Raw genomic sequence first — 288358 nt, 5'->3', positions numbered from 1 at the left:
TGTGAATGACCTCAAACACTCATTTTTTGCCCTAGAACAGTGAAGAGGATCCTTGATCATCTGCAGCCACAAGCTATTTCTCCTCCTCATCCTGGAACTGCCACCCAGGACTTCGACCTGGATCTAAAAATTAGCAAAGCAACAGAGTGCTGCCTCAGTGCTAGCGAGACCCCGTAATCTCCCTCCGACTCTCTTTTTGACTGAGGGCTGAGAGCTCTGGAAGCAGCTGCTGCCACTGCTGATTCCTTGGCTCCCAAGTTTGCTGGGGCTGGGGTGGTGCTGGTGTAGACCAAGCTGGACAGTGCTCCAACTTCACCCTCAACTGATGGACCTGTCCTGCCAACCTTCTAAGTTGTCTTTGGTGTCTATGAACTGAGAGGTCTGGAAACAATACTCTTGCTGCTTATTCAGTAACTTGAAGGTCTGTTCCTGGTTTCCTGGGACTGGGGAAGTACTAGGGTGGCCTGTGCCAGACAGTGCTCCACTCTCATTCTGGTGCAACAGACTTTCCTGATGACCTTCTTTTTAAGTTGTCTTGGGTCAAGAAATTGTTTCACTCTATCTTTTTGTGAGTTCTGCCATTCTAGAATTTGTTTAGAGTTATTATTTAAAGGTATTTGATGAGAGCTTAGGCAAGTCCCTGTCTTTACTCAGATCTCTTGGCTCCACCTCCCAAACTCTTTGCTTTAGCTAATTCCCTAAGACTGTCAGTTGTAGAATGCTTAGCAATCTTCATTGGTAGAAGGAGTTTCCTTTCCCAGAATGTCCTATATCAATAAAGTCACAGATTCAAACAGAAAAAAACATTTCTAAAAAAAAGAGTGTAGGGGAGTCGAGGCAGCAATCCACTAGAATTGTCCCAACACTCCCCTCCAAATAACTAAATTCTGTTGGCAGAGAGACAACAAAAGGTTAAGTATGATATGTTCCCAGCCCAAAAATACTAAGGATGTGGCAGAGGAAGACTGTGACAAGAGGTGATTGATAGGTCAGAATAAATGGGAAGCAACACCTTGGAAATGGCTGCAATAGCAACAGCAGCTTCAAGGAGCTCTTAGTCAACTGGTCAGAAAGAGATTACAAAGTACAAGACTGAGAGTTGTTCAGCAATTTTATTGTCCGTGTGCAATTCTGGATCATGGAAATGTTGCAGTTACAGAGCAGAGAGGAGACCCTGTGGTCCTTCACAGGGGAGCAGGGATCACAGTTCAAGGGCAGAGAGGAGCAGTAGTGCTTGTGGTTGCAGGAGAGCAGAGATCCTTCCTAGCAGACAAAGAGAGTAATGAGCACACGCCTCCCAGGATAACACTGATTTGAAGGCACTAAAAACTTGCACACCCTGAGAACTAGCTATGAAAACAGCAGCATGAGAAAGCTTGAAGCTTGGGATACTACCTCCCCAATATTAGGTGAGCAGAGTGTAACATTATTTTTAATATATAGGTTATTTTCCCCCCAATTACATGTCAAAACAATTTTAAACTTTCTTTGTAGTTTTGAATTCCAAATTCTATCCTCCCTTCCTCCCTCCCCTTCCCTCTCTCTGGGATGGTAAGTAGTCAGATATAGGTTACACTAGTACAATTAAATAAAACAATTCCATTTTAATCATTTTGTATAAGAAGACTCAAATCAAAGGAAAAATGAAAGAAAGTGAAAAATAAGACTCAGCTCCTTCATCATTAGTTCTTTGAAATTGTCTTGGATCATTGTATTGCTGAGAACAGTTAAGTCATTCATAATTAGTTCTTCATGGAATAATATGGCTATTACTGAGTTCTGTTCACTTCACTAATGCATCATTTCATATAGCTTTTTCAGGTTTTCTGAAATTGTCCTGCTTGTCATTTCTTAAAGCACAATAATATTTGAATACAATCATACACCATAGTTTGTTTAGTCATTCCCCAATTAATGGGTATTCCTTTGATTTCCAATTCTTGACCACCATAAAAAGAGCTGCTATAAATATTTTTGAAGAAATAGGTTCTTTCCCCACCTTTTTTTGGATATCTTTGGGATAAAAACCTAGCATACAAAGGATATGCACAGTTTTGTAGTTCTTTGGGTATAGCTCCAAAATGCAGAGCCTCACTTTAATATAAAGTTCAAAGTAAAGAAATAAATTGGAAAAAAAGAGCAATCAAAAACAACAACAAAAGAACTTGACTGGGGCAGCTAGGTGGCACAGTGTATAGAGAGAGCACTGGTCCTGGAGTCAGGAGGACCTGAGTTCAAAGCTGTGTGGCCTTGGGCAAGCCACTTAACTCCATTTGCCTTGCAAAAAAAACTAAAAAAAAAAAAAGAACTTGACTATAAAATATCCACCACATTTGAAGGGAAAACACAAACTCAGAAGAAGACAACAAGATGAAAAGAACGAAAAGCAAAGCCTAAAGAAAAAAATTACTAGAAGTATTTAAAAAAAGGAAATAAGAATGGTAGAAAGAAAGAAAGAAAATTGGGGAAAGAAATGAGTGATACAAGAAAATTATGAAAAAAAGAATTAACTTAGTAAATGAGGCACAAAAAATATTAAAGGAAAGAACACTAAAAAACAGAAGTATTCAAATGATAAGAGGCACAAAAATTAAATGAAAAAAAGAATTCCTTAATAAGCAGAATTGGCCAAATAAGAAAAAAGGTACAAAAGCTGACTGAAGAAAAAATTAGAATTGGGCAAGAGCAACCTAATGATTCCATGAGACATTAAGAAAAAAAAACAAATAAAAAAGAATGAAAAATAGAAGAAAATGTATGATATTTCATAGGAAATAAAAACTCCCAGGAATAATATTATCAAATCCTAGAACTTCCAAAGCAAGGAGTAAATACTTCCAAAAAGCCAGAAAGAAACAGTTCAAATATTGTACACTGCCATAGTAAAGTACATGCACAATTTCACAGCATTCATATTAAAGGAGTAGAGAGCTTGGAATATGATATTCCAGAAGGTAAAGGAGATAGGGGTATAACCAAAAATAACTTACCCAGCAAAATTAATATAATCTTTCAAGGGAAAAATGGACTTTTCATGAAATGAAAAACTTTTAAGCATTCCTGATGAAAAGATCAGAGCTGAAAAAAAAATTGGTATTCAAACAGAAGACTCAAGAGAAGCATAAAAAAAGTAAATATGAGGGAGAAATCATAAAGGATCCAATAAGGTTAAGATGATACATGTAACTCCTAAGAACTTTATCAATATTACTTTGAAGGAGTTTACATAGATAGAATGCATGTTGAATCAATTCTACAGGATGATCTCAAATTAAAAGAGGAATTCACTGGAAGAAAGAGGAAGAAGGGGGAAAATTATTTCACATAAAAAATCATGTAAGGAAGAACTTCTACAGTGGAGAGGAAAATGGGGGAGGGGTCATGGGCAACATTTGAACCTCACTTTCATCATAATTGGGAAATTAGTTGGCACAGTGAATGGAATGTCAGGCTTGGAATCAGGAAAGCATATTTTTCTGAGATCAAATCTGACCTCAGACACTTACTAAATGTATGTCCCTAGGAAAGTCATTTAATCCTGTTTGCCTCAGTTTTCTTATCTGTAAACTGAGCTGGAGAAGAAAATTGCAAATTATTTTAGAATTTTTGCCAAGAAAACTTCAAACGGAGTCATAATGAGTCAGAAAAGATTGAAAAATGACTGAACAACTACAACAACTCATTGTAATTGATTGAAAGAGGGAATAATATACATATATATGTATATATGTTTAAATATAGATACTCAGTTGGGTATAGAAATCTACCTTACCTAACATGGAAGTAGGAGGGGAAAGAGATTTTCAAAAGGAAGGGAGTGACAAAAGGAAAGCTGAAAAGCTGATTAACAGAAGCAGTGGTTAGAAGTAAAATAGACTTTTGTTGAGGGATAGGGGAGGGAGAGAGAGAGAGAGAGAGAGAGAGAGAGAGAGAGAGAGAGAGAGAGAGAGAGAGAGAGAGAGAGATAAAGAGAAAATAATAGGATTAAGAAAAATATTCAGTAATTGTAACTATGAATGTGAAGGGAATGATCTTCCTCACAATATGAAAGTGGATAGAAAAGTAGATTAGAAATCAGAATCTTAACAATAGATGTTTATAAGAGACACAATTAAAGTGAAACAGAAAGATACAAACAGAGTTAAAATAAGGGGTTGGAGTAGAATCTATTATGCTTCAATTTAAGTTAAAAAAGTCAGAGATAGTAATCATAAACTCAGACAAAACAAAAGCAAAAAAGAGATCTGCTTCAAAGAGGTAAGTGGGGAAATTACATTTTGCTAAAAGATACCACAGAAAATAAGGTAATATCAAAAATTTTTATGTCAAGTTTCTCTGATAATGTCCTTATTCTCAATATACAGAGAACTAAGTTAAATTTATAAAAATACAGGTCATTCAACAGTGATAAGTGTAAAAGAATATGAACAGGCAGTTTTCAGATGAATAAATCAAAGATATCTATAGTTATATGAAAATATACTCTAAATTGCTATTGATTAGAGAAGTGCAAATTTAAGCATATTTGAGATACCACTTCACAGCTATCACCATTGACTAACATGTCAGAAAAGAATATGGCAAATGCCAGAGAGGGTGTGAAAAAATAGTTACACTAATATACTGATGGTGGAATTGTGAAGTAGTCCAATCATTCTGGAGAACGATTTAGATGTCCAAACAAATATCACTACTTGGTCTGTTTTCCAAAGAGTTCAAAGAAAAGAGCATAAACAAACTCTATAAACAAACTATTTCTCCAGCTTCCTTTTAGTAGCAAAAATAGGAAATTGAAGGGATACCCATCAATTGGGGAATGGTTGAACAAGTTATAGCATATGAATGTGATGGAATATTATTGTGGTATAAGAAATGATCAGGAAGATGGTTTTGGAAAAACAAACAGAAGCTGAATGACATACAGAACCAGGAGATCATTATGTACAGTAAGAATAATATTGCAATGATAATCAACTGTGAAAGATTTAGCAATTTTAAAAGATTCGTGATGAAAAAAATGCTATTCACCTCCAGAGAACTTGTGAACTCTGAGAGCAAATTAAAGCATATTTTTTTTCACTTTATCTTTCTTGTATTTTTTGGAGACATTTCATGTATATAACTGATATGTTGCTTGCCTTCTCAGTAGGTATCAGAGTAACTGGAGGGAGAGAGAGAGAATTTGAATAAAAAAATTTTTTTTAAATGTTAAAAATCAGTATTTAGGGGCAGCAAGGTGGCACAGTGCACTGACCCTGGAATCAGGAGGACCTGAGTTCAGATTTGACCTCAGACACTTAATAATTACCTGTGTGACCTTGGGCAAGTCACTTAATACCATTGCTTTGCAAAGATTAAAAAAAAATCAATATTTAAGAAAAGAAAACAAAAACAGATAAAGATTAATAGGTTAGAATAGATAAAGGAAAATCTTGCTACTGAAAATCTCTGGGGGGAAAAAACAAAGGATGTAAGAATCGAAGTACAAATATCATAATGACATCAAAAGACAACAAAGTAGAAAAACATTTGAAGCATTTATTATCTCATATAATTGACCCTGGAACAGAGCTTAATGATGAGATCTAAGAATTTTTGGCATAACAGAAAAAAAATAATGAACCAAAGACCATTTACGACATGTTCAGTTAAATCCTGAAAGAAAATTATGCAGAATTGGCAACAGAGTGAAATGTTGGAGAAATGATTCCAGAAGATTCTGTGTGAGAAAATCTCCAAGTTTCGTTATCCAATAAATATATTTGCCAAGTGTCAGTTTCAAGATAAAAGAGACTTGTATAATTAGCCATGAGGAAGCAATTTATATTCTGAAAAAGCAAATATTTGAATTGTAGAAGATTACTTACCAAAAAAGAAAAATTAAAAAAACAGCTAGAATAAAAGGAAAGGAAAATGTCTTGTATCCCATGAGTATAATCTGAAAGGATAAGATTACTCTTTAAGAAGAAAAGATGAAGGGTGGCTAGGTGGTGCAGTGGATAAAGCACCGGCCTTGGAGTCAGCTGTACCTGGGTTCAAATCTGGTCTCAGACACTTAATAATTACCTAGCTGTGTGGCCTTGGGCAAGCCACTTAATCCCATTTGCCTTGCAAAAACTTAAAAAAAAAAAAAGAAGAAAAGTTGAAACTTCAATAGTTTTTAAAAACTTTTATCAGTTTCTCTGAAAACAGAGATGGGCCTCTGACATGCAAATTCATCATTTTAACTATTTAACAAGAAAAGAAAACCATATTAGTCAATGTCAACAAGCATCTATTAAGTCTCTACTGGCAGCAAGAAGAATTAGGTGTGGGAGGGGATGATCACCAGCAAAAGGATGAGACCATTCTCTGGCCTGGCATACCAAAAAAATATACGTAATTTAAACAGAGCTGAGCTGCTATGAAATCTAAAATGCTGATTCATCAGATCCCCAACCGGTTTTGTGTCCCGAGTTTTAAATCTCAACCTTCCAGGAGAGTATAAAAGTAGTCATAAGTTAATGTTGCTTTTTGAAAAATATTTATTTCTAAATCTATGTTTATCATGCCTTTATGTGTGGAGGAAACAAATAGCTGTTGTTTCAGTAAATATCTTTTCTTACTATTCCTTTTTTGGAAGACTCTACAAGGAGTCAACTCTAAATTTTAAGTGATTATCCCAGGGATTACAAGGTGGGGGCAAAGTGATCCAAAGAAGGTTACCTAGAAGGTTGACCTATCCACTATTAAACACAGTCCACACAAAGGTATAGGTCCAGAACTGGAAGGGGCCCTTTGGTGCAGGAAAAAGAGGAAGGGTTTCCCAGCACCAATAGATCTAGGAGTTGTTATGCATCATCATTAATATATTGAATTTAAGATATCTGATTTCTATTTCTTGATGCCTGAAAATTGGTCTTTGTTCATACATATTTTGTTGAAAAGTTTTTACCACTAGGTCTTTTCTTGATTTTGTCTCCTATGAATTTCTGGGTATTTTAGCTGTTATTTCTCTTCCTTCTCTGTAGCTATTCCCTATGGCATCTACTTTTTGGATATACAAAAGAATTTTCTTGGTGGATACATATATATATATATATATATATATGTATACGTATACATATATATATATATGTATACGTATACATACATATATATATATATATATATATATAGAGAGAGAGAGAGAGAGAGAGAGAGAGAGAGAGAGAGAGAGAGAGAGAGAGAGAGCACAAGCTGCCTCAATACCATAAAGGAGGAGTTGCCCCGGTCAGTGTTCTCTTCTTCCTCTGACCCTCAATGGATGACCTCTTACTCCATCATTTCTAAGGTTCTATTGTCAGAGGACAAGCAACTACTTCAGCCTTAAAGCATCCAGTCCATTTCTTCAGGAAGAGATCCAAGTTTATTTTTAGTTTCAAGGGTATAGATATTCTTCTGTTCTATATGACATTCTTCTACTCTCCAATCTCCTCAAAAGTATTCATTTTCCCCTTTCCCACTTCAGATCCTGTTCCACCCCCCGCCCCCGATAACTTAATTGTATTTTTTTAATCTGGAGGCATTCCTCAAGTCCCTAAACCTCCTCTAGGAAAGAGACCAGTCCATAGTGGAATACAGATAGTATTGCAAAGATCTCTGCAGAATTGCAAAGCTATTGCTAGATATTGCAACATTTCCCTTGCTCTCCCTGATAATTGAGATTCTCAGAATTTTTTTGTCTGTTTTTTCATGTCTGTTTATGTCTCTTCTTCTAAACACTTTCTTCAAACTTGTAATTTGTAATTTTACATCCTTTTACTACCTCTTATTAACTTGACAGCCATGTCTAATTTTCTTCTCTTGCCACAACAGCAATTTCATTAATTAATTAATTAATTTTTTGGTTTTTGATATTTTTGAAGGTAATTAGGGCTAAATGATTTTCCAATTCATGTCCTCTTGACTCCAGAATCAGTGCTCTATCCATTGTATTACCCAACTGCCTCTATAGTAACTTTAGAATCACACTATTTTCATGTTGAGGTTATCACATTTTTCCTTTCTTATTTTGTCTTAATAGTTAACATCTCCTTTGCTTCTCCTTGTGCTTATCTCTTTAAGTTCTTACTTGTAGACCTTTGATGATCTTCAATTTTACTCCTTCTTTAAACTTTTCTTGCAGAAACCAGAAGTAGAATTTGGAACTGGACTTAGTTCTCCAAGTTTTCCTCCATATCTTCTAAATTTATTCACCACAAATTCATTCTCTGGGCTTCATAACAAATCCAAGGCTCACCAAATTACTTTCAGAATTTCTTCCTTTATTCAGCTCATGTTCTTCTCTGTTCCTTCTTCTGCAACTTTCTCCCATAAAAGGTAAAAGTGAAACATCAAACTTGATTTGTTTTAAAAGAAATAATATAATATCTGAAATCAGAAAAGGATAGTTTACAAGGAATGATGAGGAAACATTAAAAAAACAAATTACTATACCTAATTATGTCAGCAAAAAATTTAAAACATGAATTATATGCAAGAATGTCTACAAAAAGTTAAATACTCAAATTAATGACAAGAAATGGAGAAACTAAACAACCCAAAATCAGAAAGACAAATTAAGCAGACTCTAAATGATCTTCTAAAGAAGAAAATTCTAGGTCTTCACAAATTTTAAAATGAATTTTATTAAACAAAGGAGTGAAGATTTCCTACCAAACTTCTTTGAAAAGAATATGGTACCTAAACAAAAAAAGAAATGTTAGGGACAAGAACTACAGATGATTATAAACCAATAAGCACACACACACATACATATACATATGTATGTATGTATTTATATAAAGTAAATGATCTACACATAGATCACTTATTTGGTCCAGGCCCATAGAATCACTATTCACTACTGAATTCTGATGCAAGAATGTTTTGGACTGGACTTCGTAAGCTTTCATTGGTATAGACTAGAGCAACAGTACTAATTTTTTTTTTTATTTAAGGACCTCTTTATAGTCTTAAATTATTAAGAACTCTTGAGTTTTTGTTGATATAGATTATATCAATTGATATTTATAGTTTTGGAAATTTAATATTGTAATGAAAATATTTTTAACCTCATGGACTCCTTTCAGAGGGTCTTGGGAACCCCCTGAGACCACTGCTATAGGGAACTCCTGAGGAGACTCTATCCAATAAGCAGTTCCCTAGTGTTTCTAGGGGGAAAATCATATATATAGTTTACACATACATTACATATATACACATGTATTCATATATGTGTGTGTTTAAATATGTATATGTTTTTCTGATTGTCTATCCCATTAGATTGTAGTTCCTTGATAAAAAGAAATGTTTCATTATTTAAGTCTTTTTCTCAAGTTCCTAGACATGACGTGGAGGAATTCTACAAATATTTATTGGTTAATTAGTTTGTTGAAATAGACAAAACTGTTAGCTAATGATCTCAAAAATAAAAGAAATTAAAATTACCAAAATTAAAAAAAGGAAATTTCAGAAAATTTAGCATTTATTTTGTCTGAATCATGGAACACTACAGGCTACAAAGAAATGAAATTAAACACTAGGGCAATGGAGAGGTTCACAAACAGCATGAGCAATTGGTCAACAATTATAAAGAAGGAAAGACATAGGAAAAGTAAAGTAAAGAGTGTCATAATACCAATGTAGGATAGAGAAAGAAGATGGGTTATTCCTTTGGTGAGAGTGAGAGATATGTGCTAGATGGTTTGTGTGCTCTATTTCAAGAGAAATAGATAAAAATGACCAATAGGATGAGTGGGCCATATACGAGGCCACAGTCAACATTCCATAGTCAGAAACTATACCAGATACTGTACTAAATGCTGAGGATAGCAAGGAAGGAAGAGAAAGGAAAGAAAGAAGAAAGAAAAGATAGAAGAAAAGAAGGAAAGGAAGGAAGAAGGAAGGAAGGAAAGAAAGAAGGAAAAAGAAGGGAGGGAGGAAGGAAGGAAGGGAGGAAGGAAGGGAGGGAGGAAGGAAGGAAGGGAGGGAGGGAGGGAGGGAGGAAGGAAGGAAGGAAGGAAGGAAGGAAGGAAGGAAGGAAGGAAGGAAGGAATGAAGAAGTCCCTTCTAATCTAATTGAGGAAGGAAACCCATAAAAGAAAGTTGAAGAGGTACCCAGTGAGGACATGATAAGGAAATCCAAAAGCAATGTACCTGAGGGGAAATAGGGAGAATGATCCTAGAGGGGTCAAGGGGTGGATGGTCATGGATAGATTGAAAACTGTGTTGGAAGTATATACATATTTTGGAATTCACCCAAAATCCACTTGAGAATTCTACTCTATATCAGTGTTTAAATTTTTGACATAAAGAAATAACTGGAGAGTATGCTGAAATATGTCCTTCATTCTAGAAGAAGAGCACAACATCAGGGATGCCATGACAAGCATGTGAACTGGATTTGAGTGAGGGGTTGCTATGCTAACTCACCAGCCTCACTTTCTCCTCCAGAGCTATCTAGATCCAGAGACTAGATATGAATCAGGATGAATGGAGATGGCCCTGGATATGAGGCAGTCAGGGTAAAGTGACTTGCCCAAAGTCACACGGCTAATAAGTGATACTTTTATGAGACAATCCTAATTGCCAATTTTAAATATATGACGTACCAGAGAGCAATGTAGAGAATCTAAGGCAGTGATTTCTAACTTGGGGTCAAGTGAACTTTTTTTTCAACTGATCATTGTATTTCAATATAATTGGTTTCCTCTATAGCTTTATGAATTTTGTTTTATTCATTTAAAAATATTATTCTGAGAAAGAATCCATTGACTTCACCAGACTGCCAAAGGGGATCATGATACCAAAAAAAAAAAAAGACTAAGAACCTCTGATATAAAAGCAGGCATATATTCCCCAGACCAAAGAGAAAAAAAGCCCCAAATTTTTAAGTCATTATGGTGAGAGAAGGTAACTAGATCACCCCTCATTTTCGTCTTTCAAGAGCTGAATTGAAAACCACCATGATCTAGTCAGCCCTTCAAAATTGTCTTTGTAAAAGGAGTTAATTTGGGTAGCTAGGTGGCGCAGTGGATAGAGCACCAGCCCTGGAGTTAGGAGGATCTGAGTTCAAATTCGACCTCAGATACTTAATAATTACCTAACTATGTGACCTTGGGCAAGCCACTTAACCCCATTGCCTGGCAAAAAAACAAACAAAAAAGAAGTTAATTTAATCACACTCTGGAACTCAGAGAGGGATTCTGCTTATAAGAGAATCATATTTCATCCACAGCATACTGGCTTTCCCCCTGTTGGTCTACCCACTTCTTTCCCACATAAGTACATTCACCAGTGTCAGGGTGCTTTTCTCTAGTGCTTGATAAGTACTGGGACTGAGCACAAGAGAATCAAATAAAGAGAGGAAAAGTCCCTGTGTTCAAGAAGCTTCCATTCTAATGGGAGAGACCACACACACACATGCACACACACACACACACAGACATACATCACATATAAACTCACAGATGCACACAACACACACACATACACACACATACACACACAGGCACACACACACAACACACAGACAATACAAGCAAAATTCTATAAAGAATAGAAAGAAGGTAATAGAAAGAAAAGGCTCATATAACTGGGGAAACTTGAGAGGTCTCCTAGATAAGTTATTTTTTGAGCTAAGTCCTGAAAGAAGACAAAGCTGCCAAGAGGTGGAGGTGAGAATGGAGAGAAGAAGGCATTATTTGGATACCAGTGCAAAAGCACTGAGGCTGGAGGGTCCAATGGGAGGACCAGGAAGGGAGCCAATATCTCTCTAGCTGAAAGGCTGAGTAATACAATGGAAAGAATACCAGAAAGGGGATCTGCACACCAGTTTTTAGCACTGGTTCTGTTACAAGTAATCTGTGTATCTTTGAACAAATCACTTCATTTCTCTGGGTCTTTTTCCTCATCTGTAAATGGGGACTTTGAATCGGGTGATCTCTAAGGACCCTTATAATTCTAACATTCTAGTTTTTCATTTGTGTCCAACTCCTCATTACCCCATTTAGATTTGCCATTTCCTTTACAAATGAAGAACTGGGTCAAATAGGGTGAAGTAACTTGCCCAGGGTCATATAGCTGGTAAATGTCTGAAGCCATATCTGAACTCAGAAAAACGAGTCTTCCTGGCTGCAGGTCTTGTCCTCTATCCACATTACCACATAGGTCCTATTGAGTTCTCATGCTTTACAAGGGGTAGTATAATAGACAGAGTGCTAAATATGGAGTTTGGAAAGACCTGGATTCAAATCTTGCCTCAGGATTACTAGCTGTAGGGGCAGCTAGCTCAGACCCTTAATAATTACCTAAGTGTTTGACCTTGTGTGAGTCACTTAACGCATTGCCTTGCCAAAAAAAAAATTACTAGCCGTGTGACCTTGAATAAGTTAATTAACCTTTATGAGTCTCAATTTTTTCCACTGTAAATTAGGAGTAATAAAGGCACCTACATCCCAGAATGGTTATGAAGATAAATCAAACTATAAAGAACTATACAGACTTGAACTATCATTATTTTTTTGTTATTACTATGTTAGTTTCTTTCAACTAAATTCTTTATTTCCTAGTCAGAAACTGTTTCTTACAATAGTCACTTTTTTCTACACTCCCAGATCCATTTCTCCTGGGATTGTTTGCTTCTGTTCTGTTGTCCTCAGTTTGCAGTGCCAGAGGTAATTACTACCAGATCCAGGAATCTGAGCTAAGGCATTGGAGCTAAAATGATCAGCAAGATAGTGCAGCCAGACAGCAGATTCAAATCAAATCACTAAACATGTATTAAGTATCTTCCTCATGATAAGTACTATGCTAAACTCTGGGGGATACAAAAAAGAGACAAAAGGCAATCTCTGCCCTCCAAGAGTTTACCTTCTAAGGAGGGACAAATATATACAAAGCAAGCTAAGATAAATCTGAAATCATTAAAAGAGGGAAAGAGCTAAGATTAAGAGAGGTTAGATAAAGCTTGGTTGAGTGAATTCACCAAGGATTGTTCTAGGTGATAGGGTTGTCTAAATCATCTCTCTCTCTCTCGGCCATTACCCCAATCCTCTACCCCTACTTCGGCTTTTTTTCATCTCTCAGTTAATATCATACCTTCAACGTGAGCTCTTCTCCATCCCCTATAATGCTAGTACCTTCCCTCTGAGATTATGTATCTTGTTTGTACATAGTGTTTGCGTGTTGTTGTCCCCACTGGATTGTGAGATCATTCTTACTTTTCTTTATCTACCCACTGCTTAGCAGAATGTCTGACATAAGTAGGTTCTTAATAAATTCTTGTTGTCTTAAAACGGAGAATTTGTAAGACTCCTAATGCATCCTTAAAATATCCATTTAAGCTATTCATTAAATTGCCCCTGCCGACCAACAAAATCAATATTACACCCAGGTGGAGTCCAGGAGTTGCTTCCTTGGGACCCATTATAGAATGGAGTCTCCTCTTATCTATCCCTTGGTTGCCCCCTAATGGACATATACAGAAGAGTGTCTAAAACAAATAAAATGAACATGGTCTAGAGGTGGACCAGATAGGTCCAACATGTTGCTTGGTTTGCTTCGTTACACTAATTTTTTCTTTTAACAAAGGGAAGAAGTTTTATGGAAGGCAATGAAAGATTTTAAAAAAGAAAAGAATTCATAAAGATTTTTAAAAAATATATGGAAAATACTAGGCATAAATCAACATCTCACATCCTATAACCAAGATAAAGTTGAATTTGGGATGGAATTTAGCCACACATAAAGGATGATACCATAAGCCAATTAGGAGAACACAGAATAGTCTTTCAGAACTATGGAACTGGGAGAAAGAAGTTCATGACCAAAGAAGATTATAAATTTTAAAATGGATAATTTTGACTACATTAAATTAAAAAATTTTGCACAAACAAAATCAATGCAATAAAGATTAGAAGGAATGCAGAAAGCTGAGAAATAATTTTCACAGCTAGTGTTTCTGATAAATAAATCATTTCTAAAATATATAGAGAACTGAGTAAAATTTATATGAATAAAAGTCATTCTCCAGTTGATAAATGGTCAAAGGATATGGACAGGCAGTTTTCAGATGAAGAAATTAAACCCATCTATAATCATATGAAAAATGCTCCAAATCATTATTGATTAGAGAAATGTAAATTGAAACAACTATGAGGTATTACCTCACATCTATCAGATTGGCTAAAATGACAAAAAAAGGAAAATTATCGATGTTGGAGAAGATGGGGGGAAACTGGATACTAATGTGTTGCTGGGGGAGTTGAGAACTGACACAATTGTTCTGGAGAGCTATTTGGAATATGCCCAAAGGCTGTGCGTACCCTTTGATTCAAGAATATCACTACTAGGTTTATATCCCAAAGATCATAAAAATGTGTACAAAAATATTTGTAGCAGTTCTTTTCATAGTGGCAAAGAACTGGAAATTGAGGGAATGCCTATCAATTGGGGAATGGCTGAAAAAGTTAAGTACTATTGTTTTGTAAGAAATCATGAACAGGGGGCAGCTAGGTGGTGTAGTGGATAAAGCACCAGCCTTGGAGTCAGGAATACCTGGCTTCAAATCCGGTCTCAGACACTTAATAATTACCTAGCTGTGTGGCCTTGGGCAATCCACTTAACCCCATTTGCCTTGCAAAAATCTAAAAAAAAAAAAAAGAAAGAAAAGAAATCATGAACAAGGGTGGCTAGGTGGCACAGTGGATAGAGCAACGGCCCTGGAGTCATACCTAAGTTCAAATCTGGCCTCAGACACTTAATAATTACCTAGCTGTGTGGCCTTGGGCAAGCCACTTAACCCCACTGCCTTGCAAATACGTAAAAAAAAAGAAAAGAAAAGAAATCATGAACAACCAGACTTTAGAAAAGTCTAGAAAGACTTGCATGAATTGATGCTGAAGGAAGTGAACAGAACATTATACACATTAACAACAATGTAATGAGATGATGAAGAAAGTTCCTCTTAGTAGGGGAGCAGTGATCAAGGGCAATTCTGAGAGACCTGTTATGGAAAATTCCATCTACAATCAGAGAAAAAAAATTATAGAGTATGAATGCAGAGCATTCTATATTCACTTTGTTATTTCTTCTTCTTCTTCTTCTTCTTCTTCTTCTTCTTATTTGGTTTTTGCAAGGCAATGGGGTTAAGTGACTTGCCCAAGGTCACACAGCTAGGCAATTATTAAGTGGCTGAGGTCAAATTTGAACTCAGGTACTCTTGACTCCAGGGCCGGTGCTCTAGCCACTGCACCACCTAGCCAACCCTCTATATTCACTTTAAAAAATTATTTTATTTTTTTCTTTCTCATGGTTCTTCCCTCTTAATTTTAATTCCTCTTTCACAGTGTGACTAATATGGAAATATGTACAAAATGATTGTACATGTGCAACCTAAATCAGAATGTTCACTGCCCTGGGGAAAGGGGAGGGAAGAGAGAATGGTAGAAAAATGTGGAACTCAAAATGATGAATGTAAAAAATTACCTTTGCATATAATTGAAAAAATAATTAAAATGTTAAAAATATGGAAAACAAAAGGATGGAAATAAATAGGGCAATTTTGTTATTACTTGATTAAATTAAAAATAAGATTTGAAAAACTCCATAAATTGTATGTAACAATCTTCTTTTTTGTTCTCTTGTACTTAAAATGTTTGTTGATAATTAATTGATGAAAAAGAAATTTTAAACTTACAATCTACAGCAGTTGCTTAATAAATGCTTATTGGTTGAACAGCTAACCACTTGACTCTTCCACTAAAAGTATGGAATGAATGAACTGGACTTCCTTGATACAAGTAGTTACAGCCCTATCTATGTACATGAGATCATGGATCTGAACCTTTAAGGATTATCAGAGAGTGAGAAAGAATCCCATCTAATCCAATTCCCACATTTTACAGATGAAACTGCATGACAACTCATCTCTGAGATACTCAGATTCATCCTCCTCAAACAGTTTTCTTTAGTTCACTGGAAACAATAATTAAAATTAATGGAGATTTAAATTTTAAATTTAATTAAAATTATCTTAAAGGGACTTTATCGAGTAACTAAAGAAAAAAAGGAAAGCAAGAGAATTAAGGAAATGTAAAAAAAAAGGTCACAGAGCAAGAAAATTTTAAGATTTCAAAAATAATCTGGCACAACTATTCTAGACCAGCTATTCTGAATCCTTAACTAGAGTCTATCAGATCTTATCTCTATCGTGCCCAATTTTCCATCTGGGTCAGCTGGATGACTTTACACATGCCTGTATCTCTCAAGGCTGGCAAAAGGGGATGGCAAGCAGATACTACTGTTGGCCATGCTTCTATCCTCTTGATGCAACAACTTTTCTACCATGTTTGTGGAGTCCTGGACTCTGGGTCCTAACCTAGTCCAGTGATTATAGATGAAGGAAACACTCCAAAGAATAAGTGACCCCAGTTGACACAGTCTTCTGGGCCATCAGCAATCCATCTTTGAACCCTAGTCCCATTCAGTATTAATGTCTGAATGATTTTGTTTACTCTACTTAAATTTGTATCATTTAGTATCTGAGGTGCTAAAGTTCATTCTCAGACTATTATTTCATTTGATGACTATTACTCCTAAAATTCTTTGTCTTTGAAGTTGATATGTGTTAGAATTTCATCCTATTTATAATCTAGTAATTTGCATATTTACTGAATCCAGGTTTTCTTTTACAACTTTACAGGTTCTTGGTTGGTTGGTTCTTGTCCTTCATTTTCGAAGAAGACCAAAATGATATCACTATGTTTGAGATAAATGACATTGTGTCTGACTGTAGTTGATCAAATCAACATGAGCTTGGAATGCTCTACCTCAGGTTGGGTGCAAATAGTCCGTGTGAACACCTGGGATATTTGCTCTAAACTTGTGGATGTCATGTACCTTTGAGCTGCTTCAATTCTGCCTTCCTCATAGAGTGCAGCCCCCTCACTGATGAGGGCACACCATGCTGGGTGTGCCAGACACTGTGCCAGTGTCTCCCAAGCTGAACCGTCAATTCTAAAGTTCTTCAAGGAGATCTTCTGGAGGTCTTGGTATCGCTTCTTCTGACCCCCTTGTGAGTGCTTGCCCTGGGTGAGTTCTCCATAGAATAGTCTTTTTGGCAAGAGTATGTCTGGCATTGTAACATTTCCAGCCCATCGTAGTTGCACTCTCTGTAGTAACATTGGAACGCTTGTCAGTTTAGCCAGAGAAAGGACCTCAGTGTCTGGTATCTTTTCCTGCCAGGTGATCTCCAGAATCTTCTAAGAAAATTTAAATGGATTCAGTTTCCTGACATGGCGCTGGTAGACTATCCAAGTTTCACAGGCATATAGCAATGAAGTCATCCCAATGGATGTGTAGACCTTTAGTTTGGTGATCAGTCTAATACCTCTTCTCTCCCACATTTTCTTTCAGAGTCTCCCAAATACTGAGTTAGTTCTGGCAAAAAGACGACTACTGCTATTGCTATTTCTAACTCTATTCCTCCCAAAGATTCCCTGCCATATCTGGTAATCTGAGCCTATCCTATCATTAAAGTCACCTAGAATTATAAGCTTGTCCTCTTTTGGTACATTGTGAGATTCCCCATCTGCTGCAGTAATCAGGCCAGGTAACTAGTTGGGTAAGCAGACAATTTTAGGGCACCTTTTCTAGTTCCTTCCTCATATCAGGAGGTGAGCAGTGTGAACCTTAAAAGGACTGCTCAGTCACTCAGGGGACTGCTGAATCTCACTGCTACTTTCAGTGGGGCACTGACCCTATGGCCTGGGCTACCTGTGTGCAGTGTTGTGACTACACCTCCCAGTGTATCTGCACCTGCTGTTGCCCCAGGGCTTTAAGAATGTGTGATGTCTTTTGTTTTGTGCATAAATTGGATTTAAGTGAAGTGGAATTGCATGAAGTCATCCACCTCACTTTCTTCCGAAGTCATCATGATCCAGCTGAAAGACAAAGTCAAGACAACTGGTGATGGATCTAGATGCCCTGGATGACCTTGGCATCTTCAATGTTTAACCAAGCTCTAAGCACTCCACAGCACCTACTTCAATTGACTTCATGGTCATTGGAATGAATTATTCTCCTCCTCCCATTCCACCAATGGAAGACTTCACATGCTTCTTCAAGCCACAAGTGAGAGTTAGGTGGCTCAGGTGGACATCAAAGGTGGAAAGCAGCCCTGAAAAAGGCTTGGCATTCCTCACACCAAGGTACTAGTCTTCCTTGAACATACCCTACACTCCACAGGTTCTTATTGGAAAATAAAATAAAAATCAAGCAGTATCAATGGCATGTTTTTTATAAGCTTATAATGTAAAATGTTCAGCATAACTTATAAACAAGTCATTCTATTTTCAAAATTAAAATTTTTTTTCAACCACATTTTCCAGCAAAACACTACACCAGTACAATTTAATATTCATCAATGAGAGTATTCCCTCCAGTGGTGTATATAACTCATAGCAGAGATCAGATCAGGAGAAGTCTTGTTTTCCCATTAAACCATTGCAAGGGCATCTACTCCCTTCTTCTAGTCTTCTGGTGTCTTTTTCATTTTTCCTTTCTTTTCTTCTTTCCTTTACTTTAAAAAAAACATTCTGGAGATGGCAGTAATGCAATTACATCTTCTTACCTTGCTCTTGACCAATCCAAGATTATATCTTGGAGATTTCCCTTGGAAACATGAATGAAGGAATGGGTGAAGAAACACAATTGTCATTAGTGCTTCAGTGCACATTCATGGTAAGCATTTGCAAAAATACCAATTTGGAATCATTGACGCTTATGTACCAACAGCTTTTAAAGAGAATTGCCAGAGAGAAAAGTACTATTACTACTAGAATTTCTATAACACTTTTAGGTTTGCAAAATATTTTACAATTATTATCTGGTTTGAGCTTCACAAGAACCCTGATAAGCTGATGTTATTCTTACCCCTATTTTACTGTCAAGGAAACTAGAGCAGGTGGAATTGAAGTAAACTGCTCAGTCACACAGTTCTAAGGTCAGTTCTGAATTCAGATATTCCTGACTCTAGTCTCTAACCTTTGAACCATCTTTCTGCCCCAATAAAACCCTCCAAATGAAATCAACATAAATTTTGATATGTGGTGACTTCAACACAAGGAGAATATGTGTGGATGGTAAGAAATATATTGGAAAAATATGGAACAGAAATAAAGAATGAGACAATCCAAAGATCTGTAAACTGCATAGAACCTGTGTATATATATTATGAAGATTTCTTCTTAGGAAAAAAAAACAAGGCATTATACATGGTAAACATAAAATCCCTAGGAGCAGCTGGCAAAAACATCTCAGATCAGATTACAGAATGTGTGTGAATGTATGTGTGTATATATGATATATGTGCACATATGATATATATACACATAAACATACATAGTCACATATGTATGTATGAATATAGCAAATACAAAGTCATAATAGCACCGTTACTACAAGAGTCAGAAAAAGTCTTGTGTAGGACGTGGTACTTAACTAAGTTCTGAAGGAAGGAGGGATACTAGGAAGTAAAGGTGAGGAGAAGGTACATTACAGGTGTGGGGATCAACCTGGGCAAATGAATGATGGAAAATAAAATGTGAGATACAAGGAATAACAAGTGAGGCAGTTTGAATAGAATATAACAAACAAACTGAGGAATACTGTAACAAGCCTGAACAGGAGAGTTAAAGTCATATAAAGGATTTTTCTATGATTTAATATTTAATTTTTGCCCGATTATATATAAAAATATTTTTAACATTCCTTTTTTGTTAAATTTTGAATTTCTAGTATTAAATTCCAAATTTTCTCCTTCCCATCTCCCTTTATTGAGATGTGTAAAAAAGAATTTCAAGTTTCAAATGAAGGAGTTTGATTTTTAGGCAATTTGAAAGCTGTTGCAGTTTTTTGAGCAGGGAAATAAATACTCAGGCTTGTACTTCAGAAAGATCGCTTTGACAGCCATTTGAGGATGGACTAGAGGGGTGAAAGACTTGAGGTGAGGAGTACAATTAGAGGCCACTTCCATATTCCAGATAAGAGGTGATGATGACTTGAAGTAGCATAGGGGTTGCATATGTGGAGCGATGCGGAAGGTAGTTAAGGACCTTCTGGATGTAGAATCAATAAAACTTAATGGCTGATCAGAGGTAGGGAAGATGAATCCAAAGTTGCAAGTCTGGGTGACGAGAGAATGATGGTCCCTTTATCAGAAATGGAGAAATTAGGAAGGAAGCAGTTTTGATGCTATGGTGAAAGATAATGTCTTAAAACATGAGGCAAATATTTAAAACTTTGAGTTACACACAACTTTTCAATAACACTTCTGAAGCATAAGTGGGACACATCTGTCCTGAGAGCCTTCCTCCCCTCCCATAGCTACTCCAGACTTCTTAACACCTTACCTTAACTTGCACATTCTTATATCTTATAACCTCAACAAAAACATCCAAGCTTCTTCCTCTTACTTCCATGTAGTGGGACTAGAGAGTGGCATGGTAAACTTGATTTATTATCATTAGTAGAGATTATTAATTCTCCTGGATTATTTGTACTTGAATTGTATAGCAAGTAGATGGCAGTGTTGCATAGAAATTTCCCCCAAAGGGAACTTTTAGAATTTCACAAACTCTTGGTAGGACCATAAATCTGTTTAGAATTCAGAGGAGCCTGTTTTTTTCTCTTTAAGTTGTATTTTTTTTTTTACAATTACATGTAAAAACAATATAAACACTCCTTTTTTCATAAAATTTTGAGTTCCAAATTTTCTTCCTCCATCCTCTCTCCTTTCCCTAAGATAGTAAGCAATTTGATATGTTATATGTGCAATCATGTAAAACATATTTCCATATTAGTCATATTGTGAAAGAAGAAACTGACCAAAAGAAAAAAATACAAAAAAAATAAAGCAAAAATAGTATTCTTGGATCTGCATTTAGATTCTAGCAGTCCTTTTTTCTGGATGTGGATAGCATTTTCTATCATGAGTCTTTCTATCATGAGTCAATCATAGTTGATCATCACACAATGTTGCTGTTACTGTGAACAAATGTGCTAAATGTGCTGGTTCTGTTCACCTCACCCAGCATCAGTTCATATAAGTATTTCCAGGTTTTTCTGAAATCATCCTGCTCATCATTTCTTATAGCACAATAATATTCCATCCCAGTCTTACATCGGAACTTGTTTGGTTATTCCCCAGTTGATGGGCATCCCCTAGGAGAAACCCACAAGTTACAGAAGAACCAAGATTTAAACCCCATTTTCCCCCCAGCCTTATCTTAAAATATAGAAATTCAACCTTCAATTTAATAAATTTTAGGGAACTTCCAAATGAGGAAACTTCCTCCATTTTTACCATTTGCCATCTTCTCAGGTCTCAGGTCTCAAATATTCATCCCATTCCTATATTATTGTTGAACCAAATTAAAATTAAAATCAGGAAATATTTAACAAATTAAATGAATAGAATAATAGTACAATAGAACATTGCACATGTTCGGGGGCTTTTTTCAATGTGTCAGTCATTTGGAATTTGTCATATGAAATGGTTCTTTGGGAGGGGGAGGGGAAGAATATATGGGATACTATGGTCATGTAATGAATAGAAAATGTCAATAAAGTGTATTTTAAAAATTTAATAATTTTGATGGCAGTCTGGTAAGTTGTGTATGGTTTAGCAACCCTGCTTCTAAGTGACCTTGACACTATTGGCCTAGATTAGGGCACTGAAAGTTGTGACATGTCCAATGTTAGTCAAATATGTTTCTGAGACAAGAAATGAATTCAGATCTCACTACCTTAGAGGACAATTTTTACTGTTCACTAAAACATGAATACTCTCCTCTTAAACAAATGCATTTCAATTCTTCATCATTTTAAATACAAGGAACCTAAACCAGTTTCCTTTTATTCTTTCCCTTAATCTTTGAGTTGTATCGCATTGACATCTTTCCCATAGTTTAACTGTGTGATTAAAGCACACAGATGGTCTCATTGATTAACCTTACAAATACATATCCTTGGGCAATGAACAAATGACAATGTTGTATTGGGATTTTAACTTAACAACTGTGACATTAACAACAGTCCAGCTTTTTCTTTTACAAAATGTTTTGCTTTGATGGTGATTTAAAAAGAACAACAATAATCTGGAGTCCATTAAAAACCCAACACATATATCTACTGAATTTACATGTTTTTAGAGGGAACTTTCTATCCCTCATGGGCTTTTATGAATGTACCAGTTAATAAGGTTATTGTATCAATGAGAACATTAATGAGTGCTTATATTTTGTTCTTTTTTTTTTACTGCTTATATTCCTTCTGGATCTTTTATATCAAATTTTCCATTGAGGTTTGATCTTTTTGTTTACAAATTCCTGAAAGTCTTTCAGTTTTTCAAATTTCCATTTTTAAAAATTCAGGATCATATTCAGCTTTGTTGGGTAAGTTATTCTTGAATGCAACCCCAGATTTTTTTGCTCTTTAAAATATGGTCCTGACCTATGATCTTCTAGAGTAGAAGCTGCTAGGTCTTGTGAAAACTTGATATTTACACAGAATTTATTTTTTTTCCTTGTTGCTTGCAATATTTAATATTTTCTCCTTAACCTGGGAATTTTAAAACTTGACTGACATTCCTGTAAGTTTTCCTCTTGGGATCTCTTTCAGGTAGTAAATGATAGATTTTTTTTTCCCACTTTACCCTCTTGTTCTAGAAGTACAGGACAATTTTTCTTTCTCATGTCTTGTAATATTGTATCCAGATTCTTTTCTTGATCATAACTTTCAGGTAGTCCAACAATTCTTATATTGTTTCTTCTTGATCTGTTTCAAATGTTTCAGATTCTCTTTTTTCTAGTTTTATTATTTTTAATGTTGTTTAACATCATTTGCTTCTTCTTGTTCAGTTCTAGTTTTCAAGGAGTTATTTTCTTCCTTAAGATTTTAGGTGAAAGTTTGTGAGGTAAAAGTTCATGAGATGAAAGCTCCTGAGGCTATGAGGTAAAAGTTTGAGAGATGAAATTTCTTGACAGAGCTGCCCCAGGGCTTGTTATTCACTCAGTCCAAACCTCAGCCCCTAGAGGTCCTGTCTTTTCTGAGTTTCTCTCAAATGTCCTTAGGAGAACATTTTAATCTTTTAATTTTTTTTCTGTCCCACATTCATTTTTGTCAATTTTCTGTTTATGGAGGAAATCTGGAAAACCTAGAAATTTCTGACCTATTTTGCCATCTTCCCCAAATCCCAGATCTCTTCCTTAAGAGTTTGGATCTCAGAGCAGCTAGGTGGTACAGTGAACAGAGAACACTGGCCCTGGAGTCAGGAGTACCTGAGTTCAAATCTAGACTCAGACACTTAATAATGACCTAGCTGTGAGGCTTTGGGCAGATCACTATAAGAAATGTTGAGATCATTGATTTTTTTTTTATTTGTTTAAACAAGGCAATGGGGTTAAGTGATTTGCCCAAAGCTACATATTTAGGCACTCATTAAGTGTCTGAAGCCGAATTTGAATTCATCTTTCTGACTCCAGAACTTGTATCTATCCACAGTGGTACCTTGCTGCCCCTCTCAATGACCTTAGTAAGGCATAGAAAGACTTGCACAAAATGGTGAAGAGAGAAGTGAGCAGAACTAAGAGAACACTGTATAGAGTAACAGTAATATCATCTTTAAGATTGATTTTGTGTGAGTAAATCATTTTAATTATTATAAACACGTAAATTAAAAATAAAGGACACATGAAAAAAGATGTTATCTCCCTCCAGAGGAAGAGTTGATAAATAGATGTATAGAATAATTTTACAAACATACACTTGAAATATATACCTATTTATGTCTAATGGAAGTCATCTTTAGGGTGGGAGGAGGAAAGAAAGAAGGGGAAAGAAAAATGTACAGGACAACTTTATTTTCTATTAAAAATAATAGCAATGTGTATATAATAGATTTTCAGTTTCATGTATAATCCTCTTTTTATTATACTATTATGAAAATACATGTTTTGGGGTGGCTAGGTGGCACAGTGGATAGAGCACCAGCCCTGGAGTCAGGAGTACCTGAATTCAAATCTGCAAATCTGGCCTCACACTTAATAATTACCTTGCTGTGTGGCCTTGGGCAAGCCACTAACCCCATTGTCTTTCAAAAACTAAAAAAAAAAATGCATGATTTAATTGCATTCTTTCTTTGTACCAACTCTTGTTTCCATCTTCTATACATTTTTTTAAATAAAAATCTAAGTTTGTCAGTTAAGTCCCCAGGGGTATTCATTGTAATTTTTTAGGCAATTCTCAATTTATTTCTCAACAGAATCGCTTTCTTTTTCATCTGACTCTTTCTTTATACATACACATACATATATACATACACACATATACATATATATGTATATATATGTGTATATATATATATATATATATATATATATTCAAGCCAGCCTGGTGGTATGATACATATAATGAGGAACTTGGAGTAAAGAAGCTGCTTTCAATGGTCTCAGTTGCATACAACCAGCTCTTGGTGACCCCTTTGGGAGTTTTCTTGGTGGAGACACTGTAGTGGTTTGTTACTTCCTTCTCCAGCTCATTTTACAGATGAGGAAATGGAGGCAAACAGGGTCAAATAACTTGCCCAGGGTCATGCAGTAAGTGCCTAAGGTCATTTTTTAATTCAGGAAGGTAAGTCTTCCTGTCTCCAAACCCAGTACTCTATCTGCTGCACCACTCACCTACTAACCTGAAATAAAAAATCCAAATCCTGCTTTGTATACTAACTAGCTATATGACTCTGAGCTGGTGATTTAATCTCTCTTAGTTGGTTTCCTTATCTGTATAAATCCCTTTTAGGGTTGTGGTGAAGATCAAGTGAGATAAATTATGTAAAACCCTTTCCTACTTTAAGGTGCAGCAGAAATGTTAGCTCTTAATATTTTTGTTGTTATTAACATGCTTCCCAACCCTCCTGTGTCAATTTTCCCTAAATAATTTTGGATACTAAATAATCTGTCTCTGAACTTGTTTTTCCTTTCCTTGATTCTCTGAATTTTCTCTACAATGCTAAAGTAGCTTCCTGATTTGGAAGTTCCCTGCCCTGGGTCTTACTTAATGCTGGAAGTGTGATCTTGACCCCTGTGGACCCTTCTTTTGGTTTGCCATTCCTCCCAGGACCTCCTTTTTAAAGAAAGTGCCCCAGTCAAACAAGATTTTCACTACTTCTCCCAACCCTAAACCCTCATCCTCAACTGTCAGTTTTGCTATATGTGTTTTCTTCCCCCATTAGAATATAAGCTCTTTGAGGACTCTCATTCTACTTATATTTCTACTTATCTTTCTTACTTATCTTTCTTATCTATCTTTCTACTTATACTTAACATAGTTAATATTTACTAAATGCTAACTCACTTGAAATCTCTCCCCCAAATAGAAGTATGTGTATACTATGTTTGAATTCCCTCTTCTTCTGGGTCAAGAATTCTGGAATGGAGAAGTCACTTCCTCTCAAGGTTCCCATCATTTCTGCTTCCAAAACCAGTTCCTCTTTTTGGTCAGAATCTGGTCTGTTCCTTTTATTATTTCCTTCACATAATAGTCACCTAGTATATGTTGAATTAAATTGAATGAAATTGCCATTAAGGAAAGTAAAGGAATTATTTCCTGCTTCACTTTCATCTCAGAGAAAGTTCCAGCAAAAGTTTCAATAGTTAGCATCCACCACCACTACAATATCATGCTTTTGGGGGCAGTTAGTGAATTGTTTCCCAAATTCCTGAATAATTGTTTTCTTCCCTCCAGGTAGTCTTTGCCTACAATAGCATCATTTCTATTTCTCCCTCCCTTGATCCTTATTCAAACACTCTCCTCCGTGGTCCCCATCCCACTGACTCTATTCCTGAATTTCCCTCTAAGTATATTTTCTTGATATACAAAAATAAAAGTTAAAAATACAATGTTATTCTGCTGCCTGTATTATTTAATTGATTCCTTTTAAATAAGGCATGTCAATTATTTTCCCCATATTTACTTATTTTATTTTTAATTTGTGAAATAGAACATTTTCATAACAGTTTAATAAAAAAGATGTTTACACATGAAATTGCAAGTCTGTTATGTATAACTTGTTATTCCTTTTAAATATATAATAAAGTTATCATATAAAATTATTTTTTCTTTTCTTTCTTCACTATCACCCCCAATGGCTAGCATTAGACACAAATAGGTGTATGTGTGTGTGTGTGTGTGTGTTTAAAATTATTTTAAAGAAACTTCTATTTATTTGTTCTTTCTGTGTATGAGATAATGTAAACTGCCTATACTCTTTGACCCAGAAATACTACTCCTATTGATTGATTGTACCAATTTCCAGTTGTATCTCTGAGATTGGACTTAAGTCCTTTTATTAAGATTTCTGATTTCCCTAGGCATAGACCAACATCCTAGACCAAGATAAGGTTGAAATGGGTGCAGGATTTAGACATAAAAGGTACTATTATAAGCCAATAAGGAGAACAATGAATAATTTATCTGTCAGATCTATGGAAAGGAGAGCCATTTATGATCAAGGAAGAGATAGAGAACATTATAAAAAAGCAAACTAGACAATTTTGCTTACATTAAATTAAAAGGTTTTTACACAAACAAAACCACTGCAAACAAGATTAAAAGGAATGTAGCAAGTGGGGAAGCAATTTTTGCAACTAGAGTTTCTGACAAAGGATCTATTTCTTAAATATATAGAAAACTGAGTCCAATTTATTTTTTAAAAAAGTAATTCCCCAACTGATAAATGATCAAAGGACTTGGAAAGAAGAAATCAAAGAAATCAAAGCTATCTATAGACACATAAAAAAATGCTCTAAATTATTATTGATTAGAGAAATGTAAAGCTTTGAGGTTCCACTTCACACCTCTCAGACCCATCAATATGACTAGAACGGAAAATGATAAATTTATTAGGGGAATGTGGGAAAACTGGTACACTAATGCATTGTTGGAGGAGTTGCGAATTGATCCAGTCTTTCTGGAGAGCAATTTGAAATTATGTTTGAAGAGCAATAAAACCATGCATACCCTTCGATCCTACAATACCACTACTGGATCTGTATCCTGAAGAGATCATGAAAAAGGGTAAAAATAACACATGTACAAAAATATTCATAGCAGCTCTTTTTGTAGTGGCAAAGAATTAGAAATTGACTGTCCAAATTGTGGTATAAGAATGCGATGGAACACTATTGTTCTATTAGAAATTATGAGGAACAGCATTTCAGAAAAACCTGGCAAGACTTGATGCTGAGTGAAATGAGCAGAACCAGAAGGACATTATAAACATTAACAACAACCTGAGGTGATAATCAACCATAAAAGACTTGTTCATTCTAGTAGTTCAGTAATCAAAGACAATTTTAAAAGACTTGTGATGGAAAATCCCAATCTATATCTGTGGAATCTAAATGAAGGCCAAAACTTATTATCTTCAATTTTTAAAAATTGTCCTAAGTATTATGTCATTTTTTTCCTCTTTAATGTTTTCTTTCTTCTATTTGGATCTGATTCCTCTCTCACAACATGATTGATATGGATTTATGTTTAATATGGTTAGAAATGAAGAGCCTACATCAGATTGCTTTCTGTCAGGGGGAGGGGAAAGGGAAGAAAGGGAGGGAGAAAAATATAAAACTCAAAAACTTGCAAAAAAAATGATTGGGGGAAAACTACTGTTGCATGTAGGTGGAAAAACAAGTAAATAAAATATTTTTTTACAAAATAAAGTGGTAGAAAAGAGGAATAGAATAGGTACAAAAGAAAGAGTGGTAAATAACTATAGTAATCTACTGTTTGTTTACACAAAGACACTAGCGTCAGGGTTAAGAACAAACTATTTGACAAAAATTGCTGAGAAAACTGAAAAATAGTTTGGTAGAAACTAGACATGGATCAACATTTCACACTCTAGAACAAGATAAGACAGAAATGGTTAGGAATACAACAATCATAGGCAACTCTAAAAGACTCGTTATGGAGAATACTATCCACATCCAGAGAAGTAACTATGGAGTTTAAATGCAGACCAAAGCTTACTATTTTCAATTTTTTAAAAGTTATCTTATCTATTATGCTTTATTTTTCTCTATTTCCCTCCCCCCTTTTTTTGATTTGATTCTTCTTTCACAACATGGTTAATATGGATTTATATTTGGCATAGTTCTACATGTATAACCTATATTAGTTTGCTTTCTGTCAGGGGGAAGAGAAGGAGAAAAATGTGAAACTGAAAATCATGCAAAAATGATTGCTTAAAACTATTATTGCATGTAGTTGGAAAAACAAATATTTTTAAAAATATTGCTGATTTCCTTATTTGTTATTCTTACTTTGTGTATTTAGAATTACAGGATCAAAGATTTATAGATGGAAAGTGCCTTACAGATCATATAGCTCAGTTCTTTAATTTTACAAGATAAACTGAAGTCTTAGAAGGGTTAAGAGATTTGCAGAAGTCCTCACAAGTAATAAGAAGGAGGGACTGCATTTTACACTTCAAGTCTTATTGAGAAGATTTGGGAAGATTTTCCCATACTCATTTTTATTCATCTGTGATTATGTATTCCTCCTTCCAGAAACACTTGAGAGAGAGAGATGGGGTTTTACCCCAGGGTGCCAACAACCAAGAGAAATGCATCCTCCCAGTGGTGACCACAGTGATCCCTTATTGGCCCAAGTCAGTGCAGAAAGCTAATATCCTCATGACTGCTATCTCTAAGATTTGAACCCAGTTTCTTTATTCCATAGTCAGTCATTTTCCCCCCATGCCATGATACCTTCCTGACATTTGAATATAGACATCTGAGACAAACATTTTTATAGTTCACTTGGGTATTATCTTCTACGAATTTTTAGTATTCTTCAGTTATTTCTTAGGTTGCACTTGTTACTCTAGTGCCCATCAATGTCCCTATTGTTCCATTCATCATTCCTGTGTCTTCCTAAACCAAGACAAGAGAAACTTATGTTTTGTCCCCTTCATTAGGATATAAACTTTTTGAGGGCAGGAACTTTATCATCTTAGTATTTATATTTTTGAAATTTTGTTCAGGGCTTGGTACATGGCAAATATTTAACAAATATTTTTTAAAAAATTCATGCATACATTCATTTCCTTGTTCATAACCAGCAGGTGTTGCTTTCTGGTGAAGTTTATAGGTTTAGCAGAAAATCAAAATAAAAAGAAGTGTTAATCACTCTTCTGTGACAACCTCAATCCTTTAGGAATCTAAGTATGGTATATATCATTCCTCAATTGACAAATGGCCAAAAGGCAATTTTTTAAATTAAAGAAAAAATATATATATATGAAATCATATAAAATGCTCTAAATCATTGTTGATTAGAGAAATGTAGATTAAATCAACTTTGAGATATCATTTCCCATCTTTGTTGAGAACTGCTCGAGCAAGTTTGGGTTAAAAGTCAGTTATGACTAAAGGTCCAGGCTTTAGTGACCCTTGGGCTGAAGGCTTTCCATGGAACTCTGCTGTGATAACACAACTGTGTCATTCGTGACCTCACTTGGTGATAACCCTGTACCTGAACTTCTTGACTTAGGTTACATCCTGTGTGAGTTAGAGAAACATCACTGTTTTATCTTGTATGCTAATTTTGTGGTTTTTCTGCTTTAAAGAACTGTCTGATACTATCAATAAACAGCTCTGCTAGTTGTCCTGCTAGCATCCCCACCTGTTTCTTTTCTCTCCTGAGCCGATTCAATTCCCTTGGTGGACAGGGAGCTCAATACATCTAAGGTTGGCTAAAATGATATAAAGAGAAAATGATAGATGTTGAAGGGGAATGTGGAAAAGTTGGAACATTAATACATTGTTTATGGAACTGTGATCTGATCCAATGATTTTGAAGAGCAATATGGAATTTATGCCCAAAGAGTTATAAAATTGTGTATATCCTTTGATCCAGCATTAAGTATATTAATTCTCTATTCCAAGGGGTTCATAAAAAAGGGAATAAGACCCGCATGTACAAAACTATAGTAGCTCTTTTTGTACTGACAAAGAATAAGAAATTAAGGACTCCCTATCAATTGGGGAAAAGCCAAATTACGCTATTTGAAAGTGATGGAGGATTATTGTTCCATAAGAAAACATGAGTGATCACACTTTAGAAAAACCTAGATAAACTTGCATGAACTGACATTGAGTGAAGTGAGCTGAATCAGAAGAACATTGTACACATTAACAGCAACATTGCAAGATGATCAACTATGATGGAGTCAGCTCTTAGCAGTTAGTTCACTGATCAAAGGTAATTCTGAGAGACCTATAAAGGAAAATTCTATCCACCTCCAGATAAAAAAAAAATTATTGAATCTGAATGCAGAGCAAAGCATACTATATTCACCTTGTAAAACTTCTTTTATTTTTTCCTTTCTTTCTCATATTTTCCCCTCTTAGTTTTAATTCTTGTTTTACAACATGACTAATATGGAAATATGTTAAATACTCTTGTACATGTACAACCAGATCAGATTATTTGTTGCTGTGGGGAAGGAGGGAAAGAAGGAAGAGTAGTAAAAAAAAATAAAGAATTCAAAAGAATGAAAAAGGATGAATACTGAAAACTATTTTTTCTTGTCATTGGAAAAAATAAAAATTATAAAACAAAAGAAATGATGAGCTGGCTGATTTTAGAAAAAACATGAAAAGACTTGCATGAAATCATGAAAAGTGAAGTAAACATAATGAAGTCAATGTGGTATATACTAACAGCTATTCAAAGAATAATGTTGAAAACCCAAGTTATTCTGAGTACTTTAAACACTCAAATCAACTATAAAGTACCTAGAAAGGAAAATACTATCCACCTCTAGAGAAAGAACTGATAAATTAAAGTATACATAGTATAGTTTATATATTTATAAATCTGTGTCAAATGGTGGCCCTTTTTTAGTGTAGAATGGGAAGGAAGGGAGGAATACAGTTTGGAACTTAAAATGCAAGAGAAACTTTTTTTCCAAATATAATTTTGGTTTATTACAATAATTTTGCTATAAGAGTAAACATAAACCTCCCTCCCTACCCAAGAAGATGAGAAACCCTCAAGAAACCCTCAAGAATAATGAGAGAGAGAAAAAGATGTACTTCAGTCTATGTTCACATTCCAATGGCTCTGTCTCTGGGGTGAGTTGCCTTCTTGATCATAAGTCCACCACAGAAGTTGCTTCAATATTTTTCCCACAGTTGCTATTACTAGCTGTATTTCCCTACACTCTATTCCTCCCCACTCTCATTTATTCTATTCTCTCTCTCTCTCTCTCCTTTCATCCTGGCCCTGTCCAAAAGTGTGTTGTATATGAGTACCCTCCCCCACAATCTTCCCTCTCTTCTATCACCTATTCCCCCACTCACTCCCCACATTTCCCCTTATTCCATTCCTCTCTTCTCAGTTTTCTCTAGGGTAAGATAGATTTCTATACCCTATTAAGTGTGTATGTTATTTCCTCTCTGAGCCATTTCTGATGAGAATGAAGACTCACTCATTCCCCCTTGCCTTCCCCCATTCCACTCCATTGAAAAAGCTTTTTCTTGACTCTTATGTGAAATTTCTTAGCTCCTTCTTCCTCTCCCTTTTCTTCCTCCCAGTATTTCCCTTTATCACCCATTGACTCCATCTTTTTACTATATTATACCATTATATTCCACTCCTTCCTGTGCCCTGTCTATATATGGTCCTTCTAACAGCTCTTATAAATGAGAAAGTTCATATGAGCTATCAATATCCCCTTCCCATGCAGGAATACACACAGTTTAATATTATTAAGTTCCTCATAGTTAATCCTTCTCGTCCACCCACTCTATGGTTCACCAGAGTCCTGTACTTGAAAATAAAACTTTCTGTTCAGCTCTGGTTGTTTCAATAGAAAAGTTTGAAAACCCCCTGTTTCATTGAAAGTCCATCTTTTCCCCCGAAAGAAGATATTCAGTTTTGCTGTGTAGTTGATTCTCGGTTGTAAACCAAGATCTTTTGCCTTCTGGAATATCATCTTCCAAATCTCTACAAGCCCTTAATGTAAATGCTGACAGATCCTGTGTAATCCTGACTATGGAGCCATGGTAGTTGAATTGTTTGCTTCTGGAAGCTTTTAGAATTTTCTCTTTGACTTGGGAGTTTTGGAATTTCGTTATAATATTCCTGGAAGTTTTTCTTTTGGGATCTCTTTCAGGAGGTGACCGGTGAATTCCCTCAATTTCTATTTTACCCTCTGCTTCTAGAATCTCAGGGCAATTTTGCTGTGTTATTTCTTGAAAAATGAAGTCTAAGTTCTTTTGCTGGTCATGACTTTCAGGTAGTCCAATAATTTTAAAATTATTTCTTCTGGATCAGTTTTCAAGGTCAGTTGTTTTTCCAGTGAGATATTTCACATTTTCTTCTAATTTTTGGCTTTTTTGGAAGAGTTTTATTTCTTCCTGATTTCTTGCAAAGCCATCAGCTTCCTTTAGTTCCATTCTGCATTTGAAGGAGTTATTTTTTTTTCAGAGAGCTTTTTTATCTTTTTTTTCCAGTTGGCCAATTCTGCTTTTTAAGGTATTCTTCTCATCATTTACCTTTTGTTTTGCTTTTTTCTATTTTTCCAGACCTAAACTGGTTTTTAACATCTTATTTTCTTCACTATTTTTGTATTTCTTTCACCAAGTTGCTGACTTTGTTTTCATGATTTATCTGCTCCCTCCCAAATTTTTCTCCACCTCCCTTAATTGCTCTTCAAAGTCTTTTTTGAGCTCATCCATAGTCTGAGCCCATTTTCTATTTCTCTTGGAGGTTTTGAATATGGAAGCTTCAATTTTGTTGTCATCTGAGTATGCGTTTTGATCATCCATGGGACTAAAGTGATTTTCTATGGACAGATTCTTCTTTTTCTGTTGTTTACTCATTTCCTCAGCCCAAGATTAATTTACAGTACTTCCAAGGCTTTGGAGGTTTTTTTGGGACACCCCACTGCGACCTTTATTCCTCCAAGGTCTTATGCTCTCTTGCCTGTGCTTTGATATGTAGATGACCACAAGCATTCCCCTCTGCCCTAGAGCTGTGAGGAGGGTCTCTGCTATCTTAGTATGGAAGGTCAAATTGCAAGCTTGATCTGAGTGTGGGCAAACAGCAGAGTCCTGCCCCAGGGAGAACAGAGAGATTTCTGCCGACCCCCTTACTGTCTGTAGCCTGTGCTCTGGAGGTGCAGGATGGTTTCTCCCAATTCTCGCTGCAGGTTTTGCAGCCAGTGCTCCTCACCCCACACTCATTCTGGTGTAGCAGAGTTTTCTCACCTCCCCTTCAAGCTATTCCAGGTGATCCCTGGGCTGGGCTGGGCTGCGTTGTGGCTGGGGCTTTTTTCCAACTCCTGATCCTGATGAAACAGACCTTTCCTGCAAGGGCTTCTAAGTTATATTGGACTGGGAAAATGTATCACTTAGTCTTTCTGTGGGTTCTGCCCCTCTAAATTTTAGGTAGAGTCATAATTTGATGTCTTTTGGAGTTTTTTGGGAAGGAGTTACTGGGAAATGCTGCCTTCAAGCTGCCATCTTGGCTCTACCCCCAGAAACATTTTTAATTTAAAAAAATCTAGATAGGAGAATTCTTTTCAGACCATACCTCCTCTTCTTTCACTGGGTGGCTCAGCAGATGTGACCTCTGGATCCATGTCAGATTCTACCCTCTGTACACTTTATAAACAAAATCTTTCCTGTGATCCTAGCTACCTGAATTTGTTCCATCAGTGACTCCATTAATCTAAAGGTACAATTATCCTGAGTCACAGGGTTTATCTACCTCTACTATTTAGGATAGAAAATTATTAAAATCAATTCATTCCTTTCTCTCCATTAACCCATCCATCATGAAGCTCAATCTTATGGTCTTAATCATAATTCCCATTATGACCTACAGAATTTCAAATCCCATTAAGTATTTCTTTTTGTCTTTGAGGCACTAGGGTTATACACTCATCTTTCTTGACAAACATATGTTTGTTATTTCCTGGAGAACAGACCCAAATGGAATAATCCAAAGAGGAAAATCTACCCTAGGAGTTCTGAATAAACTCTAAAAGCCTTTAATATATTAATCTCTGATTCAGGTATCTGAGAGCTCTGGTTATTTAATCACTGAGGAGCTTAAAGCTAAATATTCTACCCACAGTTCAATCCCCAGTAATCTGACCCACTTTTATTGTTGTTGCCCTTGAATGTGGATACCCTGTCCCCAGCACTCAATCTCATTTTTCCTTCTCAACTTTTCCATACACTGTCAAAAGGTCAAGTATGCTTCTAGTATATATATATTCCAAAGAAAAGAGTAAGTATGGAAATAGAATTGTAGATTACAGATACTCAAAAGTACATTAAAAAGAAATTTATCTGGGTGCAGCTAGGTAGCACAGTGGCTAGAGTGCCAGCCATGGTCTCAGAAGGATCTGAGTTCAAATCCAGCTTCAGATACTTAATAATTACCTAGCTTGTGTGACCTTGGGCAAGTCACGTATCCCCATTGCCTTGAAAAAAGTAAAAAAAATGTATCTACTTTTAGCTAGACAGCTCTCCAGTTTATTGAATCTGACCAATTATCCAGTATTTCCCACAGATCAATGAAGGATCAATCCCTATGCCATCTGATACATGCTTGTATGGAAATGATGAGGGATATAGGAATCTAATGATATAGAGAATAAATTTGTGTGATTAATCAGATTGTCATTGGTGATAATGAAATTAATATTCATTTTCAAAGTTGGCATAATTTATATACAAGTGAATAAATTGTTTCATTAGTATCATTAGAGTGAAACAATTAGGAGTATACTGAGTTTGAAGTGATGACAGAATATTTAAGTAGAGATGATAGGTACTTGAATACTCAGATGAATAAAGGCTTATGTTGGAGACATGGTGAGTTTAGGTCCAGATCACTGCAATAAAGCAAAAACAAAAACTAAAAACAAGTTACATGGATCTTTTTGCCCTTGGATGCAAAAGTTATATTGATGCCATACTGAGTCTATTAAGTGTGCAATAGTATTGTGTCTATTAAAATTATAAAATTTTAAATAAAATTAAGATAAAAAAATTAAAAGGGGGCAGCCAGGTGCACAGTGCATAGAGCACCAGCCCTGAAGTCAGGAGGACATGAGTTCAATTCTGACTTCAGACACTTAATAATTACCTAGCTGTATGACCTTGGGCAAGATACTTAACCCCATTGCCTTAAATAATTTTTTAAAATTACAAAATAAATGTAAAATAATTAAATTAAAATTAATTAAAATTTAAACTAATCTAATTAATCAAAATATTTTATTGCTAATAATTACATGAGCCTTTAGTAAGTTGAAATCTTTTTGCTGGTGGAGGGTCTTACCTCCATGTTGATAATTGCTGATTGATCTGGGTGGTGACTGCTGAAGGCTGGATTGGCTGCGACAATTTCTTAAAATAAAACAACCATTGATTGACTCTTCCTTTCACTTGAACACTTTGAAGACATTATAAGACAATTAGTTTAAGTTAGGAAATAGGGAGGTCTAAGGAAGAAAAGAGGTCAGTGGATTAGTCAGAACATATACAACATTTATCGATTAAGTTCATTGTCTTATATAGAAGTGATTTGTGCTGCCCCAAAACAATTATAATAGTAACATCAAAGATCACTAATCACAGATCACCATAAAAGTATAGTAATAATAATAATAATAATAATGATAATAATAATAATAATAATTTGGAATTTGAGAGAATTACCAAACTGTGACATAGATGCAATGCAAGCATATGCTGTTGGATTATATTAAAACCTTCAATTTGTAAAAATGAGGTATCTACAAAGTACATAAAGTAAAGCATAATAAAATGAAGTATATCTGTATGTGATATTATCTATGTAGGAATTCCCTTTGCAGAGGAAGCATTTATCCTCTCTCTCTCTCTCTCTCTCTCTCTCTCTCTCTCTCTCTCTCTCCCACAAACACCTTCAGTCAACATTCCTAAAATCTGGGTGGGGAGACAACTTTCATGTATGATTTATCGCTGACAGATTTGCAATGGGAGAAGATGAATAAATAGTTTGCCCACCTCCAGTTACTGAACTGGCAGAGTTGATAACTCGAGGAATGTCCAGAATAGGATCAAGCTGTTTTTTTACCTTTTCTTTTCTGACTGAGAGCCTGTAGGATGTTTTGAGATCATTTGCCTCTAACACCCATTAAGCCTCCATGTGACCTTAAAAATACATCTTACCTAGACAAATTTTCTCCTGTGAACCTGGTTTCCTTGACTCTTGTTTATTTTTTCCTTATTTTAGGTGAACAAGTAGCCCATGGTAGAAGTGTTTACAATTAAAAGTGACCTTGAGAGTTCAAATTATCTGGAGTTCTCTGGACTCATCATATTATAATTTGCTGGTGCCGGGGGAAGCATCTGCTTTAAAGAGATTGGCCACTGACAAGAAGATTGGCCTAAACATAGTCATTTAACCCAAAAATTACAGAGGTGGTGCCAATTCAAGGTAAGATGTCAAATATTTATCAGTTCTTAAAATTGTTCTATGTTCTGTTATTGGGGAAAAGAAAATATTATTATTAAGAAATAAAAAAAGGAAAGAGGCCCCAACTCTTACCTTTTGGGGGTTGGATAGAAAAGTAGAGATTTGGCTGTGCTCTCCTTCTTTTCTCTCACTTTTTTTTCAGAATCTGCTAGAAAAGACAAAGTGAAAGTTTGTCCTACTGGGCCAAAAAGAGATAATATAGTACAAGTCAGTAAAAGAATTTAAATGCTACTACAGTTAAGATTGTAACACCATAAATTTAGAGCTTGGAAGGACCTTAGGTCATCTAAGATGACAGGTAGGTGGCATAGTAAAGAGACCTGGACTTGAAATCAGAAACATTCTAGCATTCCTCTTCTCTCCACCATTCACCTCACCCCTAGACTATTATGATAAATGCTGGTGGATCTGCTTACCTCAAGTCTCTCCCCATTCCAGGCTAACCTCTCCTAAGTTGTCAAAGTGATCTTCCCAAAGTAGAAATCTGACCAAATAATTCCCTCTATTTAATAAACTCCAGTGGCTTCCTATTCCCTCTAGGATCAAATATGAAATTCTCTATTTATATTTTAAAGTCCTTCCTAACCTGAACCCCTCCTACCTTTCAAGTCTTCTTATACCTTATGTACCATTATATACTCTTCAATCCAGTGGTCCAGTGGTCTCCTCACTGTTCCTTTCATAAAACACTTCATCTTCAGACTCTGGACATATTCATTGACTATATCCCATTCCTGATTTGCCCTCTTTCTCTTCATCTTCTGGCTTCCTTCAATTCCTTCAGGTCCTCAATTAAGTCCCATATTCTAAAGGAAACCTTCCACAACCCCCTTGTCTGTCCTCTGCTGATTATTTCCAATTTATTCTGTATATTGCTTGTTTGTCCAGTTGCCTCCTCCATTTGACCATGAACTCCTTGAGAGAAAGATTGTACTTTGTTTTTCTTTGTATCCCCAGAATAGCAGGCACTTAATAAACCTCTCTCAAACCGCAGTTTATTATCAAAAAGTGGCCTTAAAACTTTCATCTATTTCACAGATTCATTGTGAGGTTCAAATGAGCCTCAATGAGCATTTGCAAACTATATAAATGCCAGTTATCTATTCCATCCTCCTTATTTTCCACATGAGGAAATTCAGTCCCAGAGCAAAAAAATGACTTGCCCATGGTCACGAAGCTATAAGAGGCAGACCTAGGATTTGCTGTCTTCAATCAGGACACTTATGCCTTCATACTATGCAGTTGCATGAAGAGGAAGAGAAACCAGAAAAGAAGAAATATAGTAGAGGAAAGTAGAAGAGTAAAAGGTCCTGGAAATCACAGAACTAGAGTGTTTTAATAAAGGGGAAGTGATTAATATTTCTGAATGCTATAGAAGTCAAGAAGACTGACAAAAACTAGCTGAATTACCCAGGTATCTCTAGAGACTAAATTTAGATTTTAAAAACACAGATGCAAAAGTTGGAAGGAGGCAGGGACGTAAAGAAAGATCTCCCTACCCAGGCCTCAAGTTTTGCTGAAGCAAAACCAGCGAGGGTGGGTGGTTCACCTCTTAGAGAGCTCAGAGACAAAAGAACTGGGAGAGAGGGTAGAAGTCAAAACCCAGAAAATACACAGGCATGTACACACAGTTTTTACTGTATAGATTTTTGTTTGACAATCCTATCAAATTTACAGAGTTCAAGAATCTTAGTATGAATGATAGAACTGGAAAGGACCTCTGGGATCATCTAATCCAATTACCAATTTTAGAGATGAGAGCATATATGGATAAGTGATACAACTGAATCTTGAATCTGGGTCTTTGGCTAGAGGCAGTTAGGTGATGCAGTGTAGAAAGCCTTAGGTTTAGAGTCAGGAATAACTGAGTTCAAATCTAGCTTCAGACACTCACCAGCTATGTGAACTTGGAAAAACTGCTTAACCTCTCTGTTTACCTCAGTTTTCTCATCTGTAAAATGGGGACTGTGATTGTAACCACTGGTCCACTGGTATAAGATGCTTTCTTTTTCGGTGAATATGAATACACTGACCTGTATGAAGAATGGGTTGAAATTGGTGAAAGGAGAGAGAACTCCAACCTTCTCTAGTTTCTTTCTGGACTCTGCAAGCAATAGTCTTATTGAGGCCCTCTCCATGATTCTAAGGTCAGTTCCCCTTTGGAACTGGTTGAACTTCAAGTCACTTCAGGGGCTCCTGGCTTCCAGCCTCAAGAAAGAAGATGGAGAGACCAAGGTTGTTGAAGAAAAAGATCCCGTGAAGACATGAGAGGAGTGGGCAGTCTCTATCATGTCACTACCCCAGTTTACTATTCTAGAGACTTCAGGGAGTTTTCCCTTCGGTGAGATCTAGGACACTCTCTTGGTTGAGCTGAGTTAACTTGCTTGCAATTGAAGAATTCCTTCTTTATATATTTTCTGGTATATAGTATCCAACATATACTTTCTTTTATTTCTATTTTGCTATGAATTTGATAATTTTTTTGCTGTTACTTTTTTTAATATTTATTCTCATTTTGTACAAATAATGTTTTTTTGCATTAATAAAATATTCTTGTTTAAGAGTAAATTAAATACCCTCTCCCCCCCATAAATATAGACTTGCTTGAGTGATAAAGTAAAGGGGAGAGAAAAAATTAAAATTAAAAAAAATAATAGTAATAATTGTAGGTATGGCCAGGTGGCACAATGGATGGAGCACCAGCCCTGGAGCCATGAGCACCTGAGCCCACATCCAGCCCCACAGACCCAACAATCACCTAGCCATGTGACATGCAAGCCACCCAAACCCCACTGCCCTGCAAAAACCAAAAAAGAAAAGAAAAAAAAGACCCAAAGTAAAATAAAATAGTAATAATAGTAGGGGTGGCTGGGTGGCAGACGGAGCATTGGCCCTTGAGCCAGGAGCACCCGAGTCCAAATCCGGCTTCAGACACCCAACAATCACCCTGCTATGTGTCTCCAGGCAGGCCACCCAGCCCCATTTGCCCTGAACCCCCCCCCCCCAAATAATAATAACAAAAAATGTGCTTCAGTCTGTGTTCCAACACCATCAACTCTGTCGTGCTCTGTTGCGGGGGGATCACATTCTTTATGATAAGTCCATCGCAAAAGGTACTTCCATATTTTTCCGTCATTACCATTTGCTGATCGCAACTCCCTCCTTTCGTATTTCTCCACTACCACGTACTATATTTTCTCTCTCCTTTCACTCTGACTCTGCTGTAGAGTAGCTGAGTGGTGCAGCAGACAGATCCCTGGCTCTGGGGCCAAGAGGCCCTGAGCCCCACTAACCACCACCCAGCATCCACCTGGCCATGTGGTACCAGACAGGCCATCCAATGGCAGCCCTTGCCAGAAGTAAAAAAGAAAACGTGTTATATCTGACCACTCTCCCCCTGTGGTCCATCCTCTCCTCCATCACTCACATCCCCCCATCCCCCACTCTCCTTCTTACTCCAGATGTCTATACCCCATTGAGTATATAAGCTGTTTCCTCTCCTAGCTACCTCTGATGAGAGCAAAGATTCCCTCATTCCCCCTTGCCTCCCCCCTTCCATATCATTGCAATACCTCATTGTAATGAAGAAAACTCTTATTATATGAAATATCTTGGCCTATTCCCCCTCTCCTTTTTCTTTTTCCCATTATATTTCCCTTTTTTTCTATTGACTCCATTTTTACACCATATTTTATCTTCAAATTCAACTTTCTCCTGTGCTTCAACTATAAAAGCTCCCTCTACTTGCTCTATTAACTGAGAAGGTTCATATGAGTATTATCAGTGTCATTTTTCTATACAGGAATGCATGCAGTTCATCATTAAATCCCTCATATTTTCTCCTTCTCCTCCAATCTCTATGCTTCACCTGAGTCCTGTATTTGAAGATCAAACCTTCTGTTCAGCTCTGGCCATTCCAACAGGAACATTTGAAATTCCCCTGGTTCATTGAAAGTCCATCTTTTTCCCTGGAAGAGGACATTCAGCCTTGCTGGGTAGTTCATTCTTGGATGCATTCTAAGCTCTTTTGCCTTCCGGTATATTGTATTCCAAGCCCTACGAGCTTCCAATGTAGTTGCTGCTAAGTCCTTTGTGATCCTGACTGTAGCTCCACCATATTTGAATTGCGTCCTTCTGGCTGCTTGTAATATTTTCTCTTTGACTTGGGAGTTCTGGAACTTGGCTATAATATTCCTAGGGGTTGGTTTTTTGGGATCTCTTTCTCGGGGGGATTGGTGGATTCTCTCCATTTCTATTTTGCCCTCTGCTTCTAGAATATCAGGGCAATTTTCCTGTAGTAATTCTTTAAAAATGATGCCAAGGCTCTTCCTGATCATGAACTTTCAGGTATTCCAATAATTTTTAAATTATCTTTCCTAAGTCTGTTTTCCATATCAGTTGTTTTTTCAATGAGATAGTTCACATTTTCTTCTAAGTACTCATTTTTTTTTTGTTTTGAAGTATTGATTCCTGATTTCTGGTAAATTCATCAATCTCCCTGAATTCTATTCTTTGTCTGAAGGATTTGTTCTCCTCAGAGAGTTTTCTTATCTCTTTTTCCATCTGGCCAATTTTGCTTTTTAAAGCATTCTTCTCCTCAATAACTTTTTGAACTGTTTTATCCATTTGACCTAAGCTGTTTTTTAGCATGCTGTTTTCTTCAGCATTTTTTTTGATTTCTTTGATTAAGCTGCTGACTTCATTTTCATGTTTTTCCTGCATCTCTCTCATTTCTTTTCCCAGTTTTTCTTCTAACTGCCTCATTTGATTTTCAAAGTCTTTTTTGAGCTCTGTCATAGCCTGAGCCCAATTTCTGTTTTTCTTGGAGTCTTTAGATGCAGGAGCTTGTGCTTCCTCATCTTCAGACTGAGTGTTTTGATCCTTCTTGGGCTCATTTGCAAAATATTTCTTGATGGTGTTCCTCTTATTTCTCTGCTTGGTCATTTTCCCAGCCCAAGCCTGTTTTTGGGGTGTTTCCTGAGCTTTTGGGACACTCTCACAAGGGTCTCAGTGTGTGAGGCTCTGTCCTCCCTCCTGGTCTGTGAATGACTATAAGCGCCCCCCTCTGCCATGGGGCTGAGGTGGGGGGCCCTGTTGTTCTATGGGGGGGCCTAGACTGCAATCAGGATCTGAATGTGTTCAGAGCCCCAGAGTCCTGTTCCAGGCTCAGAGCTCGGCAATCTCTTTCTCTTCACTCCCCTCCCTAGGTTCAATGGGCACATGCCCTGGGGGCTCCTGCTTACTGGCTTTGCCTGCTTCTTTTCCTGGATCTGGGCTGCTTTCTGTGTGCCCTGAGGGCTGGGGTCCACGTGCTCGCTCTGGCAGAGGTCCCCCGCTGTTCCCCCACTTTGTGCCTGATGCTCCCCAGGGTGTAACTCAGGAGACTCCCCTGCTACTGTGAGCTGTGGCTCCCAGCACCCTGGGACTGCCTCTGGGAGGCTGAAATTCTTTCGCTCTGGTGGGCCACCCCTCTGGTGGGCCACCCCTCCAACCCCAGGGAGCAGAGCCTTTCTGCTCTTTTCCAGGTTACCTTGAGTAGGAGAACTGCCTCACTGTGTCCCTCTGTGAGTTCTGTCTCTGGAAAGTTTAGTTGGAGTTCTTAGCTTATGAGTTGTATGAGAGAGCTCCTAAGACAGGATCCGTTCTTGTCGCCATCTTGGCTCTGCCCCTTTTTGCTGTTTCTGTATGTAGTCATTGTAGAATTGGTATTAAGTAGGGGAAAGATCAAGACTTGTATTTAGAGTTCACCCCCTCCACCCTCAAATGACAAAATGATCAAAAGTTAGATAGAATTCAATTGTGGTTGAACACTATCTAATGAATAAATAAATATACTTCTAGTCTGCTACCCTTCTTTCTGAAGAGAGTAGAGTAGAGGCATCTGACCCCAGCTTCCTGTTTCCTCTACTTTTAGAAATGAAGTTCTCCCTAAGAGAAGCATAAGGGAAGAAAAGGCTAGAAATGTCTATTTTGCTTCCCTTTTAGCAGCATATGAGCCCCCCCTCTACTTAAAAGACTCTATTCTGCTATATAACAATAACATCTCTCTCCTGTGAGGATAAGATTCATTCCTGGCATTTAAAAAGTTCTGGGAAGTTAGGTGGCATGGCAGATACAGGACTGAACTGGAGTCAGGAAGACTCATCTTCCTAAGTTTAAATCTAGTCTAATACACTTCCTAGCTATGTGACCCTGGACAACTCACTTCACTCTGTTTACCTCAGTTTCCTCATCTGTAAAATGAGCTGGAGAAGAAAATGACAAAATACTTCAGTTTCTTTGCCCAAGAAAATTCCAAATGGCATCATGATGACATCACTGAAATGACTGAACAATTGTTCCTTCTTTCCTTCCAACTTAAAGTATACATGATCTTTGTATGACACTAGACCTCCTTTAATTACCCAAATTATAGCTGTGTTTGGTTCCTACAGGGGCCCCTCACTGCAGCCTAGCATAAATGCCATTTTTCATTTTTGGTATACATTAGGATAGAACTTAGCACATAGTAGGCATTTAATATATGCTTTTTGAATGACATTGAAAAACTGGCATGAATGGAGAGTAGAGAAACAAGGAGGAGGAAGGACCTGCCAGGATCCATCTCCTCCTCCCCCTTTCCTATTCCACAACCCATTTCCAATCTCCTTACTAATGACTTCTTCCCATTTTTCTCCCCTTGGCTTTCCTTCCCCAACCCCAAATCAATATGAAAAAGTCCAGAATTTCCTTCCATTTTGGTGTTTGAGAGTACTCTTTTTCTTTCCTAGTGGTGCTGGGTCTTTCTGGTATAGCCAACACTCTAAAGCGTTCTAAGAACACTGGGGTCTTTTCTATCTACACTGAAATTGAATACTCTCCTGCATGCATTGCCTTCTTCAATTAGTGTTCAGTCAATCTCCTTAAGAAGAGAGACTGTCTTCATTTTCTATTTGAATCCCCAGAATAGTGCCTTGGCATGCAGGAGGTTCTTAATAGAGGCTTTCCCATTCATTTGTTTCAAGGGGCTGGAACAGTTCTTTTGAGTTTTTTTTTTTTTTTTGGTATCATGAACCCATTGGCAGTGAAACTCAAGATGAGGTTTATAGACCCTTGTTAGGATAATGTTTTTAAGTTAAAAAAATCCCAACATTATACAGAGGATTGCCAAAGAAATTTATAATGAAGTATAGTTGTCAGATATTTAAAAAAAACAAAACAAAAACAAAACTCACTTTACAGACTTTAGATTAAGAATGCTCAATCTACAGGAATGTATCAAAGAAGATAAGAGTAGTTGTATATTTCTGAGTTTTTCCTAGTTTTTGATATCTGCCTTCTATTTGGTACTTCTGTCTCCTGTCCTATCTGGTGTGGTACAATAGATAGAATGTCAGACCTGGAGTTAGGGAGACTCATCTTTCTGAGTTCAAAACTAGTCTCAGATACTTCTGTCTGTGTGACCCTGGGCAAATGACTTAACTCTGCCTCAGTTTCTTTATCTATACAATGGACTAGAGAAAGAAATAGAAAACCACTCTAGTATCTTTGCCAAGGAAACCTCAAATAGGACATAGAGAATTACTACACATTCTCTTTTGGATTCGCTAATTCTATCTCCTTTCTCCATGTCTGGATCTCCTGTTGCTGATGCATTATTTACTTGTTGTTGTTGTATATCCTTCATTCTCAAAGAAGATCATGACTCCATGGAGGTGATGTCATGACGTGCAAGTGAATTGGATTTAAGTGAGGAAGGGCTGTACAAAGTCACCAACCTCACTTTCTCCTGGAGCCATCTGATGTTCAGTGACCAGATAAGGATCAGGACCACTGGAGAGGGACAGGGTTGCAGTGGGAGATCTTGGCCTTTTTGAGCTAAGGTCTTTAAGAGGTCTCAGTTTGTCTGAGGCAATCCCCATTCAGTAATTAAAAGCTAAGTAAGAAATGAGGTAAAAGATGGCCTAGTTTGTCTTCATAAAAGAATTAGGCTAAGAAGGGAAGATCCTTGGAGTTTTATTGCTAAAAAGAAAAGATAAACCAAATATAATACCTCAACTTTTTTAAGCCTGTCATGTGGAAATGTTATTTGCTCTTCTAATAACTCAGAAAAATAGAAGATATAAGGAAATAGAACTTAATTTTGCTCAGTAAAAGGGAAAACATAATTGAATTACAAAATTCAAAAACAAAACAGGCTGCCTTGGGACAAAAACTAGTCATCATTGATGGTAATCAAAGTCTGAATAACTATTACCTGCCAGAGGAATTGTAAGGAAGATTACTGCTTCTCCCTTTGTAATATTATCTTGCAATTGTTTTCTTCCTCCCAATTCTTACATAAATTGTTTTCCTGAATTATTGAAATAACTTCCTAACTCATCTCCTTCTGCCAAATTAATTTTCTGAAATAGTTTCTTAGCACATCTATTCAATAAACATTTATTAAGGGCTTAATTATGTACACTTCAGTATTTTAGAAGACAACTAGTTGGAGCAGTGTATAGAATACCAGACCTGGAGCCAGGAAGACTCATCTTCCTGAGTTCAAATCTAGCCTCAGACATTTACAAGCTGTGTGACCCTGGGCAAGTTACTTAACTCTGTCTGCCTCAGTTTCCTTGACTATAAAATAAGCTGGAGAAGAGTATAGCAAACCACTCCAGAATCTTTGGTAAGAAAACTACAAATGAGATTATGAAGAGTCAGACATGACTGAAGAACAACAACAAATATCTTAGATTCTGGCAAAGACAAAAGGAGTCCTAAATATCAAGGAATTTAGCTATTTAAAATCTACTAGAAGAACTTCTCTGGTCTCTAATTACCCACAATTGTCACATGCAGCTCAAACTTAATGCTTGTTTAAAGTTTATGGTACTGTTCTCTTTGTGAGTTGATTCCAAAAAATGTATGTAGGTGGTGAAGAGGATAAAGTTCTCAACCTGGAGGCAAGAATACCTGGAAAAGTCATTCAACCTCTTTCCACTTCAGTTTTCTTATCTGTAAAATGGAGATAAAGATGTTACGTATCTTCCATATAGTATTAGTGATTATTAAGTATTTACTTCTAAAATCTTAAACTTGGGGATGCAAATATCAGCCCCTACTGTCAAGAAGTTGACTGTGTTTAGATACTCTGATGGACTAGGAATCTCATTGTAGAAATTCCCACTTTCTGTACAAATTGAGAAGCTTCTGTACCTTCCTATCCTGAGCAAATTTTTGTCCATATTCCTAGATAATCCACCAATATTCTACTTAGTATCCCTTGCCTTATCTTTCACAGAAAACCATACCATAATTTAAATACTATTTTAAAAGAAAATAAAAAGGTGAAAAATAAAAAAAAAGACTGATAAATATGTGCAATGTATCACACTCATGTGCTTTTTTTTTCTTGCTTTTTGCAAGGCAATGGGGTTTAGTGACTTGCTCAGGGTCCCATGGCTATATAATTATTAAGTATTTGAGATCAAATTTGAATTCGGGTCCTCCTGACTCCACTCTAGCTGCCCATTCATGGACTTACAACCTCTGCATAACAAGTAGGATGAGGATAGCTTTCCAACTCTTCTTCTTTGGAGTTATGCTTTTTTGTTTGGTACTTTTAGTTGTGTCTGACCTTGTGACTCATTTGGGGTTTCATTGATTGGATAATGAATGCTGGAGTGATTTGCCATTTCTTTATCCAGCTCATTTTACAGATGAAGAAACTAAGGTCAATAGGATTAAGTGACTTTCCCAGGGTCACACAGCTAGTAAGTATCTGAGACCAGATTTGATGGGTCTTCTTGACTTCAGACCTGGCCCTCTGTCCACTGTACCATCTAGCTGTCCCTTGGAGCCATACTAGTTCTTTGTAATTTTGCTCATTCCATTTACATTGCTGTTGTCAGGCAGTTTTTATACTGCTGTTTTGTTTCTAATTTTCTCACTCTGCATTGGTTCATGTAAATCTTTCTAAACTTCTTATTCATTATTTCTTGGAGGTAGGTAATATTCTATTCTTGATCCACAGTTTGTTAGCCATCCTATCAAAAGACATTTATGTTTTTACTGATTTTGTTGCATCAGAAAATGTGCTGTTATATTTTGTTTCATATAAGGACTTTCTTTTTATTGGTTTCTTTGGGATAAAAACCTAAATGTGGAATCTCTGGGAAAAAGAATATCAACATTTTAATTATTTTATTTGCATAGTTTCAAATTTCTTTCTAAACACAACTCTACCCACAAAAACATTATTAATTCCATGCAAAAATACATGTCTGTCTGTCCTCTATTACTGGAGTCCTCTCCCTCTTTACAGTGATCTCCAGATAGTCCTTGATTCTCCTAATAGTTCCTTCCCTTATATATTTTATATATATTTTATTCCTCTCCACCTTCACTTTAAAATGTAAGCTCCCCTGAGGGCAGGGACTGTTTTATCTTCATGTTCATATTCAAATCACAGTGTATGACATATAAAGTGCTTATTAAATCATTTATTAAATAAATGAATGTGAAGAGAAATAACTTGAAATTAGGTTGGAAAGTTAGGTTGGAGTAATATGTGGAGGACCTCAGATGCCAAACTGAGAAATTGTTATCTTGTAGGAAATAGAAAACCTATGGATACTGAGTTTGAGAGTGACTGGGTCATTTTTTATTATTATTATTATCTGTGTAACCCTAATGCCTTACATAGAGGAAGAAGGCTATTTTTGTAGCTATGTGTAAGGGAGCATTGGAGATGAGAGAGATGAATAAAAGGGAGACTAGCTAGTAGGATATTACAATAAGATGTGAACCTGGGAGGTAGCAACAGGAGTCAGAAACACAGGGCAAACACAAGAAAGAGGATACAGAGGTAGAAAGTTTTGATGGGGAAGATTGTAGGAGAAAGAAGAGTCAGTTTACAGATCCTGTATCTACAGAAAAAAAAAAAGTTGAAATCAGCATTCAAAATCTTTCCAAATCAGTCACCTAAACCTTTTCCTAATCATGGGCACAAAAATAATCCTTAATAAAGGCTTTTTTCATTCACTCCTTTGTAATGGGGGATTAACCAATGGGTGTGCAACCCTAACTACTTGCTTTGATGGGCTTGATGACTGTTTCCAGAAATGCATTAAAGAGGGGCTTTTTCCTTCCCCCATCCAGAGCATATGCAGCTATCCTAACTATTTCCGGTCAGCTTAACACACAGTGACCAAAGCTCTTTTAATTGACTGCTGAACCAGAATTGTGCATGTGAAAGGCTTTAATAGAGGAAACATCTCTCTTTTTTTCTAAAGGCTATGGGGAGAACCTTCTGGTGGGAAGAGAGGTATAGTGGCATTGCTGCTGCCTTAACTTCCTACTCAACTACCACATGGCCATAAATGGATGGTCACCGCTGTTTCTTCTGTCACTGTGTTTTTTCTGCCTTGATCTTAAGTGAATGAATTTTAGAGTTGAACCAACTGGTTAGAAGCTTGTAAACTTGTTGGATGAGTTACTAAAGATCCAACTAATAGAGTTCATGGTAGACTCTTGCTAAGTAAACTAAGTCCAATGAAAGCCAACCCTTAACCAACTTGCTTGAATTGGGGGACAACAATGAAACAACTTGGCACCATACATTATGCCCTTTAATCAAAGGAGTGACTCCGTATTTCACCCCCAGAAGGGAACTTGATAGGTAGAATGTTGGTAGTCATCATTACAAATCCAAGCCCACTGTCTCCCTTGCAAAATCTAATCAACGTTAATTGGTCCATTTTGAGGAGAGAAGAAATTGAACAAATAGATATTGGGGGAGATGTCATATATACAGAGACAGGGACAGGTAGGTGCTATGGTAAGATGGAGCACTAGCTCTGCCGTTAGGAGGACCCAATCCAAATTTGGCCTCAGATATTTGCCACTTGCCAGCTGGATGACTATGCATCCAGGGCCATCTCCAGTTGCCTAAATTCATATCTGGCCACTCCAGATGCTCCGGAAGAGGAAGTGAGGATGGAAACTTAGCACAACACCACTTCACTCAAATCCAATTCAGGTGCATACCTCTCTGATGTCTTCTTGGAGAATGAAGGAAAAACATCATCACACACAAACAATAAACAAAAAATGATAAAGTTAATAACAGAACATGGGAAGGTTTAGATTAAAAAAATTAGCAAGATTTGAGGGATATGAGATGCTTGGATTGATAGGTTCATTTATTTATTTTAGCACTGGGGAAGAAGTGAGTTCATACATTGCCCTGTTCAAATGTTTGGTGTCATGAAGTGGAAACTCAAGGAAGAAGATGGAGGTAAAGGGAAAAAATGAAGTCAAGGTGCTCATTATGCAGTGTTGAATGATCAGGTGGCAAAATGAAAAAACAGGACAATTATGGTCTTGGATTGAAACTCCAAAGCAAGGAAACCCAAGCCATTGAAGAAAAACCGTATTACTTGTCATTCCTGAAGTTTCTTGATAGAGTGTAAAAGAACTTTTGACTTGCTCTGAGCTCAGCTTTGAGATTTATTAATTAGATGATGTCTCTGCCTTCCTTAGAACTTCAGTTACCTCTTCTGGAAAATAGTTCAGATGATAAAACCTTGTGCTTGCTTCAAAAGTCAGGGCTGATGCCACAGAGGAATCCATATACCTGTCTCTTAGTTGACCTGAAACAAATGCTTGATGATTGAATGATATACTGCTCTTATAAGGCCATGAGATTTAGTACAACTTGTTATTTCTATTTAGGTGCAGATACTTGATCTAACTGTAAAATATTGGGAATATCACTTTGATGTGTAAGCATTGCCAAACCTTCGGTAAAAAGCAAAATAATCTGACCTAGTAAATGCAGCCATACCGCTCCCATTTCGTAGCAATAAAGTTTTTGTGCAAACACCAGTTTAAATTCAACTCCGGGATTCCGATTTCCTACCGAAGTTTGTTTAAAAGACATTCTATTATTAAAAAGAAACCGAATGCTATGTAATCATAATGACCAAACTTGGCCCTGGTGAATCGCCAAGAAATAAACTTTGTTTGCTTCATTACTGAAGTCGGGGGTTGAGGGGCATGGGCGTGGTTCGTCTGCTGTCAGGTTGGGTTTGCACATAGCCCCCTTCCCCTTCTTTTTTTAAATCTTTGTTAAATGGAATAGTTTGCTAAAAATGGGAAGGGGGGAAGGGATATATTTAGAAGCTGATGTGATGTAAAGACCAAAGGTGTCAGTTTTTAAAAGTGTGCGAGTTGTGTAAGTCTGTAAAAGTGAATGTGTGCATGGGGGCCTGGGAGGGGGGCGGGAGCGAAATCTCACTTGTGAATAAGTTCCCGACCTGTGGCGCTGGCTGAGCCGGGCTGGGGTGGCCGAGCTCGCCCCGCCTCGCACTTGGCTGGCTGCATGTCAGCTCAGGCGGGGCCAGAGGAAGGAAAAGTAGGGGAGGAGGGAGCGGAGGGGAGAGGGAGGGGAAGGCACCGGACTGGCGAGTTGGTCGGGGAGGCTGGCCGGCAGGGAGGGAGGAAGGGGAGGAGAGAGGAGAAGAGAAGTCCCAGTGAAGGAGGCTAGAAGAGCGTGCCGGCGCGCGAGGGGCTGCGGGCGAGAGCCGGCTCCGCGGCGCCCCAAGTCCGTCCCGCGCTGCAGCCAGCCCAGCCGCTCCGCAACTCCGCCCGCGGGGCCCCCGCGCAGGGCCCGGCCCGGCCCGCGGCTGCCGAGGGCTGGACGGCGGCGGCCGGGCAACAGGGCGGCCCCGAGAGGGGATGGTAGCGGCCGAGGCCGGGCCCTGGCCGTCCCGGGCCTCCGCCTTGGCCGGGGCTGCTTGTTCGCGGGGTCCCGCGCGGAGGGAATGAAGCTTCGTCTCCCCGGACTGGTCCCCCGCACTTGGGCTCCGGCATCCCCAGCCCGGCCCCCCCGGCCCGAGGGGAGGCGCAGCTCGGCTCTCCGGCTCCGCCGGTGAGAGCGCCTGGGTCTGTCGGCGTGTTCGGCGCCCCCCAGCCCCGTCCTACCTGGCCCAGCCGGCCCCGGGAGCGCCCCCCACCATGTCCCGGAGCCCGCGGCCCTTCCCTGCCTGCCTCCTGGTGCTGTGCAGCCTCCTGCCCCGGGGCCCAGGTAAGCCCCGCAGCCCGGGCTGCAAGCAGAAGCGCGGAGCTCGGGTCCTGGGACTCTGGGGGCGCCGTTAGGGAGCGGACGGGCCAGAGGCAGAGGCCCGGGACCGGGGCACCCTCCTGTGGCCTCCTGTGCCAGAGCGGGCGGGAGAGGCGGACTGCTTGCCGCTCGGAGCGCAGAGCTTGGTGCTGCCAGCCCGCCGCGCAGCCCGGCCGGAGCCGAGGCGGCCCTGCGCCCCCCGCCCCCGGGGGCCTCGCCTCCCTGCCAACGCTGGGGCGCCCTCGGAGGTCGAGGGGAGGGGGGGGGAGCCAGAGGGGACCCTCGGGCACAAAAGAGGGCTCTGTGGGCAGAGCTGGGGAGGGGGGCGCGAGCCACGCGGACCGGGTCCTCGGCCCGGGGGGGAGCCTATGCCACAAGTCGGAGCTTTCCTAGTGAAGCGGAGGCGGAGCCTGCAAACTCAGGCCAGGGCTTGTCTCCCTGAGCAGCATCCAAGAATCTCTGAATGTCCGATGGGGAAGGGACCCGAGCTCCCGTCCTGACCGGCCCAGGAGCGGCCGCCGTCACGGATCGGCGGGGTGGCACCCAGGTGCCCGGGCAGGCGCCCTGCGCCCAGCCTCGCAACTTTTGTTCAGAGAAGCCTCAGATTGAAAGTAGCCACTCTCCTGCGGGCGCCCAGATACTACTCATCTTTAACGTCCTTATCGGGGGGATTGTGTGTGTGTGTGTGTGTGTGTGTGTGTGTGTGTGTGTGTGTGTGTGTGTGTGTGTGTCTGTGTCTGTGTCTGTGTGTGTGTCTTTTGGTGATTTCTTTGGTGCCAGGAACTCCCGAAAACTCCAAAGCACATATTCTTAGAACTGTTCTGCCCAACTGCGCCTTACAGTCTTAGAAAGTTCTGTCTGAAGGAGCTGAGAATTTAAGTGATTTGTTCTGGGGCTTACAGTGAAGCAAGTCACACTGTGACTTGTTCTGAGTCAGAGAAGAGACTTGAACCCAGATCCTGTTGTTTCCCTTTTTGCTACCCCCCAACACACCCAGAAGTGTTTAAGGGTTCCAACTTAATGATATTTAAACTTGGGGGAAAGGTTGGTGCTTTTCATAAGTGAGGCCCCAGAATAAGGACCTCTTAGTATTATTAATATGATGGGCAAATCATCTTTTGCCAAAGAGGAGCTCCCTCTTCCCCCTCCTCCCCTTAGGTAATGCTATGGGGAAAATAGAGAATAATAAGCATACACACACACACACACACACACACACACACACACACACACACACACACACACACACACAGACACTCAGAAACTTAGCCCATTTAATTCACTGTACATTGTTAGCAAGTTGTCACTTGTCCACCTCATCATTCTTAGAAGCCCGGAGGGATGATGATCTCCTCCCCCATTCTTTTTCACTCCAGATCTTCCCTTAAAAGAAGTAGGCATTTTTTGAAGTGGCAGGGAGGAAGGGAGGAAGGGGGGAAGGCGGGAAGGGGGGAAGAAAAGGGAGGGAGAGCAGATGAAAGAGGAAGAGGGGAAGAGGAGAAGAGGAGGGAGGAGAAACAGTGGGCTCTGGGCAAATAGGAAACGTTTATTTGTAATTCAATTTTTAATATAGTAATTTAATATATTAATATTTTTAATATAGTAACAAGTAAGTTTTATTGAAGTAAATATCCCAAAGTTAAATGACCTTTAACGTCTCTTCCAAGTCTAACATAGCAACTGTTTTCTGTTTTGGTTTTTATTGATTTTCTCTTGGGAGGGGCATTATCGATTAGACCTGCATATTGCACAATACAGAGTTTAGCTAGAAAATTCTACATGAATGGGCTCCAATTACTTTCTTGTGGTTTTCTCTTTTCTCTTTGCAGGAGCTCCCTCTTTTTTTTCTGTCATCTTTTACCATCTCCTTCAAAAAGTACTTAGCCAGCATCTAGAAGCAAGGTGTGTGATAACAGGAAGTTTGTCATTCCCCGGAATTGTTTTCTTTCTCTTATTGGACTGGAGCTTCCAGAAATTTAGACCTGAAAAGGACCTTGAAAGATGTCATTCATTTAATCCATTCACCAAATACTGAGTGACTACTCTGAATAAGTTATTGCATTAACTGCTGAGGAAGAAGTGGGATACAAAGATAATAATGAATGGGAGATTATAGGGCTGAATAATTTAGGTGAGTAGTCCAAGATAACTGAGCCAGTTAGTGACTAAAGGAGAAATCAAAACCTAAATCAGGTGTCCTAAGTTTTGTGGTCCAGTTAAGTTTAAAGAGAAAGAAGCTTTAGGTTATAATATTGGCTCTCTCTCTAACAGGCTGCACAGAATGCAATATGTAGTACCTTAGATGGAGAAAAATGATTACGAGAGCCTAGAGATGTTAACTATAATAAAAATTGGAATATATTCTACTTTGGGAAAGTAGACCATGTGTGCGAGAATTTTTTATTGCAGGTTATAGATTTTGAACTGTGATGGAACTCTGAAGTTAACCATCTCATTTTTCCAGATGAGGAAATTGATACGAAAAAAAGCCAAATGATTTACCCAAAATCACACAGGTGGTAACTGGCAGGAGGAAGAGGGGGAAGGGAACTCAGACTCCCTGATACTTGATCCTTTGCACCACTGGCTTGGGAGGACTCCAGTTTTATTTCTCCTGATTTCTAAATTATATAAAAAGTCTTTTTTTCCCCTGTGTCCTATTTTATCACTACCTCTCTCTACCCCCCCTTTTTCTTAAAGCAGCAAAAGTACTTTCAAGGCTTTAATTTGAAAGGGAAAATCTAATTGTAAGGCAGAGAGAAATAGCATTATAGGACCATGCCCCTTTTTCCCCCTAATTTTTCAATTTATATTTTATACTTTTCCCATCACAACTCGATAAGACAGATAATTCAGGGATTATTCATCTCATTTTATAGATGAAGAAAATCGGGGCCTAAAGAGGGCATATGACTTGTATGATGTCATATAACTAGTAAATATAGTGACTGAGACAGGAACTCAGGTCTCTGGGCTTCCAAGCTTAGAGAAAGTCATGCTGCTGAAACTTTCATTCCATTTCCCCCTTTTTAGTCATGGTTCTTAAATGTCCAACTCAGGACTGTGGTATTTTATTTCAGTTGAGGATTTGGATCAAATGTTTAAAACTTTTTAAAGAATTTCACCTCCAGGAATATCCCTTTTCCTTTTCCACAGCTACCTTGACACCTTGAGGATTTAACTTATCTAAGCCATTTCACAGAATGAAATTTTTTTAGAAACAGAATGGGGTGGGGGGGGTGTTGATGAAATTCTATTGTTGTGACATTTTAATATGTCTTGGTTAGACTTAGAGGCTGAATTCAAATCTAGCCTCAGACACTTCCTAGCAATGTGACCCTAGCTATGCCACCTAACCCTGTTTGACTCAGTTTCCACCCCAGTAAAATGAGTTGGAGAAGAAAATGGCAAACTACTTTAGTAGCTTTGCTAAGAAACCCCCCAGTGGGGGTCATGAAGACAACATAAGATATATAAAATGGAAAGCAGTCTCAGAGGAAAAGCACTAAAAATGAGGGCTGAGGGAGGGAAGATGTTGGAGAAAGACATCCACAAAAGACTCCACAAAGTCAGGAACAACTGAATTCAAAAATGACCTTTGACACATACAGGCTGTGTGACCCTGGACAAATCATTTAAGCTCTCAATGTCCCAGGCAACACCCTAACATCCTAAATTTTAGGAGGCTCTGATTTTTGGTGCTAGAAGGAGTTTCTTTACTGGGAATTCCTTAAGCTAATGAAATCACAGTTCTGACCCCCCCCCCCCCCCATGAATCCCTCATAAGAAAATTTATTTCAAGTACTTTGAAAACTGTAAAGTGCTTTATGATCCTCAATTATTTTATTTTTAAAAACAAAGTCAAAGGGCCCATTTTCTTAGCAAACACCCTAAGAATTAGATTTCACAGAGTCCAGGGCCTCTCTGAGACTGGATTTTTTTTGACAGCCTCCTTCCCCCTTCCACATTTTCCATTCATAAGACAGTGAGAAAGTTGGGAATTGGTGAATCTGCATTCTCTTTAGCCAGCCTAATGCCAGGCTTAAACATGACTGGACTTCTGTTTGCTCCTTAAGTTTACATTTTAACTCAGTTGTCCCTGAACTGAGGATTTCTATGAAGGATTTTGTGGCAGAAGAGGGAAGGGGCTAATTAATTCTGATTAGTATTCCTCTCTGGCTTGTCCTCCATGCTGATTTAGCTATTGAGGCAACTGAGAATAAAATATCTGCTGAATTTGGCAATGGGCCCTTTGTACTTGTTTGCCACAGGAGCTAATTTTTCTTCTTCAGACTGGTCATAGAAATATTCTCCTGAGGGCTCAAATATATTAATAACTTGGAACATTCACACAGTTCACAGACAATATAAACCCTTCAGAATGGGGCTGTGTGTATTTGGGCTAATAGAAGGGTAGATATTTTAAAGGCATTTATCTGTTGGCTGGGATTCAGTACTTTGGGAACTGGTGTCTTGGTGTAGTTTGTTCCCCCTCTCCTTCCCTCTCCCTGCCCCCTTCCACCCCCCATTAGATTAATGACTTTTATAAATATAAAGGAGTTGTTTGTTTATTGGCCCTATTTGGTTCAATCTTCTTCACTTTGGTCAAAACTCTGGTTTTTTGTTATTGTTTTTTTTCTTCAGTATGCAACCTGGGGAAAGGTCTGATGCTGTGCAGACTGTGTGTGCAGGGGTGAGGCAAACATTGGCACATGTGATTAGGAAGCTGGGGATGCTGGTCCTATTTGTCTCCATCCCTCCTTACTTGCTTGCTCATCATCATAACTACCTTATAGATAATACTGGGTGAGAGCAATGCAGCACTGATAGCAGAAATAAGAGATGTTATTTGAGCAGTAGTCCAAAATAGAGATTTTGTGACTCTCCTCAAACTCATCTAGAGGTGATAGAGGCTCATATTTAGGGAAAGTGGGGATGGGCAAAGGAAATAACCTGAGAGCAATAAAAATTCCCAGCTGTCCTCTAATTTTCTTCCAGGAGCTGGTAGAAAGAAAGTCTTCTATAACCTTGTGCTCCAGGTATAATCAAGCATTAAGTACCCACTTTGAATCAGACATTGGGGATTTATTAAAAGTGAAATTCAATTCAAAAATTCAATTCAGGAAACATTTTTAAAAATTCTTTCTTATTTTCCAGGCTCTATGTTAAGTTCTGAGGCTACAAAAGAAAGACAAAAGACCATCCCTACCCTCAATGAGTTTGCAGCCTGATGGGGAAGACAATATGGAAACAAATATATATACAATGTAAAGCTATATGTGGGATAAAGAGGAAATTATTAATAGTCCTTACCCTCAAGAAGCTTGTAATTGAATGTAAAGTGAGCTGGAGAAGGAAAAGACACTCTAAATAGGATTTGAACTCAGGACTTTATGAATCCAATATTCTTATCTTTACTCAAATTATCCCCTACACAAAACTGCCTTTCTTGATTTTTTAAAAAAGTTGACATTGTGTTTCTGTGTGAAAGATATACTTTGCTTATTTGCAAAAGGAAGGCAATAATACAGTTTTCATCATTATCATCACTCCCTTTCTGAACAAAATTTTAGGACAGCTAGGATGTTAAATCCTAGTTGCTAACTCTACCCTGTTCCTGCCCATCCAATTGGCCAGTTAGATTCCTGTTTTGGACTCTTCAGTCCTGCATGTGTTTTGGATACTCACTCCTTGAGGCTGTGGGTTCCAGATTGGTGCAAAGGTAACCCAAGAATCACTGAGCTCAAGGGAGGTAGCATGGTGTCCCCTCCTCCTGCTTTCTTGTGGCTTAACCAAGAGAGATTCAGCCAAGAAATCCATTGGGAATACTGTGGAGCTCTGCAGCTTTATAAAAATCCAAATAAACATGTTACATGTCACTATTAAGGCAGAATGATAGGTTTTAGTGAAGTTTATGAAATTCATCTAGGATAGACTCCATTATTCCCAAGGGAAGAGCAAGCTGATCTTCATAGGACTCAGTAATAACATGACCCCAAAAAGTAGAAAACTGTACTTTTTGTAACTCTCTAGAAATCTTTTCCCAGAGTCATAAGCATTTTTTAATGAAATTTCTATTTCTATTATGTTTTAATCTCTCTTTTGAGTTTTAAGCTCTTCTAAGGCTGGAACCATGTTTATCATTCCAAGATTTTTCCCACAGTAATTAATAAACTTAATAAAGTCAGGAAGGCTGAGTTCAAATGTGACCTCATACACTAGCAGGGTGACTCTGGGCAAGTCACATAGCCTTTTTTGCCTCAGTTTTCTCATTTTTAAAATGAACTAGAGAAGGACATGGCTAGCCACTTGCCACATGGCAAAAGGGATCATAAAGGGTAGATACATCTGAAATGACTGAACAATTAAAAAAAATTTCCCCTCAGTTAGGTGGGGAATTGATAGAACTTATTTTTTTCCAATTGAAGATTGGAACAATTGAACAATAAATGTTGTTGCATAGGATAGATATCTGTTCAATAAAAGGAGCTGTCTCATTTTTAAATATCTTCTCTGATGTTTATCTCAAATTTGCCCATCAGTTGACTCTGATTATCTTCTGATGGGAGAGACAAAATGTAAATAATTAGGTATATAGGACATATATGTAATCTAGGGGCAGGTAATCTGAAAGTGCTTTATATTTATATTCCCCAGCCCTTAACAGAATACAAGTACTAATAAATGCTAATTCATCCATCCATCCATCCATAATACAAGCATTAATAAATGCTTATTCATCTATCCAATCATCTATTTATAGCTTCATTCATCTCTTCATCCATCAATTCACCTATCCCTTCATCCCCTCATGTATTCATCTATCTATCCATCCCTTCATTCATCCATCCATCCTCCATCCATTCTTTTAAAGTTCAGCTTATGACACCACCCAGCATTAATTTCTTAACAAAGCAGGCAACTCTAAGACTATAATTTGCAGGTCTGGATTCCTAGAATGGTTGGTAGAACAACTTTTCATATAATCACAGATCTGTACCTCCCACCCTATGTTGTTAATGCTAAATTATTTGCAGATATTGTAAGCATTGAGTGAAAAGTGATTTGGGGTTTGAGTAGTCGGAAAAGCCTTCAGCAATCCTCTAAAAGATTGGTAGGCTTTGGATAGTTGGAGAGAAGAGGAAAAGCATGCTAGAGAAAAACCAAGCTCATGGGTTTATAAATACAGAGCTGCAAAAAATATTGTGGATTATCTAATCTAACTGAGGCCCAGAAAAGTTAACTGACTTGCCCAATGCCACACTTCAAGTAAATAGTAATGCCAGAATTTGAACCAATTTTTTTCTGATTCCAAATCAGAGTGAAGGCAAAGAAGCAGGAGTACTAAGTAAGACTATTTCATAGGGCTGGAGGATAAGTAGACTGGTCTGCCTAGAGAGCAAAGAGCACAAAAGTAATACCCACAAAAATAATTCACAAGTACGTAGTGCTTAAAATTTCCTACACACTTGAGTCTGTAGCAAATATTATTATTCTGGATGAGGAAACAAATGTTAAATGACTGTTTCATGATAAAAATAAAATAAAAACTAAACCATATTATGGTATTTTACGGATATACCAAAAAAAAAAAAGAAAGAATTCAGAATTAGATACAGTATCACTTCCTTCCAGGTTCTTTCTAATCTAATACAAATTGAATTACCATTCCCATAGTCCTTCCCTTTTACCCTCATTCTTAAGGCTTCCCTCAGTTAAAGGCAGCAACATGGTGCAGTAATTAAGAGTCAGAGTAGATCTAAATGCAAAATCCAGCCTCAGACACTTACTAGCTTTGTGATCCTGGTAAACCCTGTTTGCCTCAATTTCCTCATTTGGAAAATGAGCTGGAGAAAGAAATAGCAAACCACCCCAGTATCTCTGCCAGAAGGGGTCATAAAGAATCAGACATAGCTGAAATGACCGAACAATTAAGCAAAAAAATTCTCCCTCAGTTAGTAGGGGATTGATAGAAAATCTTTTTCCAATTGTCCTCCTCCTCTTCCTGCCTAACTATGCGGTGAATTGTGTTAGGTTTTACTGCTGTTTTAGGATCTTTGAGGTCAAAGGCCCCTAGAGTTCACAAGGGTCATCCATTTAGGTCACAGTAACACAAGCCTCTGACTTGGCTCAAGACTCCTTCTCCCTTCAAATAGCCCTTGATCCCAATTTAGCCCTCTTTTTACCACAATCAAAACTCATTTTTTCTCCTCAGTGTATGCCTTAATAGGGGTGTGTGTGTGTGTGTGTGTAGATATCTATCTATATCTCTATATATATCTATACATATACATATATATATGTATTTATACATGGGTGGAAGCCCTTTGCATGAAGTATTTACATTAATTTTTGATAGTCTGACTACTACAATAGTCTCAGGGACTATTTGAATTTTAAAAGTAAGAATATTAATACAAATAGATCTCTAATTGGCAGAGATTCTTGCAGAGTTTTGTTTTTGTTTTTATAATGGAGGATTTCAGTTCCAAAGTACCCAAGGATTTTCCAGAATTCTTAACATAGAGTTCTGAGACTTTTTAAAATAATATTTTGGTAAATTTATTTCAATGTAACTGATTTCCTTTGTAACACCATGTATTTTATTTTGTGCACTTAAAAATATACTGAAAGGGTTCCTAGGCTGCACCAGACTATCAAAAGGGTCCTCGACAAAAAAAGAGATTGGGAAGTGCTGATTTAAGGTTTGCAATTTGGCTCACTGTGGAAACAATCTGGTGGTTCAGTGGATAGTGCCCTGGGCTTGAAATCAGGAAGACTCATGTTCATGGGTTCAGATCTACCTTCACACACTTAACTAGCTGTGTGATGTTGGGCTTGGCACTTAATCCTGTTCAGCTAAACTAGTTCATCACTGAGGAAAATGGTGCCATAAAAGACCTTTTAAAATCAGGAGATTAAAAAACCCCCCATAGGATTCTAGATCTGGAGCTGAAAGAACCCTCAGATGTCACAGTCCAGCCCCTCAGTTTGTATTTGAGGAAATTGAGACCCATTGAGGTTAAGTGACTTGCCCTAGGTCACAGAGGTAGCATGCCTCAGAAGATTTGAATGCACTTTTTTTAAGTTTTTATTTTATTTTATTTTTCAAATCATTGGGATTAAATGACTTGCCCAAGGTCACACAGCTAGATAATTATCAAGTGTCTGAGACTGGATTTGAACTCAGGTCCTCCTGACTCCAGGGTCAGTGCTCTATCCACTGTGCCACCTAGCTGCCCTGAATGTACTTCTGACATCACACCAATTATCCCTCTTTCCACTCTGTCACTAAGAGGAATCAGATGCAAGTTATTGGAGTTAAGACTTTCTCAATAATTAAGTTGTGAGGTGATTAGGGATTGACACTTGGAATGGAGGTGAGAAACCTTTCAAAGCAAAATACAAGGATTTATAGGCTGGTTTAAGTTATGTTCGAGTCTTTGTGACCCTATTGGTACAGAGACTAGAGTGGTTTGCCATTTCATCCTCCAGCCCATTTTACAGATGGCAAAACCGAGGCAAGAAATAAGTGACTTATTCAAGTTCATACAGATAGTGAGTGTCTAAGGTTGAATTTGAACTCAGGAAGATGAGTCTTCTAGCCTTCAGGCCCAGTGTGCTACCCAACTGTCTGAGTTCAAATTACAGCCTAAGATACTAACTATGTGACCCTGGGCAAGTCACTTATATCTGTATATCTCAGTTTACTCATCTGTAAAATTAACTGGAGAAGGAAATGTCAAAACCACTCCAGTCTATCTGTCAAGAAAACCTCAAATGAGAAATAGAGTCAGATATGACAGAAATGACTGAACAAAATTCAGGATGTATGTAGAAAAGATAGCAGCCAATCTGAATTGGAAAGTCATTGTACAGCTGAGTGGACCAAGAAGGCCTCTTGCAGAAACTTGATTTTGAACTGAATCCTGAAGAAAAAGAAACTCAGAAGTGAAGAAACATTGATGAAGAAGTTCCAGTATAAAGGTGTGGAAGTAGGAGATGGAGTGTCCATTTTGAGTAGATTTCATGGAGAGAGTAAAGTATATAAGAAGACTGAAAAGGTAGGAAGGGACCAGTTTGTGAAGGACTTTAAAAGCCAATCAGAGGATTTTATATTGAATAATTTAATCCTTAAGGTAATAGGGAGCCTCTACAGTTCAGTGAGCAGGGAAAGGGTGGGGAATGACATGGTCAGACCAACAGGTTAGAAAAAAATCACTAACTCTTTGGGAGATCCTTTCTTGAGCTCCCTTTAAAGTCTTTTTGGCCAGGTTCCCAAAACAGTTTATATTCTCTATAGATGAAAAAGTATATTTCTGTAAATGTTTTATTGTAACAGTGATGATATTGATAGAGTTTTCCCACTCAGCTGTCCCAGAAAGATCTGGTGTCTGTATAAATTTTTATTCCTAACTTAGGAAGAGCTAGCCTAAATAACTGGCTACCTAAGTGGTAGTTCATTCAGCTCCTCAGCATCTACTAAAATCAAAATGCTATTTTTTATCACTGTTTTAATTATTCTCAGTTTCTTCTCTCATGTCATGCCTGGATTCTTTAATTTGTTCTGTTAGAAGCATCTCTTTATTTTCTCACACTCAGCTCCAAGTGACTTCATATCTCTGGACCTCAGTTTCCTAATCAATAAGATGAGAGAATGGCCAAAAAGATAACCTTCCCAGCTCCCAGTCCATGATTTCTGTGATTAATATATGTGTTTGTATATATGTATATAAATACACATACATTTACATACATGTATGTATAGAATTTCCTGCTAATAATATTAAATAAATTATATATTTATTAAGGAAACATTTATATAATATTTATTAAATACAAATTTAGAAAAAAATCCTAATTATGCATAAAATAAAGTAAATATTTTAGAATCATTAAAAGGTAAATGTTTGTCTTTATCTAAAACCTCAATTCTAAAAGTCACTATAATAATAATTTATATTATTATAAATAAAGTTTGTCCATTAGTAATCTTTCATCTTTGCTGAGTCACTTTTCAGTCATGTCTGACACTCTTCGTACTCCCATTTGGAGTTTTCTTGGCAAAGATGCTGGAGTGTTTTGCCATTTCCTTCTTTAACTCATTCCAGAGTTGAGACAAACTGGGGTAAAAAATCTAGAGTTGGGGTGGCTAGGTGGCACAGTGGATAGAGTATTGATCCTGGAGTCAGGAGTACCTGAGTTTAAATCCAGCCTCAGACACTTAATAATTACCTAGCTGTGCAGTCTTGGGCAAGCCACTTAAACCCATTGCCTTGCCAGAAAACCAAAAACAAAAAACCTAGAGTCACATAACTAATAAGTGACTGAAGCCAGATTTGAACTCTCTTGAGTTCCTGGTCCAGTGATCTATTCACTGTGCTACCTAGATCTTTCATCTTAGGGATTTCCTAACACCAATTTAGGACTACTCCCTTGAGAAAGCATCAGAAGTGTCCCCAGTGGCTCATGTGGTAACCCATGGTTTTGTACTTTTTGAAAGGAAAAGGAAGAGTGGGTGCTTGGAAACCCTGGTGTGGCCTGGCATCAAAAAAAAATTTGTCTAGTCTTGTTGGCAGAGTCAGTCTAATCATTTCCCAAGTACATTATTAAAATATCTTTAACAGAACTGGTGACAGAAGCCATTGGTAATGTTACCCTTATTAAAAAAGTTTTGAAATTGTTCTGAGAGTATTATGCAATATGCCTGTGATCACAAAATAAATTTGTGACACAGATAGGAAGGGAATGAAAGACATCAGGTTTTTCCTAAGTGTTGTTATAATCCACTTGTCTGTATTTATTTTATTAAAATTTTATTTATTTTGAATTTTACAATTTTCCCCAATCTCACTTCCCCTCCCCCACCCCCCACAGAAGGCAATTTGCCAGTCCTTACATTGTCTCCATGGTATACACTGATCCAAATTGAATGTGATGAGAGAGAAATCATATCCTTAAGGAAGAAACATAAAGTAAAAGAGATAGCAACATCAGACAATAAGATAGCAAGTTGTTTTTTTTTTCTAAATTAAAAGTAATAGGCCAAGTATTCAAACTCCACAGTTCTTTCTCTTGATACAGATGGTATTCTCCATTGCAGATAGCCCAAAATTGTCCATGATTGTTGCACTGATGGAATGAGCAAGTCCATTAAGGTTGATCATCACCCCCATGTTGCTGTTAGGGTGTACAATGTTCTTCTGGTCCTGCTCATCTCACTTAGCATCAGTTCATGCAAATCCCTCCAGGCTTCCCTGAATTCCCATCCCTCCTGGTTTCTAATAGAACAATAGTGTTCCATGACATGCGTATACCACAGTTTGCTAAGTCATTCCCCAATTGAAGGACATTTACTTGATTTCCAATTCTTTGCCACAATAAACAGGGCTGCTGTGAATATTTTTGTACAAGTGATGTTTTTACCCTTTTTCATCATCACTTCAGGGTATAGGTCCAGTAGTGGTATTGTTGGATCAAAGGGGTATGCACATTTTTTGTTGCCGTTTGGGCATAGTTCCAGACTGCTCTCCAGAAAGGTTGGATAAGTTCACAGCTCCACCAACAATGTATTCATTCCACTTGTCTATCTCAACTCCAAATAGCCTTTTAGACTATTTCTGTGGTACAGTGAACTCATCTTCCTGAGTTCAGATTCAGTCTCAGACATGAACTGTATGACTCTGGACAAATCATTTAACCTTGTCAGTTTTCTCATCTGCAAAATGAGCTGAAAAAGGAAATGGCAAACCACTCCAATATCTTTGCCAAGAAAAGCCCAAGTTGGGTCACAACGAGTTGGGCACAACTGAAACTACTAAACAACAATAGACTATCTGGGTCAGAAAGATTCCTTCATCCAAGGGCAGGCTGGAACAGGAAATCAAGCTAGTGGGGATCATAGTGATACTAGATTTCTGCAGTATGGGATGGTGGAAAGAGATTCAGAGTCAGGAGACCTGAGTTTGAATTCTGGCTTTGACACATACTACCCCTGTGACCTCACACTAAGTCACTTGACCCTTTTGGCTTTGGTTCTTTGTCTAAAAAAATTTGGACTAGTTCATGCATTCTTAATCTTTTTTTGTGTCATGGAATCCTTTGGTAAATTGGTGAAGCCTATGGACTCATTCTTTTTTTTTTTTAAGGTTTTTGCAAGGCAAATGGGGTTAAGTGGCTTGCCCAAGGCCACACAGGTAGGTAATTATTAAATGTCTGAGACCGGATTTGAACCCAGGTACTCCTGACTCCAAGGCTGGTGCTTTATCCACTACACCACCTAGCCACCCCTGGACTCATTCTTAAAAATGTTTTTAACTGCATAAAATAGCTGGATTTATAGTGAAACATACTCATCAAAAATAAAATATCTGGATTTATATTGAAAGATTCTCATCAAAGTCTTTTCAAAAATAAATTCACAGACCCAAGGTTAAGAACCTCAGGATTCTCTAAGGTCCCTTCCAACTAGTCAGTCTGTGATATTATATTCTATGATTAATTAAAGGATTTGGATAAAATTGTTTGTCCTATGTTTTCTTTTCTTTTCTTTTTCTTTTGGCAAGGCAATGGGGTTAAAGGACTTACCCAAGGTCACACAGCTAGGTAATTATTAAATATTTGAGGCTGGCTTTGAACTCAGGTACTCCTGACTCCTGGTTCCAGTGCTCTATCCACTGTGCCACCTAGCCACCCCTGTCTTATGTTTTCTAAGAGGACCAATGGCATTATGTCTTGACTTATATGTGAATTGTATTCAAGTGAGGCAGAGCTACACAGTCATCAGCCTCACTCTCTCTTCCACAGTCATAGAAGTTCATAGGTAAACAAAAGTCAGAACCACTGGTCATGGTCCCTTTGCATCTTTGATGTGTGACCAACCTCTGAATGCTTCACAGCTTCTATTTCAGCTTCCTTTATGGTCATTAGAACATCTGACTGTTCCACTGAGGAGGGAGGTGAAGAAGCAGGCAGACCCCAAATGAGCTGCTAAATGATATAATTTGGAGCTACTTATAGACAGTGAATTCATCCTTTGGGAGGTTCCCCATCCAGAAAGTCTGGTTTGGCTAAGTCCTCTTCAGTCTTGGTAATAATCAACAAACATTTTTTCAGCACCTACTCCCAGCTTTGTAACCCATGTTAACTCATTTGATCCTTGCAACAAGTCTGTTTGCTGCATTAGGTAGTAAAGGGAGACTATAGAAGACAGGATTTCTAGTCTTGGCTCTAAGCTGTCTCCCTAAACAAATCATTTCATATCTTTAGAACTTTTATGCATCTGAAATAATGTGGCGATCAGGGTTTAAACTGAATTTCAAATAGGTAAAGGAAGATGCCCTAGGTCATATGACTAATAAACCTCCATCAGGACTTTTGATTGCTATTTAAAATTTCAGATGAGATAAAAAGTGCAGTAGCTTGTTGGTAGTAGGCATTATATAAATACTTGTTCGTTTCTATTCCCTTTCTCTAGTCAAGTGTTTGAAAATCTTGCCTAAGCTTTCTCTGAAATCACTAATAAAGGGTTTGCCTGCTGGTTCCTGTATTAATGACCAAAATTCTTGACAATACCCAATATAAGCCTCATTTCCAGTGTCAACTTTCCTGAGGGTCAGCCTTTCTGACCAGTATATTTTAAAGAAGACCATTTAGATATATAACATTTTTATAGTATTTCAAAGTTTTCAAAAGCTTTTATATGCTTCTCTTCATTTGTGCATCATTACAATAAAGTCAGGTGCATATCAGAGGTATTATTATTTCTTATAGATGAGGAGGTTTAAGCTCAAAACATTAAGTGGTTTGTCCTTGGTCTCATAGCTTTTAATTGTCAGATAGATGCAGGCAGGATTTGAATCTGGTTTTCTTGAATCAAGATCAGAACTGTCTCTGGAATTAAACTATTATTTCCTGAGACAAGTAGTGTAAGATGACTTTTGAGATAACATTTGAAAATGAAAATAGGAATGAAACTGCTAATTTTGGAGCTGCTATTTTTGCAAATTTCAAAAGCTGATCAATTTGGGAATAGTTAGACCAATCTTGGTATATAAATGTGATGGGATTCAATTGCCTCCTCTCTGTTGATTATTTCAAACTTATCCACAAGCTTATTTGTACACAGTTATTTTAATGTCTAATCCCATTAGATTATGGGATCTTGGAGAGCAGAGGCTTTTGCCTTTCTTTGTAATTCCAGTGTTTAGCACAGTGCCTGGTGCATTTTTTTGGTGATTAATATATGTTAATTGACTGATAGATGTAAGAAAGAAGAATAGATGACTTGAAAGAGATTGGGAAGACTTGTCACAATTCATTCACAGTGAAGTAAGCAGAACCAAAAGAATAATTTCTACTATAATTATAGTATTATGAAATTGAACAATTTTAATGACCTTATAAATGGATGAAGAATGAAATGAGCAGAACCAGGAGAATAATTTATACAATAACAGCAACAGTATGTTAACAAATAACTTTGGAAGTTGTAGGACCAACACAATGATCATCTATGATTCCAGAGAACCAGTGAAGGAACTTGGAGGGCAAAGAATGAAATATGTTTTTTGGATATAACCCATAAGGGAATTTTTCCCCCTTGGCTATGCATATATTTTACAAGGAATTTCTTTTTTTTTTTTCTTTTTTCTATTGGAATGGAGGTGGAAGGGGTAAACAGTTTTTTCTTTATTTAAAAAAAGTAACAGTGAATGCAAATTTCAATGAGGTAAGGAAGAAGTTATTAATTTAAAAGAAGAAAAGTTTCTCATACTGTTTCTTGACAAGAAATTTGGCCACAAATGAGAGTAGCAATTTTCTTTCTTTCTCCTCAGTGTTTCTGTATTTCAAAGGTTTGGGTACCTTTTTGAAAACTGGTCAGGTGATAGAACAGTAGATAGAACACCATGCCTAAATTTAGGAAAGGTTTCTCTTTGCGAATTAGAATCCAGTCTCAGACATATTCTAATTGTGTGATCCTGGGCTAGTCATTCAACTCGGTTTCCTTCAGTTTCCTCATCTATAAAAAGAACCGGAGAAGGAAATGGAAAACCACTCTTGTATCTTTGCCAAGAAAATACAAATGAGGTCACAAAGAGTCAGACATAACTGAAATGACTAAACAGTAACAAAAAATTTATCTTGGATTGAGGGTGTGACAGGAAGATCTGATGAATGTTTTTTGAAATAGTTGTTGAATAGCAAGGGAGAAAGAAATACAGCTTTGGGCTTTTCTACTGAACAAATGGTCCCTCGATAGCATATACCCCCAACTCAAATGCTTCATTATTAAATTGAAAGCTTAGAACTTATTGACTACCTCTTTTGTTACTTTGTCTTTGAAGGTCTCAACATCTGTACAAGTGGGAGTGCTACCTCCTGTGAAGAATGTCTGCTCATCAACCCAAAATGTGCTTGGTGTTCCAAAGAGGTAGGAGGTGGGTTGAGGGTGGTTCAGAATGAACATTTATATAGTGTTATAAGTCTTACAAAGCACTTTACATATGTATCATTTGATTCTCACCACAACCCTGGGAAATCAGTGCTATTGTTAGTCTCATTTTACAGATGAAAAAACTGAGGCAGACAAAGATGAAGTGACTTATCCACAGTCACATAACTAGTAAAACTCAGTTCTCCTTGAGCCCAGGCCATCTGGTTACTTCCCCTAAAGTGTCTCAGACTACCAATTCTTCTTTATCTTCTTCTCACCTTACATCCCAATACACTGCAGGTTTTCATGCAAAACTGTAAAGTGACAGGAAAGCTAGGTGGCACAGTGAATAGAGCACTGACCCTGAAGTCAGGAGGAAGTGAGTTCAAATCCAGATTCAGGCACTTAATTACCTAGCTGTGTGACCTTGGGCAGGTCACTTAACCCCATTACCTTGTTTCACAAAAAATGTAAGTTGATAATTCTGAGGTTAGAGACAAAGGAAATTCTTCTATTTTATGAAGTCTTTTAAACATCATTTCTAGTTACTATTTAGTTGTATTGTTTCTTTGCTTTTAGCAAAAAACTTAGAGTCAAAACCCTTTGCTGAACCCCATAGACAGAGATGAGCAACTTTGAATTTGTGGGATTATGTCCTTGACACATAACATTCTAGTATCTGCATATGGAATGCTGGGGAATGTTTGTAAAAGTTACACTGACTTTTTATCAGAGTACAAATATTATACATTGGCTCTTACTATCTTTAGATTTAAAGCAGCTATTATTTCTCTAATTTCTGATAATCATTCATTAGCATATTTACATGATAGTGGTTTTAAGATGTTCAGATCCAATCAGGAAATGCATAATAAGCAAGCATAACATTTCTATCAAATTTAATTTTTCTATCAGTGACTTGGAGTCAGGAAGACTTAGAATCTTACTATTGAATGGTACTATTTGTGTGATTCTAGCAAATCACTTAACCTAATTAGATCTCATTCTCATTTGTAATATGAAGGGATTCTTTGAACAGGCAAAAGTAATGAAGAAAGAATAATAGTAGAAACTATAGAATAGGAAAATTCTTTTTCTTAATATCACAGATATTATCATATAACATAAACAGTAATCTATCATATTGTATATATATATACAGGAACATATGTAATAATATATACATATATATGTAAAAATATGGATCCAAGAGATATATCAAAGAATAGGAACAATTTTCAAAGGAATAATACAATAGCAATGTCCTTTTGAAAACATCCAACAAATCACTAACAAGAGAAGAAATTATATATATATATATATATATATATATATATATATATATATATTATCTCACATCCTGCAATTTTACAAAGATGACTGAAAAAGAAAAAGAAAAGAGTGAATGCTGAAGGAGTTGTGAGAAGACTAATATACTCTGATGGTAGAATTGTGAGTTGCTATGATTGTTCTGGATAACAGTTTAGAATCATGCATGAAAACTAGCTAAACTCTTTCTACTCTTTGACTCAACTGTTCTGGGATTTTTTATATTTCAGAGAGGTCAAAGACAGTAACAGAGTTCAGTTTATATTCAGTATATGCATATATATTATTTACAGTAAATGTTTTATGGTAGTTAAGAAATGGAAATAAGGTAGATAACTTATCCACTGTGGCATGACTAAATGAACTGTGATATATGAGGCAACAACCTGAGTTAAGAAGGTAGCATATTAGCTAGAATTGTGGTCCTGGAATTGGGAAGATTTGTGTTCCATTTCAACCTCTGAGTCTTAGTAGCAGGGTGATTCTAGGCAAGCCACTTCACTACCATGTGCCTCTGTTTCTTCCAGTTGTAAAATGTAGATAAAAGTGGCACCTACTTTGGAGGATTGTTGTTAGGTAAAGAAGTATTTTTATCAACCTTAAAGCATTATATAAATCCTAGTTTTTATTGTATAAAAAAAGTGGAATATTTTGTACAGTAAGAAATTAAGTATATTTTGTGTGTGTGCAAGTGTGTGGGGGTCCAGGGGTGCTCATTGTCTCCTTCTCTTGTTGAGTTGAACTATATTGAATCCCCTGTCCTGGGTTTTAAAGATCTACACTTGCTCTTAAGGACTGCTTTGATTGAATCTCCCAAGTTTTGGCTTCTAAGGGTGGAAAATCTAAGAAGTGTTAAACTATTGAACATACTCAATTTTTTCCCTTGATATCCATCTCTTATCATATGATTCTTTTTCTGAGCAAAGAATGGCAAGGACAGAAAGGACCAACAAGATCATTATGTCTAGTTTCTTCGAATTACATATGAGGAAATGAATTCACATAAGCTCCAAAGAGGAACTGAATATATGTCAAAAGTTTTAAAAGGAAAAGAAAATTTCATAGGAACAAGGGAAGAATTATTGAACATTTGGAGCTTGGAAACACATTTGAGGTTCACCCAGAAGACAAGAAACCTGGATACTTTAAGAAAGAATCAGTTGCGTGTTTCATAGCCATGATAATGCAGATAAACAGAGGCTGTCAGATCTTATCAGAGCTAGGTAGTAATTGCTGGTGATTCTTTGCTGTAGGAGATTCAGGCAAATATTGTTGATGTGGTAGCAGAAAAGAGAGTCTGTCTTTCCAAGGTGCCTAGATGTGGCAGCCCTTAACAAAGTGCCTGAAAAATAATAGGCATTTGATAAATTTTTATTAACTGGCAGATTGACAGAAAATCTCCTTAGATTTGTCAGAGAGATAACAACTCTGATGAATCATGAGGGATCAAATTATATTGCCAAAATAAATTGAGAAAGCATTGCTAAGATTACAGTCTTGGTTAAGAACTTGATTGTCAGTACACAGGTGCTATTTTCTTTACTGCTACCTTTTGAAGGCAATAATAACAATAATGACTAACATTTAAAGAGTACTTTAAAGTTTGAAAATCATGTTACATACACTAGAAAAGACAGATTTTAGTAATGAGTAAGAAAATCATACCTAAAAACAAAATTGATGTTTCTGAACCACCCACTTTTGACTCCAACTTTCAAAGGAACAAATTCCTAGCAAGAAATTGTCTATCACTAGTATGATCAACTTGGAAATTGCCTTACTTTTATATACACATGTATTTATTCCTGCATGTAAATATTCATATGTGAGTGTCTTTGTGTGTGTGTGTCACACACACATATTATGCATGTATACAAGTGTATATGTAGGTCAGTGAGGTGAGTCGATAGAGTACTAATTCTGGATTCTAGAAGACCTGAGTTCAAAATTGACCTCAGATACTTACTAGCTGAAAGACCATGGGCAAGTCACTTAACTCTGAATACCTTGTATCTAGAGTCATCTCCAGTCATCTTGATCCATATCTGGCCACTGGACCTAGATGGTTCTGGAAGAAAAAGTGAGACTGGTGACTTTGTACTCAAATCCAATTCATGTGATGTCACCCTCCTGATGTCATGGCCTTTTTGGAGAACAAAGGATAAACAATCACAACAACAACAACAACAAGTTATATGCATGAAAAACCCTTCTCTACCACCTTTCCCCTCCCCCCCTCCTCCTTGGAAGGAAACCAAATAACAAGCAGAACATATAGAAACCTTTGACAACATGTTTTGCTCTGTGAGTTTAGGTTGAGAGAATATAATTTAAACATTAATCAGTAATACTTTACTTACAATTTTGATATATTGACTATCTGGATGTTCCCTAATTCATAGTCCTATAGTACTGCTGGGAGAATTTCTACCTATCTTCAGTTTCATTTGCTGAATCATTGCCATTTATCTTTTACCCTCTTAACATGGACGTCTCCCAATGTCTCCCAATGCTCTGTTCTGTACGTTCTTCTCTTTTCCACCCCATATATTTATCTTTTAGTGAGATTATCCACTCCCAGTGTATCATCTCTATGCAGATGACTTTTAGGAGTACAGATTAGGAAGTGATAACTCCAGTCCATATCACAAACTGCCTGGTGGAGTTCTCCATCGAGATGTCTCAATATACAAAATGGAAATGAATATTTTCCTCTCAACAAACCCCACTTCAGAAAACTTTCCCTGTTTCTTTTGAAGGCATCTTCCTTCTCTTGGTTGTCTAGATTAGTTGTTTAGGAGTCAGCTTTGACTTCCTTCTCTTTGCTTCCTTCCCCTCCACTCCCTCTCCCCACATTGGTTGCTAAGTCTTATTTAGTTTACTTTTATATTACATAAGATCATAGAAATAGAACTGGAGAAGGGACCTTAGAGTCCATCTAGTCTAACATCTTTATTTTATAGATGGGAAATTAAGTATTCTAGAGATTAAGAGACTAACCTAAAGTCACATATTTAGAAAGTGGCAGTCAGGGTTTAAATTCAAGTCCATTGTACCATAACTGCCTACAAAAGGGATCCTAAAAAAACTTAGTACTGGTTCAAGGTCACTCAGCTTATTGTGGTAAGGTCAGGAATAGACCCCAAGGTCTCCTTAGTTTGTGCTTGCTCCAAGGTGCTTTTCCACTGAGGTACACTGTTCAGACCCTAACTAAACAAAAGTTATGCTTGAAGAACGGACGATTCAGGAAGTGTTGAGAAGGGATAAGTAGCTGGTTCAGCAACAAATGGGACAGGGCAGAACAAAGATAAGTAAATAATTATCTTTCTCAGCATCTTGTGTAAGAGGTCAGGTGCACAGATTTGAGGGTTCTCATTTTGTATTCACTCTACAATTACCCCTTTACTAACTATTCTAGTCAACTTCTGTGCTTGGGCTTGTAGGGATAAGAGAAAGCTGGGTTATTAAAACAGTAACCTGAATGTATATTATTATTGTTGGCTAAAGCTATAGGTCTTTCAGGTTTCTCTAACTTCTTATGCATCCTCTTTTTTTAAATTAAAATTCATCTACTGGAATTTATTCCAACATTTTCTCTTTTTCTTTTTGAATGTTTACGTGACATTTAGTATTTTTAGTATAGCTTTAGATCACAGAACTGATTTTCCTATATCATTCCTTTATCATTATTTCTTCTTAATAATTGTTGAAGTAACTAAATTTTCTTATAAAACTGACTCATTTTAATTCAAATGTTTTAAAAAAAAGTATAGTTGATAGTCAAGAAAAAAAAATTTTTCTCCCTAAGAATATAATAGTGGTTGTAGCTATTTATACAATGTGTCATCCCAGGAAATGTGGAAGTGCTTAGTTTTGCATTCCATATAGAACTGAGCTAGAACAACAGATGCCATGCTTTTAGAATAAATCTAAAGTGCTAGAAAAATTACATTGAGACCAACACCTTACACTGAATTCCACAATACATTCTAAATGACCTTAGTTTTCCATATCTTTATATCTATATAAAAACAAGTTAGAAAAGAAACAGATTATATAACTCTCATAGCTATGAGTAGGTGATGTATTCTTTTTTTAAGATTTTATTTATTTTGAGTTTTACAATTTTTCCCCTAATCTTACATCACTTCCCCCACCCCACCCCCAGAAAGCAATTTTTCAGTCTTTACATTGTTTCCATGGTATACATTGTTCCAAATTGAGTGTGATGAGAGAGAAATCATATCCTTAAGGAAGAAACATAAAGAATAAGAGATTGCAGGATCAGACAATAAGAGATCAGAGTACTTTTTTCTAAATTTAAGGTAATAGTCCTTGGTCTTTGTTCAAACTTCACAGTTCTTTCTCTGGATACAGGTGGTATTCTCCATTGCAGACAGCCCCAAATTGTCCATGATTATTGCACTGATGGAATGAGAGAGTCCATCAAGGTTGATCATCACCCCCATGTTGCTGGTAGGGTATACAGTGTTTCTCTGGTTCTGCTCATCTCACTCAGCATCAGTTCATGCAAATCCCTCCAGCCTTCCCTGAAATCCCATCCCTCCTGGTTTCTAATAGAACAATAGTGTTCCATGACAGACATATACCACAGTTTGCTAAGCCATTCCCCAATTGAAGGACATTTACTTAATTTCCAATTAGGTGATGTATTCTTAACCAAACAAATATGGAATAATTATAAAAGATAAAATTGATAACTGATAGCATGAAGCTGGAAAACTTCTGCTCAGAAAAAATTAATGCACCTAGAATAAGAAGGGAAATGGGAGAATGGGGTGGGGGGAATCTTTGTAGTGAACTTCTCTGATAAGGGTTGCATATTCAAAATATTTAAACAACAAATAAATGTGTATATGTGACTAATATCCAATAGATAAGTGGTCAAAAGATATGAACAAACAGTTTTCAAAAGAAGAATTACAAAGTATTCACAATCTCACGAAATAATGCCACAAATTACTAATAAAAAGAGAAATGCAAATCAAAATAAGCCTAAGGTTTCACCTCATATTCTACAGATTTTCAAGGAAGACAAAAAAGGCCATTATTCATTGTTGGAGTGTTTGTGGAATGATAAGGACAGCAATATATTGTTGATGGGGCTGGGTCTATTTTGGAAAGCAATTTGGAATTACACATAGAAAGTGACTAAAATGTCATTACTCTTTCAGAGTAAGATCCAGAGATTTCTTAATGTAATGGGATTATATACCCTAATGAAGCCACTAATAGAAAGGAAGTCCCCACATATACCAAAATATTTATAGCTGGAAAAATGCTGTTATAAAACAAATTTCAAAGAATTGGAAACAAAGGAGATACCCATCAGTTGAGATGCCTAAACAAATTTTGTGATGTGAATATAATGGAATTAACTGCACGAAAAGATAAATGTGATGAATCCAAAGAAATATGGAAAAAATCTACATGAACTGATGCACAGGGAAGTAAGCAGAACCAAGAAAACAATATGCATAATGACTAAAATGATAGAAATGAAGAGACGAGCATTACACTCCAAAAAATCATGTTATGGGATGGATCTCTGGGAGAAGTAGGAAAGGTAATTCAAGGTTACTATGAATTTTATAATTTTATAAAGAAAAAAGAAATAAAGAATATGAAGAATTCAGAGAATCATGGGGTAATCACTGTGAACTGATACAGAGTGAAATAAACAGAAATAAAAGAAATAGATATAATGATTGCAACTATGTAATTAAAAATGTCCCTGAAAGGAAGTGAAAAGCCAGTAATGGTCTTTTTGTACAGATAATGAAGCATCCTCCCTTTGTTAAAGGGAGGTTTCAATTTTGGTGGTGGTGGTAGAGGTGAAGTGTAAACCTAATAATTAGGTAATAATAATAATAATGTAAAAACAATGATTCATTAAAACCTATTTAAAAGATAAAATAATAAAGTTACAGAAAGAGGGTTAGACTTTGCAACATGAACTTCCTTAGTGTTCTTTCTTTATTCCTCAACACTTCTCAGCATCATTATTCCTTATTTCTTCCTATATGGTTAATAAATATGCATTTATTAAGTGCCATACTATAGCTAAACTGGGCATACAAAAAAAGTCAAAAGCCTGTCCTTGCTCTTAAAGAATGCACAATCTAACAGGAAAGATAACATGAAAACCACTACATACAAATTATATAAAAAACACAAATTGGAGATAATCAACAGAGAGAAGACACTAATATTAAGGGGCATCAGGAAAGGATTCTTATAGAGGGGACTTTGAGATTTAAAGGAGGCCAAGGAAACCAGGAGATGAAGAGGAAGAAGGTTATAGACATAGAAGACAGCCAGTTAGATTGCCTGAAGTCTAGAGTTGGAGTATTTAGACTAGTATGGCTGAATCACAGAGATTCTAGGAGTGTATAAGGTATAAAAAGTACTGGAGAGGTAGGAGAAGGCCTGGGTGTGAAGGAATTTGAATGCCAAATAGAAGATTTCATATTTGATCCTGGAGTTTGTTGAAAAGTAGAATGAGTGTAAGAGGGTCACAGTTTATCACAGAATTATCTGATTCCTTAGACTAATCTACTTGTACCCTTAATCTGGTTCTTTTTCTCCACCATTCTGTTTCTCTCATGTTTCTTTGGGCTCTCCCTTACCACTGATTTGCTTCTCAGCTTCCTCTAAACATTCTCAGTTCCTCCAAACCTTTTTATCAGAGTAGATATCATGACCCTTATATTCTAATTAGCCACTCTGCCATCTTTCTCCTTTCCTTCAAGATCTTTCTCCTTTCCTTCATTGCTATGCTTTTTCAGAAAGTCACCTGCATTCAATGCTTCCATTTCCTCAATATTCTCTCTGCAACCCTTTGAAGTCTGGCTTTTTTCCCCCCTACTCTACTGAAAGTGGAATTTCAAAGGTCACCCATAGCTTTCTAATCACTAAATTCTATGTTTTTTCATTTCTCCTTGAGCTCTGCAGATTTAGGCAATATTTTCCAATACCTTCTTCTTGTTCAGGGATTTAAAAGGCCATTTTTTTCTGGATTTTTCTTCTGTTTCTCCAGTCTTTCCTGTTATGTCTCTTTCACTGTTTTTCTTTCCCCTTCTGACCCTTCCATGTGGTTGGTCCCTGAGGCTCTATCCTTGGACTTTTCCTCTTTTGGTTTCTTCTCTATAAGTCTGCTTAATCCTTATGACTTCAACTACCCCTTCTAAGCAGATAACTTCAAATCTATTACTCTACTCCCATTCTTTCTTATGAACTTTAGTTTAGCACTTCTATCTAAATGTCTTGTAGGTAATTTATACCCAACTGGTCCAAAGTCAAATTTATCTTTCCCATAAACCTGTTCCTCCTGACTTCAGTATTTTAGTGTGTGACATCACCATTCATCTACTCAAGAGAACATGTGTTGTCATTTGGTACATCTTGATACTTCCTTCTTCCTCACCTTTCAGCTTCAAATTAGTTACTAATTCCTGTCTGTTTCACCTCTTTAAAGATTTCTTACATATTTCTCCTCTTTCATATACTCATTACTAATATCCTAATATAAAAGTTTCATTACCTGGGGTCAGCTTTAACTCTTTTTTATTCCTTGCCTTTCATATTCAATCAGTTGTGAATTGCTGGTAATTCTACCTCATTATTTATCACATCTGTCCCCTCTTTTCTGTAACTGTTGCTATCACCTAGGTACAGGTTCTTATTAGCACTTAAGAAAGTTTCCTTCCTGCTTCCATTCTCTTCTAATCTATCCTTCTTATTACTAGCAGAATACTCTTTCTTATGTGAACATATCAGCTCTAGCTCTTGTGTACATGTCAGAAATTTTCAGTGGCTCCTGACTGCATACCAAGGAAAATTCAAATTACTCACAGTTTTTCCCAGTTTGGTGCCATTCTATCTCTCTAGCCTTCTCATATTAGTCTCTTTTATGCATTCTATGTTCTGGCTGCATCTGGAATCTTCTCTGTTCTCCAAACAAGCCCCTGTCTTTACTCTGATTGTTTCTATGCCTGGAGGAATGTCACCTCTCTCTTTGCCTGTTGAATGCCTGTCCATCCTTTAAAGCAAAGATCAACTCTTTCCAGTTCCAGGAGCCTTTCTGAACTTGACAATTCTTAGTAACCATCTTCTGTAGGCATTTTTTAGCATTTTATTTTGCAACTCTTTTATGCATTTATTTTTTGGCTATATGTCAGAGGTATTTGTGTGGTGTTTTGGTCTGCTACTAAATTATAACATCCACCAATAGGGTCTTATCTAAACTTTATGTCTCTTTAGCATCTACTCATATGCTCTGTATAGTAATAACCATTTGCTGAAGTAATGAATGCCTATCAATTTCAACTGCAGAATTTATGAAGGGGTGTTTTGTAGCTACACTTTGAACTTACTATTTAGGGAAATGCAGGAAATGTATTATTGAAATTTTGAAAAAGGGGAACTGAATAAAATATAAGCATAAGTTAGATTAGAATGAAAAGGAATAATTTTTAAAAGTAACTTAACATATTGGAAGTCCATTAAAAATTTGTGCCAAAAGACCAATCACTACCACAGCCTCACAGTCAACCCTGGGAAGTTAGGAAATCCACTTTTATTTTCCCCATTTTTTTTTCCAGTGAGGGAGCTGAGCTGAAGTTCAATGATTTACCTAGGAGCACACAGTTAGTGAGTCACAGGGACAGAAAAAGGAATGAAAAAAGCCTCTAAGAAGGCCCAATTAAAAGGAACTGTGACTTCATTTTCCTATCTTTTTTTTTTCCTTTTAGGTAGGAACACTTTGTTTTGTTAACAGAAATTTCTGGAAAACACTTTTTCTTTTAAAACACTTTCCCCTTGGAAAGTAGAAACAGGTCCTTGAAGTCACAGTGTTTAAGAAGTGCCTCAGGAAAAGAAAAGTAGAAAGTGTGATGATGTATAATGAACTATACTTCACAGGGTACCCCCCCCCAAGCCTTTAGGTACTTGGACCTCAAGTTTAATGAAGCAAAAGAGATTAAACAAATCCAATGTGTTTTGCTTAATACCCTGCAAGAAGATGAAAGGGCTTCTTTATGTGTTAACAGTCTGGGAATGGAGTATAATATAGGGGAATAAACATTCAAGGAGCACTATTCTCTGTTGGGTATTGGGGGTCCACTCTTTCAGTCAGTGAGTGTCCTGAATTTTGCTCATCTAGACTGTGGTGAAAGTGGCCGCTCTTAGCCTGCATGAAATTTTAATAAGAAGAGAATGGAATGAATAAAAGGTAAGGGTATAAGACTTTACTAATAGGGCTAGGTACTATACTAATTACAAACCTCTCATTTGATCCTCACAACACCCTTTCTATTATTTTATAGTTGAGGAGACTGAGGCAAATAGAAGTTAAGTGATTTGCCCAAGATCACACAGCTAGTTAAGTGTCTGAGGCTGGATTTGAACTCAGGTCATCTTGACTACAGGCCCATTTCTCTAGATACTACATCATTAAGATAAAAGAAATTTGGAGCCTGGAAATAACTGTCCTGCTTCTCCTTCCTTTTACTTTATTTCTTCTAAAACATAGTTAGTGTCATTGGTTCTCTTTGAAAATGAAGGATGAATAACAGCCATAATCCTGCTCTATTTGAAATATGTATTTTCAATTTTTCACCTTGGCATTTCTTTCCCTCCACCTTTTTTAATGAGAGAATAATTTGTTAAGTTTATTAATTATCATTGGATTATTAATATTTAGCAAACATTCAATAAAATCTAATGACATTCATTCAGTGCCTAATATTTTTAAAGAGAGAGCTAGGTGTGCAGTGGATAGAGCCTTGAGTCAGGAAGACTTTTATTCCTGGGCAAGTCACTTAACTCTATTTGCTTCAGTTCATCTGTAAAATGATCTGAAGAAGGATATGATAAACCACTCTAGTATCTCTGCCAAGAAAACCAGGCAGAGTTGGACATGACTGAAATGAATGAACAACGATATTATAAACTCCACATAGAGTCAGAATGGCAGGATATAGAGAGCAAACCTTGGTGGCACTAGACTTAGGTTTAAGATATTCTTCTAATAGCTGTTGAAAGTCACTTAACTTGTCAGTGCCCTAGGCAGCTCTCTAAGAGTATATATTTCTGAGGAGCTGCTAATTTGCATTGAAGAGAGGAATTTCCACACCAGGAGTTCATTATACTGTTGAAACCCCAGAGCCAGTATCATCCCTCTCCTCTCAAAACTCTGACCAAATGTGCAGTCTCCACAGAAGTTTATTTCTGATCTTAATGGTGATGCTAGTACAGTTTTTGATTCTGGCAGAACCAACTCTTGAATGACTTTAGGGTATTGAGGACTATCTTCTTTGAATTACAAAACCAGAGAAATTGAGAATTGGAAAAGACCTCTGTGGCCATTGACTCCTACTCATTGATAATGCAGAACATTCCTATTATGATATAATTGACAAGTGGTCATCCAGCCACTGTCTGAAGACCAGCAAAGAGGTAGTCTCTGAAATTCAGTTTATAGAATGGAGATTAAAAATACCTAATCAATAGAGTTGATGTGAAAATCAGATGATATTATGTATGTCTAAGGACTTTGGAAATTGTAATATGCTTTATTAGTTTATGGTATTGGGGTTCCTGAGTTGTAACAGAAAAGAACCTAAAGCAGTAGTATCAAAATCAGATGGGGCCATTAAAGCATACATAAGATTTCCTGTGGACCTATTGACTTAGACTATTGACATATAATATCTGTGCTTCATTATAGTTTTGTCTGTTTTTTAACTATTTCCTTTTTTTTGCAAGGCAGTAGGGTTAAGTGACTTGCCTGAGGTCACACAACTAGGTAGTTATTAAATGTCTGAGGCCATATTTGAACTCAGGTCTTCCTGACTCCAGGGCCTGTGCTCTATCCACTGCATCACATAACTGCCCCCTTGTTAGCTATTTCCTGATCAAATTTTAATCTGGTGGGGCTTCATTTGGGGTTAGCTGTTTCCACACCTTTGCTAAAAAGAATTCAGTATGGATTGGGCATTGGAGCCTACATTGGACTTGGCTTCTAAACTCATGTCTGATGATGATAATAATGTTTATTCTTCATTTTCAAAGAAGACCAGGACATTTGAGAGGTGATGCAAGAGAGAGTGAGGGAGTGCTGTGTTAAATCACCAACCTCATTTTCTTCTTTGGAGTCATCCAGCTCCAGTGGCCAGAAATGGATCAGAATGACTGGAAATGACCCTGAATATGAGGTAGTCAAGGGTTAAGTGACTTATCAAGTCATACAGCTAGTATCTTGTTAGGTATCTGAAGCCAGATTTGAATTCAGGTCTTCCTGACTCTAGTACTAGTGTTCATGTCTGATATTTCTAACTGTGTGACCCTGGGCAGGTCACCTTACTTAAATTCTTTGGGTCTCAGTTTCCTCATCTGTAAAATGAAGGGTATTCCACTTAATGATTTCTAACGTCATTTCTCACTCCACTCATATTCCTGTGAACCTATCTTCAAGACAAACAGCACCTAGGGGAAAAGGGGTCTAAAGAAGATTACAAATGTTCAAAGAACTTGTATTTGTAAATCAAGGGACAGTTTTATCAGATTTATTTATTGCCATGGCTTATTAGAGTGAGTTGAAATGCCCACCTGAATCTCATTGTTTAAATCCTTGAATTTTCTAATACCTACCCAGTGTGCATAATAGATAGATGTTCAGAATGGTTCCTGATTTAGTTCAGTGAAACATTCAGCTTAGCCCTCTTAGACTTGGATTTAGACTAGAAGGGTCCTTGGAGGCCATTTTATCCGATCCCTCTCTTTTTTATAGGAAACTGAGTCTGAAATGCTAAATAATTAAGATGAGAGTGGTAATAAAAGACCAAGCCTTTCCAGATTTCAAGTCTTCTACTCTATCCATTACTTCAAGCTGTCTCTCATAAAGGATCCTAGACTTTGAAGGAATTGTAGAGATCATCTAATTGAACAATGTTATTTTACGTGTGAAGAAATCGAGGTCCTGGAAAGGTTAATCAAATTTCCCAGAATTCCACAGCTATTGTGTGACAAGCCCAGATTTCTCTTCTCCTCCCTCATCCTCAGCTTACTAAGTCTGAATATCAGTTAAATCAAGTCATATGATTAAAGTTTGTTGGGTGTAATGGTGAGGGTAAAGCAGAGGTTTCAATTTTTAACATCTGGGGGCTCCTAATGGGCCACATTAGTCCCTTCCTGATTTATTTAGCCCATAACACTAGTAGCAAGAACAAGATGTATATCTCTAGAAATATCCAATGGGATAATATTTGTAAAGTTCATTGTACCAGACATATAGTGAGTTTCTCTTGTTTATAGGTTTGAAAATGAAGCAGAACTTGAAATTCTTCAGTAAAAATCTAATGAAAGCCTGAAAGATGAGAGTTTTGCTTTCTGAAAGATTCCCCTTCCTCCTGTAAAATAGCATTTAAAAAACATCTTTTCTAGGACAAGAAATTAGGAATTTTTAACAAGGAAAACTAGAGAAAGACATGATTTTACTAATTCTTCCAGAATTTAAGTGGAATAGGATGTAAAAATTTTTGTGACAGTCTCTAAATTTTCCATTGAGAAAAATTTAAAGGATTAAAGATAGCACTATTAGTAAATTAATTTGATGATTTTCTTTTTCAAGATTTTGGTTCTCTTTTCTTTCTGTCCTTTGATTTTCTCTCCCCTCTTTCATTCTTTCCTTTATTCCCCTTTTCTCTTTCTATGTTTTGTTTAAATTTTATCTTCATTTCTTCATTTCTTCTCTTTCTTTCTCCCCTCCCTTCCTTCCATCCTTCCTTTCTTCATCCATTCTTCCTTCCTTCCCTCTTTTTTTCCTTTCTTTCTTCTCCCCTTCCTTCCATTTATCCTTCCTTCCCCTTTCTTTTCTTCCTATCTTCCTCCTCCCTCATTCCCTCCCTCTTTCCTTCTCTCTCTTCTTTCTCTCCTCTTCCTTTCTCTCTCCTTCCCTCTCTTCCTCTCTACCCTGTTCTTTCCCTCTCTTCTCTCCCTGTTCCTTCTCTCCCTCCCTCCCTCCCTTCCTTCTTCCTTTTCCCCTCCTATAAAGTGGAGCTGTTCTTTGTGATCTTGGACAAAGCACATTGTCCTTCTAGACCTCAGTTTCCTCAGTTCTAAAATGAGTTTTGTGTTAGATGTTTTCTGAAATTATTTCCAGATTGGAATCTATGAGAGTTTCCTTTATGTTAGGTTATACTTGATCATTTTCCAAATCCCATGAGTCAATAGCCTTTGGCAAAACTGTTCCTCATCATTAGTTTAAACTATTTCTCTTCCAGGGCTTAGCAGTAGTTCCAATCATCACAGATTTCCAGTTATTCAACTTCAGGTAGTTTCCATTTTCAGAGAGGCCGAGGGGAGGAGGAATAAAGACTAATAATTATTACATTTGGTAGTACAAGGAGTGATGTGCTAATAAATGCTCAACAATTGACTCTAGAAAAGAATGCATACAAGGCATACTTTTTTCTCATCACTTTCTTTAGTTTAGACAATCAAAATCAAGTTCAGATTTATAGTGTTTGTGGATTTTGGAGGTGCAAATACTCACACTGAAAATTTAACCATTTTGAAGGGATTAGGGCTTCATCTTGAGTTGAATTCAACTCTAGGGTCCTGGAAAAGAGGTTCTGACCATTTCATGTGATCCATCATTGCTTTATAAACTTCTCTGTAAGAGTTAATATGTGAACAGCTTAGGATACAGTATTCTAGGATCCTTTGTTTTTTATATATGTATATATATTCATACATATATATTACATTATATCTATCTAACTATATATATATATATATATATATACATACTCATGTGTGCACATATTTGTGTGTATGTATGTATGTATATTTATTTATTTTAGCAAGACAATTGGAGTTAAGTGAAGTGCCTAGGGTTACACAGGTAGTAAGTGTTAATTGTTTGAGGCCAGATTTAAACTCAGGGCCTCCTGACTCTGGGACCAGTACTCTATCCATCATACCACTTAGTGGCCCCCTCAGAAAATTTTAAAATCTGTGGAGCAACAGTGCCATCCTCTTTGACATCAAATTGATCTGTTGTTCAGTTGTGATTCTTCATGTGAAAATACTGGAGCGGTTTGTCATTTCCTTCTCAGATCATTTTACAGATGAGAAAACTGAGGCAAACAAAATTTAGTGACTTGCCCAGGATCCCAGATTTAAACTTAGGAAAATGAGTCTTCCTAACTCCAGGTTTGGTACTCTTAATCATTGCATGACAGGTTAAAGACCTGTGAAGACTGCATGTAATCTTATGCCTTGATGTAGAAAAAATTATTTTCTGAAAGCTCCCTAAAACAGCATGATCATGAGTCTGTTCCTACCCTTTTTTGTATATTACCCTTTTTAAAAAATCTTCTTTTCTTGATATCGTTTGTTTTTGGACCTATTTGCATAGTGCCTTCCCTGGAATATATATTTTTTATCCCTATTCATTAAATGAGGACAACCAGACTTAGAGAAGTTAATAATGTTGTTCTGACTTGTTGTTTAGCCTTTGTTCTCAAAGGGGACCCTGACCTCTGGGAGGTGATGCCAGGGCATGCAAGTGAATTGGATTTAAGTGAGGGAGGGCTGTGCAAATCATCAGCCTCACTTAAGTCATTGAGGTCCAGTGACCAGATATGGATCTGGATGCCAAGGTGGCCAATACATGTTGGTACTGACCCAGTTTCTGGGTTCTGACTCCTAAGTCTCTACACACTTTCTACCATAAGCTGGTAATTGTGCTGAGGTGGCTTCTCATGCAGACTGACTTGTCAAGCGATGAGAGTGGATGACTCTTATGAGAAATTTCTCTTTTTGGATCCTGTCGGTTCCACCTGTGTTGTGTCTCCCACCCTGCCTTGAGGTTCTTTCTAAGCCTTTAAACAAAGCTGCCTGCTTGGAGAGACTGTTAGCTTTGTAGGGATTGCCTGCATTGGGTGTTGCCTCTTAGGACAAAACTGAAAAAAGCTGACATCTTTCTGGAGGGTTGATTTTCCCAGTGAGACAAGGGTGGTATAAAGCTGGGTTCAGAGAAAAAGCAATATTCTTTTCTCTCCTTCTGTGACAGGACAGAAAAAATATGATTGATAGGACAGATCTTAACTACTCACAGAGAAATAAAATAATTCTTAAAGAGAATATTTTGTGGAATCAAGTTCAGAGTAGGCAGAAAGAAAAGAACACATGAAGACTAATCTTCCTGTCTCTAGGTTATTTGGAGCACTAAACTATGCAATAGATGGAGTAACTAATCTGGAGTCAGGAACATAGGAGTTCAAATCCTATCTCAAACAATTACTAGGTGTGTGACCTTGGGCAAAGCATTTAATTCTATTTGCCTCAGTTTCCTTATCTATAAAATGACCTGGAGAAGGAAATGGAAAACCACACTGCCATCATTGCCAATAAAACCCAAATGAGGTTATGGAGAGTCTGATGTGACTAGAAACTAAACAACAGCAACAACTCGGTTGTTTTCCCTTAAGTCCATATTCACAGCCATGAGGTTAATCTTCTGAATCATCACTTCCATCATCTTTTATTCATTATAGAAATTAATTTTTAATATGGAAAGTAATGATGTGGTGGAAAAAAATTAGCTGGAACACTTGGATTCTAGTTCCAGCTTTGTCACTAATAAGCTTTGCAATTTTGGGCAAGTCACTCACCTCTTGGGACTCAATTTATTTATTTGTATCACAAGTGTGGTATAGTGAAAAGAATGCTTTTGGAATGCTAGGATTGGGATTCATATCCCAGCACTGGCATGTATAATAACAATTGGAAACTTGCTAAACCTCTCCCAGCCTCAGTTTCCACATTTTTTAAAAAGGGATTGATCCTTCTCAGCTCTAAATCTATAATCCTAAGGTATCAATCTACCTAAACTTCCAACCTCCTTTCAGCTCTACTGAAAATAGAAAGGATAAAGTCTAAGATTCTCACTCTGTCATTTGAGGCTCTTTTCTCACCTATATTGTTCCCATGTATTCTTCCCTAGTGAGACCGCATTTGGAGTATTTTTTTTGGTTCATTTCTAGATACTAGTCATTTAATCAATTAATAACAAGGATGAATCCAGGGTCATCTCCCATTGTCCTGATCCATATCTGGCTGCTGGACTCAAGTGACTTAGATGGGGAAAGTAATGCTGGTGACTGCACAGTTCTCCCTCACTTAAATCCAATTCACTTACATGACATGGTGACACCTCCCTGATGTCATGGTCCTCTTTAAGAAGGAAACAGTCCCTGTTCTCAGGGAACTAATAAATTGCAATTGTATTTGGGCAATTATAAATAAACAATTCACATGGAAGTTTCGTTGGCTATAATCCAGAGACGGAAGGCTCTAATTTCAAGGGGGAGCAGGAAATGTAGAAAGTGGGATTTTAGGTGGGACTTGAGGGAAGCAAGAAAATCTGGAAGATTCTGAGGAGGAGGGAGAGATTCCAACCAGGTGTAACAGTCAGTGAAAGAAAATGCCTGGAGTTGGGAGATGAACTTCAAGGAGATCAGTGTCTTTGGATTACAGAGTGTAGGGAAGGGGGGAAAATGGAAGAAGGCTAGAAAGATAGAAAGGGGTTAGGATCTGAGGAGCTTGCATTTTATAAAGGATATCAATACACTAGAAAAGATCCCAGAGAAGGGAAAAGCGGAATGTTGGAGGGTCTGGTGTCCATGTTACATGAAGATCAGTTGATAGAATGGGGAACATTTCACTTGGAAAAGAAAGGGCCAGAGAAGAGCAGTGCTGTGATTCCATCTACTTCCCAGTCCCTCTCAGCATTCTTAGCTTTTCTGCTTCATCCAGAATTACAGATCTGTGGGTTCCTTCAAAGGTGTTGATTGACTGTGGCTTTTATGCTACAAACTCAGGCTGCTACCATCCAGCAGGGGCTGAAAATAAACATTTCATTCCTGGAGTTGGAATCTATTTGGTCTTTCTGCTTGATACACATGTTAAAGTGTCTGACCTTTTAGATGCTAGATCCTTGCCTTGACCTCTGGAACTTTTCCTTTATCTCTAAAACTTTCAATAGATGGACTAAACCAGGTTGAGGGTAACCAATGAGCCTCAAACCTATATGTGAGTTAGGGGGATGCCTACTCTAAGTATGTGAAGCCTTCTACCCAGAGGAATTGTTGAATGAGAACAGTTTGTTCCAGTGATTATGATGGTGACTGAAACAGAAACTGTGGAACTCAGAGAACTTGGTTAGACAAATCAAAGACATCATCCAATGCATCCCAGGCCATGACCAGTTATCCTGACTTTTGCCCTGCCATTGAAATTCTATGACTCTAGAGAGACTGCTGACTTAAATCCTATTTGCTTACAATTTAAGACATCAACTATGATGTTATTGGTTCTCTTTCAAAATGAAGGACAAACAAGGTCAAGGTTATTTCTCTAGCATTGATTCCTTACATGGCAATTGCTTTCTCAAACTCCTGACAATTGCCTGGTATTTGAAATCTTTTTTGATGGTCTTATTTCAAACCTTATCTAATTTCAGGCTCCTAGTCTTGACCTCAACTAACAATCATTGTCCTATTGTTGACACTAACAAGCTGTAGCCACCATCTTGGTACTAGGGAGAGTGGTGAACTTGGGTCACAAGACCCGAGTTCAAATCCTAGCCTTGAACCTTAGTACCTTTGAGATCTTGGTCAAGACACTTAATTACTCTAAGCTTTAGTTTCCCTATCTGTAAAATAGGAGATTGGACTAGATGCCTCTAAGGTGCTTTTCAGATTCTTGCTTTATGATCCTTCAAGATCCATTGAAAAGTCTGTTTGATTCTTGAAGTCTTTTTTAATTCCCATGCTCTTCTCCCTCCTTGTTACTTCTTGGAATCCAGGCATCCTTTACGAATTGGGTCACTTCTGAGGTGATGCCTTTCCTGTTAGTGTTATCTGCATTCTTCCCCAAGCTTGTATATACAGTATATTTACTTATCTGTGTGCATGTTGCTCATTTCTACCTCTCTTAGAAGTAAACTTCTTGAAAACAGGAACTGTTTTCCATTTTGTTTTTATATCTTCAACCTCTAGCACAGTGCTTGGGTACATAGTAGATACTTATTAAAAACTGTTAAATTGAATTGAATTGACTTGAACTCTAGCCAGCATAGATCTATTTGAATCTTGATTATTGGTATCATTATTTAAAATCTTTTCAAGAACAAAAAATTTTACTGTCCCTCCTTTCCCCCCTACAAACATTAAAAAAGAAAAATGCAGTCAAGCAAGCATATCCCTAAATTGGATCTATATAATTTTATATCATAAAATGTGATATTTGTGATATATTATGATTATATATGTAAAACATGAGTTCATATCTGGGTTTCTGTATATATATATATATATATATATATATATATATATATATATATATATATATATATATGTGTGTGTGTGTGTGTGTATCTGTGTATGAGGTAAATAATACATATATATATATATCCATTTTTATATAATATAAAACTCTCTCTTTTCTGTCCCTGTGTGTGTGTCTCTCTCTCTCATCTGAGTCCATGAGCTTATCTTTCAGAAGATGGATAACATGCTTATCTCATCATTGGTTCCTTGATCAGAGTCCTTACATTTTTCAAAATTGTTTGCCTTTATAGTATTAAGGTGGGGGAGGGGAGGAGCAATTAGGTGGTACAGTGGATAGAGTGCTGAACTTGGAGTCAGACTCATTTTCCTGAGTTCACATCTGGCTTTAGATACTTACTAGCTGTGTGTCCTTGGGTATGTCACTTTAACCCTGTTTATTTTCATTCCCTTATCAGTGAAATGAGCTAGAGAAGGAAATGGGAAAACACTCTAGTATCTTTGTCAAGAAAACCCCAAAAGATTGCACAAAGAGTTGGCCACAAGTGAAATAACCAAATCACAGCAATCAAGCTGTGCCACACTGTTGTGTGTATTTTGTGTGGAATAAAAAAGTTCCGTATCCTTCGGTGTGCGCTGTAGTTAGTTCATCACTTTACACGATATAGTTAAATCTTATCTATGCAGAATGGAAATGAAATGATTCTTCTTATAATAGTGGAAATAGCTCACTATTATTGTTGAATACTTTAAATTCTAGAATTGTAAAGCAACAAGGTAGGATCCTAGAAGGGGGCCATTTCCCTCAGTTGGGGCATGAAGAAGGTTAAATAATTTTCTATCTGATGTGTTTAGGAAAATGGGAGGGACTGATAGTCTTAAGCTGTTGTAAAGGTATGTTTTTTTTTTTTAAAAAAGCTTTTAATGTAGTTTATTTTCTGCTCTGGTGAAAAAATTCTGCCTTCCTCGATAAAAATCACATTAGGACCTTAGTCGTCCTTGCCAGCACCAACATGTGCCTGTACAGCACCCTGACTTACTTCATTCCATTCTTGCATTCTTTTCCACAGTTTTTTTGATTCTTATGCCTTGCAAGTCTGTGCTTTGGATATTTTTTTCTTTTCATAGAAAAGGAAGCATAAATTATGCCCAAAGATATTCTTTTACCACTATCAGAATAGTTTCCCACCCAGCTGTACTTACTCATCTGGACTTTTCCATCATGCAAAAATCTTTTTATCCTGTCAGTCATCAGCCCTTGCTATTTGTCTCATCAGTACCCCCTCTCTCCAGTCCCTTCTGACTGGAGAGTAGAGAGTTTCTCCTCAGAACCTCCATTTAAGGAAGGGCTCAGGACAATCATTTCTTCACATCTCACTCAATCTCACTTCTCTGGATTTTTCCATTATTTCCTCATGGATAACTTCCTTCTACCAGTGTCCTACTCTTTCCATTCTTTTGAATGTTGTCTATCCTAAGCTCCTTGAGAACAAGGATTATGTTCTCCCCTTCTCCCTGTCCCCCATTGCTGTATTTGTATTCCTATCACTTAATACAATACTTGGTCATAGTAGGCACTTAATAAATGCTTTTTAAAAATGTGGCAAGATTTCTATGACCTGAGACAAAGGGAAGTGAGAATAACTGAGAGATCACTGAGTTCAGTATCAACAATGCTGTAATGATGGTCAACTATGAAAGACTTGGCTACTCTGATCAATAGAATGGTTCAAGACAGTTCCAAAGGACTCATGATGAAAAAAATACTCTCCAACTCCAGAAAGAGAACTGATGAACTCTGAGTGATAATTAAAATATAATTTTCTCACTTTATTTTTCTTTCTTTTTTTGAGGGAATATGCCTAATATAGAAATTCATTTCACATGATTTCGCATGTAGAATTGATATCATATTGCTTGCCATTTCAGTGACTGGGGGAGGGAAAGGATGTGGAACTTAAAATTTAAAAAGAAAAGAATGTTATATTAATCGATTAAAATTGTTAAGGTTTGGTGATTGATTGAACCAAAGATAAAAATGACATCATCTCAATTTCCCCTCAAATTTTAAGCATAAGCTGTATGACTTTCCAAGAAAAAGGGAGACTATACTTATTTTCCTTTGTTGAAGAAGTCTGTTTGTCATGACCTTTTTAGTTCTGATGGGCATGTTATTATTGTTCATGGAGGTCATGATCTTCTCAAGCAACAGAAGAGGAAAAGGGAATTTTAATTGATTTCTTAAGCAATTTCTAATTCTTAACTCATTTCTTCCTGATTAAAATGAGTGCTCCTTGAGAACAGGGACAACTTAATTTTTGTAATTGTGTTCCAGGGCCTAGTACCTCCCCACTCACCTCCTCCCCACACCATGCCCTTCTTTCCAAAACTACCTTGTTTCATTTTGAAGACATGCTATTTACAGTTATATATATGTACTTGCCACCTCCCTTATTATAGAATGGAAGTGTCTTGAGGTCAGGATTATTTAATTTTTGTCTTTGTAGCCCCAATGTTCTCCTGGTTCTGCTCTCTTCATTCAGTGTCAGTTCATGCATCTCTTTCCAGGCTTTTCTAATGATTGGCTGCTTGTGATTTCTTAAAAAGCAATAGTACTACATAATAATCATATATAGTAATTTAGGCAATAGCTCCTTGTCAACTGAAGTTCTTGATGGGGATCATGATTTAGTCTTTCTTTAGTGAAATGTTCCAGAGATCCAAAGATCCAACATTCTTATTACTGATTTACAGGAAGGCTGATATACCATGCCTATTACCTTTGCAGATGCCACAAATCTAGGAGGAAGAGTTAACATGTGAGGTAACAGAAATAGGACTCAAAATGACTTAGACTAAATCTAATAGGATGAAATTCAATAGAGATAAATGTAAAGTGCTGCTTTGGGGTTCAAAAAATTGACTTCTCCAAGAGCAGGAGGGGATAGGTATGACAGGATAACTATTCTTGTGATAAAAGTTATAGAATGTTTAGTGGACTTTGATCTTCATATAACTTGACAGGATGACTGTGAGCCAATAAACCTAAAGTGATTTTAGGCTGTATTAAGAGAAGGTCAATGTCTAGAATGTAAGAGGTCATAATAAAGTGACGGGATGGTAAATGCTTAACAAATGTCTCTCTGAAGAATGACACACTTTTAAGTTTAATTTGTGTTATTAATATTTTTCTATCACCTTCTTAAGTCTAGATAATCAGCAAAACAATAAATCAAGTCTCAATTTGTAGCATTTGCCAGTTTCTAAGGTGTCAGTGCAATGTAAATAAAAATTTAATAATCTGTTTGGGAGCCAGATGGCCCCAGCACACCCCTGTAGAATTGTCAGACCACATCTGATCTATTGTAATTTGTTCACTTCTGAGCACCTCAGGTGGGCATTGGAATATGTACAGAATAGTATTATGATGATTGCAAGGGTATTAATACAAAAAATTATTTGAAGGAAAAGGGGTTGCTTAGCTTAGAGGATATTAGGTAGAACTATGGTTAGAGTTCTGGGTCAGGAGTCAGGAAGACTGAAATTCAGATTTGGCCTTAGACACTTATTAACTATAGGATTTGGGCAAATCATTTAACTTTTGTCAGTCTAGTTTTCCTCATTGGGAACACTAATTGCACCCTCCTCTCAGGGCTGTTGGGGCAGCTAAGTAAAGTAGAGTATCTGGGTCTGGAGTCAGGAAGACTCATTTTCCTGAGTTCAAATCTGATCTCAGATACTTCTATAGTCCTATCTCTAGGCACAAAATCAAATTCTCCTTTTGATACATCACATCCACCTTATAAAGAGGCTGGTTTTAGAAGATATGTTCTGAGGGGCTCTGCTGACCTTGAAGCAAAATTGTTCATTTTAGAAAACCTGTTTACTTTTTCCTATGGATGATCAGTTCTATTTCTCCTGAATACATAGTCTGATTATTCACTGAGTGTGTGTGGCTAGGACCCTGCACCTGGATTCAGGAAGACCTGAGTTCAAATTTGACTTCGGACATTTATTAGCTGTGTGATCCTGGGCCAGTCACTGCTTCAGTTTTTCTCACTTGTAAAAATGGAGCTAATAATATTAACTATCTTACAGGGTTGTGGTAGGGATCAAATTAGGTATTTTTAAAGTGGTTTGAAAACCTCCAAGTGCTACATAAACATTAGTATTACTAGTATTTGGAATTCAGCATCCTCATTAGGTAGGGAGTATAAATATCACTATTAATATTTTACAGAAGGTGAAACCAAAGTTTGGAGTGGTTAAATGACTTAGCCAATATGACAGCTATCAAGTGTCAAGGTCTAGAAAAATGGTATTATGTGTAAGAGTGGTCTGATTTCTTATCCTTATCTCTCCTTCCTTCTTAGGACTTTGGCAATCTGAGGTCAGTTACCTCCAGGTGTGATCTGAAGGCAAATCTCCTTCAAAATGGTTGTGGAGGGGAACTCGAGAGTCCAGAGAGCAGCATCATTATCCTGAAGAACCTTCCTCTGAGTATCAAGGGCTCTAGCCCCTCTCATGCAGATGTCATTCAAATGACACCCCAGAAAATTGCCATGAATCTTCGACCTGGTGAGTTGCCCTGATCCAAAAGGACGTGAAAGAATTAGTTGATTGGTGGTGTGGGCAGGAAGTCAGGGAGTGATAAAAGCAAAAGTGATTTTTCTTGATTTTCATATGATCTTTTCACTATCAAGTCAATGAAATGGCTTTTAGAGGGAAATGATACTCTACAGAAACAAAGATTGTAGTTACACGCATCAGCACATTCCATTCTGAGTTAGCAACATTGTAAAGGGGGCACATTCTTGTGCTCAGAGACTGGTATTTCAATACTTGTGTCTGGAGACATGTTTTTTAATTTGCTATTCCCCTCGATGGTATGTTTGATCTTTGAAATCAAGGACAGATTTTCATTGTCTTTCCATCCCTTGTACTTAGTAGGCACTTGATTCATCTTTGTTGAATTCTACTATTGGATAGGACCCTCTAATCCTAATTTGATGGAATTCTGGGGAGCCTAACATGATATTCTAATAATAATTGTTAATACTTATATAAAATGTTATCTCCATCGCTTGGCACTTGACTCATCTTTGTTGGATTCTACTGAATAGGATCCTCTTATTCTAATTTAATAAAGTCTTAGGCAGTCTAGCATAATAGTCTAATAATTATTGTTCATGCTTATAAAAAATGTTTGCAATTTGCAAGGTATTTTGAGGTAGACTCTTATTTTATAATCAAGTCAGCAAGTATTTATCAAACACATACTATGTGGGAGATACTGTGTTAAGCTTTGGGGAGACAAAGAAAAAGTGACAACAGTCTCTCCCTTCAAGGATCTCACAATATAAATTGGGGAGACAACATGCAAACAACTATTTACACACCTAGTTATTGAAAATAATCACCAGTATTATGGGGAACAGGATAGGCTCATTGGAGGCACCAAATGGTTCAGTGTTTCATGAAAACTTGAGTTCAAATTCAGCTTCAGACACTTATTAGTTATGTGACCCTGGGCAAGTCACTTAACCTGTATTTATCTTGGTTATTTCAACTGTATAATGGAGAAAATAGCATCTACTTCAAGTGTTTGTTGTGAGGGTAAAATGAGGTAATATTTGAAAAGCACTTGGCCTGTACCTAGAACATAATGGGAGTTATATAAGTGTTTATTCCCTTCTCTTCCCCAGAGGGTAGAGCTTTATTTAAGACCTGAGGGAAGCCAGGAGGTCAAATGAGGAAACTGAGGCTTGGAGAGTTTAAATAACTTACTTAGGACACAGAGCTGTCAAATATCAATGTTTGGGGAACTTCTTAGAGGAGCATGTGGTATGAGAGACTGAGTATCACAAGATCAAGAAAATTTTTCTTGCCTGAAAATCTTAGGATTATGTGCTTACTTTCTACCCTACCCTTGCCTATGCCCCCAGTACATCATTTTTAAAACTGCCTCAAATTCCTTATCTTGTAAAGATAGAAGAGTTGCACTGTTGCCTTTTAGATCCCATGAAATTCTCCTACATTCCACATTAAGGCTAATCCAAACTGCAACTTCCTTCTTGAAACCTTTGATACAATCCTCCCTTCCTTTTCTTTCCCATATACTTTCCCACTTCCCATCCATATTTCCTGTCAACACCTTTTCCACTTTACTTATTCTTCATCTTAAATCCTGTACCCTAAAGAGTATATTCCTCTCGAGAAATTCACTTTCTCCTTTATTAAGCAAAGAAACTATTTTATTAAGAAAAGGGACTATCTATTTTGAATTCTTCTCTCCTCTCAGACCTCAGAACCCCTTGGAATCAACCACCATTCTCTCTTTTTTCCTTTCTTGTCCAGAGGGACTTTGCTTCCTGGGGCTCACCCCTATACTTGATTATTTCATTCCATAATATCTCACCCCTATACTTGAGTCTTTGATTCCATAATATCTCATTTACTTTGTCATTTGCTCCCATCACTTATGCCCATTTTGTCTAATATTTTATAGCCCTAATATACTCATTTCTCTGAAAGATTCTTGTGTACTCAGATCTTATCCATTATGAAAAACCTTTACATGACCTTATTATTCCTTCAAAAACACATCTCTTTGCCCTATTGCAGCTCTCTGGGAGAACTGGGTTCTCTACATGTTTCCCCACCCTCTCATTCAACATATTAGACTAATTCTTTTCCTGAAAGCCAAGAAAGATGTCCTGAAGTCTTGATTGAGCCTAACTGTTTTTATAGCTTCTGGTGACCTCTGGCCTTTTTGGTTACTTAAGGGCAAAAGAAGGCCAACCTGTGTGGAGTTACCACCCTTCAGAATATTCATTTTTGAATGAAGTCTCAAGGCCTTCTTAGTCACTCCACCTCACCCTACTCTATCTGCTGTATCTTTGAGTATCCTTTCTAAGCAATGGCTATGTAAACCTCCTTTTGATAGCAGTGGAACAACCTATGAATGTCTCATTTTGTTCCAATATTGAATCTTAACTATTAAGGGAGTCAGGCCCAGCCCAACAGTCAAACTCCTAAAAAAAGTCATCCCCACCAAAAGTTAATTGTCTCTATTTCTTCTCCCACATTTTCCAACTCTTTGAGTCTTGGCTTCAGTCCCTTACCATTCAAATGAAATTTCTTTCTACAGTATTATCAATTTAACTCTTAATTGCTAAATCCAATGATCTGTTTTTAGACTTGATCCTTTTGATCTCTGCTGTATTTGACATTATTGACCAGTTTCTTCCTCCTGAATGTTCTTTCCTCCTTAGGTTTTCTGACACTTCCCTCATTTGCTTTTCATGCCTGTGTGGCAGCTCCTTGTTCACTTTGCTTATTCGCAGTCTATTCTTCATCCCCTAAAAATTCAATTCCTCCTAAGACTGATCTGGGTCTTTTTCTCTGTCTGTAATCTGTCTTTTTTGTGATTTAATCAGCTCTTTTGAGTTTAGCCATAATTTTATTATGTTCATATGAAAGGAAAGCTAGTGAATAGTGCTCTAGACCTGAAGTCAGGAAGACCTGAGTTCAAATTCATCTCAGATTCGACCCTAGGACATAGTTGGATAAATTTACAATTCCAACAAAAGTGAATTAGCATGTCTAATTTTCCACATTCACTACAACATTTGTCACTTTTTCCTTCAGTCAATGCCTATTTATTGGTTATTGGATTGGTTTGGAAAATACCCTGTTATTTTCCTATATCAGAGTGGGAAATTAAGGCACTGGAAGGCTAATTGATTTGTACAGAATCAGCTGGGAAATATCAGAATCAGAAATGCTAAAAACTTCGGTCTTTGAAATCCCAGTGCTGTCTTCATTCTACTTTGTATGGTCTTTCTTGGGAAATAATAACAATAATAATGACTAATATTTATATAAAGCTTAATATGTGCCCTGTATAGAAGCTTTAAATAACAATACAACTATTAGTAACTGACACTTAGAAGTGAGGTTTGCAAAGTTGAAGCAAATATCCCTGAAGAGTTTTCTGGTGATGTGTTTTTCCTGGACCGGGAAAATGAAGATTATGATTGAGTTGAAACTGAGATGAAACCAAGCAGAACAAATAGATTGTGGCAAATGAAATATTTTAACATGGAACATGAATATTTTAATACAAAGGACTGAAGTTTTAAAAATGTATATTAAATTTAATATGAAAATAACAAAATGTTCTTCTTGTCAATGTCCCCTGATGAAATTCATTCTGTTCTATCCTGTGAACTAAAAAAATCTTTTCTTGATGCTTTTACTTCTTATATTTTTTAACATGAGTTCATTTAACAATAATCCTTTTTCTTGTTTTTCATTTTTTTTTGCAAAGCAATGGCGTTAAGTGACTTGCCCAAGATCACACAGCTAGGCAATTATTATTAAGGTCTGAGGATTTGAACTCAGGACCTACTACTGACTCCAGGGTCAGTGCTCTATCCACTTCACCACCCGGCTGCTCCTTAAACAGTAATACTTGTCAGGAAAATTTCTCCCCCATAGAGGAAGGAACCTGCCTTTGTAAGGATTCTGTCAGATGTGCACAGATGTACTAGATTCATTCTCAGTTTTGTTTTGGTTTTCCCAAGGTTTAGCAAAAGTAATTACTGAAGAAACTGAACTGAGGCCCAGTTAGAAAATCTGGGAATCAGACTAAGCAACTCACTGTCAACAGCCTTTGAGAAAGGCTTCTTTAAAAAAAATTAAAGAACAAGCAAACAAACATTAAGTTAAGGTTGTCTTGGAGTGAACCTAGAAGGAAAAAGATCTTTTCCCAAACGTTAAACAGGAAGACAAAGTTTTGACAGACCTTGAGAAATAACATTTTAAAATTTACATTTACATTTTAAAAAACCTTTAAAAATCCATAAGTACCTCTAGAAAACAATTTAGAAAGTACTTTTTAAATAAAAACGATAGTTTTGAGGTCTCTAGTTTCTAATTAGGTAGAAAAGAATGGAAGGGCTGAGGTTGAAAATCAGAGACTATTAGGGAGAAAGAATGGAGTGGATCTTGAGTAATGGTGAAAAAAATATAAATATCAGAGCACCTCCTAAGCTTTTAGCTGATTTTACATAATGAAGTTCATATAATTTGACCCTGTGGGAAATCTTAGAGACCTTCATTTTGTATAGAAGGCAATTGAGGTTGAAAAATGGACTGCTAGGATAAAATGCCAGGCCTGGAGTCAGGAAGATGAGTCTTCTTGATTTCAGATATAGCCATAGCCTCAGACACTTACTGTGTGTGACCTGGGAAAGTCATTTAACCCTATTTGTTTCAGTTTATAGATCTGTAAATACAAGGATAAATGTCTGCAGTATTTTTGCCATGAACATCCGAAATGGGTCAAAGAGTTGACATGATTTAAAAAAAAAAAGACCAGAACAACAGGGCTGGAAAGGGATAAATGATTTGCTTGGTTACACAGGTGGTAAGAGGTCAAATGATTGGAAGATTAAAGCTAGAAAGCACCTTAGAGATCTTCAGATCCAAAGCCATTCTTTTTAAAATGAAGTTGAATTTGGGGCTGAAAGGGGATCTGCAGCTAGTAAGTATAAAGCAGGACTCATTTTCAGTTGTTCTTCCTCTACATCCAGGTTGAGCTTCTTAGCTGTGTAACCCTTCCTCCAGCATTAAGGGTAGAATCCTAACAAGTTATTCACTTTTTTTCCCTTTACGTATAATGATGTGTCTCCTTTTGCATAAATTTTCACTTTACTGTGTCAATTCATATCTAGGATTCTCTGAAATTTTTTCTTGTATCATATCACAGTAGGATTCTATTACATTCATATGGAGCAGATTTTTGAGCCTCAGGAGACAGAATTCTGAATGGAATTTATAGGACCCGAGCTAAGCTTGAGTCCACTCAGTACCCAGACCCTGAAGTGGAATGGTCGGGAGAGTGGGCCCTGAGCTATGGGTGGAAAAGGTGTGTATGTTTTTATCTTGCTATGTCTTCCAAATAAATAGTCCTTTGAAAAACTTAATTCATGCTAAGTGATTAAATGGAACTATGCCACTAGTAACTGGTGGTTAACAGTGGGAGAACATAGCTGGTGAGAGCTTTTAGGCAATAGCATTAGAGAAGAAACAAGTTTCCCAAATTTCTCAGAATCCTGAAAAGCAGAAGCCAGACTCTGGAACAGTAGGGCAGAACATACCCACTACTGGGGTTTTATAGATGAAGTTTCTGTAAAATGGGACTAATACTTGTAATAACTACAAGTTGTGAGGGAAGCATTTTGTAAACTACAAAGGTCTACATAAATGTGAGTTCTTATTAGTAAAGGAAAATAGGAATGTATGTCCATGAATATTTTGCTACTCTTTGAGTCAGAGGAAAAACCATGACTTCCCATAACCTGCCTCAGAGATGATTTTTTGAAAATGTTGAACTTAAAAATCCCTAAAAATTGCATTCCACGTACACAGCATAAATTGTAAAATAAAATTGTATGTGAATCCAAGAATCTCTACTTCATATCATTTGCCATTTTTTAGAGTATATAATAAATTATACTTCTTACTTTTTGTTTGTGATTTTTCCTGAACATCTTTCTTATTTCTGTTCATTAAGAAAGTTTCAAGGGTCTGTTTTCTTTTTTTGTTTGTTTGTTTTGAGGTAATCAGGGTTAAGTGACTTTCCCAGGTAAATGGTAAATGTCTGAGTTCTGATTTGAACTCAGTCCTCTAGAGTCCAGGGCTTCCTTTTTTTTTATGATATCACCATTGCTAGTTACCTTTTTCAAAATCTCCCCCCATTAAATACTGAAAGGGGGGACCCTTGAAATTTATTTGTAATAAACAAGTATAAGTAAGGAAAACTAATCCAAGAGGTGACCATGTCAAAAAATGTATGCCTGCACCTTGCAATTATCACCACTCCACTCTGTGAGATAATAGGTGTCGTTTTTCATAAGTAGATATGCTAAACTGTAAAAAAAAGTGGTTGTTCAGAGTTCAAAGTTGGTTTCCTTTTGCTATTCTTTTATAAAACTGTTCCCTTGATTCTGATCACTTTTTTGGTGTGTCTGAAATCATTTCATCATTTCTTAAAGGGTTGTAATATTTCCTATACCACATCCATATCCCACAGTTTGTTCATTCTTTAGGAACAGAATTCTAAATAGACCATTTATCTGACTATTAAATGGAATTCTTTTGTTCTATGTCAGTTTTGAAATCCTGAATAACATCAGCTTTCTTTATGGTGGGTGGACATACTAGATTGCACTAGACTGGAATCTAAACTTGGATGAGGTTGGGAGGATAACTACTCTTGGAATTTCCAGTTTCTTTCCTGCAACTCCTTTTGCAGGAGGTAGTTTGTAGTTTTCCCTTTTCTTCCTCCTCCACATTCTCCAGCTGCTCATGATTTTCCATTCAAGGTCATCTAGCCTGCAAACTTCATTTTATAGGTAAGGACCATGAAGTGAAGTGATTTATCCAAGATCAAACAGCTATTAAATGGTATGGCTGGAAGACTAATTTAGGACCTTTGAGTCCAGATTCGTTGTCTTTTCCACTGTGCCATACTGTTGTTCCCCCGCACCCAGCTATATAACTAGGGCTTGATGGTGAGTTGTTTTTTTTTAAGGTTTTATTGCTGTCTTCTGTTTCTTACATTAGCATAGTTTCCCCAGCATCTCTTCATCTCCCTATCCCAGAGGGGTATTCCATTTAATAGTACTTTCTTTTCCCTTTTGGGGGGGGGGGAAGTGATCAGGGTTAGGTGACTTGCCCAGGGACATTTAGCTAATAAATTTTCAGGATAAATTTGAACTCAGATCTTCCTGATTCCAGGGCCAGTGCTCTAAGCACTGAGGTGCTTTGCCCCTTAATAGATCCTTTTAAAGATGAAAAAAGAAGGGGGGGGGGGGAAATCAGCCCAACCAATCAAAACATTAAAAAAATCTAAAAATATGAAATGTGGTATATTGATGATTTTTTTTGATAATCAGAAATCCCATTTAATCTGTCTACCTCAGTTTCTTCAAATGTAAAATGGGGATAATATTAGCATCTATCTCCCAAGGTTGTAGTTGTGAAGCCTTTAGTGTGGTACCTGACTCATGGAAGTGCTTACTAAGTGCTAGTTTCTCCCCTTTCTCCATTATAGCTCTAGTTATGCTATTTGTAGGAGTACTCACATCTCTTCAGGGATGTTTTGTTCCTAGATTTGATCCTAGAAATTGAAGTCTATAGCTAAAAGAATTTATCTAGAGATGAAAAGTCTTTTATCTGCTGAGGTATTTTTTTGTGTGTGATACTTTGGGAAAAACTGGCCTTCTTTGGGAACAAGATTTCTCCATCATGGATTTTTCCAAACAAAGATTCTCCAACCACAACATCATTTTCTTCTTGAAATTTAAAATTGTTTTATTGGTATTTTGTTTTTATATCACTTTCATTTCCCAATATATCTCTCCCCAGTCCTGCTGCCCAGAGAACCACAAACCACAAAGAACAACAAAATAGAAAAAAAAAGGAGTTCAGTAAAACTAACCAGCAAATGTTCAATAACAATAGCAGCTAGCATTTATATTTGGTGGCTACTATTTGATAAGTGTTTTATAAATATTATCTCATTTGATTCTCACAACAACCCTGGGAAGTTAATACTATTATCTTCCCTATTTTACAGTTCAGAAAACTGGTAGACAGAGCTTATACTTGCTTTAGGTCACACTGAAAGTTTCTGAGAGGGGATTTGAAATCAGGTCTTTCTAATATTGAACTCTATCCCACTGTGCCACCTTGCAGCCAACAGTTTATTTGCTCCCCCTCTCCATAAAGAAGGGAAGTAAATGTTTAACAGCTAACTCTCTGAATAGAACACATTTTAAGTTTAATTTGCATTGTTAATATTTTCTGTACTACTTTTTTATGTCTACACAATCAGCAAAACAATGATTCAAACCCTGATTTGTAGTTTGACATTTCCCAGTTGTAATTGTTCACATTGAAAATTTTACAATCAGCCATTGTTTTGAACTAACTCCAGCACAAATGATCTTGCTCATTATAATTACACAGCATTTGGTTTTAATGATTCTGTGTTTTCTGCTTACATTATTGTAGCTCCTTATATATATTTCTTATTTCTACTTTCTTCACTGCCTCTGTCCATAAAAGTTTTCCACGTATCTCCTTGGCCTCCAAGCACTTAGCCCAATGCCCACACATACTAGTCACTTAATAAATCCTTGTCAATTGATTATTTGGCTTTCTGTATTTTTCACATTTTGTTTCTTAAGATGCATTAATATTTCATTACATTCTTGTAGCACAATTTGTTTAGCCATTTTTCTGTCAGTGGGATACGTGGGATATTTTTCTGTCAATGGGATATTTTGTTTCCAATTCTTTGTTACTAAAAAAAAAGAACAATTATAATTGTTATAGTGTGCTTCTTTAATTAAGGGGAAAGACTGGAAAAAGGGGGACTTTGAGAAATTTCTTAAAACAACATTGTGTTACTGTGTATACAGTGTTCTTTTGCTTCTACTCATTTTGCTCTTCACCATTTTGTGCAAATATTTCCATGCCTTTCTAAGATAATTGAACTCACCATTTCTTAACGTACAGAAGTATTCTATCACAATTATATACCATAGCTTTTTCAGCCATTCTCCAATTGATAGGGATCCCTGAAATTTCCAGTTCTTTGCCACCACAAGAGAGCTGCTATAAACATCCTATTAACATTCCAAGTTATAATTAACAACTTGTGAATATCTCTCCATCTCACTTTTACTGTCTTTTTCTTAGTCTCTTTCTACCCTGTCTCTGTTACCTTATTTTCTTTCCCCATTTCTCCACTCCCCCATCCCTTCTACTCCTCCAAGAGTCCCCTCCCATCCTCAATACAGATATACTCACACACACACACACACACACACACACACACACACACACCCACACACACATCCCTATACACATACATACATGCATATATATATATATATATATACATATATATATATATATATATATATATATATATTTGATGATGGGAAAACATACCATTTTAGACCTGCAGTGTTTAGAATTCTATACAAAAGTTCAGATGTAGGAGGTTTTTGAAATAGAGCAAAATCTATAAAGCTCCCTGAAGCCTCTGATCTGCTGCTAAGTGAATTTACTTCAATTTGGTTTTTTGACTATCCCCTGCTCCTGAGGCTAGGATTACCTTAAAAGATTAGAGAGGAGGGATGCAGTTTGAATCTTGGCAGCAGAAGCCTAGAAAATTATAGAGACACAGGAGTTGAGAAAGTAGAAAGAAAAATGAAGACATGTCTGTACAAAACGTGAGCGAGCAATGAAGAACTAGATGACAGAAGAGAGGCAGACCCTGAAAACAAAGATGGGGAACACCAGCTGAGAGCCCAGCAGGCACTCAACAAATACCTGATGATGGATTGAACACAGTGGAGTTTATATAAGATGTAGAACACTTCTTGGGAATCTCCCTGGTAGAAATAACACCAGAATGGTTGGTTTAAATTTTAAAAAATCTGCTAAGATTAGAGAAAGCTGCTTTTGATGAGGCATCAATATATCACTTGTTTAATGAGTTTACCTTCTACACTAAATAATTTCTTACTAAAACTCTTCCTCTGTCAAAGTTTGCTAACAGCAATCTTCCCACTGTTCTCTGAAGAATATGGGACTTCTTCTAGGCAGCAGTAATAGTGTCTTCTGAAGAACTGAGACAAAACAAACACAGTAGAAAGGTTCAAATTCTAGCCCTGTGACTCATATAGCTCCTCATAGCATATTCTCCACTTATCTTCCCAAACTCTATTGGCTCCTGTGATGCCTACTAACGTGCTTCTATCATCCTTATTCTTCATTAGATTTTGTCATGTCCTTAAGGTATTGTCTTGTAACTCAATCAAAGACCTAGGAAAAATGGCGGGCTTATACTAGATTTCTGGGGCAGCTAGGTGGCACTCTGGATAGAGTATTGTTCTGAAGTCAGGAAGACTCTGGGCAAGTCAATTCACTTTGTTTGTCTCAGCTTCCTCATCTATAAAATGAGTTGAAGAAGGAAATGGCAAACCACTCTAAGAAAACCCCAAATGGGATCAAGAAGAGTTGTATACAACTGAAAACAACTGAACTGAAAGAACTGGAATTCCTATACTATCCTATACTCTATGCCTTCACTTCCTTTTCTCTCACTTTTCTCAGCCTTTTGCAATTTGACTTTTTTGTTCTCTCCAAAGAAACCATTGATCTTGATTGCCAAATCTGTTGATCATCTCCAATCATCAACCTTCTTGATCTCTCTGAAGTATTTATTTAACACAGTGGATTACCTTCTCTGGGTTTTTATGCTGCTTTAGTCTTTCTTGGCTCTTGTTATATTTCTGTGGGCTAGTTGCTCAGGATGTGTTAGGTTCCTGCCAGCTAGTTTATCCTTATCCAGGCAAACCTCGAAAGGGCCGGAGACAAGGATAGAAAGTTCTCCAAGATCTCCATTTATTTACCAGAGTACAAGTGCTTAAACATCCTCCCTAGTCCCTGGTCCACTCCCACCCCAGTGGCACTCTACAATCAACCAGTAAAATATGGCTCTGGTGCTAGAGGACACCAAGTGATGAAAGTTTACAGTACTCACAACACACAACAGTCCCTTACAGGCTCTTCTATCTTTCTGACTGCTCTATCTTTGTTGGATATAATGTGCTTAGGTAGGAATATATATCTCCCACATTAGAATGAAAGCTACTTGAGGCAAGGATTGTTTCAATTTTGACTTTATATCTTTATCACCCAGCACCATGCTTAGCACATGGTAGAGTTGCTGATTGATAGGTTAATGTTCCTTAATCAAAAGATTAAGTTTCAGTTTCCATGAAGGCAACATAAAGGATTTTATAGGTTCCTTCCAGTGATCTTACATGTCTCTTAGAAGGTTTTTTTTTAGATTTTTTTTTTCTTTTTTTCTTTTTTAGATTTTTCAAGGCAATGGGGTTAAGTGGCTTGCCCAAGGTCATCTGGCTAGGTAATTATCAAGTGTCTTAGGTCAGATTTGAACCCAAGTACTCCTGACTCCAAGGTTGGTACTCTATCCACTGTACCACCTAGCCACCCCAGGCAGAATCTTTTGATGAATCTAGAAGCAGTATGTGAAAGTTAGATCTTATGTAAGGGGTTGACCACTAAGTAATTTGCATGATAAGGAAACTGGGAGAACTACAAACACTTTTTCCTTACTTTCCCTAAATCATTTCTAAAGTACATATTCTATTCTTATATAATAACTTCCTTAAGGAAGAATCATAGAGGGACCTTTCCAATCATTGCATGTCATTTCTCAGATTATGACATGGAGTGGTCATGTTGATGTTTTATATGTTTAGGTTACATATTTAGATGTTATGAGTATGATTAACTTACCCATCAAAACCTCATTCTACAATTAAAATATGCTGACACTTTGTGACAAAATAATTATTATGATTATTATGATATATAGATCAGTTATCATCTGATCTACTGGCTTTATGGATAATGAAGAAAGATGTTTGTGTTTTCTCATTGATTCCATTTTTTTAACCAAAAGACAAATGTTTCTAAAAATAGATGGAATTTTTAAAAAAAATTCTCAGATTTATATGGTATAAACAATAAGCTTTTAAAGAAATAAAATTTAAGACATAATTTCAATATTGCTTAGCTGTTTTTAAATCCATAGTTGAGAACATATTCTAGTAAAGCTCCAAACTTAGCTAGGAAGTATCCTTCTAAATAACCTTAGTTATATAGCAACTCTAGTGCTTGTCTTAGAATCAGATTTCTTCAAAGCTAGCCTATGCCTCTTGAACTTTGAAATACCCTGGTGCAAAACCACTCCCATCTTATGCCTGCTGGGCTAAATTCTCTACCTTACTTTTGAATAATCTATTCATCTGATTGCTGTTATTTAGTCTTTTTTTTCAACTCTTCATGAATCTATTTGGAGATTTCTTGGGAAAGATACTAAAGTCGTTTACCATTTCCTTCTCCACTTCTGAGAGGTTGCAGCATCAGTCTAAGGTATTACATCTAGCATGTGTCTGAAGTTGAATTTGAATTTGAGAAGTCTTTCTGATTCCAAGTCGAGTGTTTTGCCCACTATCCTGCCTTGCTGCCCCTAAGTAAAAGGGTTGCTAGAGTTCATTTTTCTGATTTCTTTATCTACTATTTATTTCTCCTATTCCATATCACAACATATTTTTTCCTCCCTAGCCAGTGGAAGCAGGGAGAAATTATACTCATTTAATTATGTCTTTGTCTCAAAAATCAAGAGAATTAAAAGACTATTTCCATTCCCCCTCCCCAAATTGTATGAGGCAATTTATTATTATTTTAAAGAAAAGAAAAATCTTTCCTAATCTGACATAAATCTAAAACTAGATACATTCTGGCATAGATGTAAACTGAAATTTCAGTACAATGACCCCTCTCTGTAGCTGCTGAGTGTTGATTGGGACTTTGGTTGCCCCTGAAGATGGGTAGCTTTTACAGACTGCTTTTTTATGCCAAGTGCTTTAGTAAGTCTACAGAGCTAATTATTAAAATCCTAAAATCAAACATTTTCAACACTATTTAAGAGACAAATAATTCACTTTTCTTCTTTTGATCTAAGACATACCATTTGGTGATGGGGCATATTTAGGTTTTGAAATTTCATTGATTTTTTTCTGGGAAAGTGTCTTAGTTTTAAGCAATAATTTCAAGAGGCAAGGCTGTGTGTTCTGTGTCTTGTTTTGAACAAGAATCTCTGATGTCTTTTTTTTTTGGCAAGGCAATGGGGTTAAGTGACTTATTCAAGGTCACACAGCTAGGTAATTAAGTGTCTGAGGCTAGATTTGTACTTGGGTCCTCCTGACTCCAGGGCCCGTGCTCTATCCACTGCTTTACCTAGCTGTCCCTGATGTCTTTCTTAAAGAAATGAATTGGTATTTCTACTCTCTTTGGAGGTGAGAGATTAAATTGACTAAACTGATGTTCTTAAACTTCCTGACTTCGTCCTGGGAATTAGAAGTATGTTAATAGACGTGTCTTGGTTGGCAGTGTTCTTGACTAAATCCGGTGGGTGGAGAAGTAAATGCAGGGCCAAGTATTTATAATAATGTTATTGTTGTTGTTGTTGTTGGATTGTTTCAGTCACATCTGATCCTTTAAACCCATTTCAGGTTTTTGTGGCAGAGATAATGGAGTAGTTTACCAGTTCCTTTTTCAGTTCATTTTACAGATGAAGAAACTGAAGCAAACATAGTGAAATGACTTGTCTGGAGTCACACAACTAGTAAAAGTCTAAGCCCATATTTGAACTCAGGTCCAATTGGACTCCAGGACTGGGGCCCTATCCACTGTACTACCTCACTGTCCTATTTATAATAATATTAATAGTTAGTAATATTTACAGGGGGATGTAATGTTTGCAAAGCACTTTATATAAATATTTTATTCTCACAATAACCCTGTGACATAGGGTTTTTACCTATTTGACTCTTGAAGAAATTGAGAAAATCCAGTGACTTATTTAGGTTCCTTTAGTTAATATGTGTAGCTCAGGTCTGTCAGACTCTACTTGGCACAGGTTTATTATCTAGGTGGAAATAGAAGAGAATGTTTCTTTCCAGATGTGATGTTGAAATACATATATATATATATATATATGCTGGGAAGGGTACTATGACTTCCTGGGAGGAGTCATGTATAGAATTAAGACTCATGATCTTGTTAGCAATATAAACACAGACATTCTTCTATTTGAGTAAGAATCTCGCTGCTTTAAGAAAAACAACATTGAATTTACTGAGTAAAAATATGGTAGATTAGAAAGGGATAAAATGTAGAATTTGGAGGTAGGAAGAACAGCATTTGAATACCTTCCCTGGGACACATTAGCTGGGTATCACCATGGGTAGATCATTTAATCTCTAAATCTTAATTTTCTCATTTGTAAAAAGAGAATAATAATAGTTATCACTTAATTAACACAGTAGGATTTCATGTTATCTAATGCATGTTATCTATTCATGTTATCTAATAATCTGGGAGGTATTTACTTTATTGTCCCTATTTTATAGATGCAGAAACCAAGGTTCATGGAGGCTAAGTGACGTACTTAGAGTCAGACAGGTAGTAAATAAATGTTTATTGACCAAATGACTGGGGCAGAATTTGTACTATCTTCCTGCCTTTTAGTCTAGAGTTCTAGTACAGATTTCAAGTAGGATAATATATATAAAATGTTATCTATGAGCCAGCTTTTATTATTTAACATAAGAGGGCCTGGGTTTGAATTTCAGTACTTCCACTTATTATTTATGTGACCTTGGGCAAATAATGTCTCCTCTCTTGAGGACTAGCACCTCTGAGGTAAGGACTTGCTAAGCCTTTTTCTGGGTACTCTCCACTTTTGGTGCCCACCTGGCTCTCAACTCTCACCTGTGGCTCCAAGTAGCTGTAGCATGGGCAGTGGTCTCACTCTGTAAACCAGGGGCACAAAACCTCCAGCCTGTGAACCAAAAAAGACATGTGAAATCATTTTGTCTGGTGCTGGTAAGATGACCATAGGTGGGACTCAAAATTCAATAAATCTAGGAGCTTTTTAGGGTTAGGATTTTTAAACTGATAATTGTGTATGACCCATGAGTGCTGTTATAAATATCCAAATGAAAAGATTCCCTACCCTGTTGTAAACTATGGACAAATAGGCTAAACCAAGTTCAAAATACCCATAGGGTCTCATATTCTTGAATGAGTTTGAGGGGTGTCTAATCCAAGCATGTGAAGACTTTCTTTGGAAGAATGGGCAGAAGGGAACAGTTTGTTCCAGTGACTATGAAGGAGGCTGAAGTGGGCACTGTAGCATGCTTAGACCTTGCCCCTTCTCTTAGGACTCAGTTTCTAGTATGAAAAATGAAATGATTGGATTAAATTATCTTAAAAAGTACTTTCTAACTCCAAACTAGATGCTGCTATCATTATTATTTTATAATGCACATGAAGAAGGTAGCTGTATACATTTTTTAAGAACTAACATATTTTATCCTACCAAAGAACAAAGGATCTTAGCCTTTCTCCATAAAACATAGGGAGTCACTCTATATCTTGAAAGAGTTAGTAAATCCTTGTCTGTTCTGGAAGGAAAGAAAGGAAAGCTGTGATTGTCAGCTGGAGGTGAAAGGATGTACTGTTAACCTGCTGTGGTCATTTTGTCCTTGGACATTTAAGGAAAACCTTCTCATTTAAAATCTGATGGGGGAATGAATAGAAAACTGCATAATTCTCAAATCCAAATGATTTTTTTCTAGAGCCATAAAAAGGTTTTATGTTAATTTTCCAGGCCATAGGTTGTCCTAATTTGGAATTCTGAGGCAAAGGTCATAAAATAAAATGCAGCCAGTTTCTTTTCTTGGTTTTCTTTTTTCCCTTTGGCTAATTTCCTTTCTGTTTGGCCTTTGGCCAGCAGGTGCTAAAGCCAGCTATGTTTTTGGTTTTGGAGTCCAAAGGACAGCCTCAGATTCAGGGTTATCCAGTAGATTTGTTGGAAGGGCTAAAGTCATGTGTTGGGTTATGATTGTAAACTTCTTTGTATTGAGTACTGCTATTTTTTTATCTTTGTATACCAGATTTGTAGAGAAGTACCTAGGAACTATTAAGTGTTTACTGACTATTAATTGAATTAAATATACCTCATTTGTCCTGATTTTCCAGACCTGGAACTGGACTCAATAGGTATAGAATGGAAAGGCATTTATTTGTAAATAGTGTGAATTGGGAGATTTAGATTGCCCTATATCCCCCATTCTGGCTATTCTGAGAATGTCTGCTCTTCCTCATGCTATTCTAATTACACTTTATGCATGCTATAGAGAAAACATGGAGCTCTGTAGGGGTTTGTGGTCTAGGGACCAGTGTTGGGTAAGAATTAACCAATCAACTAACATCAATGACTTCACTGGGTGTTAGGGCGAAATTATAGATGGTCTGAGCATGAAGGGACCCCAATATCATCACATCCAATCCCTAATTGTACAGATAGGACAGTTGAGGTCAAAAGGTCACATTAAGTAGGTGGTATAGACACTAAGCTGGGTGGCACAGTGGAAAGAGTACTGGGCCTGGAGTCCAGAAGACTCTTCTTTGTATTGTGGTGATGTTTGTCCTTCATTCTCTTTGTTTAATATTTTTTTATTTTGCAAGGCAATGGAGTTAAGTGACTTGCCTAAGGTCACACAGCTAGGGTAATTATTTAAGCATCTGAGGTCACATTTGAACTCAGGTCCTCCTAACTCCAGGGCCGGTTCTCTATCCACTGCCTCCACCTAACTGCCCCAAGATTCTTCTTGAGTTCAAATCTGCTCTCCCACACAATTGTGACCCTGGGCAAGTCACTTAACCCTGTCTGCCTCAGTTTCTTTATTTGTAAATGAGCTGGAGTAGGTAGGAAATGGCAAACTACTCCAGTATCTCTGCTAAGGAAACCTAAAATAGATTTCTGAAGGGTCAGGCATGACTGAACAACAGCAATAACAAACTTAAATTTATATCTTCTGGAACACTTGTCTCTCTGACTCCTCTGTCCTAGTTGAGCTTCAAACTGCATTCTGAAAACCTTCTTCTATTCTCTGCCCTCTCCCAGCATCTTTCACAAATGCTTTGATTAACACACTCAATGAGGAAAATTTGAGGTTAATCAAGTTTGATGGAAACTACGTTTTTCTTCTGCTTATCTTCTCTTTTTGAGGCTCTCCATCTTTCTTTTGGTACAGGTGAAAAGACGCCCTTCCGAGTCCAGGTACGACAGGTAGAAGATTACCCTGTGGACCTATACTATTTGATGGACCTTTCCCTATCCATGAAGGATGATTTGGACACAATCCGAAATCTGGGCACCAAGCTGGCTGAGGAAATGAGGAAACTCACCAGCAATTTCCGTTTGGGATTTGGATCTTTTGTTGACAAAAATATCTCCCCCTTTTCCTACACTGCACCAAGATACCAAACGAATCCATGCATTGGGTAAGTAATCAATTTTTCTTGGGTTGGGCTTGCAAAGCCTAGGATTAGGGTGGAGATGGGTTTGGATGGCAAGGAATGAGGCAGCAGGGCTCTTTCACCTTCAGTGAAGCTTTGGAAGAAAAAATATGAAGGATATCAGTGATCTGACTCTCAAGACCCTGACTTCTGATTTGATTAACAATAACTTAGTTCCATCTTCCCATGAGACTGGGTGAAGATCTCCCAGTTTTTTCTAAGGAGCAATGGCTAGAGATGGAGAGGACTCTTCTTTGAACCTCATTATCTCCCTGCCCATGCCCAACCCCTCCTCAGAGTGATATTTACTGGAAAGAGTTTGAGGGCTTGAAAGATGTCCCTAGGATGCTTTTTATTTGCTCCTAATATTTAGTATTTTTACCTTTAGTTTGAGTTATGATTGGCATGTGCCTCAGTGGGATAATATGGGGTGGGGAAAGTGAAGTGAATTATGGCTTAGATTTTCCTAAACTTAAATATGTTGCTTTTTCTGACACCATCTTTCCTTGAAGTCAATTAAAAATTTTAGGTGAGATCATAGGATTATAGATGTAGGCCTGGAGAGGACTTTAAAATCTTCTAATCTAGCCCTTTCATTTTATAGATGAGGAAACTGAGTCCCAGAAAAGTTGTGACTTGCCCAAGGTCACACTGTAAGAAGTAGAACTGATATTTGAAGTCAAAGATCATTATCCTAACTTCAGCAAAAGTTCCCTATAAACTCTGCTATATCACAATACCTTCTGCAGAAAACAGCTTTGAAGTACAAGTTAAATAAAATAATTCTTCACATAGTAAATTTCCAATTGAAAACAAATTTTAGTCTGTAACTTATTGGTTGTGCGCTTGGCCCAGTCTCTGTTGTGGCAATAGTTCCTGTGGTTTCTTGATGGGCAGTAGCCTGACTGTGAAGTCCTGACCAGTCATACTAGTAGTGAAGGACCTGTTGCATGGGGCTGTAATCCATAACTCTGCACATGGCTCTCTTTTTTCACCCTTTGGGAAAGCTTCCAATAAATACGAGATGCTTGTGTTGTGGAAATAGATGTGGGCTGTCTGAAATTGGCAGAGGATGAAGGGCCAGGCCAGAGCATGAACTATTTAAACTGTTCAAGTGATTATGTGTCATTGAGTTAAGGACTGTTTCTCTTAGCTGCCTGCCCTTCCACTTTTATAGGTACCAGGAGGCAGGGAGCCTTCAGCCAATGTAAGACATTTGATTCCTGGTTCTCTGAGCATAAAAGAAACCAGAAGGGAATGGAATTGTTTTTAAGGGGACATTCAAGAGATGTTATGTGATTCTTTCTGTTCAAAAGTGATGGTATTCAAGCTGAGAGAGCTGGGATCTTAAAAATAATAATAAAAAAATTAAAAAATATAAGATTTTAAAGTTTACAACAATAATATTAGTAACACATTTAAACATGCTATATTACTTAGTCCGTACAATAACTTTGTAAAGAAGGTACTAGTATTATACTAATTTTACAGATTAGGAAACTGAGGCACAGACTTTTCTTCCCCCCCCCCCAAATGACTTGGTCAGAGTCACACATTTAATAAAGTGACTGAAGTGGTATTTTGAACCTAGGTTTTTCTGACTCCAAATCTAGCATTTAGTACACTAAGCTAGAGGTATCAAACTGGTCGTAAGCAGACACTTCTGCTGTTGTTGAGTCATTTCAGCTTGACTCTTCAAGATTTGGGATTTGGGATTTCTTTTCTTTTGTTTTTGTCAAGGCAATTGAGTTAATTTTTTTTTTTAGTTTTTTGGCAAGGCAATGGGGTTAAGTGGCTTGCCCAAGGCCACACAGCTAGGTAATTATTATGTGTCTGAAGTCAGATTTGAACTCAGGTACTCCTGACTCCAGGGCCGGTGCTCTGTTCACTGCACCACCTAGCCACCCCGAGTTCATTTTTCTTTGACAGAGTTACTAGAATAGTTTGCCATTTCCTTCTCCAGCTTGTCTTACAGATAAAGAAACTGAAGCATACTAGGTTAAATGATTTGCCCCAGGGTCCCATAGCTAGGAAGTGTCTGAGACCAGATTTGAACTCAAGAAGATGAGTCTTCCTGATTCTAAGCCCAGTACACTAGCTGCCTAGATACTCCTAGGTATGTCCAATTAACAAAATAAAAAATATAATAGAACATAGATTATATCAATATGTTGTCTTTTAAGTCAATATGCAGTTTAGTGGCTCCTCTTTCTGTTTGAGCTTGACATACCTGCATATACCATTCTTCATTTTTGGAAGAAGAATTGAATTGTTTTAATAGATTGTATACAATAAAATGCCCCATTGAAATTTGTTAGTACAATAGAAAATAAATTTAGTGAGGTTTCCTGTTATCAAGCTAGTTATTCAGCTCTCATCCCTCCAATAGTATATTGTCTTCATTCCAGGTCTTCTTATCTGATCCAAGTCCCACATAAATCTAGCATAGAGAGTCTACCCAATGAATTGGGAAGATAATTCTCTACATGACATATGATTACTGGCAGAGACCATGTGCTATCCATTGATTATCCTCTGCTTTCTCTCCATGATTGACCTACCTCCTTTTCCTATCTAACACTACTCTGATGTGTTTTTCCTTTAGCAATTCTTCATTATTAAGAAAATGTAAAGTACTGTCTCCTACCATACATCTTTCCATTGTCCTTTGAGTCACTCATGATTTAAATTGTTTAGAGTGTGTGGTATTTCATAAATCCTACTCCTAAGGCATCACTGGAAAAATATAGATGTGAAATAGATGGGCTTTTCTACTTTCAAGAGAGGGAGTAGGTCATTAAAAACACCCTGTAATTTCCCAAACTCAATCCAACCTACTTTTCTCCCTCCTTTTCATTTCTGGGCTTGGCTCATTGTCCATCTATAATGTTTGTTCAAATTATATGTATTAATGGACTAGCTCTGTTGGTTGTACATCCAACTGGTTATCATAGTTTGGATAAAAAGCATTCTTCATCCACTTGACTTCTCTGTTGTGGGAAATCTCTTAGAATCCCTTGTTTCCTGCAAGATTCTGTACAAGTGCTACCTTCATGAAGCTTTTCTTGGTGTCTCCCACCCTCTTTACCTGAATTTATCTTATATTTATTTTCTATCTTTTTTTACATTTTACATATATTTACACTGTCTCTTCTGACAATGCAAACTCCTTCATTTTTGGCTTTGCATCTCAGAGGCATACTCCCTCACATAGAGTAGCCCTTAATAGTTGCTTTTTGATGTACTAATTGGATAGAATAAATTATTTTGAGTATCTTTATTTTTTTCTAAATTTTTATTGATTTAAGGAAAATCCTAGCCAGAAAACTCCCTCAATCAGTACAACATTTATCTTGGCACTGCGTAGCTTGATTAGGAGACTATAGTATCCAATTATGTACAGAAATCTATCTAGGGGAAAAATAGAAGAAAGGAATGAGAGAAAGGGGACAGGAGGAAGTGATAGAAGAGAGGGAAGATTGTGGGAGAGGGTAGTCAGATGAAACATACTTTTGAGGAGGGACAGGGTGAAAGGAGAGAGAGAAAGGAATAAATGGGGGTAGGTGGGGATAGGATTCAATAGCAACTGTGGTGGGAAAAAATGTTGAAGCAATTTCTCTGATGGAATTTTTATAAAGAATGTTATTCAGGGCAGCTAGGTGGTGCAGTGGATAGAACATCAGCCCTGGAGTCAGGAGTACCTGAGTTCAAATCCGTCCTCAAACACTAAATAATTACCTAGCTGTGTGGCCTTGGGCAAGTCACTTAACCCCATTGCCTAGCCAAAAAAAAAAAGAATGCTATCCAGCCCAAAGACAGAGTTGATCATGTCTGAATATAGACAGAAGCATACCTTTTTTCCTTCACTTTATTTTTCTTGAGGTTTCTCTTTCTTTGTCATGGGGTGGGGTGGGAGTGGTAGTTATGTTTACTTTTACAATATGACTATTGTAGTAATGTTTTTCATGACTACACATATTTAACCTACACCAAGTAACTTGCTTTCACAATGAAGGGGAGTAGGGTGGGGAGTAGGGTGGAAGGGAGAGAATTTGAAACTCAAGGTTTTTGGAAGTAAATATTGAAACTTGCTTTTGCATGTAATGGGGGGGGGGATTTAAAAATAAAATTAATTAATTAATTTTTTAAAAAGGACAGACTATAGTATCCTGGGTCCTTCTGCAATTAGCTCAGTGTCCTCTGCAAAAAGAAGACTCTAAAAAGAATTTCACTGACTATAAGAGGAATTTTGACTCTATTAAACTTTATCTATGGTAGTTGCAAATAATTCTGGAGAACATATAGTGAATATCAATAATCAGAGAGTGGTAGAACACTTACCCCTGCTGTTTCATCTTTCAAGGAATCTCATTTGGTTTTGACACATATGGGAGATGCCTTTTTGAAGGAGAGCCTTTGCTTTATCATATCAAATACATTTTTAATGGTAAGCAGTTAGCTAGTAGAGGTAGTTATTCCCCTCTTTTTTGTGTCTTCCTTCTTAGAGATCAAAAGTTGTTTAGTAATATGATCTAATTATAATACAGAGATTACATGTTTCATCATTATTACTCAGCAAATTTGAGGTCTGGTGATTTGAGTGGTTAGTGAGGATTAAATAATGCTTAAGAGATTCATTAAATATGGCCGTGTCCATTAACTAATTTTCTACAAGTGAAAGGTTGCAAGAAGGAAATAAATATTCCAAGTAATTTTCCCCTAACTGAATGAATGTTTGTGCAGTGATTGGTCTCTTGAAGTATGTGATAGTCAAAGTTATTTAAAAACTATAAGGCATCAGAGTAGGACTTTAGTATTAATAGGTAGTATTATATTCATTTCTGGAGAGTCAATGTAGTGGTGTAGGTAAGAGATAGCTAATCTTGAAGTCAGGAAGATGGTTCAAGCATCACCTTTGACATGTATTGGGTTATATAATCCTTAACAAGACACCTAAATCCTCAGGGGCTAGGATAACTAAGATTCTAAGACTCAAAGACAATATTTGGTAGAGCAGGCATGGAAATGCATTGATTGAGGGTACTACTTTAAACAAAAGAAATCTAGTAGTTCCCTAAATCTATGAAAGGCAGATCTAGAGTTATAATAAGATATTTATTAGGGAGCTTGGACTTTATAAAGTAGTTAGCACACTAGCATTTGAAGACTACTGCTATAAAAAGATGGCTTTTCCTTTTTTTGGCTACAGTGAAAGGTTTGGGATCACTGAAAATACTTAACAATTTCCTAGATATAGACAGCTTAGTTGCTTCCTCTTATTTAATTTTGGGTCCAGGTCAACATTGTTCATAGGCATCCCTATCCAAGATATTTATACTACTAACTTGATTTTTTTTTGGGTTATCTATCCAATCTTATGTAATAATCTAGGTAATACTTCTCTAATGAATATAGTATTATTTCAACTGAATGTGTATTTTATTTATAGTTCTAGATAAAATAAGTACAGTGTCACAAATAAGTAGAAACATTTGGAGAATCTGACAAATGATAAGGAATCCCTCCTTCTATTTGGATTCCACACAGAGCTTGCTTCATTTGAAACTCAGAGTATTTATCTCCCTCTTTTGACATACCTTACTGAACAAAGTTATTTCTGAGGGCACATCTGATCTAGAACTTTATATAATATTTACTTATATGTTTGAGGAGAACCTTTAAGGCTACTTTTTCTTCTATCCAGTCAGATACTTAAAAAAAGAAAAGTAAATAAGGGTCAGTAGAGAGTCATATTGTTTTAAAACTCTATTTTAGAGAAATTAATCTAACAAAGAGATCAGTATTTTTTCCTTATTCCTTCAGCTCCTTATTATTCTTGTTATATTTAGTGACTAGAGAAAATAGGCATAGTGTTCAGTAGTGGTTGATGCCAATTTACTTTATCTCTTTTAACATGTCCCATGGGTAAGCCAAAGAATAATGTTTTGACAATTTGGTTACAATAAACAATATGCAGCAAGTTTAGTCTTTTTGAAATATAGATGCACTAGACATTTGATGGAATCTCTCATCTGCTACTAGCAGAACACATTGGGATGGGCTAGATTAGATCAGTAATCTTTTATTTATATATCTATTCATCCAACCATTTATTCATTCATTTGTTCTTTTCTTGTGGGCAAGGGTTTGAGGGAAGTACCTTATGTGACCATGTCCCTTACTCTGAAATATTGCCCCTTTTTAAATCTTGAAAATTGATGTGAATGTCTTTTTTGTTTCATTTAAATATTTGTTATAAGAAATGAATCTAGTATAATTTTGGTCCTCTCCGAGAAATCTTTGCATCTACTCAAAGAGGACCTGTTGCAATAGAATGCTTGACTTGGAACCAGCAAAAGTGTGCTTGAGTCCTGATTCTGATACTTAGTAGCAGAATAAACTTTGACAAATTCCTTTAACTTTGAACTTTAACTTATCTCATCTGTATAAAGTAGATGATACTACTTTCTGGGGAAGTGATAGAATCTCTCAGAACCTCAGGTGACTTAGTCAAAACATAAACTCATGGAATTCATTATTGCAAAGAAAGTGTTTTGTAAACTAATGTAATAAAACTACTTTGGAAATTCTTATTTTTAATCTGTATATGAATTGCACTATATATATGTGTGTGTGTGTGTGTGTGTGTGTGTGTCTGTGTGCTACAGATTGAGTGAGACAGGCATTAGCGAGAATCTTGAGAAAGGTCCAGCCTGAGGAAAAACCAATAAGATGTAGGACCATGGATTTTAAACCTAGTTTTAGAGTTTTGAGTTAATCCCATGAAACAATTTACTTTATTTCTTATAATACACCTTCAAAAACAACCCACTTATAACAATCCCATGGGTAGGCCATAGAGAGATGTTTTGTCAATCTCGTAACAATAAACTATCTACAGCAAATCTGGACACTGTTGAAATATAGATGTATTAGACATTTGACAGAATCTCTTATTGATAGAATGCATTGGGATACATTAGATCAGTGGTTCTCAAAGTATGGGTCATGGATCCCTAAGATCCTGCTAAGAGGACTATAAAGTCAAAACTATAATCTTTATTTTAAAATATCTATTTTTCCCCAATTACATAACATTAATTTTAACATTTGTTTTTTTAAAGTTCTGAATTCCAAATTCTATACCTCTCTTCCTAAGAAGGTAAACAATCTGCTATATACTATATATATGTAATCATGTAAAACTTTCCACACAGAAGAACAAAAAAGAAAGTGAAAAATAGCATGCTTCTAATAGTCTCTATTCAGATGCCATAAGTTCTTTCTCTGGAGGGGATAGCATTTTTCATTGTTAGGTCTTAAGAATTATATGATCATTGTATTGTTGAGAATAGCTAAGTCATTCACAGTTGAACATCCTTCAATATTGTTGTTATTGTGTAAAATGTTTTCCTGTTTCTGTTCAGTTCACTGTGCATCAATTCATGTAAGTCCAACTTTTTCTGAAAGCATCCTACTTTGTCATTTCTTACAGTACAATAATATTCCCTTACAATAATACCACAACCTCTTCAGCCATTCACCAATTAATGGGTATTCCCTCAATTTCAAATTCTTTGCCACCACAAAAGAGCTGCTATAAATATACAAAAGTACACAAAAGGCTGATGTTAACTGGATTTCATTTTCTAAAAGGAAGTCACAGAGCTTAATAATATCCTATGCTATATTAACAGGGATGATAGTATCTGTGGCCAATGAGGTATACTGTGTAGAGGTGACCTAGAAGCTAGGAAGACTTGGTTTCAATTCTTACCTCTGGGACATACTAACTGTGAGTTCCTAAACAAGTCACTGAAATTCTTGGTGCTTTATTTAAGCCAGTGATATTAAGCTCAAATAAAAATGAGGGTCATTAATTCCAACATAAGGATCCCTTGACTTAGTTTTAAAATGTAACATTTTCTATGTTTGATTGTATTTTTACTTAATTAATAAATATTTCACAATTACATTTTAGTCTAGTTTGAGCTGCAGTCAGTGCACGTTTGACACTTCTGCCTTGTTGTTTGTTCTTTGTTTTTCAAAAAGGACCAGTGACATCATAAGGTGGTTTCTGCCTTAAGCAAATATGTAAGTAGCAGAAAAAGTGAACTGCATTGGTGAAACAAGGGAATTTCTTGATCAGGGATTATGGATGAAAGCAGTTGCCATCATTAGTGTTTAGATTAGGACAAGAGAGGCAGTAATAAGATCTTCTCTACTCTGATTCCATCTGAAGTTCTGGGCATATATTTTAGCAAAGATATAGACTGATTATGTCCAAAAGAAAGCCCTAGGAATATTGGAAGGATTGCTCAAAGGAACAAAGGTATTTAGCCTGGTGAAGTTAAGACATGGAGGGAGAAAGGAATGAAGATGATTGTCTTTGAAGTATCTAGAACAATTTCATGTGGGTATCATTTGGCTTCCGTTTAACCATAGAGAGTAGAATTAGGAGTCACTGGTGGAAGCTGTAAAGAGGCAGATTAAGATTCAATATAGGGGGTGGCTAGGTGGTGCACTGGATAAAGCACTGGCCCTGGAGTCAGGAGTACCTGAGTTCAAATCCGGTCTCAGACACTTAATAATTACCTAGCTGTGTGGCCTTGGGCAAGCCACTTAACCCCATTCGCCTTGCAAAAAAAAAAAACAGCTAAAAAAAGATTCAATATAAGCCATTATTGATCACAAGTGGAATGGGCTACTTGGGGGGCAGTGAATTCACTAGGATTAGAGATCTTCAGGCATAGGCTGGGTGACCATTCCCTGGAGAAGTGTTAGAAGAGATTCTGTTAAAGTATGAACTGGACTAGATCAGCAGTTCTCAAACTTGAGGACACATACCCTAAGGGGGTGCCAGAAACTTATCAAGAATGTACATGGAATATCTGGGAAATAACTCTTGCCCTATTGCTGTTAATTACTCACTCTTTTAATGTAAATGTGCATAGTAAAACATAAAATTATTTATTTTTATATTGAAAGGAAGATTTAAGTTTTACTAAAGTGAAAGAATATGGGATCCAAAAAAAGTTTGGGATCTCCTGGGTGATATGGCCTCTGGAATCCCTCCTGATGCTTGAATTGTTTTGTTTTTTGCTTTTGTGGGGCAATGGATTAAGTGACTTGCCCAAGGTCACAGGGCTAGTTAGTATCAAGTGTCTGAGATCAAATTTAAACTCAGATTCTCCTGACTTCAGGGCCAGTGCTCTATCCACTGCACCACCTAGCTGCCTTCCTGCTGCTTAAATTTTGAACAAACTATAATGAAACACGTTTTTCTTCTAGGTTTTTAGGCTTTTTTGACCATGTAACACTAACTCTACATATTGAGAAAGTATTCATTGCTTACCTGTATGAGGAAAAAATTGGAGATGTCATCAATTATAGTTGAGTGTCTTAAAACATCCTCTCCCACATAGAAAAAAACCCAATTAAGATCCTGGATTGATGAGAAGTACAAAAAATAAGTATATTGTTATTATGATAATTATAATGTATAATATAAGCAAAAATTCAAGAGCACAGAATAATCAACAAAGCAAACTCAAGAACTCTTGAATTGTCTCTGGATTGACGATACTTGTTTCCCTTTGTCAATTCAGTTTAGATCATGGACATCCGCTGTTTCTCTTTCAACTGCTGTCAGCTATGTACAGGCAGTATGGTAGAGTGGAACACCTGGATTTAGAGTTCAGAGACAAGGGTTTGATCCCTGTCTCTGCCATTTAGGCAGAGTCTCATGCCATTTGGGCATGTCAGCTAATCTCTCTCTGGACCTTGATTTCCTCTTCTAAAAATGAAGTGGTTGACTTTGATAAATTCTAAGGTCACTTCTAGCTCTAAGTCCTGTGATCCTTGGATTTCTGTTGTTGTTTGGTCATTTCTGATTCTCTGTGATCCTATTTGGGATTTAGTGGCAAAGATAGAGGAGTGATTTCTATTTCTATACTGTCTTTAAAAAAAGAAAGAAAAGAAATCCATGACAGTGAAAGATTTGTTTACTCATTGAGATGGATTCTCGCTTATAAATATATTCACATTTTGTACAGATAAGAATCTGTAGGGGTGATGGGGTGGTAGGGATGGGGGAGAGTGGAAAAAATGAGAAGAAATGGAGGGGGGAGACTTGATGGGGATAATTTATATCTCCTGACTTTCTAATCCTCCTCTGAACTATTTGACTCCAGACAGAATGAGGACTGAGAGAGTAACAACTTTTATTTTGAAATTATGGCAGCATAACACAATAAGATGTTATATTTTTTCTCAACTAGAAGTCATGATCAGAATTTATACTAGACTTTTCAAATGTTATATCTTGTTTTTTACTTTTAACTAAACACAAAAGGTGGCTCATTAGATAAAGTGCTGGACCTGGAGTCACAGACTCATACTTTCTAGCTATGTGACCCTGAGGAAGTCATTTAACTTGCTGTTTGCCTTATTCTATTGAATAAGGGAATACCAAACCACTCCAGTATTTTTTGCCAAGAAAACTCCATGGATAATATAGTCCTAGGGGTCATTAAAAGTCAGACACAATTGAATGTCTGAACAACAAATTCACTTTCATAGTAAATTGAGTTTACTTGGCTAACAACCAAAGTAGATGATTGCTTCTTTACCCCATTCTCCCCCAAATTACTCTCTTCTCTTAATCCACCCCAAATCAAAAAAGCCAGAGCCCATTCTCATATGACCCAAGAGATGAATTCTTTCAACTTTGCAGTAGCAGAATCTGCTACTAAAATCTTGCAGTCTGCATAAAGGAATTCCTACATTGATCTGATCCTGAATCCTTGAATTTCCAAAAATGTTTCATGGGGCACTGGCCTGGCCCTGTGATTTCATTGAAACTCCTATATAAGTAAACTCTACTAATCCAAATTGTCACCTTCACTGCAACTTAAAATCCTAGACATTTACCTAAAATATTGAGGTTGTTACCTTTTCAGGGGACACATAGTATCTCAGAAAGTGGGGTCTTCCTAGTTCCAAGACTAGTTCTCTATCCACTGCCTCTCATATTGCATTATCTCATATTACCTTCAAACACAATATAGCAGAAGAAAGAACAGTGTATTTATCTTCAGATATATGGAATCAGAAAGATATTCCCTCCTCAAATCCTTTAGTGGTTATTTGTTACAGTGTATTCAGAGCATTTGCTTTTTGTAAACAAATTTTTAAAAATTAAAGCCAACACCCATTGTAGCAAGAGTGTCCAAACCACAGCCTTTGCCAGTGGATATTTTATTTTGTTACTATTCTCATTGGTAATATGGGTTATATTGTAGTCATAAATAAATATTAAATTTACATGTGGAACTTGACAAGTTTTTGTTGAATGGTACAGTTCAGGAGAGCTAAAAGATTGGACACCCATGCTTTGTAGGCTTTAAATTTTTGTTTTCAAAGCTATAACTTTTTTCTGTATGATAAAATGTTTCATTTTTATTACCCTTTCCAACTCATTTAAACAGGACTCTGCCTAAGGTAGGTAGCATTTACTCCAATAGAGTTTGATGGGAATAATTTTGACAATGATAGGAAGAAAAGTGTTTGGAGTTCCCAAAGAACTGATTGCTAACCCTTATTGGAAGCCTGAAAATTGCCTCATATAAGGTGTACCTGTCTAGGCTTGCACTAGTGGCCAGGATGGATTCCCCTACATTTTAATTAAGACTTCATTTCTTCCTTAAGGGTGAAGGTACCTCTTAGCATCCTGTGCCAAACATTTTGCTGGGTTTTACAAACACACTTGACTTTGTTCTTGATGTTTTCTCATCTTTAATTACCGATCATTGCATTAACTACAGAGTGTTAGCTCCTTGGGGACAGATACCAGGTGTCTTTGCTTATCTTTGTAACTTGAGCTCCTAGCACAGTAGGTATCTGTTAGGAATCTGATGAAAAAGGTGAATTCCAATCAATTCACCTGGGAGACAGTCTTGTCTTTGGATGAGCATTTATTAAGCAGAGTTAGGTGCCAGATCATGTTCAGCAAGTAATTATTAAGGACCTACTCTATGCATTGTCAATATGTTGAGTTCTAAGGGTATGTAGACAAAAAAAGAAAAATGGGCTTGACTGTCCTGTTGCAGTAATAAGGTCAGATAACTGAGAGTGGGTGTGAAATGTGTTCTAGCATCCCATTGTGGGGGATTATTCAATAGATTTACATTTCTCCACAGCAAGAGTGAGAGACAGCCTGGTGTAAGGGAAATAGTGCTAGACATGGAATCAGGGTAGACGTGGATTCACATCTGCCTCTGACCATTATTTTAATTTTTTTACTTTAGGAGAGGCACATTTTTTGAGCCTCAGATTTTTTGTCTATAAAATGAAGCTAACAAATACCTGTTGTCCTTTCACAGTGTTACCATAAGGTACAAATGAGATAATACTGATAAAGGTAAATGTGTAATGTGGTTCTTTTCCCTCTTCTAGTCTATGTATCTGCTTTTTCCTTATGTCTTCCTCTAAGGTCCTTAATCCTTTGCTCTGTCAGAGGCTTATACAATCTTTCACAGACTATCTCAAGTCTGAACTCCTTCATAAAATTTTTCCCATTCAGTATGTTTCACAGAGACAGCCAGGTAGTAGGCACAGTGGATAGAGTGATGAGTCTGGAGTTAGGAAGACCTGAATTCAAAGCCTGCCTCAGATACCTACTAGCTGTATGACCTTAGGCAATTCATTTAATCCCTCACTCAGTTTCCTCTTCTGTAAAATGGGGATAATACTAGCATCCACCTCCCAGAATTCTTGTGTGAGGATCAACGAGATATTTGCAAGGTACCTGGAACATAGTAGATGTTTAGTAATGTCTTCTTTGATATTCCCATATGTTCCAGTTATGTGGTACATAATATATCTCTCCTATCTCAGCTGAACTCCATGAGGACATATACCTCCCAGAGTATGTCATGTTGCACACGTCATAATAACTTCTGAATGTCTCAGTGTTTCTCTACCCTAGCCTCTCCCAGAGAATGCACTGAACATATTTCTGCTTATGACAAGGGAATATGGGTAAAAAAAAAGTGGCTCTGAGACTATTATTTCTCCCCAGTTACAAGTTGTTTCCACACTGCGTCCCATCCTTTGGCTTCCGTCATCTGCTGTCTTTAACGGATAAAGTCGATAGCTTCAATGAAGAAGTTAAAAAACAGAGGGTGTCCAGAAACAGAGATGCTCCTGAAGGGGGCTTTGATGCAATTCTCCAGGCAGCTGTATGCAAGGTAAGTTTCTTTCAATATGTGTGAATAAAATTAAACTCTGTGTGTGTGTGTGTGTGTGTGTGTGAGCATATGCACACTGTGGGGTGTCGCTTTGTATAGGCAGTGTTTTCACACAAATTCCCATGAACTCCTGCCCATGGCTTCCTTCCACTGTTTACATCAGAGGGTGTGCCTTAGCAAGAATCTTGAGTAGGTCTATGGCAGTGTATGTCCGTAGGGTGATGGATTTGTGCTTCTGTCCCTGGGTGGGGCCATGAGATACTTTTTGGCCAGAAAAGTGCTGCTCTGTAAATATGCATGAACAGTTTGTTTATTGGCTTTCTTTTTTTATGTTTATTGACTTTCAAGGGAAAAGAATTGACTCCATTTATGCTCAGGGAGTTTTCTGGAATGATTTTTGAAATACCATGTTGTGCCTGCAACTTCCTTGGAAATCTTCATCTGGAAGAAAAGGAAATAAACGTCAAGTTTCCTTAATTTTTTTTAGGGTTTTTTTTTTTGCAAGGCAAATGGGGTTAAGTGGTTTGCCCAAGGCCACACAGCTAGGTAATTGTTAAGTGTCTGAGACTGGATTTGAACCCAGGTACTCCTGACTCCAGGACCGGTGCTTTATCCACTATGCCACCTAGTTGCCCCAAGTTTCCTTATTTTTTTATTACCAGTTTGTCTCCTATTACTCTATAAAATGAAGAGCTAATATGAGGTCATTGGGAGAGATGGAAAACCCTAGGTAGGAAGTGAATGATGGTGTATTTTGAGGCAATGTAATGTATAAATGGTATTTATTGATCATGGATTGTTGATTGCCTCAGGAAGATTGTATAAGAATTATCTAAGATAATTATCTAAGATAATAATAAACCTTTACACATTTTTTAACTTAAATATATTTTGCTAACTCATACAGGATAGAATTATACTATTAGTTTTCAATGACTCAGAAAATACATAACAAAAAGTTAATAGGAATTTAGTAAAGCATTGAAATAAATTTGTATATTATTAATCATAATAGCATCTATGTACATTTGAAATATAGTTGTATGATTTTGTACGACATTAAGTCTACCAAAAGTCTGCTTAATTATGAATTTTCTTTTCTCTTACACTCTTTTCTTCTCCTTTCCCTCCCCAAATCCCTTGTCTGTGACCCATGAATTTGAAATCACTGATCTAAGAAATAGCCATACCTGTATAGAATAAGTGGAGGAGGCCATATATGGTCAGGGATGCTGAATATTTATTGCTCTTCTTACATGTTTATGAACTTTTAAACAAAGCCACCTATCCTCAATTTATAGAGTTTGGCAGCTTACTAGCTGGGCTAGCAGATTTTTCATGCCTTGTGCCAAAAAAATGCCCTCTTTTCTTCTCTTATGGATTCCTGACAAGGTGATATGGCATCCATTGTTGTATTTATTTAAATTAAAAACACAATAAAAATAATAGGATGACTTTGTGTATATTGGGAGAGGAGGATCGTGATTGTAATAGAAGAAATCTGCAGGAGCAGCTAGGTGACACAGTGGATAGAGCACTGGCTCTTGGAGTCAGGAGAATCTGAGTTCAAATCTAATAATTTCTGAGCTGTGTGACCTTGGGCAAGTCTCTGAACCCCACTACCTTACAAAGATGAAGGAGGAGGGGGAGGAGGAGGAGGAGGAGGAGGAGGAGGAGGAGGAGGAGGAGGAGGAAGAGGAGGAAGAGGAGAAGTCTGCAGAGACATTATCCTGTGGTTTTTCATTGTCCCAAGGAGATCCTGTTGTCTTGGCTTTTTTTGGTACCAGTCCTTGTGGCTAGATGATAGATTCCTTTCTTTGTGAGGAACAGCACACACAGATTGTCATAGACAGACACAGACACCGAGACAGACAAATACTCTCTCTCTCTCTCTCTCTCTCTCTCTCTCTCTCTCTCTCTCTCTCTCTCTCTCTCTCTCACACACACACACATTCATACACTGGTGCTTCAGTTAAAGATGCTAACTGTGATCTTTTCCACATAATGACTCAAGGCTGAGTCAAACTTTTAAGGTTTTATGATCCTAAGCAAACTCAAAGAAACCAAGGGGTGGGTACAAAGAGGATATAAACATAGGCAACTAACTTAAAGGGTTTTGGAAAACAGTGCAAGAAAGAGTTTTAAGTACCCACTAAGGGTAAGGCTGTTCCAGACACTAGGAAATGATCATTCTTTCCAACATGTTGAGATTATGATGCCTATTATTTACCTAATTCAAAAAGGAAGAACCAAGTCTTCAAACTCAACAAACCAGTTGGGAAATCTGTTTTATGTACATATACAATATATGTTAAGTGCATAACAGTGTTAAGTGCAAACTACTATGTGACATATATGGGTGGGTTGGTAAAAGGTCATTAGATTTTTACAACTAAAGAAAATTAAGAACAGTTTCCTGAAGGAAATGCCATCTGAGCTGGGTTTTAAAGGATGGGTTCATCTTGGAAAGAGATTGCAATATTTTTGACTAGTAATCCAGTGTTGGATAGCATTTGAAATATCTGGTTTATTTTAGAGTTTTATTTTCAAGGATGCTCTTTCCTCAGTGCAATTCCATGCTCTGGTAGGGAACATATAGTTCAGGAAGGACGTGGTACTTAAATGGATTCTTTGTTCATTGTTGAAGGTTAAATGCTAGGACCAAACAATGGCTTGTTCTCTTAATTAAAACTGTTAATTCCTAGCCCTAGAAATATCTTTTTGGTTGAATCTGTTATAAGGCCTTCAAGACTGTGTCCAATCGGTTCCATATAGGTGAGCATATTTCTTGTCTTCAAAGGTCACCAGAGAAAAAGATGCTATAGATTTCTGGATAAGCAATTATGTCTTAGTGTCAGTGACTACAACACCGATTGAGAAGGTGTTATATATTTATATGTCCCTCTAAAAACTGTTAAAATTAAATTTTGTCTCCTTCATGGATGTTATAGAATTAGATACTTCAAAAGTCATTAGAAAAAAATGTACTTTATCTCTGTCTCCTGGGCAGATGTGGATGAATATGGAACAGATTGGGTTGATAAAGTGATGTAAAAACAAAAGCTATCAATCTTTTAAAAATTAGCAATTACAAAAAACCTTAAATAAAATAATAATAAAAACAGGAGAATGGCTAGGTGGCCCAGTAGATAAAGCACCAGCCCTGGAGTCAGGAGTACCTGAGTTCAAATCCTGTCTCAGACACTTAATACTTACCTAGCTGTGTGGCCTTGGGCAAGCTACTTAACCCCACTGCCTTGCCAAAAAAACCCAACCCTAAAATAAAATAAGAATAAAAATTAGCAATTATTCAGAGTGGGGGCCAGCCACAGTCAAGGAGTTTCTCATTTTTTTGACTTTTATTTCAAATGAGATAATGTATGTAAAAGCATTTTGTAGAGCTTCAAACCCTATATAAATGCTAGCTATTATTATTGTTCTTAATATTGCTGCCACTTGTTTTTGAGAGCCTATATATGAGTAAATGATTTCCTTTCCTGTACTTATCCCCAGATCCTTATTTTAGAAGCTATTGAAAACTTGTTGAACAGAATTTTTCAATCTTCTGATTTGTCCAGAATAAAGTACCCTCCATTTCTCATTCATTTGGCTAAACTGAACACTCCCAGGTGATAAGTGCCTACCAGACCCCACCCCTATGGGACCATGACAAGGCCTGCAGTGTGTGTAGGCAGGCAGTCTCCCCCTCACAATGCACAATGTTTCATTAGAACCATATGCCCTTGAGATGGAAATGATAAGTATTCAATCTCCCACTGCCACAGCAAGCTCTTTGTTTGAGTTCTATACTGATACTGGTTTAACCAGGAGAGATTTTTAGCTACCAGGGCTTTAAGGATGATAAATGTTCATGTTTGGAGACTTAAATCCAATCTGATTGATGGAGAAGGCATTGATAAAGAAGGAAGAATATCTGTTTTTAGGGGATTTCCTAGAAGAAATGTTTTAATTTTTGTTTTGAAGGAAGTTGAATGATTTTCCTTTCCTCCGCCCCCCCCACCTCGCCAGCCCAGGCAACCACTTTGCTGGGTAAGGCATCATAATAAGTGTCCCAAGCTAGGGATTCCTTTCTAACCAGTGTAGGTATTTGCCCTGATGGATTTGGACTATGCTGGGTTGGGAATAGCTAGTATGTATCAGATTCAGACCTTAAATCCTAGACTTGCTAGCTCTAAAACCAGCTTCCTGAGGTAAACTCAGGTAGAGAAATATCACTTGTTCTGATGAGCATTGCAAATAGATATGGAGCCAAGATCAAGATTGACTAGGTGAAGAAAATTGGGCTATTGCTCAGTGATCTCCAACTGGTAGTGCAAGAGATGGAGCACCAGCCCTGGAATCAGGAGGACCTGAGTTCCAATCCAACCTCAAACCCTAGTCACTTTCTAGCTGTGTGACCTTGGGCAAATCACTCAACCCTGATTTCGTCACATTCAGGGTCATTTCCAATCATCCTGATTCATATCTGGTCATTGGATCCAGATGGCTCTGGGGGAGAAAGTGAGACTAGTGACTTAGCACAGTCATTCAAATCCAGTTCATTCGCCTGTCATGGCATCACCTCCCTGATATCACAGTCTTTGAGTATGAAGGACTAATGACAACAGTAACAGCAGAATCAACCATTACAAAAGCTAATTCCTTTTATATCAAATCACTGCTCCTCCAGTGATGCAGAGTGACTGCCAGTCTCTCAGTAGAATTCAGTTATGCCAAAGAGCAACAGAAAGATCCACAGTGGACATAAGCAGGCTACAACTTGTTACCATTGATGACTTGAGTGTAAAAGTATTTTTAAATATATTGTCTGGGCAGCTAGGTGGAGTCAGGATAACCTGAGTTCAAATGTGGCCTCAGACACTTAATAATTACCCAGCATGGGCAAGTCACTTAACCCCATTGCCTTGCAAAAACCAATCAATCAATGACAGGTATGCCTAGATTAGTGAAATGTTTGTTTTATCCCATAAATTAAAAACTAAATAAATAAGAAATTTCAGTATGAGGACTTGTCATATAATGAGAATAAGAGTTTTCCTAAAACTTGAGTACTTTGCTAGTACTGCTGAAATATTAATAGGATAACAGATTTAGAAAGGGAAGGGACCTTAGGAGCTATCTGATTATGCTCATTTGACAGACAAGGAAACTAAGGCCCAGAGAGTTTAGGTAACCTGCTCAGAGTAATACAGGTAGTAAGTACCCTAGGTGATTTTTGAATCCAGGTGTTGTGGTTTAGTCATTTTCAGTCATGTGTGAGTCTTTGAGACCCCTTGTGGGGCTTTCTTGGCAAAGATACTGCTTTGCCATTTCCTTCTCTAGCTCATTTGACAGATGAGAGATTGAGGCAAACAGGGATAAATGACTTGCCCAGGGTCACCCAGCAAATATCTGAACATGTATTTGAACTCAGGAAGATGAGTCTTTCCAACTTCAGGTCTGGCATGCTACATTATGGTGCCCCCTAGCTATCCTAAAATAACATTGTAGATGTTGACTTTTTCAGCAGTCCACTCCTATTTGTTACCTGAGGGTCAGCTTAGTTTAATTTGGGTTTTTAGATTTTTGGGGGTTTTTTTGCAAGGCAAATGAGGCACTGAAGATTGAGACAAAAAATGAAATTGTTCCTGACCAACTTAGAGCCTTACTTTGAGTTCTTAGATGGTTTCATTTGTTCTTTCAGTCCTAGCTCTAGAATTGGAGGGGGTGGTTCAGTTCAACCCCTTCACTGTACAGATGAGGATGCCACAGTCCAGTGAAGTCCAAGTGACTTCTCCAAGGTCACATGGATCCTAAGAATCAGAAGTAGGATTTGAACCCAAATGATAATATTCATAATAATAATAATAACAATAATCATGGTTAACACTTAAGTAACACTATGCCACTGTGCCAAGTGCTTTACAATTATTTTCTCATCATATCCTAGGTCAACTCTCAGAGGGAGGTGCTGTTATTATTCCCATTTTGTTCTTGCTGTTGTTTAGCCATTCCATCTAGACAGATATAGATATATAGATATGGAAAGAGAGCGTCTGAGTTTGCTTTGTATAATTTTGTTTGTATGTTGTCTTCCCCACTAGACTGTAAGTAAGATCCTTGAGGGTAAGGAATATCTTTTGTCTCTTTTTGTGTCCCCAACATTTAATACAATACCTAGCATGTAATAAATGTTTATTGTTTTATTGAATTAGATTTTAAAACATGATTAGAAATTCAGTAAGAGGATATAAAGTAAACCCTCATAAATCCTCAATATTTCTATATATGACTAGCAAGATATAACAAAAAGAGCTAGAAAGAAAAATCCCATTCAAAGTAACCTCAGACAATATAAAATACTTGGAAGTCTATCTGCCAAGGCAGACTCAAAAACTTTTTGAAAACAATTACAAAACACTTCTCACACAAATAAAATCAGATTTAAATGACTAGACAAACATCAACTACTCATGGATAGGCCGAGCTAATATAATAAATATAATATATATATATAATAAAATATAATAAAAATATAATAAAATGACAACTCTACCAAAACTAAATTACTTCTTTAGTGCCCTACCAATCAAAATTCCAATAAATTACTTTAATGAGTTAGAAAAAGTTGGAAGCAAATTCATTTGGAGAAATAAAAAGTCAAGAATTTCCAGGGATTCAATGAAAAAAAATGCAAAAGAAGGCAGCTTAGCCTTACCAGATCTAAAATTATATTATAAAGCATCAGTCATCAAAACTATCTGGTATTGGCTAAGAAATAGAGTGGTGGATCAGTAGACTAGACTAGGTGCAATAGCAGGAAATGATTCTAGTAATCTGCTGTTTGATAAACCCAAAGAGTCCAACTATTGGGATAAAAACTGTCTCTTCAATAAAAATTGTTGGGAAAATTGGAAGTTAGTATGGAAGAAACCTAGATTAGGCCAACACCTCATACCCTATAATGCCAAGATAAGATCAAAATGGATACAGGATTTAGACATAAAAAAATATTATAAACACACTAGAAGATCAAGGAGTAGTTTACCTGTCAGATATATGGAAAGAGAAGCAGTTTATGACCAAGGAAGAGATGGAGAACATTAAAAACAAAGTAGATAATTTTGATTACACTAAATTAAAAAGCTTTTGCACAGACAAAACCACTGTAACCATGAGCAAAAGAATTGTAGTAAATTAGGAAACAATTTTTACAATTAGTATTTCTGACAAAGGACTCATTTCAAAAATATACATAGAACTGAGTCAAATTTTCAAAAAAGCCATTCCCTAATTGACAAATGGTTAAAGGATATGCAAAGGCAATTTACAACTTAGGAAATCAAAGTGATCCACAGTCATATGAAAAATTGCTCTAAGTCATTACTTATTAGAGAAATGCAAATTAAAGCATCTCTGAGATACCACCTCACACCTCTCAGACTGACCAATATGACCAGACAGGGCAATGATTAATGTTGGAAGGGATGTGGAAAATTTGGGACACTAATACATTGTTGGTAGAGCTGTGAACTTATCCAGCCTTTCTGGAGAGCAATTGGGAGTTAGGCCCAAAGGGCAACAAAAATGTGTTTGATCCAGTAATACCACTACTGGGTCTATACCCTGAAGAGATGATGAAAAAGGGTAAAAACATCTCTTGTACAAAAATATTCATAGCAACCCTGTTTGTAGTGGAAAAGAACTGAAAATTAAGTGAATGTCCTTCATTTGGGGAAATGGCTTAACAAGCTGTGGTATATGTATGTCATGGAACACTATTGTTCTATTAGAAACCAGGAGGGATGGGAATTCAGGGAAGTCTGGAAGGATTTGCATGAGCTGATGCTGAGTGAGATGAGCAGAACCAGAGAAACGTTATACACCCCACAGTGATGAGGCGGTGATGATCAACCTTGATGGACTTGCTCATTCCACCAGTGTAATAATCAGGCACAATTTGGGGGTATCTGCGATGGAGAATACCATCTGTATCCAGAGAAAGAATTGTGGACTTTGAACAAAGACCAAAGACTATTACCTTTAATTTAGGGGAAAAAACCCATTATCTTATCATATAGGGGAAAAAACCCATTATCTTATCATATAACTTTGCTATCTCTTATACTTTATTTTTCTTCCTTAAGAACATGATTTCTCTCTCATCACATTTAACTTAGATCAATATATACCTTGGAAACAATGTAAAGACTAACAGACTGCCTTCTGTGGGGGTGGGGGGAGGGAAGCAAGATTAGGGGAAAATTTTTAAAATAAATATAATCTCTAAAAAAAAAGAAAAAAAGAAATTCAGTAAGAGGTAGAGGGAGAGAGGGCATTGTACAAACATCAGTAATAGCATCAGCAAATGTACTGAGGCAGGAAAGCCTCAGTAGATTGCTCAGAAACAAAAAGTTACCAGTTGGTCTTAAGCTTAGGTAAGCCACTCAACATTTAGGGAGCAACTGAAAAAATTTTGATCTGGGGAATAAAGTGGCCAGACTTCTTGCACATTACAGGGATTGTTGAGAAAGGAAAATGGAGCATGGATTTACATGTAACGAAGAGAGAATAGAGGAAGCCATAGTGATCTGTAGGCAGGGGATAATAAGGCTTATTCCTGGGTGGTAGGATGAATGCCAGAAGCATTGTAGAGGTTGCAAATGAACAGTGAAAGAATCAGGAAGAATTGAATAACTGTATGACACCTAGTATTGATCCTTAGCAAGATGAACATTCTAAAGGGTTAACTGTTCTATTGTGATTATGAAGAGATGCTGGGAGGTTGTACCAGATGCCCCAAAAAGTCTTAGTACAGTTTGAATGCTTACAACTTTTGGGACACCTGGAATTTATCAGTCAAGTAGCCTCATTTTTTTTTCTTCATCCAAAATTGGGAGCTACCTCTTTAAAAAAAAACAACTTTTATTTGATCAAATAAAGGATGGGGAGAAAAGAAGGATAAAGTTTTACATCGGTTTTATTTTCCCTCTTGACTTTATGCTGATTTGATAAAGGAAAGTCTTATTGATTCCAACCCTGATAATTCAAAATTTTAAAAATTTGACTGGGCTGATATTATGCAATCTAGTGGAAAGAAGCAAAAAGGAGTCTAGTTTGGCTTAAGCATAGGTAAGATTGGAAAGATAGACTAGATCCAGGCTACAGAAAATTAACTGGAGAAGTAAATGACAAACCACTTGAGTATATAGTCATAAAGAGTCAGATACAACTAAAATGACTCTATAACAATGGAAAGAACTCAGGACTGAGAATCAGAAGTCTTGGGTTGTAGCTTTGGTACCAATTCATTGTATAACTATGAGCAAATCTCTTAACATTTCTGGGAATTATTTCTCTTACATGTTAAAGCCAGGGGGAGTGTATTAAATTGGGAAGGCAGTTCCCATCTTGAAAATTCTATAATTCTAAGTTAGCCTTTGGAGCAGATACATCTAACCCATGGCCTGAGATCACATAAGGCCCTTGAAAGCCCATTTATGTGGTTTAGTATCTGTTATCCATTAGTAATATGGGTTACATTGTAGTCATAGATCAATATTAAATTCTGCATGTGACCTTTGATAAGTTTTTGCTGGATGATGTGGCCCAGGAGGAGTTAAAAGGTTGGACACATGCTTTTAGAGTATTTTACTATGGTTTGGGGAGTGGGAAATGGTTTTGTCAAGCAAATTAGTAAATAATTGAGGTTTGGAGGCTTCAAAAAAGGTGGTGATTAATGCATTTAAAAAACCAAAATATTTAATATTCTGGCAACAAATTCTCTATAATAAAAATCCCCCTTCTGAGACTTTGGGCTCAGGATTGGTAAGATTTTCACCTTGTCTTGCCCAGGATTCAGTCCCTCCAAGTCACTTCCTAGCCATATTCTACTCAACTCTCTCTTTTCCCCCTTCTTCCTTTTTTAACTCTTGGCTCTGAAATTATTTTTCAATAAAAACCACTATTTCTGGGAAGGGCATACCAGTCAGTTATCTGATTGTTTCAAACCTACCATTCCCTGATCAGGACTTATTTATATGTGTAACTTGTCCCTATTAGAATGTAATCTCCTTGATGGCAGGTACTGTCTCTAGTTTTATCATTATATCTCTTAATAAATGCTAATGCTTTGTATTCATTGGAAATAATTCTTGTATGATTATTAAGTAGAAAAAATAGTCCTGAATCTTGAAGTATTTGTGTTTATATCTCCCTTCACTTCCCAGGAATCTCCCCCCCCAACTCCCCATCCTATGGCTCTTGACTTATCTATAATTTGGAGCCTTAAGAAGTTTCCTGGGAGCAGTGAGAAGTTAATTGCCAATGGTCAATACAGCTAGTCTGTCTGAAGTCAGACTTGAATCCAAGTTTTTCTGACTTCAAGGTATGGGTATATTTCTTTATAATGCCGTATAGCCTCTCCTCATGCACATAGTAGATGCTTTAATATTTCTGTTGGATAAATAAATCAAAAAGCATTTATTAAGAACCAAATGAATATATATTTGCAGCTACAAAGATAAAAAGGGGAGATAGTGGCTGCCCTCAAGGAATTTAAAATCTATTAATTTACACTTTTCAATTAAATGAATATTGGGTGCTTATAATATACAGGCACTATATGAAATTAGTAAAGGAATGATAAAGCACATCTTTCTCCTGACAACTGGTTAAAATTAGTATTTATTCTGGAGAATGGGAAAAATTCATTGATTTAAATATTTTATAAAATTCAGACTGTTTGCCTTTCTTAAGGGTAATCTGCATTAGGAGATTTTCACTATCTAAATAAATATATGGTGTTCTATCTTATGGCAGAAGACTAGTTTTCAGGGTACACATCCGCCTAATTTATTTTGCCCAAGAAAATACATGCTTCATTTGTTCCATTGTTAAGAGTCCAGTCACCAAAAACATTTTTTAAGAAGCTTAAGAGTAGAGTGCAAATGGAAACAAAAACAATCAGAGACTGATGAGGACATGTTTATTGTTATAAGCAGATTTGGATATGCTTCTGTGTCAGAAAAGTAGAAACTAATCACAGAACGAATTCCAGGGATATTTAGAGCCTTGTGGTTGTTCTCCCTTGAGTGACTTGGGAATTAGTTATCTTGAATATGCGTTCAGATATCTGGAATGGGATCCTCAGCACTCTCCCCTGCTTCATCTCTTCTCTACCAATCTATCTTCTTCTCATGCCATGAATGAATGATTCATGTAGGACTTTGATTCAGTTTGGCCTCCTAAGAGCCCTTTTTGTTTATTTTGTATCAGTTCAACAGCTACTTATTGAATGCTTGTAAAAAGTTTACTTAAAATGTTTCTGAAATTTCCTAAACCTTGCTAAAACATACAAGAAGCCTTTTTCAATATCATCCTTTTTCTTCTCTGACAAAAATGAGACTTTACTCAGCATTTACTCCATGGAAGCTCTGAATGTTGGGTATCTTCTGATGCCAAAAAAATAAACAAAGGAGGAGGATACTTAACACAGGGAAAGTTCCTTCAAGAAATTGATTTTGGTCACATGTGACACCAATCAGTGTTCACTTAAAGGGTAGGATTAAAAAATCTGTCATGAATACAGCAAAATGGCTGTATTTTTCTTGTCTTCATTCTCTGAAGTAGAGAAGAGAAGGGATAGGTATAACCTGAGTGGCATCCCTTGAATATTCCAAAGTGGAAAGTGAATAAATCCTAAGGCAAGTGTAATGGTGGGCAACCCAACAGGCTAGAATCATGGACTGTTTGAGGAAGAAAGAGTCTTAGAGTTTATCTAATCTTAACTTTTCACTTTATAGATGAAAAATCTGAGGCTCAGAGAGAGAACATCTGATCACAGAATTTTGAGCTGGAAGGGGTGTTAAAGACTTCTTGTCCAACACTCTTGTTTTATAGATATGAAAGGCCTAGAGAAGTCAAGAAATTGTGCCCAAAAGTCACTCAAAATATTAAATGACAGCTGGAATTTGAACCTAAATCCTCTGACTTCAAAGCCAATACATTTTTTATGCACTACACCTTTCCTGAAGTCATTTGTCCAAGGTCTTACACTTGGAAGTTCTAGAATCCAAACTTGAATGTTTTGATTCTTGATTCAGTGGTTTTTCTACTTTAATGTATATGCTTTGTGAAAACAGTATACTAGAATGTGAGAAATTAAAAATAAGTCTTTAGACTTTGGTCCTGTCCTCAAAGTATTGAACTATTTGACATTTTCTTTCTCAAAAATGAGAATAAGAGTGTATCTATTTGATCTTGAAGAAGAAACCAGAGAAAACCAGCTTTAAAAAACAAAACTCGGCAATAGCAAATCAAGAGAGTTTAAAGGAGTGTGATATGATTTTTTTTATAGTGACACCTGGTGGTTTCCAGATATTGTTGCATATGCAATTAAAGGGCCCTCTAAATTTGGTAGAGTTGTTTTTTTTCTTTCTTTTATTTTCCATTCAATTACAAAGTTAAAAGTCATTGATCTTGTCATTTTAAATTCCTAGTGCTTCCTAAGTAGATCTGCCTCAAGTTAGTCTTTATAACTGATCTGAAGTTGCTGGTCTTAGTGTCACTGACATTTTGGGAGAAGCACAGGCATGGGGGAAGGAGTGGGACCAGGATTGGGGAGATTTCAGTAGTTATCCCCATTATGTTACTATCTACCTTTGTGATGTTAAGCAAGTCAATCTCTCTAGGCACAAGTTTTCCTTATGCATATAAAGAGAGAACTAGATTAGATTTCCCTAAACTATAAGGTTTGATTTTATGAAATAAAGCATTTTGTTTCTTATAGCAGCTAATAGTCCATCTCATTTTTTTCCCTTTTGGGTATTTCTAAGTACATTGATAATCCATCCAGCTTCACCATCACATAATTCTGTACTTATGCAATTTAAGACAAAAAAAATCTTTGTTCTTCTTAAAAGACTTAAAGAAAGTAAATGAATATTCTATACCTTCTCTTGATTTTTGCTATGGGAGCATCCAAGAGTCACAGAATCAAGTCAACTAACATTTTTACTACATGTATTTAATTAACATTTTAATTTTCTCCAATTACATGTAAAAAAATTTAACATTCATTTTTTTAAAGTTTTTGAATTCCAAATTCTCTTCCTGCCATTGAGAAGGAAAGCAATTTGATATAGTGATACCTGTGCAATCAACATACATTTTAAGTGCCTGCTGTGTTCCAGGTGGCACTGTGCTAAGAACTGGGGAAAAGGTAAGGTAAAAGACAGTTCTTGCTCCCCAGGAGCTCACAGTCTAATGGAATGGACCATATACAATCAGCTCTGTATTAACAAGATACAGACAGGATAAATTGGGATATCAGACAAAGGCAGTAGTATTAAGGTGGATTGGGAAAGAATTCTTGCAGAGGCCATTTTGTTGAACCTATACTCAAACAAGAAGATATTGTACTTTTTGCATCTTGGTTTTTGACTGAAGATCTCAAATGATAAAGGGGTCTCACTGCCTCCTAAGGAGGTCCTTTCTCCTTTTCAGATAGCTTCTTGTTTTTCTCATAGCAAGTCTAAATATGCTTCCCTATAACTTCTACTTGTTATCCTCCTTTTGCCCTTTGGGTTTCAAGCAGAATTAGTCTGATCTTTTTTCCACAGGGGAATCCTTCAGATAGTAAAGACAGCTTTATGCTCCCTCCCCTCTGCCCTCTTTCTCTTTGATCTTTTCTTCAGACTAAACATTGCCAGGATCTTTAGCTGATCCTCATATGACACTTTCTCAAGGTCCTCCATTATCCTGATCACTATCCTTCTGGTGGTCTCTAGCTTATCAACTAACATGAATATTTGTCAACTCTTCCATTCTCCCCTCCACATTCTATGTCTTTAACCTTATTCTGCATATGTAAACAATTTCACATGAAAAAAATCAGAGATGCCCCACAGCTCCAGAGGTGCCAGTAGTGTGATAGAACTTGCTGAAATGACAGCAGACGAAAATAAACAAAAACACTAAGAAAGCAATATTGAACTCCATTCTTCTTCTTCTTCTTTCTTTTTGCAAGGCAATGGGATTAAGTGGCTTGCCCAAAGGCCACACAGCTAGGTAATTATTATGTGTCTGAGCTCGGATTTGAACTCAGGTACTCCTGACTCCAGGGCCGGTACTCTATCCACTGCACCACCTAGCTGCTCCTCCATTCTTTAAATATAGTGTTTTCATCAAGGTAGTTAATTGTCCTCCTGACATCTTTCAAAGATTTCAAAGATTCAAAATCTTTGAATTAATGGGGGGAAATTCCACCTGGAATATTGTATTCATTTGTGGCCATCACTTCACATTTTAGGAGGAATATTAACAAATTGTAATGTTTTATAGAGGAGAGAAAATAGGATGGCTAACACTCTTAATAGCAGTGCAGAAAGTTGAAGGAAGCAAAATGTTTTTTGATAAGAGAAGGCTAATGGAGACATGATGATCACCTTCAAAGATAGGAAGAGTGAAGCAAGGGGTAAAGAGGATTAGTTTTTTTCCCTCCTTACTTCAAAAGTCACAATAAGGCTCAATAAATAGGAGAGGGGGGATGGGATGGAAGGGAAAGACAGAAAGAGAGACAGAGACAGAGTGACTTAGTTTAATCCAAGAAAGAACTTTTTAACAGAGCAAATTGTGAATGATCATGGAACCAAAGTTCAGCCTTCTCAAATGAAGTCACGTAGGTAGTCACATAGTAAATGACAAACCAATATTTAAACCCAGTACCTCGAGTTAACAAATTCCTCCCTCCGAGGACCAGTGTGCACCTGACTGTGATGCTGCAAAGAAGACTCCTACATTAGGCAGAAAACTGGGTTTGAGTCTGGAAGATGAGTTCAGATGCCATCTATGAAACTTACTGGTGGTACAAACAGGGCTTATTATTTCACTAAGCCTCTTAGAGTCTGAGTTTCTTCATCTGTAAAATGGGAATGATAATTCCTTCACTAAATGACTGTGAAAGCACATGGAAAGAGCTTGGCAATCCTTGCTGCATTATAGGTGGGATACCCCAGGGGGTTAGTGAAGAACAAGCACGAACTGCTTCTGGGGATCCACTTCTGATGATTTCTTCCTTTGTCATCTTAGGCAAATCATTCAACCTCCTCCCTCAGTTTTCTCATTTGTAAAATGCTGCAGTTGAGTTAAATATCATCTCCCTTCCAGCTCTACATGTATTATTCTATTCTTTTTTTTTTTAGTAAGAGATTAGACCAGATCCTGTATTAAGTCATTTTCAATTTAAGATTCTATTATTCTTTTTTTATTGAAAAAAAATTTGGCATGCTCTTTGGTTATCCTTATACCTGACATATTTTCTCTTCTTCACTCCTACTGACCTCTCTGGCTTTATGTTCCAGTAAAAATTCCATTTCCTATAGGCCTCTCCCAATCCTTCTATCAGGAGTGTCTTCCCTCTATTAATTTTTTTTTTTAGGTTTTTGCAAGGCAAACAGGGTTAAGTGGCTTGCCCAAGGCCACACAGCTAGGTAATTATTAAATGCCTGAGACCGGATTTGAACCCAGGTACTCCTGACTCCAGGGCCGGTGCTTTATCCACTGTGCTACCTAGCTGCCCCTATTAATTATTTCTTATTTATCCTGTAAATAGTTTGCTTTGTATAGGTTTATTTGAATGTTGTTTCTTCTATTAGTTTGTAAGCTTCTTGAGGGCAAGGACTGTTTTTATCTTCCTTTTGTATCTCTAGCACTTAAGGCTTGGCTCAAAGTAGGTGACTAATGAATAATTATTGAATTAAATTGAATAATATGTTGGTGCTTTTTATCTGTGAGTATGTTCCTTCTAATAGATAAATTTCAGCCAATCTGTACAAAGCCTCCCTCATATTTCAGCCCATTTTATCATAGCACTTGGGCAGGAGAGAGATGAGGAAAGCAGTCAATGGAGAATCTTGATTCTGTGACTCTGCTTCCCTAAAGTGTTGCTCAGGGATAGGCCTGAATTTTCCCTTAGGCTCTATATTGCCTTGGCCCATCTCCAGTGGGTTAGTATTTTTCTCTCTTGAGATCTGAGATGAGATTTGGAGGACCCAGCCTGATAGCATAGTTGACTATTCTCCAAGTTACCACTAAACTCTGTTTATATGTGCTCTTTCTTTATAGTTTGTTGTTCATTGGGCTTAGTTGCTGGCTCATAAAACATAGTCATCTACTCATAGCTTAAGAAAATTAAAGGGAGCTTTGGTCATGTGCATAGTCTCTGGGTTGGAAGAATTCAGGTCAGTGGCCAGGAGACAAAGTGAATCATAAGAAAGCAAAAGCTTTGTCTGCATGCCCTTAGTGTGTTTAGGAAGAAGAAAGAAAAGAAACAATGCAAAAAATGCTTAATTCACCAAGCCCAAAAGCCTTAAACTGACCTAACTATGGTATGACCCTGTCTGCTCCAGTTTCCTCAGTTGTAAAGGGAGGATTACAATAGAACCTATCTCACAGAATTGTTTTGAAGATAAAATTAGGTGATTTTATAAATGTATAAAGTGTTTCTGACACATAATAGATAATTGAAAAATACTTGTTGCTTTCCTCCCTTCTAAGGAAGATTTTATTTATGAATTCTTTTTCTGGTTGCTTCCTGTTGACTCAACCAGTTATTTGAATAAATATTTTCCTTTGCCCTTAGTAAATGAATTCTATTTAGATTTCAAAGTATCTGGATTTCTCATCAGGGAAACCAGACTTGAGCAACCACCACTTCCCATTTTAATTAAGGTAGAATCATTTTCTTAAACTGCCTTGTCAATCGAACTGTGAACAAAATCAGGACTCACAAACTGGCTGTTTCCTACTTCAGATAGGAATCATTTAACTTTAAATTAAAAAGAAATTTCAGAAGTCATTTAATGCAACCGTTGAACACTGGGTTTGGATTCAAGTGCAAAGGAAGTGCTTTTTATCATTTGAAAAAGATATGTTCCTAAAATAGGGCATAGTCATTGTATTTTGGTGAATCAAATGACATTTTAATTGCACTAAGGAAGCTAACAGTTTGAAGAAATGCTATTGTGAATCTCTTTATAAAATGAAGAATACTTGTATAAAGAAAAGAATCTTTCCCTTCCCAATTAATTTCTATTCCCCTCACTCTACCAAAACTACCTCCATAGTAAATCTAATGAATTCACCTCAATCCTAGCTCTCCTTAACTTTTGTATGGTGCATTGAATACCTTATCTGTCTTAATAAATTGACACTTTGTTTTTGTGATATTATAGAAGTTTAAAATTTTTTTATTTTCTCCTCTTGACCATGATGACACTTGAGATCAAGTTATTATAGATCCATAACTTCAAGGGACCTCTCCTATCATCTAGTCCAACCCCTTTATTTTGTGTATGGTAAAACTGAGAGCCAGATAGATCAGTTGTCATAATGAAGTTATAGTAATAGGCAGCTGAGTTAGGATTTAGAGCCCCCACTACAATCTTGATATCCTTCCTACTGGACCATAACTCTCTTCAGTCTAAGTTCTACTTTTATTTTTCTTTCTAAAGAAGAATATTTTAATAAAAACCACAATATTAAACATAAATGCAACCTATTGAAGTTTCCTAGTATTATTTGAGTAAATTAATTTTAGTATATAAAATAACTTTTTTAGTCACTCCCTCCAAATACCCATTGGAATGCTTTGTCCATTCATTCTTTCCTCATATATGGTCTTAATTAGAATGTACTCCATTGTACTAGTTCTTTTTAATTTGTGTTGTTTTATCAAGGTCTTTCCATGTTTCTTTATATTATTCATACCTGTCTTGATGACATTATAGTACTGTATTCTGTTCCTTTAACAAATTGATTTATTTGAAGGTAACTAATTTGAAGGTAATTTGTTGGATATTTATGTTAATGTGCAGGCTTTTGTGATTATATTCAGTGATCCAGTGAAAATCCTTAAACAGAAAACATTTGTTGATCTTGATAACACTTTAAAGGTGTAAAGGAATATGCTCTCCAAAATAATAATATAGTAGACTTATTGAGTCAAAGGTTGTAATTATTTTTGTAACTTTTACTCCATACTGCCATTTTGCATTTTAATCAGCTATAAAGTGTGTTTTTTTAACCACAATACTGTTTCCTTACTTTTAATCATTTTTTGACAATTGCTTTCATGTCAAATAATACCTCAAATTTTCTTTTGCTCTTTTTTGATTGCTAGTGAAATTAAGCAATTTTCCAGATGATTATTTAAAACCTGTTTTCTTCTCTGAAAATTATCTTCATTTCCTTTGTCTTCTTATGTACTGTGAACTGAGTTAGGATTGAATCTTTTTAACAGTTCCATATATTTATCAAGTTCATCTCTTATTTGATATAAATGTCAAGTTTTTAACTTTTAAGTATTATATTACCATAAATGTTTCTCTAATCACCTATTTTTCTATTTTAATTAAATTTCTTTTTTTTGTGGCATAGAAACTTGTTTTATAAAGTCAAGCATATATATCTTGTTCTTACAAAAATATTTTGTTACCTTGGAAAAAGATTCATCTTCCATTCTCTTTTATTCCATTTTCTGTCATATTTTAAAGGTCTTTTTATGTTACCATTCAGCTGCAAAATATGGAATCATATAGTAGGGGATCCAAATTCCTTTCCCAAGAAATTACTAGTTTATTTCTTAGATATATTAGTAAAAGAGAATCCTTTGTCTCTTTGTTTTCTATAGGTTTATCAGCCATTCCTATTCTGTATACTTATTGTTGGAATCCTGGAGTATTTATTATGTGCTAATAACCTTTTTCTTAATGTTCCCCAATATGTTTTTTTCTTCATTCTTTCTTTGCTTGGAGAACTTTTCCATTTTAATATTTTCATTTGTCACCTCTATCTAAAACTGTTGCTCTGGTTCTTACCTTCTTAATTACCTTCAAGTTTCCTTCAGTCTTTCATTACCATTCAACCATTATATGGTTACTTTCCAGCCTTAGAACAGAACTGTCTTTTTATCTTTTCCCATTCTCAGTGGTTGTCCTTCCCAATGTTGGAGGACTAGGTACCCTGGCTCCAATGGATTTTATGCTTTTGTACTCTCTTTTCTCTCTTCCCTCCTTTTTTTAGCACCTTGCGATATGAAACACAAAGTTCATTGCTCAAAAATATTTCTTTGAAATTTATATAAATCTGGAATTTTATATTCTGGCTTTTTTAAAAAACAAGAAATACTTACATGCAATGTTTCTTAAAAATTTAGATTAAAACCAGCTTTGACACTTGATGTGTAGAAGGAGATGCTGAGGCTGCTAGGGACTCCTGTCCACAGACAGTTTCTTTGCTCACTTGACTACATTACTTGGGTTTTTACAGGCTTAAATTAAGTGATTTGCCTTCATTCAGTCCCCATGTCCTTTTGTCCTCCGGTGACATTGAAATTAGATTTGGAAATTTGGTGGTCAAGTGACATCATGACAGAGATAGGAATCAAGGACAACTCCATAGCTTTGAACTTGGAAGGTTGATGACATCATTGAAAGAATTTGGAATTCTAAAAGGGGAGTGAATGGAAGTTTTGTAGGAAAAAGATGACTCTGGGATAGTAGATAAAGGGCTAATCTTGAAATATGAAAGTACTGGGTTAAGATTTTGCCTCTGACACTGACTCTGAGAAAGTTATTTAACTTTTATATTCCTCAAGCAGCTCCCTAGACTTGTCTACTACTAAGTCATAAACTATGTAGTTGGTGATGGTAGTTCTTATTCTCAGCTGAGTATATCACAAATTCTATTTTCACAGTTTTAATAAATAATGTGAGGAGAGAACTTGGGTCTGAAGACGCATATTGAAGAGGGTTGCTGAGTAAAATAATAGAATCATAAATTTGGAACTAGAAAGGTCATTAAAAAGTGACCCAACTAGTTTCATTTTGCAACTGAGGAAACTGAGGTCGAGAGATGAAGTTACTTGCCAAAATTCATGTAAATAAAGAGCAGAGTTTGAACTTGGTCTTGACCTCTGTTTTCAAATAGAATGCCCATTACATTACTCCACGATGTCTCATCATTATGGGAACTGTAGGAGCTTGTGAATTCTCCAAGGGAAAGAGAATTTAGAACGATAAGAGCAGGGAACTGTAGATTGAACCTTAAGGTTTGCCTTTGTCTTAATGAAGGAAGGCTTGGAATACTTACAATTCAAAATAAGGAGACGCTTAAGATGTGAAAGGCAATCAGGGAAGATGGTATAACCATATATAATCCACCAAGATGAAAGTGGAATTGGGGATGCCTTGCTGGAAGCTCAGGAGGAATGGAGTATCTTCCCAAACTGTTAAAGTTTGGTGGGTTTCATAGCATTTTTTAAAATGTTATTTTATTTCTTCCAATTACATGTAAAGATAGTTTTCAACATTCATCTTTTTGTAAACTTTTGATTTTGACATTTTTCTATCACCCTCCCCCCCACATAAGTGAGTATCTGATATAGGCTGTATAATTCTGGGGGATTTTTTGGTTTGTTTTTGCAAAACAATGGGATTAAGAGACTTGCCCAAGATCACATAGCTGGTAAATATTAAATGTCTAAAGTGGATTTGAACTCAGGTCCTCCTGACTCCAGGGCTATATCCATTCCACTCCTTACTGCCCCTAGAGTCATGTTTTAATACCATTCTTATCTGGGACTAGCAAGACCAGACCTTGACAAAAGGGATTGAAGATGCTGTACCTTGGGATTGGAAGTGGATTCCTGATAGTAAGGAGAAGGGAAGACTCCTGAGGCACTGAAAGCTAGTTTAGATTCAGATTCCTCTCTGTTGAGAAAGAGGCTTTGGGTCCTTACTGCTGGTCTTACACTGATGGTGAATTGGATTTTGGGGCATCCCTGGGACTTGTTCATTTTGTGGTTGGGAAGTCTATTACTGGGGTTATTACAGCCCTGACTAAGGGGAAAGGAGGAAGAAGATTCATGAGAAGGGTATGTCTAGGCAGAGGTTTCTGACTCACCCTATCGTGGGGAGTAGGAGAGGTAATTAAATGTTTTGGTTTAAAAGACCTTTCCTTCCAGCTCTTGTTTTGTTGCAGGCTAAATACACATACACAGTGCCAATGTCAACAAGATGCTGAAAGCCATGATTTTCTGATGTTAAGACTCAGTAGGAAGAATCTGCTCCCAGAGAATGACTGATTAGAAATTGGTAGCTACCCCAAGTCAGCCAAAAAAAAATGAAAACAGAAATACTGACAACCAGGCACTGGGCATGACTGAATCACAATCAACTGTCACATAAATTTGAAACCAAACAAAACACAACCACAAAATCCAGCTCTATAAACCTCAAGTCTTTGCTGTCATTTTGATTAACTAAAAATCTCCCCCTCAGTATCTTTCATTTTCTTCTCTATGTTCAAGTCTTGCTTTTTTTGAAAAAATATGGATAGACTTTTCATTTCACCATTTAATTATTCAAATTCAGTGGCACCATTTTAAAACTCCTTTTTGTTGTTAGTTCGGTTGTCTTAGGCTTGTCCAACCCTTCAAGACCCTCTATTGAGTTTTCTTGCCAAAGGTACTGGAGTGGTTTGCCATTTCCTTCTCCAGTTCATTTTACAGATGAGGAAACTGAGGCAGACAGAGTTAAGTCACTTGCTCAGAGTCACACAGCTATTAACTGTCTGAGGACAGATTTGAATTCAAGTCTTCCTGACTCCAGGCCCATGCTCTATCCTCTGAGTCACCTCCCTGTCCGTTTAGATGTTCTATAGGAAACATGAAATAGTAAAACCTCAGAACTAGAAAAGACTTTAGAAATCATCTAGGTCAATTCTTGCCTGAACAGAATACCCTCAATTTGTTTCTTATTCCTCTATTATGCTGTGTCCTGAATTCAGGGTACATGCCCCTTTCCCAATTCTCCTTATAGAGCCCAGCAAACAGTAGATAACAAATATTTGCTGAAAATGAAATTATTTTTTACTAGATAGCCCAGAGTTGAAACTTAGTTTCAAGGACACTAGAGTGAGGTCTCACAACGAAATAGAATTTATCAGCACATTGCTCAAAGGAACTATAGAGATCATGGAGGTGATTGTTAACTTTTTTCCTGCCCTTTGGCAGTCTGGTAAAACTGATAGGTCCCCCCCTTCTCAGAACAATATTCTCTAAATTTTTAATTAATTTTAGATATATAATTTTATATTTGTTTTTAAATTTATTTAAAATTTTTAATGGTTTTTATTTCAAAATTTTGCCATATTTAAAATTTAATTAATTTATGCTTTTAAGAATACAATACATAATTACAAAGGAAACTCATTATATTAAAATACTTATATTTAGACACATTTATTTATATATTATACATATATATTTGTTTAATTATGGATTATATTACATTTATTTATTTTATTTATATATTTGTTTAAACATATTTATTTATATATTTATCAAATTCACAGCATACTTTTTTAAAGTTTAATCTACCTTGCTATTATTTCTCTATCACTTTCTAAGCCTAACCAATCATCACAACAGTCAGACCTTGCTGATTTTCAAGTTGTAAATAATCACAAGGAAAATTTAACAATTGGTTCAGGTTGAAGCTGACTCCAGTGCACCCTGGTTTCTTCTAATTCTGACAGTCAGCAAGCATTAATTGTGCCTCCTATATGCCAGAGGTGATTTTATTATCTATGACAATGACAGTCTCTAGTGGCATGTCTGGGCAACTAGGTGGTGTAGTGGATAGAACACTGGTCCTGAAGTCAGGAGGTCCTGAGTTCAAATGTCACTTCCGATACTAGCGGTGTGACCTTGAGCAAGTCACTTACTTCACTCTGATGGCCTCATACCCTGGACCACCTCCAGTTGTCCTGATTCATATCTGACCACTGGACTAGATGGCTCTGGAGGAGAAAGTAAGGCTTCATTGAAATCCAATTCATGTGCTTGACATGATATCATGGTCTTCTTCAAAAATGAAGGACAAACATTAGTAGCCTGACTGCTATCAGAGAAATATTATCACATCTGTGATTCTGTTTCACAAATGAAGAACCCTTGAAGTCTAATCCTTCTTTTGAGGATTAGGGAATTAGTGCCCGTAGAAGTTAAGTAATTTTTGCTAGGTTCCACATTAGCATGCCTTATTCTCAAACTCAGGTCTTCTGCCTCCTAATATTAATTCTGACCTTGGGCAAAAAGTCACCTGGCTTTTTTAGTTTAAAGTTTTTTTTTTTTCATTTGTAAAATGAAAGATTTAATTTAACTAGTTAATATTCAAAGTTACAGTTTCACATTCTATAAACCTGTGGACCTTTAAATAATATATCCAAAACAAATATCTATTTGGTAGTATTAACTGGACAGAACTGACCTCTGATTTGGGGTGATCAGAACCAAATAGAGCAGGTTAGAGTCAGGAGAATCAGGAATCACACAGAAATTTAATTTCAACAAATAATTTTTATTTTTTAGGTTGTTGCAAGGCAATGGGGTTAAATGGCTTGCCCAAGGCCACACAGCTAGGTAATTATTAAATATCTGAGGCCGGATTTGAACTCAGGTACTCCTGACTCTAGGACGGGTACTCTACCACTGAGCCACCTAGCTGCCCCAAAAGTTAAATTTCAATATGAGGCAAGCAACTTGTAAGCAAGGACACTTGTGCCGGGGTCAAGGCCCTAGTGGGGGAACCCACTTTAGTGGGACCAAATCTCAATACATATGCCAATGGCAGTATAGTCAGTTACAACCCTAACAATGAAGGTTAATAGCAATAATGTGACAAGTGTGATTTGTAGCAGGGCTTCTTGATTAGAATATGGATATAGTAGGGTTTCAAGCTCAGAAAATACCCTGGTGCTGGTGAAAGCAATACAATAATTATATAAAACAATTCTGAGGTTTGTTGTGGCTGAGATCATTTAGAGGATGAGTACAAGCTTGAAGCATAGCTTGCTTGCTAGGCCTTAGTTCTGGAAAACAGAACTTAAATCTTGATAAGACATTGCAACAACCACCTTGAGAAGTGGGTGCTCTTACCATTCCCACTTTGAAATTGAATAAACTGAGGCAGATAGAGGTTAAATGATTTGCCAGTTGTCCAGGGTCATACAGCTAGTTTCTGAAGTTGGATTTGTACTCAGGTCTTCTGTCACCAGGTCTGGAGCTCTATCTGTCATGCTAATTTGCTGCCCACATCTACTCTTTACCATTCATCTTTCCTCCCCTAGGGCTTCTTTCCTCAAATATGACATATAAACCCTACAGGCTTCAATATAGACAGTCATGCAGTCCAAGCTGTCACCAGGAAAGGCTTTTTCTAATTGCAATTTGTTAATGAGCCATCACTTGTAAAATTTTCAATTTAGAAGGCCAGTCCTGGCTCTTAAGTCAGTGATGAAAAACTCATCCACAACTGCAATGTAATTGCCATAACTAGAACTTATATCTCAGCCTAAGAAAATTGAGGTAAATTATGGGGAGAGGGTATGTGACATTTTACTGAGGTTCCCATGCTTTATCTTATCACCTGCTCATCTGTAGTCTGCTTAGCTCATTCTTCGGGTTTTTCCTTTATATTTTTTTCTTTCTCCTTTTGATTCTTCATTTATAATTCCCTCAAAAGCCTCCATTTAGTTCTGGTCTATTGTAAGTATGGGTCTCTTATTATTTTTTATTTTCCTTTTCTAGAAGGGAAAATAAAAATAAACAAAAAAGATTTTGCTATGCTATTTTATTTAAATTGTTTTGTTTCATATCTGGCCCATCTATTGGCTAAAGTAAATAAGAGTTGACAGTGTGTGTTCCCCTTGTTCACTCAAGCATCCTTAGGGATGGAGAGCTTTGGTTCATGTTTATAACCCCTGAAGCTTATGTGTTCCTTCTTCCATTCAAGTAAGTAAAAAGACTTTGTCTGTCTATTAATTAGGATATTCATGTGTAGCTTGACAATTTTTTTCTATTTTAAAATTCCTTATTATAAGGGACTGACAGTGGGAAGAGGGATATGTTAGAATATATATATATATATATATATATATATATATATATATATAGTTAGATGCAAAAACTTTTAAATAGCTATGAACATTTAAAAAATAAAATATATTAATAAGTGTTTTTTCAAGGTACAATATATCAAAACATTTATCTTTTAAACTAAAAGATCAATGAACCTTCATTTTCTAAAATAGAGACATTTTGGGAAATACATATTTATTGATATATTTTATTTTTTTCATTTGCAAATTTGGTATTTTCCATTGGTATCCTTCCCTTTACTACCAGGAAACCATCCCTTATAACAAAGGATTAAAAAAAAAAGGTGGGGAGAGGGAGGGAACAGTTTAGCAAAACTTATATGCTTATATAGCATATAAGAAAATTTTTATATCTGTAGTCTTCCATATTATTTTTAGAAAACAAGGAGGGAGATGCCCATCTCTTAGTGAACCAAGGTTCCTTAGTAGTTATAATTTCACAGGAGGCAGTTTTGATTGTCTTGTGTTGTTATTCTTTCCATTTATATTGTTCAGGTCATTGTATAATGTGTTTTTTCTTCATTCTACTTCATTTTGTATCAGCTCATGAAAATCTTCCCATGTTTCTCTGTAATTAATCATGTTCTTGTTTCATTAACTTATACATCAGAACTTGTTTAGCCATTTGTCAATCATCTGAGTATCTCCTCTGTTTTAAATTCCTTGATAGTACTATAAATATTTTGATGTATATGGGGGCTTTCTTTTTTATCATTGATTTCTTTGGGTTATAAGCTCAGAGTCAAAGTATGTGGACTGTGACTTTTTTCATGTAATTCCATATGGTTTTTCATAATGCTTGAATTAAGGAATCTTAATGTCCTTGATGATTTTTAAATCTCACATAGCTTCCTTTTGGGAATATAACAGAAGTTAGAAGACTTGTCTTGTGTTCATGTAGTTGCTGTTGAGTCATTTCAGTCATGTCCAACTCTTGATGACCCAATTTGGATTTTCTTGGCAAATATATTGAAGTGATTTGTCATTTACTTCTCTAGTTCATTTTATAGATGAGGAAACTGAGGCAAAACAGATTTAAGTGACTTGTCTAGGGTCACATAGGAGTATCCGAGATCAGATTTGAATTCAGGTTTTCTGAGCCTAGTGCTCTATCTACTGTGCCAGCTTCTTGTTACTGTGTTCACGTCCCAGCTCTATCACAGGCTAATTACTTAAACAACTTTAAAAAAAAAAAACTTAAAAAATCTTTTAAGTGAGGGCAGTAGACTGTGAGATCTGTGGTATGAGGCAACTATGGTACAACAGATAAAGCAATAGAGTCCAGGAGTCAAAGGATCCAGGTTCAAATCTTGGCTCCAACATTTATGACCAGTATGACCTTGAGCAGATTACTTAAGCTCTCAAAGATTCAGTTTTCTTTTCTAGAAAATAAGAGCTGAATTAGAAAATCTTCTAAGGTCTATTCTGTTCTGCATTTGGGTCTGATAACCTGAATCTCCCTCAACTTCTAGTGAATACATGGAGACACAAAAGGATGACAAAAACTTATTGGTGCTTCAAGTTGATTATTTTTGACTGCTTTGTTGACCCTTCAGTATTCAGCACCAAAAACCCATCATGTGCTACTACTTAGGCTGCTCCTGCTTTTAAACTCCAGTGTCAGGGCTGTGAAGATTCCCTAAAGTGTATGCAGTGGTGTATCGTCTTTACACTCTAATGAGTTTGGACCATAGGTCTCTATCCTGAATTTCCTCCATGCTTTTAGAACAGAGATTCTTCATATATTTTTGTGCATTATGATCTCCTTTGATTGTATAGTGAAGCCTGTGAACCCCTTCTCTGAAATTTTAAAAATGCATAAAATAAAATATATTGGATTATAAATGAAACCAAAATTATATTTAAAAATGTATTTATTATATTTATATTATATTATAATATATATTTAATTAAATTACATTTAATTATAAATTATATTTTAAAAAAACTTAGAAGAATAGGAAAAAACTAGTAAAAAACTAGTTCCCTCAGAGAACAGATAATGAATGAAATATGCTATTCTTCTCACAACAGAGGCAGGGCACACCTGATTCAGAATTTTGTATATATTTTCATCATTGTTGAGTTACCTCTGTTGTGTCTGACTCTTCATGTCCTCATTTGGTATTTTCTTCACAAAGATACTGGAGTGGTTTCCATTTCCTTCACCAGGTCATATTACAAAAGAGGAAACTGAGGCAGACAGGGTTAAATGACTTGCTAAAGATCCTACAGGTAGTAAGTTCCTAAAGTCAGATTTGAACTCAAATCTTCCTGACTCAAGACCAGGCTCTCTATCCAATGCACCACTTAGCTGCCCAATTTGTTGTGTATGCTATTAGATAATAGAAATCTAGATCTAATATTTGAAGGACATTTTTTAGGTATCTAAGACCACTCTTTCATTTAATAGAGGAGGAAACTGAGGGCCAAGAAAGTTAAAATGACCATGGTCATTTAATTCTCATTTAATGACCATGGTCATTTAATTCATCTGCCACTCCTATTTATTATAGAAAGATGGGAGTCTCCAGCTAGATAACAAACCTTGAATATTGTGAGTAAACATGATAATTGCAGGAGATTTCTGGAACTTTTTTTCTGATTCTCTAGAGCAGGGGTTTCGAACCTGTTTTGATCCCAGTATTTCTTGGCATTCAATATATTTTTCCTTACCTTTCCCCTCCATTCAATAGGGAAGGATATTAATTCTAGAGTTTACCATGCATGTATGTCCATAAGAAATGAAATAGGATGAAGAAATTGGTTTTTAATATAGAAACTTTATTTGGTACCTAACAGCATTTTATGTATCATAAAGTTGTTCTTTCTCCATCTACATTTTTTCAATAACCCTGCTATTTCTGGAATATTTCAACTGGATAACATAATAATTTATCAAATGATATTGTACTTGATAAGCTTTGGTAGGGACAATCCCCCGTGTTGGAAGTTCCCAGTCTTGAGAATAGAATTTCATATAATGAGGCAATAAAAGAGAAAATATGCTTAATTTGCTCACTGAAATACTTTAATTTCATTATTGTTTATTGGTACCTATAAAATACACTTGTTTAGGGCTCAAGGCAGTACATTTATCCAGAGACTTGAGAAGGTAAAGCCCCTTTGGGTCCATATAGAATGTCACAGAGAAGACTAAGGTACTCAGTCCAAAGACCATAATTAGCTAGGTAATCAGTTGAATCACAAGAATCAACAATAATCAATGAAGTCATGTTGGGTAAATATAGTAAGTAATTTACAGAAAACATTTCAGGGAAGAAAGTTAGGGTCAGAAATACTTTCAGTGGTTTGAAAGATTTGTGGAATTACATAAAGACAGCATATGGACCAACCTGGACAAAACTTTAGCTGGAGACTTGTCCATGCTTCTGCAAGCTTCCCCTGCCCAGGATGTTTCTCAGCCAACACCACTTTGGAATGTTTCCCAATGTTCTTGCAGATGGACTGTGGTGACCATGCCAAATCATCCATCTTTGATTCATTTTGGAGAGCTTGAAGAACAGCTGGGGACCATAACTAATGACCCAAGAATGGGCTTGAGAAGGACCCAGGTAGGCTTAGTTTGATTGTCTTTTTGTTTTCTTGTTTTTTTTACAGGAGAAGATTGGTTGGCGGAAGGAAGCTCTGCACTTGCTGGTGTTCACCTCAGATGACGTGCCACACATTGCTCTGGATGGCAAGCTAGGAGGGCTAGTGCAACCACATGATGGACAATGCCATCTGAATGAAGCCAGTGAATATACTGCATCCAAACAGATGGTAATGGAGACACAGTAGCTGCTCTTGAGGTTTTTCTTGACCCAATGTCTTGCCTTCTTTTTTTGTGACTGACTGAACCAATGCTAGGAATAGCTCTGGGCCTCAACTTAAGTTTCCAGTTTAAACTTTCCAGTTACTTGGACTTTAATATACTCTTATCTTTTATATGCCTTCTATTTCTATTTATTAAATTAGTGTTTCTTAATTAGACCCCTGTGACAAAAGGGAATCTTACACAATCTGGTTGAATTCTCTGCCAACCAGTTATACACTATTTTATTTTTAGGTTTTTTGCAAGGCAATGGGGTTAAGTGGATTGCCCAAGGCTACACAGCTAGGTAATTATTAAGTGTCTGAGGCCAGATTTGAACTCAGGTACTCCTGACTCCAGGACTGGTGCACTATCTGTGCCACCTAACCACCCTTAGTTATACACTTTAAGCTTTAAAAAGAGATGGATTTGCTTCATTAAATAGAAAAACAATTTCCCTTACCACTTTGAGAGTTTCTGCTTTGGGTCTACTGGTAGAGTAAAGTTAGTTGCCCCTTTGAAGAGTTTTCTAGATATCTTCCTTCCTATTGATTAATCATGGGTAGTGATTGTTAAATTCTCCCTATAGAAAAGGTTTCTTCCATAGTAAGGATTAAACTACAAAGTGGATAACAGAAGTCAGAAGCCAGTTTGGTGAGTTCTGGAAAATCTCAGATCTTTCTGGGTTTTGTTGCTTAGGATTATCCATCCCTTGCTCTTCTTGGAGAGAAATTGGCAGAAAATAACATCCACCTGATATTTGCTGTGACAAAGAACCATTACATGCTATATAAGGTAAGGGGGTAAAGGGCATTAATTCTGATTTGAAGGGCAAAGAGATTAAAATTTGAAAATGGGGGGTGCATGAGTCAACAGCATTGATGAGTATTTAGTGTGGTAAGTCCTGTCTGATTGACTGGGGGAGATTGAGCGGAAGGAGGAATCCTTGTCCTTTCACTGGAACATGTGCTCTTACAGGAAATCATGATAAGGAGAATATGGTTTACCCCAGACGAGGAATCTGAGACCCAGAGAAGATCTTTGATGTAGGTCCTGTATCTAGTAACTTAAAAATACTATAGAAGTACTGTTCAGGAATGACTGAAATAGTTTGAGGAAGTCAGTTAGGGGTAGGGAAGGAATTTAAATAGAATTCAAAAAGGAATTTTCCATGTTGAGGACAGATGACTGTATTTAGCTTTGGGTGTAGTAAGTAATCCAGAGAAAGTTGTGGGTTTTTTTTTTTTGTCCATTGTCTTTCCTTATCTGAGTATGCCCTTTGGCAATGTCAGTTCCTTTGTCTCTTCCCTCTAAACTTTCTTCTTCATTTTGTACTCCTTTCTCTCTCCAGGTGAAAAGTAGAAACCTGTCATTACTTACACAGCATGTGCTCATTTAAACAAACAAAAAAATCAAGTCAGTTCTGCTGCCTTACATTCTTTAATCTGAAAGGTTATGAGAACTTCTCTAGGGAACCTGTGCTACCAGGCAACCAGAGAACAGCAACTTGTTGTCCTCTCCTTCCTCCTCTTAACCCTTTAAAATCAGTACTTCTTTCTTCTACTTGGAGACCCAGAGACTGAGAAAGTTGCCTTTTGCCTAAATATATTTTTCCACCACTTTTAATAATCTCTAGTCAAAACTGAAATAGCATGATTATCTTTGGTGAAATACCATTCAACCTTTTCCTGAGGTCATCAACTCATCCTGCTTCCCCTCTAAGAGAAGAAATATTTCTTTCCTCTACATATCTAGATTACCTCAAGTCACCGTCATGTTCTTTTTTTCCTGATTTTCCAAAAAAAGATTCTAAAATGGTGATATGGTTTAGTGATTAGAATTCTCACCTCTGAGACAGAAAAACCTAATTTCAAATCCTACCTCTGACAATTAAAAGCTAATTCTAGGTAACTCACAACCTCTTGGTGTCCTTGAGAAACTCTTTAAGATTTGATCATAGGTGTAGGCTGACCAAACATAGGTGTGGTATCCAACTAAATAGTTTTCCTTTCCTTCCCACTCCTTCATAATTTTAGTTTATATGACTGATTTAATTTCCTCTTCTTTCTGATCAATGGGTCATTAACACTAAATAGCATCTTTACCAAGCAGGGTCTTGGCAGTTTAGTCCTTCAGCACTGATTTTCCCAAAGCGATGAGGTCTTATTTTCCCTTCTGAATATCTTGAACAAAAAAAAAAGAGTTTTAAAAACCCTATTCAAAGTGGTTTTCCCATAAACTCTTTCATTTAACTGCTTCTACATTAGTCAAGGAAATGAGGAGAAAAACAATATATAGTCTGCTAAATTTTGAATGTTATTTTTTACTTTCATGCTACCTTAGACATTGATATAAAAATCAATAAAAGGAAGAAGGCTTGTTTTCAGATCCAGTCCAACATTTTATACAAAATTTTACTCAGTGGTACCCAGAGGTTTTTTGGGGAGTAAAATTTATTGATTTGTTTGAATTGCCTTTGAAAAGAGAAGCACTGGCATCTAAGGTTTTTAGAAATGTTTCCATTTGGATTTTGAACATCAGAGGAATGTGTTCTGATAAAGCTTAACTTAGACAAAGCAGGAAGATGTTAGAAGGGAAAATGGTGGTCTCTAAAGAAGTGGATTCAAAGACAGACCTTACTCAAATCATCCCAGAAATAATGTTGTCCTCCTTTATTTCCCTGAGAGACTCACAGAGGAGAAGCCACCATCTCCCTTCAGTAAGTATAGCCCCCCTCCCTTCAGTAACTCTACTCCCCTGCCCTAGTTTTTATTGTCAGAAAGTACTTGTTATCTAATGGGATTGGAAATGGTCAGAGGCAAATATTGTTGGAATTTCTTCAATTCATTGTATTTCAGTGAATATTCTTTTGTGTATAGGGAACAAAAATTGAAGGAAAAAAACTAATTATTTTTTCTCCTTTTCAAAGAATTTTACAGCATTAATACCTGGAACGACTGTGGAGATTCTACATGCTGACTCCAGAAATATCATCCAATTGATTGTTAATGCATACAATGTAAGTAGTTTATTCCCTTGCTTCTCCTTTTACTTTTTCTTTTAGTATTTTTTTATACTGAATTTAATGATTACCAAAATGGAGAGACTTTCTAGATATAAAGTAGAATAGATATAAAGGGGCTACATTTCTTTTTAAAATATATATATACATACAATCATATATATATTATATACATATATAATATATATATATATATAAAATAAATTCAAAATGTTACTTTCAGAGTTATTCTGTTGGCCCTGTATTTCTCCCTAATTTTCCTTCTTTCTGTACATTTAGAATTCTTCAATGACCCTTTCCTCCCAATAATATTATTACTAACTTTTATTTCCCCCATGATAAAAGAAAAACACATTCCTTTTTTTGCTTTTTATTGTAAATTTATTTATATTTCAATTGTATGCAAAGATAGTTTTCACCATTCATTTTTGTAAGATTTTGAGTTCTACATTTTTCTTCCTCCTTCTCTTCCCTCACTCCTCCCCTTGACAGTAAATAAGCTAATATAGGTATGTTTAGCTGTGGTAAACATATTTCCATATTAATCATGTGAAAAAAAGAATCAGAACAAAAGGGGGGAATTATGAGAGGGGGAAAAACATAAAGCATAAAACAAAATTTTTAAATGGAAAATAGTATGCTTTGGTCTACATTCAAACTCCATAGTTCTTTCTCTAGATGTGGATAGTAGTTTCTATCACAAATCTTTTGAGATTGTCTTTGATCATTGTATTGCTTAGGAGAATTAAATCTGTCAGAGTTGATCTTTACACTATATGGCTGTTAATATGAACAATGTTCTCCTGGTTCTGCTCACTTCACTCAGCATCAGTTCATGTAAGTCTTTCCAGGCTTTTCTGACATCTGCCCATTCCTGATTTCTTACAGAACAATAGTACTCCATAACATTCATATACCACAATTAAAACACATTCTTGTAACAAGAGAAACTGGTATATCATTAAGTTAGGCAACAGATTGTCCAGATGCTTTTTTTCCTATTCTACTTATTTCCACCGCCTATGAGGTAGAAAGAATAGTGCACTGGGAATCATCAGCTCTGGATTACAACTGTGGCTCTGACACTTAACTAGGTAACCCTAGGTAACCTCTTCTATAAATGGGATCTTAGAGTTCAATGAGTAGTGTAGGTCTAGAACTGGAAGGGACCTTAGAGTCCATTTAGTCTTCATTTTACAGAAGAGGACATTGAAGCCCAAGGAATTTAAACAACTTTTCCACAGTCACAAAGATAGTCATTATCATGAGATAGAATTTGAGCTTACATTCTCTGCCTTTAGAACCAATGCTCTTTCTATAGTAATTGTGAACATTTCATAAATCTAACAGTGAAATAAATGAGTTGTGCTATTCTGGTCCTTTGTAAAAATGTTTATTTTGGAGGAACTCAAATACCAGTGAATAAAGTGGAGTCAGGAAGACCTGAGTTCAAATCCAGCTTGCAACATATCTTAACTGTTTGACCCTAGGAAAGTCTCTTCAACCCTGTCTGATTCAATTTCTTCAACTGTGAAATGGAAATAATGATAACTCAGGGTTGTTGTGAGGATCAAATGAGAGAATATTTGTAAATACTTAGCACAGTGTCTGGCTATTCCTTTCTGAACTTTTATGGACAGTATTTTCTCCTGTTCTTTCTGGAATCTTGAATAGGATTTCTTTTGAAGCAGGGAGTATCCTTGGGCACTGGGTTGATTACCATGACTAAGACCAAGGAGTTTTGCCTATCAAATCCTTTATATCAGGGCTGATCCTGTCAGAGATCTCTTAGAAGAGAAGGGAGATTCTTGTGGTGACTTCTCCCTGTAATGAGAAGAGAAAAGAAACCACATGACTAGAAGTGTGTCTCCTGACACTTCTTTACCTCTTGAGTCTACAGGACAGATATACCTCACTACTCCTCTTACCAGTCAAGGAGGTTGAAATACCAATAAAGCAGCAAGTTATGCTATCCTAGCTATCCCTTTATTTATTGCTTCCCTATAAATAGTTTTTGTTTATAAATTACTAAGGCATCAACAAGATTGAAATTCTGTTTAAAGTGTTAAAACACTTTAGATTAAAAATTATTGGGACAGCTAGGTGGTGAAATGGATAGTGCACTGGCCCTGGAGTCAGGAGAAACTGAGTTCAAATATGGTCTCAGATACTTAATAATTTCCTAGCTGTGTGACCTTGGGCAAGCCACTTAACACCATTGCTTTAAATAAATAAAACTTAAAAAAAATTATCTCAACATTTATCAATTCCTCCACATCTTTATTTCTTTCTAGTCTTTCTATAACCAAATCGCTTTAGATGAGTCTTGAGGGAGACCTTTAAAATTCTATTTTTTTAGGTTTTTGCAAGGCAAATGGGGTTAAACCCCACTTAAGCCACTTAAGTGGCTTGCCCAAGGCCACACAGCTAGGTAATTATTAAGTGTCTGAGGCCGGATTTGAACTCTGGTACTCCTGACTCCAGGGTCAGTGCTCTATCCACTATGCCACCTAGCTGCCCTAAAATTCTAGTTTTGTAGAATATATTATGTGGCAGTCTGGCTTAAGTGTAACCTTTGTATAAAATTATAATACTCCAGGGAATTTAGTGTTTATCAAGCTTAATCCTCTCAATTTTCAGGTGAAGAAAGTGAGGCACAAAGGGAAGTGGCTTGCCCAAGGTTACACAGGCAATAAAAAACATGATCAGAATTCAAATCCAGAACTTTTAGTACCAAAATCAATGTGCTTTTGTCAAACTACTTGTAAAAGCAAATATTCTCTCACCTTCTATTTCATTCACACTAGTGAATGACTTAGAAAAGTAATTAGCTTTCCTGTCTTCTCAATGAAGGATGAAGGGAGGAAAAGAGGGAGAGAATATGGAATTCAAATAAAGAAAAAAATATATATATATATATAAATCGTCTTTACATGTAATTGGGGGAAAATAAAATATTACTTTAAAATTCAAAAATATTATCTTTTTTAAAAGGAGTTAACAAGTTGTTGGTCCCAAGAAGTATCTGACTCCACCTCAGGTGACATGATTTAGCAACAAATTTAAGTCTTCTGTTCCTCTCCCCTTACTCCTTTGAAAGTCTGGCAGTCTCACTGTTCAGGATACAGCAGAAAGGAATGGAATGATCAATATCTAGAATTCTGAGTTATAATTCAAATTGCATTTTCCCATAGCAACAATATCTTCCTTGGCATTTAAATGTAGATCAGGCATATTGTGGGATGAGTAGACTTTTTTAGGGGCTAGCCTGGGAAACAAATACCACATAGAATATTACTGTAGAATTAACATTGGCTGCTGGTGGTGGTGGTGGTCCTTCATTTTGAAAGAGGATGATTATGTTGGAATCAAGGTAATTGTGTTCTACTGTGGTTGTTCAGACCAATACAAATTCAGAAGACTCCACCATGGGTTAGATACACTTTTGGAATGGAGTGAAGATGTCTCTAAATTTGCCCACCATGCTGGAGGATGTTAGTGCTTTTTTTTATGTTAATTTTTTAAATTAACATTTTATTTGTTTTCCCATTATATACAATAGTAGTATCTACCTATAATTTTTGTAAGATTTTTAATTTTACAATTGCCCCTCCTCCCCCCCAGAAGGCTGTCTGATAGTCTCCACATTGCTTCCATGCTATACATTGATTGAAATTGAATGTATTATAAGAGTAAACATAAGAGTAAACAGAAATCCCCCACAAGAAGATGAGAAACCTCAACAATAGAGAGAGAGAAACCCCCAAAAATGTACTTCAGTCTGTGTTCAGATTCCAATGGCTCTATCTCTGGAGTGAGTTGCTTTCTTTATCATAAATTCACCAGAGAAGTTGCTTCGATATTTTTTTCCACAGTTGCTATTACTAGCTGTATTTCCCTCCATTCTATTCCTCTCCACTCTCATTTATTCTCTTCTCACTCTCTTTTCATTCTGGCCCTGTTCAAAAGTGTGTTGTATCTAAGTTCCCTCTCTCACAATCTTCCTTCTCTTCTACCATGTATTCCCCCCTTCCCTCCCCCCCATTCCCCCTTATCCCATCCCTTTCTTCTCATTTTTCTCCAGGGTAAAATAGATTTCCTCACCCTATTAAGTGTGTATGTTATTTCCTCTCTGAGCCATCTCTGATGAGAATGAAGGCTCACTCATTCCCCTGTGCCTTCCCCCTTTCCATTCCTTTGAAAAAGTTTTATCTTGACTGTGAAATTTCTTAGCTTTTTTCTTCATCTCCTTTCCCTTCCTCCCAGTACTTTCCTTTATCACCCATTGGCTCCATCTTTTTACTTTATTATACCATTATATTCTGCTCCTTCCTATGTTCTGTCTATATATGCTTCTTCTAACAGCTCTTACAAATGAGAAAGTTCATATGAGTTATCAATATCTTCTTCCCATGCAGGAATACAAATAGTTCAACATCATCAAGTTCCTCATAGTTAGTCCCTCTCTTCCACCCTCTCTATGGTTCACCATAGAACCCTATACCTGGAGATCAAACTTTTTGTTCAGCTATGGTTGTTTCAATAGGAAAGTTTGAAAGTTCCCTGTTTCATTGAAAGTCTATCTTTTCCCCTGAAAAAGGATGATCAGTTTTGCTGTGTAGTTGATTATCAGTTGTAAACCAAGATCTTTTGCCTTCTGGAATATCATATCCCTAGGAGCCCTTAATGTAGATGCTTCCTGATCCTGTGTAATCCTGACTATGGGGCCATGGTAGTTGAATTATTTGTTCCTGGCAGCTTTTAGAATTTTCTCTTTGGTTTGTGAGTTTTGGAATTTGGCTATAATATTCATGAAAGTTTTTCTTTTGGGATCTCTTTCAGGAGGTGACCAGTGAATTCTCCTGATTTCTATTTTACCTTCTGCTTTTGGATCTCAGGGCAATTTTGCTGTATTATTTTCTTGAAAAATGAAGTCTAGGCTCTTTTCCTGATCTTGGTTTTCAGATAGCCCAATAATTTTTAAATTATTTCTTCTGGATAGGTCAGTTGTTTTTCCAGCAAGATATTTCACATTTTCTTCTAATTTTTGGCTTTTTTGGAAGAGTTTTATTTCTTCCTGATTTCTTATAAAGCCATCAGCTTCCTTTAGTTCCATTCTGTTTTTGAAGGAGTTATTTTCTTCAGAGAGCTTTTTTATCTCCTTTACCAGCTGGTCAATTCTGCTTTTTAAGGCATTCTTCTCCTCATTTGTCTTTTTCTTTGCTTTTTCCATTAGGCCTAAACTGGTTTTTAACATATTATTTTCTTCAGTATTTTTTTGTGTGTTTTTCACCAAGCTGTTGATTTGGTTTTCATGATTTTTCTGCATCGCTCTCATTTCTCCTCCCAATTTTTCCTTCATTTCCCTTGATTTTCAAAGTCATTTTTGAGCTCATCCATAGTCTGAGCCCATTTTCTATTTCTCTTGGATATGGAAGCTTTGATTTTGTCATCAGCTGAGTATGTGTTTTGATCTTCCATGGGACTAAAGTAATTCTCTATGGTCAGATTCTTCTTTTTCTGTTGTTTACTCATTTCCTCAGCCCAAGACAGCATTTCCAAGGCTTTGGGTTTGTTTTTTTTTGGGGGGGGAGACACCCCACTGGGACCTTTATTCCTCCAAGGTCTTATGCTCTCTTGCCTGTGCTTTGATATGTAGAGGCCCCCCCCTCCAAACTTCCCTCTGCCCTGGAGCTATAAGGAGAGATCCAGTTTGGCTACTTAGTATGGAAGCCTAAACTGCAACCTGGATCTGAGTGTAGGCTAACAACAGAGTCCTACCTCGACGAAGAGTGGAGAAATCTCTGCAGACTTCCCTTACAGTCTCTGGGGGTGCAGACTGCTTTCTCCAGATTCTCACTGCAGATTCTGCAGCCGGTACTTTTCACTCCACAGTCATTCTGGTGTAGCAGAGTTCTCTCACCACCCCTTCAAGCTGTTGTTGGTGATCTCTGGGCTGGGCTGGGCTGGGCTGGGCTGGGCTGGCCTACATCCATGACTTTTTTTCCTCACCCCTGGTCCTGGTGAAACACACCTTTCCTGCAGAACTTCTAAGTTATCTTGGACTGGGAACATGTATCATTCGGTTCTTCTGTGGATTCTGCTCCTCTAAATTTTGGCTAGAGTCATCATTTGTTCATTTGTTGGCTTTTAGAGTTTTGGGGGGAAGGAGTTCCCGGGAAATGCTGCCTTCACATCGCCATCGTGGCTCCTACCCCCCCACCCTGTGCTTTTTTTTTTTTTAGATTTTTCAAGGCAATGGGGTTAAGTGGCTTGCTCAAGGCCCACATGGCTAGGTAATTACTAAGTGTCTGAGGTCGCATTTGAACTCAGGTACTCCTGACTCCAAGGCCCGTGCTCTATCCACTGCGGCACCTAGCTACCCCCACCCCTTGCTTTTTAAAAAAATACTCCCTGGCCAATGTCCTCAAATTCAGGTTCAGCCTTATACTGCTATAGATTTCATCTTCTCCTCTCTCCTTTGACATCAGAGGAAACTCCAGGGACAGAATGACTAGAACACTCTAATCTACTAAGTTAGATGGGAGTGGGATATTTGGAAAATCAATTTCTAGAAAACAGATCATCTTGTGGAATTGCAGTGAAGAGCTGTGCCAGCAAAATTCGTAAACCTGGCTTGAGTAAGACAATTTCTAGCTCAGGGAGAGACTCTGACTGCTTCATTTCCTGGTGGAGCTCTAACCCTGTTTCTTCAGGTCAGGGTCATAGATATAGGAATGGAAAGGATCTTCTATGTCATCTAGTTCAACCCCCCATTTGATAATTTTGATTTGCCTAAGGTTATTTGTGTAGTAATAACTGGGATTTGAACTCAGACCCTATAACTCTAAAATCTAAGTCTTTTTTCCATTAGATTGGAGGCTCCTTGAAGGCAGAGATAGGTTGGCTTTTCTTTGTATCCCCAGTGTTTAGCAGAGTGCCTGGCACATAGTATTAGTGCTTGATGAATAGCTCCATGCTTATTTGACTTGTCCTGCTGAGAAAGAAGACCAAAGCAATAAAAAAGCCAGGGAAAAAGTCCACAAAAGAGGATTAAACCAAGACAGGATAAGAATCCTTTGTATCATAACCAGAACTTGAACAGTAATAGGATAGGTCAAAGCAATGAAGAATGATATTGTGTCCTGGTGATTCCATCAGTTGCATAAAGGTTAGAGTTCTGAAGGGGGGGGGGGTGGAGAAAGATCGAGGATCTTTGAATTATCTGGAAATTTTAGTTCTTAGTCTGAAGTGTAGACTATAAAGATCCTTGTGAAGTTCCCTCCTAAAGAATTCCAAGGGTACTATTAGGCCTAAATCCAAAAATGATTTGTGGTTGTTGTTATTGAATTGTGTCCAAATCTTGGTGAATTAAATTGGGGTTTTCTTGGCAAAGATACTGGAATGGTTTGCCATTTCTTTCTCCAGTTCATTTAACTGATGAACAACTGATGCATGAATGTAATGGATGACCATTGTACCCCAAGTAATGACAAAAGGGATAGCTCCAGAAAAAGCTGGGAAAGACCTGTAAGTAATGATGCAGAATAAAATGTTAAAACCAGGAGAATGATTTATACAGTAACAACATTGTATTGCCAACTTTGAAAGACTTAAGAATGTTGGCCAGTACACTGATCAATGACAACTCCAAAGAATATATGATAAAGTAGGCTGCTTACCTCTTGACAGAGAGATGATAAACTTAAGATACATAATGAGATATTTATTTCTGGATATGGCTAATATGGGAATTTGTTTTGCTTTACTAGGCATATTTGGTTCAAGAGTTTTCTTTTTCTTTTTAGAATTGCCTTGGGGAATAGTAGAGAAGAACTGTGTCCTGCTATCAGGTTTCTAGTTTTCCACAGAGCTGCATGATTGATATAGTTATCATAACAGATTACTTGACATTCTTCTCCAGAGAATACACTGGATATATTCATAATTATAGTTAGCAAGGTTAGGAGAAAAACATAAAGTATTCTTTGAAGGGCCAGTAGCTCTGATTTGACATGTTCAACATGTAAAATCATGTGCAGAAAACTATTTCTTCATATGCAAAGGTGATATTTCTCAACTAACAGTAGTAGACTGTGTTTTCCATAGGATGCATCAAGTCCACGTGGCCAGTTTTTAACCAGGGACAACGAGGCACAATCTAGGGTTGGGAAGGTAACCAGACTACAATGGAATTCTAATATAGATCCTTGGTTTCATTAACATTAAGGCTTAGCCTTCTGTGTCAACCAGCCACAGGCATATTTAGTCATATAATATTTCCATTTTGAAAATATTGCTTGTTTTTTAGGATTTTTTTTACTCTTAAAGCATATTCATTTAAGACTATATCCAACTTCTTTCCTTACTCAGAAAGCTTGTCACAAAGATTTAAAATGGGATTTTAAAAAATCCCAATGTATTAGCAAAAGAAACATACTGAAAATCTGACAATATGTAAAATATTTCATGCCTTTATTTCCCCTATATTTCATACCTATATTTCTCTGGGAATAAGCTTGCAAGACTGACCTCTGATATATTAAACTTTTGAACATATCCTAGGCTTTAGTTAGGGAGTAGTTTTCTATATTGCAAAACAGAAATAGATATTTCTAATTTGCTCCTCCTACTAGCCTTTGTTCCTTGCCTATGACTCCTCTCTTTGTTGGTCTCTCTGTTTCCCACCATCTATGTATCTCCCAACTGTCTATTTGTCTCCATCTATTTCCTTCCATCTGCCTATCTCTGTTTCCATCTGTTTGTCTGCTTCTCTGGTTGTGAAGTTGCAAAAGCAGCAATTTGACTGTTTTGTGTTACAAACAATGGTCTGATGCACAGACTTGAATTTCTCAAACCAAATGGAATCTATGTGTTTTAATGCCCTTCTCTGTAGGAAGAAGGAGAATTTGCCAGAGAAGATTCTTGCCAAGAATGTTCCATTTTTCCTTGGGCTTTATTGAGCACTCAACCTGTACTTCTCCTCTACACTTTTGTATAATTTTGTATCATATTTAGTGTATTGGTTTCATAGTTTGGGGGTCACCTACTATACTCTTAGCCAGATACTGTCTTATGTTTCTACCAGTAGCTAGAATAGAGCTCTATATTAAATTAAATTGAAGATTAAAACAATAGAACCCAGTTAAAAAAAAACCCTAATTTTAAAAAGCAAACAAATCCAAAAAATAAAACTTTTAAGAGATCCTTAGAACCTCTTAAAGCAACTCCATTTATCTCATCTTCCATACCAAAGATACTAGCAACAGCTATTAGTCATAGCAACCATAAAAATGTTGCTTTCCCTGTCTTGAGAGATTGTTCTGCTTCTGCTGTGTGAAAATTGATTAGTCAATGACATACTAGCTTCAACATTGAGTGATGATCAACTATGATGGACTTAATTATTTTAGCAGTACAATAAATAAAGACAACTTTAAAAGACTTTGATAGAAAATACTATCTATATCCAGAGAAGGAATTCTGGAATTAAATTTTTTATTTAAAAATTTTCTCTACCAATTATTTATTGATTGTTTTATTTTTTCCAATTACATGCAACCGTAGTTTTTACCAATCATTTTTACAAGGTTTTGAGTTTTATATTTTTCTCCCTCTTCCTTCCCTTTGACAGAAAGCAATCTAAAATAGCCTCTATATCTATAAACATGTTAAAAATAGATACATATTAACTCTACTAGTGGGACACCTCAACCTCCTTCTCTCAGATTTAGATAAATCTAACCATAAAATAAACAAGAAGGAAGTTAAGGGGGTAAATAGATTGTTAGAAAACCTAGGCATGATAGACCTATGGAAGAAATTGAATGGGGTTAGAAAGGAATATGCTTTCTTTTCTGAAGTACATGGCACTTACACAAAAACTGACCATGTACTAGGGCATAAAATCCTAATAATCAATTGAAGAAATGCAGAAATAGTGAATACATCTTTCTCAGATGGCAATGCAATAAAAATCACAGGCAATATTGGGCCAGGGAGATATAGACCCAAAACAAATTGGAAACTAAATAACTTAATTTTAAAGAATGAGTGGATCAAACAACAAATTATAAAAAGAATTAATTATTTTGTCCTAGATAATGACAATAATGAAACAACATACCAAAACCTATGGGCTACCCTCAAGGTGGCTGTCAGGGGATATATTATATCCTCAAATGCTTACATGAATAAATTAGAAAAAGAGGAAATCAATGAACTAAATATGAAGCTAAAAAATTAAAGAACAAATTAAAAACCCCCAATTAAATACCAAATTAGAAATCTTAAAAAGTGAAGGAGAAATTAATAAAGATGAAAGCAAGAAAACTATTGAACTAATTAATTAAAAAAATAAGAGTTGGTTTTATGAAAAAAGCCAATAAAATTGATAAACCTCAATGTAATTAAAAAAAAGAAGAAGAGAGAAAACCAAATTACTATTATATAGAATTGGAACTCACCACCAGTGAGGAGGAAATTAAAGTAATAATTTGGAATTATTTTGCCCAACTCTATGCCAATAAATTTGATAATCTAAGTGAAATGTATGAATGTTTACCAAAAAAAAATGTGTTTCCCAGGTTAAATGAAGAGGAAATTAAATACCTAAATAACCCTGTGTCAGAAAAAGAAATTCAACAAGCCATTATTGAACTCCCTAAGAAAAAATCTCCAGGGTAGATGGATTCACAAGTGAATTCTATCAAACATTTAAGGAACAACTGGTTCCAACTCTATATAAACTCTTTTGAAAAATAGGTGAAGAGGGGCGGCTAGGTGGTGGAGTGGATAAAGCACTGGCCCTGGAGTCAGGAGTACCTGGATTCAAATCTGGTCTCAGACACTTAATAATTACCTAGCTGTGTGGCCTTGGGCAAGCCACTTAACTCCATTTGCCGTTCAAAAACCTAAAAAAAAATAGGTGAAGACAGAACTCTGCCTAACTTTTTCTATGACACCAATATGGTGCTGATACCTAAACCAGGAAGAGTTAAAACAGAAAAAGAAAATTATAGACCTATCTCCCTGATGAATATAGATGCAAAAATCTTAAATAAAATCTCAGCAAAATGACTACTAACCCTAATCATATGATTATATGAACTCATCTAACCTTTCTAGAGAGCAATTTGGAATTATACCCAAAGAGCAACAAAAATGTGCATACCCTTTGATCCATCAGTACCACTACTGGGTCTATACCCTAAAGAAATTATGAAAAAAAGGGTAAAAATATCACTTCTTTAAAAATATTCTTAGCAGCCCTGTTTATGGAGGCAAAGAATTGGAAATTAAATGAATGTCCTTCAATTGGGGAATGGCTTAACAAACTGTGGTATGTGTATGTCATGGAATACTATTCCATTAGAAACCAGGAGGGATGGGAATTCAGAGAAGCATGGAAGGATTTGCATGAACTGATGCTGAGAGGGATGAGCAGAACCAGAAGAGCATTATACACCCTAACAAGCAACATGGGGGTGATGGTCAACCTTAATGGACTTGCTCACTCCATAAGTGCAACAATCGGTCACAATTTTGGAGTATCTGCGATGGAGATACCATCTGTATCCAGAGAAAGAATTGTGGACTTTGAACAAAGACCAAAGACTATTACCTTTAATTTAAAAAAAAAAAAGTCCACATTATCTTATTGTGTAATTTTGCTATCTCTTATACTTTGTGTTTCTTTCTTAAGGATATGATTTTTCTCTCATCATATTCAACTTAGATCAATATATACCATGGAAACAATGTAAAGACTAACAGACTGCCTTCTCTGGGGGGTGGGGGGAGGAAAGCAAGATTGGGGGAAAATTGTAAAATTCAAAATAAATAAATTATTTAAAACAAAATAGATCCAGGGGCGGCTAGGTGGCGCAGTGGATAAAGCACCAGTCCTGGAGTCAGGAGTACCTGGGTTCAAATCATGTCTAAGACACTTAATAATTACCTAGCTGTGTGGCCTTGGGCAAGCCACTTAACCCCATTTGCCTTGCAAAAAAAAAAACAAACTAAAAAAAATAGATCCATATTGATCATGTTGTGAGAGAAGGATCAAATCCAAATGGAAGAAAATATTAGAGAAAGAAAAATGACATGATAAATAAGACAACTTTTAAAAATTGAAGATTCAAAGCTTTGGTTTTCATTTAAATCCCACAGTTCCTTCTCTGAATATGGCTGTTATTTTTCTATCACAAGTCTTTCAAAATTGACTTTGATTATTGTAATGAAATGAAAAAAAATCTATTGTAGTTGATAATCATCCCGTGTTGTTATTAGTGTGTATATGTACTTCTGATTCTACTCATTTCACTCCACATCAATTCATGCATGTCTTTTCAGGTTTTTCTGAAACCTTGTCCCTTATGGGACAATAATGTTCCATCACATACACATATCACAGTTTGTTCAGTCATTCCTCAATTAATGAACATTTCCTCAATTTCCAATTCTTTGCCTCTACAAAAAGAAATGCTATGAATATTTTTGTATATGTGGATTTGTATCCCTTTTCATAATTTCTTCAGGATACAGATCCAGCAGTAGTTTTGCTAAATCAGAGGGTATGCACAGTTTTATTGCCCTTTGAGCATAGGAATTACAGAGTTTAAATACAGACAAAGCTTACCATCTTCAATTTTTAAAAGTTTTCTTATGAATTATGTTTTTTCTCTCTAATGTTTTCCCCATTTCAATTTGATTCTTCTTTCACAACATGATTGATATGGATTCATGTTTAACATAGTTATACTGTATTAGATATTTTCTCTGAGGAGGAGGGGAAGAAAAGGGAGGGGATCAGAAAAACATAGAACTCAAAACCTTGCAAAAAATGATTGTTGAAATCATTACCTGTTGTTGGAAAAATAAATAAATATTTAAAAATCTTTAGCTTTTTTTATGACTAATGTTAAATAGAATTTTTCAGACATTTTTCTGACTCCCCAGAGCTAGTGCTCTGATGCTCCTCATGTTATATTTACTTATTATGTGAAGATTGTATTCCTCAGAGGAATGTAAGCTTGTAGGTGGTGGGCATTATATTGTGTTTTTTTTTTTGGCAAGGCAATGGGGTTAAGTGACTTGCCGAAGGTCACACAGCTAGGTAATTAAGTGTCTGAGACTGGATTTGAACTCAGGTCCTTCTGACTTCAGGGCCCATGCTCTGTCCACTTTGCCACCTAGCTGCCCCAGCACTATACTGTTTTGTATTTTTGTATTTGTATTCCTACAGGCTGGTACAGTGTCTTGCATATAATAGGTATTTGCTTAATATGTGCTATTGAATTAAATCTCTCATTTTTACAGGTGAGGAAATTAAACCTGATAGAGATTAAGTGACTTTCTTATAGTTACATATCTAGTAAGTGTCTGAGGTACTTTAATTTTACTGTTTCCAAGCCCAGAATTGTATCCATTATACTATCTTACTGCTTTCCTTTTTGGAATTAGCAATGTATTCATCCATTGAAAAATGAGAGAATGGGGGGAGGTAGCTAGGGGGCTAAGTGGATAGAGTACTGGCCCTGGAGTCAGGAGTACCTGGGTTCAAATCCAGTCTCAGACACTTAATAATTACCTAGCTGTGTGGCCTTGGGCAAGCCACTTAACCCCATTGCCTTGCAAAAATCTAAAAAAAAAAATGAGAGTATAGTATTAGATTTAATAGTACTATAGTCCAGCTGCATTGTGGGTTGAGTGAGCTTCCATGGGCCAGCTGGCATCTGAGCTACCACTTTATTTCTGTGGGAAGTTGAGTTCCAAACAACTGACTTACAAATGAACTCATTTATGCAGCTCAGTCATAATTTGAGGATGGCTCTCAATTATCAGTTAACAGTGGCTTGGTGTACTGTAGGAATCTATTGTCAGTTTTGATGAATGATATTAAATGCATAAAATGAAGCTGCAAAATGCTTGGACTGAAGTTTTGTATGTATCTGTGTATTGGTATATAAATGTTTATACTTACCATGTGTAGATTTATAGCTGGAAGGGTCTTCTTGTCCAATACCCTTATTTTAAAAATGAAAATAAAATTCATAGATGCTAAGAGATTTATTTAAACTTACATCAGTAACAAGTAAAACAACTAGGATTTAAAACCAGATTCTGAATCCAAATTCTGTACTTTTACCCTTAAGATAGACTGCTTCAGCAGACCTGTCTTTTTTTTGTTCTTGATCTCCATAAATGGAAATCCTGATGCTGAATGTAACCTTGGACTTTTTTCCAGGTGGTATAGCTTTTTTACATATATATATATATATATATATATATATATATATATATATATATATATATATATATATATGTATGTATATATATATGTGTGTGTGTGTGTGTGTGTATAGTATGTATGTTTATATGTGCACATGTATATTGTTTGTGTATGTATGAATATATTCTAAGCTTTAACTGTTTTCAGAGGTGTATAGTACTTAGGAAGTGACCATGTGATATAGTGGAAAGAACATTGACCTAGAGTGAGTAGACCTTAGACCAGATTTGGTTCTTCTACTTAATAGTTGTGGACCTTGGGTCTAATCTTAACTCCTTTCTTCCCCTGTAAAATGAGACATTGAGCTAGAAAACCTTTAAAATTCCTCCTATCTTTTAACATTTCTGTTATTCTTCTCTTTTATGACTCTTTTGCTAGTTGTTCTTTTCTACCCTTAGTTTCTGTTGTTGTATTCTGAGCTGAACTGTTTATATTTGTGTGTTACTTTAATGCCTAAGAAGCTTTGTGATGTATTTTGTAGTGATTTAAACATGCATGAGTAAGTATGGGTGTAGTCTCTTACCTCTGCTCAGTTGCCGAAAAGTGATTTATTGGGATATTTTAAAAACATTTTTGTTGGAGTAAATGTAATGGAGAAAATGGCTGTGGCCTTTGGCTGGGTTGTGGAGAGAGGGAAAAGGATGTATTTGGAATTTGTTTTGGCAGACTCCAAGTCTCCTCCTCTTTCATGAAGGGCAAAATCCTTAATTCAGTGCTTTGATTTACATATATAATTTTTCTTACAGTGTGACCAATCCCTTAAACTCAGAAAGTGCCAAGTAATGACTGAAGGATTGTGAAACTCTTTAGCATATTTACTAGTGACAACAATGACCATCTTTTCTCTGGATCTAAGCTACAGGACATGTGAATACCAGGCAGACAGACATAACTACAGCTATGTAAGGCAATGAATGGAATTCAGAAAAGGAAGTCATTGTTTAATGAAACATCATTGTGGTTTTTTCCCCCTTAAGACTGGAGAATTAGACAAGTGGTTGAATATTGAGGATAATGTTGAAGACCATGTTATATTTTTGTCCAAGTGAATTTTTTTGTCCTTTTGTTATTACCATGAAGTCTGTTTCCACCCACCCCCAGGGTTGGTCTGGCTTTAGACAACTACAGATGTGTCCTAACCTGACCCTTTAGCAACCTTTAAACCTAAGAAATCTTGACCATCATTTCCTCCAAGCCCCGTGATGAATGAGCCCTCTTATATGGGCATTTCTTTTAGAGATTAGCCTGGTAGAATTCACTTAAATAGGAAACTAGAGTTTGTCCTTGGAGTTAATAATGATGTGGATGCCAAACAGTTTCAAGATTACTCTAACTGGGAGGTTTGGGGGGAAAGCAGCTGTTATGAATTGTATGTTTAGTTTCTGCCATTGGAATATCTCTTCCAGTAAGAAATACAGGAATCTCTAATGCAGATTATGTTTTCTGGAAGTGAGTTGAGGAGATACAGGAAGAACCTGCTGATTTCTGTTTCTCTACCTCTCTTCATCAGGTTAGTGATGTAATTCAGAGCTATACCAAGGTCTGTTCAGAAGCTCCATTTTTGACCTCTATAGGTTTGATAGGTAATGTAAATGTAGATAGAGGGCTGGCCTTGAAGTTAGGAAGACCTGGGTTCAAGTCTTGTCTTTGACATATACTGACTAGGCAACTCTGGGTCATTCACCTAACCTCTCAGTGCTCTGTGCAATTCTCTTAAGAGTAAAAATTGCATGAAAGATGTTACTCTGCATTGGAAGCTGCCCATACCATTGAAAGCACAGCTTTAGTTTTCCTCAAAACTTTGGTCCTTTGGATTAGATAGTGTCTGAATACCCCACCTTTTCCTCCAAGCCTCAAGTTAAATTTAATGATAAATATCTTATTTCCACTGAAATTTGAAGATATTGGACCCACTAAGCTCTTTACCTTTGGTTCTCTCTGACTCTGATGTCCTATGGTGCTAAGAAGCATATTCTTGATTAGAAAGGACTGTTAAAAGTTTGAGAAGAATCCTTTTGTCTTCAAGTTTCCTCATGCTGTAGTATGTATGTCACTTAATCCTGTTTGCCTCAATTTCTTCATCTGTAAAATGAGCTGGAGAAGGAAATGGTAAACCACTCTAGTATCTCTGCCAAGAAAACTCTAAATGGGGTCATGAAGAGTCAGACATGACTGAAAATGACTGCACAATCAAGAAGTATACATATGCTCCTACTAGTCTCCCATTACAGAATGATGTTTGCAACTGAGATTGTAATGTATCTGAAAGGAAATGATGGAAAAAGGGCTATTAAAATGAGGAGCAGCTCCTGCTGTGAAGGCGTATGCTTCTTCCTTATGTCATCTTCTAACCTGTCATCTTGTAATCCACAGGACCCCAGCCTTCATGTGGCTCTTTCCTTGCCTGACCTCTTTTTTCCCCCAATATAGCCTCAATATCCCTTTTCCTTTTATGTCAATGTCAGGTATCCTTAATTGAGATGGCTCTAGCAGCTAAACAAATTGATAAGGATCACCTGAAGTGGAATTTGTGTGTCTACATCTGGAAGTCTGGCTACATATAGCTACCTCATGTTATCACATCACTGATCATGATGTCATTCACTATATAGTAGACAATGTATATTTTTTATCTTACCTTAAAAAAAAGATTTTCTAGCTCTCCAACTCCCAACCCACAGGAGTTCTAGTATCATAGAATTGTTCAGTTAATTTACCCTGCTCCAACCTCTGGACAGTTATAGTTGATGTCTTTGAGACAAAAGGTTATTTTTGTTGGTAAGTCATATCTGATTTTTCATAACCACATCTGGGTGGTGGTGTTTTTTTTGGCAAAGATATTGGAGTGATTTACCGTTTTCTTCTCTAGCTCATTTTATATTTGAGAATTTGAGGCAAACAGAATTAAATGACTTGCCCAGATCACACAGCTCATAAGTATCTGAGACTAGATTTGAACTCAGGAAGATGAGTCTTCCTCACTCCAAGGTCAGCTTTTTTTTGTATCACAATTTTATTTTTTTAAATTTATTTTTATTAAAGATATTATTTGAGTTTTAAAATTTCTCCACAATCTTACTTCCCTCCCCCTGCCACGGAAAGCAATCTGTCAGTCCTTACTTTGTTTCCATTGTTGTACATTGATCCAAATTGAGTGTGATGAAAGAGAAATCATATCCTCAAGGTCAGCATTCTTATTCACTGCTGCAGTAGAATTTAACCTTCTCAAAATGCTGGGAAAAGACATAACAGGAATAGGGAATGTGAAAATGACATAAATGAAGTTATGCCATTATCTTTTCTGCTAACCTGATTGTATTTCATTTTCTTTCTTCTTTTTCAGAGCATCAGGTCCAAAGTGGAGCTCTCTGTCTGGGATAATCCTGAGGATCTTGGTCTCACCTTCACAGCTACTTGCCAAGATGGTTTGTCCTATCCAGGTCAGAGGAAATGTGGAGATCTAAAAATTGGTGACACAGTAAGTTCCCATTTCCTGATCTATTAGAGCACTTTTAACCATTGATTACCACTGTACAAACTTCTGCTCTCTTTTCTAATTTGTTTAAGTCCTTTTATGAATTTTTATCCTGTCCTTCATTTTGGAATCTTCTGTGAATTTCCCAAACACTGTCTATTCTATCACCCTTGGTATTGTAGTAAGATGTTAAAGAGTGCCAGGCTTTAGACTGATATACCCTGTGCGTCTCTAGGTAAGTGTCCTTCAGACTGGCATTTTCCTTTAAGTTTTAACCCTAAAACCTAAGTATCAAAGCTTAATAAATGTTAGTTGAAATTAATTGACGTATGGAATTGCTCAGGAGAAAGTCATTAAACAATGTCTCTTGATTTCAACAGCCATATGCAAAACTACTTTCTCATGATGAATTTTTAATCCAAATTGTAAAACACTCACTGTTAGATGAGTCCCTAGCTGGATTGTTGTTTTGTTGCTTGGCTTAGTTTTGGGGGTTTTTTTTGGTGAATGCATATCAACTCAAAGGAAAAGGGACATGTCATTATGTCTTGGAAATCTATCTATCCCTGACCCTGTTAAATTGGTGATTTAGATGAGTACATAGATCATATGCTTATCATTTTAATGGAAGTAGTGTTGGGAGGAATAGCTATTAAAGTAGATGGAAAATCAAGCTCCAAAAATATTTCCGCAAGTTAGAAATATAGTTATTTTTAATAAGCAAAAATGTATTAGGTATAAATATAAAATCAGGAAGAATCATATGACCTCAGATATTTACTAGCTATGTGACTCTGGGCTGGTCATTTAATCCTGTTTGCCTCAGTTTTTTTCATCTATAAAAAAAATGAGCTGGAGAAGGAAATGACAAATTACTCCAGTATCTTTGCTAAGAAAATCTGAAATGGGTCATAAACAGTCAGACATAACTAAACAACTAAGCAACAATAAATGAATATAAAGCTCTGAATTAGGGTTTTAAAAAATCAGTTGGAAAAATACAGGAAGACCTGGCATAATAGCATCAGTTAGTTTGGAAAAGATCTGAAATACTTAGTTGACCACAAACTCAATAAAACAGTAATGAGTTGTGACTGCTAAAAGATAACACAGTCTCTATTTTTCTAGGATCTGTGTTTTCATCTCTTTAGGTTATTTTTTCACAGGTGGAAATCAGAGGTGTAAGACACATGGATCACAGGCTGGATACAGCCCATAACTCTCTCAAGTGCAACTAGTTAAAGGGACTAACAATCTAGATTAAAATGGAATTGGGAAATACGCAACAAAACAAAATTTTAAAATATAATAAAACATAGATAATATTAACATGTGGTTTTCTAAGTCAATTTGCAGCAGTCCTCCAGGATCCCAAGTTATAGCACAATGATCTCCATTCCTATGTGAGATTGAACCTCTCCTCATTTTATTAAACATTTTTTTAAATGATACTTGATTTGTTTTTCCAAATATGTGTAATGGTAGTTTTCAACAGTCTTTTTTTTGCAAGGTTTTGAGTTTCACGTTTTTCTCCCTTCCTTTCTTCCCTTTTCCTCCTTCAGAAAGCAATCTAATATAGGCTATTCATGTATAACCTTGCTAAAACACAAATCAGAATATATTAATCTTGTTGTGAAAGAAGAATCAAATCAAAATGAGGAAAAAACATGAGAGGAAAAAAAACAATGCATAAGACAACTTTTAAAAATTGAAGGTGGCAAACTTCAGATTGCATTTAAACTCCACAGTTCCTTCTCTGGATATGGATGGTGATTTCCATCATAAATCTTTTAAAAATGTCATTGATTATTGAACTGCTGAAATAAACTAGTCCATTATAGTTGATCCTTACCCCATGTTGCTATTAGTGTGTACATCGTTCTTCTTGTTCTGTTCGCTTCACTCAGTATCAGTTCTTGTAATTCTGTCCAGGCTTTTCTGAAGTCCCATCCCTCATGATTTCTTATAGAACATTAGTATTCCATCACATTCATAAACCACAATTTGTTTAACCATTCTCCAATTAATTGACATCTCCTTAATTTCCAATCTTTGCCACTATAAATAGAGTTGCGTTAAATACTTTTGTGCATGTATCCTTTTTAGTGTTTTCTTTGGGATACAGACCAGATTCTACTAGATGTTCTTAATGAGTTAAGAATAATTCAAAAAAGTCTTTACTTTGTAGTAGGCAATGAAGCTTTTTATACTTTGCTACTTCATTCTTTAGATCAACCAGCTAACAAGATTTCATTGTTGCAGTCATTTTTAGTTGTGTCTATGCTAAACTCTGGGGATACAAAGAAATATTAAAAAGTAATCCTTGCTTCCAAGGCTCTCACCATCAAATGGGAGAGACAACATGGAAACAACTATTTACAATCAAGATATATACAGAATAACGGGGAGATAAACTTAACTACAACTGGCAAAGCCATTTTGAAGAAGGTGGGACGTTAGCTGAGGTTTAAAGAAAGCTAGGGGTCCATGTGAGGAGGGAAGATCATTCCAAGACCTGGAGTACAGCCAGTGAAAATGCATGAAATCAGAAGATGGAATATCCTAATTATGAAACAGTAAAGAAGCAGAGAGGGATAGGAAAAGACCAGATTATAGGGAGTTTTAAAAGTCAGAGTATTTTCTATTTAATCCTGGAGGGAACAAAACACCACTGGAGTTACTGAGTTAATGGGGTGACATGATCAAAGTGACAGGACATGGAGGTGAAAGAGAGTGAGGAGTTAAAGATAGCTACAAGATTGTGAACCTTGAGGACTTTCAGAAGACAGATTAGTGTCCATCTGCTTCTTAAGCTCAGTAGGACTTGCTAGACTTTGGGCTTTCCTGGTAAAACCTTTAAAAACACAGGCCATATTGCACAATCATAGGAAAATTTAAATAAAAATCATTTTGGATTGCATTTATGGAAGTATACTCTCTATGTTGTAGTCTGTGTTGTTCAGACTAGACAGCAAGCACCTACTATGTGTCAGACACTGTGCTAATTATGGGGAATAGAAATACAGTGTCCTAAGAGCTTTGGTGCAGTTGGAAGCTTTAATAGTTATTAATAATAAATTATATAATAATAAATATTAATTAAAATAGTTTTAATAATAATTTAAGTACTTAATAACTTTTAATAATAGCTATTTAATAATTACTAAACCTTATAATTTCACCTAGGCTTTTGGGATACCAAGTATGAGTCCAAAGACAGTCCCTATCCTCAGAAGGGAGAAGGAGGAAGACAACAGTTAAGTTTTAATGACTGAAGATAAAATATAAATGAGAGCTACAAAGTTGGGGTATGAGGATCCATAGTTTTACAAGGATGGTGATTTCCATCATAAGTCTTTTAAAAAATGTCATTGAATATTGAACTGATAGTTGATCCTTACCCCATATTGCTATTAGTGTGTACATTGAGACATTGAGAAAACTGAACCCTTAGGAAAGGATGCTGTCTCAAATGAGAAAAAAGGAATAATGTTTAAAATGGCCCTTTTCTAGAATAGATGAAACTATCAAGGTTTTCAACAAAATAAACACAATAAAAAGAAGTATTTTGGGAGGGTGATTTTTTAAAAAATTAGAATCAAACCTACTTTAGAAAGTGAAACAGGATGTATTTTTTTCTGCTAGTTTTCTTATTTCCCCATAAAGAGAGGAGAAAAGAAATTCCCTTTGGAACTAGGGTAGGACATGATGCTACAGAACAACTGAGGCCAGAGACAAGCATTCCCCTTGCTACACTGTTTGTTTCTTTTCACTGTTCCAAATTTGTCTTCTTGCTGCTCACATGGCCCTTTGGCACCATTGCAACCATTTCAGGCTTTTTGTTTTCTGCAGATAAAGAGAAAATTGGCACTGAGGGACTCCTCCTCAGGCTTTCAGAGCTGTGCATTGTGCAGGTTGCCAAGGGTAGGACTAGGCCCTGAGAGACAGGCTCATTTCAGGGCTATTGAGGTGACATGAGAAATCTGTGACTTCCAAAAATCCTGTCTTCTCTGGGACTGAAGGATGGAAATTTAGCTGAAGGGCTAACTGATTAACTCAGTGTCTGGACAAAAAATTTATGTCATTTGGGTGTACCCTTTCTCCATATTAGCCACTGGGGCTGATCTATTTGTCTCCAAAATGTTTACCTCTTTCAAGACCAGATATCAACTTTATATTTGGGGGTTTTCTTCCATAACATTTGTTCCATGGGATTTCAAATCTTTAATGATACAAAATGTCCTTATTCCCCTGACTGGTTCCACATGTTTATCAGTGACTTAGAAGGCATATATACTAAATCTATGTATTGTAACCCTAAAGAAGGACAGCTAGTGCTTTGGATAAAAATTGTGTTACAGCGATCTCAACAGACTGGAATGCTTGAGCTAACGCTAAAAAGATGATTAATGATAGCTTACATTCATGAAGCCAGAGCATAACATGTTCCTTATAACAAATCTGTGAGGTCCAAATAATAGTCCAAGTATTCTAGTTCCCATTGTGGTTCGGGAAATTGAGACTCCAAATCCTATGGTTTTAAGTGGCAGAGTAGAGACTAGGTCCCTAGTCACCTGACATCGTATTTAATGCTCTTTTCTACTCTACCACATTACATAACAAAGCTCAGAGCTGCAACTAGAATGGAACAAGTGGAATGTTGTCTCAGTATATTGAGATTTAGGTTGTCCTGGTAGTACTTGTAGTACTCAGCTTGGAAACAGAGCATAATACTTACAAGGAATAATTAGTTATATTAGAAAGCTATTGGATAATACCTGATTCTTCAACTTGATGGACAGATGCAGTGGATAGAGCACCGACCCTGGAATTGAGTTCAAATATGACCTCAGACATTCAATAATTACCTAGCTGTGTGAACTTGCATAAGTCACTTAATCCCATTGCCTTTCAAAAACAAAAATTTTAAAAAAAGAGAGAATGGAGAGTGGATAAAGGAATTAAAAATATTTATTCTGGAAAAAATCTAAAAAGGTATGATTTCTGTCTTTAGATATTTGAAGAGAAGTCATAAAATAGGGAGTAATGTACCCAATTAAAACTTATCCTTGAAGTTTTAAGTAAGTCATATTTGTCAAGAAATAAGGAAAACAATTTTCTAGCAAGGGAAACCATTGGTCGAGAATGGTACTGGAAGGATTTCCGTATAGGTAGAAGGTTAGACTAGAATAGATGGTTTGCAATCCTTTCCAACACCAAGAATCTAGGATTCTGTGACTAATTTGGTTCAACTGTTCTTTTCAACAAGTGCAATGCCTGTTATGGACCACTCCTTCAAACTGGGAAGGCAGCCCAGGCAAGAAAGCTAGACTGGAAACAGGCTGGAATTAATAGACAGTATTTCTTCTAAATAAGACCTGTGAAGTCACCAAACTCCTCTGAAATTCTGTCCTTTCAGTAATTCCATTTGTAGTACTCTCTCACCTTTGGTTCTGACAATTCCCATGGGGTCCTTTGTCTTTAAGGGTGTGGGAGGATAAAACTTGACACCTATGAGTCAGGATCGTTCTATAGAGGGCTGTTATCTAAGATTGTATTACTAATGACTCACATAAAAGCCCTAGCCATGTCCCTTCCCCACAAGCTTCTCTCCTCCTTTGCTAAGCAAGTCACCTTTTACCTCTGCTGTATTCCCCAGAACTCAGTCTTATTGAGATCCGTGGACTTTGAGTCTGCAGAGCAGTGGAAAACACCTCCCAAGTGTTCTTTCTCCCCCACTAGAATGTGAGCATAGTGCCTTGTATACAGTAAATGCTTAATATTTTTTGACTTGAGACACCTCCAAAGTGGGGATTGTCTTGCTTCTCCATATTTCTAGTATTTATTTGCATGTAATAGATGTTATTATATTCATTCATCCAATCAATCAATCTTTGGGCCAGGAAGACCTTTTGGAAATGAGATTTAGCTAAGCCATCCTCTTGAGAAATCAAAAGTATTGGTAAGGTTTCAGTAACAAATCAGAGACATCAAATTTCTTTTTTTGTGACTGAGTCTTGGAGAGAAAATTTTCAAATTGATGGAATGAGGTCCCACAGAAACTGAAAAAGTAACCACTGTTCGAAAACCTCAAACATGATCCAAAGAATTACAGACAGAAAATTTTAAGCTAACAATGGGCACCAGGACACTGAGACCTGGACCACTTTTGCCTAATGAAGACCTTCTGACTTTTCTGAAGACCAATGTAGAAAGGACAACAAAATATTATTTAACCATCATGGTCTTACCATATTGTCAAAATCATTTCTGTGCAAATGATTGTTGTTATTCAGCTGTTATTCAGTCCATGACTCCATGGACTATATTGTCCATGGCATTTTCTTGGGCAAAGATACTGGAATGGCTTTCCATTTCCCTTTTGAGCTCATTTTACAGATGAAGAAACTGAGACAAACAGGGTTGAGTGACTTGCCCAGAGTCACACAACTACTAAATATCTGAAGTAAAATTTGAACTCAGGTCTTTCTGACTCCAGGTACAATGATCTATCCAGTGACCAATCTAACTGTCCCATGCAGATGATGATGAATCCAACATATCTCTCCTAGTCTCACTCCCTTATGCTCCAATCCCACATCCTGAACTACCTATTAGACATTTCAAATTGTATACCCCTTAGGCACCTTAAACTCAACATACTCCAAACAGAGCTCATTGTCATTCATTCAAAACCATCCCCTCTTCAGAACTTCTGTATTACTGTTAAGGATACTCCTATCCTTCCAGTCTCATCTGTGTCCCTCAGTTTCTTTGTCTTACTCATCAGACATGCACAGTTACCAGATTTTGTCATTTCTATTTCCATAATATATATCTCTTCTAGTTTTTGATTCTTACACCTTTTCACTCACCTAGTTAAGATCTTCGCCACTTCTGGCCAGGACAGTTGGAACAGTCCCTCTACATCTTGTATTTTCCCACTCCAACCAGCTGTATAGCTCCCAGGGTGATGTCCCTTCAATTCATGTTTGAATATGTCACTCTGTTGACCATGTCACCTAGGAGCTCCCTGTTCCTCAAGAATCAAATATGAAGTCTTCTCTTGGACATTTAAAGCCTTTCATAACCTGGCCCCTCTCTCTGTTATGAGTAGACATTATTCCCCTTGACACAACCTATGTCTTTTATATGACTCTTCAGGTAGAATGCTTTCGCTCATCTCTACCTTTTAGTATCCCTGGTCTCCATTAAGACTCTCTCAAGCATCACCTTCTCTGGAGATCTTTGCTGAACCTCTTAATTTCCAAGTACCTTAGTCTCTAAGATTACTTTGTATCTCCTTGGGGTATAGCTTTTTCCCTCAACTTTTTTTCTATAGTATTTTCCCCTAATTACATGTAATTATCATTCATTTAAAAAATTTTGAATTCCAATTCTCCCCCATTCCTACACCTATTCCCTCCCTAAGAATGTAAGCAATGATAGAGATTTTATGTATATGTAATTGTGTAAAACATATTTCCATACTAGTCATACTATGAAAAAAAATAACAGACCAAAAAAGGAAAAATTGGCATATATCTTTATGTATACCTGTATGTATACATGTTGCCTTCCCCATTCAAATGTAAGTTTCTTGAGGGCAGGGCCTGCTTTTTCTTAGTGCTTAGCATAGTATTTGTCATACAGTTAATATTTAGTTGTCGAAGTCCAGAACTAGGTATTGTCTAGCTCAGTTTCCTCATCTGTAAAATGAACTGGAGAAGGAAATAGGAAAAAACTCCAATATTATTGCCAAGAAAATCTCAAATAGGGTCATGAAGAACCAGATATATCTGAACAACAAATAAAAGTTGCAAGTCCTGAGCTAGTTGCTAGTTGCAAAGAAAAAAAAAACGGGCCAGCCCTCATGGAACTTCCTTTCTATTTGGATGGTGGGGTACAAACAGATAAATAAAAATTAGGTAATTTGAGTAGGGAGGGAACACTAACAATTGGAGTCTGGAAAGACTTCAAAGAAGAGGGGATTTCTGAATGGAGCCTTGAAGAAAGAGCTACATCCTGAGTTTATAATTCTGAGATCCTACTGTATATTGCACACTGATTGTGTGACAAACACATTGCTAAGTGCTGTGCGGTATACAAAGAGGAGTAAGATATGGTCCTTGCTGTCAAGAAGATTGAGAGAGAAGGGAGAGAGAAACTGCTGCTATTCAGTGCTCCCAGATAGGGGAATGAAAATAAGTCATTTTGTGTTTGTTTTCCTGTCAACGATGAGGTGTGACCAGCTTCTGAGTCCTAGGCTTGCACTGCCATCTGGCAAACACAACTGGAGCCTTCCTTTATTCTAGTCACCAGGACAGTCCATGAAAAGTGCCAGAGCAAGAATCCAGTTTATTATATACTGTGGAGGTGGGAAGAGCATTTTATCTGGACAGCTTCTAGCTTCAGAAGTGCTCCTCTGGAACTCTCTTAGAACCTCTCAGAGTGTAATGAACCAGGTGTTGCTATTAGTGCTTTTTCAGAAAGAAACAGAGGCACGGAGAGACTTGGGGACCTGATTGTATGAGATCTTTTATTAAATCTTCTGGCAGTATTGAAAGAATCTAGGAAAACTTGTTAATGACATGTACTTTGTTTCAAAGTGTTTTGCTGAGCTTTACTATAAAATACTGGTAATGTTATAGTAGTGGCATGAACTCTGGGATTTTTGGACCTTTCTAGCTTTGTTATTGCTGTGCTATAATTAGATTTGGGACATTTCTACTGAATATGAATATGAAGAGTACTCTTAACTATTATGTGCTTCCATAAAACTGTTTTACCAAAACATTTAGTGTATATTCCTGAAGAGTTGAGTATGGTTTAAATTATTTTCATTGGTAGCTAAGCAATTTTGTAATTGAGGCTTTAGATTTATGAAACATAATGAATATCAAAAGTGCTGATCAAAAATTTTTTTTAATCAAGGAATTTAGAGATTTCTACTTTTTCTTTAAAAAGTATAATAAATCATGGAATAGAGGTCATTAGAATTGCAAAAGGCCTTATAGAATATCTAATCATTCTCTTTTCCCCTCCCATTGTGATTTTACACATGAGTAAACAGCCCCAGAGAAAAGTAAAGTCACTTGTCCAAGATAACACAGCTTTTTAGTAGAATTAGAGAAATCTTGATTCTTGGGAATTGGTTAAACTTTGGGGTTTCTCTGTCTCTCTTTTTTCATCTCTCTCTTCCCTCGCCTTGGGCTGTCTTTAATCATTTATTTATCATTTTATCTTTTTTATCATTTATTTCTTTTGTTTCTACTCATTTGTTTATCTGCATCTTTTTTAGGGTCTCTCCTCTTCTCCCTACTTCCTTTAATTATTTTCTTATCCATTTTCCCTTTCTAGCTTCAGAAAAAGGAGTTGATATATGTATTTTTTGTTATTTCTTGTATTTGTCACACAGATCTTCGTTTACTTTTCTCAGTAAAAATAAAAGCAGGATGTAACCTTTTCTATTTCTGTTTTATAAAAATAAACCCCAAAATAAGTTTTTACTTAATGTGTCTTAGTTTCTTTTTTTTCTCATGGATCTGAAGCCCTTAATTGTAAGGGGAAAATATTCCCTCTACCTGATCTAAAGAATTCCTTTGGGGAGTGGCTAGGTGGCCCAGTGGATAGAGCACTGGCCCTGGAGTCAGGAGTACCTGAGTTCAAATCTGACCTCAGACACTTAATAATTACCTAGCTGTGTGGCCTTGGGCAAGCCACTTAACCCCATTGCCTTGCAAAAAAACCTAAAAATAAAAAAAAAGAATTCCTTTGCAATCAAATTGATGCACATAGTAGTCTTATTAGTCATTTATTCGACAAGCATTTACTATGCTCCTACTATATATGCCAAGTCAGATTATTTTCTATTCCAGTGGTTCTTACCATTTTTATTTGTTTGATTTGCAAGGCAATGGGGTTAAGTGACTTGCCCAAGGTCATATAGCTAGGGTTTTTTTTTAAGTGTCTAAGGTCAGGTCCTCCAGGGAGGGTGCTTTTTTCCACTGCACTGCCTAGTGCCCTCTCTTTGTCAGTATTTAAAAATAGACCCCTTTGGCAAGTTGGTCCATTGTAGGGACTCCTGAATAATGTTTGTGTTTTTATCCATAGTTGAACAGAATGCTAGATTTTGGCAAGAAAGTTGGGAAAATAGATTATTCAAGTTAATGGGCCTTTTGAAATCTCTTTGCAGACCCCAAGGTAAGGCCCTTGTTCTAGTCAAATAACAAAGATCATGGAGGTTTACAGAATGGAAGTATAAGGCAGGAGATATAAGTTTGATTCAGGATCAGAGACCAGATACTGGTCTTCTCTCAAAGCTCTTTAGTGTTTTTTTTGTTTTTTGTTTTTGGCTTTTAATAAAGGGAAAAACTGGTAGCCTTTTAAAACTCTCATTGGTTAGTCACCAGTAGGCAGAAGGAAGGCTGCTGTGGGTCAGAGTAAATGTCTGTAGCTGACCTAATTTGGCATGAAAAATAGGGTAAAACTTCATCTTATGTAGTCTAATTAAGAGAAATAAAGGCAGGAATCTGGGCCTGATTTTTTGCTTCCCTGCTGCTATCACTCAGTAGTTTCTTTGAAGTTTGTGCTATTCAATTGTTTTTAATTATCTTATTTCATTAAATATTTCCCGATTAATATAAAAAATTTTAATGATCATTTCTTAAAATTTTGAGTTTTAAATTCTCTCCTTCCCTCCTAATCCTCCTTCCTGAGAAGGCATGCAATTTGATCTTCATTATATGTGTGAGGTCATGCAGAACACATTTCCATATTAGCCATGTTTGTGCCATTCAGTTAAAATATTCCCCGCTCCCCCCATTTTCATCACTATCAGGGAAACTCTCCCCTTCTTCAGTGACTTTTTGGATCATGTTTATAATTTTCTTCTCTACCCTCTTCTCCAAAATATTCTTTGATGCTTTCAACATAATGTTGACAATCCTTTTTAATGCTCTGCTCTCGTTATTTTCAGACTTTATAAATTCTTAATATCTTCAATTATGACAATTTTCATGTATTCACCAACATAGTCATGCATTTCATCATCATTCTAAGCAAATAAATCTCATAGGACCTTAGAAGCCATTGGATCATCTTCCCTCCCCCGTCACTCCCCAAACTTTGCAGGGGAGGAAACTGAGACTCAGAGAGTAGACTACCCAGATAATAAGTATCTGAGGGAGAATTAAAACTTGGACCTTCCTGATTTCAAATCCAGCATTAAAACATCTAACATTTTAGGAGGCATGGGGGAGGGGAATCATTAGGAAGTTACAGTGTTGTTAAGAAAAGAACATCAATACAATATATTTTTTAAATTAAATATCCAATGTGTACTTCCTCTTTTTGCTTGCACCATCATTGTCTTAATACTTCTCCCACTTTTCTTGATGCAAAGAATCTGCTTTGTCCTTCATTGTTACTTCTAGTACCTTGAATCTATCTATTCTCCTATCCTTTACATCTTACTGGCTTCATTTGACTTTTTGCCCAGTAGAAATCCTGAGTTAATTTTAACTTTTGTGGGGAGGGGTTGGCAAGGCAGTGAGGTTAAGTGACTTGCGTTAGATCACACAGGTAGGTAATTATTAAGTATCTGAGATCATATTTGAACTCAGGTACTCCTGACTCCAGGTGCTCTATCCACTGGGCCACCTAGCAGCCTCCTAGAGATACTGAGTTAGTTTTTACAGTGATATTATTCCAAGTAGTATGAAGTATGGTCCCTGAGAAGACTCTCTGAATTAAGAGTCATACATGTAAGTTCAAATATTGACTCAGTTGCTCACTGTATGACCTTGGCAAAGTCACCATCTTCCCTGTGACTCCCCTGTAAATGAGAAGGCATCTGAATTAGATGATCTCTTGAGGGTACTTTAGTTTCAGTCCTGCAATCATGGCCAATCCTCAACACTGAATAATCCTCACCAATCATTTCACTTCTACTTCTTAGTGACAAGCATTGTTGGAAAAAATTATAAGATGATGCCTGATAACATATACAACAAATTCATGATATGGAGAATCCTCAGATGCTTCCTCACTATTAATTTACATTGTTTTAATTCATATCTCATGAATCCCTATTGAATTTTCCACACTTGTGATTGAAAAACTTTCTCTACTCTCTTTTGCCATCTCATTCTAACTTTATTTTCATAATGCCTACTTCAGTGTTGTGGGAAGACCACTGGGCTTTTGATGCAAAAAAACTGGGCTCAAATCCTGAATCTCTTGTTTACTAATTGTATATTTTGATGAACTCAGGTAACCCCTTGACTCATTTTCCTCATCTGTATAATGGAAATAAGATTACCTATCATACAGATTTATTTTGAAGAAATAACTCTAAATTTCTACATCATTTTAAGACAGTATTATTATCATGGTTATCAGAAATCAATTCTCCAAATATCAGAATGTCTTTCTATTTTTGTCTTTTCCTTTGATCTGAGTCGTGAAACTCTTTTCTTTCAAGGCTGACCCTTGATTTGTAGATTTATTTTTAAAAACCATTTGAAAATTATTATAGGCTATAAAAAATTCCTACTCATTAGACATTCTAAAGTATAATTAGCCCTTACACATTCTAAACTTTGGCAGATGTTTTACTCCAAAGGATCAGTTTTTATATAACTGTGAGCTCATTAGACTGGAGATTTTATTAGTAAAGTTAGCCCTGCCTTTTAACATGCACACAACACATTGTTGTCTTTGTTAATGTTTAACATGTGAAGGCACCGAAAGAAAAAAACAACCCAACCTTCAGACTCTATACAATGAATGTGTTTTCTAAAAGGAATGATTTTATTGTAGAAAGAAACAGAGAAATTGTTAAAAAAAAAAAAAATATATATATATATATATGTATATATATATTCTAAGAAAGAAGCCCAAATGTGCTTTCTTATTTTCTTTCCCTGAATTCTTAATTTCCTTCCTTTAGTCAATTGCTGTAGGATTTTAGAGATTGAAGGACTCTTAAAATTAGTTAAATTTTAGGACATCTTAACTTGACATCTATAAACTTTCTTTTTAAATACAACCTTTGGTTTAAAAGGCCAATTATGGCAGCTAGATGGTACAGTGGATAGAGCACTGGCTCTGGAGTCAGGAGGATCTGAGTTCAAATCCTATCTAAGATACTTAATAATTACTCAGCTCTGTGACCTTGGGCAAGTCACTTAATCCTCCATTGCCTTGCAAAACAAAAAACAAAAAAAAAGTCAAATATATGAGATTTCCTCCTCATTGGTGGAGGTTGAGTACTCAGTGCCCCCCATATGCATGAGGATTGGGGAGGATTCATTATATGCTAACCAACTATGATAATCAACTATGATGGACTTAGCTCCTTTTAGCAGTTCAGTGTCCAAGGACAATTTTAAAAGATTTGTGATGGAAAATGCCATCCACATCCAGAGAAAGAACTATGGAGTCTAAATGCAGACCAAAGCATACTCTTTTCACTTTTTAAAAGTTGTTTATTTTTTCCTTTTTTCTCATGGTTCCCCCCCCTTTAATTCTGATTGTTCTTTCACAATATGACCAATATGTTAAACATGATTATACTTATATAACTTATATAGGATTATTCTGGTATTCTGGTATTCTGGTATTCATTGAGAGGGAAGAGGAGATAGAACAATTGAAAACTGTCTTTGCATGTAACTGAAAAAATAAAATAGGTACAGTAGGGTTCAGCAAGAGTGGGAAAGGGGAGAGATCTGAGTTTCTTTTCATTTTCAGCTTCATGAAAGATGTACAATACCAAACTATCTTGCAGGTACTAAATGGAGAGATATTCTTGGAAAAAGCTGGCATGAGTAGAACTGGCAGTCTTTATAATGTCCCTATCTTCATCTTGCTTTACTAGAGATTTTCCTCTTGGATGAGATTTGGGACTCTCTGTCTTGGCTAAACTGAGATGTCTCTCTTCCAATAGGACAGCTCCTTTTTTCAGTATTGTCTGCCATATATTTTCTCATAGGTCTCATTCCCGCCCCCCATTTTTCCTCTCTTGCTCTTATTTGATGTTTTTAAATAATTTATTTGCTCTATTTTTAAATCTCTCTCTTTAGTTCTTTTAGTAGGTCTTGCCAAGTTTGTGTCTAATTTGCAGATTTCTTTTAGACTTTGCATGTAGATGTTTGCAAGTCTTTGTCTTCTGAATTTGTGTCTTGAGCTTCCCTAATTCCACAGAATCTTTTTTTATGTTTGGGCTATTTTTTGGTTGTTTGCTCATTTTCCAGTCTATTTCCTGACTTTGAACTTTGTTATAACAAAACTGCTCATCTCTGGTGAGGGGGATGGCTGGCCTGAGCTTCTTTCTATAGCTTGATCTGGGACCTCATAAGTTTCTGTGCTTCTAAGGTGGCGTGATTAAGGGAGAGTTCTGGTCACTGCCCTCCTGGCCTGTGTATTGGTCCTTATACAGGTAGGAATCCTGCTCCCTTGTGTCCACAACCTCTTCTTTTTACATTGAATTGCAATCCAGAACTGGGTAATAATAGGATGTTTAACTGCCAATGGCACCTATTCTGTTCCCAGTTCTAGTATAGGTGCCCTGAAATCTTTTGGTTCTGGTATTCAATTTCCTTATCATCCTTATTCATTGGGCAAATCCATTGCTGGCTCCTCTACATTCCCAGTGAGCCTCTACACCAGTGTCCACAAACCTCTTTGTTTTGCTAAACTGCTCTGGATTTAAAAAATAACTCACTTTGATTATTTGTTAGCTTTTCTGCTCAAAATTTGATTTGACATTTTCTGTGGTCATTTTGTAGGAGAATTTTTTGAGGGGGGATATGGCAGTTGTGACCATTCTGCATCTTGACTTCACCTTCTCTGATTTCTGTTTTGTCTTCAACATGGATAAATGAATTTATTTGCAATGTGTGTCAAATTGTGAAACTGGCATTTGGTGGGAAAGGAAACATGCCTTGGATATAAAACTTGAGGTCCTCCTTTCCCCATTAATGAATAGTAATTAGGAATTTTAGCTTGAATCTTAAAGTTACTTCACCTAGCCTCACACTATTTAAGGAAACAGATTGACAGAATTCTAGCTCCTTGAGGAAAATAGAGTGGCCAGCTTCTGATCCCAATCTACTGCTTCCCTTCCTGGTAAGAAGTAAAGTATCCCTTGGTGAAGGGAGGAGGGAAGAAGACTTTAGAGATACCTATTCATGTCTTCCCATGAACCATAGCAAGATGGACTCATTATATCAGTATTTTTATAATTTTATTTATAACTGTATTTCAATAGAATTGGTTTTCTCTGTAACCCTATTATTTTATTTTATGCATTAAAAATATAGACTCCCTAAACAGTTAATTTCTTTAGGATTTTGCCCTCAAATCTAACTTGTATCTCTATAATTTATAATATCTAGAACACCTAACATGTATAGTAGAACCAACCTAAACACACTTCTGCTAAACAGGAGTTAGGAATTAATGATGACATTTGTCAGCTGTCAATCTCATCTCAAATGAGTAATTGCTATGCTATACGTCAAATCTCTTCCTTACATTGCGAACTGTGTGTTGGCTCAACTATTTTAAAATTAGCAATGAACTGATCATAATCAGAGAAGTACTGTATTATATTTGTAAGAGATATGGGAAAATAAGCTGTTCTACCACTCCCCTCAAAACACCTCCCTGCAAAGATTTCCCCAGACTGCCAAAGGAGTCTATGGTGCAGCAAAGTTTAAGAACCTTTGGTCTAGTCCAAGGCCCTAATACGAGTAAACTAAGACCTAGCAGTGGCAAGATTACACATGTCAATCAAGAACTTCTTCCTCTTGGTCTAGTGTCCCCCTCCCATAGTTCCATGATGTTCTGTCTCCTCCATTGAGATACCTTAAGGATAACCTCAAATTCCAACTTTCAGGAGATGAAGGACAAAGATTTTTTCATTTTGTCTGTGCATCCCCACATTGTACCTTTGCATATGGTAGGTGATTAATAATGCATTTGAATGGAGGCAAACTCCTTCACATAACCTTCCCCTGACTCCTGAACATTGTTTGTTCTTCTCTTCTGCTGGCACTTTATTAGTATCTCCCTCAGGGTAGTTTTGTCATGCCTTCTTATATAGTTGTATGAGAGGTAATATAGAATAGATAGACAAATGGATAAAATATTCATTCAGCACTTATTTTGTATTAAGCAAATGTAGTAGAAAGAATTTAGGCTTTAGTAAATAGGTAAACTGTTCACAGGACTGCTGTGAATATCCAAAGTTCATTTATGTGCCAATGCTTTTTAATTTTTTTTTTGGTGATATAATGGAGCAAAGTAGATAGTCAGCCTCAGTTAGAAAAATCCAGATTTAAATCTAACCTCCCATGCATCCTGGCTATGTGCTGTGGCCAGGTCACTTCCCCATGCACTATTCCAGGTGACTATAGCTTATACAGAATGCATTGGTTTGCTTTGGAAGAATAATTTTCCTTTCTGCCATTCCCTATACCAGTGAAATAACAGAATCCTTTCGATGCCAATTTTTTTTTAAAGTTTTATTGATGGCTCTTGTTTTTGTGTCATCAAGTAGACTCCTTCTTCCCTTCCTCTAACCATGGAGTCTTTGCCTATAGAAATGATATTTAAAAAAGTAAAGTCCAAGAATTCAACAAAACCATCTTCAGACAACCTGCAGCTGACAAGGTATATATAATATTCTATATCTTTAGTTCCCCCAACACCTCCTATGACAAAGGAAGGAAGTGCATTTTCTCCTTTCCCTACCCAGGCTGATAATATTAATTCAGCATTCTTTTTTGTTTTATTATTCTTCAATTTATCTCTTTAGAATCTTTGTACAGTTTCTCTCTTCTGGCCTCCCTAGGTATCATTTGAGGTGTCTGTAGAAGCCCGAAGTTGTCCTTCCAAAGACACCGTGCACAAGTTCACCTTGAGGCCTGTGGGATTCCGAGATACCCTGGAGCTCGTGGTCACCTACAACTGCTTATGTGGCTGCACCAATAGGACTGAACAGGACAGCTCCCGGTGCAGCGGGAATGGGACCTACACCTGTGGCACTTGTGAATGCTACCCTAGCTACCTGGGCTCCAAGTGCGAATGTCAGGAGGGAGAGAACCGGGACCTTTACCAAAATTTGTGCCGGGAGACTGAGGGCAAGCCCCTGTGTAGTGGGCGGGGGGAGTGCAGCTGCAATCAATGCTCCTGCTACGAGAGTGAATTTGGGAAGATCTATGGACCCTTCTGCGAGTGTGACAACTTTTCCTGTGCCAGAAACAAGGGGGTCCTCTGTTCAGGTAGGTGTGTGACAAGGGAATTACTTCTGCTTTGCTTAAGCCTTCAAAGGTGTGAATGCGACTGCCATAATAGATATCTTACCTCCTTAACTGCTATTGGATGTTCTTGCAGAAAAGAATACTTTCTCTCTCTCTCTCTCTCTCTCTCTCTCTCTCTCTCTCTCTCTCTCTCTCTCTCTCATTTTTATTTTTTCAATTGATATTTTACTTTTCCAATAACATGTTTTGAAAGTTTTTCAACATTCATCCACATGAATATTCATAGTTGTTTTTGTTTTTTGCAAAGCAATGGAGTTAAATGACTTGCCCAAAGTCCTTCAGCTGAGTAATTTTTAAGTGTCTAAGACCAAATTTGAACTCAGGTCCTCCTGATTCCAGGACTAGTGCTATATCTACTGCACCACCTAGCTATCCCCTATATGCATATTTTTAAGTTACATAATTTCTTTCTGCCCTCCCTTTCTACCCTCCCCCTCCCCCGCCAGTGGCAAACAATCAGGTGAATATTATACATACACATTTGTGTTTAACATATTTATAGAGTAGTCATTTTTGGCATGAGGAATTAGGATTAAGGGAAAAGAAAGAAAACTACGAGATAGGAAAGAAAGGAGAAAAATTTTTAAAGTGAATGTAGTGTTCATTCAGATTCTGTAAGATTTTTGTTTTGTTTTGTTTTCCTTACTCTGAATGGGAATGGTATTGTCCATAGCTGGTCTCCTAGGGTTGTCCTAGATCTCTGAACTGTTGAGAGGTGCTGCATCTATCAAGGCTGATCAATTCACAATGTTGCTGTTGATGTGCACAATGTTCTCTTGGTTCTGCTCCCCTTGCTCAGCATCATTTCCTATAATTCATTCCATGCTTCTCTAGAGTTGCATCATTCATGGTTTCTTATAGAACAATAGTATACTAAAACATTCATATACCATAATTTATTCAGCCATTCCCCAGTTGATAGGTGTTCCTTCAATTTCCAATTCTTTGCCAATACAAAAAAGAGCTGCTATGAATATTTTGGAACATGTGGGACTTTTCCCATTTTTTATGATTTCTCCTGGATATAGGTCTAGTATCAACATTGCTGGGTTGCTCTTTGCTCTTTGAGCATAGTTCCATATTGTTCTCCAGAATGGTTGGATCAATTCACAACTCAACCAACAATACATTAAAGTCACAATTCTCCCACAACCTCTCTAACATTGTGTTCATATCCTTTGACCATTTATTAATTGTTAAATGACTTTTAATCTTATAAATTTATTGCAATTCTCTATGTATTTTAGAAATGAGACCTTTATTAGAACCCCTAGCTGTGAAAATTGTTTCCCAGCTTTCTGTTTTTCTTCTAATTTTGGCAGCATTAGTTTTATGAATGCAAAACCTTTCTAATTTAATATGGTCAAAATCATTCATTTTGCAATTTGTAATTTATTCTCTTTCTTGCTTGGTCATGAATTTCTCTCCTTTCCATAGATCTAACAGAGTATTTTTGGTCTGTTAATTGGAGTTTGGTGTTACACTTTATGTCTAAATCCTGTACCCATTTTGACCTTATTTTGGTGTGAGATGTGAGTCTATGCCTAGTTTTTTTCCATATTATTTTGTAATTTTCCCAACAATTTTTGTCAAATAGTGAGTTCTTATCCCAGAAGCTGATGTCTTAGGGTTTGTCAAATATGAGATTTCTATAGTCACTGATTCATTACGCTACTTCTTAATCAATACAAAGCAGTTTTGATGACTGCTGCTTTATTGTAGCTTTAAGTCTGGTAGAGCTAAGCCCACCCTCCTTTATATTTTTTCATCAGTTCCCTTGTTATTCTCAACATCTTGTTGCTCCAGATGAATTTTTTTATTATTTTTTCTAGCTCAGTAAAATAGCTATTTGGTAGTTTGAGTGGTATGGTACTGAATAAGTAAATTAATTTGAGTAGATTGTTGTTTTTGTTAGATTAGCTTGACTTAACCGCAAGCAATTGACATTTTTCCAGTTGCTTAGATCTGACTTTATTTGTGTGAGAAGTGCTTTGTAACTGTTCATACAGTTTGTGGGTTTGTCTTGAGAAGTAGATTCCCAAATATTTAATGTTGTCTGCAATTACTTTAAATGGAATTTCTGTTTCAATTTCTTGCTCTTGGGCTTTGTTGTTCATATATAGATATACTGATGATTTATGTGGGTTAATTTTATATCCTACTACTTTGCTGAATTTGTTAATTGTTTCAAGTAGTTTTTTAGATGATTTTCTCAGGTTCTCTAAGTAAACTATCGTATCATCTTCGGTGAGTGCAAGCTTTGCTTCTTCATTGACAGTTCTAATTCCTTCAGTTTCTTTTTCTTCTCTTATTGCTAAAGCTAACATTTCTAATACTATATTAAATAGTAATGGTGATAATGGACATCTTTGTTCCATCATTGATCTTATTGGAAATGCTCCTAAAACCCTATTATGTACAATATTGTTGATGTTTTTAGATAGATACTGCTTATTTTTTAAGGAAAACTCCATTTATTCCTATACTTTCTAGTGTTTTTAGTGGGAATGGGTATTATATTTTGTCAAAGGTTTTTTTCAGAATCTATTGAGATATTCATATGATTTCTGTTGGTTTTGTTATTGATATGTTCAATTATGTTGAGTGTTTTCCTAACATTGAACCATCCATTCCTACCTGGTATATAATTCTACCCATTCATGATGTATTAACCTAGTAATAACTTGCTATAATCTCTTTGTACTTTTATTTAAGATTTTTACTTCAATGTTCATTAAGGAGATTGGTCTGTAATTTTCTTTGACTGCTTTGGTTCTTCCTGGTTTAGGTAAAAATACCATATTGGTGTCATTAAAGGAATTTGGCAGAACTCCTCCTATTTTTTTTTTTTTTTGCTAGTCATTGGGGTTAAGTGACTTGCCTAAGTTCTCACAACTAGGTAACTATTAAATGTCTGAGGTCAAATTTTAATTCAGGTCCTCCTGATTCCAAGACAAGTACTCTATCTACTGTGTCTCTAATTTTTAAAACAGTTTATGTAGAATTGGAATTAATTGTTTCTTAAATGTGTAGTAGAATTCACTTGTAAATCCATCTGGACCCAGAGACTTTATCTTAAGGAGTTTATTGATGGTTTCTTCAATTTTTTTTCTGAAATGGGGTAATTCAAGTATTTTATTTCCTCTTCTATTAATTTGGGCAATTTGTACTTTTGTAAATATTCATCTATTTTACTCTGGTTATCAAAATTATGAATTATCTCTTTAATTTCTTCTTTATTGTGGTTAGTTTATTCTTTTCATATTTTATACTGGTAATTTGGTTTTCATTTTTTTTAACCAGTTTAACCAAAGGTTTATCTATTTTATTTGTTTTTCTTCATAAAACCAACTCTTAGTTTTATTTATTATGTCAATGGTTTTCCTATTTTCAATTTTATTAATTGTTCCCTTGATTTTCAGAATTTTTAATTTTATATTTAATTGGGAATCTTTAATTTGTTCTTTTTCTAGCTTTTTTAGTTGCATATCCAATTCATTGATCTCCTCTTTCTCTATTTTATTCATATGAACATTTAGAAATATAAAATTTCCCCCTAAAAACTGCCTTGGCTGTATCCCATAAATTTTGGTATGATGTCTCATTGTTATCACTTTCTTAGATGAAATTATCGATTCTTTCTATGATTTGTTGTTTGATTCATTCATTCATTCTTTAAAATTATGCTATTTAGGGGTGGCTAGGTGGTGCAGTGGATAAAGCACCAGCCCTGGAGTCAGGAGTACCTGGGTTCAAATCCAGTCTCAGACACTTAATAATTACCTAGCTGTGTGGCCTTGGGCAGGCCACTTAACCCCATTTGCCTTGCAAAAACATAAAAAGAAATTATGCTATTTAGTTTCCAAATAATGCTTTGTTTATCTTTTCATGATCCTTTATCACATGTAGTTTTTATTGCATCATGATCTGAAAAGTATGCATTTGTTATTTCCACCTTCCTGCATTTGATTATAAAGTTTTTATATTCTAGTACATGGTCAATTTTGGTATAGGTGCTATTTACTGCAGAGAAAAAGGTATATTCTTTTCTATCCCCATTGTTTTCTCTAGAGGTCTGTCACATAGATCTAAGTTTTCTAAGATTTTGCTCACCTTCTTAGCTTCTTTCTTTTTTATTTTATGGTTAGATTTATCTAGTTCTGAGAGAGGGAGGTTGAGGTCCCCCATTATTAAAGTTTTGCTGTCTATGTCTCCTTGTAATTCACTCAGCTTTTCCTCTAGGAATTTGGATGCTATACCACTAGGTGCATACATGTTTAATATTGATATAGCTTTATTGCCTATGGTGCCTTTTAAGAAGATGTAGTTTCCTTCCTTAACACTTTTAATGAGATCAATTTTTGCTTTTGCTTTATCTGGGAATCAGGATCACTACCCCTGATTTTTTTATTTCAATTCAAACATAATATATTTTGCTCTAGCCTTTTACCTTTATCCTGTGTTCATCTCTCTGCTTCAAATGCATCTCCTGTAAATAATATATTGTAGGATTCTGATTTTTAATCCATTCTGCTATCTGCTTCCGTTTTTATGGGAGAATTTATCCCATTCACATTTATAGTCAAGATTACTAATTCTGTTTTCCTCCTCCATGCTATCTTTCCCCATTTATATTTTTCTCTTTCCTTCCTCTTATTCCTCCTCACCAAAGTTTTACTCCCTTTCCCCTTTAACTTTTCTTTCCAATTTTAACTTTCATTTTATTTTCACTGGCCTTCTCTTTTTTCAGTCCCTTATTCCCTTTTCTTTCCCTTCCCCTCCTACCCCATTTCCCTGTAGAGCAGGATAGATTTTCAAAGCCAAGTGGGAATGTATCTTATTCCCTCTCTGGGCCAAATCTATTCAATAGGATTTACTCAGTGTTCATACCCTCCTTTCTTTACCTCTACTATAATAGATCTTTATGCCTCTTCAACTCGTGTTATTTATCTTTAAACATACTATCAGGTACTATCAAAGTGCCATCAATTAAAGGTTAATTAATTGATTTCTTGAAAAGCTCAAAGTGCTATCAAAGTATAATCACAGGTTGATTGATTGAGTGCTTTGATAAGCAGCATTGACTCATAATCGCTAACGGGCACTGTTTCTTGAACCATCCACCTTGTCTACTTCTGTTCTGGGAAGGCAGCATGATATAGTGAAAAAAGCAGTGACTATAATTGCTGGACCTGGTTCAAATCCTGCTGCAAACATTTATTATCCACCTGATCTAAACAAAACATTTAACTCCTTGGGTCTCAGTTTCCTCATCTGTAAAGTGAGGGAGTTGGACTATTTATTTTCTGAGGTTCCTTCCAGCTGCAGAAATTTAATGAATTTCCTTGTTTCAGAGTCGTAGATTGTGGCAAGGCTGATAGGAATTTCTACCATGACTGCTTTCCTCAGGGAAGACAATTAAACAGTGAACATTTAGTTGATGCCTATTGTATACAGAGCGCTGTTCTAGTCATCCAAGGGGATAATTTAGAAAAAAATAAAAAACAGAATCTTAAAATTAGAATGTAGTTTGCAAGATATAATTTAATCTATCACTCAACATAAGGATCTCATCTGTTGCTTCCCTGAAAGAAAGTTTTGGGCTCTACCAATAATAGGGAGCTCATTGTTACCAGAGTGATACTGGATGGCTCAGGTTGCTTGAAGGTTCACATACACATACACATACACATACACATACACATACACATACACATACACATACATACACTTGCACAAGAAGGAAGAGGGTAGGGAAGTGAAGAGGACTTGATTATAGACTTTTGATTAAGTCTGTTGTCATTGTTATTCAGTCATTCAATTATGTCCACGTCTTCATGACCCTTTTAAGAATTTTCTTGGCAAGGATACTAGAGTGGTTTGCCATTTCCTTCTCCAGTGGATTAAGGCAAACAAAGATTTAGTGACTTGTCCAGACTCACACATCTAGTAAGAGACTGAGACCACATTTGAACTCAGGTTTTTCTGACTCTAGACCCAGCTCTTTACCAACTGGGCCACCTAGCTCCCTTCTTTCATTCCTATAGGAGCAATGCAAAACAAATTTATTTCCCCTCTTTTATACGACAGCCCTTCACAGTTTATAAAAACAAGTACATCTCTAAGGAGAGAGGCCTTAGTTTTATGAGGAACAAAAGAAAAAATATGGTTCTGTCAAAGGTGCTGAACATTTTATAAATTAAAGTTAAATTTTACTGTTATATCACTTGTATTTCCTTTCTCTACTTCCCATAGAGATATCCCTTAAAATAAACATAAACAAAAATAGAAAAGAGGGGAGAAAACACAGGATCATAAATTTACAGCTCTATGGGACATTGGAGGCCACTGAGCTGAACTCATTCATTTTACAGCTGAGGATACAGGCACAGAGCTGTGAAGTGACTTACACAGAGTTCTACAAGCCATTTCATGTCCAATATAGGATTTGAACCCAGGTCTTTCTTCCTCTAAGTATAGAGTTCTATCCACTGTTCCACACTGCCTAAAAATAAAAAAAACCTGATGATGCAGGAGTGTGAGAGAACTTTGAATATAGAACAGAAACTGAAAAATTCTGATCATTAAGGAAGTAAGTCTAGGTCATGGTGTGTGCTGTGGTTTGGGAGAAACAGTGAAGAAATATTCCTCAGAATAGAGAGAAATTTCTCAGTACCCAAAATGTCTTGAAATTTACAACTTGGATTTGTATATGCAACTCTTGACCCAGATGTGTTAGAACCTTTTCAATTTATTTTGAGCTTGCTGATTGAGAAGTGAGGAGGAGTCAAGTCAGAAAGAAGAGACACCAACTCAAAATCTATTGGGTGATGAGTTTCTTGAGCTTTGTGCATCAGTCAGGAAACAATTTTGAAGAGTCTGCTATGGATTAGACACAGTGTTCAGTTGTCATCGTTCAGTCCTGTCCAATTCTTCATGACCCTGTTTAGGATTTTTCTTATCAAAGATACTGGTGTAGTTTGCCATTTTGCTCTCCAGATCATTTTGGAGTTGAAGAAACTGAGGCAAAAGGAGTTAAGTGGCCTGCCCAGGGTCACCTAACTAGTTAGTGTCAGAGATTAAACATCTGACATATTAGTCTTTCTGACTCCAGACCTGGTACTCTATCCACTGAACCACCTGCCCATAAGGAACTTTACTGAGGTAGACAATATGTCAAGAACAATGTAGCTATAAAATATGTGCAATGTAAGTGAAAAGTAATCCCAGAGAGAAGGCATGGCAGAGACATGGGGGATTGGGGAGGTCAGGGGGAAGAACAATCAAGAAGAAAATACCTTCTTGCAGAAAGGGTGATTTGAGCTGTTTTGAAAAACATCAGAAAAGCAATGCCATGGATATGAGGAATGGAGAACATTTCAGCCGTGGGGGACAGGCAATGCCACATGTGAAGAACAGTAAATAAGTTTTGTGGGTTTTTGGTAGATCACACAGCTAAGTAAGTATTAAGTGTCTGAAGTCACATTTGAACTCAGGTCCTCATTACTCCAGGGTCCACTATATCACCTAGCTACCCCTGTAGCTGAATCTTTCAGTGTATGTAGGAGGATTGTAAAACTTAATAAAGTCTAGAGAGATAGGAAGGGGCCAGATTGTGAGGGCTTTAAATGAACAAATGCCCCAGACCTTATAAATATCCAAAGACTAATTTAATTCAAGATCAAGCAATCCAAATATTCTTGCAGTACCACTGTTTGGTGAAAGGTAATGGCTTTGCACATTGAATCATAGACTCTTAGTATGGGAAGGAACTTAAGTGGTGTACTTATTTTCTGCTTAATTATTCCCAGTGATGGGGGAAACTCTTTTCCTGACCTATGATTTCATTGGTTTAGGACAATGGTTCTCAAATTTTTTAGTCTCAGGACCCCATACGCTCTTAAAAATTATCAAGAATACACCACAAAGAAGTTTTATTAATATTTGCCACATTAGAAATTAAAGTATCTTTGTATTATTAGAAAAATGGTTTTGACCCATGGGAGAAGTTCTTCAGAACAGAGAACTGCTATTTCAGAGAACTCCCAGTGAATGCTCTATCACTTTTATTGTTCAGCCACATCCAACTTTTCAGGACCCCATTTGGGGTTTTCTTAGCAAGGACATTGGAGTGGTTAGCCATTTCCTCCTCCAACTCATTTACAGATGAGGAAATTGAGGTTAAACAGGATTAAATGACTTTTCCAAGGTCATATAGCTTGTAAGTGTGTGAGGTCAGATTTAAATTCAAGTATACCTGACTCTGGGCAGGGCACTTTCTCCACTATGCCACCTAACTGCTCTTACAACCATCAGTGTATATCAGCATGTTCTATAACTTGGTATTAGACAGCTGCTTGGAGTCCTGAGATCCTTGCCTAGTCTATATGTATTAGGTGTGGAATTTAGCCCCCTTGGCTAAAGGGGTCTATCTGTGGTTTGGGATTCTATCTGTGGTTTCAGTGAATCATGCCATTCCTATGTCCTTGGACATATAGATAAGAAAGTTAGGCCATGACTTTTTCTGCTCCCTGAATCCAAATATGGTTGGGAGATGAGAGTAATGGGAAGATGAGAGAATCATGATAGTCTATCACATTCATTGATCAATTAACAAATCAACAAATAAACATTTATTAAGCACTTATTGTGTGCTAAGCATATGTACCATAACTTGTTCAGCCATTCCTTGAGATTCTAATTCTTTATTCCAGTGAAAAGTTTCAGTTGATTTCCTCCCCAATCAATGTAGTAAAACTAAATGACACTCCTCCATAGCATTTTAGAAGTAAAATGGGTTTTAGAGATTAATCTTACTCCTTTATGTTACAGATGAGAGAATCTAAACCTAGAGAAACTAGATGACTTGTCCAAATCACATAGATTAGTAGTCTTGCTAAGTCTCAAACTTGTGCTCCTTTCATTCTGTCATAGATAGTAGTACATCATAGCCTCACAAAGAGGACCTGGGCTACCTGGGTAGCTTTCATAAAGCAGGCTTATTTGTAAATAGAATGTCATGGGAAGAAATTCCTTTCTGAGGAGGTTGCATTGCTGCAATGGAAAGTATTCTGAGTGACCTGAGTTCAAATTCTGGCTAAATCACTTACTACATGGCCATGGGCAAGTTCTTTTACCTGAATAGACCTCAGTTTCTTAGGCAAAAAAAAAAAAAAAAAGCAAGGGAGAAGTCCTTTTGAACTCAATGATCCAATACAGCTCTAAAGTCTTGGATCCTCTGGGAATAGTTCTGGAGTATTTTCCACTCCTTTGAATTTTATTCAGTTATTTCAGTTGTGTACAGCTCTTCCAGACTTCTTTCAGGGTATACTGGGTAGATGTTTGGGGTGGTTTACCATTTCCTTCTTCAGCTCATTTTTACAGATAAGGAAACTATGGCAAACAGGGTTATGTGACTTGCCCAGGGTCACCCAGTTAGTAAGTGCCTGAAGCCAGATTTAAATTTAGGAAGATGAGTCTTCCAGACTCCAGGTCCAACACTCTATCTTCTGCACCACCTAGCTGCCCTTTGGGTAGTTGTACTTATATTTCTAGGAAGACTGGGAGCAGATATAAAGCATTAAAATGTTTCAGGAAAAGATACAGGAATATATATTCAAATTAGAATTCTTTTCTTTATAATAGTCATGATAATAACACTTTATATGTTTACAGGACATTTTTACAAAGTATGAAATATTTTTTAACATTTTAAAAATGTTTTTTAACATAGAGGTAGTTTGGAGTTTGGAGTCAGGACTAGATTTCCATTCCCCACTCTGCTACTTACTAGATGCATGTCAAGCAAGTCAGTGAACCTCTCTAGGCCTCATTTGGGGCATAGGGTAGGAGATGGCTTCTATGTTTCTTTCCTCTAAATCCTATGGTTTCCCAAGGGCCTTTTAACATTCCCTCACACAGAGTGGATAAATGCCAGGAAGAGCCCTGGCAATCCTGGGGAATGTTTCCATCTGATTTTGTGCTTGTAGCATGATACATGCCTCCCCCAAAATTCCTAGTGTCTCCCTGGTCCTTTGGCCCAGGACCACAGGAGAGATACCCGAGACACAAAGAAGGGAAAACTTTTATTTGTCCTTTTGGAATTGAGAATAGAATGAAGAAAGTCACTGCAAACCTCTCAAACTCTTGGTGCCTTTGGAGTTAGTATTTTGTTTCTCAGAATTTCATGTTTCCCCCCACCCCCCACCCCCCACACCAGCATTGGGAGCTGATGCCCTAGTTTTTATCCAGCCCTTTCTTCCTTTACTTATAAGATCCTGTGGCATTGGGAAACCCATGCTTTTCATTGTATAATGGAAGCATGTGAGGTTGGTCAGAATTCTAAGGCCCAGTGATAGATGATGCTTTAAGATTGCACTCTTGCTTATTTGTTTTCTGAGATGCATGGTCATCTAATGAATCATTAAAACAAAACACTTTGGTTCTCCTTTTCCATGGCTCTGTCTCCCCCATCTTATGATAAGGGGCAGAAAATTTTAAAAGATTTGAAAGGGGCAGTAGTTGTTCAGAACCCCCTGAGAAATCATAAATCTAAGGCCCATGGGACCCTCTCATTTTAGAGTTGAGAAACTGATGCTCAGGGACTTAAAATGACTTGGTCAATGGTACATAGGAAGCTGTCTTCAGAGGTAGGATTTGAATCCAGGTTCTCTGACTCCAAAGTCAATCTTCCCACTGAGGAGCAAGAAAGGCATTTCTAGGGATGTGAAGACCCACTGATGCTGTCTTGAGTATGAACATGGGCAAAATCTTCTTATATGGAGTGGAGAATATGTTGGCTAGCTTGGGGCTGAGCCAGGGGAGACTTTATAATCCATTGGCTACCCTAAATTCAAAGCTACTGACACTGTTTATGGTAGCTGAAGTTGCTCAGATCTTGAAAAATGCCATATAATATGCCTCTTCTTTCATAAAGTACTAAAGCCAGGGGATTTACACAAATGATTCTACCTAGAACAGGTTCATTGTAATTAATATTAATTATTAGATTAATTGATATCTATCTTTCTAGGGTCTTATATTTTGTAAAATGCTTTGCTTTTGTTATTTCACTGAGTCTCAGAAACCCTGTGAGGCAGGGACTGCAGGCTTTATTATCCTGATTTATAGATGAAGAAACAAGTTTAGAGGAGTTAATGTAATCAGCTTTAAGTAGCACAACTTTTGGGGAAGTGATGTCTTCATTGTTAAATTTTAAAAATTCTGTCATATCTGGAAGTAGGAGGTAGGTAAGGATGAGAGAGAGAGAGAGAGAGAGAGAGAGAGAGAGAGAGAGAGAGAGAGAGAGAGAGAGAGAGATTGGGGGAGAAGGGGAAGGGGATAGGGAAAGGAGAGGAAGGGAAGGGAAGGAACAAGAGGGAAGGCAGATGAAAGGAAGAAAGGAAAGGGAAAGAAGAGAGAGAGGTGTGCAGTTATGAAAAGTACCTGATCTGATTCAAAGGTCTAATTTCAACTCAGTTTTTCCCTGCTCCAAAACTAGCACTATAGATGATGACAAGTGGTTACACCTATTGTCAATTCACAAAAATTTCGTAGTGCTCCTGAATAAATGTAACATAGCTAAGGAGACTGAATCTAAAACCATTTTTGCACCTTATCCATCAACTTTTCTCTTTAAAAAAGTGGGGGGGCAACACATTAATGGACAGAGCTAGTGTTTTATCCATTGGAATTTTAAGACTTGACAGTACAAGCCCAGAGGAATTACAAAAATATTTTGTTGTTCATTCTGCTTGTTCCTGTGTTGTTCTCATAATTGTGTGAATGCAGCACTTGGCACATTGTTGATATTCAGGTGTCAGCTGTTGGCCTCTGGTATTAGGGGGCCTTTATTAAGTGGGGGTGGTAGTGGTGATGAATACCTTAGAGTTGGATGCCTTAGTTCCTTGGCGCCAGTGGTTAGCTTAGAACTCTCTGTCTGGAATTGTTTGTATCAGGTTTGAGGTCTTTAAGCTGTTGTTCTTTTTGGGGTTTTTGTGGGAGAAAAAACTTGTTTCCCAAGAGCTGGTCTGGTCTTGAGCATGCTGACTCAGGGGCTCAGACAGCTGACTTCAGCACTTTCCAGAGGTTTCCCCCCCTCCCTCCACTCCTTTCCCTTACACTGGGGCTACAGATTCAACCCAGAAGGGGAAATTCTGTTGACTTCTCTACTTTGCTGCAATCATTCTGTGTTGATGGGTTTGCAAAATCCTTGCTATCTTAGAAGGAGGATGGGTGTACTCTGGTTCAGAAGATCAGGGATCTAGAGTCAGATCTGGCACAACCTCATTAACCTGTTGTGGCTTTTCAGGCATCCACAGGTTTGATTCGAACAGACTCAACTATTAGTGAGTGGGTGACCCAAACATGGTAGTTTAGTTCCATTCAATGTCACTTTTTCCATCTGCAATATGTCTATAACCCTCCCCAGCTACATCTTTAATATAAAAGTTCAATTAAGTTGGTTTTTCAGTCTGATTCTCCATTGACCCCATCTAGGGGTTTTCTTGGCAAAGACACTGTAGTCGTTTGTCATTTCCTTCTCCAGCTCATTTTACAGATGAAGCAACTGAGACAAACAAGGTTAAGTGACTTTCCCAGTGTCACACAGCTACTAAGTGTCTGAGGTCAGGAAGATGAGATTTCCTGATTCCATGCCTGGTACTATTTCCATTACACCTCCCAATGTTCTTAGAAAAAAGAGAAGTATTGAATGTTTTTGAAAATTAGTTAACTGACTGAAATTTAGGATACTCCTTTCTCAGAGCTTGAAGTAAATCAGACTGAGAATCTGAAAGATATTTAATAACCGTCCCTTTCTTTCCATAAGCCTTTAAATGAGTTGTCTTGGAAAAATGTGCGTATAGTTTAAAGCTTGCCTGCAAGTCAGGGCAGACTCATGTCTCCATGGGAACTGGAGGGAACATTGTTATAGAAAGATGCCTCTTACTAGAGACATCTGGACGGTTGACCACACAGATGCTTTTCCTTGAGAAGCAGATGCCCAGAAGAGTCTCAGGACCCACCATGCAACATCATTTCTCTAGGATCCAAGATTGGGGGGGGGGGGCTTTATAGCAAGTACAGCTTAGATATGCAGCTCTAGATCTGATCCAACTACAGCTTTATTATTAATGGCATGCTCTCACTCCTCAACTCTGCCTCCAGCTTTCTTGGTTTTCTTCATGGGAATGGGGAATTGGGAGCAGGGAGTGATGTCAAGGGAATAAGCTTTCCTAAGACAATCTGCTATTCACAATCATAGGATTGAATTATGTCTGATGTAATAACCAAGATAAAGTTTATTGGATTATTAGCCCCTGAGAAAAGTAGGGAGTGAGATAAGAGTAGTATGTGCATAGTAGTTAAAAAGTTGTTCAGCATTTGGTCAATAATGAATTAACAAGCATTTAATTTTTAAGATTTTTTTTTTTTTGGTAAGGCAATGGGGTTAAAGTGGCTTGCCCAAGGCCACACAGCTAAGTAATTATTAAGTATCTGAGGCCGGATTTGAACTCAAGTACTCCTGACTCCAGGGCCAGTGCTCTATTCATTGTGCCACCTAGCCGCCCTAACAAGCATTTATTAAATATTTTTTTTTTTTTTGTGAGGCACTCCGCTAAGCATTGAAGGATAGAAAGACCAAAAAAAAAGTATCCTATCCTCAAGGAGTTTACATTCTAATGATCCAGCCTTATAATCAAGGCAAGAGTTAATGAACTTCTGGGGTCAAGTTGATTATATTAGGGTAGGGTGTATTTGTGACACTCTTATTTTTAGCTAGGTCAGTCCAGTGCTCAAGACTCCAGTGTTGGGTGATATGGGGAGTCAAGGTTCAGGAGGGCATGTATTATTTGACTGATGGCTGGTATGGAGTGGGAGGGATGGCAGGTACATAATAATGTTGACTGTGGCATCTTCCCAACATACTTGAGAGTGGTATATATTAGAACACATGCTTTTATGTTGTACATTTATTTCAATTGTGATCAAATCTGTCATTCCATTTGAGATTTTCTTAGCAAAGATACTAGGGTAGTTTGACATTTCCTTCTCCTGCTCATTTGGAGATGAGGCAACTAAAGCAAACAGTGTTAAGTGACTTGCCAAGGGTCATACTACTCATCAGTATCTAAGGTCCAATTGAATTCAGGAAGATGAATCTTCCTGACTTCAGTTCGGGCATTCAATCTACTGGGCCACATAGCTGACCCACTATTTATGCTTACAAAAGCTTAATCTATTTTTGACCTCAAAATTTACTTGTTACTACCAATTTTTTCTATTATTTAGTCATTTTAAATGGTTAACATCTAAATTAAAACATCTAAATAGAATGGTTGCTTACATGAAATGTTTTCAAAGATCGCAAAGCTTAACGTTATATGGTAATAGACAACTTAAATTAGATGGCAGGATCATCAACCCAGGCTGATAGTTTTACTGCTTTTTGTACACATGGGCTTTATCAGCTCTACAATTTATTCACTGTGATTAATTTTTCTTCTTTCCCAAATTTCTGATAAAATAGGTTGGTGCTTCTTTCTATAGAACAAATGTTTATTCTATACTTTTAAACTTCAACTTTAAACTTACCTCCATGTTCTGATGCCTTATTGTGACATGGTAAAGATCCTTGGTTCTCAAAAACTTTGCGGGTGGAATGGAAACTCTGGTATAACTAACTATGCTGGAAGTGTTTTATAGATCCAGTGATATAGTATTTGTTTTTGAATGAGCAGCCTGACCAACCAACTTCAGTGAAGCATATTACCAGAGGGTAAACACTTAAGAGATCTCTTTTTAAGCCATGTCAACTCATGAATGGCAAAGGGCTTTGGGATAGCTTCTCCATGGTCCATTAGAAAGGTTGCCATATTTTGAGTAACAGGACCCAGTTTGAATGTCATCTCTGAGAATTGACTTTTTTTTGTATGATGATCCTTTAAAAAAAATTTAAATTTTATTATTTATTTATTTTAATATTCTTTTCTCTCCCACACCCACTGAGAAGGAAAGCAATATGATAACAATTATACATGTGAAGTCATGCAAAAATTTCCATGTTAGCCATATTTCAAAAAAAAAAGGAAAAGGAAAGTGAGAAATTATACTTCAATTTGTATTCAGAATTCATCAGTTCTCTCTCTGGAGGTGGATTAATGTTTTTTCATCATAATTACTTTTCTGCCAATTAACTATTGATATGTTTAGACAAGTCATGTGATTTCTCTTGACTTCAGTTTCTTTATTTGTAAAATAAGTGACTCAGTGACTCCTAAGGTCCTTCTAGCTCTAAATCTTTGATCAAGACTTAGGAAGATGGGTTGCAGGACCTAGGAATGGTTAGTCTAGAGAAGAAATGACTTAGTGAAAAAGACATACTCACTGTCTTGAACTATCCAAGGAATAGTTGATGAGGGAATGGACTCATTGTGAATGACTCTAGAACCAGAAGCAATGAGGAGGAGGAGAGGGGGGAAGAGGGAGAGGAGCATGGTACAAGGAAAGGTTATTGTGATTTGGTATCACAGGACCTGAGTTGGAATTCCAGCTTCCATGTGACTTTCAGCAAATCACTTTGTATCTCTGGTAAAATTGGGAGGGGGCTAAGACTGGATGACCTTGAAGTTCCTTTACAACCCTAGATCTATGATGGTTAAGTTGTAGAAAGATTGACAGAGTTGTGATGTAGGGAAAACTTCCCAGGGTTTATAGCTGTTCTCAAATGGAATAATTGCCTCAGGGGGTAGAATGTTCTTCCTAGTTAGAGATCTTTAAGCAAAGGTTGGATGTTGTAGAGGTAATGCTTGTCAATAATAATAATAACCAGCATTTATAAAATGCTTTGAGGTTCACAAAGTGCTTTACAAATGTTTTCTCATTTTATTCTCACAACAATACTAGGAGATGGGTACTATCCTTATCCCCATTTTACAGAGGAGGAAACTGAGGCACAGAGCAGTCAATGGTCCCCTTACTGTTAGATATCTGAAGCCAGACTTGAACTTTAGACTCCAAATCCAACATCCTATCCACTGCTTAGGTAGTGCAGCTGCTACGTGACACAGATGATAGAATATCAGGCCTGAAGTCAGGAAGACCTGAGTTCAAACGTCAGCTCTGACACTTATTAGTTGGGTAGTTTGGTGAACCTGGGTAACTTATTTCATCATTTTGGCTTCAATTTCTTCATCTGTAAAATGAGCTGGAGAAGGAAATGGCAAACCACTGCAGGACCTTTACCAAGAAACAACTCAAAAACAATAACAGACAAGACAATCTCTGAAGCTCTTTCCAGTGTGATAATGATGAATAATAAATAAATGAATGGATGAATGAATGAATGAGTAAATAAATAAGTAAATAAATAAACAAATAAATAATGACAATAATAAAATCTGGGATTTTGTTGGTGAGTTCCTTTCCTTGCCAATAAAGGGAGTGTGTTAATTAATAAAATCAATATACAATTATCAATCCCTTACTATATGCCAGACATTGGTGTAAGTACTATATATTGTGAAATTGAGTGTGGTAAAGGAGTGCCAGATATGCAATTGTCTCCACTTCCTCCAAGGGACAGAAACTGAATTCAATGACTGTGTCCCACTTACCTGTTCTACTATTATTTGATGAAAGGTCTAAATCATCCTTCTGATCAGTGAATTTCATATGGAACACTGAAAACACTTGGTCCAGAATCACAGAATATTAGTCAGAAGAAATCTTAGATGTTCAAATCAGTTCAATTCAGCTGGCAGGTTTTAATCACATACTATGGATCAAGTGTTTTCATTTTTGGGTGTTTTGTGTGTGTGTGTGTGTGTGTGTGTGTGTGTGTGTGTGTGTGTGTGTGTTTAGAAAGAGAGAGACAGAAACATGGTCAACTTGTGCTTTAGGAAGATCACTTTGGGTGGAGAATAGACTGTTCAGTGGCTCCCTGTCTCTTGCAGGTTCAAATATAAAATTCTCTGTTTGGCATTCAGTGATCTCCAAAACCTCTCACCCTCTGTTTTCTTCTACTTTCCATCTTAGAGACTGTGATTAACTTGCTGATTTACTTGTTTCTTAGACATGGTAACACATCCTCCTACTCTAGGTATTTTCACCTACTGTTTGTTCCCCATGTCTGGAGGTCTCTTCCTCCTTTCTCCACTTTCTGGCTTTTTTGGATTCCTTCAAGTTCCTACTAAAATACCTCTCTCTCTCTCTCTCTCTCTCTCTCTCTCTCTCTCTCTCTCTCTCTCTCTCTCTCTCTTTCTCTGGCAAGGCAGTGGGATTAAGTGACTTGCCCTAGATAGCACATCTAGGTAATTATTAAGTGTCTGTGGCTGGATTTGAACTTGAGTTCTCCTGACTCCAAAGTCAGTGCTGTATCCATTATGCTTAATGAATTAACATATTCTATTGTTGGAAAAATAACTTCTATACAAATAAGCGAATCTCTAAAATGGGTACTAGACCTGTGAGTTCATTAGTATAGGGAACTCTCAGATGAAGTAAATCTCTTTACTGGTGCCAGGTGGACATCTCTATAACAGGTAGTCTTGGAGAGTCACCTGGAGAATGAGGAGGAAGTGACTTGCCTAGTTAGAGTCACACAGCCAGGCTGTGTCAGGACCTAGACCTAAGTTCAGATTTTTCTGGCTCTATTTACAATGCCAAACTGCCTATGTATATATTTTATGTATTGCATATAAAGTATATACCAAGTAAATACACAGTTATTTTGGGGAAGGGGGTGAAGCATTAACAACCGGGGAAACTGAGATATATAATATTACCTAAAGTTGTAGTTTTCACTATTTCTTTCTGTACAAGGTTGGCTGTAACTAAAACCATAACCTGTATTTTCCTCCATCCCAAACAAGCAAAAAACAATCTCACACTGTTCTCAAAAAGTTAACTTGGAGCCTTTGCCAGCAGGAACCCTACCCTAGGCTTTGTGGGGTACTCTTTCAGCTGATCTACCCAATGCTGTTTTTCAGCCATCCATCTCCAGGCCACAGTCTTGGCTGCCATGCTTCAAGTTTGGCCTTCAAAGATAATATTCTAAACCAAAATCTTCAGTCCACAAAGATTGCTTCATCAGTCACTGAGTTGATGCCAGTTCTGGGGTGGAACATGGCAGCTCTTTTACCATGTGCAACAATGGTATTCGGTTTTTCCAAGTTGAAAATAGCAACTCTCTCATCTGGCTGTGATGAAGGGGAAGTAAGTGGAGATGCAGTAAAGTTTCCATCTCTGTGTGGTTTAGGCATCTTTCCAAAGAGGGCTAATGAGACAGGTTGGAGCATTAGGAGCCATTCTGAGTCACAGGTGATGGGAGCCTCCCAAGTTGTTGCCTCTGCCAGTGCACCTGTGCTTACCTTGGCCTCCCTTTCATCTTCTTCAGGGCCCTGGTTCCTTGGGGGCCTAGGATGGGGATGAAGTTTTCTTCTCCAAGCTTTGTTCCCTGTCCCCTATACCCACCCCATTTCTTTGTAAATAGAAAAGGACATTACTGAAGGATTTGTTCTCTGTCCCTCTTTGGCTCTTGTCAGAATTTTGGCTGCTAGATGACAGCCTGGGGGGCGGGGAACGACAAGTCCTTTCCTTAACTCATTCCCCTCCCTAGAGCAAAAGGCCCTTGAAACAGAAAAGAGTTGGCATCTCTGGAGCATGATCATTTGGAAGTTGATTGGTGAGGCCAGTGGTAGGAAGGACTTCTCAAAAAATCTTGACATGGGTTCAACATCATAACATCATCAGTTTGTTTCACTTTTTAAAAAGGTTCTTCAATTTGTGTTCTGGCCTCAGTACTTGTCTTAGGATTTAAAGCTGAGCTTGGAGAAAGGACTCAAAACCAAACCCTCTTTCATGCTTTAACCCAGTGTTAATACACCGTTGGCATTGCTGTCTTAGCTGACCATTGTAAAACCTGATTTTGTAGACCTGTAAATGAGGTGAGAGACATGGAGGGGCAAGTAATTTTTCAACACACTGTTGAACAGTTACAAACAAATTTTTTTATGAATTAGAACACTGACAAACATTGGCAACCAAGAAGGACAAAAAAGAAGATTGCATATAAAATTATGACCAGCTTGTTTCTTTAATATATGTTAAATTTAACATGACATTTGTAGTGTTGCCCTATTTGCCTCTATTCCTTTTTAAAAAGTTGTCTTTTTAATGAACAGAAACCCATTTTCTTTCACTTCCACCCTCTATGAGGAAAATAAATAAAGGAAAAGAAAAAGAAATAGAAATGTCTTGTAATAAATACATATAGCAGAATAAAATAAATTCCCTCATTACTTGTGCTAAAAAAAATCTGTTTCATTTTACATCCTAAGTCCAATACCTGTTAGAAGGTTGATATAAAATTCTTAACTGGCTGTCTGGAATCATGGAGAATCATTGTTTTAATGGAGCATAGTTCTCCCAACTTTTAAAGTGTTTACATTGTTGGTATTATAGAAATTGTTTTTGTGGTTTTCTCATGTCATTTGTCAGTAATGTCATGTCTGAAATTGTTCTTCTGGGTCCACTTATTTTATTCTGCATCAGTTCATTTAAGTCTTTCCTTCCCTTTGTGAACTTTCTCCTCTTTAATGTGCATTTGTATAATATTTTCATTATCTCTCTCTCTTTCTCTCAGTCTCTCTCTCTCTCTCTCTCTCTCTCTCTCTCTCACACACACACACACACACACACACACACACACACACACACACACATTCTCCCCTTCCCTTCACTATTACTATATTATCCCTCTTCTAACTAAAGAAATTTATTTAATTTTTAAATTTTCAATGAATAAATCTTGGTTTTATCTCTTCCCCACTTCTTTTCCTCATTTGAAAAAGAAAGAAAAAACAAACCCTTGTAGCAAATATGCAAAGTCACCCTCCCCCCAATTCTAATCAGCAGTCCAGGCCCTATCTTAAAGTTTGAAAGTGATTGGGTGAATGATGAAAAAACATCTTACATGAAACTAAGAAGAGCTTTGTATATGGTTCCTTCCTTTGACTGCAGAACAGAGATAAATCATGCAGATCCTTGATAGATGTGCCCATGACCAGTGGCAGGATAGTTAAAACTAAGGCTTTGCAGATAACCAATGACCCCAAAATTGCAGTACTGGCAAGACATGTGGCTTCTTGGCACGTATCAGAGGAGGGCTTATGAAGTCAGTTCTCCTCATAGCAAATTCAGGTCTTTCTGCTAGGTTGTGCTTCCAGAATTGAAACTTGTCATTACGCCTTCAGCATGTATTTCCACTTCTCTCAGTATTGGATCCTATATTCAGTATACATATATATATATATATACATATATATATATATATGTATATATATATGTATATATGTGTGTGTGTATATACATATACATATATATATATATACATGTATACACTTTTTAAAATTGTAGCAGATGTTATGGCAAGAGCACTGAAATATGAGTCAGAAGGGATGAGCATTGAACCTTGAGTCTGATTCTTAATAGCTGTATGAACATGAACAAGTTGATTTAACCTCTCTGTGCCACAGTTTTCTTATTTGCAAACTTGAACTATCCATCTATCTCAGGAATATTGGGAGGGAAGCATTTTGTGAGACTTAGGGAATGCTGTAGACATTGATTATTCTCATTTTGTTAGGGATTATGGCTTATATTCTTTGGTATTCTCTGCAATAGCAAGCAGTACCCAATAAAGATACCCAGCCAAGTTGAATAGAGGCTGAAACATAGTGAGACCTGAGGACTGGATTGATTCTAGAAAGACCCGATTTTTATGTCTGGTTTTAAGAAATGGAGGGACATATATAGTTGAGAAGGAAATAAAGAGGCAAATGGGGGTAATTAAGAGTCTGATGATATGAGAGTTTTTCTTTCAATCATCCTACTCCAATGATAAAATTGAAGGTGTGATTGGGTTTAGAAAGACGATGTGGAGTTAAAAACAAAATTCCTTTGGGAGTCAGACCTCTTCTGTTTGCTTACCTTCAGTTAAGTGGCAAGGAGCCTAGGTTATCTTCCCAAGTTGGGAGTCTCTTAGAATCAATACAATATAGTTGGAAAAAAAGTCAACTTGAAGTCAGAAAATCTATGATTTGAAGCTCTTAGTTCCTCTGAACCTCAGGTTTGTCATCTTTAAATGGGGACAATAACACCAGTAGCACCCACCTACCTCATAAGACAATAGTTGTGCTCCAATAAAATATTGTATTTAGAGTGCTTCACAAACTTTTTGAGTGTCTATTGTCATCAGAGAGAGAGCTGGGAAGTATCTTGGATGCTTCTTAGGAGTCTCATGTTCTTTACTTTCTCTAATTTATGCAAGGAATGGAAAGTTAAAAGAATAAGAAAAACACATACCCAGAGGGAAGAATACTTTTGCCCTAAGAAGTCAGCAAGGAGCCAGACTAAATTGTTGCCAAGCCTGGACTTATGACATGAGGATGTGGAAAGGACAGATTGGGCAATTCTAATCTACTTGCAAAGGAAGTACCAGGAATAGCATGTCTTATTATAAGGCAGGCAACTTTTTGCCTTTGAAAGTAACAGTTCCATTATGGATAATAGAAACTTGTGCATCCAATGAGTTACAGGAGGGCCAGCACACAAGCTTGGTATGCTTATTTTTTTATTCATTCAGAAGCCTTCATGTCAGATGACTGTTACTCAATTGTTTCAGTTGTGTCTGACTTTTTGTGCCCTTATCTGGGGTTTTCTTGACAAAGAGACTAGAGTAGTTTTCCAGTTTCTTCTCCAACTTTTTTCCACAGATGAGGAACTGAGGCAAAAAAGGGTTAAATAACCTGCCTAGGATCTGAGACTAGATTTGAACTCAGGAAGAGGAGTCTTCCTGACTCTAGGCTGGTACCACCAAGCTGCTATATTGGATAGTATGGAGAGGCTGGAACTTTTGGTTATCTGGAACACTCAGAATCTCAGCTCTCCTCTGCTTTGGGTGAGACAGATTCAAGGAAGTTGACAAGGACATTAATTCTGTATGTGCTTTAGTCATAAATACTCACTTCTCACTCTAGCAGTGCCCCCAAGAACCTACAAGCTAGGGAAAAAAAATGTGAATATATTCATTTTGGTTGTGACTTGTATAAGGAACTCTTGGTGTAGAAATTCCCTCCTCTGAAGCACATCAGCAGCAGCTTGACTATATTTTTGGAAGTGGGGGTAGTGCCTTTGGGGCACTAAAAGAGTATGTGACTTACCCATAATCATACAGCTAAGTAGATTTCAGAACGTACACCTTCCTGAATTTGAGACCAGCTCTCTTTCCTTTATACCATGCTGCTTTTCAAATAACTTTAAGTAACCCTAAGTCATTTAGCTTTGGGGCAGTTAGGTGTTGCAGTGAATGGAGCACTGAACCTGGAATCAGGAGAACCTTTCAAATGTGACCTCAGATACATATTAGCTATGCAACCTTGGGCAAGTCACTTAATCCCAATTGCCTCAACAAACAAATAAAGCATTAGTGTTTTCCAAGAGTTGTATCCCAAAGTGGCCAAACAGGAACAAAAATATAACTTCTGATGATATAAAAATTACTCTCAAAGGGCCTATCACCCTAAGTTCTTCCCCCCTCCTAATTTATTCACTTTCTATTTATCTATTTTTGTTTAAATTATCTGCTTTGTCAAAGGTAGTTCGTGTCATTTAGTATATTGGGAAAGAAGAGAAAGGAAGAGAGCAATAAAATCTGGAAATTTCCTGCTTTCTGAATTTCATTCTGGTAGACTGAGAATTAAAATCTGCTTGTTGGAGGGTGTCACACTAATCTTTTCTCTGGAGATATGATCATTTCCTGCTGCCCATGGCCTGTTGATCCCCCTACACCTCATTAGCATCACCCTTTTCTTACACAGCCCCCACCAGAGGCTTTCATAGCGTGATCCCTCAAAACTAAGAACTCTACTTTTAATTACTGAATATACCAGACCAGTTAACTTTCCTTCTCCTAGAGCTGACAAACAAGCTTCTTTAAGACCATTACCAAGAAGCAGTGGGTGCTCAAACAGGTATTATTTTTACTTGCTTCTCTGGCCCTTCCCCTACATCATGTATAACAATGCCATTTTGATCCAATCTTGCTTCTTGAGTATTGCATAATACAATTAGGTAGGCATAACAAAAAGGAAGAGAAGCACTAGTGGAAAAATTTTTATTTAGCCACAGAAAAAGGATATTCAACAATGAACTTGGCTTGGGTAAATGAGCCTCTCTTTTCCTCCATCTCCATATAGAAACACCTCTGATAAACAAGCAGGGTATGGTGAAAATCCAAGCTTCCTGACTTCTTTCTTTGAGACTCAGCTCAAATCTTTCCTTTTAGAGGAGGCCTTTCCTGATGCTCCTCTTCCCCTGAGATTATCTTTCATTTACTCTGTATGTATCTAGTTATTTACATGTTATCTATCCTATTATAATGTAAGCACCCAAAGGCAGGAATAGTTTTTGTCTTTTTTCTATATCCCTATATATGACTGGCAGATTTTTTGTTGTTTAGTTTCAGTCCTGTCTGACTCTTTGTGACCTCATCTGGGGTTTTCTTAGCCAAGAGACTGGAGTGATTTTCCATTTCCTTTATGCAGGAGGAAACTAAGACAAATAGGGTTAAGTGACTTGCCTAGGGTCATATATCTGGTAAGTGTCTGAAGCTAGATTTGAACTCAAAAAGATGGTTTTTCCTGCATATTACCACAGTGCCACCTAACTGCCATATTTTGTCCATAGTTTTTATTTAATTTTCTGTATATCATTCACATGTTATTTCTTCCTAATAAAATAAAATATAAACTACTTGTGGGCAGGAAATGCTTTGTTTTTTCCCCCTTTTTTTCTGGAGTACCTGGAACTTGATAAATGCATTTTCAATGAATGAATTTAGGAGTGCTCTTAAGGGAAAGCTAGCTGACCTCTAAGGACCCTTCTAACATTCTGCTACTCTCCTTTTCAGTTTACAAACCATAGATCAGTAAAACAATTGTCTACATATAGAATACGGAGTAAGTCTAGTTTTATCCAGTCTGGAAAAAATATCTTCCTTCTGTTGTATTCTGTCCTTTATGCCCCAGATCCATTGCTTCTCTCTACTCCTTGCAAGAAATATTGTGAATTAATTCCTAACTTACCATTATCACCGATTTAGTTTAACTTTGGTAATTAGGGTAACACACATTTATTGCTATCCTGAGAAGACCACATACATATCACTATAAAGCCTGTATCATCTCAGGAAGAGTACTTTTAAAAACATTTAAAATCACATTCCTTTCTAAATATATTCCTTTACAAACTCTGACCTAGTAAGTCATCCCTTATAGCAAAAACTAAAAAATAAATAACAAGAAAAAGCAGTTCAGCCAAACTAACCAGCTTATTAACTTAGGCTGACACTGTGTAAGGTGATTTTAATAATACCCATGGTCCTCTACCTCTACAAACAAGGGAAGGAGATAGATTACTTTTTTCCCTCTCTGGGGATGTTTGATCATTAGAATTACATTGCATTCAGTTTCAGAAAGTACTCTTATAAACATCTACCCACATATAACAAAATATTCACTCCCCAACAAAAACAGTTTATATTCATTATTTACCCCCGCAGAATATATCAACTTTTATTGAGCATTTTACAGCTTTCCATGGCCAAAGAATTCATTACCAAGTGCCCTGTCTATTGGACACTCTATACTTAGCTAAACTGCTCCTTGGAAAATAGACATCTCTTGCCAGGGTCATATTCAAAGACTTTCCAGTATGGAAAGCCTTCCAGGTTTATACTCACCAGTCATACCTTCTTGAACAAATGGTTATCTTCACACCATGATGCATTAGAGTAGGAATGTGTGGTGGAATAGCTTTTATTTCCTTCAAATTCATGTCAAACAAAATGACAAAGAAGTATTAGCAAGCTGATACGGAAATTAGTAATGAGAAGGCCTTATTTTCAATTCTACCATTAGTCTGTGAGTGGGTCTGGGAGCCCCATCTTAGCTCTCCATCTCTGTTGTTTTTGTTATGGAGTCATTTTAGTTGTGTCCAACTCTCCATTATCCCATTTGGGGTTTTCTTGGCAAAGATACTGGAGTGCTTTGATATTTGTTTCTCCAGTTCGCTTTACAGATGGAGAACCCAAGTCAAGCAGGGTGAAGTGACTTGCCCAGGCTCACACAGCTAGTAAGTGTCTGAAGTTGGATTTGAATAAAGGTCCTCATGCCTCCAGGGTCAGTGTTCTGCCCAATGGGACAATAATATTTTTGCTTCCTATCCCATCTACTTTTGGAAGAGAAAAATGCTTTCTAAATGATGTGATAATAAATATGAGTTGCTTTTGTGTGCTGGTTCAGTCACTGATTATGGAAATAAGCAGAGTCTTGTTTTGCAAAGTCTCTCTTTTACCACTGTGGTGAATTTAGTATGATTAGGAGATAGTGGCTCTTCCCTCATTGGAAATCTATAAATGGAAGCTGGATAGTCAAATATATTCCTTTTCATCTATGAATTTGGAGCAGATGATCACTGAAATCCTTTTCAACTGAAATTTTAGGATTTCATAATACGCAAATCATTTACCTTTTAATATAAATATATGTATATGGGTGTATGTTTCCAGTAGTAATGTATGGCTAGGAGAGTTGGACTATTTAAGGAAATCCAAGCCCCAGTGAATTGACTTTTTTTTAAATTATTGATATTGGAGAATTATTTAAAATTATTTAAAGAAATTAATTCAGATGATTCTTTGGAAGGACAAATGCTAAAACTGAAGCTTAAATCTTTTGGCCATATAATGAGAAGAAAGACTCATTGGAAAAGACCCTAATTTGGGAAAGATTTAAGGCAGAGGGAGAAGGGGAGGGCAGAGGATGAGATGGAGTGATAGTGTTATGGCAACAACAAACATGAGTTTGGATAGACTTTGGGAGACAGCAGAGAATAGAAGACTGGTGTACTGTGGTTCAGGGGGTCACAAAGAGATGGACACAACTGAGCAACTGAACAACGATAAATATGCATACTTTACATCATCTACACTTTTCTGTGTCTATTTTAATTGGAGATGATTAGATATACAAAAGCATGTGATATTCTTCAAACTGATTAAAATTGAAGTTCTTATGGAATATGAGAGCTTAGAGGAAGTAGAATAAAGTAATGTTAAGAAATAGAGTTTGAAGAACTGGATTCAAATCCTGTCTCTCAACCTTTTGGGACCTCCATTTCCTCATATGTAAAATGAGGGAGTTTCAGGAGACAGTGCCTGAGGCTCCCTCTATCTCTAGATCTATAATCTATAGAAGGCATGCTCCACTTTGCACTGAGACCTGATAGAGGTAATGGTTTTTGGCATTGAGAAGAAAATAATGGAGAGAGGAAGAGCCTTCAAGATGAACCTTTTCCAGAATTTACAACTTTATGTGTGACTTGGTTGTTGTTATTGGGCTACACGACCTAGATATATGTTATAGGGCTCAAACATTGCACCAGCATCCTAGCAGTTAAATGAGCATTCTGTGACTTTCCAGAGTGTTCACCATATGCTCCAGTGTTGATTTCTAAATTGCCTTGATCACAGTACAGCTGAAATATAATTTATTGTAAATCTTGAAGGGAAAAGGAGGGCAAGGCTGGAAATGGGGGGAGGCAAATAGGGAGGCTTTAGTGATGGCTTTGAAGTCTGGCCACCCTTTAGGTCACCCTTCTTCATGTCCTGTGCCAGATAGCATCACCCTGCTGATTCTTTTCCGTGATGCCAAGGCCACAGGGGAGTCCTATTCAGAGGCTCTGTTTGGACTCACACTCACTTGGTGGCTGACTGCTTAGCACATGCTGGCACATTCTTGCCAAAACAGAGCCTTGATTTTGGCTCAGAAGTGAGATTGGCACATCCCCAAACCCACCTTCCGCTCCTCAGATCTCCTCCGGTGCTGGCACACTCAAGGAATGAAAACTGATTTTTATTAAAATTAACTTTAACTAGGGGACCAGCTATGTGGTGCAATAGATAGAGCACCAGACCGTGAATCAGGAAGATCTGAGTTCAAATCCCACCTCAGACATTTGATACTTACTGACTGTGTGAGCTTGAGCAAATCACTTAACCCTATTGCCCCACAAAAACAAACAAAAAAATTAACTTTAAACAAACTTACAGAAAATCTGCTGCTTAAAAAAAATGTAACAAGCACCAAGCAAAGATCCATCTGTCCATATTTAAATAATGTACCTTTTGTGCTGATATTTGGCACCTCATTTTTATTTCATCAGAGCTGTAATTTCAGTGGTGTGGCAATCTCTTCATTTATACCTATTGGGGCCCTCCACACCTTAGGAACTGATTTAAAGAGCAGCTGTGGAAAAACTGACAAACTAAATATCTCACTTGCTGATGACTAGCCTTTTTGGTGAGAAGCCTATTTATGCATACAGAGGCTCTTCCTCAGATGACAGATCCAGTCTTGGATAGGAAGTGTTCTCAGTCTGGTACTCACAGACCTTTTCAATTGTCTAAATAATCTCTGTCCCTCTGATTAGATGGCTGGAGCAAAGAACTCTTCTCAGAGTCCCCTTTTAGCTCAGAAGCCCAGGCAGTTCTTTTTCTGCCACCACCTGCAACCCTTGAATTTGATTCTTTCTCTCCTCTCCTCTCCTCCATCCCCACTTTTTTTTTAGCTTCTTTTTGTATACTGTCTTCCTTCATTAGATTGGAAACTTCTTGAGGGTAGGGACTGCTTTATTTTCTATTTGCACTCCAATGAGTGTCTGACTCAGTTGATGCTTAATGAATGTTTATTGAATTGTTTTATATTGGTAGGCTGTGCTAGAGCTTCCCTCCCCTTGTTATGCTCACAGGTCATAATAAGGTACTGAAGGTCTCTAGCCGGATTGCCTCCATTAATGTGTTTCTTTATCAAAGCTGTTGATCACTCTTGGTTGTAATTAGAAACTTCCCCATGGGTGATCTGTTACTTCTCCCCCCATCCAATTTGTGCACACACAAAAAGGTTTATCTTCTTGTCTGTGGTCATACAAGCTCTGTTTGAACCCTTCCAGTGACAAGGAGCTCACTATATCATGAAATTAGCCCATTTCATTTCTAGTTAGCTCTGATTGTGAAATGTGCCTTTAGCTTAAAACAGTCCTTCATCTAAAGATCCATGTCCTAAGTCAATGATAACCCTAGGTGATGACCCTTGGCAAATACCAAGATACTAAAGGTTTTACTTTCCATGGGGACAACCATGATTGAGCTCACCTAGATTTCTAGGCCTGGGTATTGCATGTACTGGGTAAACTTTTGTCCTCATTGCTCCAATATCTTTCTTTGGGCATTTTCAGGTCCTATGGGGATTTGGGAGCCAAAACGGAGTGAGCTCAATGCCTCATTCGAGCTGAGAGAGGCCCAAAGGAGTCACTAAATGGTCCATAGGATCATTGATCATTCCAGCCATAGTTGAATTATTATGGAAGTTGGAAGTTGAAATTGGAAAAGGTTTTAGTGATGACTCTGACCTAATGCATTTTAAAAAAATAAATGTTTATGGACTTACCTTGCATCACTTAATCTGACTCCCTTATTTTATAGATTGGGGAATTGAGAATCAGGGATTTGGGATTCCTTGTGGGACTTAGCCATTCTTTGGAATACCTTGAATGGGTCACCTGTGCTGCTGTGTTTCCCAGTCCTGCTTCCCTACATATGCACCCTGATGTCCCCTCTATGTTGGTTTTAGGTCATGGGGAATGCCACTGTGGGGAGTGCAAGTGCCACGCTGGCTTCATCGGGGACAACTGCAACTGCTCTACAGAGACTGAGACGTGCCTCTCCAATGATGGCCAGATCTGCAGTGGTCGAGGGCACTGCTCGTGTGGGCGGTGCCAATGCACAAAGCCTGGGGCCTTTGGGGAGACATGTGAGAAGTGTCCAACGTGCCCAGATGCCTGCAGTACCAAGAGGTAATCCCCAATACCCCCCTCTTCTTGACTTCCTCCTTTCTTGGCCATTGGGGCATCCCTGGCCTTCCACACAAGATGTGTGGCACTAGATATTCATGCCAGGCCACTTTCTTGCCCACTTACACCTTTTTATCCCCACTTTTTATCCCCACAGATATTATTTTATTTTCCTCAGGGGCTGAAAATTTTTTTATTATTAGAATTACTAACATATAAAAATAGACAATGAGCATCATTAAGAGCTTGTGAGGTACCAGGCACTTTGCTAAAGACTGGAATTTCAAAAATAACATAAACTATGCCTGCCCTCAAGAAGCTTCTATTTAATGCAAGAAACAATCTGTAAATCAATGAGTACATCTAAGGTCTATACAGAGAAGATAAACCATACAGAAATACTCTAACAAATGGTCACATACTCTCTATAAGTATACCCTCTATACCCTCTGTAACAGTTCAGGTGATGAGGAGCTGAGTACATCATGAGATATACATGAGATTTCATTCCTAAATAACTGTTATTGTGAGATGCCTCTTTAATTGAAATAAAACATAATTAAGGTCATTTGACTTGACATATGAATAAATATTCCAAAGACAAATTCAAGAGACTTTTGAACTCTCTTCCATTGATATATTTCTGCAGAGGGCCAGTGCTCTTTAAGTCTGAGGGCTTTGCAAAGTCAGATGTGGTTTCATATAAGTCATAGTACCAAATACTTATCATGTATAACTGTGGGAAGCCTATTCATTCCTGTTAGCCTTAGTTTTTTCAGGAATTGAACTAGAAGAATCTGAACTCCCTTTCAGCTTTCCTTCTATGATCCTGAGCTTTGTGGCTTTAGAATCAGGAGAGAACTGGATTTTGATCCCACTTCAGATACTAACTGGGTGACTTTGGACAAGTCTCTTAATTTCACTTAGCCTCAGTTTCCTCATTTATAAAACAGGGATGATAATAATATCATGAGTTACCCACCTGGATTGTTGTAAGTATCAATGTTATGGAAATAAAAGACTTTTCAAACCTCCAAGAGTTTTATAAATTGTCAGTAACTAAACTCCCGGTATCAATGCAGATTTTGAAATAGCTTGGTGACTTGTGGTCCACAGTTTCATCCCCACTTCCCTAAGGGGTTTGTAGGAATTTTCATGGGAAAAAATTACACCATTATTTCAATGTTTTCATACATATTTTATTTTATACATTTAAAAACCAACTTGAGAAAGGGTTCATAGGCTTCATCAGACTGGCAGAGGGGTTGAGGACACAGAAAAAGGTTGAGAACCTGTCTTAGAGCATTGCCTGTGGCATTGAGGAGGTTCAATGACTTGTCTGAGGTCATAAAGTCAACATGACTAGGAAGTACAACTAGAGAACCCAGCTAGGTCTTGCTAGCTGTTCCCTGTCTACACGGTGCTGCCTCACACATACATAGAGGGTCCTTAGTAACAACTGAATTGAATCATCTGTTCACACTTCTGTGTGTATGTGTGTACACACACATGAATGTACCCTTGTTTAATTATAATTGTTTATTTAATGATAAGGGATCTGAAGTACACAGAACTGTTGAGTCCATGGTTTGCCTATCCTATACTAGAGCCATTACTAGAAAACAGGTTGCTGCAGGCCCCAAAGGCCAGTGCTGAGACCTGTGCTACCCACCCTCCTCTACTGCTCTCTCTCCTCCCTGGAGAAATGTAGGCGGGTGAAAAGGAATACAGGAGAAAAATCGAGCAGCCGTTTGCCTTCTGGAAAGCACTGCTGACATTTTAACTTGAAATGTGCTCCACAACAGCTGCATCAACAGTGTCTGTATTTGAGGGAGGGCAGGCGAAGGAGAGGAAGCAGAGACAGGAATAATCAGAAACATCTGATGATACAAGAGCCATTTGGCTTAAGAGAAAGGGCATTATGTAATTGTCTTTTGGCAGAGGGTTTTCCTTCCTAATGATGCTTGGCTCAAGCTGATTTTAAAATGAGTTCATGTTCTCCGATTGTGTACCAGTCACCATTGAAGGGCATGTCTGTGGGCCAAGGAAAGTGGCTGGAAGGTCTGCTCCAATGTGTTTGTGTGTGAGTGTGTGTGTGTGTGTGTGTGTGTGTGTGTGTGTGTATTTGGGAGATATTTGTATCAAATACTACATATATATTGCTATACATATAGTAAATGTATATGTATGTTATATACATATAACACACACACACACACACACACACACACCTCTGTCTCTCTCCATATATGTATATATACACTAAAAGTATGCTTCTGTTACATGTTTGGACAATTATATACAAGCAGTATCTAGATTGATGAAAGTGGTCTATCTGTCTATTTTTCCTATATTGATCTATTCTCTATACCTATCACTATTTGTATAAGGATATAATTAGAAAGAAAGAGTATATATACCCATATGTATACATATACCTATGCCCATATTTGTATACATACATACACACACACATATGTATCTATTATACGTAAGGGACACTTGATTCTATTTCATCAGCTTTAAACATCATAACTCCAGTTTCTCTGGAGAAACAGTCTAGCCCAGTAGATAGAGAGCTAGCCACAGAATCAGAAAGATCAGAATTCATATCCATCCTCTGAGATGCACTCTGCTGCCCATGTGACCCTAGACAAGTCATTGAAATTCTTAGTGAGTATCCCTCATCAATGAGTAAATTAGTATACAATAATTAAGCCTTTAATGATACTGGTCACTGTATAGAAGGAAATGCAAAAAACAGCCCCTGCCCTCAAGATTATCATCATCATCATCATCATCATCATCATAGGGAAGACTCTGTAAATTGCTAGGTACTTACTAGGCATGTTCTCTCAAACTATTAAGTTGCAGATCTGCAAAGGTTGAGAGAATTTCATCACCGGGAATTCCCTAGGCCGATGAAATAACATGTCTGAACCAAAACAAATAAAAATCACAACCTTGCATGTAAAATTTGATTCCGTAAACAGCAAATAAAAAAGCATACTTCAGTTGCATGTTGTGTCCAGAATAGAAAGGTGATTTATCTATCCATATCTATAAATTTATCCCTATATCCAGATCTTTAACTATATCCCTACATAGATGTAGATATGGATTTAGTATAGGGGCACTTAGGTGGTGCAGTGATGGGTCTAGAATCAGGAAGATCTAAATTCATATCAGCCTCAGACACGTATTAGCTGTGTGACCTTGGGCAAGTCATTTAACCCTTGTTTGTCTCAATTACACATCTGTTCAAAGGGGAACACATTGGAGAAGGAAATGGCAGATCAATCTAGTATACCCCATGAACAAAATCCATGTAGAATTGGACACAGCTGAATGATTGAATATCAAATAGATATCTGGAGCATAATGTTCACATTGAGTAACAGATTTAAGGAAGAATACATCCAAAGGAAGAACCAGGATAGTAAAATGACTAAATGAATCCATGCAAAATAAGAATTGGTTAAGGAAGTTAGGAACATTTCACTTGAAGAAAACAATTTTTCAAGTATTTGAAGGCTTTCATACAGAAGAGTTTCTGAAGGAAAACAGAACTAGGATCAATGGAGTCAGTTGCCTGGTAGCAAATTTCTCCTGACATAAGGGAAAATTTTTTCACAATTAAAGTCATCTGAACATTATCTGCCTTAGTAGTAAATGAATTCTTTCCTATTGGAGATATTCCAGAAGAAGCTGGATGGCAACTTGTCAAGGGATCATAAGATTATAATTTTAAAGTTTGTAGGGACTTTAGAGGTTACCTAATCCAGTCTCTCTCATTTAACATTTGGTTTTCCCTCCCACGTTTTCCATTTACTCCCTAAAGGGGAAGGATGAGAGAGGAAAAACAAAATCAGGCAAAACAAGTTCTTTCATTGGCCATAATAATAAATGTGTATTTTATTCTGTATATTTAGGCCGTTACCTTCTCTGTCCAGACTTGAGTGGGTCAATTGTCATTGATATTGCTCAGTTATATCTGATTCTTCCTGCCCCTGTGGATGATACTGTCCATGGGGTTTTATTGACAAAGATAGTGGAATGGTTTGTGATTTCCTTTTCCAATGGATTAGGCAACCAGAGGTTGAGTGACTTGCTCAAGGACACAAAGCTAGTAAGTTTCTCAGGGCAAAGTTGAACTTCAGTCTTCTTGATTTCAGGCTCAGTTGTCTTATCCATTGAGCCCATTTAGCTGCTTTTCAGCAGAGATATACATTAGTTACTTTTTTTGTCAGCCCCTTGATTTTACTAATAAATAAACTAAGGTTTCTGCCTCTGTGACCCTGTTCACAGAGACACAGAGATGAAAAATGGCAGGGTGAGAATATTATAGATGAGAGTCTATGTTTATCTACAGATGGTTTAAGTAAGTTCTGAGTACCCTTCCAACTCTGATATAGAGTCAGAAAGATAATGAAAGAAAATGGAGAGACATTGAGAGAAATGCAGCAGCAATTTCAGCTAATTTGTTCCCCAGAACCTAACAATAACCTTTCATGTTCTTAGACCTTAACCCCAATCCTACCCACCAAGCTCAAAGCAACTCTAGCCTTCTAAGGTTCTCCCTCATGCCCCTAAACCTTTTCTCCATATACAACTTCTCTTCTCTACACCCTGTATCCCTGGTCCTCACCAGTGCTTTTTGGTCCTGATCCAGCACCCAAGCAACCCAAGTTCTAACAGTTGTACCACAACTGTAAACTTTCCTCCATGAATAAGAAATTACCTTCCCTATGCCCACAATAAGTGGTTTTGTGACACTTGGAGCCTTGTATACTGGTTCTATCAATTGCTTAATGTGTGACCTTAGACAAGTCATGACCTCTCTGAGCCTCAGTTTCCCCATCAGTAAAGAAGGCACAGAGTAAAAAGTGGTCAAGAGAAGGGAGATTTGCCCATCAATTTGTCTCCCTGTATAAGTGTCTCATCACTCTAGTCAAACCTCTATTCAGCTGCCAGAGATTTTCCTTAAGTGCAGTTAACCATGTCATTCTTCTGATCAATAAATTTCAGTTATTGTTGGTTGTTCAGTCATTTTTCAATTCTTCTGGACCCCATTTGTGATTTCCTTTGCAAAGATACTGGAATGGTTTGCTGTTTCCTTCTCTAGATCATTTGGTAGTTGAGGAGACTGAGGCAAAAAGATTTAAGTGATTTGCTCAGGATCGCATAGCTAATAAGTGACTGGGGACAGATTTGAACTTAGAACAATGAGTCTTCCTGACTCCATTCCTGTATCACCTAGCTTCCTCATAAAATAAACTTTCTATGGCCTCTAGAACAAGATATAAACTCTTCAGTTTAGCTTTCAAAGCTTTTTGTAACTTGACTGCAGTCTATCACATGATTTCCTGTATCAGCCATATCCAAAAAAACAGTATCAAAATCTTCCCTTGAGTCTATTACTTCTGTTAAGAGGTGGGTAACATATTTTATATTGAGTACTCTAGAATCATCCTTCGTCATTGCACTGAACAGCTTCTAAGATGTTTTTGCAAGAATTAGATACTGAATAAAATTGTTCTCCTAGTTCTCCATATGCATATCTTCCCAGGTTTCTCTGAAATGATCTCCATCGTTTTTTAAAAAAAATATTTTTAATTTATTTTTCCAATGACATGAAATGATAGTTTTAATAATCATTTTTACAAGGTTTCAAGTTTTACAGTTTTCTCCCTCTTCTCTCTCCTTGACAGAAAGCAATCTAATATACACTATACATATATAACCATCCTTAATCATTTCTTATAGAATAGTATTCCATCACATTCATATATTGCAACTTATTCAGTAATTCCTCAGTTGCTAGGCATTCTTTCAGTTTCCAATTCTTTGCCACCAGAAAAAAGAGCTGCTGTAAATATTTTTGTATATTCTTTCCCTCTTTTTCTTTGATCTCTTTGGGGTATAGTTGACCAGTAATGATTAATTGAGTTGGATCAACTCATTTTACTTTTGAACAGCTCTAATTGTTCAGACATATTCCTTAGAAGAGAAATGAACCCAGAAAGGATTAGGAATTCATAAGAATGAGGAGGAATTGTTTAATTAGAAACAATAGAAACCCTGGAAGGAAGTGACCATGCTATCTTAGATTTTTTGATAGAAAGCCAGACACACTAATATACCACGTTTTTGGAAAGCAAATTTCAAAGAGTTCAGGGAAAGGGTAGGCAGGATTCCAAGTACCAAAATACTACAGGGTCAGTCAACCTAGGAGAGATAGGGATGAAACTCTAAGAGACAAATGGAAATAATTCCTCCTTTTTAGTGAGAATTAGGTCCATAATTAGTTCCTCTTCATTCTCCTACCACTTTTTGAGGGATGAAATTATCAGTAAGGATGCCAAGAAACTATTAGCTGCTCTGCTTTGGATAGAGAGAGAGAGCACCAGCAGCTGTTGGAATAATTAGGTCTCCTATCACCATATTCTGCCTCTGTGCCAGGCATGTCATCTATTTCTCCTCTTTAGGGGGTCTGTAGTATATTGTGTGGGGTTAGCTAGGTGGTGCAGTGAAGAGATGCCAAGCCTGGAGTGAGGAAGACTCCTTTCTCTTCCTGAGTCCAAATCCAGCCTCAGACACCAGCTATGTGACTCTGGGCAAGCCACTTAACTCTATTTGTCTTACTTTCCTCATCTGTAAAATGAGCTGGAGAAAGAAATGGTAAACCACTCCAGTATTCTTGCCAAGAATACCCCAAGAAGAGTCAAACACACCTGAAAAACGACTCAACAACTACAAGCATATTATGATAAAATGAGAGTGATCTTTAAGTTCATTCTTCATTCTCTACTCCCCTAGGATAGCATGACTGATGTTTTGGAAGAGTAAGAGTGGATTGACTTGCTTTTTTTAGGTTGGTGTGTCTAATTTAATTTATAACTCATTGACAACTTTTCTTAGATTTAATGTATTTATTGATATTAACCCAGTAATCAACTATATTAATCAAGGCAGTTAATTTTGGAAAACTTACCATGCTGGGGCTAAATTCTAAGTTAGCTACCCCTGAGCTTCCTAAATGAATCCTTTAGAAAAATCTTGATAGTAACCTCTGCAGTGGGGTACAGAGAATAGGCATCCCTCTCCATCCTCTGGAGACACATAATAATTTTTTCATGCTAATAGCCAACATCAAATAGAAACTTGCCTTGTGGTTTGATTCTCTTTTCTTTTAGGAACTATGAAGAATTAGAATCAATATTTTTAAACTGAAAAGGTCTCTAGTTAAATTCCAGTCAGTGAATCTAAGCCTTTCTTTTTACAAGCAAAACAACCGAGATCCTAAGAGGTGACAATTTAATCTCTGTCACACAGCTGCCTGGTGGCAAAGCTAACATGGTTTTTTTGCTAAATGTTCTGTCTTCATGTTTTATGGATAACATGATAACAAGGAGTAAATTTTTTACACAGGGCAGGAGAGGTCACTGAAAAAATGGATAAATCCTGTTTTGGATAAGGAGTTTCCAAATGTCCAAGTGGATCCAAATTGATGATGACTTAATTAGAGACTCCTATGACTAGAGGAAAACATCATACTTTTGAGCACTTGGGGTTTAGGGCTCTGACATACTGTGGGGAATACACAGAGGGAGAAGATAGGAACCCTTACAATCTAAGTGGGTATTCAACAGTCAGTATAGGAGAGCTTTAAAAAAAATTATGGACGTCTTCTGTTTTTTTGTTATGTCAGTCATTTTCTGGTATGTCTTGCTCCCCCAAAAAATCTTCCTACCCCATTTTGGGGAGATTATCAGGGTTAAATGACTTACAACAGCTAGTGTCTGAGGCCACATTTGAACTTAGATCCTCCTGACTCTAGGGCCAGTACCCTAACCACTGTGCAAACTAACTGTCTCTGAACTCTTCCTTGTGTAATAAAGCCATTTTGCAAAATTGAACAAAAAATAATCCTATTGAATAGAGTATGCAACATTACATGGCTGTAGTTTTTTTCTTCTCCACCAAGAGTTTCATCATCTGTGTTTCCTAGACTAAAATTGGTCATTGAAATTAATTTGATTTCAGCTGTCTTTTAGTGCTTTCCATTTACTTTATTATAGTCACCAAGTACAATTTTCTCTTATTTCTGTTTTCTTCTCTCTGCATCCTTCTTATGGTTCTTCCCATATTTCTCCAGATTCCTCATATTATTAATGATTTCTTAGAGTGTAACAACATCCCAACCATATGGTGCCAAACCATTCCACAACCATATTTCAGAATTTGTTCAAGTAGTCCCCAAACAATGGGCACTTAACTTATTGACAGATCTGTTTTTTTTTTGTTGTTGCCACAAAAAGTGAGACTATGAATATGAGACATTTCTTTTTGTCTTTGCTCTTCTTGGAGTATGGGTAGTAGTGGGATCACTAAAGTAAAAAAGTATGAATAGTTTAGTGACTTTTCTATGTTATCTATTTACATAGATCAATACCATCTTCCTAGCTGTAATTTAAACACCTTGAGGGAAAGAACAGACTTAAACTTTTTTGTATCTACCTCTTCCCCCAAGTCTTTCATATAATAGAGTCTCAACATTCATATATATATATATATATATATATATATATATATATATATATGTATATATGTATATATATATATATATTCTAATCTTTGGATAATTGTATGATTTTTGTTTCTATGGGCTCTCCATCCACCAACACATCATAACTCTCCTATTCTTTGGCAGAAGTGGAAATGACAAGCCATTGAAGGATGTTATGTGGTATTAATGGTCAATGAGGGGATGATTAAGAAAATAGATCCAGCATGCTCTGTAGGATAAATTGGAGAAGGGAGACCATTTAGGAAACCATTGGTTGAAAATAGGTTAGTATTCTTCAAAGTAATATCAAAGACTGTCCAACACCACCATTATGCCCTTCTTCCCCATCACTCCCAGACAGAATTTCTTCCTTCTACCATTCAGGCTCTCCAATTTCCCTTTCCTAGACAGACATCTGCCCCTCAGGGAAGTCAAAACCTAATCACTCCCAGGCACACCAAACAGCAGCTGTGCAGGTGACACTGGGAAAATTTACCAAATTCCAGGAAGCATCCCTACTCCCTTTCTAGTGGATTACCTGTGGCTTTGTACAAGTTCATTGGTTGATGGACTCTATGCTAAGAGGCAGGAAAAGAGTCAAGTTCACAGGATGAGAGGGAATGAATGACTTATGATATATACCTTAAATCTTATTATATTATCTCCTTCAATCGACCCAAACCTACTTGTCTTTCAGACTTTAGTATTTTTGTCGGCAGCACACTATCTTTCTAGTCACTCAGGTTCACAACCTCAGTGTCAGTCTTAACACCTCACCTGTATCTTTTGTCAGTTTCTCTTTTTTTTCCTACCTCTATGATATGGAAAAAAATTGTTCTAGATGAAATGAATTCTAGTCAGAATGGAAGGTAGGGACAAACACGAGAGAAACTTTATTTTTTTATTTTTGAGAGAAATTTTAAATGATCATGATAAGGGTGGAAAAGGAAAGGATAAAGAGTTACTTGCCTAAGATTCAAACCTAGGAGAATAAAAGCAACCAATAAAGAAATGGAAAAGTCAGGAGAAAAAGCTGATTTTTTTTAGGGGGTAAGGGGGCAATTGGGAATTCACTTTTAGTTATGTTGAGTTGGAAATTCAGGCTTATAGATATAATCGCCAGACATATCAATTTTGGCATCCTCTGCTCAACTAAAACTGAAAATGAATAAAATTTCCAAATGATAATGATTATAGAGAAAAAACAGAGTACCGAGGGCTAAAGAAGCTGTTGATGGAGCTTAATAACAAAGTCCAGAGGTCATGATGTTAGTGAAAAATTTGGAATTAAGCTGGAAGTTTGCAGAGTCAAGGATATCATGAAACCTAGAGTTTGAGGAACCCAATAGATCATTTATATAGTTCTTGAAGTCCCCAAGGATGATGGCAAGGAATGAGAAGGAGAGGAAGATAGTAAATGAGGTGTTGAAATCACACAGGAAAGTAGAAGTTGGTATATCTAGAGCAAGCTTTGAATAAATTAAATTTGAAGTATATACACACACACATAAACATATATATATATATATATATATATTTAATACATTGATCCTTAACTGATACCTTTTTTATATTTCTTTTTCCTCTTTCCTTCATAACTTGGGAAACTCTTACTTATCTCTTACATATTTTATTGAGAAGAGGAATCCCTTGGGGCTTATTCATTACTCTCTACTCCTGTTTTTTTTTTTTTGCTTTGTTTTGTTTTTTACTTTAGAGTCCTTTTTTTTCACTTCACAACTTCCTTTACAGTAGTTGTAGGCTATTCCTATTTCAGTTTTTCCCTTACTCATCTTCTTAACTAATAGCAATCTGGGGAATAGTGGGGTTGGAGAGAAGATGGCATCTCCTTTCTAGTTCTCTTCTCTCCTTTCTTTCCACTATCATAGCATAAACAAAAAAGAATAAGTTATTTTATCCATTGATATTTATTCAAAAGAAGACCATGACATCAGGAAGGTGAAGCTGTGACTTGCAAATGAATTGGATATGAGGGAGGTGATAGTATGGAAAGTTAACAGCTTCCCTTTCTCCTCTGGAGCCATTTGGATCCAGCAGCCAAATATGGATCAGGAGGACTGGAGATGGTTCTGGATGCAGACCTTGGCCTTTTAAAAACTAGATTTTTTCCTAGGTCACAGTTTGACTGAAGTGACACCAATTCAGTTCTTAAGTTTTGGCACAAGAGGGATGAGAAGAGACCAGGTATGACCACTTCAAAAAAAAATTAAACTGGTAGGGTAAGACTCTCAGGGTTTCTCAGTGATCAAGAAGAACCTCCTTAAAGGTCATGCCAATTTGTATACATATTAGCATATATTAAAGCTCTTTTTGGCATGACTTGGTCTTTACCAGCTGAAAATCAACCATTTCCCCCCTGAGTAGAGAGCAATGAAGAGATAAGCAAGAGTTTTCTAAGTTATGAAGGAAATAGGAGAAATAAATAGAAAAGGTACCAGTTTAGGAAATCTCAGTAAGGTTTCTTAAATGAGGTCGCTTTCAGCTTTGAATTAAATATGGAAAGAGTTATGAATGAATTCTTAACTACATTCTAAAGACATGCATTAGAACTGTATCCTAGATTAAAATAGATACAGTGCAAGAATGCACCCTAGATATTATCTACTTCAGCATCCTGGTGTATAATTGAAGATCTCAACTTTTGAGTTCTGTATTTTTGTTAGAAAACCAAATATAATCATTCTTTAACTTTTATTTCTAACCCAGAAGGTTTCCATGTAATTAGTAATACTTTTGTGACCAACTCTGGAAAAGCTAATTTTTTAATTATAGTCAAATCCTCTTCATTAGGTCTTACCTACTTTTCCCACATGATCTGTTCAGAAAATACATTTTCCTCTTATGACTGCCAAGATGTTTTCTCTATTAGGATATTTTTAGCAGCTTTTTACTTAATCTTGGGGAAATTTGAATATCATTGCTAATAATAATAATAATAATAATAATAATAATAATAATTCCTTAATATATAATAATACAATAATGGTACTTTATAGTGTTTTATATTATTTTCAAGCATTTTTAGCCAATATCTCCTCAATCAGCAAGTAGCTAGATGGTGCAGTGGATAAAGCACTGGTTCTGGAAAGAAGATAACCTGAGTTCAAATGCGGTCTCAGAGGAAAGAAGATAACCTGAGTTCAAATGCGGTCTCAGACACAATCCTTATTAACTGTGAGACCTTGGACAAGTCACATAATCCTGATTGCTGTTCCTGCTATCTGGCCAGTGGACCGGGATGGCTCCAGAAGAGAAAGTGAATCTAGTGACATAGCACAGCACCCACTCTTTCTCAAATTCAATTCACATGTTTTTTGTGACATCATGTCCCTGATGTCATGATCTTTTTTGAGAACAAAGTACAAACGACAACCATAATATTAAGCACTTATAGCATGCTAAGCAATGAGCTGAGTGCTGACATACAAAGAGATCAATCAATAAACATTTATTAAATATCTACTACATACCAGACTGGTAGATGACTCAGTGGATAGAGCAATGGACCTAGAGTCAGGAAGATCTGAATTCAAATGTGACTTCAGACATTCATTAGCTGTGTGACACTTACCTCTGTTTGCCTAACCCCATGGAATATGAAATGGAAAACCATTCCAGCAACTTTGCCAAAATAATCCCATACAAGGGCAGAAAGTGTTGGACACCACTGAACAACAACAATGTACCAGGTATGCTGCTAAACTCTGAGGATGCAAAGGAAGCAAAGTGTGCTCTCAAAAAGCTTACAGTGAATCAAGATCAAAAGAAATGTAGTAAACTGGGAAACAATCTTTACAACTAATGTTTCTGACAAAGAACTCATTTCTAAAATATACAGAGAACTGAGTCATATTAAAAAAAAAAAAACCAAACAAGCCATTCCCCAATTGACAAATGGTCAAAGGATATGCAAAGGCAGGGGCGGCTAGGTGGCACAGTGGATAAAGCACTGGACCTGGAGTCAGGAGTACCTGGGTTCAAATCTGGTCTCAGACACTTAATAATTGCCTAGCTGTGCGTCCTTGGGCAAACCACTTAACCCCATTTGCCTTGTAAAAACCTAAAAAAAACCGATATGCAAAGACAATTTACAGATGAGGAGATCAAAGCAATCCATAGTCATATGAAAAATTGCTCTAAATCATTACTTATTAGAGAAATGCAAATTAAAGCATCTCTGAGGTACCACCTCACACCTCTCAGACTGGCCAATATGACTGGAAAGGATAATGATCATTGTTGGAAGGGTTGTGGGAAATCTGGGACACTATTACATTGTTGGTGGAGCTGTGAAATCATCCAACCTTTCTGGAGAGAAATTTGGAATTACACCCAAAGGGCAACAAAAATGTGCATACCCTTTGATCCAGCAATACCACTACTGGGTCTATACCCTGAAGAGATGATGATAAAGGGTAAAAACATCACTTGTACAAAAATATTCATAGCAGCCCTGTTTGTGGTGGCAAAGAATTGGAAATCAAGTAAATGTCCTTCAATTGGGGGATGCCTTAGCAAACTGTGGTATATGTATGTCATGGAACACTATTGTTCTATTAGAAACCAGGAGGGATGGGATTTCAGGGAAGCCTGGAAGGATTTGCATGAACTGATGCTGAATGAGATGAGCAGAACCAGAAAAACACTGTACACCCTAACAGCAACGTGGGGGTGATGATCAATCTTGATGGACTTGCTCATTCCATCAGTGCAACAATCAGGGACAATTTTGGGCTGTCTGCAAAGTAGAGTGCCATCTGTATACAGAGAAATAACTGTGGAGTTTAAACAAAGACCAAGGACTATTACCTTTAATTTAGGGGAAAAAAATTGTTATCTTATTGTCTGATCTTGCTATCTCTTATACTTTACTTTTCTTCCTTAAGGATATGATTTCTCTCTCATCACATTCAATTTGTATCAGTGTATACCATGGAAAAAATATCAAGACCAGCAAATTGCCTTCTATGAGGGGTGGGGGGGGAGGGAAGTAAGATTAGGGGAAAAATTGTAAAACTCAAAAAGAAAAGCTTACAGTGTAATGGAGGAGACATCATGTAAACAAATATGTACAAAATAAGTTACATACACATGATACATAGGAAATAATTAAAGGAGAAAAGGCACTAGAATTAAGAGGGATTAGGGAAGGCTTCTTATAAAAGAAAGGAATTTGTGAGGTCTGTAAAAAGTCAAAAACACATCCCTATCCTTAAGGAGCATACATTAATGGGGGAGACAGTGGGGATCTGAAAACTGGTGAAGGCAAGACCTGAGCTGAGTCCAGGAAAGCTGAGAGGCAGAGGTAAAAGGGAGGGGAGAAAGTCACAAAGCATGTGAAAAAGAGTATAAAATAAGATTGTGAAGGTAGGAAGGGGTCAGGTTTAAAAACCAAGGATTTTATATTTGATCTTCACAATAACTCAGTGAGTTAATAGTGCTGAATGAGCAGTTTGTGAAGTGATTCATCATTGTTGAGTAGCTGCAGGAGTAGTAGAAAGGGAGCATCTCCTTCACCAACACCTGTCACCCGCTCACCTTCACAACCAGTAATGAAGGCTCCTGAGCTCTAAGCCCTGTTGGTTGGTGCCTAATTCTTCCTCACAGATCACTCACTGTATCACTGTTGGCATCACAGGTCAGATTCCGACCAAGAATGAAATCTAGGCCAAGTTTTAATTTTCTAAATCATATTGTCTAAATGTTGATTTCATTATAAATACTAGGTATTGTTATTGCTTTTAGCATCATTAACAATTAACAATAGCAATACATATTGTACCTTATGGTTACAAAGCACTTACATGTTTTAGCACATTTGATTTTCAATGATCTTTTAGGTCAGTATCATAAGAATTAAGATGATGATCTGTTTTACAGACAAGGAAACTGAAATTATGGTAGATGTGTAGAAAGACATACAACATGTAAGTGGCAGAGTCAGGACTCGGACTTCAGGTCTTCTGACACCAATTCTACAGCACCACACTTGACTTGCTGCAACTAGACCTCCAAGGGAGGATTCTTTCCAAATAAAAATCTGATTTTTTACAAAGAATAAATAAATGTAAGGTTTACAAAGAACTTTAATATTCAGTAACTCATCAGATTTTCACAATTTTCACAACAATGCTATGGAGTAAGTACTATTATCCCTATTTTTATGAATGAGGAAACTAAGGCTCACAGAGATTAAATGACTTTACTTTGACCAGCTACATAGTTGGTTGATGGCAGGAGGAGATATGCTGGGGATATATGAAAATCTGGAACTGAGTTCAGGTTCTGATTGTGTAGTGTTAAAATATCCTTTCTCAGAAACAATCTGGAGTCAGGGTAATGAACCTCCTGTCCTGAGTTGAAGACAATCCTCATTAATTTGGAATTAGTAGTGGTGGTGCTAAAAAAGATGACAGATTTTTCTCCTAATGCTCATAGGACAGCTCCAGTGTTTTACTTTTCATTTTCTATGAAATAAAAAATTATTTCTCAAATAAAACCCAGGATACAAGTAAGCTGACAAAGTCTATAGAAAGAAGCAAACTTTTTTTACATTTATAAAAACAAAATATAATAAAATAATTGATCAATAAATTAATCAACATTATTAAATATATACCAGGCACTGTTCCAGACCCTGAGATTATGAGTACAAAACAAATGACATGATTCTTTCAGTCAAGGAGCTATATTTGAATGGATAGATATCGAAAATATATTTAAGTATATGTGGCATAAATTTTTTTAAATGAATAAATGCAAATTAGTTAAATGCAAAGTCATTTGAGAAGAAAGATACTAGCACATGGGGAGATCAGGAAACATCTCATGCAGGTAGTAATGCTTGAACTGAATCTTGAAGGAAAAGTGGGATTCTCCGAAGCCAAAAAATGGAGGGAATTATTCCAAGTATGGGAGACAGGTAGGGCAAAGTACAGAGATGGGAAATGGAGTATCTTATGTGAGGAACAAAGAAGGTAGATTTGGCTAGACTGAAGACTACAGGAAGAGTAGTAATATCTAATGAACCTGGGAAGATAGATAAAGGACTTTAAAACTAAACAAAAGTTTATCTGAGGGGCATTGGGGAGCCAATGGAGTTTATTGTAGCATGGTCATATTTATGTTTATAGAAAATAATTTTGGCAACAATGTAAATGATGGTTTGGATGAGGGGGACTTGAGGTAGGTAGACCAATTAAGAGGTTGTTATTAGTAATTTAGGCTAGGATTGATGGTAGTCTGAATGAACTAAAATGGTAGTCATGTGAATAAAGAGAATGGGTTAGATGCAAGAGGTGTTCTAGAGGTAGACAGAGAAAGATTTGGCAAGTAATTGCACATGGAAATGCCCAAGTTATAATCCTGTAAGACTGGAAGAATGTTGATGTCTTTGACAAAAGTAGAGAAATTTGGAAGAATGGCAGGTTTGGGGGGGAGATATTATTCATAATAAGTTCAGGTTTTTGCAAATGTCGAGTCTGGAGTGTTATCCAGAACATTCCAGTTTGAAACAGCAGTTGGTGAGATAAGTCTAGAGACCCAGGTTAGAGTGCATGGAAATAATAAGGTGATGAGGTCACAAATCTGAGACCTCTGTGACATTGGGAAATCCCTTAACCTCCACAGTCCTTAGTTTCCTCATCTTTTAAATGTGGGGATTGGACTGATGGTGTCTGCAATCCATTCCAGCTCTAAATCTAGAAAAATATAAGCATCTGAGAATATAGAAATACAAAAGGAAGAGTCAGGTCAGGTGAGGTCTTGGGGAGATCAGAGTCAGAGTCTTAGGATCAGAGTCTTAGGGAATACCCTCAGTTTGGGACATTATAGGAGGAGACCAATAGAGAAGAATACCACAGAAAATTAGAGAGTAGTCAGTATTCTGAAGAAGACAGCTATTAATGTTAAATACAACAAAGAGGTTGAGAAAGATGGGATAAAGATAGGGACATGATTTCAGTGGTCTGGGGAACTCTTAGATAAGCTAGTTCCCTCTATCAATGTAGCCAGAGCCTGGAGCATTAAGATCTTAGACGATTTGCCAGGCCAGACTGAGAAAGGTTTTTCAGAGCATAGAAGAATTAAAAGGATTTACTGAAGAACTGAATCTTTAAGTTCTGATCTTGCTATTATATAATTCAGTGACTCTGGGAAAATCATTAAAACTCTCTAGGCCTTAGTTTCTTCATTTGTAAAGTGAAGTATTTGAACTAAATGATCCCTTTTAAATCTAATATTTTATGAGTCTATACACAATTAAAGTGCTAATACAAATGTTTTATTTATTTATTTATTAAACCAATCCTAGCAAAATTTTTGCTAGGAATTATTTATTTTTTGGTGTGTTTCTGCATGTACTTCAGAGCAATGAAAAGTTCATTTCTTTTAAAATGTTTTATAATTCAGGCTTTTATGAGTTCAGAACACAAAGTACTTTGAGTCAGCATTTATTCTGCTTTGGAAGGACAGATGCTGGTTCTATGTGTGGGCAGAGTAGCTAGTAACATAAATGATTGATTTGAAAGGAAGTACAAATTCCTACATGATCAAAAATGTTTTTCCTCTGATGGTACTTGATGTACCTCTAACACACAACCTAGGGTTTAAGACATTGTCTCTAGAAGGAGCATTTGTATGACCTACAAAGGGGAGCCCATTAACGGTTTTGAAAACGTGCTCACACATTAAATTAGTCAACTGGCTTCTAGTCGAGGATAGGGTTGATAATGCAGGACAGTATGGGGGTGGTAGGCAGAGTCTTGAATACAAGGCACCATGCTGGAAGGTCGGACCCAGGGGGTCACCATGGTGGGAGGTGCTGTGCTGCTAAGAGGCAGCAGGAGAACAAAAGCTACTTGTTGGGAAAGAAGAATAAGGCAGAAGAAATTAGAATGAAGGAGCATATTGTGTGGAGCAACTGTCTTCTCCAAGGGAATAAGAATGAATAATGATAATAACAACTTGGAGTTGCAGAATACTTTCGGGTTTACAAAATACTTTGCAAATATGATTCCATCAAAAACCTTAAAAAGTTGGTTTTATCTTCATTTTTATAAAGATGAGGAAAAAGGCAGACAGAGGTTAAGTAAGCTGTCCAGGGTCGCCCAACTGTTAAACGTCTGAGGCATTATTTGAATTCATATCTTCCTGACCTCAACTCCCAAACTCTATGCATGGTACTATCCGTAGTACTACCTAGCTGCCAATAATACCTCTTCTCATAGAGCAAACCAGTCGGGATTCATGATATCACAACATGGGTGGCCTAAACTCTTAATAGTTATGTATTGAAAGTCAGAAGCCCTGGATTCAAATCTTGCTGTAGTCATTTATTACCTCTGACCTTTAGGCAAATAAAGAAACCTCCTTAAGTCTCAGTTTTCTTTCCTGTAAAATGAGGGAGTTAGCTTAACTTAGCCTAGTTAGTCTCAGGGGTTCCTTCTAGTGCTAAATACATAGTCCTAAAGTCATAAAGTTACCCATGCATGTAGATAATGATCTCATCAATGCTCTTTGGGCCCACCCCTAACACATGGGCATAAAAGAAAAGATGTTGCTCCACTTCACAGCTTCCACAGAGGATGTATCTGAAGAGCAAAGGGACAGAAGGTGCAGCCAGAGCCCAGGGAGCAGAGTGCCAGTGCAAGAAGTTTTATATCTGCATTAGAATTGATCCTTGTATATAATGATTGCTTGGTATTTCATATCCTTCCCCCCTTCTTTTTTTTCCTCTCTTCAAAGAGATTGTGTGGAGTGTATGTTATTTAACTCAGGGAGACTGGCTGACAACCAGACATGCCAGAAGCATTGCAGGGATGAAGTCATCACTCGAGTGGATTCAATCAGTAAGTATAGCCAAGGGATGGCAGAAGATAGATGTTCTGGGGTTTAGTTTATTTTTTGATGGGGTGAGGGGTACAGATTCCTTGTAAGTTCATTACTTGTGGTACCTTCCATTGTGGGATCTCAGCTGAGATGTTTAGGTGTCCATCTATGGGGAAAGGAGGAATTCTCCACTTTGAATGAGGAAGGAAAGTGTCCAGAAGGACATGGAATGAAGTCCCAAAGATTTCCTTTATCAGTCAAGAGACCTCAATTTTCATCACAATTCTGTCCCAAACTCATTTTGTTACCTTGGGTAAGTCACATTTCCTCTGGGACCATTTCCACATCTACAAGAAGGACTTGGCGATTACTAGGGTCCCTTCTAACTCTTGTTATTATTCTGTTATAGATTCTTATAGATTTTCATGTCTAAAGGTCTACATGCATACAAGTATCATCTTGTCTCTGACTATTAGTACTTCCATGACCTTGGGCAAGTTCTTGGGGCTCAAATTCCTCCCCTGTAAAATGGAGGGTATTGGACTAGATGGTCTCTGAAGTTTCTACTAACCTTAGCTCCAGGCAACTATGATCTCATATGTACAGATTAACCATTTCCATATGAACAGATTAGATACCAAGGCTAGCTTTTTTCCAGTTTATGGGGAGTCCTAATTATTTAAAGCTAAGTCCAATTACCAGACTTCTGCCTCTTCCCCACAGTTAGACAAGAAATTTTTATTTAATTTCAAATTCTATTTTTATCCTCCAGAAGAGGATATGTTTTCCCTAAGCTATTTACTGTCTAAAGAGCAGCTACCTGTGGTTAGCTTCCAAGAGTCATTAACTCACTATTGGGACTACAAGTATAACCTCTGCACTTTACCTAGAAATTTCATACTTATTCATTTTCTGTTCACTGTACTCTGTTCTTACCTGAATGTCTGGACTATTCTAGGTTTTTGTACCCCCTTAAAATTAGAGCTTAGACCTGGAATCAGGAAGTTCAAATTCAGTTTTAGACACTTACTTTGTGACCTTGGTCAAGTCACTTAACCCCTGTTTGCCTCAATTTTCTCATTTGAAAAATGGGGATAAAAAGATCACCTACCTCCCAGGGTTATTGCAAGGATCAAATGAGATATTTGTAAAAGCTACAGGACCAGACACTTGATAGACGGTCAATAAATGCTAGCCATCATCATCGTCATTATCCATTACACTGTCATAGAAGATAGTTTTGAGGTTACTCTTAGCTCATTCCTTCTCCCCCTATTATCCTGCTACTCTAGGGGAGGCAGGTAAAGGTTTCCTTCTATACACAGATTTTTGTTGTTCAGCCATTTCAGTTGAGTACAGCTCTTTATGTTTTCATTTGAGGTTTTCATGAGAAACATTTGGTTTGTCATTTCCTTCTCGAGTTCATTTTAGAGATAAGAAACTGAGGCAAATAGGGTTAAGGTACTTGCTCAGGGTCACAGAGAGTGTCACACAGAAAGCTAGTTTAATCTCCATCAACAGGAGCTTTGAACCCAAGTACTCTCTGTCCCTCAAGCTCCAAGAAAAGACCTTCCTGTTAGGCTCCAGAATTTATACTAAAATATCAGTTCAGGTAGGATTAGAATAAATTAAGATATGACAACTTTCATCTAGTTCAAATGTTTTAGAAATGAAATGTTTCTAAGCTGTTTCACTAAGCATTTCCTCACACTCTAAAGGTAAGGAAAAAAGATCATCAGAGTTAAGGTTCTGAATTTATTTTAAGATTTAACAATGTGGGTGAAAAGATATATTGCTGCTGTGCTTGGTGGCACATACCTTTAATCTCTGCTCCTGGGGAGGCTGAGGCTGGTCCTGAAGTTCTGAGCAGCAGGGGAGCTAAAGTCAATTGGATGTCCTCACTGAGTCCTGTATAAATGTGCTGAGCTCCAACAAGTGAAGGACTACCAGGCTGCGCAAGAAGGTAGAACCAGTCCATCCTGGGAAAAATGGAGCAATGTATCACAAAGTTTTTTGCTGATCAACTGGGGAGTGACCACCGTTCTTACAGTCTAGGTGAGACTGGAGACTCACCCTCCAAATATCTGCGGTTTATGAATGTCCCATTGAGTTAATTGGTGTAGAGTGTGTGTGTGTGTGTATATGTGTGTGTGTGTGTGTGTGTCTGTCTGTCTTGCACAGAAATGGCAAATGAGCAGTCAGCTGACTAAAGGATTGAATAGTAGATGAAATATTTCTTAAGCAAATTAAATCAAGAACTGAGAATAATGGAGGTGAGATTTTCCTCCACTGATGGTTACACTACACAACTTAATAGATGGCATGGGTATTGATGCAATCAAATTGATAAATGTTTATGAAATCTTCATTCTGGACCAATCACTGGGCTAGATGCCAGTAAGCAAAATATTTAACCCAGTTAATTAAACAGATCTTTGGAGGATACACACAATACACAGGTTTGTTTGTTTTTTTTTTTTTTTACTGTCAAAGCTTTCAAAAACTCAGAATTATCTCAGACATAAAATGCTGGTTATGGCATCATAGTAGGACTTAAGTAACACAGTGGCTCAAATGTTAAACTTGAGAGACAGGAAGCACTGAGTTCAAATCCTCCTTTAGATACTTAAAAGCTATGTGTGTCACTTAAAGTCTTTCCAAGCAATAACAGAAACCACTTCATAGCTGTTAAGAACAAATGAGAACATATGTACAAAGTACTTAGCAAAAGTGCTATATAATGTTAGCTATTATTTTTATTATAAATAAGTAAATACAACATCAATACCAAAGTTTTAAGCTATCATAGCTTATAAAGATAGTTTCTTGCTTTAAGCTTTTAAAACTTATAAAAATCTCTTTTTGATTTAAGCTATTACAGCACAAATATTTTTGAAATATCTTTTTATTCTATAGGGCACCAAGAGATTGCCCTAACCATGGACATTAGAAACATAAAGTGGATGGAAAGTTTAAATTTCTCCTATGATTCAGTTTGATGGGAGTTCCTTGAGTTGATCTCTCAGCAAGTAATATGGATAGGGCATGATAGACAGTTAATCAACCCAGAAATGATTAAGAGGATATGAGAAGTCTTGCATTTCAGAAATAGCCTAGTTCTTTCAGTCATATCCAAAGCTCCTCAGTACCACCAAAAGCACTATTTTAAAATTCTCTTTGATGGTGTGGGACTTCAAATCTTAGAATTCCATGATCTCATGAAGTTGCAGATGATGCAATGGACAATAGAAAGAGACAAAGGAGATGGAAATGGGCTGCATGCAGCCTATTACCAGGAATGACCTACATGAGAGGAGTGTAAAAACCATCAGTAAAGGTACATGTGATTGGAAGAGAAGTTGGAAGGCAGGGCCAGTCATAGCCATTTTATTTTGACAAAAAGATGAAATTAGACTAGCTAGTCTCCAATCTTTGGGAATCTTTCCATGACTAATTAACTGTTTTTCTCAGACAATCTATGTCTGAAGTTTATAGTAGTTTACCTTGATGTTCTCCTGTGTCTTTGAAAGGTATCAGTTGCTTCCCAAAAAAGACACTTACCTAATTCACTGTACTCCCTTCTACTTATTCTTTAGTCCCTTAGTTTTTCATTCTCATGGTGCACATATACACAACTTCAATCATAAAATGTTTGGGTACTGGGAGAGACTTTTTAAAAGTAAAATGATCTTTTTTAAATATAATCTGAAATGATCCAGATCTTCTTCTTTGACAGCCAACTAATCTATCTTGCCCTGAATCCAAGTTTCTCTAAACAGTGAGGCAAGAATTGAGAAGTGTTTCATATTAGCTGTATTCCTTTCAACAAGTTTTTTTTTAATTTTGCCTTTTAAAAGTCTATTTAAAGTTATAGCCTCTAACTTCCTATCTGCTCCCTTCATTTTCACCTCTCACTTCCCCTGGTTCCTTCCTCTCCTGAAAATAAATGTTCCAATGATTTCCTAGTTCAGCCCTGGAATGCAATAGTGAGGTTATGATAACATACCCTTAGGTCAGCAGTTAAATAAGAGGGAGGAGGGAAGGAGAAGGAGCTTTCCAAACATAGACCAGACTAATCTTTTCATCCTCACTCCCTGAAAAATTGTACTACTAAGGAGAAGGGAAGGTCATGTATCTCAGCTTAGCCACTCAGCTGGAATGACCTAAATAGTAGCCACTGAAACATTCAACGGCCAGTATCCTGACATCTGTCTTTTGAGGTTAGCAGCTAGGGGTCAATGTGTGTTCCTGTTTTGTTGATATTAATGAGGAAAAAAATTTAATGCCTCTGTGTTCCCAAGAGCAGATCTTATCAGCCTTTAGTTATGTAGGGCTGACTAGCATTTTGGTTCAGACAGTCTTGGAGCTCATAGGGATCTTAAAGGTCACCTTGTCTGACCCCTTCATTTTACTGATGAGAAACTTGGTCCTAGAAAGGCAGAGGGATTTATCTAGGGCCACCAATTAATTAAACCAGAACTAATGATACTAGAATCCAGGTTTCTTGGCTTCCCTTCTACCTAATCTTCTAGTAACCAAACTCCCTATACTCAAGGCTACCTGCTTGCAAGAAATCCATTCCTTCAGGTCAGAAGTGGATGAAGTATACTCACACACACTACTTTTTCTCATTTCCATGTTTACTGAGGATTCCAGGGCACTTCCTCTTTCCTTTTGGTTCCCATCTGTGATCCTTCCCCCAGTCCCCTTGAGTGTTAATCATTTCTTCTATATCAACATCACAAACAAACTTCTCAGATGCTTGAAGGTTACCTAATTTGTTCCATGTGTCCCCCAAAGGAAGCCCCTGACATGGAAAGGAATTCATAGTCCCCAGAGGGATGAGAAATTCAGAACCTTGGCCAAACTTTTGGATGATAGAGACCAAAAATAATCTTTTCAGGATCCAGCTCCTCTCACTCCTTCTTTTTCTCCTCCTCCCCCTCCTCTTCTTACTCTTCTTTATCCTCCTCCTATTACCCCATCTCTCTTCCTATTATCTTCCTCCTCTTTTTCCTTATCCTACCCCATTTCTCCTCCTCTTCCTTCTATTCTTCCTTCTTCCTATCTCTCCTCCTCTTCATACTCCTCCTTTTCCTTTTCCTTCTCCCTTTCTTCCTTGTCTCCTTCCTTTTCCCCCTCTCTCCTCTTCCTCCCCTTCCTGTTCCTTCTCCTCTTCCTCCTTCTTTTCTTCCTTTACCTTCTCCTTGTTTTCCTTCCCCATCTCTTTCTCCTCCCAGTTCCCTAGCTATCTCTCCATCTCCAGGATGGAGTGAAAATCCTACAATGTTCAGATCAGATCTCTTTCTGTTGTTTTGCCAGGTTGAGACTTGCAGGTTATCAGTATTAGCATGGCTCAGGAATATTTCTCCCTTTCCTTCTCTTGACATTTTTACTTTTTTCCAGCAAAAGATGACCAGGAAGCTGTCCTATGTTTCTACAAAACTGCCAAGGACTGTGTCATGATGTTCACTTACTCTGAGCTGCCCAGTGGCAAGTCCAAGCTCATGGTCCTCAAAGAGCCAGGTGGGTGGTCCCTTCAGACTGCATGACTCATTGATTTTATCCTCCAATGCGAAAGATCCACCAAGCCTCTGGCTGTTTACAGAGCAGTCTCAGAGTTGAAATTAAGGGAAATAAAGGAATAAACCCACCTAATAATCTTGGTGGAAGTGGCTTTGTAGACCCTCCAGTCAACATCATCTGTCCTTCAAACATTTTTAGTTCAGAGATCATGACTTACTGTGTTTAGATTTGGATAGATTTGAAACAGGTGGGGATGGAAAATGAAGACAAGCTAGACCAAATGGTAGCCCATCAAGATTTTAATTTCTGGTTTCAGCTTGGAAAAGTCCCTTTAATTTGTGTTCATGTGTTTCTTGTTTTATATGTGAAGTCTGTTAGAAGCAGAAGGCACTCTCTCAGCCAGGCACCCCAGTTTTCACTGTGTTATTCATTTGCTCACCAACTTCAACTTCTAAAATCCTGGATTGACAGCATGATCAGAATATCCCTGAATTGATCCCATTCTTTACCATGGGCTCTAATACCAAACTTTCTCTTTGTGGGCAGAGTTGTTTCTTTCTTCCCATGATCCAGAGTATGAGACTGACACTCAAAAAGAACCACTCCTCCACCTTCCCTAACCACAACCCCCATTCTGTTCTTCTCCAGAGTGTGGTTCTGCACCCAGTGCTATGACAATCCTGTTGGCTGTGGTGGGTAGCATTCTTCTCATTGGCATTGCCCTCCTTGCCATCTGGAAGCTGCTTGTCACCATACATGACCGAAGAGAATTTGCAAAGTTCCAGAATGAACGTTCCAGAGCACGATATGAAATGGTAAATTGGGGTTGGAGGAGGAACTCTGAGTGTTTACAGTCTGAGATGGAAAACAATCAGAAGTTGGTGACCATGCAAAGGGCCCAGTGACAGCAAAAAAAAAATAGGTGGCTGATGTTATGAAATAGCTGGTCAACACAAGATGCATTGACTGGGGAGCCACTGTGGTGGGTTAGATTGTATAGGGAATGGAGCTGTGGATTTTGCGATAGGTACTTCAAGCTTAAATCTGGCCTTAGATATCCTTAGCTGTGTAATCTTGGGCAAGTCACATAAGTTCTCTTGACCTTACTTTCCTCATCTGGAAAATGGGGATATCTCCCAGGCTTATTGTGAGGATTAGATGAACTATCATATATATATATATATATATATATATATATATATATATATATATATATATATATACATATATATACATATAAATATATAATATATGTTTTTATGTACTTATAATTATACGTGTGTATACACACATATCTATGATAATTTGCAAGTTCTAAAGTACTATATAAATGTTGGCTATGTTGTTGTTATGTTTATAATGCTGGTTCAGTCATAGAAGGAATGGGAAATATGTTTTCCTCAAGAAATTTTCCCTTTTTAGTTGTTATTATTGAGTTGTTTCAGTCATATCTGATTCTTCATGAACCCATATGGGGTTTTCTTGACTGAGATATCAGTGTTTTGCCATTTCCTACTCTTGCTAATTTTACAGATAAAGAGCTAAGGCAAACAGGGTTAGGTGGCTTGCCCAGGTTCCACAGCTAAGAAGTATCTGAGGCTGGATTCGAACTCATGGAGATGATTCTTCTTGATTCTAAGCTCACTGCTTTATTCACTGCACCCCCTAAACGCCCCTGCCCTACTTAGAAGACACAAAGTAGGCATAATTGAGATGGATTGAAAAATAAAAAAAAACTTTACATTTATAAGGGATAAAAGGTACAAAAGCTGTGCCCACTCCAAGCATGTACTGAAGTACCCAAAACATCATTGGTAGGTCAGGTGAAAAATTAGGAAAAGAAACATCCTAGATGTGTGAATCCTGATGTCCCTGGGTGGGGTGGGGTGAAATTTGGGGAGAAGTAAGTGGAATAAAGACATAAATGTGTAATTTGGGAGGATACTTATAAAGATCAGATCTAGGAAAGCTAGCTGATCCCCTGAAATTGATTCAGAAAACCTGTAAAAGAAAGTGGGGGGCAGTACAGGAATTAATTTTAAATGATGGGAGTTAGGTAGGTAACAAGAGAATCAAACTGGAAATACTGTGATTATCTGCCTAGCCTGTCAGTCATTGTAGCATGCAGCAATAAAGGAGACAACTTTGACATGTAAAGTTACAGAGAGCTGGGTTCAAATCCAACCTCACCCACTTAGTAGCTCTGTGAACTTTGCAAGTCATTTAAGGCTTCTCAGACACAGTTTCCTTTTTCTTTAAAAGGGGGGGGTCATGATGGCATTTAATGCTTATCAAACCTTAAAGTGATATGTTAGCTATTATTACCTTTGATATTTTACTGATTATTGATTAGTTTATGTGTTTCATCATCTCTGAGAGAGACAGCATATGATGGCTGGAATGTTAGTCTCAGAGTCAGGAAGACCTGAGTTCAAGTCCCCCTCCTCTGACAGATCTGTGTGACCCTGGGCAAAGTCACTTGCATTTCCAGTGCCCAGGCATCTCTTTAAGGCTCTAAGTTTCAAAACAAATGTAACCTTCATGGATAGAGGGATTTTCTTCAATAGGAACTTCCCAAAAGCAGTGAAATCACAGATCTAGTTTCTATCCTAATTTTTAAAAACAATCACTCTCCTCCAACTCTTGGAAGATAGGGACCATATCCAGTGCTGATCATATAATAGGGGTTAATTCAATAATTGTTGACTGGATTGTTATAGTAAGTAGCCCCCCTCAATATGAACTTATTCAAATTTTTATTTGGATGGATTTCCTTAATGCTTGTCCTTTTCATATTTATTTGTCTAGGCTTCCAACCCTCTCTATAGAAAGCCAATATCTACCCACACTGTGGATTTCACCTTTAACAAGCTCAACAAATCCTACAATGGTACCGTGGACTGATGTCATCCTACTGAAGAGGGATTAGGGGGAATTTTTTTTGGGGGGGGAGGGATTTGCAAGACTGGAATGCTGTAGACAAGTGCTTGACTGTATTACTGCTTCCTAAGTAGGACATGATGAACAATCCTTTAAAGTGGGCTTGGACAAGAAGCCTTTTGTCTGGGTAGGAAGAGGCACCTGGTTATGCCATCCTTTACACAGGTTGGAGCCAGGCCAGGCCTGCCACCCCACATACCTGGGCCCAGAAGAAGAGGTATGTGAAGGAGGGGTGGAGGGGAAGGGTTGGAGGATGCTGGAGGACTTTGGCACCCCCTTGCTTTTTCCCAGCTTGCTAAGTGGGCTGAACTTTAGAAAGAATCGTCTGACTTGAAGGAAATCTGCCCTGGTATCTTCCAGGACAGAAAGGAAGATTGTTTGGAATCACTTGTGTGTGAGTATAACCAACAATGGAGTCAAGAAGTCTGGATATCTTAGAGTTGGTCGTTTTTGATATTAAAAAAAAATTACTGAGCATTTATGGTTTTGCCCTGATGACTCCTCCCTCCCTGTTGGCTGTGCAGCCATCCTGTTGGCAAAAATGCTTTGATTCTTGGCTTCTCTAAGGGAGTAGAAATCGAATACTCAAATCTTCCTCTCCCCTTCTGTGTCTGGTGCTTTGGTGATGAAAAGGAGGGAAATAACTCAAGGGATTAAATATTAAAACCAAAAAGAAATTTGGATTTGTGTGCCACTTTCTGAAATGGGATGTTAGGTACAGGGAAATTGTAATAAGGGGTAATGCATTGCTGAGTTCAACAGGGTCTGTTCTCCTCTGCCAGGCTGGGTCCTGGCCTGCGTGCTCTTCTCTTGGGTGGGTGGAGTTGGAACAGATGTTGCAAGCAAAATAGAAATTGGACGGCTGCCAGTGGCATCTGCCTTCTGTCCGTGGCTCACTCCCTTCCCAGGTCTAAGTGAAATTACTTCTCAAATACTATTGCTGGATGCTCTTCTCTCTTCTTCCCTCCCTTCTTCATTCACTTTGGCATCACCAAGACCTATAAGTCCTTCAAAATTGATGTCCCCTTAAAAGCACAGAATGCCAGAGCTGGAAAGGACCCTATGAGATCATCTGCATGCTGCTTCCACCCCCAAACCCACTGGAATACAAGGTCTTCGAAGGCACAAACTGTTTTCTGTTTTCATTTTGTATCTCCAGCACCAAGCGTCATGTAAACTAGACCCTTAACAAAAACAAGTTGATTGATTGATCTAATCAATTTGAGGGTTTGAGAGGGGAAGAGGAGTATGATTCCAGGAACTTGTATGGGGGAGGGGGGATTGCATCTTTATTTTCACTAACCTTCCAAAGAAATTTAGTATTTCCTTCAATCATGATGTTGAAGAAGGATTCATAGGCTTTACTAGGATCCCTACAGCAAAGGTTGAAGGGGCAGTTGAGTGGACCAGTGGCCTCAGACATTTAATAATTGCCTAGCTGTGTGACCTTGGGCAAGTCACTTAACCCTATTTTTTTGCAAAAAACAAACAGAATCCCTCCCTACCCAAGTCCAACCCCATCATGGTTTCTACTATTTAAAAAAATCTTTTTAATCACAGCGTCCATTAAGTGTAATGGCAATAACAAGTATGTTTTTGTTGCTGAAAAAATTGAGAATCAGAAAAGAGGTAATATGTCCAAGACAACAGAACTAATTAGGCCTCTGAACTCTCCAGCTTCTGCCACACCTTGTGAATGTCCTCTTTCTTGGCTCTTTCAGGTTCTCTTTTTAAGGATAGTATACTCTGAGCTTTTTTCCCAGAATCCGTTCAAATGTAAATCCTCATGCCCTCAACTTTGGAACAAATTTCTCAATCTATCTTGAAAATATTGAAATCTGGCATTCCAGATAGAAACCGGAAGCTACCAATCTGTACATTAAGGGGGTTGGCTCAGTAATGTTGTTTGTTCTTTTGTATTTTTAATTTATGTTAAAAATTTCCCAATTACATTTTAATCTGGCTTGAGCTCTCAGGGTGAGTGTTTGACACCTCTGTTGAAATTGTAACAATGGATGCCACCCTTTTACTAAATAAACCTCTGGTTTGCCATTTCCTTTATCTTGTCCATACCAGAAGTTAATTGGTGAATAGAAATTTGCCTCCTTAGCCAAAGGTTAGGAAAGTCAAAGCAATCTAGAGAATGGGTATTTCCACTATATTCTATAGAAGTAAGTTAGAGAGCTGGCAACAGCTAGGGAGGAATATGATTTGGTTATAAATGTTTTTTGGTTTGAGAAAGACTTTTTTTTGTTGTTCAGTCACTTCCAACTCTTCATAACTCTGGGAGATTTTTGCAAAGATACTGGAGTGGTTAGACTTTCCTTCTCCAGCTCATTTTACAGATGTGGAATGAGACAAACAGAGTTAGGTGACTTACCCAGGGCCACACAGCTACTAATTATCTGAGGCTGGATTTGAATTCAGGAAGATGAGTCTTCCTAATTTCAGGCAGGGTATTCTATCCACTGTACCACCTAACAGCCCCAGAGAAAAGACTTTATTTTGCCTATTTGTCAATGGGTTCATTGTGGGAACAAATTAAACATTTCATAATTTTATTTCACAGACCCATAAAATGTCAGTTTAGAGAGTGAGTCTCTTTAAAGATGAGTCAACCAGAAAGTGATTTGCCCATGAGATGTTAACTTCTCCCTACTCCCCCAAATTTTATAGATGTGTAAACTGAGACTCGGAGGATGTGGTACAGCTACTTTGTGGAATGGATAAAGTGCTGAACCTGGAGTCAGGAAGAACAGATTTCAAATCTACCCTCAGATACTTCCTAGCTGTGTGACCCTGAGCAAGCCATTTAATTTCTACCTGATATAAAAGTAGCAGAGGATAGTAGCAGCCTACCTCTCAGACTTGTTGAGATAATATTTGTAATAATTATAATAAAGCTATAGCTAATAATACTAAAAATATAATGTATAATAAAGGCAATATAATGATAATAAAATCATACAGATATTTACAAATATTAGAGTACATAGAGCCAGGGCTGAAACCCAGTTCTGACATCCAGACCAGTTTCCCATCATATCCAGGAAACTTTAAAAGAGATGCACTTTTCCCATAGACAACTGATATTTCAGTCTTGTTCTTTCATAACTTCCCTCCAGCTGTTGAAAATTAAAGCCAGTCACTGCTGAGAAGTAAAGATGGTGGTGAAAGGAGCCCTGGACCCAGAGCCAAGAGCCCTGGCATGCGTTAAACCAATGACTTTGACATTGATGATACCATAGGACTATGGGCAAGTCACTGTTTCCCTCTAGGCTTTCTCTCCACATTCATAAAATGAGGGGGATGTATTAGAGGGCTACCAATGTTCCTCCCTTTCCCCAGGTCTCACATTCCATCCGGTTCTGACTAGCCACTTTTCTTTATAATAAGTTACAGATGTACAGTATTTATAAGCTGTCGGTACTATCAGTATTATGCTACCCTCTGCTGGGCATTCTTGATACATGGTCTTTGGGTCTTTTAAGTAATGCCTTTTTTTTTAAAAAAAAAAAGAACAACATTGGACACACAGATTCCTAAAGATCAAAAAAATTAAACCAGAACTGGGCCTCTGAAGCTCGGTTTTTCTTCTAGGCATGTTGGGCATAAATTCCTATCTTCAAAATGAATTGAGTGCAACAAATATCTATTGCCAGAAAGGTAGCATGGTATCAAACTAAAATAGAAATGTATTCTTACAAGATATATTGAGTTAGAAAACCTCAATATTATCTACATTGCATTTTTTCTTATTTTTTATTTCTTCCCAATTACATCTTAATCTGGCTCCATACCTGTTGGGGAGTCCTTTAAGTAGTGCAAGTAGACTTGCAGTCAGGAAGATCTGGGTTCATATCCTACCTTAGATTCTAGTTATGTGACATCACTTAATCTCTTAAACCTTAGCTTTCTCAACTGTAAAATGGGAGGAGGGATTCTAAAAGGTCCCTTTCAGTTCTGATCTTTGATTCTATGAATACAGTCTTAAATCTCTTGATCACAGCCGTTTTAGGCAATAATCCGCCTCACATCTAGCACCATGATGCAAAGTCGACATTTCTTTCAGGATCCTATTTCCAAAATGAAGATGACCAGTTAAAAATTTAAAAAACACATTATAGAGTTGGAGATTGAACCAGTGCTTTTCTACCTTTAGTGTGACCTTGAGTAAGCCCCTTCCTGGGTCTCAGTTCACTACCTCTGTCAAACTAGGCAGGATGAGCCAAATATGATGATGCCCATCATGCCCAAGGAGATAGTATCAGAAATTGGTGGATTATTTGAATATGGAAATTTGGAGCTGCCTAAAGCTAACTCACTAGTCCATCACCAATGAAGTGAGTTCCCTGATTGCAAGAGGCCATCAGGATTTCTGAAGAGGTGGGGAAATATAGACCAGATGGGAAACAGAAACTGGGCCAAGTTTCTCCATCCATCAACAAAGAGTTGCTTTGCACAAGTGGCCACCACACTTCAAGGTTGGCTGAAATAAGGAGGGCATGGGGGGGGGGAAGAGAGAGAGAGAGAGAGAGAGAGAGAGAGAGAGAGAGAGAGAGAGAGAGAGAGATTGGGAGGCACGAAGAGAAACAAAGAGGAGAAACAGAAACAGAAGGAAAAAGAAGAAAGAGAAGGTGGAGGAGGAAGACAAAGGAGGGAGGGGGAGAGAGAGAGAGAGAGAGAGAGAGAGAGAGAGAGAGAGAGAGAGAACTCTAAGTTCTCTCCTAGTTCAAACTGTTCCATGAGGGAGATAAGGAGGTTCAATTTCACAGAGGGGAAGGGAAGTCTATGATCTTTCTCTTTCTCACTTCCATACAGTTGCTTTCCCTGTGGTCCTGTGCAGAAGTCGTAGTGGAACGGTACAAGTCTGTTTTCCCTTGCTTTCTGGAAGCAGTGACTGCTCTGTCCCCTCTTCCCAAGTGTCTGTTAAGGGAATTTAGAGATAACCAAAATAAAATGCTATCACCACGAGTGGCCTTTCTGTTGTGATTTTTCTCCTCCACAAATGTTTAATAACCACTTCCTGACAAACAGATTTTTTTTGGAGATGTACTCCCCTAAGAAAGGTGAACTAATCTGGGAGTTTTGACTATGAGAGATGGGAGGGATGAGTTATCTTTGTAGTGTGTTGTGTTTATTTTAATAAAAATTGCTAAAATGGCCCTTATTATTTTAAATGGGAACAGTAAGTTCTTATTTAGTTTGGTCCATGTTCAGCCTTGAGCTAAGAATTACTGTGAATCAAAACTCTTGAGGCCCTTCTCTTGATTGATCTCACCTGTACAAACAGCAAAATGAGTCCTTTCTTTTTCCAAAAGTTAGCAGATATGTCTCAAGAAATTGGGAACTCTTATTTATATTCCCGTTTCTTTCCTAGCCCTCCTACTTGTGGGTGAGATAATCTTCAGTTATCTTCCTTGCTCTCCACAATATCTGCCTTTTCACCATTCCTGTAGTTCCAGTTTTCAATCACCTGTTCTTTGGGTTGCTACAACAGCCTCCTTTTCCTTAAAACTTCTCCCTTCAATCCATTCACCACACAACTACTGGATTGATCCTTCAAAGCTTAAAAACTTTATCACTCCTCTTTATCACAAGAATCTTCAATGGCACCACATTGCCAATAGAATAGAATACAATCTTGGCATGGCTTTTAAAGCTTCCTACAATATGAGTCCACTTGAGCTTTACAGACTACTTTCACATCACCCCCCTTCATGTGTTCCTGCCAGACTTGCCCACTTGTTCCTAGTATATAGCAACCCATTTTCTGCCTTCAGGAATTTAATACACAAATTGTCACTGATGCCTCAAATGCTCTCTGTCCTCTTCCATCCATTGAAAGAATCCCTATTTCCTTCCAAAACTCATGTTCACTCCTGATTCCCCCTCCCCCCAGGTGTTGGTACCCTTCCCTCCACCCTTAATGAAGTGATTTAGCATATATTTAATACTGACTTGTTTATGTACATGCTCATTCCTCTAGTAGAATGTAAGCTCCTTGAAGGTAAGGACTTTACTTTCTTGGTATCAATAGCTTAATCTAAAGAGGCAAAGCTAATTTAGCATTTAGCCCATAGGTGTTTATTTTTTAAAATTTTTATTTCCTTAAGGCAATAGGATTAAGTGGCTTGGCCAAGGTCACACAGCTAGGCAATTCTTAAGAGTCTGAGGCCTGATTTGAATTCAGGTCTGCCTGACTCCAGGGTCAGTGCTCTGTCCACTGCACCACCTAGCTGCCCCCTTCTCCCCCATAGGAGTTTAGTAAAACTTTGTTGAATTGAATTGCACCCTGCTCAGAGACCCTTTAATCACAGACACCTTTCTCCTTGGTCTGACCAGGGGTTCAGAACTGGGTTTCTGGACAAGGCTCCAGAACAGAAGTATAGAAGAGAATCACTGTGATGACCACACACCCAGCCAGACCAGGGGATTGAGCCAGATTAACCCTAATGGCTAATCTTGGAGGGTTAAGTGACCCTGTTGGATGATCCTGCTATGTACTGGTGACTACAGGGCTAAAGTGGGTAACATGCTTTTTCCATGGTGGTTTTCTGGAATCAGAGAACCCGAGTTCAATTCCTTGATTCTGCTTGTTACTAGACCTGTGAGCTTAAGCAGATCCTTAAACTTCTCTAAATTTCCAAATCCATAAAATAAGTAGCTTGAAATAAGTTGCTTCTAAGGTCCAGCTCTAATCTATGATTCCAGGGGGATGTGTTTTAATTAAGCAGCAAATTCCAACTACAGGAATAATCTTGGAATTTCCAGCAAAGATTTTAAATACCACTATCTATATAACTAATCCAACCCTCCCCACCTTTTAGCTTGAGACCACTGCCAAATGGGGCTCCTAGTTTTTAAAGGGCAAGACAGCTTAATAGCTAGAATTTGTTCTACCCCATGAGGATTATTTTCTTACAATAATACAGAAAGTTCTTAGTGATCACATTTACTATTAAAGAATGGAACCTTATTTTTATGCAGGGCTATTTGAATGGAAACACCAATTTTGAAGCATGAAGTAGCGCAAAGTGGTAACATTACACCAATTAAAACATCCCAACTTCTAAACTTAACCAAATAACTCTTCTAAATCTATTAGAAAATCTTGTTAAAAATAGTTCCTACTACAATGGGTCAGAAATTTGATACCGAATCTTATTAAATCATACTCCCCAGGAGTCAATAACATGATACCACAGTCCTCTGCTCTACCCGAGTCCTGTGAAGTAGTATCCTCATCTACTGGTCCATGCTTGCAGACTAAATTAGGCCAGAACCCTGTTGAGGATTGCTGCTACCCATAGTTGGCAGTACCTCTTCTTATACAGGGATTTCTCTAACCCTTAATGACCTTTAGTCTTTGGCTTAAAATATCTAATCTGGTTTGTACCTAGTCAATTTGAGTCTCTAGGGTAGAGATCTGCTACTTCACATACACACACACCAGACTCACTGCTTGTGCCCTCTCTCCCATTGCTGGTGTTTGGATCCATTAATAGTTTGTGTGATAAGGTAGTAAGGACCAATGAAGAGGGCTGCATGTGTTTATTGCAAGTCTCAGAAAGCAAATATGGTGTGTGGGAATGGTGGAGGCATCCTGCCAGAGCTAGGGAAGAAGTAAAAGAAAAATCATTCACTTTAACCCATATAGGACTTCACAAATGTGCTACTAAGTGGTATTGGGATCAAAATATGTGGTCCTGGAGGTCTCTGAGCTCATTCTGCAAGACCATTAAAACTGACTGTAACTCTAAAGCATAGTGTGGAAGGTTTGACTCTAAACAAACATTTAACTGAGAAAGTGATTCCTGTTTGATTGAATAGCAGAGGCAGCTTCCATGATATGGAGGTAGTGCTGAAGAAACCAATACCTAGGAAGCCAAGTGGTTGACTGGTACCTGCCCCCTCCCCTGCCAACTCAAGACTGGATTGTTGTTTTAAAAGAAAGGTTTAAATACTTTGATTCCTGATGATTTGCCTCACTGGATTATACACCCACTCTTGATACACTCAGTGATTTATCTAGTGGGTGTCCAGAACTACACCAGCTGACTATTTCCTTAGGCCTAGTATTGGTTGGGGCAGTCATCAACATGTCATTTGGAGCCATCTTGAGAAAGTCCTAAAGGAAAGCACAGCTAACTTGTATCTGAAGTCTTCTTAGGACAGAAGAGAATGGGGAAAACACTCCCCTAAGTCCACTCATATTTCTCATCTCTGATCAGTCACAGGCTTATAGGATTTCAAGTCAGAAAGGACCTTATAGACTATGCAATCCAACTTGCTCATTTTATTAAGATAAATTACACCACAGAGGTGATTTTCCAAAAGTTACACTGGTCATAAACAGGGTCCTGTGATTCCCCTTACTATAATCTACAACTTGTTGATTCCTACCTCTGCATCTTGTCTCTGCATTCTGGCTCCTGACATCACTTTTATTCCCTACACCCTCTTTTATCAGACCCTATTTCTACCATTTACTGTTTTCCTTTACTCATACCAGGATTTAAGGACAAAAAAAGGGCAGGACAGGCATTTCTGTATCCCACTTGATTAATCCCACTATGAATGACCTGCACATATAAGGCCCACCAAAAACAACTTGCCCCATTCTTTCGCAGGAGAGTGGAATATAGCATATAATCACATTTTTTTTGGTTTTGTTCAGTTTTACCATTTCTTCCCCTCTTCCATTTTTTTTTAAATTCTGCTATATGGGATGGCTTTTGGGGGGGATGGGGGTGGGAGAGGAATAAAGGAAGAAATTTAGGTGATATAAAACAAATGCTATTTTTTTAAGAGACCTGACAAGACTATCATCCTACCCTTATAAGATACAAATTGCATGAATTCTACCACTCCATGGCTAATTCTATATTGTCCCATTTGTCCATATTTCAAACAAGCTTATATTACATATTACTAAATAAATTCTAGATTTGCCCAATTTCCACCAGAGGCAAAAGTGCTAAATGTATCTATTCTTGGTCTTAGGGTGAAACCCAACATGGGAACTGTGCCAGTGACCCTGTGAACACACAATGGTGGTAGTCTACTACAACATACAATTATACTTTCTCAAAGTTATTCTGTGATGAAAAAGCATTTTAACCTTGATTGGGTAGAAATGAGCCATAAGAACACTGCCCAGTTGGTCAGAAATGGTAGTGATAGCCCTGGGGATCATAGCCCTGAGGGAGGATAGCAAGCAGCTCATTTTTCCCAAGTAGTAGAAAAGGGAGCACAACACCTCCAAGCACACTTTGTTGTGACACTTCTCACAGCAAACAACCCCAGAAACAAACCTGCTTCGTGAATTGGAGAGGACAGAAATTTCCCATCCAAACCAGATGTGATGACATATTTCAATAAGGTTGACCAGTGACTTGGGCTGGGTTCTGACCAATCCCCCAATAGGTCAGATGTGATACTGGAACAAAATGAGACACTCAGAGGTCATTCAACATTTAACAGAAAAGATTTATTTAGCCAAAACAGGGGTATGCAACCAAGACAGATGTTGAGAACCCCTTGAACTGATGCAGCTGAACATCAAGCATCTGAGAGTCCCCATTCTCAAGGGGAGAGAATGCTTTGTATGCAGGTGATAAGACTGACATCAAATCCCTGAGTCAATCATGTCTTGAGGAATGTTTTAATACCTTTTAAAGTAAACTAGCTAATTTCATAGCCATTACATTATTTTTATAAATTATAGGATATTGTCTCTCCTAATAAAGTTATAATGTTTAAAATGCTTCATTGAAAGGTTGATTATAAAATGGGAGGATAAAAATACTGTCTCAGAATTAAAAAAAAGAAAATCATCATATTGTACTTTAATTTACTGCTACTAACAAGCTATTGTTTTGTCACATATTTGAAAAAGATTAAATCGTCCATATTTTCTGAAACAAGGATACTACTCCTGAGCATAAAATCTAAGACCAAAAATAATGCACAGAAGGAAGACTGATAAGAATTAATAATGACAAAATAAGAATGAATGCAGAGTACAAATAATAAAGAGCAAAAATTTTGCAATGATCATACCATGAAGGAAAATAAAAACAAAAGGTTTTAGAACTCTGCTTAGAACGACCAATCCCGATTCCTGAAGACTGACCATGAAACATATCAATGTGTGAAATGGTCAGTGCAGTTTTGCTTAACTTTAATTCTTTATGACAAGGAAGAGTATTGAGAAGTGACCTTAATATTAAAAAAAGTATAAAAAATTATTTTGTTTTAAAGGGGAATAAATTAAAGCCACTGTTCTACAAAAATACAAATATTCAAGTATAAAAGGGTTATTATGCTTTTTGACTTGGCTCTTATATTTAGGGAGAAAGTTAATCTTTTAATAAAAGGAAGGTGAAACATTCTGTGGTGCCCTAGAAAATGCCTGTCACAAGAAAACTGTGATTTAGAAAGCATTATTACCTTGGAGTGTCTCCAAATCATTAAATGCTCAAGTGTCTGTCAGCTTCCTTAGTTTTTGCAATTTTGGTTTTTTTGTATATTCAATGTGAGATCAAAGCAATTGAGAAGAAATGTTTTAAGAAATAAAAAAGTATGTTTTGAGAGACTCAAACAGCAAGTCTAGTCGAGTAGGCTTCCCAGGCGGCTTTTCTGTACATTTTAGCTGCTTCTAGAGGATCAGAAGCAGTTAATATGCCACGGCCCACAATGATGATGTCAGAACCTCGTTTGCCAATAACTTCTTGTGGGCTGTTATACTGCTGGCCAAGATTATCCCCTGTGGAGGGAAAAAATAAGGACACTCCTTATTCATCTTCTTATGACAAGAGCTAAAACCATTTGTGTAACATCTTTCATGTTAACTATCTCACAAAGATACCTATAACAGTTTAATCTAAAATGCTAAAACTCAGTCTTAACTTTTTGATTCCCATTTTCTTATACTATGATGCCCTGAGTACTTTGCCTAACTACAGGCAAAAACAAAATTTCTATGAAGGGGGCTTGGGGGAACAGAGAAGAGAGAAAATATGTGGATATTCAGAAAAAAGTAACTCTAACCCGAAACTATACACTTTCTAGGATATGGATGGATACACACACACACACACACACACACACACACACCCCCCAGATTTTTGGGGAAAAGTACAGTTTATATTTGGACTAAAACAAAGAACAAAACTCTTATACACATTTCACGATGCTTAACATTTATAGACCAAGGAAAACATGTTGAATGGTTTCATTCCTTTTTATTTTAGTTTTTGCTTTTCATAAGGTGTCCTGTAAGTAAATCTTTCAAATATATCCAATATTCCTTATATGTACCGTTAACTGTTAAGCTAAAATTAAGGGCCTTAGGGTGCATCTAACATAAGCCCTTCAATTTTACAAATGAAGAAAGTCACAAAAAAAGGGTAGAGATTTGCCTTAAGAAGAGAAGTAATAATCCCTATACCTTTTGAAATAAACATACATGTGGGCACATACCTCCTCACTGCCCACCCCCAATCAGAATGTGTCATTATAGCTAGATGCTGTCACCATGCCCAATGGCATTGTGAGTATGCAAACAAACGCTGATTCTACCACTTGGTCTGATCAGATGCGGCATCTCGGGTTAAAAAATATTTGCACACAAGTCTTTTAAAATGTTAATCACTTTGAGGCTTAAAATAAATGCCATCAAATACTAAAACCATTGCAAAACATTCAACTAATTTCACTTTGCAATTTATGGGGACTGGGATGACATACTAGACTTTTTCCCCCTGTTCATTCGTGCTGAGTCCCACTGGTTGAAATTCTGTATGTTGATTTTAAAAGTCTACACAAGTGTGAGTATTTCAAACCAAAAAGCACAACTACTGCTCCCTGACAGTACTTCCTACCCTTACCCTGCCCCTTAACATACACAATCCTCAAATTCTTAAGGGAAAGACTACAAAGATTAAGCTTCTGGGCAGCTTTCCCATTACAAATTTCACAAGTATTTACTAATCTAAATTATTTCATTTCAAATTAGTTTAATGAAGACCTAACAAATCACACTCAAATTAACATGTGGATAAAACCTATAGTTCACTGGATTAACAAGATGATCTATGAGACTATTTACCTCCAGATTGTATTTGGACGCCTGGAGTCAAATGAACAAATTCTGGTTTCTGGGTCACTCTTGAACCAGAAACAAAACCAATCACAAACTCTGAATGTTCCTCAGCCATTTTTACCTGTGGAATATGAAAGACAAAACATGTTTAACTATACAAGACATTTACTTATGGGAAAATATACTCAAACCTTCTTATCTTATGGATTTCATTTCATACTACAATTATGTAAAAACATTACCTATAAAATATATCATCACAGATTTGGGTCTACAACCTTCTTTTACTTTGGTCCTATTTATGACTGTAAAATATGGCCTCAAAACACTAAGAATTGTAACCCATGGCAGCAGTCACTTAAAATCTGGATGCTATGTATATACTAATGGAAGAGTGCATGTCAAGACTTATAGTATAACTGAGGAATGGCCAACAGAAAATCCAGAGCTGCATGTAAATTAAGTTTCAGATCTGATCCCTAAAAAAAATTATGTTATTTTGAATTTACTAATTCTATGACTGTAATTAATATAATAACCTTCGAAAGATCTAAAATATTAAAAGATAGGAAAATTTCATCAAAAAATGCTTTCCCAGAAGTAACAATGAATCTACTGAATCATGAGGGATAGGAATTCTGGACACGTATCTGAAGGACTCTCCAAAGATTGGATCATTTTACCCTTGCAGCATGGATTAGATATTAAAATGTCAAAATATTCAATATATTAAAAATACATAAAGTATTACATTTTTTTAAAAAAATCACGTAAAATTTTACTTTTTTGTTGGGTGGCTATGGATAACTGTTGGTTAACTTGATTCTCAGATAAAATGTATGTATTTTTATTGCATAGAGTAGCATATCCTGTGCTTGTAGACAAGGATTGTAGGGTGGCTATGGATAACTGTTGGTTAACTTGATTCTCAGATAAACTGTATGTATTTATATTGCATAGAGTAGTATATCCTGTGCTTGGAGACAAGGATTGTACTTGATTTATTTTACTTTTACCAGCCTTGTAACCAGAAGCAAATCATTTTAACTCCTGTGAAACTTTAGTTTTCTCATCTATAAAACAAGGACAATGACAATCTTCTGAAACTAATCTGTGTGCACATGCTATGGCAAACCTTATATTGCTTCCCTCTTGTTTGTCTCTCCCCCTATCCAGTCCTAGAGGTCAACAAAGCTCTAACTTACAGCTGCTTTTGTATAGTCACCCGTGGCCAAAGACCCAGAGGAGCTCATTTCTGCAATCAGGAGGCAGCCTCGGTGCATTGGTGTCCCTACTTCACTTAGGCCTTTCACAACTCCTGGGCCTGGTACCACATGGGCATTTACCAGATTTGCCCAGGAAGCTATTTTGAAAACACCACCTAAGAGAAAGGTTAATAGATAGGATTATTTTCAAATGAGAAAGCAAGAGACAACTACAGAATGTGAAATTTTGTAATAATACTTTAGTATTCAGATTCTCCTGAGAGCTTTCAGCTGTTGCAAATGTAATTGTACCCAGGTCTCTGTTCCAAAAAGCTAACAGTCACTAGGGTAACTGGCTTAAAGATCATAAAAAAAAAAACTGGTTCAGTTTTGTAACTGGTTTTCACTAACACAGATTGAATGGTGATCTTCCTTGCATGCAATGTCCACATTGCCATTTTTCCTGCACTAGAAATAAGCTAAAAATAAATGAAGACATTTGACCCTCAATTAAAATCAGAAATATAGCTTAAAGAATGCAAAAGGAAGTCTTAGGAGACTGAAAGAAGTGTTTCTAGGAAATATCACAGCAGCTTTTGAAGCTAATAAAATCTAATAATAAGATAAGTATTGTGTCTCCTTACTTTGAAAACCATCAGACATTAATCATCTAAAATACCCTTGGGAAGAATAAATGGTCATTTTTCATGTTTGTCAAAACTTTACTACCCCCTTAAGCCTGATAACCATCTTAAAAGATTTGCCCTTCCAAGCCTTGACTGTTTTTATCTCAATACCCAAAGCTTCACCTTCTCTCCAACTGTTTTCCCACTTCCTACTCCACATTCCCCCAAAATGAGGAAAGTGTTCTATTTATTAAAGTCCTTTAAAAAGATTGAGAAATACTTAGAGAGCTGAGGCATAAATCCCAGAAGGGAGTCAGGTGGCAGCAGATCTGTGTGGTGTCTATTTTAAAGACAAGGAATGTATGGAGACACCACTGTTTCAAATGAGAGCAATCAGGACACTTATGTTAATACCAATATTAATTAAGTGCTTTACAAATATTACCTCATTTGATTCTTGCAAAACCTAGAGACCAGATTTGACCTCCACTGCTCCTGACTCTCCACCCATTGGGTGACACTCAATCCATTGGACCACCTAGCTACCTCCAATCAAACTGTTTAAGTCACATTTTTTCAAAGTCAACTTTTAAGTTGGCATCTGATGATGAACACAACTTGAGAATACTTTTTTGACCCAGCTATAGTATGATTAAACCTCTTCTGTGTGTATTTAAGTGTGGGCTTACACCAAAGAAATCAAAGAGAAAAAAAGATCCAAATGAAAAAAATTTTTTTTAATAGCAATTCTTCTCCAAGTAGCCAAAAACTATTAGCTGAGGAAGTCTAGCTACACTAAACAATTTTGTAGGATATGAATTCAATAAATGAAAAAACAGACAATTTCAGAGGAAACTTGAAAGACTTTTATGGACTGATACAGAGTAAAATAAAAAAACTAGGAGAACAAGTTATACAAATACAACATTTTAAAGAAAAACAACTTGAAAGAATCTTAAAACTCTGATCAATGCAATGATCAGATCCAGAGTATAGAAAAGAAAACATACCACTCACATCCTGCCAGAGAGATGATTTATTTAAGATGCAGAAAAAGACATACAGTTTTGGAAATGGACAGTATTTTCTTTTTTAAAAAAAATTTTCACTGGAGGAAGAAGAGCAGTGGGGAAGAAAATAGGTATTAATAAAAAATTTTAAAGGAGTACAATTCTTACCTTCATATTGTTTTTTCACAGTGTTTCCTATATCAGCAAATTTTCGGTCTTCAAATATTAAAAACTCATGAAATTTTCCTAAAGCTTTCAAATCCTCCATGACTTCCATACTAAAGTCATTCAGAATATCCACATGAGTTTTGAGCATACAGATGATGGGACCGAGAGTGGCTGCCAAATGCAACAGCTCTTTGGCTTCAGTAACATCAGCAGAAAGACATAAATTGGTCTGTTTTTTTTCCATAATCCTAAAAAGTTGTGATGCAATAGGATGGGTCTCAGGGAGCTGGGCACGCATGGCAAAGCTAAGTTCTTTGAGAGGTTTCTTTGCAGGTACAGTACCATTCAGCTCAGCATTTACAAAGATGTTGTCCTGAATAAACTTCTTCACTTCCCCAACCATCTCAGTATCAATCTTTTTTTGCTGCTCAAGAATCTCCAGGATCTTTGACAAGGTACACACAGAATGTAAGCGAATCCCCTGCTCTTGCAACCTGGCCTTGCCTCCCTGCTCTCTATCCAGTAGCACAATGGCATCTGTGACTTTCAAACCTTCCCTCTGAAGGACCTCAACGGTTTCCCAAACACTAGAACCACTGGTCACTACATCCTCAATGATCAAACATGTTTCTCCTGGATTAATAGTTCCTTCTATGAGACGCTTAGTACCTAGAAAAGAAAATAAAGAAAAAAAGGAAAACAAAGAAAAAAAGACTTTACTGAATTAGATTAAAAAATACTGACAATGGCTTGCCAGCTCCAGTAAAGATCTACCCAGTTTTGTTGATGAAAAATACACCTTAGTGAAGGTTGACTGGGTCCTACTATTTCTGAAGTGCTTTAATTTCAATTAATAAAAAATGGTGACTAATACTTTTGAGTTTTTTTGCCTCTGTCTGCCCCCACCCCCGTGCCTCCCCCCGACAGTGGAATGTCAGCAGGATGTATTTTCTTTCTCTGTTCTTCTCACCTTCTTGAATTAGCTTCAGCTACCCAGTAAGATCATTCAAACTTGTTGCTTTAGAACACGTCTTTACAGGTTGTTTTCAGCACAATTTACATGTGCTTTATTGGTAGATAAATAAGTCCTCCATCTCATCAGGAGCAACTATCTTATCATTAGAAGTAATAATACTAACATTTATATAGCTTTCATCTCTTATTAAAAACTATAATGTATACAGTGACAATAATAGCATTCTCAACTGGCAGATTAAAAAAAACTGAACCTCGGAGAAATTAATTTACTGGTGACAGCAGAACAACAGTACCTAGTACAGTGCTAGGATGAATCAGTGTTTCTAACTGATGGTGGCTGACTCCCAAGTCCAGGTGCCTAACACTGGACCTCTCAGGTCCGAAAAGATATTTCTTTATAATTTCACATGGCTACTCTTTAAGATTATATGCTGGGGTGGCTAGATGGATAATTACCAAATTGTGTGGCCTTGAGCAAGCCACTTAACCCCATTGCCTAGCAAAAATAAAAACCTAAAAAAAAGATTATATGCTAATAATTAAATAAAAAAGAACAGTAGACCATACTGCTATATTAATCTTCATTAGGTAATGACAGAAGACATTTTCCAGTCTCAAATCCAAGAACAAATTTAGTTAGAATGAAGGATAGCCTTGTGAAAATTTGATGGGTTGGTAAGTTTTGTACAAGACACTGTACCCTGCTAATTCACTAAAATGTCCATAAGTTTGGCCTTAATAAAGAATCAAACTAAACATGATGTTAACCACCAGAATTTGTCCTAATAAGGAACAAACATTAGCCTCCAAAGTTTGATCTCAAGAAAGAAAAAAAAAATTAGGTTAACATGTGTTTATGTTAAAACTTGCTGATTGGACATGTATGTATTTGGGGCCCCCCAAAATGGAGTAATTATACTACCAGAAGGTGGGAACTGATAAAGCTGCTGCCTAGCTAGTCCATCAAGGGAGCAGAACCTCAACTCAGGAAGGGCTTAGGGAGCTCAAAATCAGATATTCCATTAAAAGGCCCTTTCCCAACTCAGGACCTTTGTGCCTTATCAGTTATAGTAAAGACTTCCACAAAGCATGGGAATCTTCCCTTTCGAGGAAGTCAGAAACATCCAAAGACCATAGACAAAATTTATTTTTGTTTTTAGGAGACATCAATAAATGTCACCACAAAAAATCTTATAAAACAGTAAAATAATTGGTAGGAATGAGTTCAAAATAAACTCCAATGTAAAAAAAATCAATTTGTACATCGCATGGAGTAAAATAACCAGTGCCCCTCCCCCAACTTAATTAAGCAACTATTAGGCTTAATAGGTCTACCTATGGTACTTAAAACTGAGAAAACAACTGGTATGAATTTACCCAAACTTGAAACCTAAAATAAATAAAATAATTGTAAAGTTCTTAGCACAAGGCACCTAATGGCTAGATAAATGTGAGCTATGACTATGATGATGATAATAATGTCAATTGTTACCATAATCTTTTGTCTCCTTTCTTCGAATTAGCATGGGAATGTTGTTGGTGGAGCAGATGACTGTTGCCAAAGGCAAAGCTGTATAGGGCACACCACACACGGTATCAAAACTTAGTCCTGCATTTTGAGCAGTTTCAAACAAGATCTCTGCAACCTGGAAGAAAACACACAATTGATGATTCTGTTACTAGGACAGGGTTTAAGTCTAGGCCACTACAACTAGACCTTTCATGATTTAACAGCTCTCAAGTTCATTTCTTTGCTTTCTTCTCTCTCTAGACTGAAGAATGTCAATTTCTGGAACCTTTATAAAATAAAATGGCCTTTGATCAACTGAGACAGGAATTAAATAATTTGAGAACTGGAAAAGATTTTGGACCTTTAGTCCAAAGACTTGTTAATTCCTAACGTAAGAGACTTGCCTGTGAAAAGGTATACTGCAGAGAAGTAATAGACCAAAGTCTGTGGATTAACTCATTGAATGTAATGTTAGAATGAATATTTCTCTTTTGTATTAATAACTAATTCTTGTTTTTTTTCCTCCTTTTCCTTCTTCCTCATCCAAAGACCAACCAGTGTGGGAAATCTTAGGTAGAGATTTACCCAGGCCAAGTAAAACCAGGCAGTAAAATAAATTCTAAGTTTGGGCTAAAGGGTATATTTCTGCTCACAGTGTTTGCCCAGTTAAGAATAGGAAAACGTCTATTCTCCCTTTCTTTCAAAACAGGTGATATAAAAATTGATGGCTCTTTGACAAAGATTTGGTTGATCTAAGTCACTACCCCAAGACAGCCCACCTCCTATTGTGTTAACCAATCAGAGCTGATTTGGCATCTCTTGGGAACACCTATTCTTGAGCCTACCTCAAGGGGAGTCAGTCTTTGATCGAAGAGAGACAACCAAATGACCATGTGTTTATTAATAATGTGCTGGCCTTATTTATAAAAAGATGTCTCTTGAAAATATTTTAATCATCACACTGTGAGGTACAGTAATATATAAGAAACCTGGAAACATAATGCACAAAAGGGGAACACATTAAAGATCTGATTTGGCTACCATTGCTTTAATGATCATGTTTAGTTTTTTTTTGTCTTAGGAGAGGAAAGTCTTCCCTCTAGGACCTCTAGTATCCTGAGGCCTAACAATGAAGAATATCCTATCTATCTGAATGTTACTCTACACTTGCCCATATCCTCCATTTCTAACCCATCTGATAATTTTTCTACCTTATCTTGTAGCCCTGTGAATTCTTCTTTAGAGAGGATAAAGTATATTAAAGGTTTTATAAATGACAAATTGTACAAAACCCAGCATTGTTCTTCCTTGACACTTTAATTAACTGGAAGTGTTGTCATATGCAAATTTCAACTCTGGATTATACTCCAGATCCCCCATGTAATTTTGTCTTTTTGAAAAGTGTATGGGTGGGTAGGGATGTGTGGAAAAGAAAGAAATGGGAAGATTTTTCTTTATCCAATTTCCCATAGACTTTTGCTAAACCCATTTCAAACTCTTTTAGAAAAATAAGAAAACTTTAAGATCAAGGAGCATTAAGTTCACAGTTGGAAGGTTCCTTAAGAAGTCATCTAGTCCAACTCCTTTGTTTTTCAGTTGAAAGAACTAAATCATGGAGAAAATTAAATAATTTGTCAGAGGTCACTGTCCTGCATAACTTCATATTGTATGGGTGGGAGCAGGGAGCATCCTTATTTTTTTCTTAGGCAAGCTATATTGAAAAATGCATATTTTTTAAGACATAAAGGTGATAAGCTAGGAAACTGGATACATTCAAATGAATTTATCATTACAATTACAAAAGCAATTCTAAATTGAATGTCTTTGAAATAATGTGACAAAAGTATTAGCAGTTTTCCTGTGCAGAGGACAGCACAGTATACTTGTAATTCAATGAAAGGTTTATAAATGTAGGTTTATTTCTACAACTGCCATATGGCAGAGTAGTAGTCATTCTTCAAGCTGCAATATGATTTAGAACTTTGACTGGGAGAATCAGGATGCATAATTTTATTGGTATGGAAATTCGTTTCATCACATTGACGAAGCATACTTGGCTAACTTTTTAGAATCAAGGGACCCAGTTTGCAGTTACGGTTCAGTCATAGGCAGGATTTATTTATTTCGACCTCTGCCTCAATATCAGCAAGCATGAGCTCATAGTTAATTAATAACTGCAGAACAAATAGCTAGAGGCCAGGGCTCGTGCTTACCTGCTTAAGACAATGCAACTTTTACCCCCTAGAACCCTCAACACTTAAGAGTTAGCTGGTCTTGGGGAGATCTCAGTCCAGTCCCTTAACCAGCTTCCTCATTGGCAAATGAGGAAACTTTCAGCGCGGTAGTGAAGGTCAAAAGAGATAATAAGAGCAATTGCTAATGTTTATAGTTTGCCATTGTGCAAATCGATCTGCAATCACTATCTTTTTAGATGTTCACAACAACCCTGACAGATAGCATTATATTAGTAAATGCGTTATTAGCCTAGTTTATAGAACTCTATACAGTTGTATATATATATATATATATATATATATATATCACACACACACACACACACATTTATGTATGTATGTATGTTTACATATGCCTAAGGCCCGAAAAACTCAAATCCAATCTCGGACTCTAGAAATGGAAAAGTCCAGGACCTTTGCCGAGAAAATTCCACACAGAGTATGGTCCAGGGGGTGACGAGGGGTCAGGCCGGCCAGAACCGCCCGGGCAACACGGGGATCGCAGGACACCCCGACAGATCCCAACCCCCCGGGGCAGGCCGTCAGGAGGGGCAGCCTGGGCTCAGGTCCGGCGTCTCGGTGACCCCCCCCCCCGGCCACCTGACCGCTATCCGGAACAAGAAACCTCTCCGGGTCACCGATTCTTATAAAATACACGTCGGGGGGCGCTTCAGGAAAGGGGAGAGCTTCTGAAGCCGAAGCCGAAAAATAAAGTGCGAAACAAGCACTTAGGAAGTGGCGGGGTGGGGGCGCGGCGCGGGAAGGGCCCCCCCGGGCAGCGTGCGGCGAGGAGCCCCGCCAACCCCTCGGGCTCCCGCTTCCTGCCTGTTTGAGAAGCTGCGGCCTGGAGACGATGCCACGCAGGTCTACGTAGACCGGGGACGAGAGCCCGCTCTTGAGCACGAACTTGCCGAATTTAAACGCTTGCGCCTCGTACAGAGCCGTCACCAGGGGTGGGAGCGCCTCCATCGCGGGCGGCGCCATCAGCCCAGAGCCTCGCTCTCGCCCTCCAGCCGGCGCCAAGGCGGCGCGTCCTGTGACGTCAGCGGGAGAGGCCCCTCCCCCACGCGTCACTACCGCCTGGTGCGCAGGCGCGACTGGTGCGCTGCGCACGTGTCCGCAGAGATTCCCCGGCGCTCGCGCTTTCCGCTCCAGGCGCTCGAGAGCCGGGCGAGAGTGAGGAGGGGCGGGGCCTGGGCGCCAGACCGGCCTCCAGCGGGGCATTCCCGCCTTCCCGCCTAAAACCTTTCCGCGCTTAAACGTGTATATCTAGAGAGTTAAAAAGGAAACAATCCAAGCCAAAATGCCCCCTCCAGAAAATACGAGATTATCTTCTCCGGGGGGACAGAATGAGGGGCGCGGCCCCAGGAAAAAAAACAAACAACCCGAGGGGTGTATGGTCCTGAAAAAAGAAGAGATTTCCTCCAGCCCTTACAGATTCTTCCCTAAAATTCCTTTCTGTTTATTTCTCCAGGGACCGAGCGCGCGGATTTCAGAGGGTCCGGGAGGCCTGTAGGCCCACCCACCTCCCTTTACCGAGGAGGGAAGAGGAGCCCCGATAAAGTGGGCAGAGCCGCGCCTCGCCCTTGCCACGCAGTGCGGGCCGCTGCCAGCCTCTTCCCCGGTCCGAAGAGTGCCAGCCCCGGGGCCGAGGACCGCTCGTGTCCCTGTGGGCCCGGCCCAGAGCTGGCCTTTAATCAGGGCTTAGTGACTGCGGAGTGCCCGCCGGGCGCCACAGGGCTTTAGATCTATACACATATATGTATTGTGGGGGGTGTAGCCACAGCGTTTTATATGTGTGTGTGGGGGTGTAGCAACAGGGTTATATATATATATGTGTGTGTGTATGTGTGTGTGTGTGTGGTGAGGTGTAGCAAAATGGTTTTATATAAATACATATGTGTGGGGGTGTAACAACAGGGTTTTATATATATGTGTGGGGGATGTAGCAACAGGATTTTATATAAGTATGTATGTGGGGGGTGTAGCAACAGGCATATGTGTGTGTATGTGTATTGGGTGTAGCAATGGGGTTTTATATACACATGTATATGAGTTTGGGGGTATAGCAACAGGATTTTATATATATACATATATATATATGTGTGTGTGTGTGTGTGTGTGATATAGCAACAGGGATATATATATATACATACATATGTATGTATGTGTGGGTGGTGTAACAACAGGCTTTTATATATATATATTTGTGGAGGGTGTAGCAACAGGGTTTCATATATACACATGTATATATGTGTGGAGTGTAGCAGCAGGGTTTTATATATAGATATATATGCATTGTGTGGGTTGTAGCAACACAGTTTTCCATATATATATATATATGGGGGTGTAGCAACAGGGTTTTATATATATGTATGTGTGGGGGGGTGTAGCAACAAGGTTTCATATATGTCTGTGTGTGGTGTGTAGGAACAGGGTTTTATATATATGTGTGTATGTGTGTGTGTGTGTGCGTGTATGTGTGGGGACTCTAGCAATTGGGTTGTATATATATATATATATATATATATATATATATAGATATAGATATAGATAGATATAGATATAGATAGATATAGATATAGATATAGATATATATATATATATATGTATTTGTGTGGGGTGTGCACCAACAGTGTTTTTATATATATGTATGAGTGTGTTGTGTATTGCAGCATTGCAGCAGGGTTTTATATATATGTATGCATATATATGTAAGTGGGTGGTATAGGGGCTGTAGAAACAGGGTTATATATATGTATGTATGTGTGGGGGGGTGTGGGGACAGGGCTATATAGATAGATAGATAGATAGCAATATGGTTTTATATATATATATGGTGGGGTGTAACAACAGGTTTTTGTGTGTGTATATATTTGTATATTTGGGATATAACAACAGGGTTTTATATGTATGTATGTGGGGGGTGTAGCAACAGGGTTTTTTATATATATGTGGGGGTGTAGCAATAGGGTTTTATATATGTATGTGGGGGGTCTAGCAAAATGGTTGTACATATATGAATTTGTGTAGGGGTGTCAGAACAAGGTTTTATATATATGTATGTGTGGTGTATAGCAACAGGGTTGTATATATATGTATGTGTGTTAGGTGTAGCAACAGGGTTTTCTCTATATATGTGTGGGGTGTAGCAACAGGGTTTTATATATATACATATATGTGTATGTGTGTTGGGGTGTAGTAATAGGGTTTTATATATATGTATATGTGGGGGGTGTAACAACAGGTTTTTATATAAGTATGTATGTGTGTTTGGGGGTGTAGCAACTGGAATATATACATACACACATATGTGTGGGGGTCTAGCAACAGGGTTTTATATAAGTATGTATGTGTGTGGGGGTGTAGGAACAGGGTTTTATATGTGTGTTTTTGTGTGGGATGTAGCTACAGGGATATATATATGTATGTGTGTGTATGTATGTATGTATGTGTCTTTGAGGGTTGCAGCAACTGGGTTTTATATATATATATATATGTGTGGGTGTGTGTGTGTGTGTGTGGGTGTGTGTGTGGGTGTACCAACAGGATTTTATATATGTATGTATATGTGTGGGGGGTTTAGCAACAGGCTTTTATATATATAGTATGTGTGTTGGGTGTAGCAGCAGGGTTTTATATATATATATATATATACATATAGTGGGTGTGGGTGTGGGTGTGGGTGTAGCAACAGGCTTTAATGTATACGTATGTGTATGTGGGGTGTAGCAACAAGGTTTTATATATATATATATGTATTGTGTGGGGGTGTATCAAAAGGGCTTTATATATATGTATGTGTGTGGGGTATAGCAACAGGGTTGTGTGTGTGTGTGTATATATATATATATATATGTGGGGGGGGTGTAGCAAAACGGTTTTATATATATAGATGTATGTGTGTGGGGTGGGTGTAGCAACAGGATTGTATATATACATGTAAGTGTCTGGGGGTTCAGCAACAGGATTTTATATATATGTATGTTGGGGTATATCAAAAGGGCTTTATGTATATGTATGTGTGTGGGGGTATAGCAACAGGATTTTATATATGTATGTGTGGGGGTGTAGCAACAAGATTTTATATATGTATGTGTGGGGCGGGTGTAGCAACAGGATTGTGTATACATACACGTAAGTGTCTGGGGGTTCAGCAACAGGGATATATGTGTGTGTTGCAGGTGTATCAAAAGGGCTTTACATATATATTATAGCAACATGGTTGTATATATGTATATGTGTGTGGGGTATAGCAACAGGGTTTCATATACACACACACACATATATATATGTGTGTGTGTGTGTGGAGTGTAGCAGCAGGGTTTTATATATGCATTGTGCTGGGTTGTAGCAACAAGGTTTCATATATGTGTGTATGTGGTGTGTAGGAACAGGGATATACATATATATATCTATATATATATCTATATATATCTATATATAGATATAGATATAGATATAGATATATATAGATATAGATATATATAGATATATATGTATATGTATATGTATGTGTGTGTGTGTAGCAACAGGGATTTATATCTCTCTATATATCTCTATCTATATATGGGGGGTGTAGCAACAGGCATATATATATGACTATGTGTGTGGGTTGTAGCAACAGGGTTTTATATAGATGTATGTGTGTGTGATGTAGCAACAGGGTTTTATATATATGCATATGTATATGTGTGTCGGTGGGTGTAGCAACTTGGTTTTATATATATGTGCGTGGGTGGTGTAGCTACAGGGATATATATATATGGGGGGTAGAAACAGGCATATACATACATACATACACACATATATATGGTGTAACAATGGGGTTTTATACATATATGTTTATGTATGGGTGGGGTGTAGCAACTGGGTTTCATACATATGTGTGGGGTGTAGCAACAGCATTTTATATATATGTATGAGTGTGTGGGGCATAGCAACAGGGTTTTATATACATGTATGTGGGGGTGTAGCAACAAGGTTTTATATATATTTGTATGTGTTTGTGAGGGGTGTAGCACAACAGGGTTATCTATATGTTTGTGTATGTGGGTGTAGCAGCAAGATTTTCATATATATATATATGTAGGGGGGTGTAGCATCAGGGTTTTATATATGTGTGTGTGGTGTATAGCAACAGGGTTGTATATATATGTGGGGGGTGGCAACAGGCTTTTATGTGTGTGTGTGTGTGTGTGTATCTACAGGGTTATATGTGTGTGTGTGTGTTGTGTATTAACAGGGTTTTATATATATGTGTTTCGGGGAGTTTTAGCAACTGCATTTCATATATATGTATGTGTGTGGGGTGTAGCAGCATGGCTTTATATATATGTATTTGTGGAGGGTGTAGCAACAGGGTTTCATATATATACACATATATGTATATATGTGTGGAGTGTAGCAGCAGGGTTTTATATATATATGCATTGTGCTGGGTTGTAGCAACATGGTTTTCCATATACATATATATATATGTGTGTGTGTGTGTGTGTGTGTGTGTGTGGTGTGTGTGTGTGTGTGTGTGTGTGTAATATATGGGGGTGTAGCAACAGGGTTTTATATATATGTATGTGTGGGGGTGTAGCAACAAGGTTTCATATATGTCTGTGTGTGGTGTATAGGAACAGGAATATATGTGTGTGTGTGTGTGTGTGTGAGGGTGTGAGGGTGTAGCAACAGGGATTTATATCTATATATGGGGGGTGTAGCAACAGGGTTTTATCTATATATATATATGTGTGGGCTGTAGCAACATATATATATATATATATATACACACATATACATATGTATATATATGCATATATATGTATATACATATATATGGTGTAGCAACAGGCTTTTATATATATGTCTATGTGTGGGTTGTAGCAACAGGGTTTTATATATGTATATGTGTGCGATGTAGCAACAGGGTTTTATATATATGTATATGTGTGTCGGTGGGTGTAGCAACTTGATTTTATATATATATGTGGGTGGGTGGTGTAGCTACAGGGTTTCACACATACATGTATGTATTATGTATGTGTGGGATGTAGAAATAGGCATATACATATGTGTGTGTGTATATATATATATATGAGGTGTAACAATGGGATTTTATACATATATGTTTGTGTATGGGCGGGGTGTAGCAACTGGGTTTCATACATATGTATGTGTGTGGGGTGTAGCGACAGCGTTTTATATATATGTATGAGTGTGTGGTATATAGCAACAGGGTTTTATATATACATGTATGTGGGGGTGTAGCAACAAGGTTTTATATATATATATATATATTTGTGTGTGGGATGTAGCAATGGTTTTACATATATATATATATATGTGTGTGTGTGTTGTGTGTGGGGGGGTGTAGCATCAGGGTTTTTATATATATATGTAGGATGTAGCAATAGGGTTGTATATATATATGTATGTCTGTGGTGTGTGTAGCAACTGGGATTTATATGTATGTGGGTGGGGTTTCACAACAGGTTTATATATATATATAGGAGGTGTAGCAACAGGGTTGTATATATATGTATGTGTGGGGGTCTAGCAATCGGGTTGTATATATATGTATTTGTGTGGGGTGTGCAGCAACAGTGTTTTTATATATATGTATGAGTGTGTTGCATATTGCAGCAGTGTTTTATATATATATGTGTGTGTGTGTATATACATATATATATATGTGTGTATGTATATATATATACATATACATATATATATATATATATGTGTGTGTGTGTGTGTGTGTGTGTGTGTGTGTGTGGGTGGGTGGTATAGCAACCGATATATATATATATACATATATATATATATACATATATATACATATATATATGTATATATATATGTATATGTATATAGGCTGTAGAAACAGGGTTATATATATGTATGTTTGTGGGGGTGTAACGACAGGGTTTTATATATGTGTATGTGTGTAGGGTGTAGCAACAGGGCTATATATATATATATATATATGGGGGAGTGTAGCAACATTGTTTCATATATATATGGTGGGGTGTAGCAACAGGTTTTTGTATATATATACTTATATGTATATTTGGGGGGTGTAGCAACAGGGTTTTGTATGTATGTGTGTGGGGTGTAGCAACAGGGTTTTTTTATATATGTGGGGGGTGTAGCAATAGGGTTTTATATATATGTGGGGGGTCTAGCAACAGGGTTGTATATATATGTATTTGTGTAGGGGTGTCAGAACATGGTTTTATATATATGTATGTGTGGTGTATAGCAACAGAGTTGTATATATGTGTGTGTTAGGTGTAGCAATGGGGTTTTCTATATATGTATGTGTGTGGGGTGTAGCAACAGGGTTGTATAATATGTATGTGTGGGAGAAGTAGCAAGAGGGTTATATATATATATATATATATATATATATATATATACATATATATGGTGTAGGAACAGTTTTATGTGTGTAGGGGGTGTGTGGTATAGCAACAGGGATTTAGATATATTTATATGTATATATATGTGGGGGGTATAGAAACAGGGTTTTATATATATTTTTGTATGTGTGTGGGGATGTAGCAACAGGGGTTTTTATATTATATGTATGTGTGGGGGAGTGTAGAAATGGTTTTATATACATATACATATACATATACATATACATATACATATACATATACATATATATATATATATATATATATAAAATGTATGTGTGGGGCATGTAGAAACAGGAATTTGTATGTATATATAATATGTATGTGTGGGTGGGTTGTAGCAACAGGAATATATATATATATATATATATATATATATATATACATACACTTATGGATGTGAGGGGGTGTAGAAACAGGACTTTATATATAATATGTATGTGGGGGCTGGTGTAGCAACAGGATATTATATATGTGGGGGGTGTAGCAACATAGTTTTATATCTATACATCTATACCTATATCTATCTATCTATATGTATGTATGTATGTGTGTCTGGGGGGGGGGGTGTAGCAATAGGGTTAAGTGACTTGCCCAAAGTCACACAGCTAGTAAAGATCAAGTGTCTGAGGCCAGATTGGATCTCAAGTCCTCCTGACTCCAAGGCCAGTGCGCTATCTACTTCATCACCTATTTGCCCAAATACTCCTATCAACCTTTTCATTTTTTAAATTTTTTTGTGGGGCAGTGGGGTTAGGTGACTCACCCAAGGTCACACAGCTAATAAGTATCAAATGACTGAGTCTGAACTTTCACTCAGGTCTTCCTGACTCCCCCTAATTGCCTAAATATTCTTACCAACCTTCTTTTCATTTTATATTTTGTAGGGCAATAGGGTTAAGCCCAAGGTCACACAGTAGTATCATGTGTCTGGGGTCAGATTGAAACTCAGGTCTTCCTGTCTCCAGGACTGGTGCTCCTCTTAATTCCAGTGTTTTATCTCTGGCAATTATCTCCTATTAATCTTGCTTTGTATATATTTATTTGCATTTTATCTCCCTCAGATTGTGAGTTCTTTGAGGGCAGGAACTTTTTCCTTTGTATCCCCAGCATTTGTCACAGTGATTTGATGCTTATTAAATATTGAATTGAATTAATGACTTTTTTAAAAAAATCACTTTTCCTGGGCTTCAGCTTTCAAATTGGCACATATTTAGATTCAAATATAATCCAAGTGCCAAGTCCCACACACTCTCCTCATTGATAGAGATCAATGCCTTTCAACTGTGTGAGGGAAGGGATACAGTTGGAGAGGAGAGAGTGGAAAGATTCAATCTTTTGGCTTTCTTCAGTCTCTGTGGACTTTTGAGTTGCTTCAGGAGAGAAGATGGACAATGCCAAAGCCATTTGAAGTTGCTGAAGGAAGAACAAAACCCTGAGAAGAAGCCAATAGGAGAGAAGCCTGCAGTCTCCATCATGTCCTATCTTCAGCTGGCCACACTAGAGACATAAGAGGATGTCTCCTTTGATTGAGCTCTAGGATTCCTTTGGTTGAGCTCTAGGATTCCTTTGGTTGAGCAATTACCTTTCTCCTAATGGAAGAACTCCTTCACTCTGTACTGTCTGATGTATATTCTCCTATGCATACCTCTTCTGATTTCTATTTTGCTATCAACACAACAAATTGGTTTCTTTGCTACTTGTTATTTGTGTTTATTGTGGAACTGGTATTTGGTGGGAAAGAAGTTAAACCTTGGATATTACACTTGGAAGAGTCCTCCTTTCCCCATTAAGGAACATCTAGCAGTTTATCTTCAACCTGAAAATCATATCCTCTAGATTAAGAGTATTTAAGGGAGCAGACAGATATAATTCTAGCCTGGCACACTTGGAGAAGGGTGGAGAGAGGAGGCTAGTGATGTTTATACCACTTTCCTTTCAAGCCACATGTTGAAGTACTACTCTTTGCCACCACATGTGGTAGACAGTCTCAAGATGTCTACTCTGCTTCCTTTCGTCCCATCCAAAGACGACCTTGAAGCAGTGTGGGGCTTCAGTGGTGAGCTAGAGTTCGAATAGTGAAAGAATTTCACTATGACTCAGGATGATAAGGGACAGATAAGTTTTATTTTGCAGGTGCTTGCTCATTGCCTGTGGGCTCCATCCCTAGTGGTGTAACCAGCAGGGGAAAAGCTAGGATTTATATAGGGGCACAGGGCATGACCTACATGCTGGGAAAGGTGGAGGGGGTCAGTGTAGTGTAAAGGATTATGTCAGAATGTTCAAGGGAAACAAAGGTTCATTTTGGAAGACAAAGAGCTAACAGTTTTTTTTTATCATGTGGGCTTCTGCTTCTGTTTCCCCATCCTTGTGGGCTCCTCCTGGCAAGTCCTTGACAAAATACAAAGGTATACAGATGGCTATCATCTATTCAAGGTCTGATATAGGGGAGGATGACTATTCTCAGGACTGGGAGCAAACTTTCCTCGTGGGGTTAACATCATTTTTGTATAATCTGCTTTTTATAAGATCAGTATAGCTCATGATTCAGACTACTATAGAAAGGCACTGAATTTTACTATTTTCTTGCTGCCTACACTTCCACATCACCCTGATACTATATGTAGGAATTTACTGTTATTACCTTAAAGGTCTAGAGGGTGAGTATGATAATGAAACTCACATTTAAATATACTATACATTTACAAAGTAGTTTCCTCACAATAGCCTGGTGATGTGTGTGTTTGTGTGTGTGTGTGTGTGTGTGTGTTTTACAGAAAGGGAAACTGATGCCTAGGGATATTAAATGACTTTCCTGAAAAATCACATGGTTAATGAGTGTGACTCCTTACCTGCAGAAGAGATGATAGGGAGCATAGTTTTCACCTGGAATGGGACAGTGAGAGATCATGGGAGGTATATAGGGAGTGGAAACAATCAATAGCCAATGTAAGAGAGGTTTCTACTTCCCAGAAATGAAAATGATCATGTGCAATTAAGTCTTATTTGACTCTGATCCACTTTAGGAGGACAGAATATTGTGGTTTCTGGGTCCTGCTATTGAGATATGATGAATTTATTTATTCCCTCTTCTCTTCCTCCCAAAACCATCCTCATAGCTACATATGACTCTGCCCAGTATCTCATGCTGCATCTATCTAATGAGGGTGTAGCTCTCCTACCAGGATAGAGTTGTTTATTTGGATAAAATATAAGTTCTTCAGGACATCAGGTATCACTGGTAGCTAGCAGTTAAGAAATACTTGTTGATTGAGTTTTCCAGTCTTTGAGAACCAATGTTCTTTCCATTACCATAATGAATGAATGAGCTTATATTAAGCAATTTCTTTCTCTCTTTCCCTCACTGTCATACATATATTTGTGTATACATAATTGTATAGCTATAGATATATATGAGTGGCAGTCAGGACTATTTGGGACAGGAAAAATCAAACTCTCCACTTTTGGGCAAAAGTGGGACTCCTTGATTTAAACAATTATTTTTAATCATAAAATACCCCAAAAAACAACCAGCCACCAAACAGAAGAAAACCAGAATCAGTATCTTTAGTAGAGTATATTTATAGGAATGCAATAACACAGGAGATGTACATTTTAAGCTTCATTTGTAGCTTATAACATTGACTGTTTTTAATCATAAACATGACATCAGATCACCACTTTACAACATGACACATGAGGGATCTGACTTACAAATAAAATATTTACAATCTACCTTTACAAAATGACATTGTATGTATACAAAATGAAAAAAATTACCATAAAACAGAAGATACACTTAAGGCAGACCAGCAAGACACTGAAATAATTAAGGCTGTGGAATTCTTTTGCACCTTGAAAATATTGAGCTATTGATCAATACTGTGGAGTGGCATTTTCTTTATCATTGTTTTTCCTTTTTTCTGTTGATTGTGAAAAAAGTCTAATATGATTAAGTGTATTTCTATGTATATGTGTTATGGTCCATATGGAGAAACCTACCCAGATCTAGATAATCCCCTTATATGTATGACCAGAAACATTCACTTCAAGTTTTCCAGAACTGATTTGATTCATTCACTGAAGTCTGAAGATAAGGGACAAATTCTATGATTTATAAGGATTCCCTCCACAGTCACAGGCACTACTCCTCCTTGACTTTCATAGAGGAACTTAAAAGAATTGCCCAAGGTACATAGAAGCTCAGGATCACACAGAGAGTTAAGTATTGGAAGATAAATTTGAATCCAGATCTCTCTGAATACTCTAATCTGCCATTGTGTGACTGCAAAGGGGATTATTAATAATTCAAATCCAAAGTTATTTCTGACTATGATTAGTAGAATAAATCAGAGTCAGTGGAATGTCTTAAGGTTGGAGCCCCTTTCGATTCCTATTGGTTCTGTTTAGCTCCAATCAGTTCTAGTAGTTTTAAATAGTTGGAAATGATTTTCCAGTTTGAAACACTGGCCAATCTAGACATTTGGAGGTCTAGAAACAGAATCATAGAGTCTGAACTGGAAAGAACTTTAGAGTTCATCTAGTCCAACCCCTGTCTTTTTACATATTAGGAAACTCAGAGCTTGAGGGAAAAAGTGGCCTCTCTGTAAATTAATGATAATAATAATAGCTTATATTTCTCTAGGGCATTCACACACATTACCTAACAACCTTGGGAGGTAGGTAGGTACCAGTATCATTAGCTCTGTTTTATGGATGAGCAAACTGAGTTTTGAGGGCTACACAGTGGGATTAAGACTAGAAGTCAGTTTGTCTGCCTAAGGATTACCATTACATCACACTGCCTCTCTGATGTTTCTCTGATATATTCTACATATGGACTATAAGATAGACACAGAAATCATACACTATTGTCATGTGCACATAGATACAGATCAGTCTCTTTCCACCTGCTTATCCTTGAACCTTTCCTTGATGGTTGGCTATCATTCTGAAGGAAATGTGTTCAGGATTGCCACATCTCCCACATTTGTTCTACCTTCCAGTCATTTTTCCCCAGCAGAGCAGACTGAACTGTTTGGCAGATATTGAAGTCAAAGCACCAGGGTCAAAAAACAAAAATTAAAAAAAAAAAGGTATGAGACACAGAATGAGAGATATGGCTTAAGTTTAAGAGAGTGAGATGTTAGTTTTGCTAACTTTATGTTCAAAGACCACAAAGACAGCACACAGTTAGCCTTCGGATGGATGGCATGATAACAGTCACCATAGCATTCCAAAATATGGACCTATTACTGATGGCAGTATCGATCAATTAGTCAGTCAAGGATTTACTGAGTACCAACATGCCCATCTAGTGCCAGGCTAGATATAAACATTCAGCCTCATGATATGGGATTCTCTTTATTTATGTAATTCACTTCATCATCTTCCCTCTCTGCTCTTTCTTTCCAAAATAATGGCTTTCTGATAAGAGTAGAAATGATGAACCCCAAATTGCAACATGATCAAGACTCATTTTTCTGAATCTACCAGTGAGCAAATATGGCAGGAAAACTGAATTAGTCTAATGTTTCAGTGTCAGTATGTCCCTTCTAGAATGGTTCCTCTTGGGAATCATTACTCTGGTCTTTGAGGACTGAAAGTTATCTTAAAATGATTGCTTTTTGTCCTCCTCTAGCTTCTAAGTTTGTTAAAAGTGAGGAAGAAAATTAATCATATCACACAAAACATGGCCAATTTTCTATGTTCCTGTATAGATTTCTTACACTTGAAAAAAATCCCCAAAACAACCTTTTTAAAAAAAATCCAGTTACCTATGCCCAGATTCCAGGTTCTCTGGGAAATCTTTATTCACAATAACAATTAATGAAACAATTGAAGATCTCATAGTACTTAAAGAACAAGTATTAATATAGTATTTTCTTTTTTTTGGTGCATATGTGAATGTCAGGGGCGTCTCCCCTATCCCCTCCCCATGGTTTTATTTACAATTTTTAAATGGTCCCTAGATTTTTTTTCTTTAGAAAACTAAGGGAAATCCTAACACAGCTTTACAAATAAATACAAAAAAACTGATAAGCCTACAAATATGTTTGCCTATCCCAGATTCCCTATAGGAGTTCATATCCCGGGAGTGGAATGAATGGTGTATACATTCCTTCCCACTCATCCAGCATCAGTCACCATTCACCCTGAGTGAGTGGTTGTTGGCAGTGCCACCCGGCCATTAGGGCAGCTAGAGTCATAATTTCTCTCCCCTGATTAGCAGGAGCTTCTGATTGCAAAAATGGGGCAAAGGTTTTTGTAAACACACAGAAATCACCACTAATTTCTCATTTATGACACCTTTGTCCCTCTAGGACCTTTAGGACCCAAACTTAGAGTCCTTCTTATCAGTAAGGATCCAGGAATGACTAGTAAATATACATAATTTTAGGCCACAAGAAGTTGTTTTCCAATTGGTTTCTCTCAAAGAACTGGTTGCCTCCAGATTCCAACTTCTTTCTCTCCACTGACACCCCAACCACAGTGAAATCTACTCTCTACCTTCTACACCTGTGCCCTTTATTCACTGGGGATGGTAGGTACCAACAAAACACAAGTGAACCTCTGTAATAGTTGGTAACTAATGGTATTTTGAATCACTCAGAGGTTTGGAAAGTAGAGGGTGGGAGAGGAAGCCAAGCCAGCATATCTCGACAGCAAAATTCATGAGATGAAACAGGGGTGATGGTTTTTGAGGATAGATTTAATTCACTAGGACAGTTCCCTTACTTATCTTTTCAGGCAATGGATTCTTTTAATTAATGATTTGCTCTTATGTAAGACCAAGTAATAATAAGGTTAAAAAAGCATGAAATCTTTTCATCCATGAATCCTTCAGGAGAATCCAGTCTCATAAGCTGGCAAATGATATTTGAAGAGTTGAATATTGGAAAAACTGGAATTTTGAGAGGTTTGTTTGTTTGAAATGGGCAATAAAATAGTCAGCATTGGCAGTGTATAGCACTTTATCCAAAGTCTGTTTCAGATATGATTAACTAGGTATAGTTCATCAACAGTCCTATGAAATTCAATAAGCTATTCCCCCCCCACCTTTTTTTTTTTGCCCATGGGCTACATTCAAGGCAGAAGGATTCCATGACATTTTAGAGAGAAGGAAGAAGTCAAGATCCAGACTGAAATAAGAAAACATGGAATTCCTGGCTCTGCCCTGGGCTCAGATTTCCTTTCCTCCTTCTGTTGAGAAAAATAAGAAAAGCAAGGCCCATGTACCAAGAGTTCAGGAAAGCTAAAAATGACAGTTTTAGCATTTCCCAAGCTCCCTCTGAAAGGCACAACTGTTTTAAAGTGGACCATAAAGCACCAAAGTCAATTTCCCTCCTTCCCCTCTTGTATTCCCTCCCTTCCTCTACATTGTTTTGTGACCTTGAGAAGTCAAAAGTACACCCTCTCCCCACCCTCCCATTCTCACAATTCATTCTCAACTTTTCTCATATATTTTAATTGAAGACTTAGCCCTCTAATTTAACATTAGATTGATGGGACAAGTCATTCCAAATTAACTTATATTGAGTTGTCCCTTACCTTACCCTTTCCTCCTAACCCTTATCCCTTTCCAAACCTATCTTAACAAAAGAAGCCCTACCCATTGAACATAAGGAAATTTAGACAACCTTGGCTTAAAAAAAGAACTTGAGTAGCCTGTATAAAGGGGATACTTTTATTAGCCATGCCCTATACACTTGTTTTCAAGGCCTAGTATAATTTTAGCATAAGTGAAATTTCTCCTTCCATAGAAATTCTGTAAATATCTTTGGTTCAGGGCAGGCACAACTAAGTCTTGTCTAGTCCAAATGATGAATTCAGTGAAGAAGTCCCATATTTTGGAATTAATACTATTTGAAGTTGTAATTATATAAAATAATTGGTTCTAGCTGACAAGGAAATGGTCTCAAATGCTTTTTCTTTCTCTCACCATAGGTGACCCCTGCTTGATACAACATAGTTATGTGACCTACCTCTATTTTATATTTACTCACTTATTTTTAAAAAAATAACTTAATAGGTTTGAGATTTCCTGGTTTTGAATTTTTGGATCTCAGCTAGACCATACCATCTAGAAGGGCAGAAAACTATGTATACAGTGATATTCACTGTTAAGGTTTCTCTGGTTAATGAAATGAATAATTCCTCACTTTTCCTTGGGGCTTCTGATATATATGCATACAATATACATACATAAATATATGTGTATTTAAGGACAGGCATGTCTATATACACACATAAACACCTGCACATACACATTTATTCTGATATCAGTAATTATACTTTGGCTTTAATTAACGACAGCATCCAACATGACCATTAAAAATACCTTTTCATAGAACCTTAGATTTAAAGAAGGCCATCCAGTACAATCTGATCATTTTAGAGATGATGAAAATGGACCCTGGAGAAGTTAAGTTTCTTGTCTAATGTTTTACAGGGAGTAGCAGAACTGGGGATTTGAATCCAGTTCCTTTGACTCTAAATCTATTGGGGTTTTTTTCCCCCCACCACACCATGGTTTCATTTAAACATTTCTACTCATTTATTCTGGAGCAATCTAAGCAACTTCACTCCTGGGTCATCATAAAGCTGATGAAATATGGAAGTCTCTACTATAGTTGATATATTGCAAATGACCACTTCTCCTCCCCATTGCCTCCACACTCCAATTCTTTGTCCATCACCCAACTGGCATCCCCTCTAGTCTAGGCTCTGCTTTTTTTAGAAACCAGTATTCAGCTGTCTTTTGCCTGGTTCTGATAACTCTACTGATGGCCAAGAGAGCTCTTCAGACCATTTCTTCTAGGTAAAAGGAAAGAAAAATGGACAAGCCAAATGGCAGGGTATCTTTTGAAAACTTAAATGATTCTCCAGTCCTACAATGAGGTCATTCTCCTCTCCCCTTTGTAAAATAAATTCTAGGCTAGGGTCCGTCCCATATTTTACATCGATGTTTTTCCAACTATGGAGGTCTTAGAAATTTAGATGATTTTTTAAAAATTACAAATTGTGTGTGTTTGTTTGAATGGAGCATATATAAAGCATGTCAGTAGTCTCCAAGGCATCTGAATTGGTAACCCAAGGCCATTCATAAACTAGAAAACAAATACAGTCAGAGTCGGCTTACACATATTTGGTTAATCCCGAAAATGCTAAGTGCTACCTAGTCTTATTGCTTGTACTTACTACTAATTTATTAATACACAAACTTGGGGAGGTTTAGGGACAGTGTGGAGACAGGGAAGGATAGATGATAAAGTTACCTTTTAATATTCAGTGAACTATTACTAATTCTACATTTCCACTGTGAGATGAAAGGTTTATGGACATTATCTTAGTTCAGTTTTGATCTTCATTATTTTCCCCCCTACCCAAACATGCAGGTGGATGGCTGCTTATCCTCCCTGTACTGCATGATTCGAGTTTTTCCTACTGAAAGAAAGAAGGAATATTGGGAAATCTTATTTGGATAGATGGTTCACTTAGGCTTAAAAATGTCAACTATTTGACAGCACATTTTAAAAGACATCCTGAAAATAATGGGGTAAGATCTTGTATAAAATTAGAGTAAAAATTCTCAGATTTTAGCCCTTTTTGCTTTTACCAAGGAAGAAAGGGCAATTAGCAATATAGCCTTATTCTGAGACAGCATACTCTAGCCTAGAGAGCAGCATCAGCCTTCAGATTGGTTTGGGAGTCCAGAGAAATGTCTGGGGATAAGGATTAACACCTATTACAGCCCCAAGGAAAATAGTGTTCCCTTTGGATGATCTACCTGGCTTTGCTTCATGGCTTCAAAATTAAATGTCTCCCTGGGTGTTGTCCAATCTGATTTTCAAATCATGCTGTGAGGAGCTTTTGTTCAGGAGAGGGCAGATTCTAGTTCCTCAGAGTGTCTCCTCAAGAAAAAAATTAGTCTGTAACATTTGGAAATCTAGGAACCAAAAGGGTACTCCACACAGAGAGAGCATTCTCACCCATTTCCCTAAGAATTTTGCTTTTCCAGGCCTTTGAAGAGAGACATATGGCCTTCCCCTAGTAGACAAATATCACTGTGAAGTAATAAGAATATAAGGGAAGCTTTCCAAAGTCTGATGCATCTCTGCAGAAGAAACTAGAATTCTGCTTTCTTGTGGGTAAGAATGGAAGAAAGGTTTTTAATGGCCCTATCAAATAAATTAACATATTCTATTCGTGAACCTATTTCAAGGTCAGGTGGAGGCATAAAAATAGGCCCTTGAATTTGTGTAATTTGTTCCATTGCTGGCCTAGCTCTCTAGCAGATTTTCTGCCAGATGACTTTGGAGTGTCAGTGAAACAGGAGAACTCTGATAGACACAATTCAGTGTCATCAAATAAACCTTCAGCTGGAAGCAAAGTCATGAGTTTACAGATAGTGGGGGGGGGGGGGGAGGGAAACATCAATTCCTCTGGTTTTGGTAAAAGATTTCTGTACAAGGTTTTATAAAATACTTTTTAAAAATCCATCTAATTGTGCTTAAGTCAAAACGACTTACTGCTCCTATAAATAACTGTTTTAACTCTAGCACAGAAAGGTACTGGTGATTGATTTTAAAGCTCTATCTATTTTACATCCATATGTACACTTAATATCATAAAACTCTGAAAACTGAGTGGGATATATTCTACTGTATGTTCACATATATTTGTATTAAGAAATTATATCTAATACACCTAAACTGGAACAGTTGATAGATGGGCTGCCTCTATTATACAGAACTCTGTGATTATTTTTAAAGATTTCTACAAAGAGAGAATGCTTCTCAGTTCTGTATTGGCTCACTAACATGAACTTTAGTTGACTTCACTTAAGACCCACTTGGAACTCATTATTTTCCATTTTGACCTAAGTTCACCTGAAAGTAACCATGCAGGCTTTCCCTACTTTCCCTACCCTCACTCCTTCTATTTTCCACAATCCCCCAAATTGACTTATTCCTTGCCTTTGCAGAATAACTTTATAGAGAGGGTAATTAGCCAACTATCAGAAAACTCTTAGATTCAGGGTAGGTTTTACTGTTATTTAGACACTGAATAACTGGGGAAAAGGTGCATGAGGTACAGTACCCAAATTGGGAAACAGCAGGAAGTAAATGGTTTAAACATAGAACTATTTACAAGCCATCACTGCCTTACTTTTGCTCATAATGTGCATTCCAGTTAAGCCTCAAGGACAGGGAGCAGGCTTATGTCCCTTGGTTCATCCGACTGACAATGAAGCTCTTGACATTGGGTACTGGTCGAACATCATTTTGATGCTTCCGGCGTTCTATGAAGCAGGCCAATCGTGATGTATCCAAGGGGATTTTGGAGTAGCTGCCATTATGGGGCTGCAGCCAGGGGTGTTGCAGGCAGGTGGCTGCTGTGGGCCTCCGCCGGAAATCTTCTTGTAACATCACATTGATGAAATCCCTTGCTGTGTTGCTGACCCCACAGAAATATTCATGGGGGAAACTGAAATCCACTCTACATACATTGATGCATGTCTCCTCCTTGCTCTCATCCAGAAACGGGGAAACACCACTCAACATGACATAGGTCAAGACTCCAATGCTCCAGATGTCTGTGCCCAAGGAGACAGGGATGCCCTGGATCACCTCTGGAGCAGCAAACTCTGGGTTCCCTAGCAAGTGGTGGATATGGAAATGACCTGAGATCTGGACAGCATCCTCCAAATCAATGAGCTTCACTCGAGGCACTGGGATCCGTAAATCAATGAGCAGGTTTTCTGGCTGTAGAGCAATGAGAAAGAGTGACTGACTAAAGGAGAAAAGTTTGCTTTTCTGATTGGAAGCAGTAATGATGATAACAATAGCCAACAATTATATAGCACTCTTCAGCTTTGCAATAATCCTCCTACAATAAAGGATGTTGTTATCCTTTACATGTGTTGAATCCAAGGCTTGCCCAGGCTCACACAGTTAATATGTGTGCAAGGTAGGTTTGAACCAGCATGTTGTCCATGCCCATTTTGGATTCATATGTGTCCTTACTGTTCCACTCCTCCCCAGACAAAACCTGTAGTCCTGAAAACTCCTCCCCAAGCAAAGTCAACCTTCAGGAGGTAGACGTTTGAACACAACTAAATCATAGGATCATAGTGTTAGAGCTGAAATGGACCTTAGAGGTTATTAGGTCCAACCCTTTCATTTTACAGATAGGAAAACTGAGATCCAGAGAGGTAATACGATTTGACCAAGGAACTACAAGTTAAGTGGCAAAACCAGTCTTCTGATTCTAAGTCCACTAAAGTACACCATCATTTACATTTTTTTTGCAAAGTCTTCAGAGGGTCCAAAGTTAAGGGTGGGGAGCAAGACAGAAGGGAAGGGAAGAGGCATTTATTTAGTATCTATATGACAGGTGCTGTTATTTTATAGTTAAGGAAACTGAAGCAAACATGTAAAGTGACTTGCCCAGGATCACAGAACTAGGAAGTGAACTCAGGTTTTTACCTCCGGTCCAAAGCTCTATCTACTGTTCTTTTCACTTAGGAAGAATGTTAACTCTTTTAGAGAGGACATACGTTTTTTGAGAAGGGGTCAGGACATTCAATGATTATTAGCAAAGTAGGATTGAACTTGGGCTTCCTGAACAGATGTGACCCTTGGCTCCTCCTCTGGCTTCCATGATTAGATTGACCTATTGCCATGGCATAAACAGCTATTCAGCAAATAAAAAAAACATTTATGTACCTAGTACTTTCTAAGGGTCAAACATTGTGCTAGGTACTGTGGATATCATCATTCACTGTTGGCTGAAGAGAGAGCTATGGAATAAAAATAATGAATGAGACCAGTGGATAACTCCCTCATCTCCTCATTGGCTGCTGCAATACCCTTGGAGTCTCAATTTCATTTCTGGTTTCAGACCATGAGATTTTAATTATTAGTAAATTATCTTTCATGGAAAACAAACCCAATCAACAATGTATTTCTTTCTTTCCTTAACTAGGATATTTTAGGGGAAAAAAATTGACTGGTGATCTAAGTCATTGGAAGTCACTTCAGCCCTTCCCCCCCCTTTCTCGTCCTTTTACTTTCCAGCTGACATTACTAGATATGGTGCATATGTGAGAGACAGCATGCTAGAGTGCAAAAGAAATTTTGTTATTGTTGAGTCTTGATGAACTCATTTGGGGTTTTCTTGATATATATATATTGAAGTAGTTTGCCATTTCCTTCTCCAGCTCATTTTACAGATGAGGAAACTGATGCAAACAGGGTTAAATGATTTTCCCAGGTTCACATACTAGCCCAATTAATAGGTGTCTGAGGCCAGATTTAAAGTTATGAAGACTGCTCTATGGAAAAGAAGTTAGGAAACTGTTTCTAGCCTTTTTTTTAACCACTAATTTAATTGTATAAGGTTTTCTGGACTTTAGTTTCTTCATCTGTAAAATATACTCATTGGAGTTTTATTTCTAACATTCTATAATATTAGGCCTCAAAATAATTTTTGGGGGGTAAGGCATTGAAGTTAAGTGACTTGCCCAAGGTCACACAATTAGGTAATTATTAAGTGTCTGGGGTCAAATTTGAACTCAGGTCCTTCTGCCTCAAGGCTGGTGTTCTATCCACTATGCCAGCTAGCTACCCCCAAGAATTTTCTTTTATATAGAAACTGATCTCAGTAGTCTAGAGGCTTTTACTGTCTTTTATTTCCTTATGTATCCCAGCACTTAGCACAATGCCCAACAAATAGTAAGTACTTATTCATTGAAGTTCTAATCTTTCTAAACAAATTGAAATGCAATTCATGTTTGTTTAGGGTAATAACTGTGCAAGATATCTTTCTTTTTTATGGTAGTAGATAAGAGAGCTGACCTTAGAGCAATGTTTGGTTCAAATTCTGCCTCTGAAATATGCTAATGATATGACTCTCAGAAAGTCAATACTATAGGCCAGTGGTGTAAGAATCAAATAGAATTGAGTCCACTAAACTGTACATAAAGATTACATATTGATTTAGTTTATTTTGTTAAATATTTCCTAATTATATTTTAAATTAGTTCTGGCCCCTCTCTAGAGTATGATGGATACATTAGCCTCTACTCTTATTAATTCTCTAAAATTATAACTTACTTCCCTGACCTGGCAGAGGAAAATTATCCCATCTGAATCAATGAAACCCATAGGGTTAGTCTCTAGCCCATACTTCCTATTACCTTGATATCCAAATGAGCAACCCTGCAATTGTGTAAATACTGTAAGGCTTCCATGGTGTCTCGAATATAGAAAGCAACTTTTTCTTCCATGAGTTCATCATGATTCATGAGATAGTCTAAGAGTCGGCCATCATCCATCCTAGAAAAGATAAAGAAGGTAAGAAAAAAAAAGTTTTAGAAACAAACATTATAAGGACCTCCCTGAAAAATTATTTCTTTTGTTTGTAAATGTATTTCAATTTAAGATCCATTTCAGGATGATATTCAAAGCTAGAGGTATGGAAAGTTCATGAATTCACATTTAATATAAATTTAATAGTAAGAAAGGCAGCTATTTGGCAGAATGGATAGAGTACTGGATCTGGAGTCAGGAGGATTCATCTTCCTAAATTCAGATTCTGCCTCAGATATTTACTAACTGTGTGACAAAGTCATTTAACCCTGTGTGACTCAGTTTCCTCATCTGTAAAACGGACTGCAGAAGGAAATGGCAGATCATTCCAATATCTTCCAAGAAAACCCGAAATGGGGTCACCAAGAGTCTAACATAACCAAAAAAGAACAGAACAACCACAATAAGAACTTTTGTACTTAGATTCTTTGAGAGGCAGTGTTGTAGAGTGGATAGAGCCCACCCTGGAGCCTGGAAGTTCATTTTGCCTCTGACATATACTGTTTGTGTGACTCTGAGCAAAGTGTTTAATCTCTCAGTATTCTTGGCAGCTCTCTTAAGAGTATACATTGCTGAGAAGGTATTGATCTGGTTAGTAGGAGTCCCCTCATCTAGGAGTTTTCTAAGCTAACAGAATTTCAATTACTAGTCTTATTCAATATTTCAGCATATTAAAAACAGTGTCTTCCCTGATGAAACCTTGAAAAATCTTGTGTTTTGTTAGTTACTTTCAATTTTTTTCAGAAGAAATAGGTCTTGTGCCTTGATTTGTAAATAAGCAGAGTCCATTTAATATGACTCTGAGTAAGCTTAACATGCACACAAATTATATAGAATCTCAAGGAACAACTGCAAGTAGTCAGATCCAGCATGCATTGGAATCAGTCAGTCAAATATTAAGCTCCTACAAGGTCCTGTCCTAAGCATGGGGGAGGGGGGAGAGGGTGGTATGAAGGGTACAAAAAAAGCGAAAGGTAATTCCTACCCTCAAGGAGCTTTCAATTTAATGGTGGAGACTACATGCAACAAAGCAAGCTATATACAGAATGGTTCTTGTCCTTCCTTATCAAAGAAGACCAAATTGATATCACTATGTTTAAGACAAATGACAGCATGTCTGACTAGCTGATCAGACCAATACGAGCCTGGAATGCTCTACCACAGGTTGGGCACAAATAGTCCATGTGATTAACCTAAATTTACATATCTCTTGTTTCCTTTGAACTGCTTCATTTCTACCTTGGTCATAGAGCACAGCACCCTCACTGATGAGGGCACACCATGCTGGGAGGTCCTGTGCTAGTGTCTCCCATGTAGTACAATCAATTCTAAAGTTCTTCAGTGAGATATTCAGGGTGTCTCGGTATTGCTTCTGATCCCCTTCTGAGCACTTGTCCTGTGTGAGTTCTCCATAAAACAATATTTTTGGCAAGTGTACATCTGGCACTCTAACAACATGACCAACCCATTGTAGTTGTATTATCTCTAGTAATGTTGGAATGTTTGGTAATTTAGCTCAAGAAATGACTCCAGTTTCTGGTATCTTCTGCCAAATGATCTTCAGAATCTTGCAAAAACAATTTAAATGGAAGTGATTCACTTTCCTGACATGGTGCTGGTAGACTGTCCAGGTTTGACAAGCATACAGAAATGATGTCAGCACAATGGCTTTGTAGACCTTCAGTTTGGTAGTCAGTTTAATACCTCTTCTCTCCTACACTTTCCTTTGGAGCTTTCCAAATACTGAGCTAGCTCTGGCAATGCGAGTGTCAATCTCACTGTTAATGTGTACCTTCTT

General features: G+C 37.1%; 3 protein-coding genes across 3 annotated transcripts in view; 1 reads left to right on the top strand and 2 right to left on the bottom strand.

Annotated features, from left to right (window-relative positions):
• The first annotated feature begins 50420 nt into the window (after nt 1-50420).
• ITGB5 (integrin subunit beta 5) lies at nt 50421-250880 on the top strand. Its single transcript, XM_074214694.1, has 15 exons — nt 50421-50665; nt 67048-67133; nt 91216-91420; nt 108628-108877; nt 121974-122142; nt 150766-150927; nt 151658-151753; nt 153888-153977; nt 171617-171751; nt 188610-189039; nt 217830-218052; nt 236384-236487; nt 241874-241993; nt 242642-242808; nt 244802-250880. The coding sequence occupies exons 1-15, from the start codon at nt 50596-50598 to the stop codon at nt 244895-244897; spliced, it is 2403 nt and encodes an 800-aa protein (XP_074070795.1). The 5' UTR covers nt 50421-50595; the 3' UTR covers nt 244898-250880.
• A 3524-nt stretch (nt 250881-254404) lies between these two features.
• On the bottom strand, nt 254405-265802 carry UMPS (uridine monophosphate synthetase). The gene is made up of 6 exons (XM_074214695.1): nt 265599-265802; nt 262522-262675; nt 260052-260720; nt 258248-258423; nt 257049-257163; nt 254405-255704 (listed from the first exon to the last, which is right to left on the bottom strand). Exons 1-6 carry the CDS (start codon nt 265755-265757, stop codon nt 255535-255537), a joined length of 1443 nt encoding a protein of 480 aa, XP_074070796.1. The 5' UTR covers nt 265758-265802; the 3' UTR covers nt 254405-255534.
• A 16833-nt stretch (nt 265803-282635) lies between these two features.
• The window catches only part of KALRN (kalirin RhoGEF kinase), a 1044937-nt gene continuing 1039214 nt past the window's right edge, over nt 282636-288358 (bottom strand). The window contains exons 26-27 of the mRNA XM_074214693.1: nt 286389-286527; nt 282636-283953 (exon numbers count right to left, since the gene is read on the bottom strand). Coding sequence (XP_074070794.1) covers nt 283408-283953; nt 286389-286527 — 685 coding nt within the window. The 3' untranslated portion in view covers nt 282636-283407. The remainder of the gene's footprint in view (nt 283954-286388; nt 286528-288358) is intronic.

The sequence above is a fragment of the Macrotis lagotis genome, chromosome 1, assembly GCF_037893015.1.
Source record: "Macrotis lagotis isolate mMagLag1 chromosome 1, bilby.v1.9.chrom.fasta, whole genome shotgun sequence".
Classification (NCBI taxonomy): domain Eukaryota; kingdom Metazoa; phylum Chordata; class Mammalia; order Peramelemorphia; family Peramelidae; genus Macrotis; species Macrotis lagotis.
The sequence above is the reverse complement of the archived record's forward strand: the minus strand, read 5'-3'. Positions and strand labels throughout refer to the sequence as shown.

Bases quoted from the DNA above. Each gene is read 5' to 3' on its own strand.
- ITGB5 (XM_074214694.1), top strand. From the start codon at position 50,596: ATGTCCCGGAGCCCGCGGCCCTTCCCTGCCTGCCTCCTGGTGCTGTGC. The intron at 50,666-67,047 runs GTAAGCCCCGCA...TTGTCTTTGAAG, and splicing joins CCTCCTGCCCCGGGGCCCAG to GTCTCAACATCTGTACAAGT. The intron at 242,809-244,801 runs GTAAATTGGGGT...TTATTTGTCTAG, and splicing joins CCAGAGCACGATATGAAATG to GCTTCCAACCCTCTCTATAG.
- UMPS (XM_074214695.1), bottom strand. From the start codon at position 265,757: ATGGCGCCGCCCGCGATGGAGGCGCTCCCACCCCTGGTGACGGCTCTG. The intron at 260,721-262,521 runs GTAACAATTGAC...TTTCTTTTCTAG, and splicing joins AAAGGAGACAAAAGATTATG to GTACTAAGCGTCTCATAGAA. The intron at 257,164-258,247 runs GTAAGTTAGAGC...CATATTCCACAG, and splicing joins GTGACTATACAAAAGCAGCT to GTAAAAATGGCTGAGGAACA.